This window comes from Tachyglossus aculeatus, chromosome X1, assembly GCF_015852505.1.
Source record: "Tachyglossus aculeatus isolate mTacAcu1 chromosome X1, mTacAcu1.pri, whole genome shotgun sequence".
Lineage (NCBI taxonomy): Eukaryota > Metazoa > Chordata > Mammalia > Monotremata > Tachyglossidae > Tachyglossus > Tachyglossus aculeatus.
The window spans coordinates 120,734,767-121,001,478 of record NC_052101.1 but is presented as its reverse complement, the minus strand read 5'-3'; the positions used below and the strand labels follow the sequence as shown (position 1 = coordinate 121,001,478).

The window sequence follows — 266,712 nt, the reverse complement described above, 5'->3', positions numbered from 1 at the left end:
AAGCCCGGGCTCTTTCCACTAAGCCACGCTGTTGTGCTCCCTCCTATTTAAAATGTGAGCCCCATGTGGGACCTGATTATCTTGTATCTACCCCAGTGCTTAGTAGTGTTTGGCACATAGTAAGCACTTAACAAATACCACAATTACTGTTATTATTTAGTGCCTGAGGGAGTTCAACAGAATTGGTGTACATGTTCCCTGCCTACAAGGAGCTACAGTCTCAAAGGGGAAAGAGCAGGAGAGGACAATAGAGTTGGCCTGTCCCCTCTCCAGTACAGGTACAGCACTGGCCACCTTAATGACCATCATTTTTATTTTAAGTACCCAGCCTCTCTCTACTCCTCAGCTCTGGCCACCAAGTTCCATGACTCCCAAGTGGTGCCCATGTTCAGAGAGACCTGGGAGGGGAATACCAAGACTCTAGAAAGGCCTCCTCCAAAAGACCTTCCCCCACTAAGCCCTCATTCCCTTATTTGCCAATGCACTTTGATCTGAGCTCTTAAGCACTGATAGTCACCCCACCCCTAGACTCACCGCACTTTTGTACATATCCATTTACCTTATTTGTAATTTATTTTTATATCTGACTCCCCCTCTCAACTGTAAGATCCTTGTGGGTAGGGAACATGGCTACCACCCCTGTTGTACTCTTCCAAGTACTTAGTACAGTTCACTGCACACAGTAAGCACTCGATAAATTCCGCTCATTGATTAAAAAAAGATTTTTTTAAGTGCTTACTATGTGAAGAGGACTGTTCAGCTCACTGAGGTAGATACAAGCTAATCAGGTTAGACACAGTCCATGTCCCACATGGGGCTCAGTCTTAATCCCCATTTTACAGATGAGGGAACTGAGGCACAGAGAAGTTAAATGACTTGCCCAAGGTCACATAGCAGACAAGTGGTGAAGCCAGAATTAGAACCCAGGGCCTTCTCCCAGGCCCATGCTCTATTCACTAGACCATGCTGCTTTCCTGTAGGTGGGGATTCTGGGAATCCCCCTGGAGAAATGCTTTAGGATCAGATGGAATCAGATTTCCATAAAATGTGGCATATGATGTCATTATATTATACTGCATGCCCAGCATATTGCGCATAACATCACGTGAGTCTCAGTGTCCGATATATATGAGGTCATCTGTGACAACCTTTCCCACCCCCCTAGCCACTCCTCCAGGTCCCAAGTCTGGCACCTGGGTCACCTTGAACTCAAACAGGGATCATTTTCTTCCCAAATACAGTAGTGAGAGTAATAAGAGTAGTGAGTACCTACCAACTGAAATGCATTGTACTAAACCACTTGGTTTAGGTTTTCACACAGCAGAAGCTCAAGACACATTCCCTACCCACGAGGAACTCTAATGGGGGAGACAGACATAAAATACAAGCAGTAGAATCAGAATAAATAAATTGAATATTCAATCAAGTGTACATATATACAGAGTACAGAGGATGAGCATAAATAAATGCATAATGCTAGAGGCAGATGGTAGGTGGACATGATTCTGGGTGCTGATAGGGAAGGCTTGTTGGAGGAGGTGGGCTTTTAAGTGCTTAGTATAGTACTTTGCACACAGTAATCACTCAATAAATATGATTGAATGAATGAATTTAAAAGGGCTTTGAAAATGGGGAGAACTGAGGTCTGGTGGAATTGTAGGAGAAGGGCATTCCAGGGAAGGGGGAGAAGCCTGAGGAAGGGGGTGGAGGTAGGTGAGAGCAAGGTACAGATAGGCTTGGGAGGAGTGAAAAATGTAAACAAGGGAGTAGTGAGTGAAAGGAGCCGATAGGTAAAATGGAGAGAGCTAGTAGAAAATCCTGAAGCTAGTAGTGAAAAAAACAGGATAGAAAGAGCATCGATTCTTTTGAAATGTGTGTTGGAGAAGGCTTTCTCGAATACCATGGACTGCCTGAAAAACAAACAAATGGGTTTTGGAGCAAATTAAGCCAATGTGGTCTTTGCAAGGCCAAATGACCCGACTTAGAATATTTTGGACAATCCAAGCGCTTAGTACAATGCTCTGCACACAGTAAGCGCTCAATAAATACAACTGAATGAATGAATGAATGAATGAATATCATGAGGAGGACTAATTCTCTGGAGAAGACACATGCTAGGAAAAGGCTAGGGAAAATGAGAAAGAGGCAGTCCAGGAGCAAGATGGATAGAAACCAGAACAACGATAATGGAAGACCCCTTAGCAAGGTTATGGATTATGGCAAAAGACAGGACATTCTGGAGAAAATATATCCATAGAGTATGAATCATAAAGGACTCAATGGTGTTTGATAATAATAATAATAGTCAGAAATTTTTTATTGATGTGGAGCGAGATAACCCCTGAAGTTTGGTAGTTAGGGGACATGTACACTGAGCAAGGTTTCAGGAAGGTGATCCAGGCTGCAGCCTGCATGATGGATTTAAGGAAGGGAGAGGCTGGAGGCTGGGAGAACAGAGAGGCTTCAAACTGGGGTGGGCCACTGAATGTTGTTCGGGATAGAGACCCACCTGAGGACACTGAGATCTCTCTGCCAAGCTGGCACAAACTGGTGAGGACCAGATCATCACATATTCATTCATTCATTCATTCAATCGTATTTATTGAGTGCTTACTGTGTGCAGAGCACTGTACTAAGCGCTTGGGAAGTACAAATCGGCAACAGATAGAAACGGTCCCTACCCAACGGGCTCACATATTGAAGCCACTGCCCGCCAGGACACTGACACCTCATTCCAAAACTGCTGCGGCAAGAAGCGGCCATTCCTTCACCTTCCTTCTCCCTGCAGCCCAGCCTGAATTCACATTAGAGCACACAGAACAGGTGTGGCTGTCTGATGAGTCTGATTCTTATCTAACAGCTGTCTGACTTCACATCAATCCAGTCTCCCATTTACTCCTAAACAATGGCCTCTTCACACCCAGGGACCTGCAACAGTTTGCTCAGGAAACCACCAAATTAAGCAGTTATTGCTGTTGATAACCTCCCCTACAAAGCTTAAATTTTTCTGATCTCACCCTGACTACTCAGTCCTTGCTCTCTAATCAACCCACCCCTGCCCTCCCCTCTGAGCACCCTCACTTCCCCTTGCACAGCCCCCCATCCCTGTTATCTTGTCCCAACGTCACTCCTCATCCCCTCCCCCCAGCGCCAGCCCCCATCAAATCACTCCCATCCAACCCCTCCCCACCCTTCGCAACGTCTCCACCCCTCATGCCATCCCCTCCCTCAGGGACCCCCCCACCCACACACAACCTCAGCAAAATGCAGCCTATGAACCTCCCCTCACTCCACTTTGGGAAAATTTCCCTTCATCCTTGACCTGTTCCTGACCCAATCACTGCTCCTCCTCACCATCACTGAAACATCTCCAGATTCATTCATTCATTCAATCATATTTATTGAGCACTTACTGTGTGCAGAGCACTGTACTAAGCGCTTGGGAAGTACAAGTCGGCAAAATATAGGCACAGTCCCTACCCAACAACGGGCTCACAGTCTAGAAGGGGGAGACAGACAACAAAACAAAACATGTAGACAGGTGTCAAAACCATCGGAATAAATAGAATTATAGCTATATGCACATCATTAATAAAATAGAGTAGTAAATATGCACAAGTAAAATAGAGTAATAAATATGTACAAATATATACAAGTGCTGTGGGGAGGGGAAGGAGGTAGGGCTGGGGCGGGGGGCAATGGGGAGGGGAGGAGGAGAGGAAAAAAGGGGCTCAGTCTGGGAAGGCCTCTGGGAGGAGGTGAGCTCTCAGTAGGGCTTTGAAGGGAGGAAGAGAGCTAGTTTGGCAGATGACATGGTCTCCCCTGCTGCTCTCTCCAGGAGGGGCTTCACCTTCTCCCACTCCTCCAAACTCACTGGGAAAGGGGAAGGAGTCAGCGCTTTTGCACCATTCCACCGCCCCCATCCCTATAATAATAATAATAATAGTAGTTGTTAAGTGCTTACTATGTGCCAAGCACTGTTCTAAGTACTGAGATAGAAACAAGGTAATCAGGTTGTCCCACGTGGGGCTCACAGTCAATCCCCATTTTACAGATGAGGTAACTGAGGCACCGAGAAGTTAGGTGACATGCCCAAAGTCACACAGCTGACAAGTTGCGGAGATGGGATTAGAACACAGGACCTTTCTTTCCTTTCCTTCAAAGCCCATATCATCCACCTCTAATGCCCCCTCCAGATACTAGTGATAGCTATCTACCACCCCCCAGGCTCCACCTCCAATTTTTTGAACCATTTTGATTTCTTTCTCACATTCCTTCTCTCTTTCTCCATCCCTACATTGATCCTTGGGGACTTCAATATCCACTTAGAGGTTCCTGATTGCCCTTCTACTGCCCACTTTCTATCACTCCTCAACTCCACTGACCTCCTGCTCCACCCCACTTTGCTCACTCAACAACTTGGACACACACTCGATCCCATCATCTCTAGTCCTGTATGATTGCTATGCTCACCAACTCTGAAATCCCTCTGACCACAACCTCATCACCTGCTATCTCTCCCACATACGTCCTCCCCACAAATCTGTGCTGTTCCCCTGCAGAGATCTCCCATCTTTTGACCCCATCCAATTTTCTCAAGTCATCATGCCCCATTTAGCTTCCATACCCAAGTACCTTCCCTTGAAGACTAAATTGATGTCCTCAACACCTGCATCTACTGAATTCAACTCACTTCCTCCTGTATACCTTCGTAGCTCTTGTATCACTAATCCACAGCCCTGGACCACCTCCACAGTCCACTTTCTTCACTCATGGGTATTAGTTGTAGAGCGCTGCTGGTGGAAATCTAGATATCAGGCCGACTTCGTCCACCTCAAATTCATCCTTGCATGCTTTAACTCTGCCCTCTCCTCTGCTTGGCAAAATGATTTCTCTGGCCTCATTGACACCCATGCCCATTGCCCTTGTCAGTTGTTCCAGATGCTTAACTCTCTCCTCAAACCCCCTGTCCCTGCCACGTCCCCTATCCCTTGCCCCTGATGACCTGGCCATCTATTGAGGAAATTGACACTATCAGGTGTGATTTCCCCACAATCTCCCCTGCTTCTCTCCAGTCCCTCCCTCCTCTTGCCCCTTCTTCAACTCTCCCATCGTTCCCAGCAGTATCTCAAGAGGAGATCTCCTGCCTTTTCTCAAAATCCACCCCATCCACCTGTGCATCTGACCCCATCCCTAACACCTTATCCAAGAATTTACCCCCTTCCTTCTCCCCCCCACCCCGATGGCTATCTTCAACTGTTTGCTCTCCAATGGCTTCTTCCCCACTGCTTTCAAGCATGCTCATGCCTTCCCTATCCTAAAAAACCTCTCCCCTAACCCCATGGCTCCCTCCAGTTATCACCCCATCTCCCTCCTACCATTTCTGTACAAACTCCTTGAGCAAGTTGTCTACTCCCACTGTCTCAAGGTCCTCTCCTCCAATTCTCTCCTTGACCCCCTCCAAACTGGCTTCTGTCCCCCTTCACTCCACAGAAACCGCTACCTCAAAGGTCACAAATGATCTCCTTGCCAAATTCAGCGGCCTCTACTCCATCCTAATCCTCCTCAACGTCTTGGCTGCCTTCAACACTGTTGATCACCACCTTCTCCTGGAAACATTATCCAACCTTGGCTTCACTGACACTGTCCTCTCCTGGTTCTCCTTCTATATCTCTGACAGCTCATTCTCAGTCTCTTTTGCGGGTTTCTCTTCTGCCTCCTACCCCCTAACTGTGGGACTTCCTCAAGGTTCAGTTCTGGCTCCTTTTCTATTCTCCATCTAAACCTACTCTCTTGGAGAACTCATTCACTCCCATGGCTTGAACTACCGCCTCTGTGAGGATGATTCCCAAATCTACATCTCCAGCCCTGATCTCTCTCTGCTCTGCAGTATCGCAACTCCACCTGCCTTCAAGTCAGCTCTTCTAGAGAAGAAGCGTGGCTCAGTGGAAAGAGCACGGGCTTTGGAGTCAGAGGTCATGGGTTCAAATCCCAGTTCAGCCAATTGTCAGCTGTGTGACTTTGGGCAAGTCACTTAACTTCTCTGTGCCTCAGTTACCTCATCTGTAAAATGGGGATGAAGACTGTGAGCCCCCCGCGGGGCAACCTGATCACCTCGTATCTCCCCCCAGTGCATAGAACAGTGCTTTGCACATAGTAAGCACTTAATAAATGCCATCATCGTTATTATTATTATTATTATATCCCTCTGACACTTCAAACCTAACAAGTCCAAAACAGAATTCCTTATCTTCCTACCCAAATCCTGTCCTCCCTCTGATTTTCCCGTCACTGTAGACGGTACCATCATCCTTCCTGTCTCACAAACCCATAACCTTGGCTTTATCCTTGACACCTTTCTCCCATTCAATCTATCACTAAATCCTGTTGATTCATCCTTCATAACATCGCTAAAATTCTCCCTCTCTTCTCCATCCAAACTGCTACCACCTTAATCCAAGAACTTATCCTATCCCACCATGATTACTATTATCAGCCTCCTTGCTGACCTCCCTGCATCTTCCCACTCCAGTCCATACTTCACTCTGCTGCCTGGATCATTTTTCTACAAAAACATTCAGTCCATGTTTCCCAGCTCCTCAAGAGCCTCCAGTGGTGGCCCATCCACATCTGCACCAAACAGAAATCCCTTACTATTGGCTTTAAAGCACAACCCCCTTGCCCCATCCTACCTCACCTCACTGCTCTCCTACTACAACCCAGCCCACACACTGTGCTCCTCTAATGCCAACCTACTCACTGTACCTCGATCGCATCTATCTCGATACTGACCACTTGCCTCTGGTCTGGAACGCCTTCCCTCTTCATATCTGACAGACAATTACTCTTCCCACCTTCAAAGTCTTATCAAAGCCACACCTCCAAGAGGCCTTTCCTGACTAAGCCCTCATTTCCTCTTCTTCCACTCCCTTCTGCATCACCCTGATTTGCTCCCTTTATTCACCACCCCCCTCAGCCCCACAGCACTTATGTACATATTCATAATGTATTTAGTTATATTAATGTCTGTCTCCCCCTCTAGCCTGTAAGCTCACTATGAGCAGGGAATGTGCCTACCAACTGTGTTGGAGAAGCAGCATGGCCTAGTGGCTAGAGCACAGGCCTGAGATGCAGAAGGACCAGGGTTCTAACCCCAGCTCTGCCACCAGCCTGCTGAGATGAGAAGGTCATTTGAACAGTGACCTAGATCTTGAACTTGAACAGTGGAAGCCAGCAAAAGGAACAAAGAGGGTAAGGACAAAGAGGTAGAAGAACCTGGGTTCTAATCCCGGCTCTTCCACTTGTCTGCTTTGTCACCTTGGGCAAGTCACTTCACTTCTTTATGCCTCAGTTATCTCATCTGTAAAAGGGGATTAAGACTGTGGGCCCCATGTGGGACGTGGACTATGTCCAACTTGATTAGTTTGTATCGAACCCAGCGCTTAATACAGTGCCTGGCACATAATAAGTGCTTAATGAATCCCATAGGAAAAAAGAACCAGGAGAGTACTGAGTCAGCTAAACCAAGATCAGATCATGCTCTAAGGAAAAAGAGGGAATGGTCCACAGTATCGAAGGCAGCTGAGAGGTCAAGGACGATTAGGTCAAGGTATCACCCATCAGACTTGGTTATGAGATGGTCATAGGTGACTTTGGAGAGTGCAGGCTCAGTGGAGTGAAGGGGGCAAAAGCTTGACTGTAGTGGGTAGAGTAGAAAGTTGGTGAAGAAATGAAGGCATCAGGTGTATATAACCCTTTCCAGGGAATTTGGACATGAAAGAAGGGGGGAAATTGGGGTTAAAGCTGGGTGGAGCTTTGGGATCCAGAGAAGGGGTTTTTTATTTTGTTTTGTTTCGTTTTTTAGCGGAGAGTTGAGTGTGTTTGAAGGCAGAGGGGAACGAGCCATCCAAGATAGAGAAGTTAAAAATGGAGCTAATGGACGGGAGAAGAGTGGGAGTGAATGTTTAAAGGAGATGAGAGGGAATGGGATCAGAGGCTCAGATTAAAGGGTGGAGTTACAGAGCAGGCAGGAGATAGCTGGGAAGGAAGAGAAAAAGTAGGTGAGTGGTGAGGTGAGGGAGGTCAGCACAAACATATCCCCAGTTATGACCACCCCATTCTAGACTGTGAGCCCGTTGTTAAGTAGGGATTGTCTCTATCTGTTGCCAAATTGTACTTTCCAAGTGCTTAGTACAGTGCTGTGCACACAGTAAGCGCTCAGTAAATATGATTGAATGAATGAATGATATAACCACCCCCTTTCCCTGAGCTTCTAACCTCATTGCCGCCCATTGGCTCCAGCCAATCAATCAATCATATTTATTGTGTGCTTACTGTGTGCAGAGCACTGTATTAAGCACTTGGGAGAGTACAATATAACAGAGTTGGCAGACATGTTCCTGGCCTACAACGAGCTTACAGTCTAGAGGGGAAGACAGACATTAATATAAATAAATTATGGAGAGGCACATAAGTGCTTTAGGGCTGAGGCTGAGGTGAATAAAGAATGCAAATCCAAGTGCAAGAGTGACGCAGAAGAGATTGGGAGAAGAGGAAATGAGGGCTTAGTCGGGGGAGAAGCCAAGCACCAACAGGCAAATCAATCCTTTCCCACAACCTCCCCACCTGGGCTGAGATTAAGCAAATTTGTGTCAGATTTTCAAGATGTTGAAGAGGCAACTTGATTTACAAATGGATGGTGCAGATGTTGTTAAGTGAATTACAACTCGTTCAGATTGGTCCAATGAGGACCTCATCAAACCTTGGCAATCCTATGCATCATTGCAAGATGCTGAAAGAGATAAAAGTAGTTAATGTAATGGTTTCTCCACCTCCACGTGAAATCATGAGACTAAAAAGTCCTGCATCCATTTTCAAGAAAGTAGGCAAATTATAAACATGATTGAAAAAGGTCCGAGTGGAGAGAGGAGTTCAAAATTACCCAACAGTGTCCAGAAGGAGTTACCCTGCTATCAGAAGAGAATGAGAAGGCTGCTTAGTGGATAGAGCAGAGGTCTGGCACTAAGAAGGACCTAGGTTAGAGAAGCATCGTGGCTCAGTGGAAAGAGTGCGGGCTTGGGAGTCAGAGGTCATGGGTTCGAATCTCGCCTCCCCCACATGTCTGCTGTGTGACCTTGGGCAAGTCACTTCACTTCTCTGTGCCTCAGTTCCCTCATCTGTAAAATGGGGATTAAGACTGTGAGCCCCACATGGGACAACCTCATCTCCTTGTGTTCCCCCCAGCGCTTAGAACAGTGCTTTGCACATAGTAAGCGCTTAACAAATACCAACATTATTATTATTATTATTAGGTTCTAATCCCAGCTCCACCACTTGCCTGCTTTGTGACCTTGGGCAAGTCATTTAACTTCTCTGAGCCTCAGTCCCCTCATCTGTACAATGGAGATTACGACTGTGAGCCACAAGTAGGACATGGACTGTGTCCAACAGGATTAGCTTGTATCTACCCCAGCACTTAGTACAGTGCCTGGCACATACTAAGTGCCTAACAGATACCACCAAAAAAAAAAACCTGAGGTGGGCAAATTCTTAACTAAAGGTGAAAACCACTACCACAGTCAGTAGAACAAGCTTCTACTACTTCAGCCTCCTGCAAAGATTCATAATCATAATCACAAGAGAAGCAGTGTGGCTTAGTGGAAAGAGCATGGGCTTGGGAGTGTGACTTTGGGCAAGTCACTTAACTTCTCTGTACCTCAGTGACCTCATCTGTAAAATGGGGATTAAGACTGTGAGTTCCACGTGGGACAACCTGATTACCTTGTATCTACCCCAGCGCTTAGAACAGGGCTTGGTACCCAGTAAGCACTTAACAAATACCATATTATTACTATAATAATCATATTACAACTCTCAATTTTTGCAAAACTGTGGTGCTATAATAATAATTACGACACTTATTAAGTGCATACTAAGTGGCAAGCACTGTACTAAGCACTGAGGTCCATAATCAGATTGGACACATCTCTGTCCCACATGGGTCTCTTAGCCTAAAGTAGGAGGAAGTAGGATTGAACCCCCATTTTACAGGTGAGAGAACTGGGGCACAGATAAGTCAAGTGACTTGCCCAGAGTCACACAGCTAAGTGGCGGAGCATTTGAAGGAATTTTATATTACTTTTCCAAAGGTTCTGGAATAGATCTTAATTTATGACATGTCAGGGTAGAGGAAAAGATACTCCACAATGCAAAGAACATGAGCCTTTGCATTATGGGGTCTGTCTGTACTAGGATTTGGTCCACATCGTCAAGAGATGGGAATCAATCAATCAATCTATCTATCTATCGTATTTATTGAGCATTTGCTGTGGGCAGAGCACTGTACTGAATGCTTGGAAGAGTACAATATAATAGAATTGGTAGACGTGTTCCCTGCCCATAATGAGTTTACAGTCTAGAGAGGGAGACAGACATTAATAATGGTAATAATAATTATGGTGTTTGTTAAGTGCTCACTATGTGGCAGACACTGTACTAAGTGCTGGGGTGGATACAATCAAACCAGGTTGGACACAGTCCCTGTTCCATGTGGGGCTCACAGTTTCAATCCCCATTTTACAGATGAGGTAACTGAGGCACAGAGAAGTGAAGTGCCTTGCCCAAGGTCACACAGCAGACAAGTGGCAGAGCTAGGATTAGAATCCATGACCTTCTGATTCCCAGGCCTGTGCTCCATCCACTACGTCATGCCCCTTGCTCTTTTTATAAATAAATAAACTATGGATATGTACATAAATGCTGTGGGGCTGCGGCAGGGGTGAATAAAGGGAGCAAATCCAAGTGCAAAGGCGATGCAGAAGGGAGTTGGAGAAGAGGAAATGAGGGCTTAGTCAGGGAAGGCCTCTTGGAGGAAATGTGCCTTCAAAAAGGCTTTGAAGGTGGGGAGAGTGATTGCCTGTCTGATATGAAGGAGGAGGGCGTTCCAGGCCAGAGGCAGGATGTGGGCAAGTGGTTGACATGTTAGATAGCCAAGATCGAGGTAGAGTGAGTAAGTTGGTATTAGAGGAGCGAAGTGTGTGGGCTGGATTGTAGAAGGAGAGCAGCGAGGTAAGGTAGGAGGGGGCAAGGCAATTGAATGCTTTAAAGCAGATGGAAAGGAGTTTCTGTTTGATGCAGAGGAATCGAAATCTCAGTAGTCCAGTCCCATCTCTGCCACCGCTGAATGGATCACCCTTCACTGTGCCTGTTTCTCCATATGTAAATAGGGGTGATCATGCCTGTTCTCCCCCACACACTTCACAGGGATGTTGTGAAGTTCAACAAGCTCATCACAGTGAAAACATTTGAAGCATGAAAAGTTGCCAAGGGAATATAACCTGCCCCATCCCCAATCAATCAATCCATCGATGGTATTTATTGAGTGCTTACTGTGTGCAGAGCAGTGTACTAAGTGCTTGGGACAGTACAGTATAACAGAGGAGATAGACATATTCCCTGCCCACAGGTTTACAGTCTAGAGTCTGCCAAAGGGACTAGAGCTAATGCTTACACTCTGTGATACCACATCGATCAATCAATGGTCTTTCTTGAGCACTGACTGGACACATTTTGCTGTCCATAGATCCTAAGCTAATTGTTTCCCCTTAGGTTTTTAATCATAAAACTGTAAATGATTTCAATCAATCTATTGATCGATGGTATTTACTGAGCACTTACTTTGTGCAGAGCACTATATTAAGCACTTGCGAGAACATAATAGAATTAAAAGACGTGATCCCTGCCCTGAAAGTAAATTACAGACAGGAGGAAGTAATAGATACATAAAGGATACATACATAAGTGCTGTGGGAATGTTATGAGTGTTCAAGTGCTTAGACGGAACAGAAGTACTGAAATGGTGGTAAGAGGGAATATAAAGTAGGGTGATAAAAAAAATAATCAAGGAAGACTCTCTGGAGGAGATATAATTTCAGAAGGGCCTTGAAGATGGGGAGAACAGTGGTGTGATGGATGTGAAGGGGAAGGGGGTTCCAAGCAGAAGAGCAGGCATGAGCAATAAAATTGTTCTTTAATATAAAAATGCCTATTACATTATGAACTTTGAAATTTATACTAACAACACGTATCCATTGATTGATGGAATCAATGGAAGCAGCACGGTCTAGTAGAAAGATCTTGGGCGTGGGAGTCAGAGGACCTGCGTTCTAATCCTGTGGGCAGGGAATATCACTGTTTTTTGTTGTGTTGTACTTTCCCAAGCATTTAGTACAGTGCTCTGCACACAGTAAGTACTCAATAAATATGATTGAATGAATGAAAAAAATCCCGACTCTGCAATTTGCCTGCTGGACAAGTCACTTAACTTCTTTGTGCTTCTGTTTCCTGCACTGTAAAAGGAGGATTCAATACCTCATCTCCCTCTTAATAATAATAATAATGTTGGTATTTGTTAAATGCTTACTATGTGCCAAGCACTGTTCTAAGCACTGGGGGAAATACAAGGTAAACATGTTGTCCCACGTGGGGCTCACAGTCTTCATCCCCATTTAACAGATGAGGTAACTTCATAGAGAAGTGAAGTGACTTGCCCAAAGTCACACAGCTGACAAGTGGCAGAGGCGGAATCAGAACCCACAATCTCTGACTCCCAAGCCCGAGCTCTTTCCATTAAGCCAAGTGTGAACCCTATGAGGGACAGGGACTGTGTTCAGCCTGCCAATCTTTAATCTTCCCCAGTGCTTAGAATAGTGTTTGTCACAGAGTAAGAGCCTAACAGGTATCATTTAAAAAACAAACAAACAAGCCCTCCTAAGGCACTGTCACTTCCCAGTCATCATGGGCACAGAAAGAAAGCTACTGCAAGGGGTCACTGTGTTGTGATGTGTTTGTAAAATTGTAGGGCATGGAAGCACTGCTGACCAATTTTACTCTCCAACCCTTGGATAGATGGAATTCAGAAAGGTTGATTTGCAATCCTGCATTTCCTCTTGCCTCCAAGACATTTCCACCATGGATGTCCCACCAGCATTTTCAGCTTAATATGTCTAAAACCTGAACTCATTTTCTTTCCCATATCCCCTCCTGCAATCAATCAAGGGTACTTATTGAGCACTTATTATGTGCACGAAGTGCTTGGGAGAGTACAACAGAGTTGGTAGGCATGGTCCCTGCCCATAAGGAGCATATAGTCTAGAGGCTAATGTTACGATAGAGCAACTCCACCTAACTTTTCCCACATGATCGACAACACCACCATCCTCCCTGTCTCTGAAACCCTTGACCTTGGTATTATCCCTAGCTCCTTGCTCTACTTTAATTCTTTACCCAGTCAGTTGTTAAATCCTGCCAATTCTTCCTCCACAACATTTGCCAGATCAGCTCTTTCCTTTCCAACCAACTGGCCATCACCAGGCACCACCTTGGTTCAGGCACTTGTCATATCCCAGCTTGATTCCTGGACCAGCCTCCTCACTGGTCTCCCCGCCTCTAGTCTCGCCTCTCTCCAGGCCACACCTCATTCTGTGCCCACATCGTTTTTCTAAAACCGCCTTCTGCAAATGCCTCTGGACTCCTCAGAATCCTCCAATGGTCATCTCTTCTTCTGCATATCTAGCAGAAACTCCTGACCATTGGCTTTAAGGCACTCCATCACTCCTTCCACTTAGGAGGTCTTTCCTGATTCTTCTTTCTTTCCCCCAAATCATTGCCTCCCAACTACCGTGTTTACTCCCCTGAGTGTCCCATGCTTGCAAAGCTTTTGTTACATTAAAACATGGGTTGGGCAACTATACAGGACACATAAGAATTAAGTGTCAATAAAAAAAGGAGGAGAACAAAGAGTAGAAAAAAGGAGGAAAAGAGGGGAGATGGAAGAGGAAAGAAAAAGGGTACTTGAGACAGCCTCCCTTAATTCTATTGAACTCCCTCCCTGCTGCACTGTCCCCTCTTCCTCCTCTCTGCCCTCCCCTCCCCTGGGGAATGCCCTTCTCAATGAAGGACTTCCCCCTCCCCCCTCCTCCCTCCCCTCCTCCTCTTCTTCTCTGACACATGCTGCTATCACTGCTTACAATTAAGGTGGTACAAAAAATAATCTCATATCTGCCTTAAAAAAGGAGGAGGGATTGATTGATTGGGCACATATCAACTCAACACTTTTGCAGCACTTCTACACTTAAATGATTACCACCACCAATAGTACTTCAGGACATATAAATTTATATACTCTACTATTTTTATACACACACACACACACACACACACACAGAGTTGATTTTGTATTCAAGGAATGGGCGCTGATGGTGAAAATCACCTAGCAGGGCATGTGTGGCTGAAAAAGCTAATGAAGGATCCATGGTCCCAGCTATATTGTGCGCTCACAAAGACCATCCCTTGTTATGGGATTATGTTTAACCTTTTCAGCACTGTTTTCTCTTTTGCCTCCTCGTGTCTCCTACTTCACATAGCTTTTGCTCAAGAAGAGCTGCTCCCTTCTTGAGGGCAGTGTGCCTTGCTGGTCTCTCGTCAACAACTGACTACCAGTATTCAGCATTGACTGAAGTTTTGCTCTAACGTATCTTTAAAATGCTTCCTCTGCCCTTCTTGCTTTCGGTTTCCCAGTTTCAATTCTCCACTCCGCAGTTCTTTGGGTCTCCTGCTGTCATTCATTCTCTTCACGAGCCCCGCCCAGCCTACGGTGAGCATAGCTACGATGGTAGGAGGCTGACTGTGCTCCAGAACTTGTCTGTGCTCTTTTCTTGCCATTTGATATGGAGTCTGGCCCATAAGCAATGCTGGTGGAAGTGCTCAAGGAACCGGATGTGGCGTCTGTGTGTGGTCCGGGCCTTGCAGCTGTAGAGAAGTTTGGACAGCACTACGGCTCTGGAGACCTTTAGTTTGGTCTAGAGCCGAATACCACGCTGCTGCCTCTCTCTTTGAAATCTCCCAAAGGATGTGCTGACCTTCTTGATTCAGTTTTCTATTTCCTGGTCTACCACTGTGTCAATGGTCGGTGTGCTGCCTAGGTAACAGAATTCTCTGATAACATTTAGCTCTATGTTGCCAATATACATTTTTGTTGTATGTATTAATCAATCAATCAATGGCATTTATTGGGCACTTACTATGTTCAGAACACTGTACTAAGCACTTGGGAGAGTACAACAGCATTAGTGGGCATGTTACCTTTCCTTAACAAGTCTGCAGTCTAGAGCTTACAGTGCAGAAGCAGCGTGGCTTAGTGGAAAGAACACAGGCTTGGGAGTCAGAGGTTATGGGTTCTAATCCTGATTCTGCCACTTATCAGCTGTGTGACTTTGGGCAAGTCACTTAATTTCTCTGTGCCTCAGTTACCTCATCTGTATAATGGAGATTAAGACTGTGAGCTCCACACGGAACATGGACTGTGTCCAATTTGATTAGCTTGTATCTTGTATTAGCTTCTAGCTTGTATCTTCCCCAGCACTTAGTGCAGTGCCTGGCACATAGTATGCACTTAACAAATCCCATGAAAAAAAAGAGTCTAATGTATGGCTTCCCTGGTACAGCTGACCCATCACTCATTGTCAGCCCGCAACACCTGCCTGATTTGGTGAAGTCGTTTATAATCATTGGCATGTTTTGGGTATGAGTCCCTAAGGTGCATACAGTAATTCTTGAATAACAGTTTCTAGGACTTTGAATAATGCACCAGAGTTTGTTGACATGGAAGAGTTTTCCAGAGGTGAGAAACTATATTTTAACATCTATATCCAAGTTTCTTGTTGCACATTCTAGCACGGCTGCACTGAATAAGTTGAACAAGATCAGGCCCACTACCCATGATGATGATGGCATTTGTTAAGCGCTTACTGTGTGCAAAGCACTGTTCTAAGCGCTGTACCCATCTCTGTTATAGTCTGTTGGCAGTGAGGAATGGCTCAAACAGTGGAAGCAGCAGGGTGTAGTGGATAGAGCACGGGCCTGGGAGTCAGAAAGTCTTGGGTTCTAATCCCAGCTCCACCACTTGTCTGCTGTGTGATCTTAGGCAAGTCACTTTACGTCTCTGTGCCTCAGTTACCTCATCTGTAAAATGGGGATTGAGACTGTGAGCCCCACATGGGACAGGGGCTATGTTCTACCCAATTTGCTTGTGTCTACCCCACTGCTTAGTTTAGTGCCTGGCACATAGTAAGCTCTTAACAAATAAAATTATTATTATTGCTATTATTATTATTATTATTATTAGGGCTTCCTTGGCTTCGGACCTGGCCAGCCATGCAGTCATGAAGCAGTCTTAGAGTCTCGATGAATTTTTCAGGACAGCAAGATTTGCTTAGAAATTTCCGGAGCCCAGAGCTACGGATATTGAATGCTTTGGTTAGAACTCTAAAAAAGGTATAATGGTCTTGGTACTGTTTCCTGCATTTTTCCTTTATCTGATGTACTGCAAAGATCACGGGAAACACTATGGCCTAGTGGAAAGAGCACAAACCTGGGAGTCAGAAGGCCTGGGTTCTAATCCCAGCTCTGCCAATTGCTTGCTGTGTGACCTTGGACAAGTCAGTTAACTTCTCTGTGCCTCAGTTCTCCTGCTTTCCCTCCACTTAGACAGTGAGCCTCATGCAGGACAGGGACTGTGTCTAATTGTAACTACCCCAGAGTTTAGAACAATGTTTGACATATAGTAAGAACTTAACAAATACCATAAAAAAAAAGATCAAGTCCATTGTACCATGTTATGGTCTGAAGCCACATTGTGATTCTGGGAGCACTTGGTCAATGACCTTATTTAGTAGCTGATCCAGGAGGACACTAGCTAGGGTTTTGCCCTCAATGGGAAATAACTGAGTACCCCAATAACTTCCTCAATCCAATCTTTTGCCTTTCTCCTTGAAGAGAGTGTTGATGGTGGCATCTTTGAGAGCCTGTGGAATTTCCTCTTGGATCCAGATGTTGAGAAGTTCGTCTGAGTGCGTAAGCTGGAGGTTCCCTCCATATTTGAAGATCTCAGCAGGTATGTTATCTGGTTCAGGTGTTTTTCCACTTTTCCTGGCTCTGACTGCTGCAATGACTTCTCCAATAGTTGGTCCAAGTGCCGTCTTCAAAAATAGGGAAGCCTCATCTTCACTGAAGTGTTCTTCCCATTTTTTCAGAATTCCCTCCTTGACTGTGATGAGACTGGAGCCATCTTCATGCTTCAGAACTACCATAATGGCATGTTCAGGGTCATCTTTCCAGATTAAGCCCCCTTTTCCTCAGCTCCCCCTCCCTTCTGCGTCACCTCAACTCACTCCCTTTGCTCTTCCCCGCCTTTCCCCGCCCCACAGCACTGCAGTGTAATTATTTATATTAATGTCTGCCTCCCCCTCTAGACTGCAAGCTCACTGTGGGCAGGGAACATGTCTACCAACTCTGTTATATTGTACTCTCTCATGTATATATGTGTATATCTGTAATTCTATGCATTTATATTGATGACTGTTTACTTGTTTTGATGTCTGTCTCCCCCCCCATCTAGACTGTAAGCCCGTTGTGGGCAGGGATTGTCTCTATTGCTGAATTGTACTTTCCAATTGTACTTTCTTAGTACAGTGCTCTGCACACAGTAAGAGCTCAATAAATACGATTGAATGAATTAATGAATGAATCTTTCCATAGCCATCTTTGCCTCATTTTTTCCTCTTAGCTGGACTTTTTTGTGCCTACCTCCCCTGCTAGAATGTATACTCCTTGAGGGCAACGATTGAATCTTCTCTGCTCTACTCTCCAAAGCACTTAGTACAGTATTCTGCACTCAGTGGGTGCTCAATAAATACTATTAAATGACTGGTTTGAGTATTTTCTGTGGTTGCCATCCACCCCTGCATCAAACAAAAACTACTCACCATTAGCTTTAAAGCACTTAATCACCTAGCCCCCTCCTACCTTTTACCTCCCTGCTGTCTTACTACAGCCCAGCCCACACACTTCACTCATCTAGTGCCGACCTGCTCGGATCCCGTCTATTTCGCCACCGACCTTTCACCCACATCCTGCCTCCGGCCTGTAATGCCCTCCCTCTTCATATCCGACAGATGATCACCCTCCCCACCTTCAGAGCTTTATTGAAGGCACATCTCCTCCAAGACGCCTTCCCTGATTAAGTCCTCATTTCCTCTTCTCCCTCTCCCTTCTGTGTCACCCTTGTGCTTGTAGTTGCCCCCTTAATTCACCCCTCTTTCAACCCCACAGCACTTATGCACATATCTGTATAAGAGCTTACTATGTGCAAAGCACTGTTCTAAGTGCTAAGGAGGATACAGGGTGATTAGGTTGTCCCATGTGGGGCTCACAGTCTTAATCCCCATTTTACAGATGAGGTAACTGAGGCACAGAGAAGTGACTTGCCCAAAGTCACACAGCTGACACTTGGCAGAGCCGGGGTTTGAACCCATGACCTCTGGCTTCCAAGCCCGTGCTCTTTTCACTGAGCCACGCTGTTTCTCTAATACATTTATTTATATTAGTCTCTGCCTCCCCCTCTAGACTGTAAGCTCATTGTGGTCAGGGAACATGTCTACCAACTCTGTTATATTGTACTCTTCCATACAGTGCACGCGGTAAGTGCTCAATAAATACAACTGATTGATTGATTGATAGAGGGAGAGGCAGAATTAAAAGAAATTACCGATGTGATGATGAAGACGTGATGCCATGAGGGTGCATCGAATATTTGGTTTTGGGGTCCTTCTTTTCCCAGTAACATCTCTAATGTACAACAGTGCGTTTTACACTCTTCCAGTCTGTGAACCCCTTCTGTAGGGTGAAAAAGCCTCACAGATCTCCCTACTCCAATCCTCTCACTTTCCATTGCAAACTCTCTCTTCTCTTCCCTTCCTTCTTGGCTTCCCCCTCCCTTTCCACACTGAGAGCCTGACTTCATTTCACGTTCCAATATTGGCACCAACTCACCCTAACCCAAGAGGAGAGGCTGGTTTGGTCTCTGGTAAATGGCATTGGCCACTCTTGGAGTAACCACACATCATAAAGCAAACCAATCCGCACACCAGAAGTGGCATTTGAGAAAGGCTCACTTCTGGAAAGGAAGGAACAATCTTGACCTTTGTCACGTGAGGATGGTACTCTCCTGTTGTTGGGTAGGGACCGTCTCTATGTGTTGCCAATTTGTACTTCCCAAGCGCTTAGAACAGTGCTCTGCACACAGTAAGCGCTCAATAAATATGATTGAATGAATGAACGAATGAATGAATGAATACTCTGCACACAGAAAGTGCTCAATAGCCACTTAACTTCTCTGTGCCTCAGTTACCTCATCTGTAAAATGGGGATTAAGACTGTGAGCCCCACATGGGCCAACTTGATTACCTTGTATCTACCCCAGCATTTAGAACAGTGCTTGGCACATAGTAAATACCATAATTATTATTAAATACCATTGATTAAGTCAAACTCTCTCGTCCCCACCTCCTGCCAGGGTCAGAAGTGTGACTCCATGCCACCCTCAGCTTGGCCTCTGGAGTCTTCCAGCCCTGTGGTCAGCTAGAAACCATCCACACTCACTTCTTTCATTAGGAATCTTGCTGCAAAAGCAATCTGGGCAGTGTTTCTCCCAGACTCTGTCAGAAACTCAATGTGAACTCAGTGTGTATGTGTGTCTGGGTGCAATGTGTGTGTCCATATTTGTGGTTGTGTGTGAAGTATGTCTGCATGTGCATGCAATATGTTTGGTTACAACGTGTGTGTGCATACATAGGGTTGTGTTTCTGGAGTGTAAGCATGGAGTCTCTGATGCATGCAGTGCACGTGGTTGTAGGCCAAGAGTGTGTAAAAAAGAACGTAAGATGCACAAGGGGTGTGTAAAATGTGGTTTGGACAATAGTTGTGTCCCTGTATGTAAGTGTGTATGTGCATGTGGCATGTACCATGATTTGTTTGGTCCCAGTCCCTGTCCCTGATCTTTGCAGGTCCAGGGGCATAGCTCATTCTTGATTCTCCAGTAGAAACTGCTTATTTTCTCCCGAGAGTTGGGTGGAAATCCTAACTGATACCAGCTTGGCAGAAGGAGGGGAGGCTGCCAACATGAGCCCATCTTAGTTTAGGAACCCCAGGCATGTTATCCACACTCACCAACCCCGGTCAAGTAGAGCAGGGTCAGTAGTCATGGAGCTGCAGAAGGGGAAATGTCCCAGGATCCAGAGCCATCAGGGAACAGGGGACAAGGGGAGCAGATGCAGGATCTTGAAGCTTGAAGGAATCCTTCCCCAGCCTAAGCAGGAGAAGACTCCTCCTCTCTCCTCCTCAGCAGAGTGGAGAGCTGCTTTGGACCCCTGAACTCTGGTTCCAGCCATCTGGCCAATTCCCTGGAGTCTCCCAGGAGTAACTGAGCTGCGGGTCACTGAGGCAAGGCACCCGGGCTGAGGGGACCCAGGGAGGGAGAGATGGGAAGACTGAGCTAGGAATTCCACCTGGTCCTCTAGACTGTAAGCTTGGTGTGGGCAGGAAATGTATCTGTTTGTTTTTATGTTGTACTCTTCCAAACGCTTAATACAGGGTTCTGCACAAAATAAGCACTCAATAAATACGACGGAATGAATTCAATCATTCAATGATTGAATGAATGAATGGACTTCCTCGCCCAGGCAGGAGAAGCAGAGACTAACGTGAGGGATAAGGCGGGAGCCAAAAGGGGTAGCCCAGGTCTCCTCTGTCCTTGTTGAACTGGGTCCAGGAAGGGAGGTCTCCCCGAGTCCACTCCAGGCTTTGGGGTCACACGTGCTTCCCCCTCCCCCACCCCTGCCAGTCACTCACAATCCTGCTCTATCCCGGACTGAGGTTTTCCTGCCCTCTGCTCTCCCACAAGTGCCCAGGCCCTACCCACTGGCATCAGAGCTCTTCTCTATGCCAGCCCAGGTCACTGGGGAGGGTGGGGAAGCCTAGGGGGTGTAGCAAGCTTGGGAGGGTGAGGAGGGTTGGGATTGAGGAGGTTGGGGGAGACACAGATGCAGCTTTCTGCTGGGAGGGATCATTTACCGGAAAATCACCGTGTAATCCACTGCTGCTCAGGGCTGTGGGGAGTGGGCTCACATTGCAGATTGATTTGGTGCTTTTTCCTCCCAGTCTCCAGCTTGGATCTGGGGCCCAGGGCCACACACACACATGCACACACACACCTATACACACACACTCACATGCACATTTTCCTCAGTGTTTTAAAATGCCCATCTCCACTAACTGACTGGCAGGGGTGAAGGATTTGGGAAGAGTGCGGGAGGTGCAGGTAAGATCGCCCTCCCCCTCCCCCCCCCAGCCCACCACTAGAGCAGGAGAGATGGTTTTCCGAGATCCAATCTTTCAGCTCAAATGGGGACTCCCTACTCTGGCCTCAGCCCCAATACCTCCCTCCTCCCTCTGGTCTTGCTTCCCCTAGAATATCACAACCCATCTTGGATCTGGGCTCTGGGAGTGGGCTTCTCCCCCCAGGGGAGTGAGAGCCAAACAGCTCCAGGCTGGGTCCCGGGGCTGGGGGCTGAGTTCTACCACACCCACCCCAAAGGCCAGAAAATGGATTTTTGCTCCAGAGAGTTCAAAGTTCCGCCAGGGAGCCGTAGCTCGCGTTGGAGGAGCTGGGCCACAGCAATGAGACATCTCACATTATTTCACTTCCTGAGCAGACTGGGACCTGAGAGCAAGCACGAGTGTCCAGAGGTGGCTTTGGGGGAATAGAGGATTCCCCTAATGCAGAAGTGACCCCCCTCCCTTTCCTCCATGCTCATCCCCCACTGCAGGGAGGCCTCCCACACACATGGCCTTGTGGACAGAGCCCGGACCTGGGAGTCAGAAGGACCTGGGTTCTGATCCTGACTGCGCCACATGTCTGCTGTGAGACCTTGGGCAAGTCACTTGACTTCTTTGTCCCTCATCTGTAAAATGGAGATTAAGGCTGTGAACCCCATGTGGGACTGGGACTGTGTCCAACCTGATTAGCATGTATCCACCCCAGTGCTTAGAACAGTGCCTGACACATGGTAAGTGCTTAACAAATACCATTGTTATTATTACTATTATGGAACATAACTGAGCCAAAGCGACCTTTCCCTTTGAGCCAATCTGGTTCGGGTGATGTCCTAGGCAGTGGGTACTCCCTGCCACCAAGCTACCCTATCCCCAACATAAGTGCCAGACCAGCACCTGATTTTCTCCCACGTCCAGGGTAGCAGTGAGCGGGATATATTCAGTGGGCATTGGGGCCAAGGAGATGAGCCACCCCTACCTGGACAGAAGCGAAAGGGGTTTGGGGCAGGGGGCTGAGTTGCTGAGAGTATCTTCATCTGGTTGCTGCCTCTGTGTCGGAGCCTCTGACTCACCACGGAGGTTCCTCCCTCCTCCCTCCTCCTGTCTCTCCCTGGCTGCTGGCATAGGCCAGATGGCGAGGGCTGGGGAGAGAAGACGGGGGCGGGAGAGGATGGGGGTGGCTCTGGCTCAGCCCCCAGGTCTGCTGAGCTTGCTCCCCCCACCCCGGTTGTGGCTCCCCTTGGGGGGCTCTCCGGAGGTACTGAAGAGGGGCCAGGCTGGCGTCAGCAGGACAGGGTGTCCTGTCTAGAGCCCTGGGGGAGGAGGAAGTGAGAGGAAGAGAAAGTGAGAAAGGAGAAGGTCAGGGTGTGGGCTGGGGCCTGCTGCAGCCCAGAGCCTAAGAGAGAGGGAGCCAAGAGAACCCACAGAATTTGGGGGTCACAAAGGGAAGCTAATCGGAGACTTTTTCTGGCAGCAGCCAGCGGTGGACTCCGGAGACACAGAAAGACTATTTGCTGCTGATCCCTCCCTCTGCCGGCCTGGCCGCAGGGCACCAGAATCCAGCCCTGAGGGAGGAATGCAGGATTCTGAGTGCAGCCATGGGGGCCCAATAAAGACAGTCTGCTGCATCACCAATGGCGGTGGGGGGCGGAAGGGCGGGAAAGGGGAGCAAAGACAGGACCAACTGACTCAGACTGGGACAGAGCTAGGCCAGGAGTCACCCAGGCAGCTTGCCAACAACATTGTCGGGAATAAAGTCCCCAGGCCCCAGACCATTGCCAGCCTTCTGGCTTTGGACTCTCCTGCTCCCCAAGAGTCATCTAGTTGGGGGTAGAGAGGAGCTCAGGGCCAAGTGCTTCCGTGGGAGAGGGAGGAGTGGAAGTTGGGGTTCCCTGGGCAGGATGGGCTCCATCTCCTCCTCCTCCCCTCCCGCTCCCCCCGCCCCCGCAACCCCATGACCTGGTCTCTGTAGAGGGGATCTCCCTGCCTGGCTGTGGGCCAGTGGCCAACAGGAGCATTGCTGGAGAATGGGAGCCTGGTACAGAGCGAGGAACCCCTGCCGCACACTGTAGCCCCGCACCCAGCCCAGCACCGGGAAGCCTCCGCTCCAGTGACCCAGAACCAGCCCGCCCCATTGCCATGACAACTCCCCAATCACACAGACGCGCTTCACATTCCCAGCCTGGCGCCACAACACCCACCACCCACTGCTGCCACGGCCTTTGTTGGGAACTGGGAGAGTGGAAGAAGGGTGGGGGAAAGAAGGACAGGGGGACACAAGAGATCCTGGGGGAGGATGTTTTCCAAAAATGTCCATGGGAGGTAGCCGTTTCCTGCTGACCGAGCCTTCACCACTCCCCCGCCGCCCCCACCAGCAGAGTCGCAGGATAACCGGAGGTTGGCCGAGATGGGCATGATGCCACTTTAGAGCAGGGAGGGGCACGCCTGTCCCCTCTCAGTCCCCTCCCCCACACCGGGAAGGGTCACAAAAACATCCTATAAAATCCTGGGAAGGAAATGCTGGAGGTCTTTGTCCTAGCCCCAGTCCAGACAGGTAAGTCTGTCTTCATGAGCTTCTCACACTCGTGTGTAAGCTTCACTATCAATAGTGTTATTATTATTATTATCATTATAGCATTTGTTAAATGCTTACTATGTGTCAAGCACTAAGAAGCAGCATGGCCTAGTGGATAAAGCCCGGGCTTGGGAGTCAGAAGAACCTGGATTCTAATTCCGAATCAACTGCTTGTCTGCTGTGTGAACCTGGGCAAGTCACTTAAGCAGCATGGGCTAGTGGAAAGAGCACGGGCCTGGTAGTCATAGGTTGTGGGTTCTAATCCTGCCTCGGCCACATGTCTGCTGTATGACCTTGGGCAAGTCACTTAACTTCTCTGTGCCTCAGTTACCTGAGAGCCCCATGTGGGAAAAGGACTACATCCAGCCTGATTGCCTTGTATCTACCCCAGAGCTTAGAACAGTACTTGACACATAGTAAGTGCTTAACAAATACCACAATTACTATTATTTAACTTCTCTGTGCCTCAGTTCCCTCACCTGTAAAATGGGATTAAGACTGGGAGCCCAATATGGGACATGGACTGTGTCCAACCTGATTAGTTTGTATCTACCCCAGTGCTTAGTAGAGTGCCTGGCACATTGTAAGCGCTTAACAAACCCAGAGCTTAGAAGAGTGGTTTAATAATAATAATAATAATGATGGTATTTGTTAAGCGCTTAACTATGTGCAAAGCACTGTTCTAAGCACTGGGGGGATACAAGGTGATCAGGTTGTCCCACGTGGGGCTCACAGTCTTAATCCCCACTTTACAGATGAGGGAACTAAGGCACAGAGAAGTTAAGTGACTTGCCCAAAGTCACACAGCTGACAATTGGCGGAGCCAGGACTTGAACCCATGACTTTGCACATGGTAAGCGCTTAACAAATGCCATCATTATTATTAAATACCATAAAAACAAACAAAAAAACGCTTTTCTTCTGACAGTCCCAACTCTTCAATCTTTTCTTATCTTTTTATCCTTTCATCCTTTCCTCTGCTCTTTCCTGGAGCCCATCTACATCCCTCTTAATGCAGAACCTTGAACAGTACAAGATACTGTCCCATCCACCCAACCCCACCCCCCACCAAAAGGTCCTGAGTAATTACATTTTCTTATCTTGGGTCCTCACTGATTCCCCTGGGCAGTAGTGGGTAAAAAATTCTCTCTGAGGCCTTTCCCCAGGTACAGGAGCTGTGCTGACCTCTCTGGGCAGGGCGAGAGGCATAATACCTTTTGGAGGTGGCACAGGGCGGAAAAATCTTAGGACTAGGCAGGGGCCAAGGTGGGGGAGATGGGTGGGGGACAATGCTTAAGAGTCTGTCCATATCTGGTCCAACTATCTTGACTGTAACATTATGTTTAGCACAGTGTTTTGGCACATAGTAAGTGCTCACCAATGACCTCCTTCTTGTCAAATAGATAGTAGGATAGTAGGATAGAGCTCCTACTCTATCCTGATCCTTTTCGACCTCTCAGCTGCCTTCGACACTGTGGATCACCCCTTTCTCCCCAATGTGCTATCCAACCTTGGCTTCACAGACTCCTTCCTCTCCTGGTTCTCCTCTTATTCATTCATTCATTCATTCAATCGTATTTATTGAGTGCTTACTGTGTGCAGAGCACTGTACTAAGCGCTTAGCACTGTACACTGTACTTATCTCTCTGGCCGCTCATTCTCAGTCACCTTTGCGGGCTCCTCCTCCCCTTCCCATCCCCTTGCTGTAGGGGTTCCTCAAGGGTCAGTTCTTGGTCCCCTTCTGTTCTCTATCTACACTCACTCCCTTGGTGAACTCATTTGCTCTCACGGCTTCAACTATCATCACTACGCTGATGACACCCAAATCTACATCCCCGCCCCTGCTCTCTCTCCCTCCCTCCAGGCTCGTATCTCCTCCTGCCTTCAGGACATCTCCATCTGGACGTCTGCCCGCCATCTAAAACTCAATATGTCCAAGACTGAACTCCTTATCTTCCCTCCCAAACCCTGCCCTCTCCCTGACTTTCCCGTCACTGTAGACGGCACTACCATCCTTCCCGTCTCACAAGCCCACGAACTTGGTGTCACCCTCGACTCCGCTCTCTCATCCGACCCACACACCCAATCCATCACCAAAACTGGTCGGTCTCACCTCCACAACATCTCCAAGGTCCACCCTTTCCTCTCCATCCAAACCGCTACCTTGCTGGTTCAATCTCTCATCCTATCCCAACTGGATTACTGCATCAACCTCCTCTCTGATCTCCCATCCTCCTGTCTCTCCACTTCAGCCTATACTTCACTCGGCTGCCTGGATTATCTTTGTACAGAAATGCCCTGGGCATGTTACTCCTCTCCTCAAAAATCTCCAGTGGCTGACTGTCAACCTATGAATCAAGCAAAAACTCCTCACTCTCGGCTTCAAGGGTCTCCATCACCTCGCCCCTTCCTACCTCACCTCCCTTCTCTCCTTCTACAGCCCAGCCCGCACCCTCCGTTCCTCTGCCGCTAACCTCCTCACTGTGCCTCATTCCCACCTGTCCCGCCATCGACCCCTGGCCCACATCCTTCCCCTGGCCTGGAATTCCCTCCCTCCACACATCCGCCAAGCTAGCTCTCTTCCTCCCTTCAAAGCCCTACTGAGAGCTCACCTCCTCCAGGAGGCCTTTCCAGACTGAGCCTTCTTTCCTCTCCTCCTCCCCATCCCCCCCACCCTACCTCCTTCCCCTCCCCACAGCACTTGTATATATGTGTACAGATTTATTACTCTACTTATTTTACTTGTACATATTTGCTATTCTATTTATTTTGTTAATGATGTGCATATAGCTATAATTCTATTTGTTCTGACGATTTTGACAACTGTCTACATGTTTTGTTTTGTTGTCCGTCTCCCGCTTCTAGATTGTGAGCCCGTTATTGGGTAGGGACCATCTCTATATGTTGCCGACTTGTACTTCCCAAACACTTAGTACAGTGATCTGCACACAGTAAGTGCTCGATAAATACGATTGAATGAATGAATGAATGAGTGGTAAATACCATAAGCAACCAACCAAGGGTGTTTAAGGCCCCCAGGCAGGAGCATCCAAGCTGTTTCCAGCCCCAAGTACCCAGCAGCCACCTGGTCGAGCCTCAGCCCCTTGAGTAGTCAGACACATACAGAAGCCACAAACCCTGGGTCAAGGATCTGTTATAAAGATTTATTTCTATCCCCTCCCCCCACTTCCATGCTCTTCTCTTCTCTCTCTTCCCTACTTCCACCCCCAAAACTGGGTCATTGCTGTCAGGGCCCAGGTAGGAGCCAGAATCTGTGCCCCTCCCCACCCTAGGCTTCACTGTACCCCAGAGACACCCTTCCATCCTGGGGCAGGAGCTTTAAAGACAGAGAAATCCGTCTGCCCCACATACTGGCTTGCTCCTCTATTCCTGCGGCTAAGCCCCCTGGCTGGGAGAGCTGGGGCGGGGGGCACCATAGGGCAGATGAGGAGCAGGAAGAGATCCAGTCTGGGCCATGAGGCCAGGGAGGTGGGAAATGGGGATCACACATTAGAAAACAATAAATGAATCTGTACAAGGAGGGTGGGAAGAGGAACGGAAGGCATGAACATGAACCAGGAAATAGGCATCTCCCCCGCAGCTTCCTCTTTGCTCCAGGAAAGGTCCCTGAGGACAGCAAGCAGAGCCCAGAGGCGACTGAGGCATAAGCCCTTGCTGAAGGCATGGCTCAACCTCATCATCAATAGCATCCACATAGTGCCCACCTGGTAAAGGGCACTGGGTCTACCAGGTATGTCTTTCATTTTGCTCTTAACCGTGGTAACTTGCCAGTTTGTATTTACCATCTCCTTGAAGGCAGGGACCATGTCTTTTCCTTCTTCCATATGTTCCCCAAGCACCTAGAACAGCACTCAGGCTCCAGTTAGCCTCACTCACCACTGGTGACACTGATACTGATACCAAGCACTTAGCACTGTGCTACATGCTTATGGGGTAGGGAGACCAGGGACCAGTGACTTTGTTGGGGGCATTGGGGAAAGTTGGATGGGGAAAAGAGAGGAAAGGGGCAGGGGTCTGCTGTCAGGAGGAGAGGAAGAGGCTCAGAGCCTGGAGGATGGCTTTAGGCAAGAGGATGAAATAACAGAAACCAAAGATGGCTTAGGAGGGTGTCTGGGGCCAGCACACAAAAGAATCATCTCCCCTCTGGCTCCCTGCCTTGAACCTGTCCCGGAGGGGGTCCCTAGGGAGCTGAGACAAAGCTGAGGGGTGGAGAGGAAGGAGACTTGGGGCTGTACCAGGTGGAGTCAGACCCTGGGGCACCACAGTAAGGTGCTCGCTCCAGGGGGTGAGGGGTAGAAGGGCTGGGTTACTATCTCCCCTATCTGTAAATGATTTTAATGTCTATCTCCCCCATAGACCATAAGCTCCTTGTGGGCAGGGATCGTGTCAACCAACTCTGTTGTACTGTACTCTCTCAAGCGCTTAGTCCAGTACTCTGCACACAGTAAGCGCTCAATAAATCCCGCTGATTGACTGAAAGAGAATACCAGACATCTCTTGAGGGGGGTGGGGGGGAGAAGAGTGAAAGGAGCTTTGGCCCCAATCACAGTCACCAAGGACTCCTCCCCAGAAGACTCCCCCTTTGCCCTACCTCCTGGGACCTGAGGCAGACCCACCTGCCTGAAAGGTTTGCCCAGAGGACCGGGACAGGAGCTTTCCCCCAGCCCCCCAGGCCAGGCCAATCTGGGTGGGGAGCGCCCCCGCCCCCCCCCCCCCCCCCGGCCTACAGAGCCGTCCGGTCCAATTCCACCTTGAGTGGCAGTGGGCCAGCCTCAGGGTCAGACTCAGCAGGGCAAATGGCAACGGCCAGCACAGGGGGCAACGCCAGGGGGTCCTCCGGCTTCTCCAGGTAGTCCTTGTCCCCAGGGATGCTCAGGGGCTGTGGAGATGAGAGGAAAGAGACCAGGAGGGATGAGGAGTTTGGAGAAAGAGAAGCCCTAGAGGGGAGATGTGATAGTGTAGGGGGTTCCTGGACCTCACCTAGCATCCACAGGCGAAGATCCCCACCCACCTTCAACAGGCTCCTCAGCCCAGGGGCTGGGCCTGAGCCCAATTCAGGCTCATGGAGCTCTTCCTTCTCTCATCTCCACCCGCAATATGGGGGGTGGGGGCGGCCCTGGGCAGGCTCTAGCCCTCCCCCAACCCTCCCATGGCCCCCAGGATTCCCCGCACCTGGGTCCTGATGTGCTGGTCAGGAGCAGTCACCAGACTAGCACAGCTTAGCCACAGCATCACCAGCACGGAGAAGAAGAGACAGGCAGCCAGGATCCAGCGGGGCAGCCCTGAGCGCCTGCTCTCCCCGCCCCACCCCCGCAGGAGAGAATGCTCAGCAGGGAGGGGAAGGGTGATGGGGCCCAGCCCCCTGTCTTGCCACATGCTCTCCAGGCTCCCTTCTCCATCCCCCACTGCCCCTCCTTTCTGGACCACCCTCCTTTATCTCCCCCTCCCCCCCCCCCGCCGCCCCCCCGGCCAGGCTTCTCACTGCTCCCCCACTAGACCCAGCCGCTGCCCCAACCTCTGAGCTTTACACCCACTTGGACATGCAGCCCAGGAAGTCATGTTCTGGCTGAGGAGGTTCCGAAATTTGCAGTCTGGCCTTGCCCTTAGCCTCCTTCCCTGCAGGCTTCTCCAGCTTCTCCCCTGGGTCTGGGAGGGGAAAAAGAAGAGTCCTTCACCTCTCCATGCCTCTTCAGCTCTCTCTCCTCTCTGTCCCAACCCACTGCAAAGGGGAGAGGAGGAATTGCTCTCAGGGAGAACCAAGCTTAGAACTCAAAGCGGTGGGATATGGAACACCGAGTCATACGTCTTGAACTCAGTATGTGTAGCAAAAAGCCGAAGAATCTGGAGGGGAATGCATTTTAGATCCAAACTGGAGTATAGGTGCCTGAACCAAGAGTAAAGAGCGCATTTTAGTTGGTGGTGCTCTCCCCCCCCACCGCCCCCGCCCCCTCCCCCCATGCTGGGGGCAGGGGAGAAATTTGTATAAGGGCTCCAAATTTTCCCAATCTCCTTACCTGAGTGGGAATCCAGGATGTCTGGACCAGAGCCTAGCCAAACTGCCTCCATTTGCTTTGGCTGGGGCGTCTTGAGCATGAGGGACTCCATCACAGGCTGTGACTGCCACAGGACAAACAAACGAGAAGTGCCCATCAAGGAGAGTATTAGGGACCAACTCAAGCCTGAGCAAGGCATCTCCTCCTCTGAAACTTACACGCAAGCACCGCTAGCATTTCTGAGCCATCTCTTTCTCCTTGTGCCCAGAGTTGGCAGGTTTGGGTCAATGCCAAAGCTTCTGAGCATTGCTGCATGCCTCAAAACATCCTCTGCCTGGGACTCTAGCCCTCACCTGGAACACCACCACCTTCCCATCATCAGCCTGTAGGTAGTAAGTCCAGGTGGAGGAGATGAAACTCTGAGCCGAGCTGACCAGGTCACTGCAGAGGTTGGAGATCAGGTCCAGAACAGAGAGGGCAGCAGGTGGAGGCTCTGGGATCTGCTGCCCCCACCCCCCGACCAAAGACAGGAGACAACCTCAGTCAGAATATAATGGGGATCCCAGGCTGTTTCACCAAGGGGGTGACACTCCAAGGTTGGCAGATCCCTCGGGCTAATGGCTCCGGGGTCTTGGAAACAGATTCCCTGGAGAAAGGCTAGGCTGGGGTGAGGAGGGATGGGTGCAGTTAGGGGGTCAGGATGACTGATTCTACTTCCAGGTCTTGGGAACATAGCTGGCCCTCCTCCTAAGCAACATCCCCTCCCTCCCCGCCCCCGTTTCTTCCCACCCGGGAACCCCCAGGGGCGCAGAGGGGAGAAGAGGCCTGAGCACCTTTTCCTCCTGACTTTCCACCTCTGGCATCTGCCTCCAGCATCCTTCTACGCAGGCCAGTTGCTCCTCTGCCTGGCCATAGGCCTCCAAGCAAGCTACAGGGCGAGACGCCGGGACAGCTCAGAGGTGCCCTGGGTCTGCACGCTGCACTGGAAAGCTCCGGAGCTCGTGCAACCGATTCCCCCAACCCAGCTTCACGCTCCCCCAAGGCTCTAGTCCTCAACCATCCCCTGCGAGCCGTCCCTTTCCTCCGCAGTTTCTCCCTCCTCCCAGCCGGGGCGGAGAGAGGCAGGCAGGGGAATGCCCATTCGTGGCCCCGTTGTGCCGGCGGTCCCCGAGCTCCCCTCCCTCCTCCGGTCACCTGCTTCACACTCGGCCCGGGTGGCGTTGGGCTCGACGCTGGCGGCCACGAAACGACAGATGGAGAAGAGGCGGCAGCCGCGGGAGCAGGCGCTCAGCACCGCGGCCTGGGGACGGCGAGAAGGGCGCTCAGCCCGCGTGCGGGGAGTCCCAATTGAGCTCCGCCGACCGTGGGCGCCCACGCGCTCAGCCCGGGGTGCTCGACCGAGGCCGGGAGCAGGCTCCACCCCTTGGGCCCGGGTCGGTCTCACGGACCCGTTTGTTTTCTGCCCCAAACCACGGAACGCTCCAAACCGCAGGGGAGCTCCGAGGAGGGGCAGGGGGCTGGCACTGAGAGGGCAGCTGCGGGGGAGCGGGGAAGGGAGGGAGGCGACGGTGCGGGCGCCAGCTCTGCAGGTGCAGATGCCGGTGGCGATCGGTGGGGTCCGGCTCACAGTGCCCGGTGGCGTTAACGAGTGGGGGGCGGGTGGAGCTTGGAGGCGGGGAGAAGCAGGCTGCGGAGGCTGCAGGGAGATAGAGGACAGAGGCCTCTCCGGCCCCGGGGCCCTGCGGCCGGGGCAAGATCGCCCTCCTTCCCCCACCCGACCTCTCTCACCTGCGCAGCACCCCGGCGCTGGGCGAGACTCCGGCACTGGTCTTGGCAGGAGCGGGTGTCGCCCAGCTGCGGGGCGAAAGGGTCCCAGGCGGCGTGGAATGCCAATCCCGGGGGCAGCAGCAGCAGCAGCAGCAGCAGCAGCGACTCCGCGCCGGCCATCGTGCTGGGGGGGGGGGCTGGGGAAGAAGGCGCAAGGCTCCCGGGCCCCGACGGCCGCCGCAGCCTGGCCAGAACCCGCAGAGAGGTGCGCGGGGGGTGGGGGTCGTGACGTCACAGGCACCGAGCAAGGGAGCCTGGGAGGGGGAGGGGGGGAGGAAAGAAGAAAGAGGGAGGGAGAGAGATGGAGAGGAGATAGAAGAAGGGAGGAAAGGGGGACGGGGGTGATGGGGGAGAATCGGGGAGGTGGATGTGGTGGGGAGAAAGGAAAGGGTAGAGCCGAGCTGATGGAGAAGTTCGTCAACCGCCTCCCCTCCCCCCAGGCTCGGGGCAAGGATATGGCCCTGGAGAACCCTCCCTCCATACCCCAAGCCTGGCCTGAACCCATCCCTGCCCGGGCCGGAGGTCATGAGCCCGGCAACTGATAGGAGGCGAGAAAGGGAGCCCATGGGTGCCCTTTCCTGGAGGCCAGAGCCGGCGCCCCGACGGTTTCTGTGCCGGGTGGCAGGGTCGGGGCCCAGTTGGCCAAGGGCACCGGAGTCATTCTGGGCGCGCCGGTGTCACCGCCAGGGCCTTCAGTGGCCGCTTTTGCCCTCCCGAGGTCAGAGAAGAGCGGGGGTGGGTGGGCGGCGAGCGGCCGGCGGGCTCCCCGCGGTAGAGCGGGAGGCAGAGGCGCACAGGAAAGGGGCCGGCGCAGAGCAGACGGGGCGGGGTCCCGGCGCGCCACCCCCCCTCCCCTCCCTCCTCCCAGCCTTTCATCTCCCCCCGGCCCCGTCCCCAGATGGCTTAATCAGCCGCGGCTGCGCCGAGCGCAGCTGGAATGTAACCTGCGCGGCCGCACATCTGGCTTTGGTCTCCTGTCTCGCCCCAGAGCGGCGGGTAGCGGGGCGCGGGAGCGGGCGGCCGCCGGGCTCATGGGAGCTCGGCCTCACCTGGGCTGAGGCCACCGCCTATATCCTCCTCGGCCGGAACCTTTGGAGCCACGGGAGCCCGGAGAGCGGCTCGTGGGGAGAAACCCCGTCCTCCGTCCCGTGCTCCTGCCCTTAGGTCTCCCCATTCCCCTCTTCGGCCCTAGAGTCGCATTTCCGGATGATTGGTGGCGGGATTCGGGGCGGGGGCCGTCAGGAGTCCGAGGTGTTTGCCTCAGTTGCCCCATCGGTTGAGGCCCCGGGCGGATTCGGGGCTGGGAAATGCTCGGAAATGCACAGGTGAATCTTAAAGTAGGGGAAGGGACTGGGATCCGAGATCCAGGCTTCCCAGGTGCACTTTCCTCCCGCCACCGCGGGAGATGGGGAAAGGGCTTGCGGAGCGGCGGGAGCACCGCGCGCCGTTTCGCGAAGATCAGAAGGAGCCGCTCCTCGCCCTGGGTTCCTCCAGTTCCCCCCACCTTCCTTTCCTCCAACGGTTGAATATCTGGGAACCGCGGGTGAGGGGGAGAAGAGGCCGGATCCTAGGCAGGGGTCGGGGGCTTGGAACACCCACTCTCTGGCCCCCAGCTCCCCCCCCCACCCCCGCCGCCCCCTCAGGGAGCTAGCCCAGGTGAGGGGGGCGGGAAGAGCGCGGCGCGGCCCCGGCTTCGGGTTTCAGGAAATCCGCCGACATTCCTCTGGGGCTTAGCGGGGAAAGTTCTTTCGGAGCCGCCCCCACCCCCCGGGGCGCCGCGCCCGCCCGGGGGCCCCATCTGCGCCAGGGTCTGGGAGAGGGTACCCCTTGGGGGGAGGCGGGGGCGCGGCTGGTCCTCTCCGCCGGGAGCCTAAGTGGGAACGAAAACCTCGGGGGGGCGGGGGTGAAGGGGAGCGGGAAGCAGTCTTTCCCCGCTGCCCCCGACGGCTCCATAGTCTGGGTGTTTAAGATCAACCAATCAATCGTGTTTATTGAGCGCTTACTGTGTGCAGAGCACTGTACTAAGCGCTTGGGAAGTCCAAGTTGGCAACATACAGAGACAGTCCCTACCCAACAGTGGGCTCACAGTCTAAAAGAGTGGGCTCACAGTCTAAAAGATAGCGGGGAGGCACTACCAGAAGGGCTCTCCCAACCTCTCCTCCCACCCCACCACCCGGCCACCCCCTCCTGAGCTTCCCCCGCCTCCCTCCTCTGGCCCCGTTCCAGCACTGCAGCCCCCAATCCTGCCTCCAGAGTCACAGTGAAGGGGATGGCCCCTCTCGGCCCCTTCACCGTAAATCAGCGTCCTGCCCGGGCAGCACGTGCTCAGTCGGCTCCCCGGGGCCCCCGGCGGGGCAGTAAGGCCGGGCCGTCCGGGAAAAACCTCGCCGCCTCCACCGCCCGCCCCCCCCCCCGAAACTGATGTCACCGGCCAGCTCGGCCAGCACCGGGATTCGGACAGGCTGCCCTTTGTCCGGAGCCCGCCCGCGCCCTGCCCTCTCTCACCCGGGTGAGCCTGGTTGCCCCCGGGGCAAGGGGTGGCTTGGTCCTCTCTCGCCACTTCCATTCAACCCCAGACGGGCGTGGCCCCCAGTGCCGGCTGGAAGCGAAACCCGCGGGGGAACTACGGGGATGAGTCACTTCTTGGGATCCTGGGGAAGAGGGGATGTGAAGACAATGCAGGCGAGGATGGAGGGTAGTTCTCTAGTACCTGCTTAACCAGAACGGTTTAAGTCTCTTACCCTCCCTCCGCCCCCCCTCAAAGTCCCATCTGACATATTCCTTCGCCTGGCCCGATCCCAGGGCACCTCCGTTTCTCTCCGAGGTTCCCCTAACCTCCCTCCTTCCCCCTTGTCAGTCCGGTGCCCATTCCCTTCCCCTTAGCTCCCAGGTCGCCCGGCCTCCCCCCCTACCCCCACCCTCGGGCTCAGCATTCAACGGGAACCGCTGAGCCGCCTAATCGCCGCCCTAATCCCATAATGGGAAGCTCCTCCGGGCTGCGGAGGCTCCTCCAGGGAGAGCTCCAAGTCCCTGCCCCACTCCCATCCTCTAGCCCGTCTGCACCTCTGGGATACTCGCCCTGGATTTCATGGCGGTGACCTCTCGGGTTCCTCCCCACACCCACTTCTATCCCCAATCTCTTCCTGCTCGTGACCCTGAGGAGCCGGGGCCTGAATTCCGCGCTGAGGTAAATTCCCGCCCCGGCCTGGGCTCGGCGGGGCAGATTTACGCTCCCAAGTGCGGTAGGGAGAAGGGGACAGGAAAGAAGAGAGAGTTATCTTCTCGCCTTGCGCGCTGCTCTTCAGGAGCGAGGGAAGGAAGGAGAGAGCGTCCCTCGACCAGGAAAGGGATTAGAAAGGGGAGGGGCCCAAGTAGCCCGCCTCTCTCCCCCCACCCCCCCTCCCAGCACCCTGACCCGAGGACAGCGCCAGCTCCTCATTCCTGGGCCTGGAGCCAGATGTGCCCTCTCCCCAAGGCTCACTGGAAAAGTAGAAAGTGGGGCAGGGAAGGAGGGAAAGAGGTGTCCCCTCCCCCAGCACATTCCCTGCCTTTCCAGGGTCCGAGGCCTCAAGTACTTGGGTCAATATTTGCTGGAGATTTCTTCCTCCGGGGAGCCGGGCCGCTTTAGCATTCCCGCGCCCAAGGAAAAGGAGGGGCTCAGGGAGGAAGGGGGTAAAGGGAACTGACTCTCGCCATGTGCTCGGGCTTCTAAGGCAGAAAAAGTCAAGACTCCCATTCCAGACTACTTTTGCCCGCAGAGCGACCTGGCGGGCAGGGGTGGGGGTGGGGGTCCCGAAAGGGGGAGCGAAAAGCTGGAACGGTGTTCTGGAGTCGAGGACATCGTCAAAAACTTAAAGTCCTTTTTCAAATAGGAAGGCAGTTGTCAAAAGGCAACGATCCGATCAAAAGGTAAAGGTCACCTACAAAGGGCCAAGGATGTCCTCAAAGGACAGAACCTGATGGTAAGGGTGCAGACTTAGGGGGCCCGTCTCCCCACAGGCCGATCCCGAAAATTACACCCCTGACCTGTTTGGGGGAGCCGAGAGTATCAGCTCCACCCTGCCCCGTTCAAAACCGAAAAAAAAAAAAGAAAAAGCCTGGTCCCGTCTCTAACGCTATGCCCTCTGCTCAGCAACGGGATCCAGGGTGCGGGACTGTAGGAGAAGGACACTCGCCTATTTTCATCCGACCATACCTGGTTTGGCCGGGAGGCAGGGGCGGGGAGAGATGATTCTCTCCGTTAGACATCGGGGAAAACTGAAACACAGGGCCCGAGAAGGAACACCCAAAGAATCAGCAGGACAGTAGGAATCCCGATCCCTTCCGCCTCTGCCTCTACTGCTGAGCTACTAGACCCCAACATTAACATTGGAGACGGAACCCGGGACCAAGCTCAGCCGGCTACTAGGTGGCTGGAGACAACTCAGCTCTTGACCTTTTGACCTCCCGATCTCCTGACCTTCCTCCCCCCACCTCTCCCGACACCGTGCTACCTCCACCGATCGCCCCCATCGCACACACACCCCGCCACACACACACACACACACACACACACACACACACACTTTTCACGGCAGCATCCCGCTTCCAGCTCCCTGCCTCTTCCCCCATCCCAACCCCGCAGGGCAGGGTGCCCGCCCAGGCACACGTCAGCGCTGCCGCCCGGGGACCGGCACGCCCAAGGCTCGACCACGCCTGGTCCTGGGCCCAAGGAAGAACGGAGTATAGGGAGAGGGGAGGGAGGGAAGAATTGGGGGTTGGGGAGAGAAGGCCCTCCGAGGACACCTGTAGAATCCAGGCCGGTGATACGGGGGAGGGACTCTTTCCATCTAGGGGTTCTGCGGTGGGGGATAGGGAAAAGTTGCCGAGTCCCCGGTAACCTTGCCAGCTTCCTGGAAGGGAACGTATAGGCGCGGTTGGGGGAAGTGAGGGCGCTTTTTTCTTTTCTCTTTTACCTCAACGAGACCTGCTATTCAGGGCTGCTGGAAGCGGCTAGATTCTCCCCCCAGAAATAATCGCATCTCTCCAGGCTGTCCCTCCCCGCGACCCCACACTCCTTTGGCTACTCTTGTTTCTCGGCGGGAGCCTTTCAGGTGAGGCAGGAGCCGGGGGTTAACTCCGGCCGGAACGGGGCAGAGACTCCGGCCAGGGGGACTGTAGTGTGGAGCAGCCACGTCAAACGAAGGGGAAAGAGTCGACTCCAAGAATATTTATGGGAAACAGTCCCGACGCCGCGGATTCCAACACTCCCGAGTTATTAATGGGAAGGAAACGGCGACCGTCCCGGGGAGGGGCGATGGGATCTTTTCTTTTTGGGGGGGAAGGGGCAGGGGTGGGGAAGAGGAGGGCGTGGTGGGGGCTGAGCGGGAGGGAGCGAAAAGGGAGTAGAAAAGAAAAACCCCAACTTTTTCATTAATGTATTGGAGTCGATTTCGCGTTTGTGGCAACGGCTAAATCCCGGGCCCGGGAGACGAATGAAAGACTATGTGGCGTGATGCGAGGGTGGGTGGAAAGGGAGGCAAGGAGCTCTGGGGATGAGACATCAGGCGGAGAGGGAAAGGAAGGAAACAAAACAAACAAAACAAAATAAAATAATAAAAACCCCAACAACAGAAAACGCAGCTCCGGGCGCCCCAACGGGTACCTGCAGCCAGGGTGTCTGCGGAGGGAGGGGTTCGGGGTGGGTATAGCTTGAAGGGCATTACTCACCTTCACTTACCGCGAGCCTTGGGTGAGTGTGTTTTTCCGAGGGCGGTGGGGGAAGGGAGAGACAAAAAGGGACAAACCTAAACCACCGGGGGTAAGGAAGGGTGTGTGTGCGCGCGCGTGTGTGTTTGTATGTGAAGGAACGGTGCAGAACTGCTATTTGAAGGATAATAAATGATGGTATTTGCTAAGCGCTTACTATGTGCCAAGCACTGTTCTAAGCGCTGGAGCACTGTTCTAAGCGGTGGAATGCAGCATTCAGCAAGATACCCTTCGTGGCCTGGCACCCACCCGTGACTGGTCCCCAGAGGTCGCGGGTGGAGGGGCGACAGTGTAGCGGACACACGGTCAACAAGAAGTCCAAGGAAGAAACCACTACGGCAGTGGCTAGAGAACCAGCCTTCGTGGTTCTGCTTCACGTCGGATCCTCTCGAGCTGCGACTGAGTAACTGGAGAAGGAGCGCTCAGCAAATGTCATTGAAAGTTTTCCCCCCCCCCCAGTAAACCCCCCAGGCAGCGGCACCAAGGGGAGGAGGAGGGGTGGGGAGGTTGGTCTGGGGGGCTGGAAGGGGGGAGGGGAAGAGAAGGAGGGGGGGAAGGAGGAGGATGAGGAAGAGGAGGGGGAGGAAGGCGAGGAGGAGGAAAGGGGGAAGGAGGAGGACGACGTCGAAGAGGAGGGGGCAATGGCTTGGGGGGGACAGTGAGAGAAGAGCCTGGAGTCCCCGCAGAGGAGGGTTAGCTAATTTCAGGCCCCCCACGGGGGCGGGGCAGGGCGGGGCCAGAGGCGCATTAGCAACTTGTCAATTTCAGTTGCTCAGACTTGCTCAGGACTTTCCGAAACTTGTTGCCGCTTCGTGCGCTTTCCTCTTTCTCTGGCATTCACAGCCTCTCCCCGGTCCCAGTGGACCTGCCTTTCCCGGGAGCTCCTTGTTAGCCTGATGCTGACGGCTTTGGGTGGGGGCGAAGGGGCCGGAGGAGGAGCGGGACGCGGGGACCGGTGGAGGGGCGCAGTCCTCACCCCCGCGCGGATCATGCTCGCCTTAATGCTGCTTTGGCTGGGGGTGCTGCGGGCGGAATCTGGAACCCGTAAGTATCACACTCCCCCCACCTTCGGCCCCCTTCCCCCGCGCCCTTCCCATTTCAGGTCCGGGCACCGACGGTAGGTGAGAGGTGAGTGGCCGTGGGGGTTCGGGCGAGATGCACCGGGCCTGGTCGGAGCCAAGCCTCCGGCGACACCTGGTTGTACGGAGAAACAAAGGAGCGGTACGGTGGAGCCGCCGTAATGCCCCAGGGAAAAACGGAAAGGAGCCACCTGGTCCCGGGAGAGTAGTGAGAGGAAGGGCCGAGATGATCCGGCCCGAGGGTCGCTTCCCAACCGGGACCACTTACCGGGAGGCGGAGGAAGGGGGGTGGGGGGCACGACGCGCAGAGGCCGTTGAGTCTCCGGGAATTTGGACCCCGACGCCGGGAGCGAGGGGTGGGGGTGGGGGACCCCGACGTTATCTGTCCCTCGGCGCCTTCACCTGCAACGCGCGCTGGGACCCGGACCAGGCTGCGGAGCCTGAGGGACCCTGACCAGATGACCGGCGGGAACTAGGGCCGGGGCTCCAAACTAAGCCGCCGCCGCCTGCGCCGCTCAGACCTCACCTGGACTGGCAGGGCGCACGAGGGCCGCTTCGCTCCCCGGGACTTGGAGCCAATGGACCTAAGGGGAGAAATTTCAGCCCGGGTGATGGCCTCGAGGGAACGGGCCCATCAGCCTGTGGTTCTGGGTTGTCGCTCTCCCTGTTCCCGGGATCGCCCCCTGCGACCCCTGCGTCCCCCGCGCCTCTCTTAGGTTATTGCCGGGCTGTGGGGGAGGAGGCACCGCGTCTTCATTTTATGTAGCCGGGGACTGTGGTCCCGCTTCACCCCGGGGAATAACCTCGGTCGGCGGAACCCGACAGATTCCCACCTTCAACCCCCATCCCCACCCCACTAGGCCAGATCCCGTGGCAGTTCCTGCGCTCCCTTTCCCATTATTCGGTACCTTTTTTGCCCCCCCCCCCATCCTCTCCAGCCCCGCGGGTTGGGTTTGGGCGCGCATTCCTTTTGCCTCCTGCGGGCAGGGGCAGCGGGCATGTTCTGAACTCGTGGTGCCCGGGACTTAGAGCCTCTTCCTTGTACGGCCCCAGGGGGAGCGCCGGGACGGAGGGAACGGACTCGCCGGGGCTGGGATGTGGAGCGCGGGCCGAGGAAGGGGCTATAGGAGGGAAAACCCTCAGAGAATCCCTGCTCCCCAATCCTCGCTCTCTACCCCGTTGCGGGCTGCCCCCTCCCGGGCCGGAGAAGATGAGTTTCGCGGCGAGGTGGGGCCGGGCCCCAGTCTCTGGTCCGGCTGGCTCCGGGCCCGGGGTTCCTTGAGACGAACACCCCCCACCCCCCCGCAGTTCGGTTCCCTGGGAAACTTCGCTCACTGGATCCCCCACCTTCCCCCCCCCAATTCTTCGCACCGACTGTTTCACACCTTGGAGGGGACCGAACCCCCCAAAGGGCCTCTCTGGTTTAGCCTCGCGCCCTCCGGCCGAGCTCCGCCACTGCTGTTTAGGAACCAGATTCCCAAGGCGAATCCGGAGGTTCCAAATTCCCGGAGTTAGTTTGCCCGGAGGAGAAGCCTTCGGGAGTTTTAGAGAGAAAGTCTGTGTCTTGCACACATGTCCTGGACCCCCGCATACACGCCTCCAAATAGGTATCCAGCTACACCCTTATATTGTAGGCACCCAATTGCAAGGACCTTTACACCACCCGTGCAGACCCACATCTCCTTTCTACCCTTCCCCGCACAGACACGCACCCCCCTCCACACTTTCCTAGATAGGGCCAATTTCATGGAAACTGCCCCTTTCTCCCCCACTCGTGTCCACCCGCCTCCTCCCCTCCCGTCCCCTCCCATCCCCACCTTACCCCTGGGGCAGGGCCTCAGCAGGCGGCCCCCGAGTCCCAGCGGATGGAATTAGACCGGAGTTTTTCTTCCTCGGTCCTTGGTGAGCTCAGTGTGAGTGCCCAGGCCGGGTTTGGGAATGGTTAGCGGGGAGGGATATGAGGTGGGGGAAGGGAAGACAGGGGGCTAAGGTTAGCGCACGGCGGGGCACCAGGGGCCCTTTCCCGCGGGACCGAGCGCGGGGCGGCTCCGTTTCGCCCATCGGAGCGGAGTCCGAGCCTTTGGTAGCCGAGCGCGCCCGAAGCCTTCGCGGAGTGCGTGGGGGCTCTGCAATTCTCGGGCCTCGGGGACCCAGCCCCTTACCCGCCCGGCTTTGTTCCCCTTCCATCGGTTTACAGCTCTCCGGGAGGAGTTTTTCTTCCCCTCCTCTAAAAAAAAAAATTAAATAAAAGATTCTAACACCTCGACAATGTGTTTTTACTTTATGATGTGACTTAGCACCTGATCAGCAGTCTGGTTTTATAGGCGAATCGTAAAATGTCTAGCAGGTATTTGGGTTCGGAGCCGCGGGTTTCAGGCACGGCCCGTCTCGTCTCCCCCCGCCCGCCTCTCACGCTCTCTCCCTCCCCGCGTCCTTTCCTCTCCAATCTGAAAACTTCACACTTTTCCCTTTTAAAACACATGTTCTTCCTTTTTAATAAAGAACCAGGCTGCGGATCGGAAAAACATGGTTAAAATCCCTGGCCCCGGCCGCGCTCCTTGTAGTACTCGGCTCCGGGTGGAAGGGATGGGGAGGGAGAGAGGAGGAAAGAGAGAGAGAGAGAGAGAGAGAGAGAGAGAGAGAGGCTCCCAAGATGGAGAAGAGGAAAGCTCGGGCCTTGCCCTTTTCCAGCAGGCTTGGCCTCGGGGTCGGGGTGGTGGGGGCTCCCTCCGCCGCGGGCCAGGAGTCTTGGAAGCGGCTCGAGGGCGCAAAGGAGGAGGCGCTCCCTGGGGGGAGCGAGCCCCGGCCGTGTGCGAGCCCGGCGCTGGTTTCTCCCCCTCTCCCTCCTCCTCACCCACCGTCCTTTCCCCCGATCCCGGAGGCCAGAGGGATCCGTTGTTGGGGCCTGAAATGCTGGCCGGGTCCCTCGGCTCGGCCCCGGTTTAACTTGACCTGAGTCGGGGCGCGGGGTTGCTGCTGGTTGCGCTGCGCAGTGCGCCTCCTTCGCTACTCCGTAAACTTGCGGTTCCCGCGGGCTCCCGGCCACCCAGCCGCTTGGAATGTCCCGGCCTCGTTCTTTCCACGTCGGGAAATGTAAAGTTTTTGTGCATTGTTTACACTCTGCCTTCTGTTTGTTCCGTCCCGGGCTGCTCTTCTACACTACTCCCTTCCCTGCCCCGGCCGCGGCTTTACCTCGCTGTAGCTTCCTCTCCTGGGTTCTGCCCCCACCCCCCACCGTGCTGTTCTCCATCTGCTCCGGGGTCCCCCAATCGCGCCGGGGACAGGTGACGAAGGTGGGGACAGGGGTAGGAGCAGCCCCCGCAGACGGCTCTCCAGCTCCCAGAGGAGTCCACTCTGACTCCGCCCTCGCCCCCCCGTCCCCAAGCTGGAGGGGAAAAAAAAGAGAACTTACCTCTCTCTTTGTCCCCTCCAGATTCCCGGGTGGGCGGGGGGAAGACGCTGGCACTGCCTAGCGTGCCCGTGGACCCGCCCAGCAAGCCCTTGACTCCTCCGACGGCAGCTGCTGCTGCAAGAGGCACCACGTTGGAGTAGGGATGGGGACCAACAGGAGCCGGGGTGGGGGCTGAGGAGAAAGAGGAGGGCTGGCAGGATTGGGGGCGGAGGGGGGGAAGGGGTCAGAGAGCCCCTTCTTCCCTGCCAGAGAAGGCCCTAAGACCCCACAGGGAGGATCCTGCGATTGCAGAAAGTTTCCCACAGAGGGGATCCTCTGAGCTATGTCTCCTCACCCGATCTGACCCTGACCCTGGAGGAGTGGGGGCAGAGGGCAGGCCAGGGCAGCAGGGCTTCCCCCCGGGACTCCCCCGCCCTTGCCCAGGAGACAGGAAGCAGTGGGTGGGCTGGGCAGAGGCGGCGGGCGCGGGGGCTCGGCGTCAGAGTTTCATGCCTAAGGAATTCCGAATTACCGATGAGCCTGCTTCGCTCGTAACGCTTTGCTCACTGTGACCTCCAAACCAGATTACTGGGGCGGACTTGGCTGCAAACTGCTTCCCAACATGTTTTTCTGTTGTTGCTTTGTCGAAACCTCCTGCGTGAGCAAAGTGCTGTCACGAAGCTGCAAAGTCCAAACGCATAAACCCCAACCACCCGTGACCAAAGCCATGAAACCCGCCGGGGACACAGGGAGCGGCGAGGCTCTGGGAAGCTGCCCACAGCCACGTAAATCAAGCCAGGCAGGGTCAGTGTGGCCCACCCGATAGTCAGGCATCGGCTTGACCGGCCTCCTCTGGGGAGAGCCTGGAAGCCTTCCGGGGGTCCTTTCAGCGGTGGGACGGGGCCCTTTGCTGCAGGGAAGGGGGCTTCCCTGGCCAGTTCTCTGCCGGGACCCCCTTATTTCCCAAGCTTGGCCCTCCTCCGACACGTCGGACACACTCACACAAACGGCTCAGACACCAGGCGCTTTCTGGACGGAGCCCCAAACTCAATTTATATCTCATGCTCCAAGTAGATACAAACACACTGCCAAATCTGCCCATAGAAATCCCAGCCATCTCAGATGTTTTCGTCCGATGAATTGGAACAAGGCGAGAGCAGGCGTTTGGTCTGCTGCCCCGCTCCGGGGGGAGACAGGAGTCACCCCCGGGGCTGGCTCTGGCACAAGAGGCCCCCAATCTGGAGTCCAGGAGCTTGCCACAACTCCACGGAGGGCAAACAATGAGAAAATGAGCAGAGGAAGAGAGGTTTCCACGTTTGGAGTTCAGGAGCAGGTTGCTGTCGAGCAGACCCACCTGCTCTGTGTTCCTAAGCCTCAGCTCCCTGACTGCCTGGTGTTGCCAGGGTGTCTGACAAAGAGGGGAAAGGAGCTGCAGGAAAATCCATGTGTGTGTATGCTCTCCCGCCTCTCTTCTCTCTGCCCCATCAAAAGGGGACATAGAGGGGTGGGTGAGAAACCACCTGGAGGTTTCCAAGAATCCAGAATCTATGCAACCAGGGGACAACCAGGGGAGAGGTCCTTTGAGCTTTTCCAGTGGTGGGCGAGGACCAGGCCCCTGGCCTGGCCATTTTATAGGGCACTGCCCTTCCTTGGCTCCCCACACTACCTGCTGCAACCCCTGCAGACTTCAAATCCCTCAGCAGCCCAGGAGCTCCCTTGGCTCTGGACCAGTCCAGCCAGCCCCTGGGCAGCTCCTTAAATGGCTTGTGATGTGGTTGGAGGAGCCAGGGGCACTGACAGGCTGTTGTGTTTCTCTGGCCGCAGACACCGCGGTGATCAACCCCCAGGACCCCACGCTGCTCATTGGCTCCTCGCTCCGGGCCACCTGCTCCGTGAGCGGCGACGCACCAGCAGCCGAAGGGCTCTACTGGACCCTGAATGGCCGGCGCCTTCCCACCGAGCTCTACCAGGTCCTCAACGCCACCACCCTGGCCCTGGTCCTAACCAACCTCAACGGCTCCAAGCAGCAGTCAGGTGACAACCTGGTGTGCCACAGCCCCGACGGCAGCATCCTCGCCGGCTCCTGTCTCTACGTTGGCTGTACGTGTGGCTCACTTACTCGTGCTCTCCACCCAGCCCCTACACATTGGATGGCATCTGTCAGGCCCCCAGGGGCCCCAGAAGACCCAGGGGCCTGTGCATTGTTCCCCAGGGCCTTCTGGCCCCTGTGCCCCAGGGGAGGAGCTGAGGGACCAGCTTTGATGGTGACAGACGAGGAGGTGGGAAAAAAGCCAGCCTGGGTGTGGGATGGGAATGGGGCCTTAGGGCCAACCTCCCAACCCTTCCTTCTTTCCTAGGAGCTGTCAGCGGGCCTGGGTGAGGGGAGGGGAGCAGGCAACCATTGGGCGGGGGGAGGCTTTGCTGGAGCTGACCTTTCAGTGAAGCCAAGAGATGGCTGGGACAGTGCCGGAATCTCGGAGCCAGAGAGACCCACGTGTACCGAGCCACCTCCCTTCCCGCAGATTCAGATCCACTCTGGGATTTCCTAGTCTTTAGTCAGGAGGCTGGAAGCTGTCAAAGGGCCTCTTGGGGACATAGGGAAAGGAGTCATAGGATGGGGGCAGTGTCTGGCCTGAGGATACTCCACAGGGCAATGGCGGACCTGGGAAAAGACTTCTGAATCCCTGACTTTCCCACCAGGCAGCCCTATCTCTGTTCTTTAGGACTACAGTCCAGCTGGGCCTTTGTTCCTATGGCCATTTGAGCAATCCCCAGCCCCTTCTGGTCAGAGACCACCTTGGGACCCAAGGCCTCTGTAGCAATTTGGTCGGGGGGAGGGCACTTGCCCCAATTCTTCATATTCATACAGCTCTCAGGCTGGTTTAGATTTGGCATCTGCCCACTTCTTCAAGGACAGTGCCTTAAAGGGAAACTCAGAGAGAAGGCTTGGTGCTAGTGCACTCTCTCTCTCTCTCTCTCTCTCTCTCTCTCTCTCTCTCTCTCTCTCTCTCTCCCTCCTAGAAAGTAAAGTGTCTGAGATCCCAGCTGAGTAACAGGATCCTGGGCAGAGTTCATGGCTGCAAACACGTTTCCTTTAAATAAAGAAATAATAAATCAGGAGAAGTCAGCCTTCCCCTCTCCCCCGGGACCCTGGTTCCGGTTTCTTCCTTTCCTGGGGCCGAGGCCCCTACTGGGGGCCAGGTTTCCTGCCACTGCCCTTGGTACCCCTCCCGGCCTGCTGGCCAGAGGTAGAAGCCGCCCCAGACCATCTCGGAGCTTGAGTCTGGAGATGCTGTCAGTGGCCTCTCAGATCTGGTGCCCTCTTAAAGAGGCAAGCTCCTAACCAGGCTCATATGGGATTTGGGGTCCCTGTACCCTCTGAAAAGGCCCCCAGAGGAGCCCCAGTTTCCTTCCCCTTCCTTTCCCTTCCCACCTCACTGCCTTCCTCCCTTCTCCCTTCTCAGTACCCCCAGAGAAGCCGGTGAACATCAGTTGCTGGTCCAAGAATATGAAAGATTTGACCTGCCGCTGGGCTCCAGGAGCTGAGGGGGAAACCTTCTTACACACCAACTACACTCTCAAGTACAAGCTACGGTAGGAAGGCAGCTGGCCCCCTGAGGCCAGGGGGCTCCCACCGAGGGCTGGGTCCTTGTAGCTCCATGGAGCACAGAGGGTGCTGGGTCAAGGCTGGGCCGAGGCCTAGATGCACTGGGGAGATGACCGAGGGGGCTGATGGAAGGGTCTCCCTCTCTGTTTCCCTCTCAGGTGGTACGGGCGGGACAATACGTGCCAGGAGTACCACACAGTGGGGCCTTACTCCTGCCACATTCCCAAGGACCTGGCTCTCTTCACGCCCTACGAGATCTGGGTCGAAGCCTCTAACCGGCTGGGCTCAGCCAAGTCTGAGGTGGTCACTCTGGACATACTGGATGTGGGTGAGGCCCCTCCCCACCACCACCCAGCCTCTCTCCACTCAGCCCCAGAGCGCCTTGGGACCCTGGGGCTGGAGAAAGCCACACCAGGAGCAGGGTGTAGGGGAGAACAACCTGCTCCTTGATGTCTTCGGAGTCCTGGATGAGCCGAGGGGGAGGAGGCCAGAGTCCCATTGGCCTTCCTGCCTGCTCCTGGGCCCTGTCTGTCAACCTGGCTGTCTGTTGTTTGGTCCCTGGGCCCCGGCTGCCTACCTGTTTGTCGTTGGGTCCCTAGGCCATATTTGCCTCTCTGTCTGGTCTCTCTGGGTCTCTCTGCCTCTCTCTTTGGTTCCAGGGTCTCCCTGCCTCTCTGTCTGGTCCTTGGGGCCCTCTGCCTCCCTGTCTGGTCCCAGAGTCCTGTCTTCCTCTGTCTGGTCTCTTAGCCCTGTCCGTTTGTCTGTCTCCCTGTCTGTCTGGTCCTTGGGCCCTTGACCATCTATGCCCGCTGGACCCCATCTGCCTGTCTGCCTGTTTCTTAGGCCCCATTGACTTGTCCTCCTGCTCCTAGGGTCTTATCTGTCTCTTGGTCTGCTCCTTTGTCCTGGTCTGTCTGATTGTCTTTTCCCTAGGCTCCTCTGCCTGCTCTTCGTTACCCCAGCCACTCTGGGCCAGAGACCTCGCTTGGCTGGACCGGCCCCCGGGGTGGGACTGAGAGGAGGGGGTGTCTGGATTCTTGTCTGGGGGCTGTGGACACCCCATGGAAAACACCTGGTTTGGGTTTGCCGGTGGGGTGGGGCCCGGCTCCTCCTCTGCAGCCCTCAGTCCCTGCCCTCCACCTCCCTGGGACCTCAGACCAAGGCCTTTTCCCCTGCAGCCTGCACCCAGCCAGGAACAGGGTGGGGGCCAGGAGGGGAGTGAGTGGAGGGGGTGGGGGGGAGCGATGCTCCAGCCCAGGTGTGAGAGCCCCCAGGGGCGCCCCTCAGGTCAGGGAGGAGCTCGAGGCGGGAGGTTAGGGGAGGGAGGAGGCGGGGCTGAGCCCTGGCAACTGCCCTGGGAGGCAGGACCTGGTCACTGGCAGCAGGGCTGGCGGGTGGGGGGAAGCGGAAAGCAGGAAATAGATGATATGTGAGCAGAATTGGTCCTAATCTAATTAGGATGTTTCTCAGCCTTCCTTTCCTGGAGGCATCCCGGCTTCTTAACCCCTTCAGCGCCGTGGGCCTCCCCACGCCAAGGGGACCTCTGTCCCTAAATGCCTCCTGGAGGCCTGGGCATAGAGGAGAGGCGGTGCCACGAGGCTCCAGGATTCTGCTGGCTGCCCAGACCTCTAATCTGGTCCTCGAATGCCCTAATGAGGACTCAGCCCTGAGGCCTCACCAGTCCTGCCCAGAACTGAAGTAGCACCTTCCTTTCCAACAGCCTACTTCCCCTTCATTTTCCAAGGGGGGGCTGGGGCAGGAGAAGCACCCTCAGGACTGTCTAAAAGAGGTTCTCTGATCGCTAGGCAGTCGGCAGCTACCTCCTCTATCCTCCCTAACTCCCCACTCTACTGTGCCCCTACCCTCAGCTCTTTTCCAGGAGTTGGCATCTTCCCTCACAGCTGGGGGGTGGGGGGTGGGGGGGCAATGTGCTTGGGGGAGAGTGAACGTCACTGTTCTCCCTGGGCAACCCTACCCATTGCAGGCTCCTTGCCTCAGCATTTTCAGCCCCATCGGGCCCCGTACTCTCAACAGTGTGCGCCATGGCGCTGGATTATCTCGCTGTCCATCCTCACGCCCACAGTGCCAACCCTATGCTGACCTGGGTTCCCCTTCAGAGGTCCGGAAGGAGTCTGGTTGACTCACCCACACCCCTCCCCCTGCAGTGACCACGGACCCCCCATCTGATGTCCACGTTAGCCGTGTGGGAGATCTGGAAGACCAGCTGAGTGTGCGCTGGAGCTCTCCACCAGCTCTCAAGGACTTCCTGTTCCAGGCCAAGTACCAGATCCGCTACCGGGTGGAGGACAGTGTGGAGTGGAAGGTGAATTTTTAGCCCTGACTTCCCTCTCTGACCTCTCCTCTTTAAGCCCCCCGACCTTTTTCCCTGATTGACCCTTGCTCCTTGACTTTTTACCCTCCATCATTCCCTTCTGCCCCTCCCCCTTAGTTGCCCCTTACCCTCAGTCTCTCCCCCACCCGCAGCTGCTTCTTTTTCATACCGAGCAGTGGCGGCTACTCTACTCTGCCATTTCCCTCATCCTTAATCCATTTGAATGTCTGCCTTCCCCTGTAGACTTTAAGCTCCCTGTGGGCAGGGATCGCAACTACCAATTCTGTTGGATTGTTCTTTCCCAAGCACTTTGTTCAGTGCTCTGCACACAGTAAGCGCTCAACGAAATACCACTGATTGATTGATTGGCGGTGTGGGTGGGGCTGCCCCAGAGCCAGAACCCCAGGGAAGGGGGTGCTTGGTGGTTCAGGGTGGTGAGAAGGTCAGAGGATAGTGTTGGGCAAATTCCCCCAGCTCGTCCCCTGACCTCTTTTCTTCCAACCCGGCAGTTGGTAGATGACGTGAGCAACCAGACCTCATGCCGCCTGGCCGGCCTGAAGCCGGGCACGGTCTACTTCGTGCAGGTCCGCTGCAATCCCTTCGGCATCTACGGCTCCAAGAAGGCGGGGATCTGGAGCGAGTGGAGCCATCCCACGGCCGCCTCCACGCCCCGCAGCGGTGAGTCCCTGCAGGGCTCCCTTGCTCACCACCTTCTGGCCCTCAGGGTCAGATGTTTCCCCTGGCGTGCGTGTGGTGGGGGACGGGGGTGTCCCTGGGCATGTTGCCCCCCGGATGCCCTCCCCCAGGATGGGCCTATCTCCATCTCCGCCTCCTACCACCCATGTGGACGAGGCTGGGGGCTGCCGCCCCGTGAGCCAGCTGAGAAGTCCAGTGGGGCGCTTTCCACTCTGCGGTGAGAGGAGGCTGCACGCCATCTTGGCTAGGCCTTCCCATTGGTTAGGCTGGGTGTGCCTGCCCAAAACCCGGGGTGCCATCCCGTGCCCCCTGGAGATGTCTTCCCGGCCGTTCCCTGCTGGGGCTGCGGAGCGGAAGGGGCCCAGGCTGGCGGGCCGGCAGGCAGTCCGGTCGGCCACACCGTCAGGGTGCCAACCCCCAGGGGTCTCCTCTGTCCTGTCCGGGCAGGACCCTCTCCCCCTGTCAGGCTGCTCTCTGCAGGGTCCAGCGCTCCTCCCTCTTTCCCACTGACCTGTTCGGGACGGGGAGACCTGAACCGCCGACAGCCAGAGGGGCCGTGGGGCGGCCATCCATCTCGGGCTGCGTGGAAGGCCGTGGCTCTCGGCCGCCTCCTCTAGGGAGCCAGGGGGCCAGCGCGGCCCCGGCTGCGGCTCCGGCTGCGGCTCCGGCTTTCCCGGCTCCTTCCCGAAAGCCTCCGGCCGGGGAGAGCGAGGCTGCACGGCTTGGCCCCGCCGTGTGCCCAGCACCTGTGTTTCTTGCAAAGGAGCCAGCACGGAGCTGATTTCCCGCCGGGGAGGGGAGGCCCTCGGCCTTCCTGCTGCAGGCGATGCCAGCACTTGTCAGCAGGTCCCCCCCGTTATTTATGACGTGACGGTGATGTCCTTATCCTTCCTGGCGGCACCAGGCCGAGAGAGGCCGGGCCGGGGCGGGGGAGGGCTCCGGGCCACGTCCCCTGGCTCGCAATTTAACCTGTGAGCCCCGCGGCCTCGGCCGGGGGGGAGCCGAGCCGCCTGTGAGAGGGGTCGCTGGCGTGGCCGGGAGAGGAAGAAGCGGCCTGCTGCTCCGGCCCTCACCTCGTCCAGAGAGGCCCGGCCACGGGGGTTGGCCCAGCAGGTGCCCCAGGCCCCCCGGGTGGCTTGTGGGTAGCCCTAGGGGTTGGGGCCGCCCTCCCCACCCCTCCACCTCCTCAGGGAACCGGGGGATGCTCCCGGCTGGCTGGCCGGAGAGAGGCCTGGCTGTTCATCGGGACTCTGGCTGGACCAGAGAGTGAGGGGTTGGGACCAGGAACTACCTGCCGCCCTCTGGGCTGAACTGGGGCCCCCTGGGGCTCCCGCCCACCACCACCACTGCTGGAGGCGAACTTTGCTGTAGTGGCTAAGGAGTCTCATCCCCACTACCGCCCTCTCTCCCTGCCCTCTTTCTCCCTCCCTCTTTCCCTTCTTTTCTGAGTCTGCTCCCCCCATCCTACTCCCCCCTCCCCCCGCCGCCTTCCTCCCTCACTCCATCACTCCTGCGCCCCCTCCCTCCCTCCTTCCTTCCGAGCGTCTCCAAGCCCTTCCCTCCTGGGCCGTGCACTCTCTCACACACCTGGGCTCAGCCCGAAGGGGACTTTTGTTCTTTCTTTGTGGAAAGTTTGAGAAAAAATCCCCTCGGCCTTTCTCAGGCTCCTCTAATGGGGGAAAACCGCTCCCCCTTCCGCTTATGCTCGGACCTCGGTGTCCCTCCCTCCCTCCCTCCCCGCCCTTCCCTTCCCGCCTCCACCCCCCCTGCAACCCCAGCCCCAGGAGTTGGCGTGTTTGTGCGCATGCATGTGGGTCTGTGGGCCCATGTGTGCGTGATTCCACGTGTGAGCACACAAGTTGCCTGAGACCATGAAGACCGGGCCTATCTACCCCCAGAGGAGGCTCCTCTTCCCTCCTGCCCCTGCCACTCATCCCCTTTCCTTTCTCTTCTTCCCGTGCCCTCTGTCCTCCCCTTTCTCTCTCTCCTTTCTCTTCTCGGGGAATGGGTCAGAAGGCAGGAGCAACCCAGCTCAGTGGCTCCGAAGCATCATAGGTGGGTCCGTCTGGTCTGTCCCCCTCCTCAAGTTCTTCCTCTGAGTGTGTCTCTCTTCTGTCCCTGACTTGGTTTAATCTCTGCCCGTCACTCCCCTGCTCCTTGCCTCTGGTCCCCACTCTGATGGGTGGTGCTTCCCTAGAGAGGCTGGGTGGGGCATGCGACCCCAGGAGTGGGGAGCAGAATTCGACTCGGCGGGAGCTGAAGCAGTTCCTGGGCTGGCTGAAGAAGCATGCCTACTGTTCCAACCTCAGCTTCCGACTCTATGACCAGTGGCGTGCCTGGATGCAGAAGTCTCACAAGACCCGCAACCAGGTAGGCCAGACCCCCTCCCTACTGCAGGCCAGAACCGGCTCTGCCTGCCTAGCCAGAGGGGTAAGGGTGGGGGGATGGGACAGGACTGGTTGGGATTGCGACTCCACCGCAGTCTGACCTCCAAGCCCCTGGACTCCAGAGCGGTTCTCTTCCAAGGCCCTGTCTTACGGCCCCCAAGGTCCGTAAGGAGGAACTAGTGATCCCACTTTCCTGCTGGGGCACCTCCCCACTCCTCCCCACCCCCAGGCCCTAGAGCTGCACCTTGGGCCCCCGCTCTTGATGGGCCATCCCCTGACCCCAAGGAAGCCATTGAGGTTTCAGTGATCTGGGTGTGAAGAAGCTAAGAGTCCCCAAACTCTGAACCCGAGTGAACCTCGGCGACGCTCTGGACCTGGGGTCTGAGTGGCCCAAGGCAGAGAGCCTGGAGACTTCACAGGTGCCTGGTGTCGGTCTTACTCAACAGGGAGTCGGTGAGGGGGCAGCAGGGGCAGGTTGTGGGAGCCTCAATGTCAGGGTTACCTGAGAGCATCGCAGACTGCCCTGAGGTGGGGGGAGAGCACACGGACCACCCCGAGGTTTGGGGAGGGCACGGTCCGAACGAGATAGCGCCGCCCTGGGACGCTCACAAACTGAGCGCTTGTTCCTTCTAAGCACAGGACGAGGGGCTCCTGCCCTCGGGCGGAAGGAGTGCGGCGAGAGGTAAGCTGGATCCTGGGTGGAGAGGGCTAGGGGCTGGGCAGCTCTGAGTGGGGAGATCAGCTTCGGGGGCACTCCCGGGGCAGAGGAGGAGCCAAGCCCCTTGGGCAGCTGCAAAGCCGCTCAGCCCCAGGCAGAAGTGGTGTGACCAGCATCCACGGCCCAACAACCATGAGGGCAGTGGGGACCCTGGATGGATGAAGCCTTTCCTATGGAGAAAGGCTCCCCAGCCCAAAGCTCCTTCTGCTCCCACCTGCTCCTCCCCCTACACCTGCCGCCGAGTGGGGGTTGGGGGAGGACCTTGGACCCAGGCTGGCCCTGTGAGCGTCACCCCCAACTCTGCCTGCAGGTTCTTCCCGGAGATAAACTCTAGCTCGCCGGGGGCTGAGGCGGGAGAGGCTCCCTCCTGTGTTGCCCCCACCCCCGCCCCCCCCCCCCGCTGCCACCGCCACCGCCGCCGCCACCGTCTCTCGGCCCAAGGAGCCCGCTGAGGGAAAAGCCTTTCTAGGGCTGGAGGTGAAGAGGCAGGACCGTAGCCCGTTCCTCCTCCCTGATTCTGCAGCTCCAGACTGGGATCTCCCTCACACCCCAACCAGACCTTCCTTTTCTCCCTCCTCCCCGCCCTGCCCCAGGCTCTCCCTCCTGCCCAGCGCCCACAGCCCACACTAGCACCAGACTCACCAGGAGGGCTAAAGAGTGCAGCCCGGTGTCCCAGCTCCAGTTCTGCCCCCTTCCCTCTGCCCAGCATACCCTGTGAAACCAGCTTGAGTCACCCTTAGGGGCAGCCTTGGCTTCCGATGAGTCAGGAGTTGTAACAGCCAGCTGGCTTAGCCACTGAGGAATCCACGGGGGCCGGGCAGGGCCAGAGGATACGAGGGCAATGGGAAGAGAGCTCCAGCCAGGGCCGGGGCCTACCGGAGCCAACTGGCCCTGCCACCACCCGGGGCTGTGCATCTGGCACCTTGGATGGCATAATCTTGGAACAGCTGGGGAGCCCCAGCCAGGTTTGGGATGAGTTGGGGGGGCGGGGGGGGCCGGCGGGAGGAGAGAGAGAGAGGGAGAGTGAGCAAGAGGGACCCAGGCCCCCACCCTTCAAGGTGTCCCAGACCCCTCTGGGCTCCCTGCTGCCCCCCCAGCTGACCACTCTGAAAGATTTTCTTATAAATAAACTTGAGTTATTTTTGGTGAGTCTGTGTGGGACGCAGAGTGGCCGGCAGGCTGGGCAGGGCAGTGCAAGAGGCTGGGGGAGGTGGGCTGAGCTGGGCTGGGTCCACCTGGAAGAACCCGCAGCCGGCTGGTGGGTGGGAAGAGGGGGTGTAGCCCCTCTGGAGATGCAGTTTTGCCCCCCCTAATCCAAATGCTGGCTCTAGGGCTTAGGCAGTCCCCAGCCACAAAGCTAATATGAGAGAGAAACAGTTGGTAATTGAATATCCCTCTTGGGGGAGAAAAGGGAGGGATGGGGAGGGGGAAGCATTTTTCAAGATCCAGGGCCCACGGACTGGGTATCCCCTAGTCCCCAGAGATGTGGGCCTAGGCCCCAAGGTTTTCCCAGGCCAGCAAGGGGTGGTGGGGGGTGGAGATGGAGATCATTAAGCGAGGAGGGAGAGCCCGGTCCATAGATACTCCCCAGAGGCCTTATCAGACCGTACTCTCCTCCAGGCCGCAGGGAAGGACACAAGGCAGTGGGGAGAATAAAGATGCCCTTTATTGTTGGAAACAGAATCTGGGCTAATGGAGTGGTGCTTTGCAAGTTGGAGAAGACTGGGTCTAGCAGAGTGGGTGGGGAAAAAGGGCTGGGTTGAGCTGGGAGCCCCGGCAGGTCCCATCCACCTCCTCTCTCACTAGCCAGTCGAAGGCCCGGCCCCACCTACCCCTGCTGCCCCGGAGCATCGTCCTGACCAACAGGCACTGCTACCCCCTGGCAGCATCCCGGAAGACCCCAGCATCCCCCACCCAGCTGGTTGGCCCAGGGATGTGCCAGCATCGCCAAGGAGAAACCAATGCCAAGAGGGACCAGGAGAAAGGGGGCAGAGGGGGGTGGGGAGGAAAAGAGGGAGGCCCCCTAACTAGTGGCCTCTGGCCCTGTCCCATCCGGGTGGCAGAGTTTTTGCCCAGGATCATCTGGTTTCCCCTGCCTCTAATCTGGGTTGCAGTGACCCTGGGATGTTCCAGTCTGGGGAAGGGAAGGGAGGGGTGTGTCCGGCGGGGGTGGGGAGGAGGGCAGGGCGGAGCGCGGGATGCGAGGGCGGTTTGGAGGGCCCGTGCAGTGCCGGCTCTCTCCTTCCAGCGTTTTCCATCTCCCTCGGCGATTCCCACGGGGGAAAAATCACTCAGTCTCTTCCGAATCGTACTTGAGGTCCTGGAGAATTTCACTGATTGCCTCCATGGTTTTAATTATCCTACAAGAGCGGATGGAAACTATAAATAAAATCCAGATGGATCGTATTATCCCGACCGTGCAGCTCCGAGGTCCTGTTTATGAAACACTCGGCTGGGGAGAATCTGATCGGGCCTTGGTGGGGCGGCATCTCGCTAAACAATCCACGCTCGCTTTGCCCCGTGCCTTCCCAGCGCCATCTGGGACTCCTTCAGCCTCTCATTAGGCAGGGGGCCCCGGGGGCCGGCGAGAGGGCATCCCGGCCCCCGGCTGGGAGCGACGGGGCATCGAGGGGCCGCTGGGCACCCCAGAGCCAGCCGGGATGCGGGGAAGGGAACGAGGCTCCCTCGCTCTTCCTGCCCCCTCTGGGGCATCTCCCACTCTCCCCTCCCCCCGCCAACGGGACGCCGAGTTGAAAAACGAGTCCCATTCTCTAACTTTCTGCTGACGTGAGAATCATGACCACCGCCCCCCACCGCCACCTTTTCCCCTCGAACCCCTGCCCCCACCTCCCAGCACAGAGACACGCTGCTCGCAAGATGGCGGTTGCATTCGAGGTGTGCTTGGATGGAGTCTTGGAGGGGAGGGCTGCCCCCTCCTGTGCGCTACTTCAGTAATGAGAGAGGCAGGGTGGTTACGAGTGTATGTGCGCGCACGCGCTTGCAAATGCATCTGTGTGTGCATCTGTGTGTGTGTGTGTGTGTGTGTGCCTGTCAATGTGTGAGCAATTTTGTAAATCAAAAAAGTAAGCGTGGGTCTGTGAATGAATTTATGAGTGGCAGTGTGCAAAAGCAATCTCAAGAAATTGAAAAGGAAGAAAAAAGGGCACGTGATTGAACTATTTAATAAAAAAAACCGTGTGTGTGTGTATGTTTGTGAGTGAATGAGTGTTCATATCTATGGGGGAGGCAATGTGCATGAGCAGAGAGGAATGGGGCAGGGTGAGAAGGGGCCCTGAAGGAACAGGGGAGGAGGTGGTAGATGGGTGACACTTTAGCCAGGCCAGACACGATCTCCCAACTTTCCCCTCCCTCTGGTCCCTCAGGGTAGCACCCACCTACCCACCTGTTCTTGAGCTCTTGCTCCTCCTCCTGGAGAACCTCAGCCCCCAGCTCCTCCCGGGCCCTCTGCCGGGCCAGCTGCATGGCTGCTGTCTGGAGGAAGGGAGGGAAGCAGCTGAGCCCGGAACTGGCCCTGGAACACCCACCCTCATCCCACCCTCCTGGGGCATCCTCCCTGGAAACAGACCTCCGCCCCATAACCTTTCCTGGGTCCCGAGCTCCTCGGGCCTCCGGCCAGACGCGAGGCCTCCGACTCTGAGGAAAGGGGCCGGGGCCGGGGGCCGGGAGCTAACTTGATAGCGGGCCGCTGGGACGGGGGACGGGCAGGCCATGAGGCAGCCAGATGCCAGGCCGGTGGGAGGGCCCTCAGAGAGCAGGACAGGTGCTCACCAGCTCCAGTCGTTCCCGCTCTTTGTCCTGGAGGCGGGTGAGGTGCTGGGCGAGGTCAGGGTGGCCCCGTGACCCTCTCAGCTGATCTTGGATCTCCAGAACTTCTTGGGAGATGCTGACAAAGACCTCAGTCACCTCATGCACCAGCTGCCGGTACCTGGGGAAGTCGTAGTGTGGGCCGCTGTTCAGATATGCCCGGTGTCCCCTATGGGAAGGAGTTGGACTCAGGGGGTGGGGGAGGAGAACAGAACCAGGAACAGTACCTCCCAGCTGCTCCACTCTGCCAGCGCCGGCCCCACCAGTCCCTCAGCTCCGGCTGCTTCTCTAGGCAAAGTCAGGAGGGAGGTAGCCCCCTGTTCTCCCTCCTTGTCCGTCCTCCCCCCACCCCTCCCACCCACACTCTCCTCCTGAACCCAGTACTCACTCGTTGAGGAGCTGAAAGGCCTTGGAACGCTTAGCCTGCAGGTTCTGGAGCCGCAGCACCAGCCCCCGCACAGGTGTCTCCTGAAATAACAGTCCTCAGCAAGGGTTATCAGGGCAGGGGCCAGCTCCCCTCAGGAGCTTCCTGCCCAGGTAATAAGCCTGTGGATTCCCACAGACTTTCCCTTCATTCTCACAGTGCCTCTGGGGCAGGGATTATTCTTCCCATTTTAGAGATGGGAAAACGGGCTCAGAGAGGTTAAGTGACCGGCCTCAGGTCAAACAATGAGGCTTACGGTAGAGCTGGGATTAGCAATTAATGGTATTTGAGCGCTTGCTGTGGGCAGAGCACTGGACTGAGCGATTGGGAGAGTACAATACAACCGAGTTGGAAACATGTTCCCTGCCCACAATGAGTTTACAATATAGAGGATTAGTACCCAGGAATCCTGACTTCCAAACAGGTTTTCTACCCCTAGACCAGGCTTCTGAAGGAAGTGACTTGCTGCCCTCAGAACCACCCCCCCACTCCACACACACACACACACACACACAACCACCCAATATGGGGAGGCAGCTGGCTCGGGGGACGGGGGTCTCGCCCAGGACCAAAAGGCTCGATCATCCCTGCCTCATAGGGATTGAATTGGGTCCTTTCCTCTCTCGGGACTTTTCCGTGCCATTCCCCGCCCCCTCCCTAAGTCCCTTCTGTGCCAAACCTGCCTCCCCTTGGGAGGGGCTGGGGGTGATGAGAGAAAGGAGGGGTGACAACCCAAAGCCTGAGCCCAATGGATGAGATTATGGTCGGGCAGCCCAGCAGACTCACTCCCAATCCCCATTTCTAAAGCTAGGGCCCCCGATCTGCGGCTTCCCCGAGGCAGAGGGAACGGGGGTCTCCTTGGAGAGAGGGAGAGGGGCCAGCTGGTTGCGTTCGCCTCTCCACCGACTGGGCAGTCCCTGCCAAGCCCAAGTCCAGCCCCTGGGCCCCTGGAACCAGGAGGGGGGAAGTGAGGCTGGCAGGGTGGTCCGGAGTCCCAGCTAAATGGCTGGGCTGCGGCCACCCCAATACAGCCGCAGAGAATTCCTGGCCGCCGGTTCTGTCTGATCTCCTCCCCAGGAACCTCAGGAGCTGGAACCAGCTGCCCTCTGCACATTCCTTTCTGGCCGCTGCTCGGCCACTGCAGCCCCTTGGCTTTTCGGTTGCGCCCCCCGCCCCGGCCTCTCTCCACCCTGGCTGGCTGTCGGCGGAGGGAGGGAGGGAGGGGCAGGGGTCTATGCCAGGTATCCCCTTGGGCCTCTTCCCAGCCTGTCCCACCCAGGCCCAACGGCAACAGAAACCTCCACAAAACTCTTCTCCGAACAGCAGTCCCTGAAGGGAGTCCCGGGGGGCGGCCAGTTAAAACCGCCATGGGCGCCGGGGGCCCAGGGCCTTGCCGTCCCGGGCGGTTCGTGGAAAACTTCGTCTCTCTCCCTTCACTTTCCGCGCCCTTCCCCCGCCACTTTTCCCCGTTTCTCTTCCTCTTTAAGTTGCCTTCCCCTCCGGTCAGAAGTGGGGCGCAGGGTTGCTCTCCGAGGGCCGCCGATCAACCCGACGGGCTGAAACTACCACGATCGCCTCAGCATCTCCTCAAGCCCTCCCCCCTCATCCGGTTAACGACTTCCTCATCTGGTAAGGTCTTCGCCCCGTCACGGCCCGCAGCTGCCTTTCGGGAGCTCCCGGGTCTCCAACTGTGTCCCAGACTCCTCCACAGCCCCAGTTCCCCCTCAAACCACCCCGGCCTCCTGCTCACCATCGCTGAGGCGGCCTCCTCCATCCCTCGAGTCCGCGGCGCCTCTGCCCCGGCCTCATCGAGCCACCATAGAAGCCCATTCCCGGCCAGAGCGCCCCCCTCCCCCCTCCGTCCGACTTTGGAAGTTTGTCCTCCACTGGCGCCACCTGCAGGCCTGGTGGAGTCATGACCAGCCCAAGAGACATGGTAGGTATATATAAGGTACATCATCGTCATCAGTCGTATTTATTGAGCGCTTACTGTGTGCAGAGCACTGTACTAAGCGCTTGGGAAGTACAAATTGGCAACATATAGAGACAGTCCCTACCCAACAGTGGGCTCACAGTCTAAAAGTGGGCTCACAGTCTAAAAGTACATATGTATTAAAAAAAGTGGGCTCACAGTCTAAAAGTACATATGCATAAAAGTATATATGTATAAAAGTACATATGTATGAAAGTATATATGTGCATATATATACATATATATGTACCTATATATACATATATATCTATATATACCTATATACATACATATACCTATATACATATATATGTACCTATATATACATATATATGTGCCTATATACACATATATGCACCTGTGTGTGTGTGTGTGTGTGTGTGTGTATATAGGTACATATATAAGGTAGTCGTTACCTCGGGCGCTGTGCCTCACCTCCATTCATTCATTCATTCCTTTTACTGTGTGCAGAGCAATCAATCAATCAATCGTATTTATTGAGCGCTTACTGTGTGCAGAGCACTGTACTAAGCGCTTGGGAAGTACAAGTTGGCAACATATAGAGACAGTCCCTACCAACAGTGGGCTCACAGTCTAGAAGGGGGAGACTGAGAACAAAACCAAACATATTAATCAATCAATCGTATTTATTGAGCGCTTACTGTGTGCAGAGCACGGTACTAAGCGCTTGGGAAGTACAAGTTGGCAACATATAGAGACGGTCCCCACCCAACAGTGGGCTCACAGTCTAGAAGGGGGAGACAGAGAACAAAACCAAACATATTAACAAAATAAAATAAATACAATAGGTATGTACAAGTAAAATAAATAAATAAATAGAGTAATAAATATGTACAAACATATATACATATATACAGGTGCTGTGGGGCAGGGAAGGAGGTAAGGCGGGGGGGATGGAGAGGGGGAAGAGGGGGAGAGGAAGGAAGGGGCTCAGTCTGGGAAGGCCTCCTGGAGGAGGTGAGCTCTCAGTAGGGCCTTGAAGGGAGGAAGAGAGCTAGCTTGGCGGATGTGCAGAGGGAGGGCATTCCAGGCCAGGGGGATGACGTGGGCCGGGGGGTCGACGGCGGGACAGGTGAGAACGAGGCACGGTGAGGAGATTAGCGGCGGAGGAGCGGAGGGTGCGGGCTGGGCTGTAGAAGGAGAGAAGGGAGGTGAGGTAGGAGGGTGTGAGGTGATGGAGAGCCTTGAAGCCCAGGGTGAGGAGTTTCTGCCTGATGCGTAGGTTGATTGGTAGCCACTGGAGATTTTTGAGGAGGGGAGTAACATGCCCAGAGCATTTCTGGACAAAGACAATCCGGGCAGCGGCGTGAAGTATGGATTGAAGTGGGGAGAGACAAGAGGATAGGATATCGGAGAGGAGGCTGATACAGTAGTCCAGATGGGATACGATGAGGGCTTGAATGAGCAGGGTAGTGGTTTGGATGGAGAGGAAAGGGTGGATCTTGGCAATGTTGCGGAGCTGAGACTGGCAGGTTTTGATGACGGCTTGGATGTGAGGGGTGAACGAGAGAGCGGAGTCGAGGATGATACCAAGGTTGCGGGCCTGTGAGATGGGAACGATGGTAGTGCCGCCAACAGTGATGGAAAAGTCAGGGAGAGGGCAGGGTTTGGGAGGGAAGACAAGGAGTTCAGTCTTGGACATGTTGAGTTTTAGGTGGCGGGCAGACATCCAGATGGAGATGTCCTGATGGCAGGAGGAGATGCGAGCCTGGAGGGTGGGGGAGAGAGCAGGGGCAGAGATGTAGATTTGGGCGTCATCAGCGTAGAGATGATAGTTGAAGCTATGGGAGCGAATGAGGTCACCAAGGGAGTGAGTGTAGATCGAGAACAGGAGGGGACCAAGAACTGAACCTTGAGGAATCCCCACAGTAAGGGGATGGGAGAGGGATGAGGAGCCTGCAAAAGAGACTGAGAATGAATGACCTGAGAGATAAGAGGAGAACCAGGAGAGGACGGAGTCTGTGAAGCCAAGGTTGGATAGCATGTTGAGGAGAAGGGGGTGGTCCACAGTGTCGAAGGCAGCTGAGAGGTCGAGGAGGATTAGGACAGAGTAAGAGCTGTTGGATTTGGCAAGCAGGAGGTCATTGGTGACCTTTGAGAGGGCAGTTTTGGTGGAATGTAGGGGACGGAAGCCAGACTGGAGGGGGTCGAGGAGAGAGTTGGCGTTGAGGAATTCGAGGCAGCGGGTGTAGACGACTCGTTCACGGAGTTTGGAAAGGAATGGTAGGAGGGAGATGGGGCAATAACTAGAAGGTGAGGAGGGGTCAAGAGGGGGATTTTTTAGGATGGGAGAGACTTGGGCATGTTTGTAGGCAGAGGGGAAGGAACCAGTGGAGAGTGAGCGGTTGAAGATGGAAGTTAAGGAGGGGAGAAGGGACGGAGCGAGAGATTTCATGAGATGAGAGGGAATGGGGTCAGAAGCACAGGTGGCCGGAGTAGCACTTGAGAGGAGGGAGGAGAGCTCCTCTGAGGATACTGCTGGGAAGGCACTGCACTAAGCGCTTGGGAAAGAGAAACAGCATGGTGTAGTGGCTAGAGCACGCACCTGGGAGTCAGAAGGTCATGGATCCAAATCCCGGTTCCTCCCACTTGTCTGCTGTGTGACCTTGGGCAAGTCGCTTAACTTCACTGTACCTCAGTTACCTCATCTGTAAAATGAGAATTGAGACTATGAGCCCCATGTCGGACAGGGGCAGAGTCCAACCTGATTTGCTTGTATCCACCACAGCGCTTGGTACAGTGCCTGGCACATAGTAAGCACTTAAGAAATACCATGATTATTATTACAATACCTCCAGCTGTGCAAGGTTCCCTTGTGGTTTCCCCCTTCGGATTCAGCATCAAGGTCAGAGAGGCCCACTGGACAAGGATGTGTTCATTCATTCATTCACTCATTCGTATTTATTAAGCGCTTACTGTGTGGAGAGCACTGTACTAAGCACTTGGGAAAGTACCTTACTAAGCGTGGCTCAGTGGAAAGAGCACGGGCTTTGGAGTTAGAGGTCATGGGTTCAAATCCCAGCTCCACCACTTGTCAGCTGTGTGACTTTGGGCAAGTCACTTAACTTCTCTGTGCCTCAGTTACCTCATCTGTAAAATGGGGATGAAGACTGTGAGCCCCATGTGGGATAACCTGATCACCTTGTAACCTCCCCAGCGCTTAGAACAGTGTATTGCACATAGTAAGCACATAATAAATGCCATTATCATTATTATTATTATTACCATACAACAATAAGCAGTGACATTCCCTGCCCACAACGACCTCACAGTCTAGAGGGGGGGAGACACACATCGATACAAATAAATAAAATTACAGATATATGCATAATAATAATAATGATGATGATGGTATTTGTTAAGCACTGCTCTAACTGCTGGGGTAGATACAACATAATCAGGTTGCCCCATGTAGGGCTCACAGTCTTCATCCCCATTTTACAGATGAGGTAACTGAGGCACAGGGAAATTAAGTGACTTGCCCAAAGTCACACAGCCGATAAATGGCAGAGCTGGGATTAGAACCCACGACCATAAGCATAAGCGCTGTGGGGCTGGGACGGGGGCGGGGAGGTGGAGAGCAAAGGGAGCAAGTCAGGGTGATGCAGAAGGGAGAGGGAAATGAGGAAAAGTGGGGCTTACTCTGGGAAGGCCTCTTGGAGAAGATGTGCCTTCACTTCAATCTATACTTCACGCTGCTGCCCAGATCATCTTTGTGCAGAAACGCTCTGGGCATGTTACTCCCCTCCTCAAAAATCTCCAGTGGCTACCAATCAACCTACACATCAGGCAAAAACTCTTCACTCTCGGCTTCAAGGTTCTCCATCACCTCGCCCCCTCCTACCTCACCTCCCTTCTTTCCTTCTACAGCCCAGGCCGCACCCTCCGCCCCTCTGCCGCTAACCTCCTCACCGTGCCACATTCTCGCCTGTCCTGCCATCGACCCCCGGCCCACGTCATCCCCCGGGCCTGGAATGCCCTCCCTCTGCCCATCCGCCAAGCTAGCTCTCTTCCTCCCTTCAAAGACCTACTGAGAGCTCACCTCCTCCAGGATGCCTTCCCAGACTGAGCCCCCTCCTTCCTCTCCCCCCCATCCCCCCTGCCCTACCTCCTTCCCCTCCCCACAGCACCTGTATATATGTTTGTACAGATTTATTACTCTATTTTACTTGTACATATTTACTATTCTATTTTATTTTGTTAATATGTTTGTTTTGTTGTCTGTCTCCCCCTTCTAGACTGTGAGCCTGCTGTTGGGTAGGGACCGTCTCTATATGTTGCCAACTTGTACTTCCCAAGCACTTAGTACAGTGCTCTGCACACAGTAAGCACTCAATAAATATGATTGAATGAATGAATAAGGTATGTGTGGGTGTTGTGCATGGCAACCTCTGTGGGGTGGCTTTTCTGTAGGCTGGAATACCTTTTATTCCCCTCCTTCCGAGTCTGCTCCTAAATCACCAAAGATTGAGGCGGGCGGGGGTCCTCATTATCCCTTTTATTATTATCAGTGCTCTTGACTCGTTTCCGATTCATAGCGACTCTATGGATATATTTTCTCCAGAACGTTCTGTCTTCTGCCAAAATCTGTGACCGTGCTAACAGTTCTTCCGTTACTGTTGTTATGGTTTCTATCCATCTAGCTGCTGTTCTGCCTTTTCCACGTTTTCCCTGGACTTTTCCTAGCATTAGTGCCTTCTCCAGAGAATTAGTTCTCCTGATTATGTCTCCAAAATATGCTAATCTAAATCCAGTCATTTGGCCTTCCAAAGACAACTTTGGCTTAATTTGCTCCAAAAGCCGTTTGTTTGTTTTTTGGGCAGTCCATGGTATTCACAACACCACATTTCAAAAGAATCGATGCTCTTTCTATCCTGCTTTTTCACTGTCCAGCTTTCGGACAGGCATACTAATTCTCCCGCGTATTAGGAATGGCAAAACAGCTCAGTCTAGGCCCTAGGGCACTGGGCCTCTGAGATTATGGCTGTTTCGTGGGGAGCGAGTATTTTGCACATTCCTTGGGAAGCCGAGTAGCCTAAGTGGAAAGAATACCGGCCTGGGATTCAGAGGGCCTGGGTTTTAATTCCGACTCTGTCACTTGTCTGCTACGTGACCCTGAGAAAGTCACTTAACTTCTCTGTGCCTCAGTTTCCTCATCTGTAAAATGTGGATTAAGGCTGTGAGCCCCAAGTAGGACAGGGACTGTGTCTATCCCGATTATCTCGTATCTACCCCAGCACTTAATACAGTGCATAGCACATAGTAAGCACTTAACCAATACCACAGTTGTCATTATTATTAGCATAGGATCCTGCTGCTCTTTTTCTGGGAACAGCTCTCATCTCCCATCTCCAGGAGGTCTACCCTGATTAATTTCTAATCTCCCTTGCTTCTGTGACAATAATGGTATTTGTTAAACACCAAATGCTGGGGAAGATACAACAGAAGCAAATCAAAGTGCCTGTTCCACAAAGGGCACACAATCTAAGGGAGAAGGAGAATTTTATCCCCATTATATAGATGAGAAAACTCAGGCACAGGGAGACGTGAAGAAGCAGCATGACCTGGTGGAAAGATCACTGGCCTGGGAATCACAGAAGCAAATCAAAGTGCCTGTTCCACAAAGGGCACACAATCTAAGGGAGAAGGAGAATTTTATCCCCATTATATAGATGAGAAAACTCAGGCACAGGGAGACGTGAAGAAGCAGCATGACCTCGTGGAAAGATCACTGGCCTGGGAATCACAGGACCTGGATTCTAATCCCAGCTCCACCACTTGTTTGCTGTGTTTACCTTGGGCAAGTCACTTCCCTTCTTGGTGCTTCAGTTACCTTATCTGTAAAATGGGGATTGAGTTGAGACTGTGAGCCCCATATAGGATGTGGACTGTGTCCAACCTGATTATCTTGTATCTACCCCAGTGCTTGGTATAATGCCTGGCACATAAGAAGTGCTTAACAAATGCCATTAAAAAAAAAAAAGGGAAGCGACTTGCCCAAGGCCACAGGCATGTGGCAGAGCAAAATTAGAACCCAACTCCTCTGGCTCCCAGGACTGGGCTCTTTCCCCTACTGCCAGTGGAACACCTTTGTCCCACTTAAGCACTCAAGTACTCACAACCTCCTCCTCCTTTAAAGCACCCTTGCCCCCTCCTACTTTACCTCACTGTTCTCCTAACCTAGACAGCACCCTTTGCTCCACTAACGCCAACCTACTCACGGTACCTCAGTCTTGTCTGTCTCGACGTTTACCTCTCGCCCATGTCCTGCCTTTGCCCCCGATCACCCTCCCTTTTCATGTCCGAAGACCATTACTCTCCCGTCCTTCAAAGCCTTACTGAAAGCACATCTCCTCCAAGAGGCCTGCCCTGACCATGCCCTCATTTCCTCTTCTCCCACTCCCTTCTACCTTGCCCTTGCACTGATTTGCTCCCTTTATTCATCTCTCCCTCAGCCCCACAGCACTTATGTACCTATCCATAATGTATTTATTAATATTAATGTCTGTCTCCCCCTCTAGACCGTAAGCTCGTTGCGGGCAGGGAACGTGTCTACTGACTCCATTATTTTGTAGTCAGTCAGTCAATTGTATTTATTGAGTGCTTACTATGTACGGAGCACAGTACTAAGCACTTGGGAAAGTACACTATAGCAATAAACAGACACATGCCCTGTCCACAACAAGCTTACAGTCTACCTTCCCAAGCTCTTAGTACAGTGTTCTGCACACAGTAAGTGCTCAATAAATATCATCATCATCATCATCAATCGTATTTATTGAGCGCTTACTATGTGCAGAGCACTGTACTAAGCGCTTGGGAAGTACAAATTGGCAACACATAGAGACAGTCCCTACCCAACAGTGGGCTCACAGTCTAAAAGGGGGTCTATGACTGACTGATTGATTGTAGCACTTAGGTATATATTTTACCCAATTACTTCAGCACTAACTCGGGTACATATCCCCCTTTCCTTCTTCCTTTATCTTCCTTTTAGTGTTTTGTATCCCCCAATGGACTGAAAGTTTCTTGAGGGCAGGGATCCTATCTACTAATTCTATTTTACTCTTCCAAGTGCTTAATACAGTGCTAGGTACATAACAGGTGCTCAATACTTTTGATTGATTATCTGTATGACATATATGGCATTGGCCCCTGAACACTGAAGAGTGCTTATTAAGACCAATTAAAGAGCTCCGCATGTAATCAGTAGATATTTAATAATAATAACAATGGTATTTGTTAAGCATTTACTATGTGCCAAGCACTGTTCTAAGCACTGGGTTAGATACAAAGTCATCAGGTGGGGCTCACAGACTTAATCCCCATTTTACAGATGAGGTCACTGAGTCACAGAGAAATGAAGTGACTTGCTCAAGGTCACACAGCTGAAAAGTGGTAGAGCCAGGATTAGAACCCACTACTTCATTTACTGACTCCTTCTGAGTGCTTGGGAGAGTACAACAGAAGCAAGCCTCCTTCTTGCCAAATCCAATGGCTCCTACTCTAATCCTCCTCGACCTCTCAGCTGCCTTTGACACTATCGACCATCCCCTCCTCCTCAACACATTATCCGACCTTGGCTTCACTGACTCCGTCCTCTCCTGGCTCTCCTCTTATTCCTCTGGCTGTTTATTCTCAGTCTCCTTTGCAGGCATCTCCTCTCCCTTCCATCCCCTAACTGTAGGGGCTCCTGAAGGGTCAGTCCTTGGTCCCCTTCTGTTCTCCATCTACACCCACTCCCTTGGTAAACTCATTCGCTCCCACGACTTCAACTATCATCTCTACGTGGATGATACCCAAATCTGTATCTCTTCCCCTGTTCTCCCTCCCTCCCTCCAGACTCACATATCCTCCTGCCTTCAGGACATCTCCACTTGGTTGTCCTTCTGCCACCTAAAACTCAACACGTCCAAGACTGAGCTCCTTATCTTCCCTCCCAAACCCTATCCTCTCCCTGACTTTCCCATTACTGTGGACGGCACTACCATCCTTCCCGTCTCACAAGCCCGCAACCTTGTTGTCGTCCTCGACTCTGCTCTCTCATTCACCCCACATACCCAATCTGTCACCAAAACCTGCCAGTCTCACCTTCACAACATCGCCAAGATCTGCCCCTTCCTCTCCGTCCAAACCACTACCACATTAGTACAATCATTCATCCTATCCCGACTGGATTACTGCATCAGCATCCTTTCTGATCTTCTAACCTCCTCTCTCCCCACTTCAGTCTATGCTTCACTCTGCTACCCGGATTATCTTTCTTCAGAAATGTTCTGGGCATGCCAACCCCATCCTCAAAAATCTCCAGTGGTTGCCTATCAACCTATTTATCAAGCAAAAACTCCTATTGGCTTCAAAGCTCTCCACCACCTTGCCCCCTCCTACTTCACCTCCCTCTCTCCTTCTCCATCCCAGCCCTCACACTCGCTCCTCTGGTGCTAACCTTCTCACTGTGCCTAGTTTTCACCTGTCCCGCTGTTGAACTCTGGCCCATGTTCTACCTCAGGCCTGGAATGCCCTCCCTCCTCAAATCCGCCAATCACACTTCCCCCCTTCAAAGCCCTACTGAAGGCTCACCTCCTCCAGGAGACCTCCCCAGACTAAGACCCCCTTTTCCTCAGCTCCCCCTAACCATCACCCTGACTCGCTCCCTTTGCTCTACCCCGCCCCCCCACAGCAACATACCTTTAATTCTATTTATATTAATGACTGTTTCACTTGTTCTGATGTGTGTATATATATAATTCTATTTATATTGATGCCTGTTTGTTTTGATGTCCGTCTCCCCCCTTCTAGACTGTGAGCCCATTATGGGCGAGGATTGTACAATGCTGCTGAATTGTACTTCTCAAGTGCTTAGTACAGTGCTCTGCACACAGTAAGCACTCAAATATGACTGAAAGATGCATGTTCCCTGCCTTCAAGGAGTTTACGAATTAATGACATTTGATTGATCTATCTCTTTCTCTAGGCAGTAAGCTCACTGTGGGCAGAGATCATGACCATTAACTCTACTGTAGAGTTACTCTCCCAAGTGCTTATTACAGTATGTGGCACATAGTATGGGCCCAACAACTACCACTGATTAGTAATAATGATGGCATTTATTAAGCACTTACTATGTGCAAAGCACTGTTCTAAGCGCTGGGGAGGTTACAAGGTGATCAGGTTGTCCCACAGAGGGCTCACAGTCAATCCCCATTTTATAGATGAGGCAACAGGCACAGAGAAGTGAAGTGACTTGCCCAAAGTCACACAGCTGACAATTGGTGGAGCCAGGATTTGAACCCATGTCCTTTGACTCCAAAGCCCATGTGCTTTCCACTGAGCCATTGATTGATCCTGGGCACCTAATGGTGTGCAGAGCACTGTTGACCTCTTCACTGAATATAATCATGGCCCTCTCTAAAAGCCCAGTACTTAGGGGAAGGCTTTCACACAATCCTAGTTCTCCCTTTGAAAGAGCTACATCTCCCCACTCACCAAAGGAAAATACATTCTGTGATTCATCAGAATTAGAAGGACACAAGTTATCTCCTCAAACGAAAGAGAATTTTATTAGGTCGGAGCACATTCAGGCCATTCTATGAACTTTAATTCAAGTAAAGCCTAACCACAGAAATTGCCGTTTATTTGACCTTCTTCTTTGGGCGCAGATTGTTGGTATGGCCACACTTCTTCTTACGGCAATTCACTGCACGAGGGTGCAGGCGGGCATAGCACCTAAAACAAAACAAAAAAGAGACTCACCATTAGGTATCACCAGCATGGGACCAGACGGGTCCTTGGAAGGGCCCATCTGAAACATACCCCTCCCCAGACATCCTTTTAACATACTTGCGACAGATCATCTTATCACAGTTGTACTTCTGAGCAAGTTGGCGAAGTGAAGGCTCAATAATGCCACCACGCAGACGGAGCACCAGATGCAGAGTGGATTCTAGTAAAGGAGAAAGGCAGGGTGAAAATACTGAATTTCAAAGGCACGTATACACTTCAGTGCCGCCTCCCATCGTGGAACCGGCCATTGCCATGCGATATCGGCCACTGCCGTTTTCCGTTTATAAAAAGCTGCCCACCCAGCCTGCAAACCATAAAATGCTGTCGACACCTACCTTTCTGGATGTTGTAGTCTGAAAGAGTGCGGCCATCCTCCAGCTGCTTACCGGCAAAGATCAAACGTTGCTGGTCCGGCGGAATGCCTGAAAGAAGTTCTGAATTATTTCTACGTTGCCTCAGATGCATGACCTATTCATCGGACAGATCCGAGAAGCAGCGTGGCGCAGTGGGAAAGAGCACGGGCTTTGGAGTCAGAGGTCATGGGTTCAAATCCCGGCTCCACCAATTAGCTGTGTGACTTTGGGCAAGTCACTTAACTTCTCTGGGCCTCAGTTACCTCATATGTAAAATGGGGATGAAGACTGTGAGCACCCCCCCCGTGAGAACCTGATCATCTTGTAACCTCTCCAGCGCTTAGAACAGTGCTTTGCACATAGTAAGCGCTTAATAAATGCCATTATAATAATAATAATAATAATCTGGGTGGGTGGGCGGCACGGGGAGGAAACCCCCGGGAGCCCAAGGCCTCTCCTACCTCATCATCATCAATCGTAATAATAATAATGGCATTTATTAAGCGCTTACTATGTGCAAAGCACTGTTCTAAGCGCTGGGGGGGGGATACAGGGTGATCCGGTTGTCCCACGGGGGGCTCACAGTCAATCCCCATTTTCCAGATGAGGGAACTGAGGCCCAGAGAAGTGAAGTGACTTGCCCAAAGTCACACAGCTGACAATTGCCGGAGCCGGGATTTGAACCCATGACCACCGACTCCAAAGCCTGGGCTTTTTCCACTGAGCCACGCTGCTTCTCAATCGTATTTATTGAATCGTATTTACTGAATCTACCTCGATTCAAGGCGGCCTTACCTTCTTTATCCTGAATCTTGGCCTTGACATTTTCAATCGTATCGCTGGGCTCGACTTCGAGGGTGATGGTCTTGCCCGTCAGGGTCTTCACAAAAATCTGCATCTCCGCAACGGTGTCTTTTCGCCCGGTGTCTGGGAGGAATCGAGAGGCGGCGATCAGTCTGCTCCCCCCCGCCACCACAGAGGCCCTGAAACCGACTAACGGTTGAGCCCCACGCTAGGATCGCAAGCCCCCGGCCCCGAATCGGGCCGCAAGCCGCCCACATGGCAAGGGCGGGGAAGGGCCGGCCATTTCTCCTCGTGTCTCTCTCCACTTCAATCCATACTTCACGCTGCTGCCCGGATTATCTTTGTCCAGAAACGCTCTGGGCATATCACTCCCCTCCTCAAAAATCTCCAGTGGCTACCAGTCAGTCTGCGCATCAGGCAGAAACTCCTCACCCTGGGCTTCAGGGCTGTCCATCACCTCGCCCCCTCCTACCTCACCTCCCTTCTCTCCTTCTATAGCCCAGCCCGCACCCTCCGCTCCTCTGCCGCTAATCTCCTCACTGTGCCTCGCTCTCGCCTGTCCCGCCATCGACCCCCGGCCCACGTCATCCCCCGGGGCCTGGAATGCCCTCCCTCTGCCCATCCGCCAAGCTCGCTCTTCCTCCCTTCAAGGCCCTGCTGAGAGCTCACCTCCTCCAGGAGGCCTTCCCAGACTGAGCCCCTTCCTTCCTCTCCCCCTCTCCATCCCCCCCATCCTCCTTCCCTTCCCCACAGCACCTGTATATATGTATATATGTTTGTACATATTTATTACTCTATTTATTTTACTTGTACATACCTATTCTATTTATTTTGTTAGTATGTTTGCTTTTGTTCTCTGTCTCCCCCTTTTAGACTGTGAGCCCACTGTTGGGTAGGGACTGTCTCTATATGTTGCCAATTTGTACTTCCCAAGCGCTTAGTACAGTGCTCTGCACATAGTAAGCGCTCAATAAATACGATTGACGATGAGAAGGATGATTTCTCCAACCCGGCCGTCGACGCGCCCTCGCTCCCCCTCAGAAAGCGCGCGCCCTCCTCGTACCGGCGACGACCCCCAGGGCCCCCCCCGTCCCTTCCTCCCCCCCGGCAAGAGCCAGCCCTCAGACCCACCAACTCGGCCGCCTCGCTGAAGAGAAAGAGACTGGCGGAACCGGAAACCGCTGCTTAGTGGCCGTCTGCGCCTGCGCCGGCCCACCCCCGTGACGTCACAAGCCCCTCGGGCCCCGCCCTCATTCTCGCCCCACCCACCTCGCTGCTCCTCCATGTTAACTAATGGCGCCTGAAGCTGCCGCCATTGCTGGCAGAGGCCGCGCGCGGCCCACTTCCGCTAAACGGCGTCCCCCCACTTTCATCATCATCAATCGTATTTCTTGAGCGCTTACTGTGTGCAGAGCACTGTACTAAGCGCTTGGGAAGTCCAAGTTGGCCACGTATGGCAACATAGAGAAGCAGCGTGGCTCAGTGGAAAGAGCCCGGGCTTTGGAGTCAGAGGTCATGGGTTCAAATCGCAGCTCCGACAACTCTCAGCTGTGTGACTTTGGGCAAGTCACTTAACTTCTCTGTGCCTCAGGTACCTCATCTGTCAGATGGGGATTAAAACTGTGAGCCCCCCGTGGGACACCCTGATCACCTTGTAACCTCCCCAGCGCTTAGAACAGTGCTTTGCACATAGTAAGCGCTTCACAAATGCCATCATTACTATAGGGAAGCAGCGTGGCTCAGTGGAAAGAGCATGGGCTTTGGAGTCAGAGGCCGTGGGTTCAGCTGTGTGACCTTGGGCAAGTCACTTAACTTCTCTGGGCCTCTGTTCCCTCATCTGGAAAATGAGGATGAAGACTGTGAGCCCCACGTGGGACAACCTGATTATCTTGTACCTACCCTAGAGCTTAGAACAGTGCTTTGCACATAGTAAGCACTTAACAAATACCAACATTATTATTATATAGAGACAGTCCCTACCCAACAGTGGGCTCACAGTCTAAAAGATGAAGGACACGGTCCCCGCCCCCTCCAAGGGTCAATGACGAGCGGGTCAATGGCAGGGTCACTGGATGGGCCGCCCTCCATTAAGGGAAGGGAGCGGCCTTGTCAGGAGTTCTGGCTCCCAGCCCTAGAAGCACCATGAGTAGGGACCGCCTCTATTTGTTAACGATTTGTACCTTCCAATCAATCAATCGCATTTATTGAGCGCTTACTGTGTGCAGAGCACTGTACTAAGCACTTGGGAAGTACAAGTTGGCAACACACATAGACAGTCCCTACCCAACAGTGGGCTCACAGTCTAAAAGGGGGAGAAGGAGAACAAAACCAAACATACTAACAAAATAAATGGAATAGATATGAACAAGTAAAATAAATAAACAGAGTAATATTTGTTCTAATCCTGACCCCACCATTTGTCTGCTGGGCAAGTCCCTTAAATTCTCTGTGCCTCAGTTGCCTCATCTGTAAAATGGGGGTTAAGATCGTGAGCCTCATGTGCGGCATTGGACTGTGTCCAACCTGTTTAGCTTGTGCCTAGGACAGGGCCTGGCACATAGTAAGCATTTAACAAATACCATAAAAAAAAAAAATGCCAGCCACTGGATGGAGGAGGGGCTGATCAGTGCCCACCCTGCCAAGCAACATAAGGCATATAATAAATCAATCAATCAATCGTATTTATTGAGCGCTTACTGTGTGCAGAACACTGTACTAAGCACTTGGGAAGTACAAGTTGGCAACATATAGAAACAGTCTCTACCCAACAGTGGGCTCACAGTCTAAAAGGGGGAGACGGAGAACAAAACCAAACATACTAACAAAATAAAATAAATAGAATAGATATGTACAAGTAAAATAAATATATAAAATAAAATATAAAATAAAATAAATGTACTGTTCCAAACAGTACAGTGCTCTGCACACAGTAAGCGCTCAATAAACACGACGGACAGAATGAATGAAGAGCACGGGCTTGGGAGTCAGAGGTCGTGGGTTCTAATCCTGTCTCTGCCACTTGCCTGCTGTGTGACCTTGGGGAAGTCACTTCACTGGGCCTCAGTTACCCCATCTGTAAAACGGGGGTTGAGACCATGAGCCCCACGTGGGACAACCTGATCACCTTGTCTCTACCCCAGTGCTTAGAACAGTGCTTGGCACATAGTAAGCGCTTAACAAATAACATTATTATTATTACTACTAGAAAGACATTTAGGCCATTTTCCTCTGCTATGCCCACCTACACCCTCGTGTAGGGAATTGCCATAAGAAGGAACGTGGCCATACCATACCAAGAGAACCCATTGTTGGGTAAGGACTGCCTCTATACATTACCAATTCGTACTTCCAAAACACTTAGTACAGTGCTCTGCACACAGTAAGCGCTCAATAAATATGATTGAATGAATGAATCAATCGTATTTATTGAGCGCTTACTGTGTGCAGAGCACTGTACTAAGCGCTTGGGAAGTACAAGTTGGCAACATATAGAGACGGTCCCTACCCAACAGTGGGCTCACAGTCTAGAAGGGGGAGACAGAGAACAAAACCAAACATATTAACAAAATAAAATGAATAGATATGTACAAGTAAAATAGAGTAATAAATATGTACAAACATATATACATATATACAGGTGCTGTGGGGAAGGGAAGGAGGTAAGACGGTGGGGACAGAGAGGGGGACGAGCTGGAGAGGAAGGAGTGAATGAATGAACACAGGTTGAGCATGCTTCTTAGAGCTTTCTCTTGCGAGGGAAGGAGGCAGTGAGTGTGGGGAAGAGACAGATTGACCATGAGCAACAGATCAACCCTACTGGGCTGCATAATAATAATAATAATAATGATGTTATTTGTTAAGCACTTACTATGTGCCAGGCACTGTACTGAGCGCTGGGGTGGATACAAGCAAATCTGGTTGGGCACAGTCCCTGTCCCACGTAGGGCTCACAGTCTCGATCCCCATTTTACAGATGAGGGAACTGAGGCCCAGAGAAATGATTTGCCCAAGGTCACACAGCGGACAAATGGCGGGGCTGGGATTAGAACTCAGGACCTTCTGACTCCCGGGCCTGTGCTCTCTACCCACTACACCACGCTGTGTCTCTGCCAGCTGACACCAGGCCTACCTCTGAGTCATAAAGCCTAAATTCTAAATCGGATCCAAAGAACAGCCTCTTCCCTCCAGACTGTAAGCCCCTTGTGAGCAGGGATTATGTCTACCAACTCTCTTGACAGTGCCTGGCAATTATTCAAAACTTAAATACCATCACTATTATTATTACTTTCCCATGTGCTTACTACAGTACTCTGCAACCAGCAAGTGCTCAATAAATACCATTGATTGATTGAGGGATCTTCCCCCACTTCCTTCTCCCCATGTGGAATTCAAGATTTGTTGTTTCTCCTTTGGTGGCGAGGCTGTGTGTCAGGACTTGCGGTGATGCAACACACCTGACAAACTGCCACATATTCCTAGTTGTGCCCCATTCCCCCCGACGTTCACCAGTGGCACCACCCCCCATTCCTGTTTGCCAGCAATTAAGGGCCAGTTCTGGCCTCTCCTGCCTTGCCCCCACCAACTACCAACTCCAAATCAATCGCCCCAGTTCCAAAAGTGTGAACTGATGCTGGCTAGCCCCTTTCTCAGGGTATCCGGGTAAGGAATGAAGCAGCTGAAACACGTGGGCTGCACCTTTTAGCAATGGAGTCTCTTTATTGGTTATTTTCCAATATTATTTGTAAAGTAAGGTACAAAAATATTCCAATAAATTCTATTTTCAAAGTTGTGATGCATTCCGCCGAGGACCCAAGGAGGACGCCCTTACCCCGACCCTCTCACTTCACAGCAGCCCAAGCTGGGAGTCCAAACTCTGCTCTCTGCCAGGTGCTGCTCAACAAACATTGGCAACGTCAGGTTAGAAGCAGACAAAACGCAGACGCTTCCTTCCAGCTTCCGTCTTTGACATTTCACTTGTTTCGGCAAAGCCCTAAGGATACTAGCAGAAGAAAATACTTGATATTTCATATTTATATATATATAATATATATACGATGTGTGATGGGAAAGAGGATTAGAGTGCGCAAGTTAAAAGCTTTACATTGCTGCAGCTGTCAGAGCCACCCAGAGCAGAAATGCTCCAGGGAGGATGTGAGTGGCATTACAGTTGAGCTCTCCCTCCTGGGGTTCTAGGTTGGCTAATGTGGCAATAGAGGCATTCAGGCGTTGTTTAAAACTGGCCTCTGCCTTGGTGCCCTTAAAGGGGGCATCTGACAGTATTCAGTCCTGTTGCCATGATCTGATATTATCTTGTATCTACCCCAGGGCTTAAGTAGAGTGCTTGGCACAGCTCCAGCACTTCAGAGACACTACCATTATTGTGATGATTCCATTGTGCAACGTGCTTCCTCTCTCTCTCTCCCATCTGACAGTCATGTTCTTGCTGGAGGTACAGGACGTAAAGTGCACACTCAGGTTGGTTTTCAACGTGCAGGATCCATCCAAGGCCAAAGCGACAAACGGCACAGTGCCAATACTGTGCCCCAGGGCACCCTACCCAGCAGGTGGTTGCTTTGGTCGCCATTTCAAAGGAAGTAAATACTCATTCTTAAGCCCACTCTCTGACCCTCCAAAAGCCCCTGCTGCCGGGAGGAGAGATCTGAATGAGTTTGGATACCAGGAAGTTCCAGGTTTGGTTTAACACGTGTGGAAAATATAGAGAGAGCCTCAAGGATTCTGGAAAAAGTTGAGAAAGTTCGAGGGAGGGAGGGATGGACGGAATCACACACAAATGATCAGCAAAGAAACTTTCAGAAACTCCGCAATATGCCCCCTCCCTTCTCACTGGGCCTCCCGGCCACACTGTAGCCCACACCCCGGCTGAACCGTGGGGTCTGGGGCCCCAGGACAGACCAGAATACGAGAGGTTTTTCTGAGTTGGCTATTGCCTGCATGCATGCAAACCCCTGGCTCGGCAACACAGGGGAACCACTCCTCTGTCCTGTCGCGTCGCAAACGCAGAGACAGGGAAGGAAAGGGGTGGGAGAGGAGGACACCCATTTATCCGCTCCAGATTTGCTCGGTCACTTCTGCTGGTGTCCTCGGGGCTCGGGGAGGAGGTCAGTCCTCTTCATCTGCCCCTTCCTCATCCGTCAGGCTCTGTCCGTTCACAGCCGGTGAGTCAAGCCGCCCTTGTGACAAATCTTCAAAATCCTGACTCATGGCTGGGGAGATGATATCGGGGCTCGTGTCACACGATTCTGTGCTCTGTTCAGAGGTGGCGATGGTGGTGGTTGTGCTTTGGGGAATAGGGTCAAAGTCGTCATCGTCTTCCAGGATGGGCGACTCATGGATATCTGGGGGAGGAAAGCGCTGTGGCTCCCACTGCTGCCGTTGGCCCAGCCCCACCCAGGAAAATCGGAGGGGGGTTCTCTCTTGGGGGGGGGGGGGGGGGCAGAGGAGGAAAACCTAGATCCTACTCAAGAGGAACACTCCAATACGGTGGGAGTGGGAGACCCCAAGGGACGCGGGACGCAGAGGCGCCACACCGCAGAGGCAGACTGATGGGGTTTCCATTTGTGGTGAGCGGCTAACAGTCCAGGCCTCCCCCTAGCCTGGCTGTTGCTCCACAACCCCGTCACCTGTCTTAACTCTACAGGTCTCTCCTGAGTGCCTTCTACTGTCAGCGTCTTCCCCTGTGGGCCATGAACTCCTCCTTAGCTGCCATTTTAGAAGTCTCTGGAATTCAAAGTGACCCACGGGGGATGGCTGACATGCACCAGTTACTCACATTTGAGTGAGGTCACAAACTAGGGACACACTCAGAGATCTGGTGGCAAGATACTCACGGCTGAAAGCATCTGGGTATTGCTTTGCCAGCTTCCCTTTCAGAGTCCTGTGTGGGAAGGGGGAGGAACACGGGGTCTGAATTTTGAACAAAATATATGGATTTTCCCGGGTCAAGAGAAAATTCGGTGGCATTCTCGGAGAGCTCGAAGGCTTTCCTGACACTCAACCCCTTTCCTCTCTCCCAGTCTCAAAGACTTCTCTAGCCTCAGGGGGCTCCTCAACTCAATCAATCAGAAGTTCTGATTGAGCACCAACTGTGTGCACAGTGCTTGGGAGGGTACAATGCAATAGAGTTGGTAGGAACGTTCCCTGCCCGAATAATCAAGAGCAGGGACTGTGCCTACCCGCAATCCTGGACTCTCCCAGGATTTAATGGTATTTGTTAAGCGCTTATTATATGCCAGGCGCCGTTCTAAGCACTGGGGTAGATACAAGATAATCAGGTTGGACACAGTCTCTGTCCCACATGGGGCTCACAATCTGAATCCCCATTTTACAGATGAGGTAACTGAGGCCCAGAGAAGTGAAGTGACTTGCTCAAGGTCACACAGCACACAAATGGTGAAGCACCTAGTACAGTGCTCTGCCCACAATCAGCGCTTAATCAATACCCATTGATTGCCTGCTCGATAGAGGGTTTGCCTGCATGACAACTTGACTGCCTAAGTGGGCTGCTACTCGGCAACTCACACTCTTTCCCTGCATCCCAAGGCTTGGCTCTGCCACCCCCGCCCCAACCTCATCATTTGACTGGGCCTCATCTGAATCCCCGGCACGCACCCTGGACTGTGAGACGGTGCTTGGAAAGGAAGACGAGGCCTGTGGCCTCCAGGAAGTTCTTCCCGATCACCCTCTCCCCCGCCACAACCTGCCGACAATCCGTGGCCCTCTCGGCTTCCTCAACTCCTTCTGGCATTAATACGTCTGTCTGTCCATCCCTCTCGGTAATGTCTGAGCGCCCGTCTCGTCTCCCTCGGGAGCAGACAACACGTCTACTCTTTAACATGGATTCCCAAGGCCCCAAACAGGTTTATGCACCCCTTGGGTGCTCAGGGGAGACTCGCGGACTGACCTGATTCTGCGGAAGATGCTGTCCAGGTCTTTCTTCATCTCCACCAGGGTCCTGGTGTGATGGAGGAAGCGCTCGTTCATTTGCTGCATGCGCACGCTGGAGAGGTTGTTGAAGTTGAGCAGCATTTCATTGGTTTTCTCAAACCGGTCTAGCCTGTGGGGTGGCCGGGGAGGAGGAGGAGGAATGTATCAGCGCTCTCGGGTGCTCCGAGAGCTAGATCCACATCCACCCCCGAATCCAGGTGGCTGCTTCGCTCCAAAGGGTTGACCCCTTCCCTGTGCATCTCTGTGGTTCAGCAAGCAGTCAGGCGCACACTCTAGCGCACATTCCTCAGACCCACAGAGGAAGGTGAAGGGCAGGGCTGGGCCTGCCCTGACTACTGCCCCATTTTTTTCCCAAGTCCTTTCCAAAACAGATGATCTTGCCCCAGTGAAAGACCACTCCAGAGTACGGCTCGAACGGCTGCCCGCGCTGGGTTGACGGGAAGGGCACCGTGAGACTGGCCGAACGGCTCACTGGGTTAACGTGTTTATAGTGTTTTCCACACCACGCACACCCAGGGCTCTTATAACCCAAGGGTTCCATGCTCGAAGAACCCCGTGTTATGGAAAACACGCGTTGTGGGACTCACCCCGGGTTGGGTTCAATGCAGGGCACGTGAGCACAACCATTTCCTCTGACCCCACATTGTGCTGTGTCAGAACGTTCCCTAGTTTTGCCATCACTTTCTATCTAAAACATGTAGTCAAAACCTGTGGTGAGGTAGAACTGACTATAAAGACAACCAGTTTTCCTCTAACGAGGGCTCATTTTCTTGCCAACCTCCAGGTTAAGGAAAATTCACATCGGCGTACTCCTGGTGTCCGATGCCATGTGCGTGCGTGCGCACAGGCGCACACATGCACATCTGCTACGGACTCCGGGGCACACTGTATCCAAACGTCTGATAGGTCCTTATGGGCAGGGATCGTCCATACCTATTCTGCTGTACTCGACTCTTCCAAGCGCTTAGCCTAATGCTCTGCACACAGTAAGCACTCAATAAATATCACCAATTGGTCGACTGAATGCTCCCTAATTCCCTAACAACGTTCTAGCCGAGACGTGTTATGATGGAGCTGAGGGTACTGGTTGTACGGGCTAATTCTGCAATGCTATTTTAGTTCCACCCAAATAACAAGAAACGGCCCCCTCCGTTGCTCCCGGGCTGATTCCAAACTCCAGGCTTCCACCATCCTCAAGAAGACCCTCTCGGGAAGGAAGAGAGTTTGTGGCTGATCTGACCTCCTGGCAAGTGCAGGTGTGTGTGAGGGGCCGGCTTGTCTCCCAAAGTGCCGGTCTGAAATCTACATCCTACTTGTTTGTTTCACAACTGCCAGCTTCCAAGCGAGGCTGGTATTCAACTAGTGACTGCAAGGTGACAGTCCCCATGGCCCCTTCTTCTAGTCATCTAGGTCCTGGAAGGGTGAAAATACCCTTGCCGGGCCAAGCCCTAAAATCCAACAGCTTTTTCCTGCTTAGGCCTGGTGGGCTCTTATCCCACACTATGCTACAATATATCCTCTGCCCAGGACTGGTGGGATTTTATTTCATGCGAACAGACTAGCTTTCACTGGACTACAAACTATGCTCTGCCTTGGACTGGTGGGATTTTAGACTGGCCTTCGTTGCGCTACGATGCGTCCTTGGAGAAGTTAAAGTATCTGCAAGGTTACGAGAGACCACAGTGTTACTTACATGTTCTTCTGTGCCAGAATAATGGCATTCACATCCTCCGAGTTCACCATGCTCAACACCCGACTACAGAACACCCCGGAAGCCGAAGTGGGGGGGTCCATCTCCTCCGCCTCCTCCTCCTCCGCAGCCTGCAATAATAGCACAGCCCTAAAGTACAGATTACTAGGATTGCAAATGGGGAAGTTCAGAGCTTCTTGGGTCCTGCTCGACCACACTGCTTCTCCACAGGCCCTGAGCCCGACGGAGTTAAACGTTCGCTTTAGCCAACTGAGCCCCCAAACAATCCCAGAACGCCTGATGTGCTGCGGACTCTTGACGGGAGCAGACGGTCCCACAGTGGTTTCCAGTCTCCCGGGCAGGACCGTTGCCATCGCCAACTCGCTCAGAATTCCCTGAATGGAACCAACGCAGTTAGTGCTGCCCCATTCTGTGTTTCACTTCTGCATGGTCCGAAGGGAACTTGAGCACCTACTGTTCTCCTTATGCTAGATAAAAGGATGCCACCAGCAGAACGACAAGGGGGTTTAGGGGCAGGCCTTCCCTTTTCCCCGGCCTTTGGGGAAGGGAATAGGCTGACCCCCCCGACTGGGGGAGAGCACAGTGTGCAACGGCACCCAAAGGGGGCCAACGGGGAGGAAAGGCCTGGGCGCATTTCCCGTGCAGAACCGCGGGTTCGCACTTTTTCCGGGAGCAGCAGCTCGGGCATACTTCCCTCCTCTCCACTGCCAGGGGATCACGAAGGTATTTCCACCCGGTCCGGGGAAGGGCAGCAGGAGGCCGTGCCGGTGGGTTCTGGACACCACCTCCTTCCTCCACGCAACTTTCCCCGGAGCCGGGAGGGAGCGAGGGGGGGGGGGGGGGTCGTCTCAATTACCTTTCGGTCAGGGACTAAACTGGACTCTTCCCCCCCTCCCCCCCCCGGGGCCGGGGCGGATGGAGGGGCAAGGGGTCGGGGCAAGGGGGCTGGTGATGGGGGGCGAGACGGCAGCTGCGACCGGAGGGGCACGACTGGCTAGCCCCGCCCCTCCTCAGGTCACGTGGGCGGCCACAGCTGGGGGCTCCCACTTCCGGGTTGCCCTGCGCGCTGAGCGTGCCGGGGTGACGTCATGACGCAGAGCGCGCGGAGGGGGCGGCCTGAGGGAGGAGCGAGGCGGGAGCAGAGAGGAACCAATAATAATAGTGGCGTTTATGAAGCGCTTACTCTGTGCAAAGCACTCTTCTAAGCGCTGGGGAGGTCACAAGGTGATCAGGTTGGCCCCCGGGGGGGGGGGGGGCTCACAGTCTTCATCCCCATTTGACAGATGAGGGAACTGAGGCCCAGTGAAGTGCCTTGCCCAAAGTCACCCAGCTGACAAGTGGCGGAGCCGGGATTTGAACCCACGACCTCTGTGACTCCAAAGCCCGGGCTCTTGCCACTGAGCCACGCTGCAGGGCCCTTTGGAGGTGTGGAGGGAGGAAGACCCTTCCTTCCTCTCCCCCTCGTCCCCCTCTCCATCCCCCCATCTTACCTCCTTCCCTTCCCCACAGCACCTGTATATATGTTTGTACATGTTTATTACTCTATTTTACTTGTACGTATCTATTCTATTTATTTTATTTTGTTGGTATGTTTGGTTTTGTTCTCTGTCTCCCCCTTTTAGACTGTGAGCCCACTGTTGGGTAGGGACTGTCTCTGTTGCCAACTTGGACTTCCCAAGCGCTTAGTACAGTGCTCTGCACACAGTAAGCGCTCAATAAATACGATTGATGGTGATGATGGAGGAGGAAGGGAGGAATCAGTGGTGTTTATTGAGTGCTTGCTATGGGCAGAGCACTGTACTCAGCGCTTGGGAGACTCCATGAGAGTTGGTAATGATAATGATGGTATTTGTTAAGCGCTTACTACGTGCCAAGCACTGGTCTAAGCGCTGGGGTAGATACAAGGTGAGCAGGTTGTCCCACCGGGGGCTCAGTCTTAATCTGCATTTTCCAGACGAGGTAACTGAGGCACAGAGAATAATAATGATGGTATTTGTTAAGCGCTTACTATGTGCAAAGCACTGTTCTAAGCGCTTGGGGGATACAAAGTAATCAGGTTGTCCCACGTGGGGCTCACAGTCTTAATCCACATTTTCCAGAGGAGGTAACGGAGGCACAGAGAAGTGAAGTGACTTCCCCAGGTCACACAGCGGACAAGTGGCGGAGTCGGAATTAGAACCCATGCCCTCCGACTCCCAAGCCTCTTTCCACTGAGTCACGCTGCTTCACTAACGTGGTAGAAACGTTCCCTGCCCGCAGGGAGCTGACGGTCTTGAGGAGGAGCTTACAGAATAGAGGGAATAAGAAGAAAGAAGAAGGGGATTCCTGGAAGGGAAGATCCTGAGGCTATTCTGAAAGGTAGGGAGAGGAGACACTTGGTGAGAGAGAGGCATTTGGAGAGTTTCTGAGACCTCGGCACACCCTTGGCACACCCGCGAACCCCCTCCCAACCCACCTTGCCAGAGAGCACCAAAACTAAGGGCAGCAGGTGACTGGACTTCTGAGTTCTTCCAGATCCCTCTAGACTGTAAGCTCGTTTTGGGCAGGAAATTCATTCATTCAGTCGTATTGAGCGCTTACTGTGTGCAGAGCACTGTACTAAGTGCTTGGAAAGTACAATTCAGCAACAGAGACAATCCCTACCCAACAACGGGCTCACAGTCTAGAAATGTGTCCGCTAATTCTGTTGTGTCATAATAAAATAATAAATAATGATGGCATTTATTATGTGCTTACTACGTGCAAAGCACTGTTCTAAGCGTTGGGGAGGTTACAAGGTGATCAGGTTGTCCCACGGGGGGCTCAAAGTCCTAATCCCCATTTTACAGGTGAGGGAACTGAGGCCCAGAGAAATTATGACTTTCATTCATTCAGTTGTATTTATTGAACGCTTACTGTGTGCAGAGCACTGTACTAAGCACTTGGGAAGTATAAGTTGGCAACATATAGAGACGGTCCCTACCCAACGGCGGGTTCACAGTCTAGAAGGAGGAGACAGACAACAAAACAAAACATATTAACAAAATAAATAGAATAAATATGTACAAGAAAAATAGAGTAATAAATATGTACAAACATATGTACATATATATAGGTGCTGTGGGGAGGGGAAGGAGGTAAGGCGGGGGGGATGGGGAGGAGAGGAAGGAGGGGGCTCAGTCTGGGAAGGCCTCCTGGAGGAGGTGAGCTCTCAGTAGGGCTTTGAAGGGAGGTCGCCTGTACAGGGGGACGAACCCGCGACCTTGGCCTTATTAGCCCAAAGTCACCCAGCTGACAAGTGGAGGAGCCGGGCTTTGAATCCACAACCTCTGACTCCAAAGCCCGGGCTTTTTCCACTGAGCCACGCTGCTTCCAAGCATTTGGTACGGTGCCATGCACATAGTAAGTGCTCAACAAATACCATCGATTGATCCAAAGCCCACTACTCTCCTCACCTTAAGTGAGCCCCCTTCCCAAGCCTCAGTGTACCTCTTCTCTTGTGCCCTCGGCACTGGGACGCGGATATGGGAAACCACCCATAGTGGGAAATGCCAAGTGTTATTGTTTTAAGGGACATTGCTGCTCTGGGGAACGATCCTGTTGGCCTCATAGAGGAAGTTTGGAAAAATGGAGCCACCGACTGGGCATCCTGAACCTCAAACAGCCCATGGCCCCTTCCAGGAGCTTTGTTCTTCAGAACTTTTCTGTGTGTCTGGTGACTGGTGGGAGATGGGGTTAGGGGTGGGGGAGAAGAAATGGGGCACAGTATGATTGGGGGTTTTTGGAGGAAGGGTGGTCAAACAAGAGCTGCGTTTGTAGCTGGGTGCTCCAGGCTGGTCTTTGATGCTGGAGAAGCATGCTCCAGGCAGGACAGTCTTATTTATCTTTAAGTGGTTTTTGGACTCTCACGGAGCATGGAAAGCAGCCAGACAGGGGAGGGAGGGAGATTTTTCTCGAGAAAGAAGCACAGTGGGTTTGCTGAAGGAAGCATCATCATTGGTCAATTGAGAGACTGCAGCGGATAACATGAGCCGCCTCTTCTCCACCAGAGACGTATAAATTTCCTGAGGGATGGAGTTGGAACAGATGAGATGTTAAAAGCGGCCTCTGGGGCAATGACACAGGCTAGGAAATATTTACTAGGTTCTTGGGGAGCAGGACTGTGGAGCTGGGAAACTAAACAGAATGCAGGTTGTGCCCAGTGTCTTGGAGGGGAGACAAGGGAAAGTTTTTTTCCTCACATGCAGAATGTGCAGCAAGGGGCCTGTCCAGAGTTCCACTTCTCTGCCAGCAAAATCAACAAATAGAAGAGCCACCTCCAGGCTGGTCCCACCATGAGAGGCAGAGGGGCCAGGGGTAGAGGGATGGAAGAACTGGGAGTTTGGAGGAGGAGATTATCTCCTCCTCTTTTTTCACAGGCACTCAGGGTTGTTAAACAAAAGCACAAAGAAGGGCCCCCAGTAAGTGGGTCCCCTGTCCCATAGCTTCCATACCACCCCCAACCCTCCACCCAAACTATCTGCTCACTGGCCCAGTAGAGAAAGTGATGGGTACTCTGCTGCGCCTGCTTTCTTGGGCATTCCCCAGGCCAGGGATCTCTACTGGGAGTCAGGAGGATCTGGGTTCTAATCCTGGCTCCGCCACTTGTCTGCTGTGTGACCTCGGGCAAGTTATTTCACTTCTCTGTGGCTCAGTTCCCTCATCCGTAAAATGGGGATCAAGACTGTGAGCCCTATGTGGGACAGGGACTGTGTCCAATCCAGTTGCCTTCTATCTATCCCAGTGCTTAGTACGGTGCCTGGCACATAGTAAGTGCTTAACAAATACCACAGTTATTACTATTATTATGATTACAATTATAGCATAAGGGAGTTTGGTTAGGTGTGAGAAGCAGCATGGCCTAGTGGAAAGAGGGCAGGCCTTGGAGACAGAGGACCTGGGTTCTGGTCTCAGCTCTGCCGCTCATCTGATGTGTGACCTTGAGCAAGTCACTTAACTTCTCTGGGCCTCTGTTTCCTCCTCTGTAAAATGGAGATTAAGACTGAGAGTCCCATGTGGGACATGGACCGTGCCCAACCTTATTAGCTTGTATCTATCCCAGCACTTAGCACGGTACCCAGCACATAGTAAGCGCTTAAGACATACCATAAAAAATGTGAGGAAAAGTTTTCTAACAGGAGGATTGTTTGCAATTGGAATGGGTTCCCTGGAGAGTCTGTGGAATTTCATTTGAGGGCTTTTAAATGCCCTGCACCTAGTAGATTCTCAATAAATATGAATCAATAGTATTTATTGAGTGCCCTACTGAGTGTTAGCACTGTGAGCTCCATGGGGGATGGGGACTGTGCCCTACCTAATTAACTTGTCCCTACCCCAGTGCTTAGAACAGTGTTTGACACACAGTAAGCGCTTGACAAATAACCATTCAAAAAAAAAAGCGCTCGAGAGAGTACAACAGAAGCAAGACCCACAAGGTGATGACGAGATTCTCAGGTCCTTCTTGGAGCCTGGAACTGATTAGGTGACCTCTCAAGGAACTTTTCTGTCCCAGGGGTCAAAACTTTATATACGGTGGGTTGGACGGTTCCTGGAAATGCTCGGCACTGGATCCCCAGCTGTCCCTAGTGGGGTGCCGTGCTTGGAACAAGTTACCCGGTGCAGGGCTGTCCGGGGCTCACGGAGTGGAGTTATTTGCCAGCGTAGTAGCCATGCGGCTTAAACCACTTCCCTCTCTCCCCTGGAACCTGGGCTTCTAGACTGTGAGCCCACTGTTGGGTAGGGACTGTCTCTATATGTTGCCAACTTGTACTTCCCAAGCGCTTAGTACAGTGCTCTGCACACAGTAAGCGCTCAATAAGGAAAGAGCCCGGGCTTTGGAGTCCGAGGTCAGGGGTTCAAATCCCGGCTCCGCCACTTGTCAGCTGTGTGACTTTGGGCAAGTCACTTAACTTCTCTGGGCCTCAGTTCCCTCATCTGTAAAATGGGGATTAAGCCTGTGAGCCCCACGTGGGACAACCTGATTACCTTGTATCTACCCCAGCGCTTAGAACAGTGCTTGGCACATAGTAAGCGCTTAACAAATACCAACATTATTATTATTATTATAAATACGATTGATTGATTGATTGATTGATGAGTTCCATTGGCCAAATGGGTGCCCTCGTGGGGGTCTGCTGCCCCTCTGGACCCGAGGAGGACCTGGGGCATTTGCCCCAATTGGCTCCAATTACTCTGACCTTAGGGGCAACCTGGTTTACAGTAAAAAGTTTGGAAGCAGTCCAAGCCTGCAGGATCTGGCACGGGCTGGCAGACATTAAAAAAAAAAAAATCTAATCAGCTCTTTCCATGCATGTTCATGTGAAGCAAGGAGGAGACAAGTAGACTATCTCTCTCAGTGGAGGAAAGAGAGGTAAACAACCGCTTAAGGCCCAGTGTTACACAGCTTATAATGGGATAGAGTCCCAGTTTTGGGGGTTTTGGCCCTGAAAACACACCGCTTCCTGATTTAGAAGGATGTGAAGCGATTCAAAACAAGCCCACCTGGAGACAATCAATCAATCGTATTTATTGAGCGCTTACTGTGTGCAGAGCACTGTACTAAGCGCTTGGGAAGTACAAGTTGGCAACATATAGAGACAGTCCCTACCCATCATCATCATCATCATCATCATCAATCGTATTTATTGAGCGCTTACTATGTGCAGAGCACTGTACTAAGCGCTTGGGAAGTACAAATTGGCAACATATAGACAGTCCCTACCCAACATTGGGCTCACAGTCTAAAAGGGGGAGACAGAGAACAAAACCAAACATACTAACAAAATAAAATAAATAGAATAGATATGTACAAGTAAAATAAATAGAGTAATAAATACGTACAAACATATATACATATATACAGGTGCTGTGGGGAAGGGAAGGAGGTAAGATGGGGGGATGGAGAGGGGGACGAGGGGGAGAGGAAGGAAGGGGCTCAGTCTGGGAAGGCCTCCTGGAGGAGGTGAGATCCTCCTTATTGATTGATTTATTGATTAAATAAATTAATCAATCAATAAATACGATTGATTGATTGAGGTGAGCTCTGGGGTACAGCTGGAGATCGTGGGGGCAAGGGGGACCGTGCATTTAAATGGACTAGATCCCTTAAGATGAGGAGACCCCCTGGCTCCCCTTAGAAGTTGTCTTGGTTCGTGGCTCGTCCTAAGAGCTCGAGTGGTTTCCCGGGAGCCTTACTTAGCTCTGTCCCTTTAAGGAAGTCGGGGCGCCAGGCAGGGCCGCTTTCGCGGATGGACACTCGCCTCCACCAATCACAGCCACAGGACCGAATCAAGCCGCCAATCGGGGTGCGGCGAGGGCGGGACTAGAGCAGCTGATTCTGGAGGCCGAAGCCGTAGCGGCGGCGGTGGCGGTGGCGACTGGTGGTGGGGGTGGGCCACGGGACCCGGGGGTTGGCCTGGAGCAGGAGGCACGCGGCCCCGGGGATTCCTGGCACCTCGGTAACTTGCCCATCCCGGCTTCGTGGGATAAGGGTGATGGGGTCCAGTGCAGCCACTTGGGCCTCCCCCTAGGCGGTGGGGGGAGGGGGTCCAGATTTATTTATTGCCACAATTGCCACCCTCGGGTGTAGCCCTAAGCAGCTCTTGGTTCCCTTTGGTCTCGGCCCCAGATCTGGTATGGTCTGAACGGGAGGAGGGTGGAGGTGAGCACAAGCCCCCCCCCGCCCCCCCGGGAAGGAGGATTGTGTGTGTGTGTGGGGGGGGGGCAGGTTGAAAGGCCAGAAGGAACTTACATTAGGAGGTTAGTGGTCTTTTTGAGCAGCAGGCCAGTGACATGGAAGTCAGGGGGCGACTCCAGCAGGGATCGGTGCTATAAGGGGGTAAGGAGTGTATGTGTGTGTTGGGGGGAGGGTGCAGGACAGCCTCCCACTCGAGTTTTGCTTTTCCTTTTTAAAAGGAAAAGCACTTCCGCTTGCCATGTTCCAGCGAAGCTCCTGGACAGGGGTAGAAAAGGTTGGGCCGATGCTGCCCTCGAACAGGTGGACTGTTGCATGTTGTGTCTGGGCTGCCCTGGAAGCCTGAGTTCTGATGCGGGATCGGCAGGAGCTGGGAGTGGGGGGAAATGGAATTTCCCGTGGGGTTCAAGACTTACTGAGCCCCCAAACTCCGGGAGTGGAGACTTTCATTCCAGCGAGGATAGGCACCTTTTGTTGTCCTTGACTTATGATCTCTCAGGGGAGCCAGCTAGGCTCAAACAGAGGCTGAATTTTTAAGGGCCAGATTTAGGAGGAGCAGAGATGCCAGGGAAGGTGATGCTACTGTTCCCCGTGGGATAGTTAGTGTTTTCAGTCTTTAATGTTGGTAGTTTGGCAGCCTGCACCTCTGGTTATAGATTCCCCAGGTTCCAGCCCGATACCATCAACCTCTGGTAAATGTTTGACCACCTCTCAGGCCTCTGTCTAAACATTTCTGTGTCCCAAGTTTTGCAGTGCTCCCTGGCCAGGGCTTCCGGGAGCCTTAATTGGGACTTTATTGCTCCTTATTCTCAGGAGCAAGGAGGGGAATGTTGGGTGCTTTGCTGCCCCGGTTTGGGAGGGAAAGGGGGGGAAAAGAAGTCTCTTGAGGCATATATATCATCTGAAATGCCAGAGCCCTGGTAGGTGCCAGATGGGTACCCTGAGTTAAAGGTACAGGTCAGGGACCTCTCCTCTTTTCCATAAAAGCCACTGTAGTCCTTTCGGTTCAGGAATTGGGTGGGGGTTGGACCTGCCCTCTGTGTTAACCAAAAGTATTTAGTAAGTAGCTCAGAGTATGCGTTTGTGCATGCGTGCACGCACACTGGGTTCCAGGCTCTCCATCAGAGACAGCGTTCTTCAAGAGCCATGGCATCTGGTGCAGAGTCTCCCTCAGTAAGGATGGACTCCATCCCCTCACCCTCCGAAGTGGCCACACAGCTGGAAGGAGGAGAGGACTTTGAGGTGCTGGATGAAGAGGAGGAGGACCTGAGCGAGCTACCTCCATTGGAAGATCTCAGAGCGGCCCCAGCCCAGGCCCAGAGCACTGGAAACGAGGAGCCCTCCGTCCCAGAAGAAGCCGGAGGGCCGGAGATCACCCAGGATGAATGGCTGGATGTTTTGGGTAAGGAGCACTTGGGAGCTAGTTTTGGTTTTCATCGAGAGCAGAGGGTGCCTCTGGGGTGACAGCGACATCGTACAGTGGGGCTGGGGATAGTGAGCCAGGGGATCCATAATAATGATTATGGGCCAGGGGTGGGGTGAATATCAAGTGCTGCTCAAAGGGTAAATTGATTTAGATGGACCTGCCAAGCACCGTTGTAAGCCCCGGGGTAGATACAAGTTAATCGGGTTGAACACAGTCCCTGTCCCACATGGGGCTCACAGTCTCGATCCCTGTTTTGCAGATGAGGTAACTGAGGTCCAGAGAAGTGAAGTGATTTGCCCAGGGTCATACAGCAGGCATGTGGTGGAGCTGGGATTGCTAAACCACACTGCTCCTAGGTTAACCTCCCCTTTGGCCTTGCTGTGACTTCTGGGAAGACTCCTGAAAAACCATGCACGATGCTATTATTGAATCAGTTCAATCAGTGGTATTCAGTGCTTAGAACGGTGCTTGGCACATAGTAAGCGCTTAACAAATGCCATTGTTATTATTGAGCGCTCACTGTGTGCAGGGCAGTGGGCTAAGCACTTGGGAGAGTACATCACCACAGAGTTAGTAGACACGTTCCCTGCCTGCAACAGGCTTCCAGTTTACAAGGGGGAGCAGACATTAATAGAAATAAATTACGGGTGTGTACATAAGTGCTGTGGAGCTGAAGGTGGGGAGAATATCAAGTGCTCAAAGGGCATATTGATTTAGATGGACGTGAAGCAATTCAGCGTCTTGTTGCCAACAGTGGCAGGAAACTGGAGGAGTGGTGAGGTGGGTGCCGTCCGAAGCAGCGTGGCTCAGTGGAAAGAGCCCGGGCTTGAGAGTCCCCCCCCCCCGCCCCAGCACTTAGAACAGTGCTTTGCACATAGTAAGCGCTTAACAAATACCATTATTATTATTATTAACGGTATGTATTGAGCACCACTGAGTGCGGGGCACTGTGCAAGGAAATGTGACAGAAGTAAAAGACACGGTCCTTGTTCTCTCTAGACTATAAGCTCATTGTGGGCAGGGAATGTGTCTGTTTATTCTGCTCTCCTAAGCACTTAGAACAGTGCTTTGCACATGGTAAGCACTCAGTAAATACAGTTGAATTAATGAAGGAAGGGACTTTCACTCTACTGGGGGAGACGAGCGGACATAAGTTGCAAATGATAATAATGATGGTATTTGTTAAGCGCTTACTATGTGCAAAGCACTGTTTTAAGTGCTGGGGGGGATACACGGTGATCAGGTTGTCCCACGTGGGGCTCACAGTCTTAATCCCCGTTTTCCAGATGAGGTAACTGAGGCACAGAGAAGTTAAGTGACTTGCCTAAAGTCACACAGCTGACAAGCGGCGGAGGCGGGATTAGAACCCATGACCTCTGACTCCCAAGCCCGTGCTCTTTCCACTGAGCTACGCTGCTATGGTAGCTAAGAGTAAGCATGTAGATACTAATTGTGAAAATGAAACTCAGGAACTAAATAAGATCTCTACCCATGAATGTTAAGGAGACCGATGAGGCCTCTTGGAGGAGGTGCCTTTTTAAGAAGGTTTTGAAGGAGAACAAGGACATGGTTTGGCAGGTTTTGAGGAAGGAGGGAGTTTGGTACAGTGGTAAAGGTGTGAACAATGAGATGGGAGAGTCAACAGTGGGAAGCAGCTGAGGTCTAGGGGATAAAGCATGGGCCTCGGGGTCAGAAGACCTGGGTTCTAATCCTTGCTCCACCATTTGTCTGCCGTGCAAACCTGGTCAAGTCACTTAACTTCTTTATACCTCACCCACCACCTCTGTAAAATGGGGATTAAGACTGTGAGCCCCTTGTGGGACAGGGACTTTGTCCAACCTGATTAACTTGTATCTTCCCCAGTGCCTGGTACGTAGTAAGCACTTAGCAAATACCATTACTGTTATTGTTAATTCATTCATTTATTGAGCACTTACCGTGTGCAGAGCACTGTACTAAGCGCTTGGGAAGTACAAGTCGGCAACACATAGAGATGGTCCCTACCCACCAACGGGCTCATAGTCTAGAAGGGGGAGACAGACAACAAAACAAAAGTTGTAGACAGTTGTGAAAATCATCAGAACAAATAGAATTATAGCTATGTGCACATCATTAACAAAATAAATAGAATAGTAAATATGTACCAGTAAAATAGAGTAATAAATCTGTACAAATATATACAAGTGCTGTGGGGAGGGGAAGGAGGTAAGGCTGGCGGGGGGATGGGGAGGAGGAGAGTGCCTGGCACATAGTAAGTGCTTAACAAATACCATTTAAAAAAAAAAAGAACAAGTTACTGCTATATCCTCCCCTGTGGTAACTCTGTTCTTTTAGTTCTTTTTCACGCAGTGCTGTTGAATATGAATGCTGATGGTAGTAGTAGTAATAGTGTTTATAGCACTTACTGTTTGCAGGGTTCTGTACTAAGCACTGGGAAAGAGTACAAGGTTGGGAATTAGACACAGCCCCTGGCCCTCAGGGAGCTCCCAAACTTAGAGAACCCTTGTACCTCACAGTGTCACTCTGAGCAGAGTACAAATGTTGGGTGTGTTGTGCATAAGCCTGGTCCCTGAGCAGTGTCAACAAACAAAGCTCCTGTTTTTATATTGACAAGTTACCCCTCAAATAGATACATTACAGAGCATCATTACCTTAAATACTGCAATATATTAGCACTCTGCTGGGAAGTAGTAGAAATAGGGAGCCCGGCCTGCAGCGACCAGATAGCTCTGAGCAGTCAAGTGTTGCAAAGAGCAAATAGCCTAAGAGCCTAAAGTCTGGCAGTTCTCAGATGAGCATTAAATCAGTGCATACAAAGCTTTATGCATACATACATTAATACATAATCTTTTATTTTTGGTACATATTGACATTGCTCTATGATCAGGCAAGGTAATAATTTGTGTTAATCATACTGTGTTTCACTTTCAAAATATGTTCATATTGTTGGAAAGCATGAATGCACCTTGCATTATTTCCCCTGAAAAGCTATGCTTCCATCAGCACACTTTTGCCTAATGATCTGTTTTTATGGAACCAACAAAGAACACTAACTGGGGGTTTTCAGAACAGGTCGAAGTATAGCTTGGGAGGGAGTGAAGAGTACAAGCTGGAGTGTAACGAGAGGCGAGAGTGGATAGGCAAGAGGGAGAAAGTTTTCCCCCCTTTAGACTGTGAGCCCGCTGTTGGGTAGGGCCCGTCTCTATATGCTGCCGACTTGTACTTCTCAAGCGCTTAGTACAGTGCTCTGCACACAGTAAGCGCTCAATAAATACGATTGAATGAATCAATGAATGAATGGTGGAGTGCCTTGAAGCCTAGGATTAAATAGTCTAGGTCTTTTTAAAAGAGAAGTGGGTAGCCATTGGAGGTTTTTGAGGAGGGAAGTGATGTCTCATCTTCAAATGATATTTGGAGCATGAGAAACTACGTGTAGGAGAGATTGAAGAGGGGAGGCACTTGAGGCAAGGAATCCAGTAAGGGGGCTGATGCAGTAATTTGGCAGGAGGTGACAGGGGCTTGAACCTTCCCGTCTCACAAGCCCGCAACCTTGGTGTCATCCTCGACTCCGCTCTCTCATTCACCCCTCACATCCAAGCCGTCACCAAAACCTGCCGGTCTCAGCTCCGCAACATTGCCAAGATCCGCCCTTTCCTCTCCATCCATACTGCTACCCTGCTCATTCAAGCTCTCATCCTATCCCGTCTGGACTACTGCATCAGCCTTCTTTCTGATCTCCCATCCTCGTGTCTCTCTCCACTTCAATCCATACTTCATGCTGCTGCCCGGATTGTCTTTGTCCAGAAACGCTCTGGGCATATCACTCCCCTCCTCAAAAATCTCCAGTGGCTACCAATCAATCTGCGCATCAGGCAGAAACTCCTCACCCTGGGCTTCAAGGCTGTCCATCACCTCGCCCCCTCCTACCTCACCTCCCTTCTCTCCTTCTACAGCCCACCCCGCACCCTCCGCTCCTCCGCCGCTAATCTCCTCACCGTACCTCGTTCTCGCCTGTCCCGCCATCGACCCCCGGCCCACGTCATCCCCCGGGCCTGGAATGCCCTCCCTCTGCCCATCCGCCAAGCTAGCTCTCTTCCTCCCTTCAAGGCCCTACTGAGAGTTCACCTCCTCCAGGAGGCCTTCCCAGACTGAGCCCCTTCCTTCCTCTCCCCCTCGCCCCCCTCTCCATCCCCCCATCTTACCTCCTTCCCTTCCCCACAGCACCTGTATATATGTATATATGTTTGTACATATTTATTACTCTATTTATTTATTTATTTATTTTACTTGTACATATCTATTCTATTTATTTTATTTTGTTAGTATGTTTGGTTTTGTTCTCTGTTTCCCCCTTTTAGACTGTGAGCCCAATGTTGGGTAGGGACTGTCTCTATATGTTGCCAATTTGTACTTCCCAAGTGCTTAGTACAGTGCTCTGCACATAGTAAGCGCTTAATAAATACGATTGATGATGATGATGATGATGATGAACCAGAGTGGGGAGGAAAAGAACAATCCATGAACTGACAGGATTTAGAGACAGACCGAATGTGGGAGGTGTAATGGAGAAGGGGGAGGATGGTGGTGTTGACTTTGATCAGTCAATAGGTGTTATTTTTGGGACGCTGACTGTGTGCAGAACACCGGACTCAGTGTTTGGGAGACAACAATACAGTAGAGTTTGTAGGCACAATCCTGCCCTCAAGGAGCTTACAGGCTAGTGGACTTTGATGAAAGAGTTGGGAAGACACATCAGTTCAGGAGGGAAAATGAGGGGCTCAGTTTTTGCCGTATTGAGTTGGTGTTGGCAGGTTGTCTTAAGTGGCGGGTTCCCGAAGACAAGAGATTGATTGATTTGGGGGGTTGTAAAGCAGGCAGGTGAGAGAACACCGCTAGACATGTATATCTGGGAGTCTTCTACATACAAGTGGCAGCTGAAACTGTGTGAGCAGATGAGTTCCTTGAAACAGCGAGTGAAGAGTGAGAAGCATAAAGAATCCAGATCAGATCCTTGTGGGAAGGTGAGGGGAAGATGAGGATCCAGCAAAGGATACTGAAAAGAAGTTAGCGAGGTAGAAAGAGAACGGGAGAGTGTATTATGATATGTAATTTATTTTCTAGTCTGTCTTCCCCCTCTGGGCTGTAAGCTCCTTGTGGGCAGGGATCGTGTGTACCTACTCTATTGTATTGTGCTCTCCCAATCGTTTAATACAGTGCTCTGCACACAGTCAGCGCTCAATAAATATGATTGATAGGGTCCGCAGAACCAGGTCCAGAGGGAATTTCTCAGAGGAGGTAGAGGCCACCTGTGGCAAAGGCAGCTGAGAGGTGGAGGATGATTAGGACAATCAAGACCGTGAGCTCGTTGCGGATGGGGAATGTGTGTACCAACTCCATTCTGTCGTACTCTCCTAAGTGCTTAGTACAGTGCTGTGCACACAGTAAGCGCTTAGTAAATATGATTGACCTTTGGATAGACTCCACTAGATTGAGCTAGAAGGAAGTAATTCTAGGCCACGGTGAACGTCGTCCCGGTAGAGTGAAAGGGGCAAAATCCAGATAGCGGGGCACTGAGCAGAGAGTTGGTGGAGGGGAAGTGGCCATCTAGCAACCCCGGCTTGTCTTCTACATGGACTGCTTATCCGTGAATTTCTTCAGACCCGTCTTGAGCCTGTTGATATTTTCAGGCCGGCGGCACTTCCTGTGGTAACAAATTCCATATGTTTGCCACCCAGTGGGGGGAAGAAGTGTTTCCTTTACTTTGTTTTGACCCTACCCTCTTCGAACTTCTTTGGCGCCATGGGATTTGGTGAATAATAATTCCAGTCGGTCCCATTCAAACCCTTCATGATTGTGCAAACGTCAGTCTCCTTCCCACTTGGTTTTCATCTTTCCAGACTGGAGAGTCCTAATCTTTTCAGCGGACCTTCCTGCAAAAGTGTCTCCATCTTCCCGATCATCTTGGTTGCCCTTCTGTGTATCCCAGCAGCATCAGTAGTAATAGTTGTGATGTGTTTATTCTGAAGCCTGGGGAAAGTACAGGGTAAACAGATTAGTTCTATGGGGCACACAATCTAAATGGGGTTGAACAGAGGGAAGGAACAATAACTGGGGAAAACAAAAAGAATACATTACAAAGTCCACTCTCCAAGACTACTACATCGAGCCCAGTAACTAAAGACAGGTAGGTTATATCTCCAGGCACCTACCCTAGCCTTCTTCGGGCTGTATTCCTCCTGCGGGTGTACCAGAGTGTTACATGGTGGCATTCGAGTTGCCTGTTACTCTCCTAATTTTCAAAATCTTCCTGTCTTCCCCACACCAGGAAATGGTCTGCTCAAGAAGAAGACATTGGCGCCTGGCCCCCCAGGGGCTGAGCGACCAAGAAAAGGCCAGGAGGTGACCATCCAGTTCAAGATGATGTTGGAGGATGGAACCCAGGTGGAAGAGGAGTCCAGCCTCACCTTCACCCTGGGAGACTGTGATGTTATCCAGGTAGGAGGGGTGGCTTGGAGACCAGCCCCCTAGCAGGGAGAGGGCAGGCTCTGGGGAGAAGGCTGGTCAGAGGAGCGCAGGGGACTGGTTAGTACCTGCTCTGTGTTCTCTCAGCTCCTCCCTCCATGTCGTTTCCCCACCCCCCAGGCTCTGGACCTGTGCATTCAGCTCATGGATGTGGGTGAGACCGCTCTCATCACCTCGGATTCCAAGTACTGCTATGGCCCTCAGGGCAGGTGAGGCCTTGCCGGGAGGAGCCAGCAGGGGTTGAGGGGGTGAGGAGCCCGCTGGAAGAGCCTTGATTGGGCCGGAAGGCCCAATTCTCCCCCTAGTTCTAGCTCCATTCCCGTGTCCGTGGACAGTGGCCCCGTTGAGCCACAGGGACACCTCCCGCACTTCCTCACTTCTGGCCTGGCGCCGGGCACGCTGGAGACGTGGGCGCTGCAGGGGTCTGACCGGCTTGGGCTCCACGGTGATGATCCATCTCAGCCCCGGGGGCTTGTGTCTCTCTCACAGGTCCTGGGAGACCCAGAGTCCAGACAGGGCTGTGTTAGGGAGTGGCGAGGCTAGGAGAGGGGAGGTGGGGGAAGGGATGAGAGGAAGAGGCGAGCGTGGGCACCGCAGTGAGGCCATTCCTGCTTAGGGCTGCTAGCGCTGCCTAACCTCAGGGCAGCTGGTCGAAGCCTAACCAGGCTGAAGAGACGCGGGACCCTGCTGCACCTGGGGTCCACTTCCCCGGTACGTGGGGTGGTGGAAGGTAGAGTTGTGGCCTGTTGTCCCCTGGTGGAGCCAACCTGACCCCTGGCTGGGGTAAGAGCCATTCTGTCTGGGTCATAGGGCCGAGGAGAGTCAGTGCCACAAAGTCCCTGAGGCCTGGAAGCCCCTCTAGCCTCCCGGCTTGGGAGGAGGGCGAAGGAAGGACCCAGAGGGCGAGGGAGGCTGTTCAGTAGCTGAAGCCGGACCCTGCCCCACAGCAGGAGTCCGTCCATCCCACCCCATGCGGCCCTGCGGCTGGAGGTGGCCCTGCGGATGGCAGTGGATGGGCCCGACTTGGAGTTGCTGAGCGGGCGGGAGCGGATCGCACTAGCGGACCGCAAGCGGGAGTGTGGGAACGCCCACTACCAGCGCACGGATTTTGTGCTGGCCGCCAACTCCTATGACCTCGCGCTCAAGGCCATCAACTCCAGTTCCAAAGGTGCCGGCCAGCCCCCTGTCACCCTCCCCTCTGTCCCACCCCCTGTACTCCCCCCTCACCCCAAGAGAGGGGGAGGGGCCCCTGCGGTCCTCTCCCAGTGCTGAGGGGCAGGCAGTGCCGCTGTATCTGGAGGCTGGGCCAGCGCCCAGATGGTCTCCCCAACCTGGCAAAGGGGTCAGGATGGAGAGGGAGGATCTGAACTGGAGGTTGTGGGGTTACTCTGAAGGGGCTGTGCCCCAGAGGGGTCGGAGCTTGCCGCCTCCACCCTCTCCTCCTCCTCCTCCTCCTCCTCCTCCGTCCTTCCAGTTGACATCAGTCCCGAGGAGGAGGGGGAGCTTCTGGAGCTGCGGGTCAAGTGCCTCAACAACCTGGCGGCTTCCCAGCTCAAGCTGGACCACTCTGGGGCCGCTCTGCGCTCCTGCAATATGGTTCTGGAGCTCCAGCCGGACAATATCAAGGCCCTCTTCCGCAAGGGCAAGGTGAGCCCGGGGGGGGGGGGGGGGGGGGGGGGGAGGGTTGGGGGAGGGGGAAGGGGTGGGAGGCTGAGCAAGCACAGCTGTGCTTGACCCTGAGGGCCAACTGTCCCTTGGCCCACAGGTTTTGGCACAGCAGGGGGAGTACAGCGAGGCCATTCCCATCCTGAGAGCTGCCCTGAAGCTGGAACCGTCCAACAAGGTGAGCCGCCTCTGCGGGGGAAGAGGGGCGGTTTCCTGACAGGTAGCCACATACAGACAGAATTGTGACTCCTCCCCCCCCCCAACCCCCCTGCACTCCCCATCCCGATCTACACACGTCCCTTTTCCCAAGCCTGTTCATTCCTCTCTTTCCATACATATCTATAAATGGTATATTGTATATGATTTATATTAATGCCTGTCTCCCCCTCTAGACTGTAAGCCTGTTGTGGGCAGGGAACAGGTATTCTTCCAAGTGCTTAGTCCAGTGCTCTGCACACAGTGAGCGCTCAATCAGTACCATTGATCGATTGATTCTGGATCATCCTCCTTATGGCCCCAGAGCTTGGAGAGGTGGAGACTGGAGCTAGTAAAAGCACTGTGGGGCATAAACTCCTACAGCTGGGAGGGACTGTGGGGGTTTGGTAGTCTGGGACCACTTCCAAGTATCCAAGACCGATGCCTATCTAGCCCAATAAAGGAATGGGGACTTCTCAGAAACCCCATCCATTGTTTCATCAATTACCCTTATCGATGGGAAGTTCTTCCTTAATAGCTAAGAACGCTTTCTTGAACAGACCACAGAGCATGTGCGTGGTTTCCATTGAAGGTGCAAAGTACAGACGCAGAAGTTCCCTGCTTGCTTTCCTCCCTTCTTCTGTGCCCCTCTCCTCCACCCCAGAAGTCAGGCTAGGCCAAAAGGGGGGAACCCCGCTCCTTCCCTGCAACCCAGGTGCTTTGTCTTGTCTTATGCCGTCAAGTCATTTCCGACCCATAGTGACTCCACGGACACATCTCTCCCAGAACGCCCCGCTCTCCATCTCCAGTCGTTCTGATAGTGTATCCATAGAGTTTTCTTGGTAAAAATATGACTCTCTCCTGTGCTGCTGCTGCCCAGCAGGGGTGAGTTTTGACTTGCAGCAGATTGCCTTCCACTCGCTAGCCACTGCCCAAGCTAGGAATGGAACGGGCAGGCCTCTGCTTGAGTCCCCCCTATTTCAGCAACAAATAGAGACAGTCCCTACCCAACAACGGGCTCACAGTCTTAATCCGACTGTGGTCACACTTGGGTGCCTTGTTCTTGCCTGTCGACCCCTGGCCCACATCCTACCTCTGACCTGGAATGCCCTCCCTCCTCACATCTGCCAAACTAGCACACTTCCCCACTTCAAAGCCCTACTGAAAGCTCACCTCCTCCAGGAGGCCTTCCCAAACTAAGCCCCCTTTTCCTCTTCTCCTCCTCCCCTCCCCATCGCCCCGACTCCCTCCCTCTGTTCTACTCCCCTCCCCGCCCCACGGCACTTGTGTATATATGTACATATTCTATTTTACTAATGATGTGTATATGTCTATAATTCTATTTATTTATATTGATGCTATTGATGCCTGCTTGTTTTGTTGTCTGTCTTACCTCTTCTAGACTGTGAGCCCGTTGTTGGGTAGGGACTGTCTCTATTTGTTGTTGAATTGTACTTTCCAAGGGCTTAGTACAGTGCTCTATGCACAGGAAGTGCTTAATAATAATAATAATAATGATGGCATTTGTTAAGCGCTTACTATGTGCAAAGCACTGTTCTAAGCACTGGGGAGGTTACAAGGTGATCACGTTGTCCCATGGGGGGCTCACAGTCTTAATTCCCATTTTCCAGATGAGGTAACTGAGGCACAGAGAAGTTAAGTTAAGCCTTCTCTTAACTTAAGAAGTTAAGCCTTCTCTCTGATCTCCCATCCTCGTGTCTCTCTCCACTTCAATCCATACTTCATGCTGCTGCCCGGATTATCTTTGTCCAGAAATGCTCTGGACATATTACTCCCCTCCTCAAAAACCTCCAATGGCTACCGATCAATCTGCGCATCAGGCAGAAACTCCTCACCCTGGGCTTCAAGGCTCTCCATCGCCTCGCCCCCTCCTACCTCACCTCCCTTCTCTCCTTCTACTGCCCAGCCCGCACCCTCCGCTCCTCCACCACTACTCTCCTCACCGTACCTCGCTCTCGCCTGTCCCGCCATCGACCCCCGGCCCACGTCATCCCCCGGGCCTGGAATGCCCTCCCTCTGCCCATCCGCCAAGCTAGCTCTCTTCCTCCCTTCAAGGCCCTGCTGAGAGCTCACCTCCTCCAGGAGGCCTTCCCAGACTGAGCCCCTTCTTTCCTGTCCCCCTTGTCCCCCTCTCCATCCCCCCATCTTACCTCCTTCCCTTCCCCACAGCACCTGTATATATGTATATATGTTTGTACATATTTATTACTCTATTTATTTTACTTGTACATATCTATTCTATTTATTTTATTTTGTTGGTATGTTTGGTTCTGTTCTCTGTCTCCCCCTTTTAGACTGTGAGCCCACTGTTGGGCAGGGACTGTCTCTATGTGATGCCAATTTGTACTTCCCAAGCGCTTAGTACAGTGCTCTGCACATAGTAAGCGCTCAATAAATACGATTGATTGATTGATTAAGTGACTTGCCCAAGGTCACACAGCTGACAGTTGGCGGAGCCGGGATTTGAACCCACGATCTCTGACTCCAAAGCCTGTGCTCTTTCCACTGAGCCACGCTGCTTCTCTATACGGTTGAATGAATGAAGACTGGGTTTCGGGGAAGCAGCATGGCCAACGGCAAGAGCACGGGCTTGGGAGTCAGAGGCCGTGGGTTCCAATCCCGGATCCACCACCCGTCGGCTGTATGACCTCGGGCAAATCACTTCACTTCTGTGTGCCTCGGTTACCTCATCTGGAAAATGGGGATTAAGAGTACGGGCCCTGTGTTTGGAAGGGTGGGCCAGACCCTGGAATTTTCAGTTCCTTGAGGCTGCCCTCTGTCTTCCACCTTCCCTGCAAGGGCTAGGGACTGCACCAACCACTCCGGGCCCTTACTGGGGTCCCTTTGTCAGTACTCCTCGGCTCCCCATAGTGAAGCCCCAACTTGTACTTCCCAAGCGCTTAGTACAGTGCTCTGCACACAGTAAGCGCTCAATAAATACGATTGAATGAATGAAGCCCAGCCTGGAAAGGAGGCCGAGAGTGCCAGGTTGTGCCAGCAGGGGGTGCTGTCCTGTCAAACCAGAGGGGGCGCCAGGCTCCTTCCTGCCAAGTCCATGGCTCTTCTAATAGCTGGAAAGGGGAGCATCCTTGCCGGCTAGGGATTTTTGGGATTTGAGGGAGAGGGGAATGACTCTTAAGAGCTTTACTCTGCTCAGTCGCCATCTGGACTGAGCTGTGCCCTGCCTCCCTTCTATCTCCCAGGGTCCATCTGAGTGGGACGGGCCCCCGATGGACTGGGGTCCTGCCCTGAGAGCCTGGAAAGGGATTGCCCAGACCGCAAGCCCCCCCTTTCTCCAAACTCTTGCTCTTTTATCTCTCTGACTAGTCACTAGTGTAGCTGTCCCTCAGTATAGATTGCCCTGCCTTCCCACAGAACCCTGTTTAGTCTTAGAGGCCCTCCTGAGGCTCAGGAAAAGGCTTTGTGGGGCCTTGTTCTGGTAGGTGGCAGGGTTCAGAGGTCACCTTCCGTAGGGAGGCAGTTCAGGTTCAGAGGCCTCTCTTTCCCCCTTGGGGAAGTTGAGTCTTCCTTCTTTCGCCAGGGCTCAGGAACTTTGCCCAAGACCCCAGAGATCATGGTATCCCATGACCCCCTGTCTTGGCAGTGGATCCCAGATGAAGGGCTGGTAGCCATTTGCCACCCAAGGCAACTGAAGCCCTGACTGGAGAGGCTCCAAACTCCATCCCAGGACTGGGGGCCCGCAGAATTGGATTTAGAGCCCAGATAGCAGCTTGGTCTGGTGGAAAGAGCGCAGAACTGGGAGTCGGAAGATCTGAGTTCTAATCCCAGCTCACCATTTGCCTGTTGAGTGACCTTGGGCAAGTCACTTAACTTAGCTGGGCCTCAGTTTTTTTCATCTGTAAAATGGGAATATACTTATCGAGCCCCTACTATGGGCAGAGCACTGTACTAAGTGGTTGGGAGAGTACAGTAACGTTAGTAGACCTGATTCCTGTCCTTACGGAGTAAAAGGAGATAAAATACCAGCTCTCCCTCTTAAACAGGGAGCTGCATGTGGGTCAAGGATTGCATCCAGTCTGACTTTCTTGTATCTGTTCCATGCTTAGCACATTGTAAGTGTATAATAAATATCGTCATCATCTTTAAGTGTTTTGGCTCTCTCACTTGTGCCTTTGGCTATCCTCTCCAGGGACTGAGTGCTGCTATTTAATGATTTTTTTTTACGGTATTTGTTAGGCACTGCTTACATGCTAGGCAAGCTAATCAGGTTGGACATTTCCCACATGGGGTGCACAATCTTCATCCCCATTTTACAGATGAGGGAACTGAGGCACACAGAAGTTAAGCGGCTCAGTGGAAAGAGCCCGGGATTTGGAGTCAGGGGTCATGGGTTCAAATCCCGGCTCCGCCAACTGTCAGCTGTGTGACTTTGGGCAAGTCACTTGACTTCTCTGGGCCTCAGTTACCTCAACTGTAAAATGGGGATTAAGACTGTGAGCCCCCTGTGGGACAACCTGATCACCTTGTAACCTCCCCAGCGCTTTGAACAGTGCTTTGCACATAGTAAGCGCTTAATAAATGCCATCTTCCCCTTCTGTTCTCTATCTACACTCACTCCCTTGGTGAACTCATTTGCTCCCATGGCTTCAACTATCATCTCTACGCTGATGACAACCAAATCTACATCTCTGCCCCTGCTCTCTCTCCCTCCCTCCAAGCTCGTATCTCCTCCTGCTTTCAGGATATCTCCATCTGGCTGTCTGCCTGCCATCTAAAACTCAGCATGTCCAAGACTGAACTCCTTATCTTCCCTCCCAAACTCTGCCCTCTCCCTGACTTTCCCATCACTTTTGACGGCACTATCATCCTTCCCCTCTCACAAGCCCGCAACCTTGGTGTCATCCTCGACTCTGCTCTCTCGTTCAGCCCTCGCATCCAATCCGTCACCAAAACCTGCCGGTCCCACCTCTGCAACATCACCAAGATCCGCCCTTTCCTCTCCATCCAAACCACTACCCTGCTCGTTCAATCTCTCATCCTATCCCAACTGGATTACTGCATCAGCCTCCTCTCCGATCTCCCATCCTCCTGTCTCTCCCCACTTCAATCTATACTTCATGCTGCTGCCCGGATCATCTTTGTGCAGAAATGCTCTGGGCATGGTACTCCCCTCCTCAAAAATCTCCAGTGGCTACCAATCAACCTACGCATCAGGCAAAAACTCCTCACTCTGGGCTTCAAGGCTCTCCATCACTTCGCCCCTTCCTACCTCACCTCCCTTCTTTCCTTCTACAGCCCAGCCCCCACCCTCCGCTCCTCTGCCGCTAACCTCCTTCCACTGTGCCTCGTTCTTGCCTGTCCTGCCGTCGACCCCCGGCCCACGTCCTCCCCCTGGCCTGGAATGCCCTCCCTCCGCACATCTGGCAAGCTAGCTCTCTTCCTCCCTTCAAAGCCCTACTGAGAGCTCACCTCCTCCAGGCAGCCTTCCCAGACTGAGCCCCCTCCTTCCCCTACCCACAGCACCTGTATATATGTATATATGTTTGTACATATTTATTACTCTATTTTACTTGTACATATTTATTCTATTTTATTTTGTTAATATGTTTTGTTGTCTGTCTCCCCCTTCTAGACTGTGAGCCCGCTGTTGGGTAGGGACCGTCTCTATGTGTTGCCAACTTGTACTTCCCAAGGGCTTAGTACAGTGCTCTGCACACAGTAAGCGCTCAATAAATACGATTGAATTAATGAATAAGCGGCTTGCCCCAGTGCACACAGCAGAGGTGGGATTAAAACCCACAGGTCCTTCCAACTCCCAGGCCCATTCTGTATCCACTAGGTCAAGCTGCCTCTCGGTTACTAGCCAAGGCAACTGGCGGGGGCTCTTAGAGACCGAGTGCGTCTTCACTTTCTCCCTCAGACGATCCACGCCGAGCTGTCCAAGCTGGTGAAGAAGCACGCGGCTCAAAGGGACACAGAGAGTGCCATGTATCGGAAGATGCTGGGTAACCCAAGCCCTAGTGGGTTGCCTGCCAAGTACCAGGCCAAAGGCCCCCGGGTAAGGAACTGGGGGTGGGGTAGTTTGCTTGTTTCCCCATAAGAACCTCGTGCTTGAAGCCACTGCCTACCCAAAGGAGGCCTGGCCAGGGGCTCAGAACTTGCAGCCACAGAATCACTGACTACTATTGTGCCCAGAACCATCCAGTTGGGCACTGAGGAGTCCCAGAGACAACTGTCCATCTAGGCTGTTTGCTTCAGGGGTCTGGAGTGGACGGAGGGCAGCAAAGTCCCCTCAGAGGGCCATGCTGGGCCTGGGCGAAAGCAAAGATGTCCTCTCCTGGGGCCCTTGGGGAGCTGGGCCCGGGGGCAAGAAGCCCTGCTGGCCCCCATTTGCCTTTGGCTCTGAGGCCCCTGTTTGCCTTTGGCTCTGAAGCCAGCCTCTCGGAGAGTGAGGAGCCACTCTGGGGCCAGTAGTTTGGAAGTTAAGGGACCGGTCCGGGTGGCTCCCACACTTTAGGTCCCACTGGGAAGTGAAAGGACTAACTGAGGATGTGGCTTCAAACACTGGGACCCCAAATTCAGGGTGGGGGCAGATCTGGGCTGTTGACCCTTCTGTGACCACCTCTGCTGAGGGAGCCCCAGGGCCGGGACTGTCCCTCCTTGTAGCAGTCCTGATTGGAAAGCCTCAGGGTGGGCAACAGGATGCAGAGAGGGCTAAACCTTTTCTTCCTTTTTCTCTCTCCACAGTCTATCCCTTGGAAGTGGCTCTTTGGGGCAACGGCCGTGGCCCTGGGCGGTGTGGCTTTGTCAGTCGTCATCGCGGCCAGGAACTGAGCAACAGGACCGGCCTCATCTCTCTCTTGTTCTGTGTCCCCTCTGGCCACCCTGCTCCCTCCCGCTCTCCTTTCCTCCCTCCTTCCCTCTGCCCCCAGCTCAGAGGCTAACTTGCCCCACCCCAGCTCACCTCCTGACCTGGATTTGGTGATGTAGCTAATTCCGGTCTGTCCGTTCCCCCCGCTCTCTGGTCCCTTATGGGGTCTCTCCTTCCTGGGTGAGATACTAGCTGAAGGTCACAGGGGATTGAGTGCAGGGATTGTGCCAAGGAGGCCCAGGGGGTGGTTTCTGCTTCCTCCAGGAGCTGGGCTGAGCCCTGCCTAGGTAGGGCAAGAAGGGAGCCTGGGGCTGCCCATAGTGGTGCTTTGGGGAAGGCCCGAATTGGCAGCAGGTGATTGGAATAGGGGCCGGGTGCCCAGGGAGGATGTCCCAGGGCAGTCCCTTGGCTGGAATATCTTGTTTGACACATGGCAAGAGGGGAGGGAGATTAGAAGCAGCTATTTTCCTACTGTACAGTCCTCCCCGCACCGGGGGTAGATTGTATTTTATGCTCTCAGACACAGGTCCCAGGAGAGGGCAGGGAAGAGCCACTGGCAAGGCAGGAATGGAAGCCCTGTGCAGGGGGCCGCTCCTGACCCTATACCCACTGCTACTCCCGCACCCCTCACCCAGCTGATGGCAGAGGCAGCGTGGATGCCCAGTAGTACCACCCCACTAAGTCGGGGCACCGGCCAAGCTCGGCTTGCCACAGCCCTAACAATTCTCTGACGAGGTCTCTTGAGAACTTACCTTCTGCGGGGGAATTCCCCTCATCTTTTCTTCTCCCCAGGATGAGAGGTCTGGATTTTCCCCTTTGGGGGTAGGGTGGTTTCTTCTTTTTTGTTTCTTAAGCGAGTGAGTGTGTGTGCCTCTCTCTCTCTCTCTCTCTCTCTCTCTCTCTCTCTCTCTCTCTCTCTGGCCCAGAGCTAATCCTGGTTCCCTTCTGTTGCCCTTGGTGTCAAAGCCTTCCCATATCCTGGATCTGGGCCTTTTGTCTTATCACACTAGGAAAATTCATATGGAATAAAGTCTGGATTACATTCTTGCAGGATCCCTGCTTCTTCCCTGAGTCTGTGTGGCGATGGGAGGAGAGCAGCAGTGACCTGGTTCCCGTTCCCTTTTTCTCACTCCTCCCCTTTCGCCTCCCCTTTTGCCTCGATGGCCTTGTGGAGGCAGCTGGTCTCTGGGTGAGACCTCAGGCCTCCCCCATTTCCCTTCACGCTTCCCCTCTGCCTTTTCACTCTTGAAGTTTCAACTCAGTCCCACTTGGGTTGCTCCGACCGCCCCAGGTTTGGGGAGGACAGTCTTGCTGGGCTGTTTTGCCCTGTGAACTCTCCCCCTCCCTCCTCTATCCCATACAGTTTCAGGGCTCAGTAGAGGGATAAGGCTCAAGCATCGGAGCGGGAAAGGGTAGGACTGCGTTGGGGATGCTGCTGCAACTGGCTTCCGAGCTCTGGGTGTCCTCTTTTTCTGACTTTGTGGAACGTTGCAGTGAGTCTTGCTTTAGCAGCTGGGCTGGCAGATGAAGCCAGGTTCAGGGGAGCACAGGAGCAGCTGCTGTTCCCCCGGTTGGTCCCCCACCCCCCTCTGCTGGTTCCTGTCAGGGCCACTTCCCTCCTTCCCTGAAACAGCTCCTGCTGCCTGGTGACTAATCTCAGTTCTGCGGCAGCTGCGTTGGCAGCCCTGTGCTTCCTGGAAGGGGCTTGAGAGGCCTCTAGGCCCCTGAGCTGCCTGCGGCAGGTCCTGGCAGGGGTGAGCAGAGGGGAGGGAAAGGAGAACAGCCAAGACTGGGTGGAGGTGGTGGTGACTTGTGGGGCGGGAGGGGCCTACTGTTTCCTTGAAAGCTAAGATGAGCACACCCTCTCACTCTGCCCACCCTAGCGGCAGAGCTGATGCAAAAGATGGGCTGGGGGGGGGGGGGGGGTGCCAGGGGGAGTTGGGATTCTTTCTCTGGGAGGAGTGAGTGCTGGGGTGAGGAATGCCAGGAGGAAGCTGTGGAATCCTAGCCCCAGTGCCCTGGGCTCTGGGAGGTGACCGACGAGGGGCCGAAAAAGGCTGAAAAGGCCCACCTCCCCTGGAAACTGGAAATGGGCCCGGAGCCAAGATTGTTAATAGCATGAGGGAAGCCACCTGTTTGGGTAGAGGGGATGGGGCAGCCGTGGACCAACCCCTATTACCCTTCTTGGTCATCATCATCATCATCAATCGTATTTATTGAGCGCTTACTATGTGCAGAGCACTGTACTAAGCGCTTGGGAAGTACAAATTGGCAACATATAGAGACGGTCCCTACCCAACAGTGGGCTCACAGTCTAAAAGGGGGAGACAGAGAACAAAACCAAACATACTAACAAAATAAAATAAATAGAATAGATATGTACAAATAAATTAAATAAATAAATAGAGTAAAAAAATATGTACAAACATATATACATATATACAGGTGCTGTGGGGAAGGGAAGGAGGTAAGATGGGGGGGGATGGAGAGGGTCACAGTCCCCGGGCCTGCCGCCTCCATCAGGAACTGCCTATTGGCATGGCGGTAATATAGGTCCTCAGTGAGAAGAAGCAGAGAAGCAGCATGGCATAGTGGAAAAAGCACGGGCCTGGGAGTCAGAAGGTCCTGGGTTCTAATCCTGCCTCCACTCCCTTTTTTTTATGATGGCATTTGTTAAGCGCTTACTATGTGCTGGGGGGATACTGTTACACTGTTCTAAGCGCTGGGGGGATACAAGGTGATCAGGTTGTCCCACGTGGGGCTCACAGTCTTCATCCCCATTTTACAGATGAGGGAACTGAGGCCCAGTGAAGTGACTTGCCCAAGGTCACACAGCAGACATGTGGTGGAGCTGGGTGAGCACCCCTTGTCTGCTGTGTGACCTTGGCCAAGTCACTTCACTTCTCTGCGCCTCAGTTACCTCATCTGTAAAACAGGATCGAGACTGTGAGCCCCACGTGGGAAAGGGGCTGTGTCCAACCCGATTTGTTTGTATCCAACCCAGCGCTTAGTATGGTGCCTGGCACATAGTAAGTGCTTAACAAATACCATAATTATTATGATTAGTGGGGGCCGCACTCTCATGTTCTGGCCCATTCTCGGGGAGGGCAGGGCTAGCCTGGTTGTTTTTTCTTTTTTTTAATGGTGTTACTTGTTACGTGCTTACTATGTGCCAGAAACTGCACTAAACACTGGGGTAGATACAGGATAATCAGGTTGGACACAGACCATGTCCCACATGGTGTTCACAGTCTTAACCCCCATTTTACAGATGAGGTAACTGAGGCACAGAGAAGTGAAGTGACATGCTCAAGGACACACAGCAGTCAAGTGGAGGCGCCGGGATTAGAACTCAGATCCTTCTGACTCTTGACCTCCCCTTGTTTCCCTTCTAATCTCTCCCCTCCCCCACCACCCCCTGTACAATCTCTGGCATTCCAAAGATCCTAGTATGTTCTGGAACCTAATTCTAGCTTTCTGCTTTCCTCTCCTCCCCGCTAATCCCACTCACCTCCCAATGTAGTCCTGGAAAGCAGCTGCTCTGGGTCTGGCTGGAGGAAGGATGGAGAAGCTGGTGGCTGGCAGAGTTTCAGCCTGTTATTTACTAGCCGTGACCCCTGGAACTAAGCTTCAACAAGGGGAAAGCATGACATTTTATATATGGAGAACACTGTGTGAATACACACACACATACACACACTGCTAGCTTGCAACAATTTGGAAAGTTGCTGAAAGAACACTAGCACTTCTCCCACCCCTGTTCCCTCCCACCAATTCCTAACCAGTAATATCGTACTATTCCAAGCGCTTAGTACAGTGCTCTGCAGAGCAAGCACTCGATAAATATGATTGACTGGCTGACCACCCGTCTAGGCCTGCAGAGCAGGCCAAGAGGCTCGAGAATTCCTTGGCATCTTAGCTCTCTCTACCTCTTCCAGCCCCATCCCGAGCCAGCCATGCAAGATTGCTGGATGGAGGGGCGGGGATTATTCCTGATGCTCTGAGACCTGGGGACGTTCTGCAGCTTCACACACTCTCCAGTTGGAGGTGAACATTTTTTTCCCAGCTAATTAAAAAGCAGGCAGCTGGACTCTGGATTTACATGCTAGGCCTCACTCAGCAATAGGGAGCTGGGGCCACCCCCCAAAGGGGCTCCTGCCCAAGAAGCTAGGGTCTAGATGGCTGCTCGTCCCCTCATCCCAATGAAAAAAAAGGAGCGAGCCAAAAGCCAGGGGGTGTTTTCCCCTTTCTTACCCCTGAACTGGGCCTGCTGTTTCCTGAAGGGCTAGCATTGGTTTAGTAGGGCTAGGGTTTCCTGGCAAAGTGCACCGTGGCGTAGTGGAGAGAGCACGGGCCTGGGAGAAGATCATGGGTTCTAATCCTGGCTCCGCCACTTGTCTGCTGGGTGACCTTGGGCAAGTCACTTCACTGGGCCTCATCTGTAAAATGGGAATTGAGAGTGTGGGCCCCACATGGAACAGGGACCGTGTCCAACCCGATTACCTTGTATCCACCCCAGTGCTTAGTACAGTGCCTGGCTCATGGTAAGTGCTTAACAAATACTATTATTATAGATTGAGCATCTTGCATTTCTCCCTCCCATTTCATGGGAGTGCTGGGCAGGCTCCCTTTTGCCCTGATCTGGGAGTTGGGAGAAGTTTGTCGCCAGCCTTTGGAACTTTACATAATAATTGTATTAAGCGATTACTGTGTGCTGTGCCAGGCACTGTACTAAGCTCTGGGGTGGATACAAGCAGATTCATTCATTCAATCATATTTATTGAGCACTTACTGTGTGCAGAGCACTGTACTAAGCGCTTGGGAAGTACAAGTTGGCAACATATGGAGACGGTTCCTACCCAACAGTGGGTTCACAGTCTAGATCCAGTTGGACACAGTCCCTGTTCCACGTGGGGCGCACATTCTTAATCCTCATTTTACAGATGAGGAAACTGAGGCACGGAGAAGTGAGGTGAGTTGCTCAAGGACACACAGCAGACAAGTGGCGGAGTCAGGATTAGAATCCATGACCTGACTCCCAGGCCCAAATTCTATTTACCATCTGTAACTGGGTATCACTGGATGAGAGAAGCAGCGTGGCTCAGTGGAAAGAGCAAGGACTTGGGAGTCAGAGGTCATGGGTTCAAATCCCGCCTCTGTCGCTTGTCAGCTGTGTGACTTTGGCCAAGTCACTTCTCTGTGCCTCAGTTACCTCATCTGTAAAATGGGGATTAAGACGGAGCCTCACGAGGGACAACCTGATCACCTTGTATCCTCCCTAGAGCTTAAAACAGTGCTTTGCACATAAGCCATCATTATCATTATTATTATTTTTATTATTATTATCACACCAGTGCAGATCCTCAGCTTTCTCTGCCCTGCGTGTCTTGCGCCTGCTTCTCCCGTCATCCTCTGTTCGGTGTTGGGAGTGGGTCCCTCCTCTGTGTTTGAAGCCACAGCCTAAATACACATTTACCCAGCACTGTCAAGCAGTTCCAGCCCTGCACAATATTTACCTGGCCTAGCTGCCTGGATAAATAATTGAGAAGCAGCATTGCCTAGTGGTTAAAGCACAAGCCTGCAAGTCAGAGGACCTGGGTTCTAATCCTGACCCCACCATTTGTCTGCTGGGCAAGTCCATTAAATTCTCTGTGCCTCAGTTGCCTCATCTGTAAAATGGGGGTTAAGATCGTGAGCCTCATGTGGGGCATTGGACTGTGTCCAACCTGTTTAGCTTGTGCCTAGGACAGGGCCTGGCACATAGTAAGCATTTAACAAATACCATAAAAAAAATGCCAGCCACTGGATGGAGGAGGGGCTGATCAGTGCCCACCCTGCCAAGCAACATAAGGCATAGAATAATAATAATGATGGTATTTGTTAAGCGCTTACTATGTGCAAAGCACTGGTCTAAGCGCTGAGGAGGTTACAGGGTGATCAGGTTGCCCCACGGGGGGCTCACAGTTTTAATCCCCATTTTACAGATGAGGGAACTGAGGCCCAGAGAAGTTAAGTGACTTGCCCAAAGTCACACAGCTGAGAGTTGTCAGAGCTGGGATTTGAACCCATGACCTCTGACTCCAAAGCCCGGGCTCTTTCCACTGAGCCATGCTGCTTCTCTAATTGGGGCAAGGGCAGTGTCTAGGCAGTGTGAGTTAACAGCACCCCTGAGTTGTCCCTCCCCAGCTTGGATGGGGACCCCCTAACTATAGTGTGCATTTCCCAGCTCCTCCAGATACTATCATTATGGCTTGGGATCCTGTGGCCAGTGGCTGTGTGGAGGGCTTTTTTTAGACCCTGGTTATTATGAAACCTCATCTTCCCATTTCTCAAAAAGGGACAGGCTGGATGACGATTCCGGAAACCTGGCGATGCGGGGGGGTGGGGGGGGGAGACAGAGAGAGAGAGAGAGAGAGAGAGAGAGAGAGAGAGTGTGTGTGTGTGTGTGTGTGTGCGCGCGCGCACGCTTGCGCGCTGGGGGTGTGGAAGAGTGGGTGATGTCTTCAAGAGATCTGCTGACCTTGTAGGTCTAGAAATGTTTAATCACCAGTCTGATCACCAGGTCTAGAAATTGTATAGTTTTTTAAAAAATGGTATTTGTTAAGCACTCACTATGTGTCAGACACTATTCTAAGCACTGGGATAGGTCCAAGTTAATTAGGTTGGACACAGTCCCTGTCCCACATGGGGCTTGCAGTGTAAGTTGGAGGAAGACCAGGTATTCATTCACTTATTCAATCGTATTTATTGAGCGCTTACTGTGTGCAGAGCACTGTACTAAGTGCTTGGGAAGTACAAGTTGGCAACATATAGAGACGGTCCCTAATAATGATGGTATTTGTTAAGCGCTTACTATGTGCAAAGCACTGTTCTAGGCACTGGAGGGATACAAGGTGATCAGGTTGTCCCACGTGGGGCTCACAGTCTTAATCCCCATTTTACAGATGAGGTAACTGAGGCACAGAGAAGTTATGTGACTTGCCCAAAGTCACACAGCTGACAATTGGCAGAGCCGTGATTTGAACCCATGACCTCTGACTCCAAAGCCTGGGCTCTTTCCACTGAGCCACGCTGCTTCTCCAACAGTTCCCTACCCAACAGTTAATGTTTGTTAAAACATTAACAAAATAAAATAAATAGAATATGTACAAGTAAAATAAATAGAGTAATAAATACATACAAACATATATACATATATACAGGTGCTGTGGGGGAGGGAAGGAGGTAAGGTGGGGGGGATGGGGAGGGAGGGGGAGAGGAAGGAGGGGGCTCAGTCTGGTAATAAAATAGAGTGATAAATATGTGCAAATATACACAAGTGCTGTGGGAGGGGGAAAGGCCGGGGGTAGTGATGGGGAGGGGAGGAGGAACAGAGGTTAAGGGGGGCTCAGTCTGGGAAGGCCTCCTGGAGGAGGTGAGCTCTCAGTAGGGCCTTGAAGGGAGGGAGAGAGCTAGCTTGGCGGATGTGCGGAGGGAGGGCATTTTACAGTATCCCCATTTTACAGTTGAGGAAACTGAGGTACAGAGAAGTGAAGTGTGCTCTGTACATAGTAAGCGCTCAAATATGATTGAATGAATGAAGTGACTTGCCCAAGGTCCCACAGCAGGGATTGTCTCTATTGTTGAATTGTACTTTCCAAGCGCTTAGTACAGTGCTCTGCACACAGTAAGTGCTCAATAAATATGATTGAATGAATGAATTGGCCAAGTGGAGATTAGAACCCAGGTCCTTCTGACTCCCGGGCCCTTGCTTTCACTACTAGGCCCGTTGCTTCTGTAGTTCTTTTCTGGCTCCCTGTATTCCTCCGGCTCAGCCCCAAAGCCTAGGGTGGTAGAACCTTCCCCAGGTCTCTCGTCTCCCCAGAGTTCCTCCGCTTAATGCCCTGAAAGCTTCTTTTTTTGTTAGTTTGTTGGTCAGAAGGTCATGGGTGCTGATTCCAACTCTGCCATTTGTCTCCTATGTGACCTTGGGCAAGTCACTTCACTTCTCTGGGCCTCAGTTCCCTCATTTGGAAAGTGAGGATTGAGACTGTGAGCCCCCTGTGGGACAGGGACTGTGTCCAACCCGATTTGCTTGCATCCACCCCATTCATTCATTCAATCGTACTTACTGAGCAATTACTGTGTGCAGAGCACTGTACTAAGTGCTTGGAAAGTACAATTCAGCAGTAAATAGGGACAATCCCTGCCCACAGTGGGCTCACAGTCTAGAAGTGGGGGGGGGGCAGAGATGGGCATCAAAACAAGTAAACAGGCACCCCAGGGTTTAGTACAGTGCCTGGCACATAGTAAACGCTTAATAATAATAATAATAATGATGACATTTGTTAAGCGCTTACAATGTGCAAACCACTGTTTCAAGCACTGGGGGGGATACAAGGTGATCAGGTTCACCTGTATATATGTATATATGTTTGTACATATTTATTACTCTATTATTATTTTATTTATTTATTTATTTTACTTGTACATACCTATTCTATTTATTTTATTTTGTTCGTATGCTTGGTTTTGTCTCCCCCTTTTAGACTGTGAGCCCACTGTTGGGTAGGGTCTGTCTCTATATGCTGCCAACTTGTACTTCCCAAGCGCTTAGTACAGTGCTCTGCACACAGTAAGCACTCAATAAATACGATTGATGATGATGATGAGGTTGTCCCACGTGGGGCTCACAGTCTTAGTCCCCAGTTTGCAGATGAGGTGACTCAAGCCCAGAGAAGGGCCTTGTCACACAGCTGACAAGTGGCGGAGCCGGGATTAGAAGCCATGACCTCTGGCTCCCAAGCCTCCCACAATTATTATTATTATTATAATTCCGTGTCCTTCGGGGAGCTGGAGAAGTTCGAGCGACGCATCTGCCCTCCAAGTAATCCGGCCACATCGCCCTCGGGGGCTGGGGTTCGGCGTGGAGGCGGCCGCCTCCTACCTGGGCCCGGCGGCCAGGTGTGAGGCGCCGCCGCCGCCGCCGCCGCCGCCGTCGCCCCGGCAACGGGCTGATTTGCATAGCCCCGCCCCAAGGCGGACGTCACCGGCCTCGCCATTGTGAATAGGTAATGAAGTCGTTCCCCCCCGGCCGGGCGGGGTCTGACGCGGTAGCGCAGGGGCTGGCAATGGGGCGGAGAGTCGGGGGAGGGAGAAGGCAGTCGAGCGAGATGGTCGCAAGATGGCGGCCCTGAAGGAGGGTGAGGTCTACGAGCTGTGCTGCGGGCGTGCGGGCAATAGCGGCAGCAACGTCTCCGTCTTCCACGTAAAGTTCACGGACAGCGCCATGCGGGCCCTCGAGAACTACCGAGGAAGCCAGGTATGGGACCCGGACTCCGGGAGAGAGCCCCCCCCCCGGGGTGGGGGCGCGCGCGCAGACCCCCTTCCCGGAGTCGGGGGTTTCGGGGGCGCGAGGCGCTCCCCTCCCGACTCAAAGTGTTTAAGTTGAGCCGGGACCCCGGCTCAGATCTCCCTCCCAGGGCTTTCCATGTCGTCCCCTCCCTCCTTCTCCCCCCCGCCCCCCCCCTCCGTCTTCAAGGCGTCCCTTGACGGGGCTCCTCACAGTCGGGGGGCAGGGAGAGTGTTGGGGTTGCCATCTCCTTCTGCCCTACGTGGATCCCTTCAAGGTGGCGGTGGGGTGCGGGGACCGCCCCTCCCCGGGCGTGCCCTGAACCCCAGCTGTAGTCCCGGTTTTCCCTCGCCCCTTCTCTTCCCCACGAGTAAAAGGGATCCGGGTCGGGAGGGAGAGGGCGTGCGGCCGGGGGTTTCACACCCATGTCTGGCACGGGAGTAGGTGGCGGCGGCTCGGCTCCGCTCTTATTTTTAATCTCACAAGAAGATCCAGTGGGGGGGGGGAGGGTCATCCCTCGTCACCCCTTCTTCCCCCCACCCCCAAGTAAAAGGACCCATTTGCCTCTCCTTCATTTCTCCTTCTCCTCCCTGCTTCACCTCCGCCCCCACCGAACCACCTATATTGTTTCCAGTGAAGTTTCACTCACTGTACGTCACTTTGGAGGGGTTTTAGCACCCCCCCCTTCTCCCGTCCCAAACACGTCAAAGGGAAAAGATGGGGTGGTTTGTGGAACTGCCTTTATCTCATTTCTAAGCCTTTCTCCGGTCCCACACGAATTCTGAGGGCAGGCCACAGGGATCTCCGAGGGGAGGAGATACCTCATTACCCTATCCTCCCCCCCCCCCCCCAAATCCCGCACCCCTTGAACCATCTTCAGACCTCACACGCACCCTAAAGGGGTAGGAAATCACCGCCTGTCCAGAAAGGACACAGCTCCCAATCCCGGGTGGGGGGCGGCGTGTGTAGAGACACTAACCAGGAAGGAATGCAGTTTCTTCCTGCTGGAGACTTGTTTAGCACCATTAGGTAAGATGGGAAATTTCGTTCCCCTTATTTGTGCCTGCCTACTCGCAACAATACTACTGTTCTCCCCCTCTTCCCTGAGAAGTAGGGTTGGGTTTTTTTGTGTGTGTGTGCCCTGGAGAGGGGTTTCCCAAAGCTAGGACAGGTGAAATGGGAGATCTCATACTCACTGGTGACATATTTGGATATTTCATGCCCCCCCCCCCCCCCACCTCTCGTAATTCTAACTAGTCAGCGACTGTGACAGCTTTCCTAGAAATAAAACCAGAAGAATTCATTAGCCATGTACATGGAAAAAGTAAACTGGGTATAAGGCTTTTTGAGACTAAGATGTAGCTCTAAAACTGGATAGCCTTGACTTCAAGCGGTGCCTTGTGTTCGCACATCTTTGTCTTAACCTGGTTGAAACTGGCCACCTAACCAGTTTCAGTCATCAGAAATGGCCTACTTGTGGTATACCTTATGCTGTCACACTACTATTTTTAATTGAGGGTGTTGGTTACATCCCATAACTAAGTTGGGTCATCGTAATGTGAGGGTTAAGGTAATTGTAGTCTTTCATTTTTATCAGCTTTACATTTGTATTGCAACTACATATGTTATAATATTTTATCTGCTTTGTGGAAAAGGTAGTAAATGTCCAAAATGCTTTGCCTCCTAGGCTAGTAGTTTTTTTTACAAAGTGTCCGCAGTGTACAAAGCTGCCCAGAGTAATTTGCGATCCGTGTTGAAGTTTTGGACTACCAAACTCTGAATTTTTGTCAAGCAGGCCGATCACTTATTCTTTCCAGAAATTTCAGGATTTAATCTCCTGTTTGCTGGCCTGAGGATGCTAATGGACCTTGTCCTACAAACTAAAATAAAATTGTGCTTGTCGATTACTATTGAAGGGAGTTGGAAAGAAAACTGAAAGAACTAGAGAGTTGTTTTGGGGTTACTAACACCGCCCCCCCCCCCCGTCACATTTTAATCTAGAAAGAGTTTTCCAGAATTGTTGAGGGTCTTGGTTTTTCACAAAAGCAAAGCTTTAACTGTTTGCATGAGACAATTTTTAGTTCTCGCTTGTAAGAAGGAACACACCTGAAAAAATCCCTAGAACTTAGCTTAAAATTGATGTACAAATATAAGACAACTGTAATTGCTCTTCTCAAAGCAAAAGTAGAAATCCCGTATTGTTTATCACTTGAAACTTGTTTGGCATCTGATCTGCCTTTTTACCCTGGCATAGTGCAGTAGCTTGAGCCCTGTGACCAGGGTCTGGTACGTTGCCAAAGCAGTCAAGATAAAAATGTATTAATATCCACAGTTGTTCACCATGTGCAGTCTTTGGCTTAATATTGTGTATGTTTTTGAGTTTATAACCCATATGAGCAATTTGTGATATATACTCTTTCCTTTTTTGCTCTCATTTGCTCTGAGGCTTCACCACCAGGAGAAAAGGTAACACCAGTAATATTATGCAAATAGACATTTGGTTAGGGGTTTCAAGGAAGTCTGTTGCAAGTCTCTTGAAAGCGTAGGGACCGTTTCTTATTGTATACATTAACTGGGGCTCAAGGCAGGAAAATCCTTCAGTTAGCTTCTGTTCTTGGACTCCCTTGCAGTGACATCACAATGAGTCCTAGTTACCTTTCTTTTCTTTTTTTCCAATGGAATTTAAGCACTTACTATGTGTCAGGCACTGCTTGAAGCTCTGGGGTATCCTTTCTCATTCTTCCCCCTTTATATGATATCATAATCTCTTTTATGAATGAATTTAGGTGCCTGGGAAAAAGAAGAGGAGCCCAGGAGCCTTAAACTGGCAATGCTTCTCACTCTTGAGCTGAGTACTCCTTATACTTTCAGACTACTTCCCTTGAGCTGAGGCCGCAAATTGGGGACTTTGGGGGAATGGAGAAATATCTGAGGGAATAAGTCAAAGCCCCCATACAGGAGTGGCACACACTATCCTTGTACCATTGGTTAGCAGCTTGAGACCTCAGTTCCGTTGACATAGCGAGGCTTCCGAATTTCAGGGTACCGAGTTTCCACTGAACTGATTGAGGTCTTATTTTTGTTTGGCATCGAAGAAATATGGTTTCTGTTAAGGTAAAGTGAAGTAGCTGAAGCCGGAGTGTGCGTTAGTGTAATATGATCTGGATCCAGAATTATGTTTCCATCTTAAACTTAAGTCTCTCTGAATACCTCGGTATGGAGAACTTTGCCTTCGATTTGGATGAGGTAGAGTATCCTGAATGCTTAAGGTATAGCACTATAAAGGTGGGTTGTTGAAAGTGATGAGCATTGCGTTATTACTCCAACCACTCCTGCCAATGCCAACTACATTCAGAAAGATCTGCTGGGTGGAGAGAGCAGTGAGAGAGATATTTTGTGTGTGTGTGTGTGTGTGTGTGTGTGTGAAATGAAGCTCTCATTAACCACCATGAACTTTAACTGTACTTCCTTTTGCATCATTGTTTATCACCAAGGTATTTGTGTATAAACAGCAGCTCTCTCTTCTTCACAACCCGCCCCCTCTTGCTTGATTCATTCAGAAAGGCCACAGTTCATCACCCTTGAAGCAGTTTTGACATCACAATATAAGACTGTGACATCGGCAAATTACTTTGGAGGGAGGAGTAGGCTACCTTGAAAAGCAAGAGGACTTCAAGCACGTTGGTTCTTAGTGGCAGGAAATGCAGAAAATACATGATTACCAAAATTGTTACCCTAAGCACTTTGTAAAAACCTTGGCTGGAGTCTGTCGATTCTCGAAAGGAAATGTGCAGCTATTTAATATTTTGCCTAAAGAATGTTTTGGTCTGTTACTGTTTTTCTTTCCATTTTTTAGGGTCGTTTTTCTCCTGGCCATACGCCATTATAATTTAAATCTACACAAATTATAGACTTATCTCTGCTTCATAAATTGCATGGAGAGAAATTGTCTATAATTCACATCTAAAGTGATATATAGTTGCTAAGGGAGTCAATCAGCAGATCACAAACTGATAAAAAAACACACACGCACACAAACTATAACTGACTTTTCAACTAGGTTTAGTTGGTGACTCGCCAGTAAAATGAAAAGTGATTTAGTTTGTGATTTAAAAAAATAGCTGGTAGCAAAATAGAAAAATGCTATGATAAAGTAGGCCCATGTGGTCTGCCTTCCTTAAAAAAGACCCCAGAAAACTGCAGAAACCTTATGATTTAAATCAAGGTGGTGCACCTTTTACTTTGATACTAACTATATAGTATCTTAAATGGCTTGTTCACTCTGTGGCCAAGATGAAACTTAGCTTGACAGTCACTGATTATTGCAGGTATCAGAACACGTGGATAGCTTGTTTTAGTTACTTTGGAAAGAACAGAGCATTATATTTTAGTGCACAGAAGTTTGGAAAAGTAGAAAATGTACTATTGATCTGTTTCAGTAACACTGTATGAGTTGCCCCGGTGGAGCTTTATTTTCTATTTCCAATCAGGAAAGCAGAGTTTCTATTAAGATTAAGAGTCTTTGAAAGGGGCATACTGCCCATCCCTCAGGAGCCAACAAAACATTTCTCCTTTACTGTTTGCTAGTGGGAAGAGGTGACCCAGGAATCTCTACCTTAACAGTTCAGAAACTCTATCTTCCAATCTCTGGTGTTTGCGCGTGTGATAAAGAGCGAAGAGCGAGTCTTGTACGTGCGTCACTAATACCGACTTCTGCCAGCTAATCCATGGGAGAGGAATAGGTTTTGGCTGGATCTCTGATTCTGCTAATCAGGCGCAAGAGGAAACGCTGGAATGAAGGGAGTAGCTCGACCAGGTATGGCTTGGGTTTACCCCAGGTTGAGTAGTTAGTTGCATCCAGACAACCGTAAAGTTCTTCAGACAGGTTGTTTATCATCTTCTATATATATGCAGCAAGAATGCGGGCTTTCAAACTCGTGCACATGTGTCAGGAGTTTCTGACCAATTGCCATCTTGCCCTGCCCCTTCCCCAAGGAATGATAGGCGAGACAGGGAGAAAGCTGGCTCAGGGGCACTTGGTGGGGCGGCGGGAGGCTGGCACTCTCTGGCTGTCTCACCAGTTGCCCTAGCCGTAGACCTAGTTTCCACTGAACTCTCCCTTGCCGTGACCACCTCAGCCGACAGGGCCCTTAGACTAGCGTGTTTGTTGAGATGCCTCCCTGGTACCGTGAGTGCTGAAAGCCCCCACCTTCCCTCCCTTCTACTTGGGTGGGGAGCCCCTTGCGGGCCAGGGACTGCGTCCAACTTAACTTGTACCTGCCCCTGTGCTTAGAACAATGTTTGACATGTAGTAAGTGCTTAACAGATACCATTAAAAAAAAAAAAAGAGGGCCAGAAGTGGCTTTGGAGTTCAGAAACAATTTGAGAGTCTTGAGCCTTGACCCAGAAGGAGTTTTATTTTGGCCTCGAGAGGGAGGCCTAGATTTTTGTTTCTTGGACTGTGTGGACATTTTGGTTCTCGATGCTACTACTGTTGTAAGCTTTCTGCTAAGTTCTATGAGGACCTGGATGGTGTGACTTATCACTTCACTGTAATTCAGTACAGTGCTCCGTACACTCTGTAGACATTTAAATAAAGATTTGGTTGGTTGAACTTGGCCTAACTTTTATTCTAACATGCTTTTGTGTTTTACCAGTCACTTCAGTCGAAAGATGAACCTCGAACAATAAAACCCTAAATTAGTAACCCTGCTGAGAGCGCCTTTCCTTAAATTTGGAGGAAAATTGGAGCCAGTGAGAAGCACCAGACTTACAGCACAGGAGACTGAAAAACCTCCCCCCACCCCCCCTGACATTTTTGACAAGAGCCCCTCTGAAAGATCGGTTCAGAGTTTGGAACAGAAACCTCATCCTCTGATAATGTCAGGATTAGGCTCTGTGGTGCTGCAAATCTAATGGCTCAGCTAGGTGAATTCCAGGTGTTGTCTGAGTTCATTCTTCACAGGGAGTTCTATAATGCGGGGGCTGTGTTCTTGATTACCTTGGATCTACCCCAGCGCTTAGTACAGTGCTTGGCACATAGTAAGAGTGTAATAAATACCACTCTTATCAGTACCACAGTAGATATACAGTCAGTAGCAGAATGCTTTGCACCCTTGCCACTCATCGATACCTTATTGTTACAATTACAACCAAAGGACCGAAACCACAAGCTACTGTACGGTTCAGTACCGTAAGGCTGAGGCAGAGGTTAGGAAGCGTAGTGGCATCACTCTTTGACCAAAGTCACACACACAACCGATTATTCCTACACCTAATCTACATGCGCCAACTTGTAGATTGTACTGTACCGGAACAGACTCATGTTGGGGAAAGAACATTCCCTAATTTTTCCATCGTGTAATTTCCAAATGAAAACACTTTTTTGTTTTAATGGTACTTGTTAAGCACTTGTTAGGTGCCAGGCACTGTACTAAGCCCTGGAGTGGATAAAAGAGAATCAGGTTGGACACAGTCCCTGTCCCACGTGAGGTTCACAGTCTAAATCTGAGGGGGCGATGATTTAATCCCATTTTACAGATGAGGTAATGGAGACACAAAGAAGTGAAGTGACTTGCTCATATTACGCGGAGGCGAAATAGAATTCAGGTCCTCTGACTCTCATGTCCGTGATCTTTCCACTCAGCTGTGCTGCTTCTCCCATGTGTGTTACAGCAAAACTGGGTGACCCTAATCAATCATTTATTGAGTGCTTGCTGTGGGCAGAGCATTGCATTAAGCGCTTGGGAGAGTACACAATAACAGAGTTGGTAGACATGTCCCCTGCCCACAATGAACTTACAGTCCAAAGGGGGAGACAGTAATATAAATAAATTACGGTTATGTACATAAGTGCTGTGGGGCTCAGGGTGGGGTGAATAAAGGGTACAAATCTAAGTGCAGGACAACTCTAAACTTCAAATAAACAGCAGGATGGAAAGAGCACTTTTTAACTTCTTTCTTTCCACAAATGCTTTGGTTTGGACAGATTACCTCAAAAACCCCTCAAATTTCAGATGCTTGTCATATACAAGGATTTTTAAAATATATTTTTGAGGAACTAGTTTACACTAGATTTGCTTTGGGCTGATGTTTTTCTTGGTTAAGATACATACCCTATAGCAGTACTTTATCTTTGAAAGGAGGTCACTAAATATGGCCCTAACATGAGTTGGCTTCCTACCGCAAATTCGAGGCTGCCCTGATTCCAACAAGCCTGTTAAAAGCATTAAGCCCTTTTCTTCCCTTCCCACCAAGATACCAGTTTACCTCCAACTGGGTTTCGCTAGGAAGGGGCACATTTGCTAAGTGGTAACTTCTCCACAGAGTTAGGTTCTTCTGTCTCCAAACCAACTGCAGCTCAGTAGTGGTGGTATCTCTGTGCCTCAGTTTCCTCATCTGTAAAATAATAATAATGATGGTAATGGTGGTATTTGTTAAGTGCTTACTATGTGCCAAGCACTGTTCTAAGCAGTGAATGGGGATTGAGACTGTGAGCCCCATGTGGGACAGGAACTGCGTCCAACCCAATTTGCTTGAAACTACCCCAGTGTTTAGTATAGTGCCTGGCACATAGCGCTTAGCAAATACCACAGTTATTATTGTTATTACCTCCACCCTTGAAGCCGAGAAGGTGAAACTTTCTTTTGCAATGTCACCTCCAGGGCCAAGAGCTTAGGGAGAGTGAATCAGGGATGGTGAAGATGGGAGAGAGGACTGGTCATTGGAAGTTGGTGAATGATACTGTTCTCCATAGGTTCAGTCCTTGTAGGGTGGCCATATGTCCGCAAGTTTTCAGCTGGCCGGTCCCCCTCCAGGACTGATGTAGTTCCGGACACCCTTACGCCTCGTAGTTTTATTTTTAAATGCCCAGCAACTGTGTAATGTTCTGCCGACTTCCCACAAAGAACCTTTTTGTGGGCATCCTTCTGACCCTCCCCCCCTTTAATCAATCAATCGTATTTATTGAGCGCTTACTGTTTGCAGAGCACTGTACTAAGCGCTTGGGAAGTACAAGTCGGCAACATATAGAGACAGTCCCTACTCAACAGTGAGCTCACAGTCTAGAAGTGTAACACACATTGCGTTACATCTGTTGCCCATGCCACGATTAAGGCGAGAGCGATTGAATGAATGAATGAGAGCGGTTGTCTTATCAGCTTCGAAAACACAAATCTTATGAATGCCATCCAGAAATGGACCCAAATACAAACAGTAGTTGTTTCCCACAAGGTAAATCGACACTGGTTTTTCCTTTTTGCTATTTGTACTAATACTTATTTAAACACAAAGGGGCGGGTGCGTGGAATTCTCTCATGTCATCGGTGACCATCCTGACCCTCCACCATGGTTTTTGCTGCCCATTCGTATCCCATAATAGTTTAGGGGAAATCTGGGGGCATGTGGCAGGCCAGGTGTCAAGGCTGTCACTGGCGTGGCCAAGACTTGGTGGGCCTGGAATTTAGCTTTTACAGGCAAAAATGCCCACTGAACCAGAACCTTTCGCAAGGGGACAGCATGGCCTAGTGGATAGAGCATGGGCCCGGGAACTGGAAGGACCTGAGTTCTAGTGCCGGCTCTGCCACTTGTCTGCTGTGTGACTTCAGGCCAGTCACTTCACTTCTCTAGGCCTCAGTTCCCTCATCTGTAAAATGGGGATTAAGACTGGGCCACATGTGGGACGTGGACTGTGTCTAAACCGACTATCTTGTATCACTCCAGCGCTTAGAACAGTGCCTGGCACATAGTAAGCACTTACCAGATGCCACAATTATTACGTTATTATCATTCAGTCAATATGTAAGGATTCTGGGTCTGTCGTTCAAGCTCTCAGCCCCCTTTCCTGCCACTAGTCTCTCTTTCCTCTCCTGGGGCCGAGGCTTCCTCAGGAAGCGTCATCTGTTGGCTCTCTAGTGGCAGATTCAGGGCAGTCCCTTCTTTGGATTTGTGCTTGTGCATGTCACTGGTTTGGAGGCGCCAACATCAACTAGTTTGTTAACCAACTTTCCCTTAGGTGAAAGTACCCAACCCGGTGGTTTTATCCTTCTCCGACAGTCCCCCTGGGAGGACAGAGCCTAGGAATCTCAAGGCCTTGCCGTTGGAAAAACCGAGTCATTTTTGTCTTGGCTGTTCTTGACTCTAGGTAAGCCCTTTAATTCGGAGGAATCTTCATCTGTCGACGGTGAGGCCGTAATGGCTCTTCACACGAATACAGATGGAAAAGAAGTGTAGAGTTGAGCATACACCTGAGAGCCACGCTCGTGATACTGTATTGCTCAGCAAAGATGCTAATGGGAACAGAGGTTGTTTCGTGGCCCAGTTCCTTTAGCGTTGGGCCCAAAGGACCCATATCACATTATTCTCTATCAGGAAGGTCTTCCCTTTTATTTTAAACACTCCCATTAAACAAACAAATGAGCCTGAGAAGGATATGCCAGTTTAATCCTTTCGACGTAAAAATAACATTAAAGGTCAGATGTAAAACCCAAGGAATTTCCTCGGCTAGGCTGGAGGGGCACATCCTTAACTTTATTTGAGCTCAAGGCAGTTCCTTGACTCTCAGCACAAAATACTCTTACTTTTGCTTCAGACCTTCTTTGGTGGTTGCATTTTTTAAACACGATGTGAGAAATGTGATTTAATTTCAGAAAAGGAAGCCGACCTGGTAGTTGACCGCTGCCTTACTGCTGCTCAGTTTTTTCCAACTCTTTCAGGAGATCGGGTACGGAAAAGAGTGGGTAGGTTGTGTTGCCTCCTGAATGCACCACTGGCCGCTCTGAGTCAGAAAGAGCTCTTTCTTTAAAAGTGGGTAGCCGCTCAATCACACTAGGGGAAAAGCTGTGGCTCAGCCCAGTTTTTTTTTTTTAATACTTATACGGAATGGAGCAGAAGTCAAGTCCAGATGAGACTGGCGATTCATCTCGTCCATGAGTTATTTGTTGCCTGTCTCTACTGTGAAATAAACTCCTGGGAGTCAGAAGGTCATAGGTTCTAATAATAATAATGTTGGTATTTAAGTGCTTACTATGTGCCAAGCACTGTTCTAAGCACTGGGGTAGATACAAGGTAATCAGGTTGTCCCACGTAGGGCTCACAATCCCAGCTCCACCACTTGTCTGCTCTGTGGCCTTGGGCAAGTCACTTCTCTGTGCCTCAGTTACCTCATCTGTAAAATGGGGATTGAGACTGTGAACCCCACATGGGGCAGCAGACTGTGTCCAACCTGATTTGCTTTTATCGACCCCAGCACTTAATACAGTCCTGGCACGTCATAAGGACTTAGCAAGTTCCACAATTATTATTATTAGTATTATAAACTCCTGGAAGGCAGGGATCAGGTCTTCTACCTCTATTGTCCCCTTCCAAGCACAGTAAAGCACAAGTACAGTGTTCTACTTACACAGTAAGCGCTCAGTAACTACTGTTGATTGATTTGTTGCGATGAGTGGTCATTGGGGAAGTTTTCCTGTCACTGTGATCTTTTTCGAGTGTCCACGTAAGAGCCAAAGTTCCGAGGGATGACTTAGCTCAAAAACATATTGGGAAAGCATACCAATGAGTGGTGAAGTACCTAGTTGGAATGATGGGAAAAGAGTGTTTCGAGCCATTGCATGACCGTGAAGTTGGTGGCCATTCAAGTGGTGAATTCTACTGCAGCCTGTCCTCAAGGTGAAGTGGTCTTGTGTCTCTAAGGACCTCCATTGTTTATTGATTCTGGCTGCTCATATTTTAATTGAATGCAGTGAGTTTGAACACTTTGAAAAGAAAGTGAGACAAAGAAGGACTCTTGTGTTTCTTCCCTAAAAATCTTAATTCTGTGCTTAAAACGTTTGTATTGTTAATCCATAAATGTACACACATTACAATAAAGCTGCTTTATAACCAAGCTTCCATATGTTGACTATTTTCCACTGGACTTAGCAATCCACTGTTTTATTGGACTTTTAAAAGTCCTCTACGAAGAATTCCCTTTCTAACAAAGCACACCCCCTCCCCTCAATCCTTTCAAGAATTTTATGGTGTATCATAATAATGTTCCACATGCAAACTGACATCACTTAAATTGTGGCACCCCTTCCCCCCGCCAAGGGACATGGACCTTAATTTTTTTTGTTTGTTGATTTTTTAATTTGTTAAAGCGCTTATTGTGTGTCAAGCACTGTTCTAAGCGCTGGGGTGGTTACAAGCCAATCAGATGGAACCCAGTCCCTGTCCCAATTTAGGGCTCACAGTCTTAATCCCCATTTTACCGATGAGGTAACTGAGGCACAGAGAAGTTAAGTGGCTTGCCCGAGCTCACACAGCAGTTAAGTGGGGGAGCCAGGATCAGAACCCAGGTCCTTCTCCCAGGTCCCTGCTCTATCCACTAGGCCAAACCTTCTCATCTGTGTGCTCTTTCCCAGCTCTTAGTACAGTGCTCTGCACACAGTAAGCGCTTCATAAATACTACTACTTCTACTCCACCTTCTGTATAACAAAGCTCTGATTTGCTTAGACACCGAAGATACAACTCTGTCTTTAAAATGATGGAACAGAAAGAGGGTTTTGAGCATGAGGAATTCCTCAAGAAAGTTTGGACTGGTGTTCTAGCTGGAGAAAATGACTTAATCTGTAAGAGATGAAAAACAAGCCTGAAAATTGGCTGCTGATCTGAAATGAGGTAGCCTCTGCTCCAAATCGAAAAGAGTGATGGTATGTGGCCAGCCTTAGGGAAATGATAGCAGGCACTCCAAGGACCAGAGTGCTACAGCTAAAGAAAAGTGAGAATGAGAAGTAGAGTAGCCTAGTAGATAGAGCATGTGTTGGGAGTCAGAAGGGCCCGGGAGTCAGAAGGACGTGGGTTCTTGTTTCGGCTCCGCCACTTGTCTGCTGTGGGACCTTGGGCAAGTCACTTAACTTCTTTGGGCCTCAGTTACCTCATCTATAAAATAGGGATTAAGACTGTTAGCCCATGTGGGACAGGGACCATGTCCAACCTAATTTGCTTGCATCCACCCCAGCGCTAAGTACAGTGCCTGGCACATAGTAAGTGCTTAACAGATACCATAAAAAATCAGGTCTTTTTGAGTTTAATTCACATCAGAAATGATCTTGACAATGCCTGATGGTTAAGCTGGGACAGAGCCAAGATTTAGCCCTACATTTCAGTGTGTGTATGTTTTAATCTGTCATGTTTTGGGAAATATTTTTAAATACTTTTATTCTCAAAAAAATCAGTGCAGCCCAGGAACCATACAATAACCAACTGGCATGTGCAACACTTTGCTGTCATCTTCAGCAGCTAGTTTGTGCATCCCAGTGCTTCCTAGCAACTTTCCAGAAATTGTGCCAGTCAACAGACCAAATCATTTGGGCAAATGAAGTGGATTTTTTCACATCCCTAAAGATGATTGTGAAATGCCATTCAGGAACGGGTAGAACCAGGTAAATTATTTGAGAAACTATTTTGTGATAACAGTGCTCTTTCAGACCCATGAATGCCAGGTTTCAATTAATGCAGGAGCATCGGCGAGTAAAGGACTAGGCAGCTAATTTGTGTGCGCACATGTGTATGTGCATGTGTGGGTTTTTTTTTTGTTTCTTTTTAAAGAATCAAATAAGCAACATGGTATCTGCCGTAGCAGCTGTTTGCATAGGTCTGGGGCATTAAGATTAAGGAATTTTGCTTTGATTTTGTTTTTATTAAAAAGCTTTTTTCCCTGCTAAACTTCCTCGGAGTCTAACTGTTGAAATTATGCAGTATCCAGGCAGGTTTTTAGGTTTGAATTGTAATGCTTACTGTGCTAGCCAACAGCTCACTTCCTCACTGATACTTTGGAGCAATTTGCAGAGAAATAATCCAGTGTGGCAGTTGTTGGCCTGGCACTGAAAGTTTAAACAGCATTCTCCTAGTCAGGGATCTTTCTTGTACATTCAGTCAAGTTTATGCACATCCAGTCTTGGAGTGGGACAAATGAGAGAGCGATGGATTTTTTTTCTTCACTTTCTAACTTAAAAACTTGCCATTGAACAAAAAGCCAAGCAGCACATGCTTCAGGCAAGCAAAGCTAGGTCAACCTTTTCATCTGTTTCCTTAAATTAATCCAGCCTCCCCTGTAAATTTGGTAGTTTGGTATTTATCATTAGAGTAGTTTTTTATTGAAAAAGCAGCATGGCCTCGTGGAAACAGCTCAGGCCTGGGAGTCAGAGGACTTGAGTTCTAATCCGGCCTCCACTTGCCTGTTGTGTCATTTTGGGCAGGTCACTTACCTTCTTTGGGCCTCAGTTTCTTCATCTGTAAAGTAGGGGTTCAGTGCCCGCTCTCCCTCTTTGATTGTGACACCCCCCCTTACCCCCCACTCCCCCAGAACTGGGACTGCGTCCAACCTGATTATCTGCACTTGGATTTATGCTCTATATTCACCCCTCCTTCAGCCCCACAGCACTTATGTACATATCCCCATACACATTGGGGAAGCAGTGTGGCTCAGTGGAAAGAGCACGGGCTTTGGAGCCAGAGGTCATGGGTTCAAATCGCAGCTCCGCCGCTTGTCAGCTGTGTGACTTTGGGCAAGTCACTTCACTTCTCTGTGAAGCCCTGTGAGCCCTACATGGAACAACCTGATCACCTTGTATCCTTCCCAGCACTTAGAACAATGCTTTACACATAGTAAGCACTTAACAAATGCCAAAATTATTATTATTATCATTATATCCATCATTTATTTATTTATATTAATACCTGTCTCCCCTTCTTGACTATAAGCTCACTGTGGGCAGGGAACATGTCTCCCAACTCCATTATTTTGTCCTCTCCCAAGCACTTAGCACAGTGCTGTGCACACAGTAAGTGCTTAATACATACCATTGATTATCTTGTATTAATCAGTAGTATTTATTGAGCACTTAACTGTGTGCAGAGCACTGTACTAAGCACTTACCTTGAGTCTACCCCAGTGCTTAGTACAGTGCTGGGCATGTAGTAAGTGTTTAACAAATGTCATTATTATTACAAACTATCATTATTATTCTAGATTAGACCTGGAATGTTGGTTGCAAAAAAACACTCTTTTTATCTTGGAGAAAGATTGTCCTTTCTGAATTGGAGTTGAGTCTACTCGTTATCCTCAGTGTAAGTGACTCAAAGGGCTTCAGAAGGCAAGGCTTGTTGAAGGCATGTGGTTTTTCTCCGTTTTTGTGAGCAGAAGCAGGACGTTTGTCCTATTCTTATCTCCAGACTCTTAGTTCTCCCTTTTCAGAATCTGTTGTAACCATTAAACTGCCACAGGTTCTGTGATGTGGACTCCGAAGCATACACATCTGATTTCAGGGACAGTTTTGCACACTTAGAAGAGTGTGTTCTTTCTTTCCCCCGTTCATCACTTTATTTTTGGAACAGGTTTGTTACCACCGTCTGGCTGTACAAACAAAAATGTATTTAGCACAGAGCTAGCTCTGTTTTCCCTTGCTGGAGCAGATCTGGGGGATGAGAGGGCGGGCAAAGACCTCCGGTGCAGGGAGCAATGCTGCCCTTCTCATCGGCCAAGCCCTAGATGGTACGTACTCCTGAGAGAGACTCTAAAAGGGGACCTCTGCTTTGTCGACGTGGCAAGCGGTCCCAGGCAGGGACGTAAGAATGCGGAATACCCATTTCAAGTAGAGGAGCAGTGTGGTCTAGTGGAAAGAGCTTGGGCCTGGGAGTCAGAGGACCTGGGTTCTAATCCCGGCTCTGTCAGATGCTTGCTGTGTGACTCTCTAGATTGCGAGCTCATTGTGGGCAGGGAGTCTGTTTATTGTTGTATCGTCCTCTCCCAAGTGCTTAGTACAGTGCTCTGCACACAGTAAGCAGTCAAAAAATACGATTGAATGATTGGACCTCGGGCAAGTCACTTCCCTCCTCTGGGCCTCAGCTCTCCTGTTCTCCCTCCTACTTAGACCGCAAACCCCATGCGGGAAAGGGACAGTGTTCCAACCTAATTGTATCTACCCCGGCCCTTAGAACGGTGTTTGCCCCATAGCAGATGCGTAAAAAATACCATAAAAAGCCCCCAAAAGTGCATTTTTGGGGAACCGTTCTCAAGTTCACCATCAAGAGTCTTTACTCACAACCTCCTGCCTCTGTCTCCGTGATTCCTTGCTCGGGGCAGGAACCAGAATTGCTTCTCTGGTAGCAGCTGCCGGTGCTGCTGACCATTCCATAGCTCCCAACATGCCTCTCTCGGGCATTGAGATGTTGGAGTGGGAGTGGAGGGGTGTGTTGGGAACTCTGGAATGGGCAGCAGTGCATGCAGCTGCTGCCCCCAGAATGATTCTGGTTCCTGCTTCCAGCCAGGAATGAGGGAGGAGACTGAGGCCCGTCTGAAACATCAAGCACGGCCTATTAACGGTGGGACTTGCGCTTATCGGTTAGCTGTTTAATATTTTACCGGCCGTCTTTCATCTGTTCTCTCTGAGAGTCTGAACCGTGGAACTGTGGAAATCTCTTCACAGAGGGCTAATAGTTCCTTGACATGTCGTCGCAAAGCCCTGCCAGAAAACAATCAGCCGTTCTAGGACTGTGTGTCCCAGAAACATTTGGGGCAGCAAACAGTAACAGGAGGCCCCATTTGGGCAGTAGGTGGGAAGCGGCAGCCACTAACCACCACCAGGTTTCTGGCCGCGATGGAGCTGTTGCTGCTTTTGCACCTCCCTTTGCCCCCCTGCCACTGCCACCAATTTGGCATCTCCTGAAATTCAGGTTCCTGGTGCTGCTGCTGCTTAGCCTGCTCCGATGGAGGCCCTGGTGTTGCACAAGTAAAATGGAAGTTCCTGTGAGAAGCAGCGTGGCCTAGTGGAGTCAGAAGGACCTGGGTTCTCATCCCAGCTCTTCCACCTGTCTGCTCTGTGATCTTGGGCAAGTCACTTCAGTTGTCTGCGCCTCAGTTGCCTCACCTGTAAAATGGGGATTAAGACTGTGAGCCCCATGTGGAACATGGACTGAGTCCAACCTGATTAGCTTGTATCTACCCCAGTGCTTAGAACAGTGCCTGGCACATAGTAATAATAATAATGATAGCATTTATTAAGCACTTGCTATGTGCAAAGCACTGTTCTAAGCGCTGGGGAGGTTACAAGGTGATCAGGTCCCACGGGGGGGCCAATATAATTATTATATTAATATTATTATTATTAATAATCCCCATTTTACAGATGAGGTAACTGAGGCCCAGAGAAGTGAAGTGACTTGCCCAAAGTCACAAGCTGAGGGATTTGAACCCATGACCTCTGACTCCAAAGCCCATGCTCTTTTCACTGAGCCACGCTGCTTCTCTTAACAGATACCAATTAAAAAAAAAAAGTTGGTCATTTTCTTGGGTCTCCTCTTTCTCTCGAGGGTTCTCCCACCGTCCGTCTTAATGTCCTTCGTGAACATAAGGGTTTCAGAAATGCTGTTACTGGGTCAGTCCCGTGGTCAACCCAACCCAATGTTCTGTATCCGAAAAGGACAACAGAATGCTTGAAGGAACTGTATGAGGGATTCAGTGATTCCCCCCCCCCCCCCCCCCCCCCCCCCCCCCCCCCCTTTTTCCTTTGGGAGAACTAAATGCTGCTGCCTTGGACTCCAGTGAATATCGTTCCACACTTCTCTTCCTAGTAAATCAAATGCATCATTAAGGTTGAGGGAAAAGCTGTCCAGAGCAAGGCAATCTGAGCTAGGCTTTTAGTTGGACAGGCAAAGCTTGATGAGCTCCGCACACAGGCTAGTCTTAATCTTGCTACCTCAACTGAAGAGAAACTCAGTAGCAGATTAAAAAAAAAAATCCTACAAATGGCTCATTTAGCCCACTGGCCGTGCTCTTTACAGAGGCCTCTTGGGATCAGTCCCAGTGAATACGGCAGTATGTTTGGCCTGCTTCGAAAGAAATGTGAAATGTTGCCTTTTATAAACAGAAACTGGGGCGGTGGATGACCATACCTGAACTTCAGTGGTGCCGTGAGGGAGACTTTAATATTTGATCTTGATGTGGTTTTTCCATGTTACCTATTAACCCGCAGTTGGTCATTTTGTCACTGGACTAATAAGACTCGTTTGCCGAAGTGCAATAATACTGATTGCTTACAGAATCGATGAGTCACTGATGTCCTTCAGGTAGGACTCCATGCAGGTTGGTCAGATTTACTTAGACCAGTCTAAAAGCCAGAGTGGAACTGCAGTAGTTTTTAATGCTCAGAAGAAACTTTCCCGTTGGATATAACTAAATAACTATTTTTGTCAAAGTCTAAAGGTCATCTTCAAACCTGATTCATTTCAGGTCAGTGATCCCTCCCCACTCCAAAGAGGTTACAGATAGCCCCAGTAACTTCCCGTGATTGGGAAGAACAGAGAAATCTCATTCTAAAAATTTATCATTTTGAGGTAGAAGCCCAGAGACCAAAGTATGACTAATATATCGGAAGACTGTTCCCTCAGCTAAATTACCCAGAAAGGGAAAATAATCTTTCCTTTGTAGGGTGAGCGAATATTTGGTATTCATAAAGTACCTCTTGAGATGCAGGCTCCTAAATATGTAAATGGAACCAACAGAAAAGCAGATTTAAGTCTATACAGGGTTTGTTTCTTTAGTAATATGGTGAATCCAGTGCCTTTTATTTATTTAAATAAGGCATGAGACTTTCAGACAAACTCAGTTTCCACACAGTGATTATTTTGGCCAATACTGCCATCATTTGAATGAATAAAATTTGGATTTATTTTTCTCAGAACAACAGGTTCCTAATGTTAAAGATGTTTACACCATGAAATCCAGCCTGCATTAGTGTTTTAATGAAATGATGTTCATGTGATTCTTTTTTTTCCTTTCATTTAGACTGTCAGGCTAACAAGATGGTGAAGTCTGTGATTACTAGAATATTTCACAGTATCTAGAACAGAACCCTGTGGTTTTATGTGTGTATATATATATATATATATATATATATATATATATATATATAGGCAATCCACTGGATTCTTGTAAATTCACAATCCTGTTCTCTTTTGGCTTCCCAAAATTGGTGCTTTTCCTGTTAATTTTAAAATTCTGACTATTTCGTCCAGCTCCTCCCTCCTGCTCCCTCTTCACCACCCAAAACACTCCATAATCACCCGGCTTCAGCCGTCCTGCTTCTAATGCAGGCTAGAGAGGTGAGAACATTCAATCACTTGCTTTCATTTTTCCTTCATCTTAGTGTGAACCGTATTCATCACGTCTTAGTCCGTAGGAGTCAGTGTGAAATGATTTCCAGGGTGTTTACACCTTGAGAAGATGTAGCATGTCAACGAGATAAAGAGACAGGAGTCCTGGCCTCTACCAAGCCCACTGCTGAATTGCTGTTTTGTAATCTTTCACTTGTAAAATGAGCATAAAATTAAACTGTAGGCGAAGCTCTTTGCAATCATCAGTCGAAAGGCCCTTTGGAAAGGCAGAAGTGATTTCAGTAGTATTATTTCTGTCTCTTGCTTATTGCCAGGACCCTTTGATTTTTTTGTCTTGTAGATTTAGCAGTCGCAGTGTGGCTGACCTTTCTTCCTCTTGAGGGATTGCCTCCATACTCTCACCCCGATACTCTTCCCCCCCCCCCCCCCCCCCCCCCCCAGCAAGTGTGTGTGAGTTGATTCAATCCGGGGCGACCATCCCAGTAGGCAAAATTGTCAACCTCAAAAGTCTGGCTAACTACAAAACGATTCTCCTTTCTTGCTGTGCCACAACACTCTCCTTTACTCGTGCTCTTCTCTGGTTAGTTTTGCAGGTAGAAACATGGCCAGACGGGTGCCGCTTTTTACTGTGGGAAGCAGTCACCGGGGCTGATGTGGTCTTTTCGACTAACATATCGAATAACATTTTTAATTTGGAGACTTGAGCCTGAGGGAGCAGTGGCAACTTGGGGTGAGCGCATCAGGGTTCAGCGAAGCCCACCAGGTAGTACTAAGGTGAAAGTGCCCACAAGGTTTCTCTTCTGCGGCTCTCAAGAAGAGACTGGAAGTGATGGTGAAAACCTGACAATGCGGGAAGATTCATTCATTCAGTCAGTCATATTTATTGATCATTTACTGTGTGCAGAGTACTGTACTAAGCGCTTGGGAAAGTAAAATACAACAGTATATAGTAACATTCCCTGCCCACAACGAGCTCACAGTTTAGAGTGGGGGAGACATATCAATACAAGTAAATAAAATTTCAGATATGTACATAAATGCTATGGGGCTGGGAAGGGGGAAGAGCAAAGGCGTAATTAAAATTACATATCAATCAATCAATCAATCGTATTTATTGAGCGCTTACTGTGTGCAGAGCACTGTACTAAGCGCTTGGGAAGTACAAGTTGGCAACATATAGAGACAGTCCCTACCCAACAGTGGGCTCACAGTCTAAAAGGGGGAGACAGAGAACAAAACCAAACATACTAACAAAATAAAATAAATAGAATAGATATGTACAAGTAAAATAAATAAATAAATAGAGTAATAAATACGCACAAACATATATACATATATACAGGTGCTGTGGGGAAGGGAAGGAGGTAAGATGGGGGGGATGGAGAGGGGGACGAGGGGGAGAGGAAGGAAGGGGCTCAGTCTGGGAAGGCCTCCTGGAGGAGGTGAGCTCTCAGTAGGGCCTTGAAGGGAGGAAGAGAGCCAGCTTGGCGGATGGGCAGAGGGAGGGCATTCCAGGCCCGGGGATGACGTGGGCCGGGGGTCGATGGCGGGACAGGTGAGAATGAGGCACGGTGAGGAGATTAGCGGCAGAGGAGCGGAGGGTGCGGGGTGGGCTGTAGAAGGAGAGAAGGGAGGTGAGGTAGGAGGGGGCGAGGTGATGGAGAGCCTTGAAGCCCTGGGTGAGAAGTTTCTGCCTGATGCGCAGATTGATTGGTAGCCACTGGAGATATTATGTACATAAGTGCTTGGGGGCTGGAAGGGAGGGGGGAAGAGTAAAAGGAGTGAGTCAGGGGAAGATGTTTGGAGAAAGCAGTAATATTAGTGTTAGGTAATTAGTGTAAGATATTAGTGTTAGGGCCTCCTGAAGGAGAGTGGAGTTTGGGTTTCTTGCATTCCATGGAAAAAAGGGGTTTAGGAAATTGGAGATGTTTTAGGTAATCACTCATATGAAGCCTCAGAAAAATCATTCTCACAGATCCATCCATTTTTTAAAAAAGTGAAAAAACTCTTGTTTTTGGTTACGTTCTTGTGGTCTGGATCATGCGATCAATATAAGCAAGGTAGTTTTCCCCAAATCTTTTCTGGCGGGAGGGTGTGGAAGAACTATTCACTTCCAGGGTACATTTTTGCCACATATATGCGGGAAAGCAGCCCTTGCCTTTCCTAGTTTAGGATTTTTTGTACAGCACGAAGACTGAAGCCAAGACAAACAGGCAGCTTAAATAAACAGCCTGACATATTCAGCGGGGCTTGTACTTGATATAGGTCTATGAAGAAAAGATTCCTTTTCACTATTTTACGCTTTGAACCAAGCGGAGCAATGGCAGTCGTATTTTTCCGAATGTCAAACTTCATTAGTTTTGGCCAAGGTAGTTCAAACAAATTCCAAGCAGGAAAGGTTAGATGATTGAGCAGGTTCAGGTGCTATTCTTGTTAACCAATGTGTGTACGGGAAACTTTCCATAAAAAAGCTTCCATGAATGTAGCAAATTATGACCCTGAGCCTAGGGATTCATTACACTCCCTGTTGGATATCTTGGGGCTCTTGGATGGACTCCTTCCCTCCGCCCCCCTTTAGCCTACATTAGAAATGGACATAGGAGCTATTTAGTCATGAAAGCAACTCTACCAGTAGTTTAGGACAGGAATTGAGGAAGATTGGCCTTCTGAAAATGTAAACCCAATTTAGAAGAGCAGAGCAAATACTCCTATCTCTAGGAAAAAACAAAACAAAACAACTAACATCATGGAGTTTTTAATAATCCAAAAAACATGCAGTTGCTCCAAAAGGAACGTTAGCTAAAACTCTGTATCAAACGTTGTTCTTTGGTGAAAAGGAATATTTTGACGATGAAAGGCACAGTTGAGCTTCTGCCTTTAAAAACACTCTCTAAAAACCCAAGCAGCACAGCATCCCTGAAATGGCCAGTTAATCAGTGGATGAATGTATTCACCTGATGCCCAACTTTAAGGTACAGTCAGTTCTTCCACCCTGGGGGCTCGCACTAGGCTCCTGGCTAGGACACAGCCACAGGTTCAGGGAACATTCTCCCAACAATGCGGGCCTGTCTGGATACAGTGTGGTGCTGTGTTGGGCGAGAGATATGTGCGCACGCACGCGGCTTCCGACACCCGGTGAGGATTGCGAAGTGGGTTTGCTTTGACACAGCCCCCTGACTGTACGAGTCTCAAATCTGTCATCTGCTCACCCCTTCTACTCTGAAATCTACAGTACTTTTAACCAAGCATTAAACATCCCAGTTTTCTGCCCAAATGCCCTACTAGATAATAATAATAATAATAATAATAATTACAGTACTTGCTAAGCGCTATGTGCCAAGCACAGTTCTAAGCGCTGGGGTAGATACTACAAGTTAAGCAGGTTGGACACAGTCCCTGTCCCACCTGGGGCTTACACTCTTAATCCCCATTTTGCAGATGAGGTAACTGAGGCCCAGAGAAGTGAAGGGACTTGCCCAAGGTCACAAGGCAGACATGGTGGAACTGGATTAGAACCCAGGTCCTTCTGACTCCCAGGCCCATGCTGTCTACCTAAGCCATGCTGCTTCTTGGTGACCTTTTCCATGGAGCGATGGGGGCAATTGCCCCCACCGCCCAACAGAATTTTGAGCCGGTCTCTCTGCCCCACCCCTCATACTGGGGCCCCGACAAGACCAGAAGGTTTTCAGTCAGGGCTGGAAAGGCCCACAGTCGTGGCTTTTCTGGTCTCTTTGTGCTTTGAAGTTTGCCCCTTCCTGGTCGCCATTCTCCCTTGTAAGAGAAAAGCTGGCACCCTGACTTGGGATTCCAGTTTCTTCTTCAGGAATGGCTGCAGTTGCTGGAGGATGGGGAAACTCCTTGTCCCAAAAATACTTTAAGGAAATTATTATTTTCATCCCATGATCATGTCGGTTGAATTACTGTCTAACATTGGAAATTTCTTGAAAAGCCTTGCTGACCACTGCCTATGGAGACAGTGGGGCCTAGTGGAAAGAACTCAGGGCTAGGGGTCAGGAGACCCGGCTTCTTGTCTTCTACTTGCCTGCTGGGTGACCTGGGGTATATTACTTAACCGCTCTCTGCCTCAGTTTCCTCACCGGTAACTGAGGAACAAGACGCCTGTTCCTCCTCCCTCCTCAACCATGAGCTCCACATGGTCATTGTGGGCAGGGAATGTGACTGTTTATTGTTGTATTGTAATCTCCCAAGCGCTTAGTCCAGTGCTCTGCACACAGTAGGTTCCCAATAAATACAGTTGAATGAATGAATGAAGGGACTGTGTCTGACCTCATAATCCTGTATCTCTCCCAATGCTTTGCATAATGTTTGGCACCCAGTAAGCACTTATTAAATACCATCATTAATATGTGGAAGGCGAGTCACTTTCCTTTAGCCAGTTGTTCCCCTAGTTCAATAAGACTATCTAAGAGAGCTGACAAGGACAAACTAGTACTACCCCCAACCAGTTAATGTTCTATCCGAGAGAATCATCGAGTGAGGTTTGAATATGAAAATGACTTAATAGGAAGCGTGCCAGAATTTGAATCTCTTAAATTAATTTTCATTACCATTGAGACCTTGTTGTCTGGATCATTTGCACTTCTTCACAGAAAGAATGCTCAGTAATTGTAATTTCCACTACAGTTGCTTGGTTAGAGCAAAATTCTTTGAACTGTTGTGCAGATTCTAATCCGGCCAGAATTTTCCATTTTGCATCTCTTGGCCAAGACCTCTTCCCCTAATGTGAGCCCAGAAGCAGAAAAGGGAAGAATATCTGGTTTCCTTACAGCATGCATTAAAAAAAAATGCTATCAAGTGTCACCATTTTGTCTCCGATCTCTCCAAACAAAGGTACCCTTTTCATCCATCCGTTGGTGACATGTTCTGAGTAGCTCAGTCGAGAGGGGTATTCCTTTTGGAACAGGATGCTGGCCAGAGAAAGTTAAAGGGGTGAAACAGGCTCATTTGTGCCCAGGGACACACTTTCTCCTGTGTGAGTGCAGCACTAGCTCTTGGCCTAGATTCATTTCTTAAAGGAACAAATTTCTAGGAAGTCCGGCATTAGGACAGATCTATTCTTTCTCATTCCAGATCAACCCTGAATTACAAAGTAATCACAATTGTTTAACTTAGAAGTTCCCATTACAGCGAACTTGTTAAAATGTTTCCACTGTGGGCCAACCCCGTTTCTTAAGAATCCGCTGAAAACACACTACTGGCCCAGAGAGCTGGTGGGGTTTCATCCCCTTTAAGGTCTCTCTCCTTACAGATCTGCCACATTTGTTCCGAATTGGGAGTCGGGTGCTGAGAGAGCGCATGTAGGCAGACTCTGAACACATAATTTGTCTAAAATTCCTTCTTCTCTGACAGACTTGTTAAACTTCCAGGACTTCCCGGTCCTAAGGAACTCTGTGTAGGGATTTTTAATTTTTTTGGCTGAAACAGTGACAGTCCCTCTGGGAAGTGAGTCACTTTCAGGGGCTCCGAGTTGACGTGTAGAAGCTCCTTACTCCCACAGACTGAACACTATAGGAACCATCTGCAAATTAAGCATCTAATAAACTATGATCTTTTAAATAATGGTGGTATTTGTTCAGTGCTTACCATGTGCCAAGCACTGCACTAAGCACAATACAAGATAATCAGGGGCTCATCCCACATAGGCTCACAGTCTGTGTAGGAAGGAATAGGATTTAATCCCTATTTTACAGATGAGGAAACTGCCAAGAGTCTCTGTGCCTCAGACTCTCATTCATAGCACCCTTCAGTTGTTTACTTTTGTGTTTTTGGTGGTTATGTATTTGTGTTTTGTTGTATGGTTTCTTCATTCCTGATGTTTCTCCCTACTCATACTTTTAGATTGTGAGCCTCCCCCCACCCCCCCAACTGAGGAACATGGACCAGGTCTAATGCCCCCCTGTGTATTCTCTCCCAGTGCTCTGCCCGTAGTGCTCTGCCCATAGTGAGCACTTAATAAATACTTATGAGACGTAGCATGGCCTATTGGAAAAGAGTATGAGCCTGGGAATCAGAGGATCTGGGTTCTCCCAATTGCTTACCGCGTGACCTTGGGCAAATCACTTAACTCTGGGCCTCAGTTTCCTCACCTGTGTAATGGGGATTAAATCCCTGTTCTCCCTCCTATTTAGACTGCGAGCCCCAAGCAGGACAGGGACTGGATCCAACCTGATTAACGTGTATCTACCCCAGTGCTTAGAACAGTGCCTAACACATAGTGAGTGCTTAACAACTACCATGATGATAATGATAATAATAATCATGAAAAGTGCTATTTAGGTGATCACTTGTGAAGGAGACTGCCATGTACTATTGGTAATAGTGGGTGACTGCAGTTAGATGGTGCTGAGCACTTGGGAGAGTACAGTACCTCAGAGTTAACTGACCCATTCCCTGCCCATAACGAGCTTACGGTCTAGAGGGAGAGAAAGATGTTAATATAAAAAAATAATTTATAATATATAATTTAAAGATATAGTCATAAGTGCTGTGGGGCTGAGGGTGGGGTGAATAGCAAATACCCAAAGGTCACAGATCCAAGTACAGCTAATATGTAAACCTGATCATTCAAACATGACCGCCTAATCTAATTTGTTCTGCAGTGGTTTAATGTCCATTAGGGAGTCTTAATTTTATTCTTACTCATGGACAGTTTATTTACCACATTGGTCAGTGTTACAGGCACCAATATTCCTGATATTTCTGGATTCTCAAATGTGGGGAAATTGTCACCGATCTCTGAGTATGAAGTTAGAAACTCTTCTGCTACTTTTAATACTTGCAAGTAAAATGGACTTCATTATTTTGTAGCCATTTCATTAGAGTTTGATAAACTCGCTGTTCAGAGGATACTGTTGCTCTTGGGCAGTCTTCATTCTCTAAAACTCAAGTTGTATTTGTATGCAGTCCTCTGTGGCAGTGGTATCTTCAAGCTGCCATGGATGAGGAGGGAGAACCTGGAACTCCAAAGCTAAAACAGCCTTAGTATTCTGAAATTGAAAGTGTTTCCTTTGAGAGAAGTAGAGAAGCAGCATGGTGTCGTGGATAGAGCACAGGCCTGGGAGTCAGAAGGTCATGGGTTCTAATTCTGGCTCTGCCACTTGTCTGCTGTGTGACCTTGGGCAAGTCACTTCACTTCTCCGGGCCTCGATTACCTCATGATGATGATGATGATGGCATTTGTTAAGCGCTTACTATTTGCAAAGCACTGTTCTAAGCTCTGGGGAGGATACAAAGTGATCGCTTGTCCCACGTGGGGCTCACGGTCTTAATCCCCATTTTACAGATGAGGTAACTGAGGCACAGAGAAGTTAAGTGACTTCCCCAAAGTCACACAGTTGACAATTGGCAGAGCCGGGATTTGAACCTATGACGTCTGACTTCCAAGCCCGTGCTCTTTCCACTGAGCCACGCTGCTTCTCTGCTCATCTGGAAAATGGGGATTGAGACTCTGAGCCCCACGTGGGACAGGGACTGTGTCCAACCCGATTTGCTTGTATCCACCCCAGTGCTTCATACAGTGCTGGCCACACAATAAGCACTTAACAGATACCTCAATTGTTATTATTATTTGGCTTCTGGTCGGTGAGGGCAAGAAAAATGGCATCACTCTAATAGGAAAAGCGTTCTTGGACAATACTGAACTTCCGAGTTCATTCTTTATCATTCTGTATTTAATCTTTCAGAAATGGCCCAAAACTAAAAGATACATTGAGATCTCTGAAAGAAATACCGATGAAAAAGGCAGGAAAATATTCCAAGTTGTATATCTTGAAGTGTCTTCCACTGTGAATCTCGTGGCATCCTTTCAGGGTAGTTCTGAGATTGGAGCAGCTTCCATCTATGGCTCTGGTCTCAGGGCTGCAAGCTGAGCAAAGTCCCCTGGATTTCCAGGAGGGGAGTCGCTGGAAATGATCGACCCCATTCCTGGGTCAGGGGTCTGGGTATTTTCTGGGGGCGAGCCCCACTTTGCATTCTGTTGGTGGTCTAGAATGTTACCCCAAGGAAACACTGACCCATACGCTGTTGGGAAAATTTAGGCCAAGATTTCACCAGAACAAAGGGCATCCTGAAGTCTAATAAAGGCAAATGTGAAAAATCTCTTTCAGTCTTTAGAGATACATTCATTCATTGTTGTATTTATTGAGCGCTTACTGTGTGCAGAGCACTGTACTAAGTGCTTGGAAAGTACAATTCAGCAATAGAGACAGTCCCTGCCCACTCCAGGCTTACAGTCTAGACAGACATCAAAACAAGTAAATAGGCATCAATATGAATAAATAAAATTATAGATATATACATCAAAACTAGTAAATAGGTATTAATATAATTGTAAATATGTACACAAGTGCTTTGGGGCGGGGAGAGGGGGGATAGAGCAAAGGGAGTGAGTTGAGTGACATGGAAGGGAGGGGGAGCTGAGGAAAGGTGGGGCTTAGTCTGGGCAGGCCTCTTGGAGGAGGTGAACGTTCAGTAGGGTTTTGAAGGGGGGAAGAGTGAATGTTTGGCAGATTTGAGGAGGGAGGGCGTTCCCGGCCAGAGGTAGGAAGTGGGCCAGGAGTTGACGGCTGGGCAGGTGAGAACGAGGCACAGTGAGAAGGTTGGCACCAGATTGCTACTGGACTAGGGACTCTGTGTGCCCTGGGTCCAGGGGCGTCCCCACAACCCTGACCACTGCCCCCCGTCTTCATGCTGAGGGACTGTCTCTGTTGCCAGTTGTACTTTCCAAGCACTTAGTAAAGTGCTCTGCACACAGTAAATGCTCAATAAATATGATTGAATGAATGAATGCTGAGCATCTTAGGCAGTGCTTTCCGAAGCCACGAACATCCACAAGCAAAAATTTAGCTTCAAAAACATATGCGTAAGGCTGTTTTGCAACTTTATGCTTTAGCGAAGCATTTTGACAGCTCTAGTCTAAAGTAGTGTTTGATGCTATGAATATATTCTCCCTTAAAGCTTTAGGGTAAACAATTTGGCAGTCTGTAATGCCTTGACACCTTAGAATTAAATACAAACCCCCACAATAACTGCTCCAATCACAATGGCCCAATCTCTGTATGCTACTTGGTAGTATCACCTACACATGTGTAAGGAAAAAAGCCTTAAAGAAAACAGAGGAAATGGATTTGCTATGCAAAAGGCATCACACAGGGCACTTTTTCAGCTTTTGGGTTTTTGTTTTTGTTTTATACCTGTACTTGGTAAGCACCTACTATGGGCCAAGCACCGCACCAAGCACTAGGGCAGATACAAGCCAATCAGGTTGGACACCTTGTCCCACATGGGTCTCACAGTCCAAGAAGGAGGGAGAGGATTTAATCTCTGCTTTGCAGATGAGGTAACTGAGGCCCAGAGAATACTAATTGTAATAATTGGTGTATTTGTTTAAGCATTTACTCTGTACCAGGCACCGTACTACGCACTGGGGTGGATACAAGCAAGTCGTGTTGGACACAGTCCCTGTCCCACATGGGGCTTGCAGTCTTCACCCCCATTTTCCAGATGAGGTAAATGAAGCCCAGAGAAATGAAGTGACTTGCCCAAGGTCACACAGCAAACCAAACACCTCCTGACTCCCATACTTCTTATTCGGTGTGATATGCAGCTCTGCCAAATTGCCAGCTGTGGCAGGTTTGATCTCGGCCCGTTTTAAGTATATGATTAAAATATGTCTTTAGAGACTAACGTTTAGCTGGGGCTTTGACCAATGTAAGTTTTTAATAGGAAATTTAAATTGGATCATTTCACTTTGGCTCCCATGTATACTCTTAATAAGGGTGGTATTTAAGTACTTACTATATGCCAGGCACTGTACTAAGCGCTGGGGTGGATATAAGCAAATTGGGTTGGACACAGTCTCTTTCCCAGGTGGGGCTCACAGTCTCAATCCCCATTTTACAGATGAGGGAACTGAGGCCCAGAGAAGTGAAGTGACTTGCCTAGAATTACACAACAGGGTGGAAGTGGGATTAGAACTCACGACCCTCTGACTCTCAGGCCTATGCTCTCTTTTTCACTAGGCCCCCCCAACTACTTTTTTCAGTGAACCGTAGAGAAAATAAAACACAGAATTCAGTGCCTGTTGCTGATGGAGGGTTTCATCGTGTCTGGACTTGCCTTAGGTAAAAGTATGCCTATATTTCAAGATCATACTGACCCACCACATCTCTCACTAACTTTGGAAGTTAGTATTATGTCATTACAGTTTGTGACAGGGTGTGACATCGTAAATACCTTGCTTTGTATAGTAATTTCTGGCAAATTTCAGGTGGACATACCCACTTATGCTGTCATTGTCAGCATTTGGGTGCCCCCCACTCACATTGTTCTTCCCCCCGACTCTCCCCTTTCACCGTTGCACTTATGCCCATATCTTTAAACCCTATTGCTTCCCCTCCCCTGTAGTTTATTCATTCATTGTCATATTTATTGAGTGCTTACTGTGTGCAGAGCACTGTATTAAGCGCTTGTGAAGTACAAGTTGGCAACATATAGAGACGGTCCCTACCCAACAACGGGCTCACAGTCTAGAAGGGGGAGACAGACAACAAAACAAAACGTGGACAGGTGTCAAGTCGTCAGAACAAATAGAATTAAAGCCGAATGAATGCACATCATTAACAAAATAAATAGAATAGTAAATATGTACAAGTAAAATAAATGGAGTAATCAATCATATTTATTGAGCACTTAGTGTGTGCAGAGCACTGTACTAAGCGCTTGGGAAGTACAAGTTGGCAACATATAGAGACAGTCCCTACCCAACAGTGGGCTCACAGTCTAAATCTGTACAAACATATACAGGTGCTGTGGGGAGGGGAAGGAGGTAGGGCAGAGGGGATGGGGAGGAGGAGAGGAAAAAGGGGGCTCAGTCTGGGAAGGGGGGCAGTTTATTTTTGTGTCTGTCTCCCTTGCTTGATTGCAAGCTCCCTGAGGTCAGGGATCAGGTCCGTGAACTCTGTAGTACTCTCCCAAGTGATCAGTTCTGTGCTCTGCGCAGAGTAAGCACTCAATAAATACTATTGATTGGTTGGTCATCTAATTCTAACCTCCCAATTCTACCTGAGTTATTTGGATGCTTCCCCCTTAGTTTTAATTTTCTTTTGCTTTGAAAATACCTATAATGAAAGTGTTCTTAAGGTACTGGAAGTAGTCAGCAAGAATTTATTGGGCACCCACTGGGTGCCTAGTACACTATATTTGGCACCACATCTGAGATCTTAAGCCTTGCCTTAAATAGCAAGCATTTTTGTTCATTCTTTTATATATCAATCAGTGGTAATCATTATTATTATTTTTATGGTATTAAGTGCTTACTATGTGCCAAACACTGTTCTAAGCGCTGGGGTAGATACAGGGTAATCTGGTTGTCCCATGTGGAGCTCACAGTTTTAATCCCCATTTTACAGATGAGTTAACTGAGGCACAGAGAAGTGAAGTGGCTTGCCCAAGGTCACACAGCAGATGAGTGGTGGAGCAGGGATTAGAACCCATGACCCCTGACTCCCAAGCCCGTGCGCTTTCCACTAAGCTACGCTGCTTCTCAGTGAGTGCTTACTGTGTGCAGAGTGCTGTACTAAGCATGTGGAAGAGTATAGTGCAACAGAGTTGGGTGATACGTTCCTTGCCCACAAAGAGCTCACAGTCTAGATGGGATGCAAGTATCTTGTTTCCTCCATCTGAGGTTTAAGTTGAGGTTCTGCCATGTTTTATTCCTTTCTATTTTAATGTCTTCCATAGCCCCGGACATGTATGTGGTATCTCACGCATGTGTTAAAATGTTATATGTCATTCATTCATTCATTGTTGTATTGAATGCTTACTGTGTGCAGAGCACTGTACTAAGCGCTTGGGAAGTACAAGTGGGCAACATGTAGAGATGGTCTCTACCCAACAACGGGCTCACAGTCTAGAAGGGGGAGAAAGTACTTTCACTGTGACTGTTCCAAACCAGATCAATCTCCACATGGGGGATGTCTCTTGGAAGCTGGGGGTGAAAAACATGTTTAGGAGTGGGTGTCTCTGTTAAACTGGTGGGGTGGTGTTCACGAAGGAAAATACGAAGCTACGAAAGAGTGAGGACATGTAAAGAGCAAGGAGGCGTGTAGGAAGAAATGGCAGTAGCACTTAAGGCAGGGGTGTAGTTTGTGTGGAGTCTCAGCAGCAAGAGCTTAAACTTGGTGGAGTAAGACAGGAAGGCAGGGAAGGGGGTCTCACTAGAGGAGAAGTGAGAGGCTGAGGATTTTGCTAGAATCCTTTGAAAAATGGGCCTGAGTGAAGCCAAAGAGCAGCATTTCCATGGTCAAGCCAGGTGGAGTAGAAAGATTGGACAAAGGTAGGTTTGTAGTTGTTGGGAAGCAGAGTGGTGTAGTGGGTAGAGCTTGGGGCCTGGGAGTCAGAAGTACCTGGGGTCTAATTCCAGCTCTGCCACTTGTCTGCTGTGTGATCTTGGGCAAGTCAGTTCACTTTTCTGGGCCTCAGTTACCTCATCTGTAAAATGGAGAGTAAGGTTGTGAATCCCATGTGGGACATGGACTGTGTCCAACCTGATTAGCTTGCATCTACCCTAGCGTTTATACAGTACCTGGTACCTACTAAGTGCTTAACAAATACCACAAAAAAAAAAATGACGTAATGGAGGCACAGAGAAGTAAATCAGTTTGCCCAAAGGTCATACAGCAGACAAGTGGCAGAACCTCACTTCTCTGAGGCACCGCTCCCCAAGGAGACCACTGGCCTCCTCCTCACCAAATCCAATGGAATCTTCTCTACCTGAATCCTCCTTGACCTCTCAGCTGCCTTTGACACTGTGGACCACTTCCTCCTCCCCCTGGGAATGCTGTGTAACCTTGGTTTCACCAATACTGTTCTCTCCTGGTTTTCCTCCAATCTTTCTGGTCATTCTTTCTCACTCTCACTGGTTCCTCTTCTGCCTCTCACCCTTTAATTGTGGGGTAGCCATCAAAGTTCTATTTTGGGTCCCCTACTCTTCTCACTTTTATATTCACTCCCACATGGAGCTCATCTGCTCGCATGGCTTCAGCCTACCACCGTTAGTAGCTTACCTACTGAGAGCTCACCTCCTCCAAGAGACCTTCCCAGACTGAGCCCCCTTTTTCCTCTCCTCCTCCCCATCCCCCCGCCCTACCTCCTTCCCCTCCCCACAGCACCTGTATATATGTTTGTACAGATTTATTACTCTATTTATTTTACTTGTACATATTTACTATTCTATTTATTTTGTTAATGATGTGCATCTAGCTTTAATTCTATTTGTTCTGACCACTTGACACCTGTCCACGTGTTTTGTTGTCTGTCTCCCCCTTCTAGACTGTGAGCCCGTTGTTGGGTAGGGACCGTCTCTATGTTGCCAACTTGTACTTCACAAGCGCTTAGTACAGTGCTCTGCACACAGTAAGCGCTCAGTAAATACAATTGAATGAATGTGAATAGCTCCCAAATCTAACCTGCTAGCCCCGATTTCTCTCCCCATGTGCAGTTTTGCATTTCCTCTTGCCCATAGGGCATCTCCATGTGCAAGTCCTGTCAGCATCTTAAGCATAATATCCTGAAAACAGAACACTTACCATTCCTCCCCCCAACCCTCAAATCCTCTCCTCCACCTACCTTTCCCATCACAGTTAACAAAATCACCCTCCCTGTCTTTGGAGGCCATAACCTTGGTTTTGCTCATGACCCCTTGCTCTCTTTCAACCCCCACATCCGTGCTGCCGCTAAATCCGGTTGGTGGTTTTTTTGGGTTTTTTTTTCCCTTGGCAATATTTCCTGGATCAGCCTCTTCCTCTCCATTCAAACAGCCCGCACCCCAGTCCAGTTACATCTCATATCCTGGCTAGGCTCCTGCGTCGGTTTCCTCATCGGTGTCCCTGCCTCCAGCTTCCCCTCCCCAGTCCATGCTTCAGTCCGTCTGCTACCAGTATTATCTCTTATGTCGTTCCACACACATCTTTCCATTCCTCAAAAACCTTCGATAGTTAACCAGTCCTTTCCCTGTCAAGCCGAGACGCTTGTCAGCACTGGTTTCAAGATTCCCCCCGTCGGCTGTCTCCCTCATACCTACCCACTGTCTTCCCCAGTACACTCAGCTCACACTCTCCATCTCTCCCAAGCTCCCCTTCTCACTGCACCCCATTCACGACTCTCCCACCTCTGACCCCCAGCTCGCTTCCTTCCTCCTGACTGAAGCACCCTCCCCCTGTAAATCCTTCCGCCTTCCACTCTCCCCATCTTTAAAGCCCATCAGAGAGCCCACCTCTTCCAGGAGGCTTTCCCCCATTCATTTTTTCATGCTCCCCAGGTTCCATCTTAGCAGGGCCCATCTGTAAGACTGAAAGCTCCTCATGGACAGGGATCTTGTCTACCACCTCTGTTGTACTCTCCCAAGCGCTTAGTACAGTGCTTTGCACACAGTAAGCACTCATTGAATACCATTGATTGAGTAGCACTTGGGGACCTCAGCCTTTATGCACTCACAATTTCCTGGAGCACTTCTGAACCTATTGATTTCTAGACTTTATTTAAACACTCCATCCTCCTATCTGTGTTTGTCCCTCCCTTGGGAGTTTGTAAGCTCAGTTAGGGCAGGGATCATGCCTTCTACCTCCATTGCACTTTCCCAAGCAGTTCTCTGCTCACTGACACCTAATAAATACTATTGATTGATTGATTGATTGACTTGCCCTCCCTTCTGTGACACCTGCACTTTCCCAAACAGTTCTCCGCACACTGACACCTAATAAATGCTATTGATTGACTTCCTCTCCCATCTGCTTTGCCTATGCACTTGGATCTATACCCTTTAAACAGGTGATATTCACCCCACCCTCAGCCCCACAGCACTTATGTCCACATCCCTGATGATAATAATAATGGTATTTGTTAAGGGCTTACTATGTGCCAAGCACTGTTCTAAGCACTGGGGTAGATACAAGGTAATCAGGTTGTCCCACGTGGGGCTCACACTTTTAATTCCCATTTTACAGATGAGGTAACTGAGGCACAGAGAAGTGAAGTGGCTTGCCCAAGGTCACACAGCAGACAAGTGGCAGAGGCGGGATTAGAACCCACAACCTATGACTCCCAAGCCCGTGCTCTTTCCAGTAAGCCACGCTGCTTCTCATTAATATCTGCCTCCCACTCTAGGCTGTCAGCTCCTGGTGGACAGGGGACATTTCTACCAACTCTGTTGAATCATCCTCTCCCAAGCACTTGGTACAATGCTGTGCACACAGTTGGCTTTCAAATATCTTTGATTGATTGACAGAGCAGACGATGATAGTCAAGGGCCTGAGGGAGAAGATGATGATACTTTCGTTGGCGGAGAATATCCTGCTGGCAGGTTTAACTTGGAGAGATTTATGCTAAAAGACTTAGGTAATGGTAGTTGGATGAAAAACAGTACTTGCCTTAGGTCAGCCAAATGCCCCAGAATGGGGAGATTCAGATTCAGTCTTCTGTCTGTCTTTGACTAGGTTTTCATTTCTGTTCTTGAGGAGAAGGGGGTGTCTTTTGTTGCTCACCAGCTGATTTGGCAGATTTGCTCTCAGGGAGTTCAGAAAAACATGCCCTTTCTTGATTTGCCACAAGGATGGTGCCTAAGTAGGGGACGTGGTGAAAAGAGAATCATTTCCTTCTGCCCAACAGGAAATTAAAAGGGAGTTGTCTGATATGAGGAACGTGAAGCAAAAGAAAAAAAAAACAGAAGTGTAGAATTCATTGGGGGAACAGAGAAAGACTGATTTACATGAACATTTTGGCCCCCAAAGCTGGGTGTGATTTTCAGGTTAATAGGTGACATAAGTGACGATCTCACTTTTCAAGCGCAAAGTAGAAAGAGCTTTCTCATTTGGCCAAGGGTTTTCTTTTTAAGAGGAGGTGAGCCCATGCTCATCAGATTACATGTCAGAACTTTGCCTGGATCACATCTATTCTGTAAGCCGTTTGATATTATTGCACTTCTGCAAATGGATCTTGTTAGTCCAGTGACGAGTGACAGCACTTCTCTTGACCACTGTCCCTGTCCCAAGCCAAGCTGCGGCCGTGTGAAGAGGAAACCCTCTCCTTCTCCTTGGCACCAAAGTCCTCCTACCACTTTCCATTTAATTGCTCTTCTCTTTGTTTGACTAGTAGGGCTCTGTCATAAAAGAAATCTGTGGGAAAACCTGTTTAGTGTCTCCTTGTTTTTTTTTTAAAATATATTTAATGAAATTGAGTTACTGCTGATCAGAGCTTAACCATAAGCAACCTCCATCATAGGAAATTGGAAGAACCTGTAATGGAGTTCAATTAAATGCTACTGTATTGTGGATTTTTTTTTCAGTAATGTTTAATGGTGAAGAGGAGCTAAGTTGCTTAAATTCATCATTAGCACATTGGACTCTTATCTAGTGTGTTTGCCCTCTTCTTTATCAATGAATAGAACACAAAAATTGAGCTCAAAGATACAGGAGACAGAAAACCCCCTCTCATGGATCTCACCCTGGGATACTTTTTGATTTTTAAGACATTTCAAAAGGCAAGATGAATACTTGACACAAACTTTCATTTATCTTTGTAATCAATATTCTTCCATTCAGAATTATTCTTTAAAACGTGTGCGAGCAGAATATTTTTAGAAGTATTTAAGTTTAAATGCAGTGTTATAAAACATTCAGAGCTGAAATAGGGTGCTGAATCCTGAAATTTGAACTGTGGAGTCTGATTTGGGGTCTACTCTCCCCAAGAGAAACCTACTTGCTTTGCAAAGCCCAGTGATGATAGCAAGGGCGAATTCAGTTTTCTGGGTCTTCCGGGTGGCATTTCTTTTTGTTTCTCAGCAAGACGTATTACGCTTTCTGTTGGGAAGAAGCATTTGCTGTCGGGGTAAACTTTTAGGAGTTGTGTTTATTTGGGTCTGAAATTTATGTAGAGAAACCCAATCTGTGAAGTCCAGTAAATACTCTTTTGGGTGGGGCGAGGCAAGAGGAGGGGGGAGAGAGGCCAGAGAGAAGGGTTCATTGATCCAGTAGCTGAAGATGTTGCATGTGGAGGTGAAATTTTATGTAGAACTATAATAATAATAATGATGGTATTTGTTAAGCGCTCACTATGTGCCAAGCACTGTTCTATGCTCTGGTGGGGTACAAGGTAATCAAGTTGTCCCAGGTGGGGCTCACAGTCTTAATTCCCATTTTACAGATGAGGTAACTGAGGCACAGAGAAGTTAAGTGACTTGCCCAAGGTCACATAGCAGACATGTGGCGGAGCTGGGATTAGAACCCATGACCTCTGGTAATTCTCCTCCATTAAGTTTGGGGAAGATTATTGGTGATGCTTGTCACCCCTCTAGACTGTAAACTCATTTTGGGCAGGGAATGTGTCTGTTGTATTGTTGGTTGTACTCTCCCAAGTGCTTAGTACAATGCTCTGTACAAGGTTTGTGGTGAGCTAGCTCCTTTTCCTCCAGAAGTGTTCAACTGGAGTTGTGTAGGCTTTTTTTGGTTACATTTTTATATGCTTAGCCCTTGCTGTAAATGGCACATTTGAGAAATTTCATTGAAGGTGTGAATTGGTTTGAAATGAAGAAAATTTAGCAGTTTGTTCCAGATTAATCAATCGTTTTTATTCATTCATTCATTCAATCGTATTTATTGAGTGCTTACTGTGTGCAGAACACTATACTAAGCACTTGGGAAGTACAAGTCGGCAACATATAGAGATGGCCCCTACCCAACAACAGGCTCACAGTCTAGAAGACTGATTGCTTACCATGTGCAGAGCACTGTACTAAGCATTTGGGAGAGTACAATATGACAGAGTTGGACAACACATTTCCTGCCCAGAATGAACTTACGGTCCAGAGGGGGAGACAGAACATTAATATAAATAAATAAATTAGGGATCTGTACCTAAGTGCTGTGGGACTGAGGGAGGGGTGATTAAAGGGTGCAAATCCAAGTGCAAGGGCAACCCAGAAGGGAGTGGAAGAAGAGGAAATGAGGGCTTGGTAGGGGAAGGCCTTTTGGAGCTGTGTTTTTAATAAGGCTTTGAAGGTGGGGAGAGTGAACTGCAGTTGGATATGAAGAGGGAGGGTGTTCCAGGCCAGAGGCAGGACATGAGCAAGAGGTCGGTGTCCAGATAGATGAGACTGGGGTACAATAAGTACCTTGGCATTAGAGGAGTGAAGTGTGTGGGCTGGGTTGTAGTAAGAGAGCAGTGAAGTGAGGTAGGAGAGGCCAAGGTGATTGAGTGCTTTAAAGTTAGTGGTAATGGTGTTTCTGTTTGATGCGGAGGTAGGTGGGCAGCCACTGGAGGGTCTTGAGGAGTGGGAAAACGTGGCCTGAGTGGTTTTGTAGAAAAATGATCTGGGCAGCAGAGTGAGGTATGGACTGGAGTGGGAGCGGCCGGACCCCCACCCCCGACCGCGGAGGGAAGGGTAACAGGGAAGGGAGAAGGATGGGAGAAAACATTCAGGTAGTCAAAGTGGAAGAATAGGTGGTTGGTTTACTTCTCTTCCTATGTATTTTTAGCAGAGAAGCAGGTCAGATTTTGTGCTAAAGGCATACAACGGACTTCCTGCTTTCAACGTTTCTATATTGAAAGAAAAAAGCTCGAGAAGCATTGTGGCCTAGTGGATGGAGCATGGGCCTGGGAGTCAAAAGGATCTGGGTTCTGATCCTGGCTCTGCCACGCAGGCTTACACAGCCTATCTGCTGTGTAAACTTGAGTAAGTCATTTTAATTTATCTGGGCCTCAGTTACCTCATCTGGAAAGCAGGGGTTAAGACTGTGAGCCCCATGTGGGACAGGGACTGTGTCCAACCTGACAACTTTGTATGTACCAGGGCTTACTGCAGTTCCTGGCACATAGTAAGCACTTAACAAATGCCATAAAAAAAGGGAAGATGTGGAATAGCATAGCGACTGAGTGCACATTTGTACTTGTATTAGTGATAATCGTTCATAAACAGTGAGATAAACAAAGGGCTGACGTGTTTGCATTTTTTCATTCTGACTTCAGTAATATAATCAGTTTGGCAGTTGGGAAGAGTGGTGAAGTTGGAAAAGTGAAAAACTATAACCCTCTGTTGCACCTTCTGTCTCTCCTCTGTCTCACTCTTCTCTGACTGTGTTCTCTCTCTCTCTCTCTCTCTCTCTCTCTCTCTCTCTCTCTCTCTCCCCCCCCCCCCCCCCCCCCCCCCTTTCCCCTGCTTCTTCTGCCTGTCATCTGGGATTGGGTCTTCACCCCCCATCCCACTGGCTAAACTGGCAAATCCTCCTGATTTAAGCCATTACCAAGCAGCGTGGCTTAGTGGAAAGAACACAGGCTTGGGAGTCAGAGGACATAGGTTCTAATCCCGGTTCTGCCACTTGTCTATTGTGTGACGTTGGATGAGCCACTTCACTTCTCTGTGCCTCAGTTGCCTCATCTGTAAAATAGGGACGAAGACTGAGCCCCACATGGGACAACCTGATTACCTTGTAACTACCCCAGCGCTTAGAACAGTGCATGGCACATAGTTAAGCACTGAACAAATACCATTATTATTGTTATTATTAGTTCCTTCACAAATTCAAATTGAAGTTGAAAGAGTAGCCTGGCAAAATTTAAACTGGTAGGGAATCCCCTGCCCTCAGGCAGGATGCCATTTTCTGTATTTTGCCGGTTGCAGTAAAATAAGCTTTAATTTTAATTTGCTATTCAAGAGCATCTTTGTGGCATTTAAACTTAATTTGTGGACTGCAGGAGTAAATAAATTGGGTGTGACTCAAATTAGCTAAAATTTTGAAATGAATAGAATGGAGAAGTCTTGAGGAAAGAATGAGATGCAAAAGATAAAGCCTCCATTCCACGATATTTTAAAATCATTAAAATTGGGCTTCAAGTCTTAGTTCTTGCCAGGCCTTTAAGCATTGAAGGGTATCAGTTTGAGCATCACTTAGGGGGCTTAAAAATAACTGGTGAGGTCTAGGTTAGTTTGAAGGGTTCTTTCCGAAGTCCAAATACTGGTTTCTAAGGAGAAGAAACAATTTACATCCAAAGTCATCATGGTGCCAAGCAGTTTAAATTCTGGCTAGTTGATGAGCAAGAGAAAGGAAAATTTTTAGAGCTATGAAATTATGTATTGTGAATCAACCACTGGGTTTTTGTTTTGTTTTTAGGTTCAAAAGAATGATTCTAACTCGGGGAAGGAGTACAACAAGGCATGTATTATCGTCTTTTTCCTCCAAAAATAGGTCCATTGGGTTTCTTCTTAAGATCTTGAAATTGCAAACAACTTTCACCATGACAGACTCAAATTTGAACTCCTGGAATTCAGGAGAAGCAGCATCGCCTAATGGAAAGAGCATGGAAGTCAGAAGACCAGGATTCTAATCCTGGCTCCACCACTTGCCTGCTGTGTGCCTTTGGGCGAGTCACTTCACTGCTCTGTGCCCCAGTTACATCATCTGATAATCCATAGTAAGCGCTGTGTGCTCTGCACACTGTAAGCGCTCAATGAATACACTTGATTGAATGATTGTAAGATGGGGGTTTAATACCAGTTCTCCTTCTGTTTAGGACAGAGACAATGTCCAACCTGATAAACTTGACTCTACCCCAATGTTTAGAACAGTACTTGGTGCATAGTAAGTGCTTAACAAATAGCAGTATTATTATCATTTCATGTTTTCTTAACTAAGACAACATGCAGCAGTCCTCTGTACTAACACTCCTTTAGCTCTCTTCTCATTCATTCATTCATTCATTCAATCGTATTTATTGAGCACTTACTGTGTGCAGAGCACTGTACTAAGCGCCTGGAAAGTACAAGTCGGCAACACATAGAGACGGTCTCTACCCAAGAGCGGGCTCACAGTCTAGAAGGGGGAGACAGACAAGAAAACAAAACATATTAACAAAATAAAATAAATAGAATAAATATGTACAAATAAAATAAATAAATAGAGTAATAAATACGTACAAATATATATACATATATACAGGTGCTGTGGGAAGGGGAAGGAGGTAAGGCAGGGAGGAGGAGAGGAAGAGGAAGGAGGGGGCTCAGTCTGGGAAGGCCTCCTGGAGGAGGTGAGCTCTCAGTAGGGCTTTGAAGGGAGGAAGAGAGCTAGCTTGGTGGATGTGCGGAGGGAGGGCATTCCAGGCCAGGGGGATGATGTGGGCCGGGGGTCGACAGCGGGACAGGTGAGAACAAGGCACAGTGAGGAGATTAGCGGCAGAGGAGCGGAGGGTGCGGGCTGGGCTGTAGAAGGAGAGAAGGGAGGGTTAGGTAGGAGGGGGCGAGGTGATGGAGAGCCTTGAAGCTGAGGGTGAGGAGTTCATTCATAATAATTATGGTATTTGTTAAGCGCTTACTATGTGCCAAGCATTGTTCTAAGCACTGGGGTACATACAGGGGAATCAGGTTGTCCCATATGGGGCTCACAGTCTTAATCCCCCTTTTACAGATGAGGTAACTGAGGCCCAGAGAAGTGAAGTGACTTGCCCGAAGTCACACAGCTGATAAGTGGCAGAGCTGGGATTAGAACCCACGACCTCTGACTCTCAAGCCCGGGCTCTTTCCACTGAACCACGCTGCTTCCCAAAGAGCACATACGGCTTCTGAGGGAGTGGATGTTTGTTACCCTCAATTAGATACCTTATAGTAATAATTATGGTAATTATGGTATTTGTTAAGCACTTACTATGGGTTAAGCACTGTTCTAAGCACTGGGATAAATACAAATTCATTAGCAGTCTCAGTCTCTGTCCCACATGGGGCTCACAGACTGAGTAGGAGAGAGAAACAGGTATCGAATCCTAATTTGACAATTGTGGAAACAGAAGTGCAGAGGAAGCAAAGTGACTTGCCCAAGGTTACTCAGCCGGCGAGTTGTGGATCTAGAATTAGAACCCAGGTCCGCTGACGCCTGGGCTCTTCACACTAGGTCCCGCTGCTTTCCAGTTTGACCACGGTGCATTTTGACCACAAAGCAAACCTCCAAAAATGCAAGTAGTGCTTTGCTGGTAACACCGGGGCTAGAGAACCTGGCAAACAGGTGGCTCTTGGAGCAGTTGGGACCAAGTCGCAAGAAGGGAAAGGGTTTAAATCTGACAGTTAAATGGGGCGTGCCCAAGTGTCTACCTTCATGTGAGCTTCAAATCAACATGTGCAAAATTTTTGGCAAGGACCACTTTTTTATGACCACATATGTTAACATTTAATTGCTTAAATTCATAATTTAGGGAAGGCAGTGTGGCCTCATGGATAGAGCATGAGACTAGAAATAAGGAGGCCCGGGTTTGAATCGCACTATGTTACTGACTTGTGGTGAGCTCACCTCCTCCAGGAGGCCTTCCCAGACTGAGCCCCCTCCTTCCTCTCCCCCTACTCCCCCTCACCCCGCCTTACCTCCTTCCCCTCCCCACAGCACCTGTATATATGTATATATGTTTGTACATAACAGTGCTTTGCACATAGTAAGCGCTTAATAAATGCCATTGTTATTATTATTATTATTATTTATTTTACTTGTACATATTCTATTTATTTTATTTGGTTTATATGTTTTGTTTTGTTGTCTGTCTCCCCCTTCTAGACTGTGAGCCCGCTGTTGGGTAGGGACCATCTCTATATGTTGCAAACTTGTACTTCCCAAGCGCTTAGTACAGTGCTCTGCACGCAGTAAGCGCTCAATAAATACGATTGAATGAATGAATGAATGGTGGACTCTTGGACAAGTCATCTAATCTTTCTGGGCCTCAATTTCCTCGTCTGTAAAATGGGGATAAAATAAGAGTGTGGGAATGTGTCTGATCTCATCGTCATCATCAATCGTATTTATTGAGCGCTTACTGTGTGCAGAGCACTGTACTAAGCGCTTGGGAAGTACAAGTTGGCAACATATAGAGACAGTCCCTACCCAACAGTGGGCTCACAGTCTAAATAACCTTGTATCAGTCTTAGTACTTAGCACTTACTAAACGCTTAATGCATGTCATTATTGTTGTAATCTGTTGTTGGTCCATATTAACATTGCTGTCTGACCTTTGAAATCGTAAACAGTGCTTGTACTCTTGTGTTTTATATGACAAAATATATTGTTCAATATTTCTGGTTCTTGGGAAAATGCATTAATGCATGTTACACGGTTTCCTATGGGAAACTCTACTTCATTTAGCACTCTGTTTTCATGGAATCAATTAAGAGTGCTAACCGGGGCATAGCAGTAATTGTTTACCATCCTTCCCCAGGAAATGCTTCGGAGTTTTGTGAGCAACAATAACCTGAAGTAGCCAATATTCAGAAAAGCATGGAAAAAAGTATTAGTATGGGGGGGGTGGGGGGGGAAATCAGTTTGTGGGCTTCTAAAAGGATTCCAGTGAACAGCCATTTTAGAATGCTTTGTCCTCTTTGGAACCTGATTTGTCCTGTTATTCCATGAGTGCAATGTCACTTGGTGTGTTGCAGATGAATCTGCCCCATCTTCAATCGTAAGTCTGAGAGGTGGGCAGTTTCTCACTCCTCACCATTGGCTTTAAAGCACTGTCACCTTGCCCCCTCCTACTTCACCTCGTTACTCTCCTACTTCAGCCCAGCCCTCACACTTCGCTTCTCTAAAGCTAACCTTCTCACTGTGCCTCGGTCTCGTCTATCTCACCACTGACCTCTCACCCACATCCCGCCTCTGGCCTGGAAAGCCCTCCCTCCTTATATTCAACAGACTATGACTCTACCCCACTTCGAAGCCTTATTGAAGACACATCTCCAAGAGGCCATCCCTGACTAAGCCATCCTTTCCTTTTTTTCCACTCCCTTCTGTGTCGCCCGGACTTGCTCCCTTTATTCACCCCACGGCCCCAAGCGCCATACACTTATAATAATAATAATAATAATAATAATAGTAATAATAATGATGATGGCATTTGTTGAGTGCTTACTATGTGTCAAGCACTGTTCTAAGCACTGGGTGGATACAAGGTAATCAGGTTGTCCCACATGGGGCTCACAGTCTTAGTCCCCATTTTCCAGATGAGGGAACTGAGGCACAAAGAACTTAAGTGACTTGCCCAAAGTCACACAGCAGACAAGTGGCGGAGTTGGGATTAGAACCCATGACCTCTGACTCCCAAGCCTGTGTTCTTTCCTCTGAGCCATGCTGCTTCTCCATTAAAAAAAAATAATGATGGCATTTATTAAGCGCTTACTATGTGTGAAGCACTGTTCTAAACACTGGGGAGGATACAAGGTGATGAGGTTGTCCCATGTGGGGCTCACAGTCTTAATCCTCATTTTACAGATGAGTAACTGAGGCACAGAGAAGTTAAGTGACTTGCCCAAAGTCACACAGCTGACAGTTGGCGGAGCTGGGATTTGAACCCATGACCTCTGACTCCCAAGTCCGTGCTCTTTCCACTGAGCCACGCTGCTTCTTTATTTATTTTGGAGTCTCCCCCTCTAGACTGCTCACTGTGGGCAGGGAATGTGTCTGTTCTTGTACTGTACTCTTCCAAATGCATAGTACAGTGCACTTCACACAGTAAGTGCTCAATAAATGCGATCGACTGTTTGGGTACAGTCCCCCACCCCCCTTCTACTAGAAAGGGTGTAATCTGCTCTTCACTTGTGATAGTTGGATAAGTATCTCGTGGCATTATCAGTTATTACCTCAAGGCTAAGATAGCAGGTTTCTTTCCCCAACCCCCACTCCCTTTATGAATGTTCCTAATGATACTTTACCGTAAAGATGTGGCAGCAGTTTCAGGTAAGATGAATGACTCGGCCCACCCCAGCTGTTAAGGTCAGAGGTTCTGACAAAGGGAAGGGAATGTGACTCCAATGCATGCTTAGGGAAAGCCAAACCAAAAATAGCATGCCTTTTCTTTCAGAGCTCAAGTTCAAATTTGGGGATTAAATGTTTCTTTTTTTATGGTATTTGTTAAGCACTTGTTATGTGCCAGGCACTGTACTAAACGTTGGGGTAGATAGAAGCTCATCAAATTGGACACAGTCCATGTTCCACATGGGGTTCCCAGTCTTAATCCCCATTTTACAGGTGAGGTAACTGAAGCACAAAGAAGTCAAGCGTCATGCCTAAAGTCACACAGCAGACAAGTGGCGGAGCTGGAATTAGAACTCAGGGACTCTGACGCCCAGGCTCTTTCCACTAGGCCCCGCTGCTTCTTGGGCAGCTCGTTGTTTGGTCTTTGGGCAGATGTGGTGGTGGAGACTGAAGCTGTCCTAGCAGACTTCTAGGAGCAATTTCCAGGGTGTCCAGTCTGTGCCTCTAGAGAGCATTTAGGCAAGTTAGCCTTGGAGAATAGATTAACCAGCTCATTAGGGATGGGCAGATTGGCTTTACCACTTGGAGGCACAGCCTTTGAGTGCTGACACTTGTAATCTTCTGAGATCTGAGGTCCATGAACTGTCAGTAAGGTTCTTTCTCATTTCTGCTTTCCCTAAGTATTACTAGAAATGAGTTCTGAGCATAATAATAATAATGATGGCATTTGTTAAGCACTTACTATGTGCAAAGCACTGTTCTAAGCGCTGGGGAGGTTACAAGGTGATCAGGTTTTCCCATGTGGGGCTCACAGTTTAATCCCCATTTTTCAGATGAGGTAACTGAGACACAGAGAAGTGACATGACTTGCCCAAAGGACACACAGCTGACAATTGGCAGAGCCGGGATTTGAACCCATGACCTCTGGCTCCCAAGCCCGGGCTCTTTCCATTGAGCCACGCTGCTTCTCTACTGTGGGAGACGTTCATCTGACATACTTACTCCATCAGTCCTAACAAATAGGAGAAAAAGCGGTTTCCTGGTGTCCTCAAAATGATGTTTGCTTTGTGAGAGGACTAGTCCTATGATCTCTCACCTAAAATTGGCACTTTGGGCAGGAACAGGGGAAATAGTAATAATAATAGTAATAGTGGAATTTTTTTAGGGCGTTTATAGTGATGTTCTTGTAGTGATGTGCCTAGCACTGGTCTAAGCACTGGGGTAGATTCAAATTAAGCAGGTCAGACACAGTCTCACATGGGGCTCACAGTCTAAGTATGAGGGAGAATAGCTATTGAATCCCCATTTTACAGATGAGGAAACTGAGGCACAGAGCAGTTAAGTGACTTGCCCCAGGATTAAAACCCCAATCCTCTTTCTAGGCATTCTGGATGTATGTTTTTTTATCCAATCATGGCATGAGTTACCTGCAGTGAACTGTTGGTAGAATATGTATGTGGGAAGTTTTAATAAGTAAAACTTGAGGCTTTGAATTTTGGTGATGCCGATGTCAGAAGATGATTTGGCTGGGCGTATCAGGCAGGTGGGCAGGAGGGAGCTCGGGTATCTCTCCGGTGTGTGGATTGATGACTTGCTTTTAGGTCTGCTTGTCACCCTCACTGTTTGGCCCAGCAAACGGCTTTCTTTAATCCAGCAATCTGGCAAAGATCCTTTCTATTCATGTGCTTGGAAGTGTCCTTGGGCTCAGAATATGGCAGGTGAGAACATAAGAAATGGCCTGCTAGGTCAGAGCAGTGGCCCGTCCAGCCCAGAGTTTTGTCTCTGGCAGGGGCCCCAAAGGATGCACGGAAGAGCAGGATAATGGCTGCTTCATCTTCATGGTTGGGGATGTGATGATGATGATGATGGCATTTATTAAGCATTTACTATGTGCAAAGCACTGTTCTAAGCGCTGGGGAGGTTACAAGGTGATCAGGTTGTCCCACATGGGGCTCACAGTCTTAATCCTCATTTTACAGATGAGGTAACTGAGGCACAGAGAAGTTAAGTGACTTGCCCAATGTCACACAGCTGACAATTGTTTTGTTTTGAATGCCACGTGTTTTGTTTTGTTGTCTGTCTTCCCCTTATAGACTGTGAGCCCGTTGTTGGGTAGGGACTGTATATGTTGCCAACTTGTACTTCCCAAGCACTTAGTACAGTGCTCTGCACACAGTAAGCGCTCAATAAATACGATTGAATGAATTGGCAGAGCTGGGATTTGAACCTATGACCTCTGACTCCAAAGCCCAGGCTCTTTCCACTGAGCCATGCTGCTATCGAACAGAAGCAGTATGGCCTAGGTCTACTCCTGGCTCTGCCACTTGTCCGCTAGGTGACCTTGGGCAAGTCACTTCCTTTCTCCGGGCCTCAGTTCCCTCATCTGCAGAATGGGGGTTCAATACCTGCTCTACCTCCTACTTAGATTCTGTGCCCCATGTGGGACCGAATGACCTTGGATCTACCTCAGCGCTTAGTGTAGTACTTGACGCACAGGAAGGACTCACTCAACAAATACGGCAATTATTATTGTGATTAACATCCTGTTCGCCCTCCTACTTAGACTGGGAGAGCTTCATGAAGGACAGAGACTGTGTCTAATCTGATTACCTTGTTTCTTCATCTCCACTAGCACAGCACCTGGCATGTAGTAAGCACTGAATTATCATTACTATTATTATTATGGTTAATAATACTTTTCCCACTAAAAACCCATCAGATATCTATTACCCACATATCTATTTAACACTTATCAAGACTTCTAACTTCCCAGTTTCCTTTAATCCCTACCATTCCCACTAACAAACCCAATGAGCAGACAAAAGTGATGGTATTTGTTAATAATAATAATGATGATGGCATTTGTTAAGTGCTTACTGTGTGTGAAGCACTGTTTAAGCACTGGGGGGGATATAAGGTGATCAGGCTGTCCCACGTGGGGCTCACTGTCTTAATCCCCATTTTACAGATGAGGTAACTGAGGCCCAGAGAAGTGAAGTGACTTGTCCAAAGTCACACAGCTGATAAGCGGCAGAGCCGGGATTAGAACCCACGACCTCTGGCTCCTAAGCCCTTGCTCTTTCCACTAAGCCACACTACTTCTCTATATGGTATTTTAGTGTTTACTATGTGCCAGGCACTGTACTAAGCGCTGGGGTGAATACAAGCAAATCAGGTTGGACTCTGTCAGTCCCTGTCCACGTGGGACTCGGTCTCAACCCCCATTTTACAGATAAGGTAATTGAGGCTTAGAGAAGTTAAGTGACTTGCCCAAGATCACACAGCAGACAAGTGGCGGATTGGGGATTAGAACCCATGACCGTCTCCCAGGCCCGTGCTCTATCCATTCAGCAATTACCACCCTTAGTATTATTCATCCTGAATTGGTCCAGGCCCTTCTTGAATCTATTTATATTTCCAGTACAACTTTCTGTGGTAATACATTTCATGTGTTTATCAATTACTGTGTGAAAAAGTTTTTCCCTTTAATTTTTTTTGTTTGTTTTGAAATTTTCCCCTTCAAAGTATGGCATTTGAGGGTGGTATTGAGAGTAGTATTTGTTAAGTGCTTATTATGCTCACAGTTTAAGTAGGAGGGAGAACAGGTAATAATAATAATGATAATACTGGTATTCGTAAAGCACTTTCTATGTGCCAAGCACTGTTCTAAGTGCTGGGGTAGATACAAGGTAATTAGGTTGTCCCATGTGGGGCTCACAGTCTTAATCCCTACTTTACAGATGAGGTAACTGAAGCACAGAGAAGTTAAGTGACTTGCCCAAAGTCACACAGCTGATAAATGGCAGAGCCAAGATTAGAACCCATGACCTCTGACTCCCAAGCCCATGCTCCTTCCACTAAGCCACGCTGCTTCTCTCAGACTACGCGCCTTCTCTCTGCTTTGGTTTTTGGGTCAAATTCCCCCCAGTCCAGCAGTGCCGGATGACTCACTGCTTGTGGCTTTGTTTCCTTGGACCTGAACTGCCCGTTAAAAGGTGGGATCAGAGACCTGCTAATAATAATAATAATGATAATAATAATAATAATAATTATGGCATTCGTTAAGCACTATGTGCCAAGCACTGTTCTAAATGCTGAGGTAGATACAAGGTAATCAGGTTGTCCCATGTGGGGCTCACAGTCTTAATCCCCATTTTCCAGATGTGGTAACTGAGGCACAGAGAAGCTAAGTGACTTGCCCAAAGTCACACAGCTGCTTCTCACGATAGCCAGATTGGACACAGTACCTGTTCTACACAGGGCTCACAGATCTGAGGTAGGGAGAGACAGGTAAACTGAGGCCCAGAGAGAAGTGATTTGCCCAAGGTCACACAGCAGACTAGGGGCAAAACTGGGTCAAGGACCCAGGTCTCCTGACTTTCCAGTCCCAAGTGCTTTCCACCAGGCCTCACTGCCTTTTGAATGAAAACCAAGCCAGGGCAAGTTAGAGAAGCAGCATGGCCTGGTGGAATGAGCACGGGCCTGGGAGTCAGAGGTCCTGGGTTCTAATCCTGGGTTCAGCACTTGTCTGCCTGTGTGACCTTGGGCAAGTCACTCTACCTCTGTGTGCCTTGGTTTCCTCATCTGTAAAATGGGGATTAAGACTGTGAGCCCTATGTGGGACAGGGACTGTGTCCAACCTATCTTGTATCATCTACATGCGCTGCCTCGAATTCCTCAACGCCAACTCTCTCCCCAACCCCCTCCAATTTGGCTTCCGTCCCCTACATTCCACGGAAACTGCCCTCTCAAAGGTCACCAGTGACCTCCTGCTTGCCAAATCCAATGGCTCATACTCTATCCTAATCCTCCTTGACCTCTCAGCTGCCTTTGACACTGTGGACCACCCCCTTCTCCTCAACATGCTATCCAACCTTGGCTTCACTGACTCCGTCCTCTCCTGGTTCTCCTCTTATCTCTCCGGTCGTTCATTCTCAGTCTCTTTTGCAGGCTCCTCCTCCCCCTCCCATCCCCTTACTGTGGGGGTTCCTCAAGGTACAGTTCTTGGTACCCTTCTGTTCTCGATCTACACTCACTCCCTTGGTGACCTCGTTCGCTCCCACGGCTTCAACTATCATCTCTACGCTGATGACACCCAAATCTACATCTCTGCCCCTGCTCTCTCCCCCTCCCTCCAGACTCGCATCTCCTCCTGCCTTCAGTACATCTCCATCTGGATGTGTGCCCGCCACCTAAAACTCAGTCCACTAAACCGCGCTGTTAATCCCCGACCAGAGCCAGGATTGGCTGCTGGCACAACTCTGCCTTGACATGCCCTGGCCCCTCCACCCCCTACCAGCTAGCCAGCCTGCCCTGCCAAAGGCATTGGAGTCCTGGCCTTCAGAGCCCCAAACCTAGCTAGAGATCATTTCAAGTGTCCAGACCAGCAAGAGTAACAGGAACGTGCTTTGCAGTTACATGCCTCGGCGATATTTTTAGTTGCTTGGAATCGACTTTTTCTTCACGATTTTCGCCTGGGGAAGCTTGCTCAATACAATAAGCCCACAGATTGGAATCATCAGGGAAGAAGGTGGCTCACTCACCTCGAATTTTTATTTTTCCATAGTAGCAAAATAGTTTGGGACTTGTACAGTGTGCATTCTTTTCCCCATGCATTTTAACTTTACAGCTCTACTGGAGTCATAGACTGTTTCATAGCTTATTAGTCTCTGTACACAATTAGAAATAAATAGTCTGGGGCCAAGTATGGGCCTGTTCTCCCTGCTACAAGTTTATTGGCCCTAGTAAAATGTGTTTATGCTGACCTGGAAATTCACAATACCCAAGTGGAATTATGTTTGTGAATGGCCTTGTAAAGTTCTTACCCTTCTGTCAAAAGGAATTGTTGTCCTATTCAACCAGAAATGTAATTCAAGGATCCCCTCAATCAAGCAATCAGTGGTATTTATTGAGCACTTCCTGTGTGCAGAGCTCTGTACTAAGTGATTGGGAGAGTACAATAGAACAGAGATGGTAGACATATTCCCTTCCCTCAATGAGCTTACAGCCTAGAGGAAAGCAGCGTGGCCTAATGGATAGAGCACGGGTCTGGGAGTCAGAAGGACCTGGGTTCTAATCCCGCCTCTGCCACTTGTCTCCTGGGTGACCTCAGGTAAGTCACTTCACTTGGCCATACCTCAGTTAACTCATCTGTAAAATGGGGATTAAGACTGTGAGCCCCATGTGGGACATGGGCTGTGTCCAACCTGATTAGCTTGTATCTACCCAGCATTTAAGTATGGGGCCTGGCACATAGTAAGCGTTTAACAAATACCATAAAAAAAAGCTGCAGGAAAGCAGGGGAACACATACTGGCTACAGCTGATTAACTCGAGAGGCTTGAACTGTTTCAGTTTACGGTGTCCTAGTTTAACAGATTATCAGCTTTAGTAAGTGGCAGCCATGTCGTTAGCGAGTGCCTGCCCCCTATCAATCAGTGGTATTTATTGAGAAGTCACTGTGTGCAGAGCGCTGCACTAAGCGCTTGGGAGAGGACAGTACAACAGAACTGGTAGACACAGTTCCTGCCCACAAGGAGCTTACAATCCGAGAGGGAGAAACAGACATGAAAATAAATTACAGCTAGGGGAAATGGCAGAGTGTAAAGACATGTCCATAATTGCGGTGGGACTGAGAATGGGGTAAGTATCAGAGTGTTTAAGGGGTACAGATCCAAGTGCAAAGGCGACACAGAAAGGAGAGGAAGTAGAGGGAATGAGAGTTTAGAGCTCAGTGGCTGGCGAGTAAAACTTTTTATTTGCCTTCCTTCGTGTTGCTACGGACAGACTGCAAAAACAGTCCCCATTTGATTCTTCATCTCCCAGATCCCGTGGGCCTAATGCCTGCCTGTGACTGCACCCAATAATCATGATGTTATTTATTAAGTGCTTACTCTGTGCTGTGACAGTGCAAAGTGCTGGAGTATATATAATAATAATAATAATAATGGTATTTGCTAAGCACTTACTATGTGCCAGGCACTGTTCTAAGCTTTGGGTGAGCCCCCTGCTTCTAGACTGTGAGCCCGTTGTTGGGAAGGGATTGTCTCTATCTGTTGTTGAGTTGTACTTTCCAAGCATTTAGTACAGTGCTCTGCACACAGTGAGCACTCAATAAATTCGATTGAATGAATGAATTAATTAATACAAGATAATCAAGTTGGACACAGTCCTATCTCACATAGGGCTCACAGTCTTCATCCCCATTTTACACGAGGGAACTGAAGCCCAGAGAAGTGAAGTGACTTGCCCAGGGTCACACAGCCGAAAAGTGGTGGACCTGGGATTAGAACCCATGGCCTTCAGACTCACAGTCCCATGCTCCATCCACTAGACCAAGCTGCTTCTCACGATAGCCAGACTGGACACAGTACTTGTTCTACACAGGGCTCACAAATCTAAGAGGTAGGGAGAGACAGGTAAACTGAGGCCCAGAGAGAAGTGATTTGCCCAAGGTCACACAGCAGACTAGGGGCAAAACTGGGTCAAGGACCTGGATCTCCTGACTTTCCAGTCCCATGTGCTTTCCACCAGACCTCACTGCCTTTTGAATTAAAACCAAGCCAGGGCAAGTTAGAGAAGCAGCATGGCCTGGTGGAATCAGCATGGGCCTGGGAGTCAGAGGTCCTGGGTTCGCCACTTGTCTGCCTGTGTGACCTTGGGAAAGTCACTCTACCTCTGTGTGCCTCGGTTTCCTCATCTGTAAAATGGGGATTAAGACTGTGAGCCCTATGTGGGACAGGGACTGTGTCCAACCTATCTTGTATCTACCCCCACACTTAGTACCGTGCTTGGTGCGTGATAAGTGCTTAACAAATGCCATCGTTATTATGAGTGTTATTAGGGCCAAACTCTTCAGCTCTGTGATTAGAATTACAATGAATTGGTAACATGGCAAATGCTTATATTATTATTCTAAGCATGTGTGCACTTCACAGTTTAAACGGCAATTCCAATTTTGATTTTACAGGCAAACCCTAGTTAGAACCTTATTCTTCGGCTATCCATCCTGTTACCGTGCCATGCACAGCTTGGGTCTGGAGAATCAATCAATGAGAGCCCTTTAGTCTATGTTTTCCATATTGATTTCCAATCTCCTTTAGGTCTGTAATTTTTCAATTAATGTTAGGGATTCATTTGGTTTAGTAATGATTACGACTTAAACTCTGTGCATCTGTGAGCTACTGGAAGGGACACGGACCTGGGAGTCAGAGGACCTGGGTTCTAATCCTGGCTCTCCCAGTGGCCTGCTGTGTGACTTGAGCAAGTCACTTCACTTCTTCTGTGCCTCAGTTTCGTCAACTTCAAGGGGGATTCAAAATCAATCAGTGGTACATATTGAACACTTATTGTATGCAGAGCACTGTGCTAAGCAGTTGGGAGAGGGCAATCTAACAGCAGACACAAAGCAGCATGGCTTAGTGGCAAGAGCACGGGCTTGGGAGTCAGAAGACGTGGATTCTGATCCTGGCTCCGCCTCTTGTCTGCTTTGTGACCTTGGGCAAGTCACTTCACTTCTCTGGGCCTCAGTTACCTCATCTGTAAAATGGAGATTAAGACTGTGAGCCCCATGTGGGACAACCTGATTACCTTGTATCTACTCGAGCACTTAGAACAGTGCTTGGCCCATAGTAAGCGTTTAACAAATACCATCATTATTATTATTTGTCCACAACAAGCTAACAGAGTAGAGGAAGAAGGTCCCATAGGATACAAAGGCGTTATTCTCCCATATACAAAGTTTGGCTCTAGAGCCATAATATTTTTGGTCATTATAGCCCGGTTCTACCTGTAACGGAATAGCCTGCCACTTCTCTGCTGTGCAACCTTGGGCAAGTCGCTTCACTTCTGTGCCTCAGTGACCTCATCTGTTAAGTGGGGATTAAGACTGTGAGCCCTACATGGGACAGGGACTGGGTCCAACCTGATTAACGTGTATCTACCCCAGCACTTAGTACAGTGCCTGGAACATAGTAAGTGCTTAATAGATGCTATTAAAAAAAAGTCTCATGGCCTTTAAAGTAAGTAATGTCAGGGTTCCTCTTAAGGGGGTTCTTCAGAGGGAGCTTTTACAATTGCTTTTTAACCAAAGAGTTGTCCAGTTGCAGCAAAGACCTTCAAATGTTTCCTAGTGCCTTGGTATTTTCCCGGTTATTGTTGTGCTGTTGGAATGATGATATAATAATGATGGCATTTATTAAGCGCTTACTGTGTGCAAAGCACTGTTCTAAGCGCTGGGGAGGTTACAAGGTGATCAGGTTGTCCCACGGGGGGCTCACATTCTTAATCCCCATTTTACAGATGAGGTAACTGAGGCATAGAGAAGTTAAGTGACTTGCCCAAAGTCACAGAGCCGATAAGTGGCGGAGCCGGGATTAGAATCCTATTACCTCTGACTCCCAAGCCCGTGCTCTTTCCACTGAGCCACACTGCTTCCCTATCTTTCGGCATCCTACCTCTGAACCTGGGATCTGCTCATCCAGAGTAACTCTAGGACTAAAGCCACACAAACGAAGACTGCAAAAAAGGAAGCCATATGCTAGTAACCTTATACTCTTCTAAAAACAGGTTGGGCAAGTACAAAGGTGGTAATTAAGAGGAAAATGGGGCTCTCCATTTGGGTATTTCAGTGGCTCATGTGTGTAATGAGTTGTTTGCTCCCTCTCAAGTTCCTGGAAGTCTCCTTTTCGCCTCAAAAAGGCCAACGTCCTTGGTGCAGATTGGTCCTGGCAATCTGCAGAGAGTTCTGAAAAGCCGGCACTGGCCATATAAATTGCATCTCTTTCTTTATATTAACTTTGATTAACTGAAAAGCAGCGTGACTTAGTGGAAAGGGCACAGGCCTAGAAGTCAGGGGACCTGGGTTCTAATCCTGCCTCTGCCACTGATCTGCTGTGTGACCATGGGCAATGGACTAAACTTCTCTGGGCCTCAGTAATCTCATTTGTAAAGCACATAGTAAGTGCTAAACAAATACCATTAAAAAAACAAAGCCAACAACAAGAAAAAATGTATCTGTCTCCCCCTGTAGACTGTAAGTTCACTGTGGGCAGGGAATGTGCCTGCCAACTCTGTACTCTTCCAAGTGCTTAGTAGACTGTTCTGCACGTAGTAAGCACACAGTAAAGAGCATTGATTGATTGATGTGTTCCCTCCTTTTCCTCAGGTTGGTTCTTCCAGGTCTTTGGTAAGACAGGTAGTCAGGGCTGTGGCCCCAAAATAGTAATAAAAATAATAATAATAATTGCGGTATTTGTTAAGCACTTACTATGTGCCAGGCACTGTACTAAAGCGCTGGGGTGGATAGAAGCAAATCGGGTTGGACACAGTCCCTGTCCCACAAGGGGCTCACAGTCTCTCAATCCCCATTTGACAGATGAGGTAACTGAGGCCCAGAGAAGTGAGATGACTTGCCCAAGGTCACACAGCAGACAAGTAGTGTAGTCTGGATTAGAACCCATGACCTTCTGACTCCTAGGCCCATGCTCTAGCCACTACACAAGGCTGCTCTCTTGGGTGATAAGCAGAGGACTGTGGAAAACACATCTGCAAATTCACTTGAGAAGCACTGTGGCCCGGTGGAAAGAGCACAGACATTTGTAGTCAGGAGGACCTGGGTTCTAATCCTCACTCTGCCACTGAGTTTTAATCCCAGATCCACCACTTGTCTGCCTTGTGACCTGGGGCAAGTCACTTCACTTCTCTGGGCCTCAGTTCCTTCATCTGTAAAATGGGGATCGAGACTGTGAGCCCCACGTGGGACAGGGACTGCGTCCAACCCGATTTGCTGTACCCACCCCAGCGCTTAGTACAGTGCCTGGCACATAGTAAGTGCTTAACAAATACCACAATTAGTATTCTCTGGGCCTCAGTTATGTCATCTTCACAATGGGGATTCAGACTGTGAGCCCCACGCAGATTAGCTTGTATCCACTCCAGTGCTTAGTGCAGTGTCTGGTGCACAGTAAACACTTATCAAACGCCTTTACAAAAACAAAACATGAGCATCAAATTCGATGCCTAGATAGCTTTTTTCCCCCTGTTGCGCAACATGACCTGATTCTTTCAAACTTGGGCCTTCCAGGTGTTGTGGGAAAGCTTGCACAGGGCCCAAATTCCCAAATCTCGGGAGGGCCCAAGATTTCTAGTTCCCTAACTAAGGGAGAAGGGCCGCCTGCTTGGGAGGGCATCCCCAGGAATGCCTGACATTGTCACGGTGAGTGGGATGAACAAACCAAAAAGGGAGGTATGAGGCTCGGAAATGTAGCTGGACAGTCGGAGCATTATGCACTTCTTTGCAACGTGCGACGCTCCAGTTTCCCAAAATGAGGGAACGGTTTCAGTTTGTTAACCGTGGCTGTTGCAGTTGGTCTATGAAATATTCAATCTTCTGGCTCTGATTCATTCTGCTTGGTTAGAGCACAGCGATTAAGCTTTATAGAGCTGAATAGTCCCATTTTATGATGGGCAACAGATATTCTGGGAAGTCACTTGGGGGAATTGGATTTATGCTTCCTTATTTTTCCATTCAGGAAAAGGAGATGTACAGGATTAAATAATATTTAGGGAGAAAATCAATGTAAAGGTGTTGAAAAAGAGAGCTTGACCTGGAGCTGGATTACATGACTCTAGAGAAATGGAGGATTTAAAGGTCTTATTACAGTCTGGCTGTTCCTTGCAGCAGGTCTTTGACCTGAATTGGAAGTAATTGGAAAGCATATGTTTGTATAATGAAGCTCAAATCCTACAACCGTATCCTAAGGAGAAATCTACGATTGGTGTTTTAGAGTCTAACCGAAGGTTTTTAAATAGAAAAAAAATTTGATAATTTATATGCACTATATACAACAGTAAATTTAAAGCAAATGCCTCTAGGGTTTAATTAAACAATTTAATACTGGGGAGAATTTAAAAAGTGTGAAATTGTGTTTTAGCTGTTACACTGTTACTCCCTTCACAGTAGATTTGAAAAGGTGAGACAATATGTGAAATTGTGGGGGGTTTTTCCGAAGTTACCTATTTGTTGAAATAATTACATTGCAAATGCACCTATAAGCAGGGGAAGTTCCTACTTGGTTTTTGAAGTGGTTTTTATCGTTAAAACTTTTTTGTTAACATCTTTTAACCATGTTGGAGTAAACAACAGGACATCTCTCTATATATATCTGTAGATATAGAAATAGATATGTAATTGTCTTTTAAAAGAAGGCACCACTGATAATGGAATTCACCGATTTGTATGTGTGTGTGTGTGTGTGTGTGTGTGTGTGTGTGTGTGAGTGAGTGAGTGAGAGATTGAAAAGGCCAATGAGAATCTGCAGTCTCAGCCACATTGGGCACACACAGAGATTGTCCCTTGTTATGTTCTTATCAACCAGTGGTATTTATTGAGTGCTTACTATGTGGCGAGCACTGTACTAAGCACTCGAGATAATCCCCCTTTTAGACTGTGAGCCCGTTGTTGGGTAGGGACCGTCTCTATATGTTGCGAACTTGTACTTCCCAAGCGCTTAGTACAGTGCTGTGCACACAGTAAGCGCTCAATAAATACGATCGAATGAATGAATGAAATGCCTGGTGCTGTTCTCTCAATCCAGACAAAACAGGGTCAGAATACTGTGGATCACCACTCTCAGTGACTACGTGTATTCACCAGGATTTATTTCAGAGCATTTCCCAACAAAACAATCAGATCATCAAAACGGCAAAATATTTATTTAAATGATTATTTTCCGTGAATTTTTATTAAGATCTTATTTGCCTAGATCCTTTACAATGTAACATTGTTAGCCTCATTCTGAAAAGGCTGTGGCCACGAAATGTTGTAGGGGTTGCAGTTTGGGCTGTTGCAAAACTATTCGTTGAAAGCAATTATTATGCTGTTAATGCATAATGTTAATGTAGTGTCACCTGGCCTCTGTCTGTGGGGATTGAAACCATGATATATATTTATATATGAGAAAGGGCCGTTTATGCACGTATACATTTGCATATATAAACTGTCCTTTGTACTTGAAGATGCCACTGATAGTAAAGTTCAACTATGGGTGTGGCTGGGGTAGAAAAGTCCAAAGCAACACTGACAGCGCTGACCACACTGTACGCTCAGAGTATCCCCGTGTAGTCACGGTTGTGGCTTTCAGTGACTAGGGCTGTTGCTGCTTTTGCATCTGTACCTCAGTCAGTCAATCAATCAAGTGTATCAAGTGTCTACTCTGTGGCAATGCAGAAATGAACTCTGAGGGACCCCCGCAGTTAAGAGTCTTTTGAAAAGAGCTGCTCCTTTCTTGATTTGATGGGGGCCTTGCTGGTATGTCTGAGGCAGTTGTCTCCCAGCTGCAATAAGCAATGCATTGGTAAACAACTTCCTTCGGCCTTACTTTTGGCTTCCCGATTACAGCCCACTGTTCAGCAGCTGTTTGGGTAAAACTCCTGTTTATTCTCCTCGTATGGCCCACCTAGTACAGGTGTGGTGAGGTGAGCTTCAGTTCTACAATACTCACTTCATTCCAGGCCTTGGTCATTTGTGATCCTGTCTTGCTGTTTGACATTGAAAAGCAGTGTGGCCTAACCTGGGAGTCAGACAGAGCCGGGTCCCAATCCCGGCTGCACCACTTGTCGGCTGTGTGACCTTGGGCAAGTAGCATAACTTCTCTGTGCCGTGGTTACTTCCTCTGTAAAATGGGGATTAAGATTGTGAGCCCTGTGTGGGACAGGGACTGTATCCAACCCTCTTATCTTTTGTCTTCCCCAGCGCTTAGTACGGTGCCTGGTTCATAGTAAACACTTAATAAATACCACTATTATTATTATCGTTATTGAGTATAGCCTGTAAGTGACATTGATGGGACTGTTCAAGGAGTCGGATGTGTTTTCTGGGAGGCGTTCCAGTCACCCAGTTGTAGACCGGGTTGGACATCGGTACAGCTCTTTAGACTTTTAGTTTGACCCAGCAGTTTCCCCAGAGGGCATGCTGGCCTTCTTGATTGGATTTTTGATTTCCTTGTCTATCGTTGCGTCATTGGCCAGTGTGCTGCCTAGGCAACAGTATTCCGTGAGAGCACTTAGCTTCGCCTTTACCGGTACAGCACTCAATCACCTTGCCCCCTCCCACCTCACAACTCTCCCACAGTAACCAGTCCGCACACTTCGCTCATTTAATGCCAGCCTACTCGCTGTACCTCGATCCTATTTCTCTGCCGACCCCTCGTCTGCGTCCCGCTTGTAGCCTGGAAGCCCTCCCTCCTCATATCCGACAGACAATTACTCTCCCCACCTTCAAAGCCTTATTGAGAGCCCAGCTCCTCCAAGAGGTCTTTCTTGACTAGGCCCTCATTTCATCCTTTCCCATTCCCTTCTGCGTTGCCTTGATTTGCTCCCTTTATTCACCCCTCCCTCAGCCCCACAGCACTTAATTAATTTATTTATATTAATGTCTGTCTCCCCCTGTGTAGACTGTAAGCTCCTCGTGGGCAGGGAATGTGTCTACCAACTCTGTTACATTGTTATATTGTACTCTCCACAATAAGCACTCAATAAATATGATTGATTTGATGGATTCTTGAATGTGTGTGTGTGTGTGTTTGTGTGTTCGTTCCCTGGTGCGAGTTGATACTTCACCTTGGTTTTTTGAGATGTCTCCTCAGTCCATGCAGCTGGCCAATATGGCGAAGTGGTTGACAATCGTTTGGGTGTGTGCCTCTCTGGGGCCCAGGCATCTGTGTGTGGCAATTCTTTAATGACCGCCTCTAGGACGCTGGACGATGCTTGAAGTCAGTTGAATTGAAAGAGTTTCCCAGAGGAGTGGAAGCGTATCCTCACACCTGCCTCCAGTTCTGTTGTTGCATCCTCCGCCATGCCTGTGTAGAATGAATTGGAAAAGAAAGAAGCAGTGTGACCTGGTGGATAGATCCCAGGCCTGGGAGTCAGAAGGACCTGGGTTCTAATGCTGGTCCTACCACTTGTCTGTTGTGAGACTTTGGGCAAGTTCCCTCACTTCTCTGGGGCTCAGTTACCTCATCTGTAAAATGGGGATGATGAGTGCATGCCCCATGCGGGACAGGGACATTGTGTCCAACCTGATAAGCTTGTATCTGCCCCAGTGCTTAGTACAGCACCTGGCACATAGTAAATGCTTAACAAATACCATAAAAAAAAAAGACCAGGCCCACCTTGGCTCCCCACTTTACCTCACTGGAAGAGGGAAATGGAGCAGAGAGGGTTTGACCTGGTCAGTCATAAATCTTAACGAACTCTTTAGGAAAGCCAAATTTGCTAAGCAGTTTCCAGATCTACCGATAGTGTCCAATGCATCTGTAAGAGCCCAAAAAAGCATAGAGGTCTCAGTGCTGCTCCCTGATTTTTTTCCCCTGTATGTTGAAGTGCAGTAGCAATCAAGGGTTGACTGCCACGTGGCGGTCTGCAACCACACTGTGATTCTGGGAGCCCTCAGCTGGCGCTTTCAATCAATCATTCGTATTTAGCGAGCGCCGACTGTGCGCAGAGCATGATACGAAAACACTCAGGGGAAGACAACCCAACAGAGTGGATAGACACGTTCTCTGCCACCCGAGACGAACTGACAGTCTGGAGCGTTCTTCGCTTGCCGATTCAGGAGTTGCCCCAGCTAGGATGTTGCAGGCGGTGGAGGGTAATGAGCCCTCTCGATAACTGCCTCCATCTCTTCGCGCCCTAAAAGAACTCTTGATGCGTTCAGGCGCAGCCTGACGTAGGTAGAAGCTTTCTGAAGAGAACCACCTTGTTGGAAACACTTTGATGGGTGTGCCATCACCAGGTTTAGGTAGGGAGCAGGTTTTATTGCCCTGCTAATTAGACATCAGTGCTGCCTGACCCAGGGCCCTGACTCGGCTGGGAACCAGGCACTTCTAATTTCGACTCTGTTCCGGATTGGATGGGAGACCTTAAGCAAGTCTCTCTGCCTTGGTTTTCTCATCTAATAAAGGATAATAAGCTTACCTTTCTGTCTCGGGAGGCTGGTGGATTAATTAGCCAGTGTTTGTATGTGGCTTTAAAGAAGTAAAGGCCTGGGTAAATGATTCTTTTATTATTTATTACCACTCCTCCCGCAGCAGAAATGATTGGGCTATTTGAGAAAGCAGCGTGGTCTAGTGGAAAGAAAGTGGGGATTCAATACCTGGGTGCCCTCTTAATTAGGCTGTGAGACCCATGTGGGACCTGATTGGCCTAGTAGATGGAGCACAGGCCTGGGAGTCAGAAGGACCTGGGTTCTAATCCCGGATCCACTGCTTGTCTGCTGTGTGATCTTAGGCAAGTCACTTCCCTTCTCGGGGCCTAAATTACTTCCTCTATAAAATGGGGATTAAGATTGTGGGCTCCATGTGGGACAGAGACTGTGTCCAACCCGATTTGCTTGTATCTGCTCCAGCATTTGGTACAGTGCCCGGCACATAGTAAGTGCTTAACAGATATCACATTATTATTAATTTCTTGTAGCTACCCCAATGTGTAGTACAGTGCCTGGCTTTTATTCATTCATTCAGTCAGACTTATTGAGCACTTACTGTGTGCAGCGCACTGTATTAAGTGCTTGGAAAGCACAATACAGCAATAAGTAAAAGCTTAACAAATAACCAACCGTATTTATTGAGCGCTTACTGTACTAAGCACTTGGGAGAATACAGTATAGCAGAGTTGGAAGCACTGTCAGTATGATTATGATTATTATCATTAATTAGTCGTGCTTCCCCCAAATCCTCTAGCTGGCCAACTGGAGAGCTCAAACATTTTCATAATAATAATGATAGTAAATAGAATAGTGGTATTTATTATGGAATTACTATGTGCCAAGCACTGTACTAAGCATTGGGGTAAAATACGATTGATGATGAGATAATTAGATCCCTCAAGGGGCTCACAGTCTAAATAGGAGAGAGAACAGGTATTGAACCTCCATTTTGCAGATGAGGGAACCGAGACCCAGAGGAAGTGAATTATTATAGTATTTAAGTGCTTACTATGTGCCGAGCACTGTTCTAAGCACTGGGGTAGATACAAGATAATCAGGTTGGACACAGCCCATGTCCCACATGGGACTCACAGTCTTAATCCCCGTTTTACAGATGAAGTAACTGGGGCAAAAAGAAGTTGTGACTTGCCCAAGGTCACCCAGCAGACAAGTGGCAGAGCTGGAATTGAAACCCAGAACCTCTGACTCCTGGACCCGTGCTCCACTTAGACCCCGCTGCTTCTAACATTAGCCCCACGAAAGCGCCTTGGCTTTTGTATGGGGTGCTAGATACTGGACCAGGAGAAAAATATTGTTCTGGCTTCAGTTCATAACCTCCACTCGCAAGTCCAAAACTCTGACTTAGAGATGTATCCTTCTACTCTGCTATTTCACCTAGCTGTAATTGATTTTAATGCCCGTCTTCCCCCGTAGACTGGAAGCTCTTTATGGGCAGGATTTATGTCTACCACCTCTATCGTACTGTACTCTTCCAAGCACTTAGTACAATGCTCTGCCCACAGTAAGTGCTTAATAAATACCAGATTGATTGATTAGTACAGTGCTCTGCACACAGTAAGTGCTCAATAAATATGAATGAATAGTGGTAGTCCCGGATATAAAGGCTCTGTCTCCATAAACTAGGGTGAAACAGAAGGCAAGACCATCCTTTGTCTAAGAAAGGAATGTCTTTTTTAATTGCATTATTTCAATTTGGTGATGAAACTGTTCACAAGGTGAGAAGCCCTGTTGGTTCAAGTCTAAGCACACGTAGAGATTAGTTAAGATTAGGTAGCTTAGAAGCAGCCCAAGGCTGGGAGTCAGGAGACGTCTCTAGACTCTGAGCTCGTTGTAGGGCAAGGAACGTGTCTACCAACTCTGTTATATTGTACTCTCCCAAGTGCTTCGTATAGTGCTCTGCACACAGAGCTCCATTAATTCCATTGATCGAATGTCTGTCTCTAAGCTCATTGTAGGCAGGGAGCATGTCTACCATCTCTGTTGTATTCTCCCAAGTGCTCAGCACCCAGTTAAGCGCTCAATCAATACCCTCGATCAATTGACAGCAAAGTGCTCCTCTTTTAAATATGTAGTTAAATAAAACGTCATCAGACTCTTTAAAGAATATAATGTCGAGTCTGATCCTTTGTTTTTCCACTTGGATGTCATCTCGGGGAACTTCAGATTGCATCCTTGGGTCTTCGATTTGTTCTGGTTTTGTTCTTCCTCTCGTTTTGCCGAATTTTAATATTTGGAAGGATTTGATAATGACTTCTTGAAAAGATTAATGAAGAAATGAGACGAACATAAACACCTCTAAGAGATGGGATCTTTGGAGCCCATTTTAACCAGAGCCAGACAGGAAACAGGAATTATTTTGCTTTTGCCAAGTTGCATTTGTTTTCTTAAACAGGTTGCATCTTTCCATCCCTGCAGAGCCCCTCTCCCACATCGTGGCCCCAGCTTTGAGGGAAACACTGTTGGCAGCTTCCTTGCAAACAGTTTCAAAAGAAATCTTCCTTGGAGACAGGAAAGCAAAACAAAGTGAAATTGAATACATCCTATCACCTGCCCCAAGCCACGTGAAAGTCTTTTTCCTCTTCTCAAGTCTGTCTGTCCTCAGGCTAGGCAAATGTTTAAAGCTGCAGCGAGGTCAGAGTTACCACGGGCCTTTGGGAAGCTGCCTTCATGAACCAGAAAGCCCCCGGACGATTACATGTAAGCGACTGTTGGCGCCTAGACTATAAAACATCATTCTTGGTTGATCCAGACAATAAGAAATATGCGTGCCTTTTCCATGAGGTCTCTAGGCTCATTTTCAGTTGCCCCATATAGCTCCAGCCCTTGAACGTTTTATGGGGTATGGGGAGGCGGGAGGGCGTGCAGCAGTGGGGTGTCAAACGGAGGACGGACGCAGGGGCAGGTTTGAATGACAAAGTTGCAAACTCTTCACATCCACTAGAGCCGTAGACGCACATGGGAACAAACTGTTTTAAAGAAATGATAATCATGGTCATGTTATTTGTTAAGCACGTACTGTGTGTCCAGCACTGGGGTAGGTCAGAGAAGCAGCTTGGCGCAGACAAGTGAAGTGACTTGCCCCTAGGTCACATGGCAGGCAAGTGGCGGAGCTGGAATTAGAATCCAGGTCCCTTGACTCCCAGACCTGTGCTCTACCCACTAGGTGTTACTGCTTCTCAGGTTTCAGGGCCCAGATGAGATTTGAAATATTTGTGGGTGGAGAGATGGTAATTTAGAAGCTCTCCCCTAAAACTATTCCGTACAAATATTATTCCAAATTCGAAAAATCATTCTGCTTAGGTAGGTATCCCTGCAAAATAATCACTTTTGTGGGGGGTGGTGAGGGGAGCTCCCCAAAGCCCCTTTTCTTCCCCTCTCATGTCTCCCGGTTTTCTCTGCATCCCATTCTGCCATAATAATAATAATAATAATAACAAGACTTATGGCACTTGTTAAACACTTATTATAGGCCAGGCACTGTACTAAGCACCGGGGCAGATACAAAGCAGATCAGGTTGGACACAGTCCCTGCCCAGGTGGGGCTCACAGTCTCAATCCCCATTTTACAGATGAGGCAGCTGAGGCCCAGAGAAGTAAAGTGACATGTCCAAGGTCACACAGTGCTCCTAACACTCTGCAGTTGGGCCAGAACAGTCTTAGGGAATCCGGGGAGTGTTCCTATGACAGCTTGAGCCTGTTGGAATAGAAACACAAGTTTCTGGACACAGTGAATACTACAACGGAGGGTTTTTCCTTAGTGCAGAGTTCTGCAAGAATGCTCCACCGTGTACCAAAGGAAAACTAACCACTCTCATAGATGGAGCCCAATTGTTGAGGGGACTTCAAGGGCCTCAATTCCCTCATCTGCAAAATGGGGGGTTAAGGCTGTGAGCCCCATGTGGGACAGGGACTGTGTCCAACCTGATCAGCTTGTATCCCCACCAGCGCTTAGTACATTGCCTGGAACACAATAAGTGCTTAACAGATACCACAGTTGCCATTAGGACAACGTGGCTATTCTCCTCAGAGTGATTTCAGTGAACTTTCATTTAGTCAGATATTTGGCAGCCTTAATTTCAGTCATTTTATTATGACGTGTATTTTGGAATCACATTTTTGCAATTCCTGCTGTTGATTTGTCCTGGGGATTAAATTGTTAATCCATTTATGGATGGATGAGGGGCGACCACAAAGTCATTATAAAGTAAACATAGCAAATCAGCCTGTTTGGTGTTTTGGAGAACTTAAAACATGCTCTTGGATATTTTGGATTGCATTTCAAGATACTTGCATTATTGAATCTCCAATGGTTTGCCTGAGCATATTCTTTCTACCTAGATTTTTATATTATTTTGTGTAATCTTGATTTGCAGTTTGCATATGACAGCTGCAACCCTGTCCTGGAAAATGCCCATTTTGGATTTTAGCATCATATTTATAGTGCAATGCAGTTTTACTGGAATTCTTCATACTACCAAACTTTAAATCCATTAGTAAAAAGCATTGGGTTGAATGTCCTCCTTGTTCCCAAAGAAGTGTTAAGCCTTTTTTTTTTCAGCTACTTCTCTTTTCAGATGTGTGGCTTTCACCTAAGAGCTGAATATGCACCAGCACAAAGCACAAAACAAATACTTTCCACAGTTTAAATGTCCCGAAGTAAAACTTTCCAGTAAATAAATACAGGAATTCTTGAAACGTGTTTCTCAATCATTTATACTTTACTGGAAGAGAAAGGAAAGTTGCCAACAAGCCTCCAGGCAGGGATTTTGTAAGGACCTAAAGCTTCCTAGCATCTTATTTCCCTTATTTTTTTTTTTGTTTGTGTGTATGTGTTGCTGTCTCTCACCCTTCTCTCCTCCCACCCCCTTTCTTACCCCTATTTTCTTCCTTTCCCATCTCCCCCACCACCCTCATAGGTTATTTTTGGTTGGATCAAACATAGTTAAGTGTACTTCAGAATTCTTCAGAATGTTGTTTCAGTGGGTGGTATAATGGACCTTCTAATTCAGCAGAGACACAGTTGATGCCTTTTAAAAACCAGATCAGTTTGGTCTTTGTGTTAGGAAAATATGTATGTGTATTTTAAAAATGTGATGTTATTGTATGTACTGTATACAGAGGTGATTCTTAACATCTCTTGTTATACAACAGTTTTGGCCTGGTTTTCTCCCAGCTAAATGTGCTGCCCTTTGTTCCCCACTTTGCTAGTCCAAGTGTTACTGTTCTGTCTGCACTTATTGGTTTAAAATAAACACCTAGAAATTCTAAATATAGCACCACAGCAATATATTTGTGCTGCGAGAAGTTCTTGGACTTATTCATGACTCGAGACCTTCATTTTTATCACTTGGTGTTTGAAGACACTGTTAATAAAAGAGGTAGCTGAGAAAATTAGTGGTGTTCCTCCCTGAAACTGCCTCATGAAAGATGTACATGCCTTGTATGTAAGGTTTGGGGTTTTCAGAGTTTTAATCAGTAGGATTTTTGGAGTGCTTACCCTGTACAGACCCTTGTTTTGTTGTCTGTCTCCCCCTTCTAGACTGTGAGCCTGTTGTTGGGTAGGGACCGTCTCTATATGTTGCCGACTTGTACTTTCCAAGCGCTTAGTACAGTGCTCTGCACACAATAAGCGCTCAATAAATAACGATTGAATGAATAAATGAATGAATTGTGCTAAGCTGTTGGGAAAGTACAGTAGAGTTAGTAGACAAAATCACTGCCCTCAAAGAGATAGCTGGGGAGACAGACACTAAAATTACCTGTAGGGGGTTATCAGTTAAATCTGCTTTTACCTTATTTAGCCTTTCTACTCCCAATCCCCCTCAATTTTTTTTTAAATAGGGTTATATCTCATATTTTTTGGTTGGTTCTTGAGCAGCTGGCAGTCACAATCAGTTTTCTGCCTTATCTGTTCTCTGTGTGCCATAATTCTTAATAATGATGGTATTTGTTAAGTGCTCACTATGCGTCAAGCACTGTTCTAAGCCCTGGATAGATACAAGCTAATCGGGATGGACACAGTCCCTGTCCCACATGGGGCTTACAGTCTTAACCCCCATTTTACAGATGGGGTAACTGAGGCACAGAGAAGTGAAGTGATTTGCCCAAGGTCACACAGCAGACAAGTGGATGAGAACCCAGATCCTTCTGACTCCCAGGCCCGTGCTCTATCCACTAGGCCATGCTGCTTCCGAATCCACACCTCAAAACCATAATTTGAACATTAAGTTTGGATTGATATTGGAGCTTGATACCCTAAATTAAGTAAGGCTGATTGCACATTGCTATGTTAAGGGGCCTGTGTTTTTTAACTGATTTTTTTTAATGGTATGTGTTCAGCGCTTACTATGTGCCAGGCACTGTGTTATGCACTGGGGTACTTTCAAGATAGTAACAATAATAATAATAATAATAATGATGATGGCATTTGTTAAGCGCTTACTATGTGCAAAGCACTGTTCTAAGTGCTGGGAAGGATACAAGGTGATCAGGTTGTCCCACGTGGGGCTCATAGTCTTAATCCCCATTTTACAGATGAGGTAACTGAGGCACAGAGAAGTTAAGTGACTTGCCCAAAGTCACGCAGCTGACAAGTGGCAGAGCTGGGATTAGAACCCATGAATCTGACTCCCAAGCGCGTGCTCTTTCCACTGAGCCACGCTGCTTCCCCTATAATCAGGTTGAACACAGTCCGTGTCCATGTCTCCCCGCTCCCCCTTCTAGACTGTGAGCCCGTTGTTGGGTAGGGACCGTCTCTATATATTGCCGACTTGTACTTCCCAAGTGCTTAGTACAGTGCTCTGCACGCAGTAAGCGCTCAATAAATATGAATGAATGAATGAATGTCCCACATGGGACTCATAGTCTTAATCCCAATTTTACACAGATGAGGTAACTGAGGTGACTTTGCCCAAAGTCACACCACAGACAAGTGGTGGAGTTGGGATTAGAACCCAGGACCTCTGACTCCCAAGCCCATGCTCTTCCCACTAGACCACACTGCTTCCCATGATGTTGAAGCCATTTAGTTATTTGTGTCATTACCCAACACTGGAGAGGATCAATCCATCGATCAGTGGTATTTATTGAGCACTTACTGTGTGCAAAGCAGTGTACCAAGCGCTTTGGAGCATACATTCCAACAGAGCTGGTAGGCACGATCGTTGCCCACAAGGAGCTTAAATCTACAGGGGGAGACAGACATTAAAATAGGTTAGGGTTAGGGGAAATAGAAGAATATAAGAATATTATGACAGTATTGTGGAGCTGAGGGTGAGTATCAGATTGCTTAAGGGGTACCCTGACTAGTTCATAGTCCACACAGAGGGGAGGGCAGAGAGCGGAAATAAAGGATGAAGAAACATTGACCATTTAGATGTTAATGTATGTGAATTATAAAGATAAAAGTTCAGTCCCTGGTATTGACCTCCTGCTGTATCTGGAGTACTGTACTTAGTGCTTTGGAGAGAACAGTAGATGGAGGAGCTGAAAATTTTGAAATCGAAACTGGAATTTTCCCTTGAGTTAAAAAAAAAACACAACACACAAAAAACCCCCTAATTACCCCTGAATTATATATATTTTAAGCTTCAGAAAAATTCCACAGCATAGCCAATCAATGATATTTCTTGAGTGCTTACTGTGTGCAGAGCACTGTACTAAGCACTTGGGGAGAACACAATCCAATAGAGCCGGTAGACGTAATCCCAGCCCTTGAGTCGCAGTCTAGTGGGGAGACAGAGATTTAAATAAATTACACAAAGAGGAAATGGCAGGGTGTAAGGATAGGATAAGGAGAGCTCACCTCCTCCAAGAGGCCTTCCCTGACTGAGCCCCCTTTTTCCTCTCTTCCTCCCCATCCCCCCCGCCCTACCTCCTTCCCCTCCCCACAGCACCTGTATATATGTTTGTACAGACTTATTACTCTATTTTACTTGTACATATTTACTATTCTATTTATTTTGTTAATGATGTGCATCTAGCCTTCTATTTATTTTGATGACTTGACACCTGTCCACATGTTTTGTTCTGTTGTCTGTCTCCCCCTTCTAGACCGTGACCCTATTGTTGGGTAGGGACCATCTCTATATGTTGCCAACTTGTACTTCCCAAGCGCTTAGTACAGTGCTCTGCACACAGTAAGCGCTCAATAAATACGATTGAATGAATGAATGAATAGGTACATAAATACTTTGGGGGTGGGGTGAGCATCAAAATAATGGGTACAGACCCAAGTGCAAAGGCGAGACAGGAAGGGAGGGCGAATAGGATGGGGAAATGAGGAGAAGTGATTTCAGGAGGGTTTTGAAGATGGGGAGAATGGTGGTCTGTCATTCAAATCCCGGCTCCACCAATTGTAATCTGTGTGACTTTGGGCAAATCACTTAACTTCTCTGTGCCTCAGTTACTTCATCTGTAAAATGGGTATGAAGACTGTGAGCCCTCCGTGGGGCAACCTGATCACCTTGTAACCTCCCCAGCGCTTAGAACAGTGCTTTGCACATAGTAAGCACTTAATAAATGCCATCATCATCATTATAATATTAATAATTGTGGTATTTGTTAAGCGCTAACTGTATGCCAGGCACTGTACTAAGTGCTGGGGTGGATACAAGCATATCGGGTTAGGCATCATCTTTGTCTCACCTGGGGCCTCACAGTCTTAATCCCCATTTTACAGATGAGGTAACTGAGGCACAGAGAAGTGAAGTGACATGCCCAAGGTCACCCAGCAATCAGCCTGGATTAGAACCCACAGCCTTCTGCCTCCCAGGCCTGTGCTTTATCCACTACGCCGTGGGAGGGCGTTCCAAGCTGGAGGGAAGATGTGGGCAAGGGGTTGGCAGGCAAGGAAGATAAGATTGAGGTACAGAGAGTACGTTGGCATTAATAATAATAATAATAATAATAATAATAATATGGTATTATGGTATCTGTTTAGCACTTACTATGTGACAGGCACAGTACTAAGCACTGAAGTGGATACAAGCAAAGGGTTAATAATAATGGCATTTGTTAAGCACTTACTATGTGCAAAGCACTGTTCTAAGTGCTGGGAGGATACAGGGTGATCAGGTTGTCCCACGTGAGGCTCACAGTCTTAATCCCCATTTTACAGATAAGGTAAGTGAGGCACCGAGAAGTGAAGTGACTTGCCCAAGGCTACACAGAGGAGCAAAGTGTATGTGCTGGGTTGTGTGGCAGATGAGTGAGGTGAGGTAGAAATGGTGAGAATTGGCTGATTGGCTTACCATCCTTAGAGATGGTAAGGAGTTTCTGTTTGATGGGGAGGTGGATGGGCGACCATTGGCGGCTTTTGAGGAGCAAGGAAACATGGACTGAACGTTTATTTAGAAAAATAATCCAGGTAGCAGAGTGAAGTATGGACCGGAATGGGAAGAGACGGGAGGCAGAGAGGCATGCAGTTGTAGATGTGGGATATGACAAGAGTGTGGATCAGTGAGATCGCGGTAGCCCTCTAAGTGGAAATATTTCTCTAGTTATCCATTAACTGGCCAGATATTGCCCCAAGAAGATTATTTTTAGACCCAGAATCTACACATTGTTCCAATGTCAGGAACAAGAGTGTGTGAGGGCCTTTCTTTCTTGAGAACTCTTGGTACTTTGGTACCTCTATCTTGGGAAAAGTGTAATGCTGGTAAGTCGAGTGTGCTTTAAGTCTGAACTTTTCAATTGATTAGGAATGCACTTGTTAGAAAACACAACTCGGTACAAAACCGAAGTGGGTGCAGGTTCCCTGCACAAAGAGCTTTAGAAAACACCGATTGGGAAGGGGGTTGGATCTCAGCGGAGTGAGTGACTGGGACTTTGTTTTTATTCCCTTCTTTCCTTCATCCTCTCCACTTAGCATAGCTCCTTTCATCTGGAAATCTGGGTGCTTTACAAACCCTAATTAAACTCATAGCACACCTGTGAAGTAAGCAGCACTCCCACTTTATGGGTGGGGATTGAGCCACAAGGGTGAAGTGAACTACCTGAAGTCAGTTTGTGAGTTGGTTAGCCAGACCAAGAATAGAATTCTGAAATTTCAACTCCAGTCCCCTATTCTAATCTTGGAACCATATGGTTCACTCATCACTAAGGAGGAGAAACTTCTAGGGAGTAGGGTGACGTTCACCTACAAGAGCCTGTGTGGCCTGAAAGGCCAGCACCAGGACTCATGGTCCTGACCCCATTCTGCATGCAGAAGGACTGTCCTTTGTTCACTGTCATGAACCAAGTGGGAAGCAGCATGACCTAGTGGAAAGAGAACAAGTCTGGAATTTACAGAACTTGGATTCTAATCCCAGCTCTGCCATTTGCCTGCTGCGCAACCCCGGCCAAGTCACTTCTCTGGGCATCATTTTCCTCATCTGTCAAATGGGGATGAAATTCCCCTTCCTCCTGTGAGCCCCGACTGGGACAGGGACTGTGTCTGAACCCGGTTAGCTTGAATCTACACCAACTCTTAGTAGGGTGCTTGGCATAGAGTAAGTGCTGAACAAATACCACAATGATCATCGTCGTCATTATCCTTATCATCATTATTATTATTATTATCATCAACAACATAGAATTGACCTAAGTCCTGGAAATATCTCCTGAGAAGGTGAAAGAGAAACTGGCTATATCTTGCTCTGGCTTGATTTAATTGCCCACCTACAAGTAGTGAGCATTGGCCACTAAATCCAAAGTACAGTAGAAAGTCTCTCCTCTGAAAAGACTGGATATCTGAATGGAGACCAACTTGGATAAAAGACAAACCAAACGATCGAGAATCTGTGCTTGTCTGTGAGAAACAAACTAGGTTGGGTTATCTGACCTTTTGATTATCTCAATTAGCCTCAGTCGCAATGCATTGGAGGATAATAGGCCTTCTACTCTAATTTGCCACCAGTTTTAAAGTGTAATATGCATTTTCTTTACCAGAAGAAGGTAATGTAAATGTTTGTTTTGGGGGATTTTTTAATGGGATTTGCTAAGCGCTTACTATGTGTTGGGTACTATTCTAAGCATCGGGGTAGGTACAAGTTAATTAAATGTTTCCAGATTGGAAACAAGATTGGAACAGGTAGCTCACACTTGGCTTCCTTTGGGGGGTTTGGTCTCCTAAAGTCTTTTCTTATCCAGAACAGAGGAGTTTTTGTGAGAAGTTGATAAAGAGGAAAGCATTCAGCAAATTGGAAATTAGAGATACGGGCACTTGTAGCTTTTCAACACATTCAGCAGCTTTTTTCCAAGAGAACAGCATTTTTTTTCTGCTTGGATTTGCGTGAGCTGCAATCACTCGGTAAGCTAGAGGCTTCCTGCATCGCCCTCCATGTGCAGTGGCAGGATGTGGGAACGTGTCTACCAACTCTGTTGTATTGTCCTCTCCCAAGCGCGTAGTGCAGTACTCTGCACACAGTAGGTGCTCAGTAAATACCATTGATTGACATCAGACTTGGCATTACTATGATCCGATCCTTTAGGGCAGGCCTTATTTTTTGTCAGTTTTGTGACATTTGCCAGCAAACCATTACTTTATTCAGTTCGAGTTGTGTTAAACTGTGGGTGTATACATGAAATGGTCAAGATTTTTGTTCTAGACTGTAAGCTCGTTGTGGGCAGGGACCGTGTCCACCAACTCCGTTATATTGTACTCTCCCAAGCTCTGCACACAATAAACACTCAATAAATCTTTATTGCTGAATTGTACTTTCCAAGCGCTTAGTACAGTGCTCTGCACATAGTGAGCGCTCAGTAAATGCGATTGAATGAAGAAATACGATCGATTGGTTTTTCTCGGACTTCAGTAATCAAGGACCAACTCTCCAAGTTGCAGCTTTTCAAGGTGTACCACTAAGAGCCTGCATTCTTACCTTTAGGTTTTAGGACTCTGACATTTGATCCATTGAATATGCCTTTAAGAAGTTCCAGAACGTTTATCATCCTCAGCAGGATACTCCTGTGGTTACACTCGGTACAGTACACGTCGACACCATGGACAGAAACTGGCAAGCCTGATGATGAGCAGGGCTCTGTGGTATGCTGTGTCGTGGCACACAAGGAATGCAGTGATCTCTGTGTGAAGCGTGTGAGACACACACCATTTGTCACTTGATTGGGGTGCTTGGTTCATGTGAGGAAGATGGCAAATACATGTTGGCTAGATTTTTAGGGCAGTTTTATGGTTTACCCTCTCCGTTGCAACTCAAGTACCTGATTTGGTTTCAGGATGACAAGTGCTTAGAAGGGTTTTGTTGTTGTTTTGTTTTAAGTCCCCTGGATGTGCAGTGATGAGCCAACAGGTTCCAACTTGCTCTGTGTGTTTTCATTGACTCTTTCATTAGGATTCATTCATTCATTCATTCATTCAATCGTATTTATTGAGCGCTTTCTGTGTGCAGAGCACTGTAGTAAGTGCTTGGGAAGTGCAAGTTGGCAACATATAGAGACGGTCCCTACCCAACAACGGGCTCACAGTCTAGAAGGGGGAGACAGACAACAAAACAAAACATGTGGTCAGGTGTCAAGTCATCAGAATAAATAGAAATAAAGCTAGATGCACATCATTGACAAAATAAATAGAATAGTAAATATGTACAAGTAAAATAAATACAGTAATAAATATGTACAAACATATATACAGGTGCTGTGGGGAAGTGAAGGAGGTAGGGCGGGGGTGGTGGGGAGGGGGAAAGGAAAAAGGGGGCTCAGTCTGGGATGTTCCCCAACCCCCTGCCTACCCCCCACCCCCTTCCCTGTGGTTTCCTTTATTATTAGTTTAATTGCTTCAACTTTTTAGGTCGCAAACTGTGTACTGAAAACCCCTTTAGAGATCTCTAGAGAACCATCTCTATCAGGGAACAGCTTCAAGAATACTATTTCCCAAGCACTTAGCACAGTGCTCTGCACACAGTAAGCACTCAATAAATATGATTGATTGAATGAATGAATGTTAACTCTTCCACTCCTGATAACCTGAGAGTTCCATTCACGAAGAACCCACGTTAAGAAAAAGTCGTATTGCCCTTTAACCATTCCTTCTGACGCTACATCACTCTGTGTCCAGACAGATGTGCGCTGGGGGAAGCAAGTTCCCTAATTGCCCAACTGCGTTTAGCCAAAAGGCAGGGTAAAAACATGCCTTATGGAAGAACTGACTGTATTCCCTCAAATGTGTTATTCAGCAGTGAGCGTTTTCCTTTGTCCTACAGGGTCAGAATGCTCCATTTGGCAGCCTATAGCATGTTTCTTAAAGGACATAATACTCTTTGGCAGCAGGGAAGGTAGTCAGAAGTTTCTGAAATTGGGGGAAAATTGAGAAAAAAATTGGTTCGGTTTGCTCCAGTTAGAAAACGAGCTTTTAAAATGCATTTTCTCTTAATCTTGTGTAACTTTGAAATAGGTTTGTCCTGGAGTTTACCCTAGTTAGATCTCTATCGAAGGGAACCTTTAACCTTTTTAACCCTTAGAGGGATCAAATCTACTTGTGGGCTCCTCTTATGAGTTACTCTGTTGTTATCGTGCTCTACCAAGAGCTTAGTACAGTGATTTGCACACAGTAAGTGCTCAGTAAGTACCATGGATTGATTGATTGATTGGTTATAGTGGCGGATTGTAGGCCGGGATCCCGTCTACCACCTCTGTGGTATTGTCCTCTCCCAGGCGCTTAGTACAGTACTCTGCACACTTTAAGTGCTTAGTAAATACCATGGATTAATTGATTGATAGCACAGTCAGAGATGAGCACATTAGCACTACTGGTCACTCATGACGGAAGCAAGCCTAACTGGCTGAAGAAACACCGGAAATGCTGGACATTTCCATAAAGAACCAATTTAAATGTGTGCCTTTGATTGAGACCCCATATCTTTAGAAACATTCCTAGGAGAAGTTCATTTGTTCATTCAGTTGTATTTATTGAGTGCTCACTGTGTGCAGAGCACTGTACTAAGCGCTCGGGAGAAATACAACAATAAACAGACACAGTCCCTGCCCACACCGAGCTTACAGTCTAGAGGTGGGGAGAGTTGATCAGCCTTCTGCAATGGATATTTTAGTCCTAGGTTCTTAATAGCAGCACCACCGACAGAACGTTTGTACTCAAACTGTGATACATTTGATTGACGTGAGTGGTGATATAGAATGAAGCAAAATCCTTGAATTATGTACTAGTCCTGTTGTTTGAGCCCGAAGATCAACTTGAGCCAAACACCTCATAATCATTAGTAGTTTGAAAAAAAGCCTTATTCTTAAAGTAGATCATTAGGTGAACCTGGGGGCTTTCAGGCGAGGTTCTGCCATCCATAGACTTAGACTGTGTGATCTTGGGCTAGCCCCTCAGCTTCTCTGTGCTTCAGTTCCCTCAACTGGAAAATGGGGGTTCAATGCCTATTCTTCCTCCTGTTTAGACTATGAGCCCCCCCCCCCCCCTGCCATGTGAGACAGCAACTGTGTCTAACCTAATTAAATTCTGTCTACCCCAGCACTTAGAACAGGGTTTGAAACATAGTAAGCACCTAACAAATACCATTAAAAAAAACTCCTTCCCTCCCCGCAAAATGAGATTAAGTCGCTGAAACAATCGGTTAAAATAGTTACTTCCTTTATGAAGTCATGGTTGGACAATGTTTTTAGCTGACAATCTGGGCGGCGAAAGCTCATTATGAAAGTGTGTCATGTCTAAGCTACCCAAGTCATTTAACTGGTTGAAACACATCTCTATGGTAACAAAATGTTGAAGCTTAGAAGAGCAGCTATCCATTGTTTTGTTTTGTTTTTAAATTCTGGGATTAAGTGCTTGCTGTGTGTCAAGCATGGTGCTGAGGGCTAAAGTAGATACAGGGTAATCAGATCAGACACGGTCTCCCAGGGGAAGCAAGTATCTTGTCCCCATTGGACAGATGAGGAAACTGGGGCATCGAGAGGTTAAGTGATTTTGTGGCAGGTGAGTGGCAGAGCTGGGATTAGAACCTGTGGCTCCTGACTTCCAGCCTCATACTCTTTCCACTGGGCCACACTGCCCTCTTTCTAAATTATATTACAATTAGTCATTTGTGTATGTGGGGGGCAGGGGAGGAGCGGAGGGAGAGGGAAGGCCCTCTCTTCTGAAAGCATCGCCTATTACTTAAGTAAATGAATCTTGGTAAATGTCTCAGTATTTTGACTGACTTATTTTCCCTCTCTTTTGTAGACCTCCATTCCTTCAAAACCTTCCGTCCAGTTTAAGAAAAGTGAAGGGGTAAGTTGTGTTTTTGTGTTTTAGTATTAATGAAGCGGAGAAGCTGGCATGTGGTGTAGAAGGGGATTTTAATGAACTGAAAGGTTAATCTAATTAAAGGCCTTTCCTATTTTATTCATATCTGAATTGATGTAGGACATAAATACAGAACTAGGAGTACTTAGAAAGTGACCAGTGGTTGGCAGTAATTTTGAGTCATGGGTGCCAGCAAAAGGGTACCAAAAAAGGAAATCTGTTACTAGCCGTGGGTGAGGGGAGGAGCAGGTTTAGCACTCTGTGGAAACCTGCCCAGTTCCATTAGGGAAAACTCATCAACCTGCTGCAATTTGGCTGCTGCAAATTGGAAGCCTAAACACTGGCGCTGAAGAACCATATTTTAATAGCCTGTGCGTACGGCGGGGACCTAATGTAATCCCTCGAAATTTGGCTGCCAGTACGCACACACCCATCCTAGATAAAGCGACCAGTTCTCTGCTTCAGGAGTCCTGTATGATGACAGGTGATTCTTCTCTTGTTTCTGTGCTTCCTGCTGAATTCATCTGCGACATTTATAGAAGCATGAAAATCTCTTACTCCTTACTGACAATGCAGGGGCTTAATTGCTATTGTTATTCTAAAAGTAACTCAACACTTTAATGCATTTTTAGCACCATCATTTAGACATCATTAAATACCCCAAAGGTGTTTAAAAATCACACTGGAAATGCAGTTTGGTTGGAGAGCAGCGTGACCCAGTGGATAGAGCCCGGGCCTGGGAGTCAGGAGGACCTGGGTTCAAATCCTGGCTCTGCTACTTGTCTGCTGTGTGAACTTGGGCAAGGCACTTCACTTCTCTGTGCCTCAGTTACCTCATCTGTAAAATGGGGATGAAGATTGGGAGCCCCATGTGGGACATGGACTCTGTCCAACCTGATTAACTTGTATCTACCCCAGTGCTTAGTACAGTGCTTAACAAATACTATTTTTTTTTTAAAAAAGAAGAAAGGTGGTGCCCCACATATTTTCCCCTTGAAGGTTGGCCTTATTAGAATAGGTGGAGGGAAAGGGGAATCTTGTAACTCTGTGGTAGTGGGAAATGCACTCAGTACTCATGTTACCTGGGAGGTTACGTTCTTGACGAACCCCACACTAAGGAAAATGGATGTGTACAACTGATTTTTCTGGAAAGACAGGTGGGCTGGGGATAGCGTCTCCTAAATTCAACAGCATGGCCTAGTGGAAAGAGCCCGGACCCAGTAGTCAGAAGACCTAGATTCTAATCCCGGCTCTGCCACTTGCCTGCTCCGTGACCTTGGGCAAGTCACTTCACTCCTCTGGGCCTCGGTTTCCTCATCTGTAAAATGGGGATGAAATCATACTCCCTCCTACTCAGACTGTGAGCCCCGTGTGGGACAGGTACAGGGTCCGACCTGTCTATCTTGTATCTACCCCAGCGCTTAGTATAGGGCTCAGCACATAACAAGTGCCTAAGAAATCCTCTAATTATTGTCTAGAATGCCTAGTGGAAGGATGCTTCCTAGAGCTGTGTGTACCAGCTGGTTCATCAACCTTGTCATGGGGCCTAACTGATAAGTTCACAACCTGATTTTTCCGTTATTCTTTCCTTTGTGCCCTTTTGAACCAAGTGGCATTTAATTCATTGTTCTCACCTCAGTGGGAAATGGCATAAAAAAGCTCATTTCACAAAAATACATGTGAACTGATTAATTAAAATTACGAGCCACATTGACTTTCGCATTCTGTCCAATCTCCAGCAAAAAAGTAGTCAACCACAGGAGGCCGAGATACCTGTGAGGGTATCTCACAGTGGTTAGTCATTGGCTCGGATCAGGTTTAAGGCTCTGGTGGGACCTCGGTGGAAGATCAATCAATCAGTCAGTCACATTTATTGAGTGCTTATTGTGTGCCAGAGCACTGGACTAAGCGCTTGGGAAAGCACAATAGAACAGCATTGGTAGATACGCTCCCTGCCCACAAAGAGCTGACAGTCTAGAGGAAGATGGCCGGGAGGCTGTTCTTGGGCCTGGGAGTCGGAAGGTGGTGAGTTCTAGTCCTGGCTCTGCCACCTGTCTGCTGTCTGACCTTGGGCGAGTCACTTCACTTTGCTGGGCCTCAGTTTCCTCATATAATAATAATAATAATGATGGCATTTATTAAGCACTTACTATGTACAAAGCACTGTTCCAAGTGCTGGGGAGGTTACAAGGTGATAAGGTTGTCCCACGGAGGGCTCACAATCTTAATCCCCATTTTACAGATGAGGTAACTGAGGCACAGAGAAGTTAAGTAACTTGCCCAAAGTCACACAGCAGACAATTGGCAGAGCTGGGATTTGAACCCATGACCTCTGACTCCGAAGCCCGTGCTCTTTCCACTGAGCCACGCTGCTTCTCATATGTAAAATGGGGATTAAGACTGGGAGCCCCAAGTGGGACAGGGACTGTGTCCAACCCGATCTGCTTTTATCCACCCCATTGCTTAGTACAATGCCTGGCACACAGTAAGCGCTTAACAAATACCAGAATTATTATTATTATTATTCTCCCAACTGTTGGTCGCTTTTGACCCCCTTCAGAAACACCAGTGGACACTAAGGGATGACCCCGGTTGTCTCTCTCCCTCCCCTTCTTGCCCTCTCCTCCTCCCCCGCCAGCCTTCCAGGCTAAGAGGGTCTGGGGCAGTTGCCCCTTCTACCCTTTGAGAAACAGCCTGGCTTAGTGGATAGAACATGGGCCTGGGAGTCAGAAAGTCCTGGGTTCTAATCCTGACTCTGCCACCTGTCTGCTGTGTGATGTTGGGCAAGTCGTTTCACTTCACTGGGCCTCAGTTACCTCATCTGGAAAATGGGGATTAAGAGTGTCCTACCCCAGTGCTTAGAACAGTGCTTGACATAAGTACCATAATTATTATTATTACCCAATGATTAACGTTTCCCTGTTTGAGCCCCTGTATAACAGCGTGCTTGCTCTAAATAATAATAATAGTAATAATAATTGTGATATTTGTTAAACACTTACTGTGGGCCAGGCACTTAACTAAGTGCTGGAGTGGATACAAGCAAATTGGGTTGGACGGAGTCCCTGTCCTGGGTGGGGCTCACAGTCTCAATCCCCATTTCGAAGACGAGGTAACTGAGGCAAAGAGAAGTAAAGTGACTTGCCCAAGGTCACACAGGAGACAAGTGTCGAAGCTGGGATTAGAACCCATGAACCCATGACCTTCTGACTCCCCGGCCCATGCTATGCCATGGGTGCAGCTAGAAGGAGAAAAATGGTAAAAAGCAGAGCAACACGATGGATTCTCGCTCTCGGCTGAATAACCATTCTGTGGATTACCCATTAGTCCTCCTTTCTGCTGCCCATCTTTTGCCCACTCAGGACTCATTTTCATTTCCCTCTGAAGAGTGGAAAAGGGACAGGCTAGAGCATGGGAAGCAGCATGGCTCAGTGGAAAGAGCATGGGCTTGGGAGTCAGAGGTTATGGGTTCTATTCCCGGCTCCGCTACTTGTCAGCTGGCGTCTTTGGTTAAGTCACTTAACTTCTCAGTGACTCTGTTACCTCACCTGTAAAATGGGAATTAAGACTGTGAGCCTCACGTGGGACAACCCGATTACCTTGTATCTACCCTAGCGCTTAGAACAGTGCTTTGCACATAGTTAAGCACTTAACAGATACCGTCATTATTATTATCATTATTAAATCAATTACTTCTCCCACAAATTAACACGGTGGAAAGGTTTGGAGGGTGTCAGAAAGATGAGACTACAGGCTCAGCGAAGGTTTCGAATCACCCATGCAGTTCCCAGATCTGTTTTTCATCCTCATCCGGCATTGCTCCTGTGATTGCAAGTTGGCAAAGTGGATCAACTGTGATGGGATTCCCCTTTCAGTGCCATGAATGTGTTACTTTCTGCAAGAGGAGCACAGCAGAACGGGACTAATATGATTAACAGAGTAGGGTTGTTCCCCTTTAAGCTGTTGTTGCTAAACTCTTTGAGCAACTTAAATGTGGAGGAAGCCCAGAAATGTTCGGGGATGACATTCGAGAGATTTCTTAATGCCTTTGTTTCAAAATTCACTAGTCAAGAGGCACGTTTGGCATGAGACTGGTATGTGACTCATATAAGAGCTCTTTGGAACTGGAGGGGCGAGGGCAAGTTATTGCCAAGGCATTGCTTTCGTTGAAATCCCGGGGTTTTGACTATTAATGAATGAATAGTACAATGTCTGCCCTTAGTGAGGAGAAGAATTTTGAAAAATTAAGTGCGTTCTTTTCTGCTCAGGAAAGCCTCTGACTGCGATTCATCCCAGAAAAGTCGCCCCAAAACCAAACTTTGTTTTATTGCTGCTGCACGTTTGCGTGTTTTTAATGGTGGAAGCAGCATGGCCTAATGGAAAGAGTGTGGGCCTGGGAGTCAGAGGACCTGGGTTCTAATCCTGGCCCCGACACTTTTCTGCTGTGTGACCCTGGGCAAGTCACTTCACTTCTCTGTGCCACATTTACCTTATCTTTAAAGGGGCCACATGGGCTTGAGCTCCACATGGGACACGGTCTGAGTCTGAGCTGATTAACTTGTACCTACCCCAGTGCTTAGTACAGTGCTTGGCACGTAGTAAGCACATAACAAATGCCATTAAAAAATGCTTTGTTGATAAAATTCAGAGGGAGCAAATGTGGGCTCAGGCATTTTAAGGCAACGAGAACTCTGCCTAGAAAGTTTTTATGGCTTTTTTTTTTTAAGCTGGTGATAAATGTTCCAACATTATGCACAGACCAGATTTTAAGGACACAAACTGCTACTTTTTCTTCCCCAGGTTTATGCTTCCCAACAGAGTGGCCTTTTATTGAAGTCTCTGGAAAAAGAAATGAAGGGCTAATATAGCCTTAAGTAGAGAAAGTCAGGAACAGCAAATAATTTGAATGCTACATGTCAGAAGTCATATTTTAAATCTGCAGAGCTAATGTTCCTCTCCGATCCCTTGGGTAAATGGGAAGCTCAAGAATTTAGAGAACTGTCCCTTTTGGAAGGAAGATTTTTTTTTTTCCATTACATGATGTGATCGGCTTTGCCCTTTCAGGGCACACCTAATGATGGGTTGGAAGTTTTTCACAGGTTTCACTTAACTGCGCTAATGATAACAAATTTGCTAGCCAGATAGCATTAGAGGGAGATTATACTGATACGACTCTGGGTCCTAATTCGGCATGGTAAAATGGGAAAGTGCCGGGTCGAGCTTGGGTAGGCTGGGTATTTTTACTGTGAGATTGGGTCCTCGGGTGTGCTTCCAGATTGGTCTGGGTGTCCTCCATTTCACAGCTGCCGCCTGGAGAGGCTGGTGGCTAGAGAAGTTGGTGGAAGACTTGGGGAACAACACTGTGATTCTTAAGGACTGCAATCCCTCCCAGGAAAGTCCCCCCAAACCAAACCTTGTTTTATTGCTGCTACATGTTCGTGTGTTTGTTCATTCAATCATATTTATTGAGTGCTTACTGTGTGCAGAGCACTGTACTAAGCGCTTAGCACTGTGTGTTTTTAATGGGGGAAGCAGTGTGGCCTAGTGGAAAAAGTACAAGCCTGGGAGTTAGAGGACCTGGGTTCTAATCCTGGCTCCGACACTTGTCTGCTATGTGACCCTGGGCAAGTCATTTCACGTCTCTGTGCCACATTTACCTCATCTGTAAAAGGGGGATTAAGACCTTGAGCCCCACATGGGACATATGATACAGGACTTCCATTGGTGCAGTTCCCAATAATGGTCTTCTGGTGCTTAACCTTTAGGTTTGCCTGCTAATCAGGCCCCAGATTTCCTTTTCCCTCGATAGAAGCCACATGGCCTAGCGGAAAGAGCCCAGGTCTGGAAGTCAGAGGACATGGGTTCTAATCCCGACTCTGCCACTTGTTTGCTGTGTGACCAGAGAAGTCACTTTACTTCTCTGGGCCTCAGTTCCCTCATCTGTAAAAAGGGGATTCAATACCCATTCTCCTTCATGCTTAGACTGTGTGCCCCATGTGGAACAGGGATTCTGTCCAACCTACGTATCTTGTATGTACCCCAGCCCTTAGCACAGTGTGTGACATATAGTGTTTAACAAATATTATGATTATTATTACCCCACCAGCCCCATGCAGACAAGGCAACCATTTTCCTTTAACGTGCAGACTCTGGTGCATTTTCAAATTACGTACCTTGCACCTTGTTTTAGGTTACTCTCGCACCCCCTTCTACTAATGGGATTTAACTTGTGTTGTACAAAATAGTTGGATAGTGGAGGACCTTTTATTTCGAATCATTATAATCATTTTTGCAATGCTGAACTTTAAGGGTAATAAATGATTATGTGGTGAAATCATTAAATGTTCATGGACCAAAAGACCCTAGAGCAGCATTCTGATTCAATCATATTTTGGGGTACACTGGTTCCCTGGAGTTGGGTGAAATTTAGAAAGGATTCCGTGGTTTTCAAAAGACTGAAAGCTACTTCTCCATACTGTCAATCTACATCACAAATGTTGAACCATGAAAGTGAGATTTGAAATATTTTTTTAATAACAGAAATCAATGCATATCATTTAAAATTTCCTACTCTGAATCATCTTGGTGTTCATTTACAGTTTGGAGAGGGAGCGTTGAAAAACGTTCTTTTTATTAGTATTATTTTGGTAGCTGTTAAGCCTTGCTGTTTGTCAAGCACACTGTTCTAAGCTTTTAGGGTAGATACAAGTTAATCAGGTCGGACACCATCCCTTTCCCACTTGATAATATCAATGCTGTCAGTTCTCTGAGAGAAAAGCTCACGACTGTCCAGACTCTTTGAATTTGATCCATTTAAAGGCAGAATATCAGGGGAAATGAATAAACAGCTAGGTTGCTGTGGACTTTGAAACCCCAAACAAATAGTAGTACAGCGTAATTTTTTGTTTCCTGATGAAGATTAAAACTGCAAGGTAATGATCTTAGTGAATGATGGTTCTCTGGACCTTTCTGGTCCTCCCTCAGTCTCATTTTCCCCCATTAAATTCCCTCACCCCAATCCCTGCCCTCTTCTGGTTTCATCTTGAGAAGCAGTGTGGCTTAGTGGAAAGAGCATGGGCTTGGGAGTCAGAGGACGTGGCTTCTATTCCTTGCTCAGTCACTTGTCTGCTGTGTGACCTTGGGGAAGCCACTTAACTTCTCTATGCCTCAGTTACCTCATCTGTAAAATGAGGATTAAGACTGTGAGCCCCATGAGGGACAACCTGGTTATGTTGTGTCTACCCCAGCGCTTAGAACAATGCTCGGCACATAGTAAGCGCTTAACAAATACCATTATTATTATTATTTATTATCTTCCCTCACCTGTTTTTCAGTCTCATATTTCCTTCTATCTTTAGGTCAGCTGCACCTGGAAGTCCTTTTGACACCCTAAACCTATTGTGTCTGAAATGTAATTTACCTTCCTTTCTTCATAAATGCCCTCCTCCTTCTCCTAATTCTCTCATCACTGTGGAGCACACCTCCTTCCTCCCTGTCCCCCAGGCTGGTAAATTTAGCTTTGCTCTGCCCTCTTTCTCACTGCAACCCACTCCTCCTCCCTTATGCCCACTCCCCCCGCCGCAACACACTCACACATTCAATTTTTGTCTTTTCTAGTCAAACCACTCCCAGCTAGATGTCCCAGCTAGATTATTGCCGTAACAGTCTCCTTACTGGTCACTCTGCCTTCAATCTCGTTCACTCTTCAATCCGTTGCACAAATCTCCTTTCTGAAACACCCCTCAGATGGCATCCCTTCCTTTCTCAGGAATTTCCGGTTACTCTCTCATGCCCCTCACGTAGAATAGAAACTCTTGGCCATCAGCTTAAAAATTCTCTAGTAACCCACTCCCCTATACCTAGCTGCCCTCTTCTTCCACTCCACCCTAACTTTTGCCCTAGTGATGATAATATTGGTATTTGTTCAGGGCTTTCTACGTGCCAGACACTGAACTAAGCGCTGTGGTAAATACAGGGTAATTGGGCTGGACACAGTCCCTGTCCCACATAGGGCTCACAGTCTTACTCTCCAATTTCCAGATGAGGGAACTGAGGCCCAGAGAAATGAAACAACTTGCCCAAGGTCACACAGCAGACGTGTGGCAGAGCCAGGATCAGAACCCAGGTCCTTCTGATTCGCAGGCCCGTGCTCTATCCACTAAGCCATGCTGCTTCTCCCTCTGCCCCTTCTGAGCTAACCTCCGAACTCATCTATCCCATCATTAAACAATTTGTTCCTGCCATTCCCCTTGCCTGGAAGGCTACCCCTTTGAAGCCTTCCTAAAAAACAAAACAAAAACCAAAAAAAAAACATGTCCTCCAGGAAGTCTTCCCTGATTAAGCCCCTAGCTTCCATGGTCACCCCATACCTGCGATTATCTCAGCATGCCTGCCTCACTTGATAGGTCTACCTGTTTATTTACTAAGCGCTGACTATGTGCTAAACACTGGGCAAGAGACAAGATCATCGGGTCTGACCTGGTTCCTGCCCCCTTTTCACCTTTATGTATGATTGTTATTTCCGTCAATGTTCGAATCCTCTCTACTAATTGTATGTTTGTTGCTCTCCATTTGCTGGGCTCCCATGTTAGGTCAATCAGTTGATAGCTTTTATTGAGTGCCTACTGTGTGCAGAGCCCCAAACTAAGCTCTTGGGAGAGTCTTGTATTATTTTTGTAAATTTTCGAAATGTCTAGATAAGTGCTTTTCTTATAGCTGGAAGTCAGTCAGATACTATCGAGGGTGGCAGGAAGAGACTACAAGTGACCTCTGAACTGATCTAAAGGCAGGGGGAGGTCAGTGAAGAAATTCCCTTCTCCAGGACAGGACGCGGAAAATGAAACTTGGTCACCTCTCCCCGCATTTGGCTCAAATCCAAGAGGCAAATGCCTGGTTTTGTGGCTGTTTTAGTCTCTCTCTATATTGTTGTGATTGCTTTGTAACTTTGAAATTCCGCCTGGTCCATGTAGAAAGGCAACTCACTGTTATCTACCTGTGGATTATTATCTGACTGGCTGCACATCTGCCTTCCCTTTCCCACCACAGAGGCTCTCTCCAGGGGCCATTGATCCCAGGTTACCTCCTACTGTTGCCCACACAGGCCCTAAAACCAACTCCTTCCCCCACCGCTATAGTCAGGGGCTTAGGTTTCCATTTCTGCTGGCTTTATCAGTAAATTTTTCATCATCCAGGCGGTTTCTTCCCTTCCTTTTTTTTTATGGTATTTCTTAAGTGTTTACTATGCACCAGGCACTGTTCTAAGCGCTTGGGGTAGATATAAAGTAATCACGTTGGGCACAGTCCTTTTCCCACATGGTACTCACAGTCGTAATCCCCATTTTACAGATGAGGTAACTGAGGCACAGAGGAAGTGAAGTGACTTGCCTCAAGTCACGGGACAGACAAGTGGTGGAGCCAGGACTAGAACCCATATCCTTCTGACTCCCAGGCCCGTGCTCTATCCACAAAGCCGGGCGTCCGGAGCCAACTGAATCGTTATTGCCTTTCCTTGGAGGTGCTCCTGGCCGAACGTATTCTTCATTATTGAGGTCTTGGTTTAACGCTTACTAGGTGCCAAGCACTATACTGAGTGCTGGGGTAGATAATCAATTCATTCATTCAATCGTATTTATTGAGCGCTTACTGTGTGCAGAGCACTGTACTGAGTGCTTGGGAAGTACAAGTTGGCAACATATAAAGAGGGTTCCTCCCCAAAATTGAGAGCTTACTGTGGGCAGAAAACCACACTAAGTGCTTGGGAGAATACATTACCACAGAGGTAGTAAAGGCAATCCGGTCGGACACAGTCACCTTCCCACACGGGGTCTACAGTCTCCCGCACGGGGAGACAGACATAAAAATACATGCCAGTAGTGGAATCTGAATACATAACTGAATGCCCAGGTGAGTATTCATAGATATGGAAGGGTTGAGGGTGGGAATAAAGAAATACAGAAATGCTAGTGATGGTTGTTGGGTTGGTCCAACTTGGGGTAACAATAGTAATACTAAGTAGTAATGATAGTTGCTTGGGAAATTCAGCAAAAGCACATGATATGTTCCGTGCCCACAAGGAGACAGAGAAGCAGCATGGTCTAATAGCTAGAGCACAGGCCTGGGAGTCAGAAGGATCTGGGTTCTAATCCCAGCTTCGCCACATGTCTGCAGTGTGATTCTAGGAATCAGTTCCCTCATCTGTAAAATGGGGGTTAAGACTGTGAGCCCCATGTGGGACAGGGACTATGTCCAACCTGATTATCTTCTGTCTACCCCAGCGCTTAGGCTAGAGAGCTATATGCCTAGCACGTAGCACTTAAATACCATATGGGAGGGTGGGATTTCCATCTTTTTCAGTGGATAATACGGTGCTAAGAGAAGTTAAATGATGTCCGGCACTGGAGCTGTGAGGTTTCAGCGGCCGAGACCAGCGGGCAGCCTTGCAGCCCCACCCCTGCCCCAGAAACTTTGCAGCGGAAACTTAGTTTTCAAAATGGAGTTTGCTTCCGGAACATGGGCTGTTCCTTCCAAGTATCAAGTTTAAAAGTGAGGAAGATTTGGCAGCCCTCTCTGAAGCCCAAGTTGTTCATTTCTCTGCTTGTAGAAGCAGTCATTCATGCCGCCCGTTACCTGGGCAACACTGAAGCCAGCAGGCCCCAAATTCAGTGCATTTTTGATGAAGAGAAAGCAAATCAAAATAGAATTTAATTGAAAACAGTGTTGAACTAATTAGACTAGGAAAAGGGAGACATAATAGTGCACCTTATTGCAGGCTTTTGGCCAAAAAGCGAAGTCTTCCAGAGAAGAGTTTTCAAGGGCACGGGCTGTCAGTCATCTGTAATCATAGTCTGGGTTGAATGAAAAGGGGATTAAGCAGTGAGATTACATCTGACATTGCCATTTAAAGAGTGAAACATTGAGACCTGCACGGTCTGAACTGCACTATGGCATTGTGGGAGGGAAGAGAGCCTGTTGGCAGAACAGAGATAACCTCTGGTCGCCTCGTTGTCAGCTGTTTAATTAATTACACTGCCAAGTAAAGGCCAAAGGTACATCTTTGAAGAGCGCAAGAACCAGTTTAACTGGGGTAGACAGAAAGAGCTTTTTGTCTTTTTATTATATTCCTTTACGGAGTAGGACAAGAATCTGGCAGCTGGGTGACCATCTGCTTTTGGTGTTGTATTCATGTGTCAAGGTAGTTGCTCCCAGAATTAACTGTTTGGGTTGCACAATTTTCTGGCTTTTAAAATAATCACTATTATTATAAGGAGAAAATTGAATGGAGCCATTCTATAACTTGACGAGCTTTAAATCCCAACAAGTACATCTAAGGCTGTTGTTTGGGACCCTTGAAGTTAACCTACTTCCCATGTCTCTCCCCCACCTCATTCCTGCCCAAATGCTCTCCCCCCCACCTCCCACCCCGCTCTGACTTAATATGTCACTTCAAAGCGTACGTCTTTGAGGCAGTCATGATTCCGTAAATCACTAGGAAGAGTCACAAGTCCTGAATTTGGGACAGATTTCAAAGAGAAAAAGTTTAAAGAAGTATTGTGGGGAAGTGCATGACTTTAAATGTAAGCTGGGGCCCCTGTCCCTCCCTCCCCCCAACATGTGTGCCTGATCCTGAGAGGAAAGGAGCTTGAGTTTCTTTGTTTTTTTTTTTTTCCAAACTAGCCTTATGCTCAATCATAATGTTGGCTCTGTCAGAAAATGTTCAGAAACAAGGCAAACCTAGAATGTGGTCACAATTAACAGTGCATATTGCTCAGATTTTTGTATAAATATATTTTTTTAAAAAATGGGCCAGGATGGCATTCACTTGCAGAGGTTCCATTGTTCATTAATACTGGTAAGTTGCCCGAGACACCCGTGTGCTTTCAGGATGGCAAACGGATGAAGCTCAAATGATTGCAGAGATTGCACTCATTGTTTGTGTTTGAACCTCATTTCTTTTTGGAGTTGAAAGAAATTTGGAAAGGGTTGAGAGTCAGAGCGTGAATTTAGAATCTGAAGAGCTGGTGGGATTTGTTACAATTTGAGGAGTTTTAAGCAATCAGTAGTCCGAGTTTCCAGAATATTTGACTCAGAATTTAAAGGCTGGCAGAGAGATATTTAGATCGGGCCTCTATCACGCTCATGATGCTGATGGAGCCTCCCGTCAAGAGTGACAAATGAGCCATAGTTGGTGACCAAATCTCTCATTGCTGCTCCATTTCCTTATGACCTGTAACAATATTCACAACTTGAAAAAAAAATCAGCCAGCATTTTCTTTGGTTGCAAATAGCACTCGAGCAGTCTTGCGTATTCAGATGAAATTGAAACTTCAGTAATATTCAATCAATCAGTGGTATTAACCAAGCACTTACTGTGTGCAGAGCACTGTACTAAGTGCTTGGGAGACTGCAGAAGAGTAAGTAGACGTGACCCCTGCCCGTAAGGAACTTGCAGACTAGCAGGAGAGGCAGACATTTAAAATTATAAGTAGGGGAAGCAACCAAGGATAAGTGCGGTGGGGACCAAGGAGAATCCAGCTGCTTAGGGGGTGTGGACTCAAGTGCATAGGTGACATGGTGAGGGGAGATGGGAGATTAGTCAGATGGGGCTTCCTACAGGAGATGTGATTTAGTAGCACTTTGAAGTTGGAGAGGGTGGTGGTCTGTAGCACAAGAAGGGGAAGGGAGTGCCAGGAAGGGGAGAGGATTCATTCATTCAATTGTATTGAGCGCTTACTGTGTGCAGAGCACTGTACTAAACGCTTGGGAAAGTATAGTGCAACAGTAAACAGTGATGTTCCCAGCCCACAGTGAACTCACAGCCTACAGGATGTAAACAAGTGTGTGGGCTGAGTTGAAGTGAAAGAGCAGGGAGAGAGCTGAAGGTCTTAAAGCCCGTGGTAAGGAGTTTCTGTTTGATGCAGAGAAGGATGGGCAACCCCTGGAGGCGTTTGAGGAGTGGGGAGACAGGTGCAGAATTGTATTTATTTATTTTTTTGAGAACAGTGATCCAGTCAGTGAGAGTTGAAGTGTGAGCTGGAGGCAGGGAGGCCAGTGAGGAGGTTGGTGCAGTAGTTGAGTTAGGAGAGGTCAAGCGCCTGGACGGGTGTGGAGGTCGTGGTCTGGATGGAGAGCAAAGGGCAGGTTCTGGAGATGTTGGAGAGAGAAAACTGGCAAGATGCGGGTTGAAGGAGAAAGATGAGTCGAGGATAATGTCGAGGTTACGGGCTTGTGAGACAGGGAAGATGGTGGTGCTGTCGCCAGTGAGGGGATAGTCAAGGAAGGAGAGGAGACGATTTGGATGGGAAGACGAGGAACTTGGTTCTGGACGTGTTGAGTTTGAGGTGTCGGTGGGACATCCAGGTAGAGATGTCCCGAAGGCAATTTCAGAGAAGGAGAGAGGTAGGAGGCCAGAGGTGTCAATTTGGGAGTTATCTACAGAGTAACTCTCATCCAGAACCATCTCTTTTCTTTAGTTGGTTAACAAAAATTTTATCACAGGCAGTCCTTCCTCCCTGATTATCAGTTCCCAAGAAATGTCCTGCATTACAAGTGTGTGTGTTTGAGTGTGTGTGTGTTTTGGGGGGGAGGGATTAGAGTTGTGGGTGTACATATATTTTACATGTGAATGCATATTAAACATATGGCACTATGTAGAAAGACTCGGGTTTAAAAAAAACTCCAGAAGTCAAGGTATCACACATTCTTACTTATCAAAACAAGTCACATTAAAAGGCTGAAGAACTTCAATATCTCCTCAGTTCCAAATGATTAAAATATCCTTTTATGGGCTGTTCCCATTACTAAATAGAAAAGGCACTCCCATTTCGGAACATTTAGGAACCATCTCCCTCAACCAACGGAAATATGCTCAACTTATTTTTGTCCAGAAAAATCCAGAATCCCTGCTCTCTATCTGAGTTGGAGGAAGAGCCCTCAGATTTTACTGCTACGTGGGATTCTGCTCTTGATTCACCATTCCTGAGCTGCTTTCAAGTACCCACTTTAAAAATATAACATAGGATTGAGAGCCTTTTTCTTTTCCCTCCAACAAAGGAGTTTGGGGTGTTTCTTGCCATTACAGCTGCCATTATACTCTTGCATTTGGAAACTTCAAAAATCTTGTACTGTTCAGAAATGAGAGAACCTGTGGTATGAGACTGTTTCAATTTAAAATTGCTGACTAATAAGGTTCTGTTTCAGCCAAGCAAGGGGCATGAACGTTAGGTTTAATTTGCAGGTGGTTAGGAAGAAAGATCAAAGAAAAAGGTTCAGAAAACAGTTAAGAGGGTTTTCAAATAGTCACAAAGTTCCTTTTGATACTTTTTACTTTTATGATCTCCTAGGATTTTCTCTGGTGCACTTGGGCAATTGCACACTCTAAAAGTCTAACTGGAAGCACCCCATAATTTCTGAGGCTTTTAATGAACGCTCTCTGGCAGTGATTTTCAAAAACTTAAAACTCAGTCATCTGTGCAGTGTGTTTTGAATGACTTCTTGTAATTGAGAACAAAAGTCACATCTGTAAATGGGTTATTTTCAGTATGCTATGGGCGGTTACATGTGTAAGTATCACATCAACACCCAGAGCTCTAGTGAAGCACTGATGTTTGAATCAGATAGGTAAAAGTCCTTGGCATCAACCAAAAATAATTCCTAGATGACTCTGTCGGTGATTTTCATGAGATTTTTAGTTTCCGCGTAGTGAAACAGGCAAATCTGATGTTAATTGGAGACTGATTAGTTTTCAAATAACCAGCGGGAGATACTATCAGTGACATAAAAATAGTATGTATGAGTTGAAGTTTAAACTGCTGTTTGCAAAGGTATGGTAGGTTACATAATTCATGTGACATTATTAAATTGAGCGAAGAACAAACGAAAATATCTTCAGCTGGGAGGGAGCGATCTGGGTCAGCCATTAAAGTGTGGAAAATGAGTTTGAGTGTCGTCCGTTATGAGTATTGGAAAGACTTGCTCCGAGAAAACGGGAGGGTAAGGTTAGATGAATAACAAGACAGGGAGGCTTTGGGGGCTAATTAGGGAATCATCAGCTCAACAGAGTTTGCAATCTCTAGCTCGTGTACGCTCGCCAAGCCGGAAGCAGATGTAAAAATGGAGTGTCCCATGCCAGCTTCCTGTGGAGTCAGGACATCTCCGTGGATTTGAGTAACTCAAACGATTCATCTAGGGAGGGGAAATACAGTGCTCAGTAATGAGCTGAAATGTTTATTTGGTGCTCTCACCTGCTAGGCTCCAGGTCTGCCTGGTCCCAGACTCCCCCCCAAAACACACACACACACACACACACACACACACACTCTCTCTCTCTCTCTCTCTCTCTCTCTCTCTCTCTCTCTCTCTCACACACACACACACACACACTCTCTCTCTCTCTCTCACTCCCTCTCCCCCACTCTCCCTCTCCCTCTCTCTCTCTCTCTCTCTCTCTCTCTCTCTCTCTCTCTCTCTCTCTCTCTTCCCCAGATTAGCACTCCCAAGGGTCTTGTGTTCCTGATGCTCAAGCGTTTGCCAGCTCCAACTTCAGGCCCTTTAAACCTTATGTTCACTTAAGTTGATATTTACCTTCCATTTGGGAAGCAGGAAAAACCGGTTTTAGTGATGCAGCCAGGCAAAGGGCTGGCACCCAAAAAAGAAAAATCTGGAGGTGTATAGAAGGAAGGAAGGAGTAAATCTAGGGAAAGCTGCAACTGTTTTTCCCCTCCTTTAAAACCAAACTATATTAAGTAAAGGGGCTCGAACATCCCTCTTCCAGGAAGCTAAAGGTCAAAGGTTCAACCACCTCTTACCTCTAAAAAGGAAGCACCTAATACCGTTTTAGCAACAATTTTGATTGGTCTTGCAAAAATCATTTGCCCAGTCGCCTGGAGCACATAACACTTTGTCCGGCAAGTGGTAAAGAAAGCTGATTTTTATTTCCCCTCTATTGCCGACGTGCTTCCTGGAGGTTGGGCGTCTGGTAAGGGTGGGTGGGTGGATGGGTGGATGTGTGTGTGTGTGTGTGTGTGTGTGTGTGTGTGTGTACATAATATATATGTATGTATACATGTATAAATATATATATATATATATATATATATATATATATTTAAATTATGGACTATGACAGTTTTGGCCAAGCTGCTTCGGGTCAGCATTTCTGAGCATTAGTCATATGGCTCAATGACGTTGAAGCCAACCAGAGAACCTCTAATCATAATTAAATGGTTGGAAAAATTCATTAAAGTAGGCTCTTCTGAGACTGCAGCTTGAACCTATGTTGTCACTATAAAGACACATTGTACCGTCTCCCCATTATGAATCAATCTGTGGTATTTCTTGAGCAGCTTACTGTGGGCAGACCACTGGACTAAGCGCATGGTAAAGTACAAGCCAACAGAGTTGATAGACACAATCCCTGCCCCTAAGGAGCTTCCAGGCTACAGGGCTCTGGTATTTGTTTAAGCGCTTACTATATGCGAGGCACTGTACTAAGTTCTGGAGTAGATACAAGCAAATCCGGTTGGACACAATCCCAGTCCCACGTGGGGCTCACAGTCTCAATTCCCATTTTACACATGAGGCCACTGAGGCACATAGAAGTAAAGTGACTTGCCCAAGGTCACATGGCAGGAAAGTGGCAGAGTTGGTATTAGAACCCATGACCTTCTGACTCCCAGTCCCTTGCTCTGTCCACTTCGCCACACTTGTCTTCCGTGTGACTGTAGGCAAATCACTTCACTTCTTTGGGCCTCAGTTACCTCCTCTGTTAAAATGGGGATTGAGACTGTGAGGCCCACATGGGATGGGGACTGTATCCAGCCCGATTTGCTTGTATCCACCCCAGCGCTTAGTACCCTACTTGGCACATAGTAAGGAGTAAGTCACTCCTCCCCCTTCTCCAACTCCCCGCCTCTCAACCCTCTCCGCTACTCTCCCATCCTTCCCAGCAGTATCCTCAGATGAGATCTCCTCCCTCCTCTCAAGCGCTACTCCGGCCACCTGTGCTTCTGACCCCATTCCCTCTCATCTTATGAAATCTCTTGCCCCGTCCCTCCTCCCCTCCTTAACTTTCATCTTCAATGGCTCACTCTCCACTGGTTCCTTCCCCTCTGCCTTCAAACATGCCCATGTCTCCCCCATCCTAAAAAAACCCTCTCTTGACCCCACCTCCCCTTCTAGTTATCGCCCTATCTCCCTCCTACCATTCCTTTCCAAACTCCTTGAACGAGTCGTCTACACCCGCTGCCTCGAATTCCTGAACGCCAGCTCTCTCCTCGACCCCCTCCAATCTGGCTTCCGTCCCCTACATTCCACCAAAACTGCCCTCTCAAAGGTCACCAAGGACATCCTGCTTGCCAAATCCAGTGGCTCCTACTCTATCCCAATCCTCCTCGACCTCTCAGCTGCCTTCGACACTGTGGACCACCCCCTTCTCCTCAACACACTATCCAACCTTGGCTTCACAGACTCTGTCCTCTCCTGGTTCTCCTCTTATCTCTCCGGCCGTTCATTCTCAGTCTCTTTTGCAGGCTCCTCCTCCCCCTCCCATCCCCTTACTGTAGGGGTTCCTCAAGGGTCAGTTCTCGGTCCCTTTCTGTTCTCTATCTACACTCACTCCCTTGGTGAACTCATTCACTCCCATGGCTTCAACTATCATCTCTACACTGATGACACCCAAATCTACATCTCTGCCCCTGCTCTCTCTCCCTCCCTTCAGGCTCGTGTCTCCTCCTACCTTCAAGACATCGCCATCTGGATGTCTGCCCGCCATCTAAAACTCAGTATGTCCAAGACTGAACTCCTTATCTTCCCTCCCAAACCCTGCCCTCTCCCTGACTTTCCCATCACGGTTGACGGCACTACCATCCTTCCCGTCTCACAAGCCCGCAACCTTGGTGTCATCCTCGACTCCACTGTCTCGTTCACCCCTCACATCCAGTCCGTCACCAAAACCTGCCGGTCTCACCTCCACAGCATCGCCAAGATCTGCCCTTTCCTGTCCATCCAAACCGCTACCCTGCTGGTTCAATCTCTCATCCTATCCCAACTGGATTACTGCATCAGCCTCCTCTCTGATCTCCCATCCTCCTGTCTCTCCCCACTTCAATCTATACTTCACGCTGCTGCCTGTATCAATCAATCAATCAATCAATCGTATTTATTGAGCGCTTACTATGTGCAGAGCACTGTACTAAGCGCTTGGGAAGTACAAATTGGCATCACATAGAGACAGTCCCTACCCAACAGTGGGCTCACAGTCTAAAAGGGGGAGACAGAGAACAGAACCAAACATACCAACAAAATAAAATAAGTAGGATAGAAATGTACAAGTAAAATAAATAAATAAATAAATAAATAGAGTAATAAATATGTACAACCATATATACATATATACAGGTGCTGTGGGGAAGGGAAGGAGGTAAGACGGGGGGATGGAAATGCTCTGGGCATGTTACTCCCCTCCTCAAAAATCTCCAGTGCATTCAACCTACGCATCAGGCAAAAACTCCTCACTCTCGGCTTCAAGGCTCTCCATCACCTCGCCCCCTCCTACCTCACCTCTGTTCTTTCCTTCTACAGCCCAGCCCCCACCCTCCACTCCTCTGTCGCTAACCTCCTCACTGTGCCTCGTTCTCGCCTGTCCCGCCATCGACCCCCGGCCCACGTCCTCTCCCCTGGCCTGGAATGCCCTCCTTCCGCACATCCGCCAAGCTAGCTCTCTTCCTCCCTTCAAAGCCCTACTGAGAGCTCACCTCCTCCAGGAGGCCTTCCCAGACTGAGCCCCCTCCTTCCTCTCCCCTTCCTCCCCCTCCCCCGCTCTATCTCCTGCCCCTCCCCACAGCACCTGTATATATGTTTGTACAGATTTATTACTCCATTTATTTTACTTGTACATATTTATTATTCTATTTTATTTTGTTAATGTGTTTTGTTTGGTTGTCTGTCTCCTCCTAGACTGTGAGCCTGCTGTTGGGTAGGAACCGTCTCTATATGTTGCCAACTTGTACTTCCCAAGTGCTTAGTACAGTGCTCTGCACACAGTAAGCACTCAATAAATACAATTGAATGAATGAATAAAGCATTTAACAAATACAATAATAATAATAATAATAATAATAATAAGGGGAGACAGACATTAAAACAGATTATGGAGACTGCCCCATTGCCCTTGTTCATTCATTCATTCATTCAATTGTATTGAGCGCTTACTGTGTGCAGAGCACTGTATTAAGCGCTTGGGATAATACAATGCAGCAATAAACAGTCACATTCCCTCCCCACGATGGGCTTACAGCATAGAGTGGGGGAGACAGACACCAATACAAATAAATAAAATTACAGATATGTACATAAGTGCTGTGGGGCTGGAAGGGGGAAGAACAAAGGGAGCAAGTCAGGGCAACGCAGAAGGGAGTGGGAGGTGAGGAAAAGTAGGGCTTAGTCTGGGAAGGCGTCTTGGAGGAGATGTGCCTTTGATAAGTCTTTGAAGGAGGGGAGAGTAATTGTCAGATCTGAGGAGGGAAGGACGTTCCAGGCCAGAGGCAGAATGCGGGCCAGGAGTCAGCAGCGAGACAGGCGAGATCAAGGCACAGTTAGCACTAGAGGAGCGAAGTGTGCGGGCTGGGTTGTAGAAGAAGTGAGGTGAGGTAGGAGGTCCTTGTAAATACACCCAGTGCTCCTCTAGTGCAGGAGTTGCATTCTTGCAAAACCCCACGCTGCAATATTCACCCCGGGGCCAGTGCCATGCTCATGTGCGCCACCATTTCTTCCAACACCGCATTGTGCTGTATTCAGACAGATGGATGCTGTAGGAAGAGCATTCCCTAATCCTGCTGTCTCATTCTATCCAGAATGGCTAGGAAAGACAAGTGTTCTGGCAGAATGGTGCCCTGCGCACAATGAGTACTCAGCGATAGCATTGATTGATTGAGAATTATCATTACAGTATTTGTTAAGTACTTACTGGTGGGAGATGCAAGTTATTCAGACTGGCCACAGTCCCCGTTTCACAATCCAAGTTGGAGGGAGAACAGGTATTGAATCCCCATTTTACAGATGAGGAAATTGAGTCAGGGAGAGGTGCTAGGATAACTGAGTGATTTAAAGGGGCCTGGGGGAAGTTCCATAGATGGTATACTGTCCATTCTAACCATCCCAACTTTTTTCCTTTCTATTCATTGGGCCAGTTTGTTCCTCTTAATCAGTTTGCATGGCTGTTGATCAGCTGCTCAAAGAAGTCTTGGCGTGATGAATGTTCTTGGATTTCATTTCATTGGCAACAGTGCTTGGGAGGGAGGTGTGGTCTGAGCGTAGGTTCAGAGAAACAGGAACTTTTGATTTTTACATCCCAGAGCTGATCTCCAACTGCCACCAGCAGTAGCATGCAATGTCAGCCTGCCAGTTGGCTTTCCATGTCCCCAGAAGTGAAGTGGGCACACCCCTTTCCAGACTGAGAATGAGTCCCTTTCCTCTATAGTGTGCTGAAGCTGGAAAATGGCGTGAGAACATTAAATGACAGGCGATCCAGTGACTTAAATCTCTGTGGAAAGAAATTTGTCAGGGAGGGGAAGATGTGTATGTTTTTTTTTAATTTCCTCAACGTTCCAGGGTTAGACTTCTAAAATTTCAAATTGATAATAAAGTCATTAGTTAGAGAACAGAATGTCCTTGTCCTGCCGAGAGCTAGGAGTTAGCTCTTCCCATCTTTGTAAAATGCATTCATTCAGTCGTATTGATTGAGCGCTTACTGGGCGCAGAGCACTATACTGAGCACTTGGGAGAGTACCATGTAACAAATAGACACATTCCCAAAATAATGCCCCAGCCCAGTTTTCAGCGTAGACGGCTTTGAGATCCAAGCGGGGAGTTGAATGTTCAGTGTCCCTTTTAACAGGTAGATGTACCCCATGATACAGCCAGATTGAGTTCCTGTATTGTGGGGGACACTTTCCCATAGACTTGCATGCAGTGAGCTAGGTTCTGTACCAGAAGCAAGCCCTGACAGGACAGTTGAGCCCTACAGGTAAGTAAAAATTCCGCTGCAGATCCCACCCCACCACCACTTTCCCTCTCCTGTTCCTGCTGGTTTTCCTGCTTAGGAATGGAAAAGAGAAAGGCAGAATGTGACAGCCCTGGCAGTTAGGCCCACAGTAATGGTTGTTAGCCCCCCACATTCCTGTTCTGCTCTGTCCCTAACTCATTCCCATGGCTGGGCCAGGGAGGAGGGGGCACAAGCAGGAAGGGGGAGGGAGAGATTCCACAAGGCAGCGATACTGCACATGTCACTAGTTTCCAAAAATAAGGAAAAAAATCCTGGAGTGAGGGCAGGGGCAGAGACGGGGAAAGGAGGGGCTTAATTTGGGGTGCGGGAGGGGAGCTGGAAGCAGGGGAGAGCAGGAAGGCAACAGCGTGGGGAGCATGGTGTAGTGGATAGAGCACGGGCCTGGGAATCAGAAGGTTGTGGGTTCTAGTCCCGACTCCACCACTTGTTTGCTGTGTGACCTTGGGCAAGTCACTTCACTTCTCTGAGCCTCAGTTCCCTCGTCTGTAAAGTGGGGACTGAGACTGTGAGTCCTACATGGGACAGGGACTGTGTCCAACCCGATCTACTTGTATCCATCCCAGCTTTTACTACAGTGCCTGGCATATAGTAAGTGCTTAGAAAATACCACAGTTATTATTATTATTATTATTATTATCATTGGTAACAATAATATTAATGTGTGGACTTTACCAGCAAGGATGAGATGTAATTTCAGGGGCAGACCTTACTTATTCTGGGGTTCATCAGCAAAAGGGAGTTGCCCATATTGTGGGGTGCTTGGAACTGGGGGTATGCCTGTTCTGTGTTTTCAAGCCAAGATTAGTTTGATTAGAGGATCACTGTACTGCTGGTAGGAAAATCCCCTCCCCCACACGCACTTTGTGACTTTTTCAGAATAGTGTGCTAAGCAATAAATGAGCAGCATGTCAGAGTCAACTCAGCAGGCTCCGAACTGGACTCTTAACAACTCATTTGAGCTGTGACCTTCTTTCCCCAGATTGCTGGCAAAGAGGAGTGTGTGAAGATTTCTTAACAAATAGGAAGGACACCGTTGCCAATGGCAGCTAATGGGTCCTCTGTAGAACGTGTTGAACACTCAATTAAATACTTAGTGTGGTAGTGGGGTCTCACTCTGCTGGAACCAGGAAGCCCCATTAAGAAATTGTGATTTGCCATAGGCTTTTCTAATGGGGGGGGGGGGGGGGGGGGGAGGAGGGATGGAATGAAAAAATGTGCTGCCGCGTACCCTGTTCCATGCTTATCGTCAAATCAGTCGTTTTTGAGAAACCAGCCATAACTGTGTTAGGAAAAATAAAAGCATGGGAGAGTTTCAGCATAGGCTCTGTTGTTTGCAATTTTTGTTGGATTCCAATGGAGGATGCTCCAGATGGGAAGGCAGCTGTCAGGAAGGCCACAAATCTGGAAGCCAGGGGTCCTGGGTTCAAGTCCCAGCTCAGCCAATAGCCTGCTGTGGGACCTTAGGCATGTTGCTTAATCTTTCTAGGCCTCGGTTTCTGCTTTCATAAAGTGGGAATAATAATACCTGCCTCCCCCTACCTCACAGAGATGTTAGGAGTGGATGGGGGGGGGGGGGGCGGGGAATCAATGCCCTCCCTCCGTACATCTGCCAGGCTAGCTCTCTTCCTCCCTTCAAGGCCCTACGGAGAGCTCACCTCCTCCAGGAGGCCTTCCCAGACTGAGCCCTCTCCTTCCTCTCCCCCCCATCCCCCCACCTTACCTCCTTCCCTTCCCCACAGCACCTGTATATATGTATATATGTTTGTACATATTTATTACTCTATTTATTTTACTTGTACATATTCTATTTATTTTATTCTGTTAATATGTTTTGTTTTGTTCTCTGTCTCCCCCTTCTAGACTGTGAGCCCACTGTTGGGTAGGGACCATCTCTATATGTTGCCAACTTGTACTTCCCAAGCGCTTAGTACAGTGCTCTGCACACAGTAAGCGCTCAGTAAATACGATTGAATGAATGAATGAATCAGAGCAAGTACCATGAAAAACCCTTTGAAGAAATAAGCGTTCTAGAAATTTGAAGTATTTTTATTATCTGGTACTCTTAGCTGACTTACCTATGGTAAGTCACTATTGGTGCGTAACTCCCACCGAGCAGTAAGTAGAGGGATTCCAAGTCCCTCATCCCTCTAGATGTGGGGTTCTTCTCCTCTTCTGGGATCTGTGTTGCTTTTCTCTCCCCACTTCGCAATATTTAATTCTCTATCTTTCTTGTCAGTGCTCTGCAGTGTGGTGGTCTAGATTCCATTTTTAGGCCTAAGCAGAAGTGGCACTTAGCCCCCTCTTTCTACTCCATACCTCCTCCCCCCAGGATTTGCACCCTTTATTTGTCCCTCAGCCCCACAGCACTTATGTACATAGCCATAATTTATGTATATTAATTTCTGTCTCCCCCTTTAGCTCGTTGTGGGCAGGGAGTGTGCCTACCAACTCTGTTGTACTCTCCCAAGCACTTAGTACAGTTCTCTGGCACACAGTAGGCACTCAATAAATATAGTTGATTGATTGATTCTGGCACTCAGGCTGCCATTGCCTTTGGCAGGACTCCAGGTACCAGGATTCCCACCTCAGCCACTTGAGATTTGTCCTCACCAGTTGTAACTCTGTCCTCTCTTCCACACCCACCAACATTACTTCTGCTTCATCAACTCCCTCCTAATAATAATTGTGGTATTTGATAAGCGCTTACTAGGTGCCACGCACTGTATTAAGCACTGGGGTGGAGACAAGCAAATCAGGTCGGATACAGTCCCTTGTCCCACATGGGGCTCACAGCCTTAATCTCTGTTTTACAGATGAGGTGACTGAGGCCCAAAGACGTTAGGTGATTTGCCCAAGATCACACGGCAGACAAGTGGCAGAGGCAGGATTAGAACCCAGGTCTTTCTGACCCCCAGGCCAGTGCTCTATCCACTTGGCCATGCTAGTGCCCCCAACTCCCTGCTCTTTCATCCCAAATGAACTTGCCAGCTGTTGACAAAATTGAAGCCATTCATTCAATCATATTTATTGAGCGCTTACTGTGTGCAGAGCACTGTACTAAGCACTTGGGAAGTACAAGTTGGCAGCATATAGAGATGGTCCCTACCCAACAACAGGCTCACAGTCTAGAAGGGGGAGACATGGCCATGGACTGTGTTCAACCTGATTATAGGGGAAGCAGTGTGGCTCAGTGGAAAGAGCATGGGCTTGGGAGTCAGTCATGGGTTCCAATCCCGGCTCTGCCGCTCATCAGACATGATTCCTCAAAGTCTCAATCCCACTCCTACATCCATCCTCTCATCCTTCTTGGTCATCTCTCAAGAGATCTCCCACCTGCTTTCAGAATCCCAGCCCTTCCTACCTTCTAAAAACACCTGCGCCCACTCTTCTTCCCTCCCTGACTACTAGTTTCAGTCACTCTCACTCTGATGGTTCCTTTGCTCTTCTAACGCCAGCCTACTCACTGAACCTCGATCTCGTCTATCTTGCCGCCAACCTCTTGCCCACGTCCTGCCTCCGGCCCAGAACGCCCTGCCTCTTCCTATCTGACAGACGATCACTCTCCCCACCATCAAAGCCTTATTGAAGGCATATCTCCTCCAAGAGGCCTTCCCTGACTAAGCCCTCATTTCCTCTTCTCCCACTCCCTTGTGCATCACACTTGCCCTTGGATTTGCTCCCTTTATTCGTCCCTCCCTCAGCCCCACAGAGCTTATGTACATATCTGTAATTTATTTCTATTAATGTCTGTCTCCTCCTCTAAACTGTATGCTTACTGTGGGCAGGGAATGTGTCTACCAACTCTGTTCTGTTTTACTCTAACAAGCGTCTAGTGCAGTGCTCTGCACACAGTAAGCTCTCAATAAATACTGTGGATCAATTGATCCTTCCCCTCTGTGTTCAATCCCTCACACATCTCTGAATCCCACTGTACCCTCCAGCTATCGCCCCATCTACCTCCTCCCCATTTGGTTCGGGGCCAAACTCCTCAGATGGGCTGCTGCCTCCACCTCCTCTCTTCTAACTCACTTCTTAACCCTCTTATAATCTGGTTTCTGCTCCCTTCATTCCACTGAGACCGCTGTCTCCAAGGTCGTCGATGACCTTCCACTTGCCAACTCTAAGGGCCTCGACTCTACCCTAATGCTCTTCTACCACAGTGGCAGCCGAGTTACAGGTCTACCCTTCGGGCTGTTCCTTCTCAGTCTCTTGCGCTGACTCTTCCTCTGCCTCCCATCTAACTCTGGCTCTCTCTCTCTCTGTTCTGGGTCTTCTTCTCTTGTCACTGTACACTCACTTCTTTGGAGAGCTCGTCTGTTTCCCTGGCTTTAACCACCACCTCTGTGTGGTTGACCCAAACACTTCCTCACTAGCCCCCAACCTCTCTCATTCTCTGCAGTCTTGCATTTTCTCCTGCCTTCAGGACATGTCTCTATGTCTGTCCTACCGACACCTCAAGCTAAGTATATCCTAAATTGACCTCATTTCCTCCCAAGTCTTCCGCTCCACCTAACTTTCCCATTGCCAGTTGACAACACCACTCTCCTCCCTGTCTCTGAGGCCCACAGTTTTGGCATTGACCTTCACTCCTCCTTTTTTTTTAAAAAAATGCTATTTGTTAAGCACTTCCTGTGTGTCAAGCACCATTCTAAGTGCTGGGGTAGATACAAGTTAATTAGGTTGGACACAGTCCCTGTCCCACATGGGGCTCAGTTTAAGTAGGAGGGAGAACAGGAGAACTGAGATAAAGAGAAGTTTAGTGATGTGCCCAAGGTCACAGAGCAAGCATTTGGCAGAGTCAGGATTAGAATCCAGGTCCTCCGACTCCTAGGCCTGTGTTCTTTCCACTAGGGCGTGCTGCTTCCCATGCTCCTTCTCTTTCAACCCCCATATTCAGGCTGTTGCCAATCTTGTTAGTTTATTCATTCATTCATTCAATCGTATATTTTGAGCGCTTACTGTGTGCAGAGCACTGTACTAAGCGCTTGGGAAGTACAAGTCGGCAACATATAGAGACTGTCCTACCCAACAACGGGCTCACAGTCTAGAAGGGGGAGACAGACGACAAAACAAAACTTGTAGACAGGTGTCAAAATCGTCAGAACAAAAAGAATTAAAGCTTATGCACATCATTAACAAAATAAATAGAATAGTAAATATGTACAAGTAAAATAAATAGAGTAATAAATCTGTACAAATATATACAAGTGCTGTGGGGAGGGGAAGGAGGTAGGGCCGGGGGGATGGGGAGGAGGAGAGGAAAAAGGGGGCTCAGTCTGGGAAGGCCTCCTGGAGGAGGTGAGCTCTCAGTAGGGCTTTGAAGGGAGGAAGAGAGCTAGCTTGGTAGATGTCTGGAGGGAGGGCATTCCAGACCAGGGGAAGGACGTGGGCCGGGGGTCGACGGCGGGACAGGTGAGAACGAGATTCATCATCATCATCAATTGTATTTATTGAGCGCTTACTATGTGCAGAGCACTGTACTAAGCGCTTGGGAAGTACAATGAGGAGGTTAGCGGCAGAGGAGTGGAGGGTGCGGGCTGGGCTGTAGAAGGAGAGAAGGGAGGTGAGGTAGGAGGGGGCGAGGTGATGGAGAGCCTTGAAGCCGAGAGTGAGGACTTTTTGCATGATTTGTAGGTTGACAGGCAGCCACTGGAGATTTTTGAGGAGGGGAGTGACATGCCCAGAGTGTTTCTGTACAAAGATAATCCGGGCAGCAGAGTGAAGTATAGACTGAAGTGAGGAGAGACAGGAGGATCTTAGTTCTTCCTCCACGTTTCCAGAATCTGCACCTTCCTCTCCATCCAAATGGCCACTCATACAGGCTCGAATAAAAATATAATAATAATAATAGTTATTATTGTCACTAGGGTACTTGTTCAGCGTTTACTATGTGCCAAGCACTATACTAAGTGCTGGGGTAGTTACAAGATAATCAGATTGGGCACAGTCCCTGCGCCCACGTGGTAGCTTCCCAAGTGGTTAGTACAGTGCTCTGCACACAGTAAGCGCTCAGTAAATATGATTGAATGAGTGATAGAATGGAACTCAGTCTAAATAGGAGGGAGAACGATTGAATCCCCATTTTACAAATGAAGAACCTGAGACACAGAGAAGCAGCTTGGCTCAGTGGAAAGAGCCCAGGCTTTGGAGTCAGAGGTCATGGGTTCAAATCCCAGCTCCGCCAATTAGCTGTGTGACTTTGGGCAAGTCACTTCTCTGTGCCTCAGTTACCTCATCTGTAAAATGGGGATTAAGACTGAGCCCCCCATGGGACACCTTGTTACCTCCCCAGTGCTTAGAACAGTGCTTTGCACATAGTAAGCGCTTAATAAATGCCATTAGTAGTAGTAGTAGTAGTACAGAGAAGGTAAGTGACCCACCCAGGGTCACACAGCTGACAAGTGGCAGAGCCCGGATAAGAACCCAGATTCTCTGACTCCCAGGCCCATGCTCTTCCCATTAGACCACGCAGCCTCCCTCCCTCCCTGCATCCAGTCTCTCCCCTCTCCTGTCCAAACTTCACTTAGCTGGTCAGAAATCATTCATTCAGTCAGTCATATTTATTGAGCACTTACCGTGTGCAGTGCACTGTACTAAGCTCTTGGGAAAGTACAGTGCAGCAATGAAGAGAGATGATCCCTGCCCACAACGAGCTCGTAGTCTATAGGGGGGAGACAGACATCAATACAGGTAAACAGACATTAATATAAATAAAGAAAATTACAGATATATACATAGGTGCTCTGGGACGGGGAAGGGGGGAAAGACCAAGGGGAGCGAGTCAGGATGATTCCCCCCTGGCATCACACAGCTCAGGGCAGGATGGCTGAGGGAAGAATCTAACTACTACTCATGTTAAAAAAACTGCTCAATGAATCCCTCCAACCTTGAAGCTCATCTTTCTAATGTGGACAGAGGACAAGGCCCAGACCTGCCGTGCCGTCAAGATGGAGCTATGGGTGGCACAGTCCTCCAATAGGGAGGGAGTTTCTTTGTGCAGAAGCGCTCTGGGCATATTACTCCCTTCCTCAAAAATCTCCAATGGCTGCCAGCCAACCTACACATCGAGCAAAAACTCCTCACTCTCGGCTTCAAGGCTGTCCATCACCTCTCCCCCTCCTACCTCACCTCCCTTCTCTCCTTCTCCAGCCCGGCCCACACCCTCCACTCCTCTGCCGCTAACCTCCTCACTGTACCTCGTTCTCACCTGTCCCACCGTCGACCCCTGGCCCACGTCCTCCCCCGGCCTGGAATGCCCTCCCTCCATACATCCGCCAAGCTAGCTCTCTTCCTCCCTTCAAAGCCCTACTGAGAGCTCACCTCCTCCAGGAGGCCTTCCCACACTGAGCCCCCTTTTTCCTCTCCTCCTCCCCATCCCCCCTGCCCTACCTCCTTCCCCTCCCCACAGCACCTGTATATACATGTTTGTACAGATTTATTACTCTGTTTATTTTACTGGTACAGTACATATTTTCTATTCTATTTATTTTGTTAATGATGTTCATCTAGCTTTATTTCTATTTATTCTGATGACTTGACACCTGTCCACATGTTTTGTTTTGTTGCCTGTCTCCCCCTTCTAGATTGTGAGCCCATTGTTGGGTAGGGACCGTCTCTATATGTTGCCAACTTGTACTTCCCAAGCGCTTAGTGCAGTGCTCTGCACACAGTAAGTGCTCAATAAATACGATTGAATGAATGAATGATGATGTGGAAGGGAGTGGGAGATAATATTTTTGTACACCTCCCCTCACTCCTCAAAACTTTCAGTGGTTGCCCAAGCAGAAGTTCCTGACCAGTGTTTTTAAGGCAGCCCATCAGCTCTCTCCCTCCAGCATAGCCACTCTCTTCACCTACTACAGCCCAGCTCACACTCTTAATTCTAAGCTCACCCACCCACGGTGTCCCATTCTCCCCTCTCCCACCACCTACCTCTTGACAAAGCATAACGCTCCCCTTTTCCCAATTAATTTATAATCTCCCCTGCTTATATCGTTCTAATGAACACAACTTGGCTAGTTTCAAATGAAACCAAAGCCAAAAAGTTAAACAAAACCCAAATGCCTAGTGTGCATTGAAATGACGATCAAGCTCATCTGCTGCTTATTTTGATTCGAGATCCCTGTGGATAATATTTCTCATACCGGCCGGTTGGCGAATGGAGCTCTCGAAACGGATCATTTGTTTTGTTTTGTAAGTTCTTAGCTTTGGACAAATCGACAGGGAGGGCAAAATATCTTCATTCGCTCCTTCAGGCCTTTTATGTAGGCGAAAGGTTTGTGGGGTTGGGGGTTGGTTTCCCCTTAATTTGTCGGTCTATTAAGTGTGTATCGACTGATTGTCCTTTGAATGGGCAGAATCAATGGTCAAGAAGCAGCGTGGCCTACTGGAAAGAGCCCGGGCCTGGGAGTCAGAGGACCTGGGTTCTCATCCCAGCTTTGCCACTTGCCTGCTGTGTGACCTTGGGCAAGTCACTTCACTTCCGTGTGTCTTGGTTTTCTGATCTGTAAAATGAGGATTCAGTGCCCAGCCCAGTGAGGGCAGGAATTGCCTCTCTTTATTGCTGAATTGTACTTTCGAAGCGCTTAGTACAGTGCACACAGTAAGCGCTCAATAAATACGACTGAATGACCACTTAGACTGTGAGCCCCAGGTGGGACAAAAACTGTCCAACCTGATTAGCTTGTATCTACCCCAGCACTTAGGATAGTGCCTTGCACATAGCGCTTTAACAAGTACTATTAGAAAAAAAGAACGAAGAAAAAAACCAAAAAAAAAATAACCTCCCAAGATATTCCACTTGTCTTTCTCTCAACCTTCTTCCCAGTGCCCTCGGAATGAATGCCTGACAACCTGCCACTCTTCAGCAGCTTATGGGTTTTTCCGTCTCCAGATAGTTTTGCTAACGAAATCATTCTAAAATGCACCTGGTCACTCGCCTGTGAGCCTAATAAGGGATCGCCTCCTGATCAGTCTCGCAAATGCTGACAGTTAAATGGCCAGCTGAGAAGTCGGCCAAAAATGGACCGGAGGTGTACCTTCTCACAGCACTTCTCCTTCCCCCTGGAATTATTCCTGCCTTTCCGAGTAGCAGTTTATGCTCTCCCATGTCGCTCTTCACCATTGGTCCAGTGGACAGGCCTTGGCTCCGGGAGTCAGGAGACCCTGGGTCCTAGGGCCGCTTCGGACCACTGGGGCTGTGTCATCCACAAGGAAAGCGTCTCCGATTAGGACAGACCCATCAGGAGTCCAGGAAAATGGCTGGCTAGTGTGGGCGGCAAACACCGCATCGGTTGTGGGCACGGGGTTGCAGCACAGAGATGGCACTAAGCTGCAGTCACTTTGGCCCTCTACTTAGACCGCAAGCCCCTTGCTGGACAGGTACTGGCTCCAGCCTGATTATCTCCTGTCTCCTCTAGTGCTTAGAACAGTGCTTGGCACATAGACGCCTAGCCTCGATCTCACCTGTCTCTCTGCCGACCCCTGGCACAGTCCTATCTCTGGCCTGGAATGCCCTCCCTCCTCAAATCTGCCAAACACTCACTCTTCCCCCCTTCAAAGCCCTACTGAAGGCGCACCTCCTCCCTGCTTTTCCTTAGCTCCCCCTCCCTTCTGCATCACCACGAATTGCTCCCTTTGCTCTTTCCCCCTCTCCCCGCCCCACAGCACTTATGTATGTATGTATGTATCTATAATTCTATTTATTTATATTGATTCCTGTTTACTTGTACTGATGTCTGTCTCCCCCCCTCCTCTAGACTGTGAGCCCATTGTGGGCAGGGATTGTCTCTATTGCTGTATTGTACTTTCCAAGCACTTAGTACAGTGCTCTGCACACAGTAAGCGCTCAATAAATATGATTGAATGAATGAATACCATAATAATAAGAAGCAGCGTGGCTTAGTGGATAAAGCACAGACCTGGGAGTCAGAAGGACATGGGTTCTAATCCCGGCTCTGCCATGTGTCTGCTGTGTGGCCTTGGGCAAGTCACTTCACTTCTCTGGGCCTCAGTTACCTCATTTGTAAAATGGGGATTAAGAGTGTGAGCCCCATGTGGTACGGGGACTGTGTCCAACGTGCTTAACGTATATCTACTCCAGTGCTTAGAGCGGAACTTGGCACATAGTAAACACTTAACAAGTATCATAGTTATTATTAGTTATCTTGCTTGTAAAACAACTTTTTGTGCCCTTGGCAGCATGCTGCCCCCCCCTGCTCGCCGCCTCACTCATTGTACCCCAGACTCATATGACTGGCTCTAGCACTTGACTCAATTCTCTTATTGTCTGAGAACTTACTGTGGGCAGAGCCCTGTACTAGGTGCTTGGGAGAGTATGGTAGAAGCACTGTGGCTTAGTGGATAGAGCACAGGCCTGGGAGTCGGAAGGACTTGAGTTCTAATCCCTGGCTCTGCCACATGTCTGCTGTTTTACCTTGGGCAAGTCACTTCACTGGACTTCAGTTACCTCATCTGTAAAATGGGAATAAGAGTGTGAGCACTGTGTGGGACAGGGATTGGGTCCAATCTGATTAACTTGTATGTACTCCAGTGCTTAGAACAGTGCTTGGCACATAGTAAGCGCCTAACAAGTACAATTATTATTATTGTTATTATTATTAGGGAGTTGGCAATCTTGCCAGGTTGGGGGCCAGGGGAATTAGACACTAAAATCAATGACAGAAAAGAGGAAGGTTCTTCCCTATATTGGAAGCTCCTTAAGGGCAGGGAATGTGTCTACCAACTCTGTTGTATTGGACTCTGCCAAGTGCTTAGTACAGAGCTCTGCACACAGTAAGTGTGGCCTACTGGTAAAAGCTTGGGCCTGAGAGTCAGAGAACCTGAGTTCTAATCCCAGCTCTGACACCTGTCTGCTGTGTGACTTTGGGCATGTCACTTCATTTCTCTGTGCTTCAGTTCCTCTTCGGTAAAATGGGGATTATGACTGTGAGCCTCATGTGGGACATGGATTGGGTCCAAACTGATTAGCTTGTATCTACCCCAGTGCCTAGAATAGTGCCTGGCACATAGTAAGCGCATAACAAATACCATTTTTTTAAAAACCCAAAGTAAGCCCTTGATAAATACCACTGATTGAGTCTTGGTCCTGAGGTTTTAGGACTAGAGTTTATCATTCACGATAGAAAACTCCACCATTGTGGAATTGAGACTAATAGATTAACCAATTCGTAGAGTGCTTGTGTTGAAGAATACCTCACAGATCACCCTATTTTGCCAGTTGTTGTTGTCTTATGCTGTCGCGTCATCTCCGACCCATAGCGACACCATGGACACATCTCTCCCAGAAACTCCCCACCTCCATCCGCAATCATTCCGGTAGTGTTTCCATAGAGTTTTCTTGGTAAAAATACGGAAGTGGTTTACCATAGCCTCCTTCCGCGCAGTAAACCTGAATCTCTGCCCTCCACTCTGTCCCATGCCACTGCTGCCCAGCACAGGTGAGTTTTGACTTGTAGCGGATTGCCTTCCACTCGCTAGCCACTGCCCAAGCTAGGAATGGAATGGATATGCCTCTGCTTGACTCTCCTTCCCGTAGTTGAGATTTGGTAGAATACTGGAAACTCTCCAGGTGTAATGCTGAGAGTCTATTTTGCTGGTAGTCCTATAGTATTGCAAATTTTCTGAGTGACTGGCATTTTTCGCTCTCCTCTCCAACAGAGCATCTCAATTCCCCAGCGTGACTGCCCAGCAGAAGCACGGTCTTTCACGTTTTATCTTTCAAACACTGGACGAGACAATCCCCAAGGGAGCTTTGACTGTGTAAAGCAGTATGAAAGCAGGTGAGCAGTGTCATTGACTAACTTATTTTGCCTCGTTCCCCGTTGACCTCATTAAATATTTTATATTGTAGATTGTCTAAACTACTTGCGATAAAAGTAGATGTAATTAGGAAAACCTGCACTTCAGGGTCATGGAACTGGGAGTTTGGTTTCTCAGTTCCTGGTGCAAGCGAAGTATGGATTTTGTGCTGAGAAGCAGCCTGGCTTAGAGAAAAGAGCAAAGGACCAGGTGTCGGAAGTCACTTTGTTGCTATGTGTTGCAGTTTCCTCATCTGTAAAATGGGGATTAAGACTGTGAGCCCCATGTGGGACAGGGACCGTGTCCAACCTAATTTGCTTGCATCCACCCCAGCACTTAATACAATGCCTGGCACATAGTAAGTGCTTAACAAATACTGCAATTATTATTTCACATGTGGGACTGGGACTGTGTCCAATCCAATTATCCTGAATCCTTCCCAGTGCTTAGTGCAGTGCTTGGCTTCTAGGACACTCCTAACCAATATCGCAGTTCTTCTTCTTAATGAATTTATTTCACAGAAGAGACCTTTCAGACAAGCAGCTCTCGGACAAGTGTGAGTTTCCCCCCAAATGGCCACCTGCTCCGGGGCTCTCAGGATGGTTTTTCTGAAATCATCGGCGAACACCCCGGGAACACTTCTTCATGTTATCTCTTTGCTTTGCAGTACCGGGAACAATCATTTGGATTATATGGGAAGCATACAAGACAAAATCACTGTGTGTGCCACAGATGATTCTTATCAGAAAGCTCGGCAAAGCATGGCCCAAGCCGAGGAGGAAACTCGAAGCCGAAGTGCCATCGTTATTAAACCTGGAGGCCGGTTTGTAGGTAAGAGGCAAGTTGGCGTGGGGAGCGAACACCGGCTCCCTTAATTTGAATGGCCAACACAGCTGAAAATCCCACTGGGGCTTTGTGGCGTTTGGCCACTAAACTTGCCATTTGAGGTAATGATATGTTTGCTCGCTGCCAGGGTTTGTTACCACTGGCTCTGAAGAGTCCATGGTGGCTACTTTTGACCTGTCAGGTGTCAGGGAGGGGCCAAAATGGCCAGGGCTCCAGAACAGGGCCCGCAACCTTGGTGTCATCCTCGACTCCGCTCTCTCATTCACCCCTCACATCCAAGCCGTGACCAAAACCTGCCGGTCTCAGCTCCGCAACATTGCCAAGATCCGCCCTTTCCTCTCCATCCCAACCGCTACCCTGCTCATTCAAGCTCTCATCCTATCCCGTCTGGACTACTGCATCAGCCTTCTCTCTGATCTCCCATCCTCGTGTCTCTCTCCACTTCAATCCATACTTCATGCTGCTGCCCGGATTATCTTTGTCCAGAAACGCTCTGGGCATATCACTCCCCTCCTCAAAAATCTCCAGTGGCTACCAATCAATCTGCGCATCAGGCAGAAACTCCTCACCCTGGGCTTCAAGGCTCTCCATCACCTCGCCCCCTCCTACCTCACCTCCCTTCTCTCCTTCTACAGCCCAGTCCGCACCCTCCGCTCCTCCACCGCTGATCTCCTCACCGTACCTCGCTCTCGCCTGTCCCGCCATCGACCCCTGGCCCACGTCATCCCCCGGGCCTGGAATGCCTTCCCTCTGCCCATCCGTCAAGCTAGCTCTCTTCCTCCCTTCAAGGCCCTGCTGAGAGCTCACCTCCTCCAGGAGGCCTTCCCAGACTGAGCCCCTTCCTTCCTCTCCCCCTCGTCCCCCTCTCCATCACCCCCATCTTACCTCCTTCCCTTCCCCACAGCACCTGTATATATGTTTGTACATATTTTTTACTCTATTTTATTTGTACATATCTATTCTATTTATTTTATTTTGTTAGTATGTTTGGTTTTGTTCTCTGTCTCCCCCTTTTAGACTGTGAGCCCACTGTTGGGTAGGGACTGTTTCTATATGTTGCCAATTTGTACTTCCCAAGCGCTTAGTACAGTGCTCTGCACATAGTAAGCGCTCAATAAATACGATTGATGATGATGATGATGAACAGTGAGCCCTTTTCCCAGGCCTAGAGCTAGTGGGACTTTTCAGATATCAAGAAAAAAAAAAAGTTGGCTTCAAAGGTCAAATATCTTTTATTTTTATTAGCCAGCTGGTTTTTCTTCTGCCCTGTCACATGATCTCTCTGTCCTTTCCTCCCAGTGGCTCTGATGAACAGCAGGGTGAGTTGCAAAATGTGAAACTGACCCTAACTCATTGTTTCATGAGCCAAACAGTGGAAGCTGAGAAGCCAGATAATAATCAGGAAGGAAATGCATTGATTTCCTGTTCAGTAGAAGCTCATTTGCTGTTTAGCATTTCATGTTTGGAAACAATTGCAGTAAATTGATAAACTCTGAGGATGGTGACTAGGGTTCTGAAAGTAGGAATTTGGCAGAGCGTCACTAAAATAGAAAGGTAAATATGCGAAGAATCTTTTTCTCTTGAATAAACTCACGGTAGAGTCAGAGAGGCAAGATAAGGGATGAAAGAGGAGAGCTAGCTGAATGGTTTTTTAAGCCATTTGAATTTATTGGAAAGGATCAGGTTGTTTGTCATTTTAAGTTAGGAGGTGGATGAGATGAGACAGCGGGTTTTAATAGCTTTAAATTACCCCCGACACATACACACCACACAAACGTTTGCACACACACACACGCACACACAAATTAAGATGGAAGGTATTGTATTTCCCCCTCCAAGCCATGGCAGAGAATAGATTTGCCTTCTCCCCATGGCTGTCAAGGGGAAAAAAAAATTACTGAGGTAACTAGAGCCAGCTGGAGCTTGCGGTGTGATGTCATGACATCACATATGCTCCAGAGCAGTGGGAGTTTGGTTCACGGCTTCCTGCCGCTGCCCCCACAGACCACAGAGCCCCGGTTGGGCTACTGCTGAGAAGCAGCTCAGCCCTGAGCCAGGAGATGTGGGCGAAAACTACCTGCAAGGGTGGCCGAGGGCATGGGGCGGGGCCTACCCAAGTCCCAGGCTGGAGCAGTCCCCGGAACCAGTGGGAACATGATCTAGATCCGGGGAGGCCCCACGTTGCCCTGGCGGACTGCTCCAGCCTGGGCTGATGTTTCTAGTTGGGAAGGAGCTGTATGCCCTGGGGCTGGCTGGAACAGGCCCCATTCTGTCCCTCAGGTTATTACTTGGTCATCCCTGCCCCAAGGCAGCCACTCCTCCCACTAAGAACCCTAACCCAAAATGGCAGGGGGCTGAGGCAGCATTGAATTAGCAGCAACACCAGTTCTCTGGGGCCAAGGGAGGATTCCCAATCTGAGACCTTCCCCCACCACCCCCACGGTATTTAAGCACTTACCATTGTTCCAGGCACTGTACTGAGCACTGAGGTAGATACAAGCTAATCAGATTGGACACAGTCCCCGTCCCACATGGGGCTCACAGTCTTAATCCCCATTTTACAGATGAGGGAACTGAGGCACAGAGAAGTGAAGTGACTTGCCCCCGGTCACAACAGACAGGTGGCGGAGCCAGGATTAGAATTCAGGCCCATGCTCTGCTTGACTAGGGGCCTGAAATGGCCATCCCACCCAGCAACCACCTCCCAGAGCTGCCCAAAAGGACTGGGCTTTCCTCCCCTGAAATAAAGAATCATGAATTGCTTCAACTCTTACCTCTGTAAGTTCCCACCCAACATAAACACTGACGAGAATTTCCCTGGAACCTCTATATGGAATGCTGACAAAGGTCTGTCTCTCAACAGGTATTTACTGTACCTAGTGAAAATGGAAAATGCACCAAAGAAAATATTTTGAAAGCGGATATGACTGAATATTGCTAGCCCTTTGGCTGTTAAAAACACATGCCATCATTAGTGGATCATACCAGCGGTCCATCCAGCCTAGTCATGGTTTTTTAAGATTTAGCGCAGTGAGAACGCACACAGGTCTAAGGGTTAGAAGCTTTAGAAATAAATGACAAGAAGAAGCATGAGGAGACGTTGCCGATCCCCGAGAGAAAAGCTGGGGATGGGGAGGGACCGTGACTTTCTGTGGTTTGTTTCCAAGATTAAACTTCATTCTCCGTTCGGGACTCATTGTCTGAACCTGCTGCCTTGCAGGAAAAGTTTACGAGAATCACGGAAAGAGACAAATGGCGGAAAGCTGGCTCTTCCTCCACCTCCCCCTCCGTTCACCATCGGGGGTGATAGTGCAGCCTGCCACTCCCTAGTGGAGCCCCATTGTGGTTTCAGTAAGAGACAAAGCATGTACACACTTGGGGAGCTCTCAGGTGACAAAAATCCTAAAATGCTCTCTGCTGTACCAGCCAGCCCCAAACGCCATACCACAGTGAAAGAAGTGAACCGTGGCAGTCCTTGTGTTCCAGAAAGACTTCCAGATTTTGCGAGTTTTCCGATTTGAAGGGTTACAGGCCTGTGAATAGGGGTTCACCATTTCTCTTGCCAGAACAAAAGCAAAAGCGCTACACAGCCCTAAGATTCCTTGTGTTCTGGGAACTTGCCTAGCATCTTGTCAGTGCACTGTGCTCAAACGGGTGGTGTCTGTCCTTTGGGAAGCAAGTCCTAGCTTTGCTAATAGAGAATCTGGAGCTTTGCTCCAGAAAATTCCCTTTGGTCAAATGGAAAACGTACAATGGTGGCCTTTCCGGAGGCGAGACCCGGGAGAGTTATTCCAGAGCAGTTTGGGGTTTGTTTTCATGCGTTAACTTAAATCACATGTTAAAGCATAAAATCTCCAGGAATTAAATGGGAAAAGTGGCTGTGTACATTAACCTATGGACTTCGACCAGCCCTTCCAACTCTGTTTTGCAACATTTGTTATTTAATAGGTTGTTCTAGCACCATTCCTTTTGACAGGGTCAAGGGTGCGTGACTGAAGAGGAAACGGATATTAATTAAAGATTCAAATGGCTATGACCTGCAAATTGCGACTGTGGTTCAGTAGACCAATGTGTTACATTCCCTCCCCCGCCCCCGTCCCCTCCTCAAATGCCCTAAATTTGCACTGACGGGAGAAATCAGACCCTCAAGGTTTCCATTGTTCAGAGAGCAGCAACATCTGCTAGAAAAAGCAGTTTGGCTGAGATCAGCAGTCAGTGAGCTCTGCTTTCACCCTGGTGTATTGCTGCAGTCATCTGAATTTGCTCTGACACTTTGGTTTCCTCCTCCCTTTTCACAGGAGAGAAATGGTTAATCTAGAAGGAATGTTGTGTAGCTGGGTTGCCTGAAGATTGGGGGAGAGGGTACAGTTCTGGACATTTACAACCCCCCTGGCCCCAGAGTCAGAGAGTATGTAAACTGTCCAGTTGCAAGTCCAGCCTACCCTGGTTGTTATATGGGGTATTGTGTTCTCTTCCTTCCCGCCAGCTCCGTGGGGGTTCTAACATCTGATATTTGCAAAGGGGCGACTGGGAGCCCACCTGTCTACGCGCGGGCTCTGGAAAGCCGTCGGACTGTGAAAAGGCTTCCCTGTCGTTCACCAAAATTAATCTCATTTCAGGCAAAAAGATTCAGTTCCGGAAACCGGCCCCAGGAGCAGTTGACACTGTTCCTTCCAGGAGGCACCCCACACCCATCAATCTGGCCAACGCCTTAAAGAAGAGCATGAACAATGTTTCTCAGCGGCCTATAAAAGACCGGGTGATGCACTTACTGGCACTAAAGCCTTACAAAAGACCCGAACTGATTCTGAGGCTGCAGAAGGATGGACTCGTGCAGCCGGACAAGGAGCTGTTGGATGCCATCCTACAGCAGGTTCGTATTCGCGAGAGCTCAGGGAAACGTGGGGTCACCCCGCAGGCAGAAAACGCACCCGGTGTCTGGCAACGGCCTACTGAGCCCATCGGCTCAAATTTCTGTTTCTGACTAAGAGCGTAGGCCGGTCTCTCGTGCACAGCGGTGGAGCTGGCTGGGTGGGGGGTTTCTCAGAGGGTCTCGTCCAGAATCTGTGACCGAGTTAGAAATTCCAACTGCCTGGATTCCGACAGCTGAAGCGGTCAGCTAATGGATCTATCTCTGAGTCCGTTGGAATCAATATGCGGCAGCCTGACATGAGGTCTGGTTTTGAGAGGGCAGACTAAGGCGGTGCTATAATGTGTTCCAAATGAATGTTAACTTGGGCGGTTTAAGAGAAGTCAGCTCTGGTCATTAGGTTTGATCTCCACCTTTCTAATTTTACTGCTGAGGAAGTGCCTTAAATCATTTCCTCTTGGAGCGAATGTTGCAACTTGCAAAAGACCGTACCTGGTCTTTTCGCTGTCGTTCCAGGCTTGCAGTGCTGCCCAGCACCGGGAGGGGAGGGATGAAAGGATACCTGAAAGAGGGGCGGGGGGCCGGGGAGAGTTTGGAGGAGTCAGCAAGCTGATGGCTGGGACCAAAGACCGACCCAGCTGCTCGGAGCCAGCGGAGTCTTTCTCAAATAGAATCTAAGATACAGTGAGAAGATGTGAACTGGTTTTAGGGCGTGACGGTAACCTCTGAAAAGCTTTTCCTAGCCAGTAGGCTAGAAGGTAAGCCAATAAAATCTGTAGGATAAGAGCTATTTAAAAGTTCCTTGCATGGGGTGGGAGGGTGTCAGTCAGTTAATCGTATTTACTGAGCGCCTATTAAGCACCCGGGGGAGTACAGTATAACAGATATTCCCTGCCCACGAGGAACTTACAGTCTAGAGAGGGAGAGGGACGTTAATATAAATTACAGGTATGTACATAAGTGGTGTGGAGATGGGTCTATGTAAGCTTGGTATGGGAAAAGAGCAAGATTCACCCTGCAGGACAAATTGGCAAAATCCCGAACAACCTCAGAGCCCAGATTGTGGTGGATTGCTCTCTCCCCTCCCCCATTCCCAGTGCCTGAGTACACTCAGTGCCCTGATAATGCAGGAGTGACGTCCTAGATGAACTCTGCATTAAGAAACAGTCGTTAGGGTTCCGCCAGCCTTAACTGGCCCCGCACCCCTGTGCACATTTGTTTCTTTGGACATCACATCATGTTCTACCCAGGTAACGGTGAGCTCTTGCCCTTGAGCCGGAGGAGGGCATGTCCCTCATGGACACTTCCAGGCAGAACCGTGAGGGCCAAAAGGGCAGCAGGTTATACACGGTGTCACCACCACCGTACTCCCACCACACACACACACACACACACACACACACACACACACACACACACAGTGTTGGGACGGTCTACTGGGTGAAGAAAACCCAACGCACATGCCCGTTTGTGGAAGCAGCACAGCCTAACGGAAAGACAAAGACCCCGGGCCTGGGAGTCAGAGGACCTGAGTTCTAAATGCTGCCTCTGCCACTTGCTGGTTGTGTGACCTTGGGCAAATCACTAAGTCAATTAATGGTATTTTTTGAGCCCTTACTGTGTGCAGAGCACAGTACTAAGCTCTTGGGAGAGGACAATACAATAGAATTGGTAGACACTTGCCCTGCCCACAAGCAGCTTATGGTCTAGATGGGGGTGACAGACATTGAAATAAACTACAGACAGGAGAAATGGCAGGGTAGAAGGATATGTACAGAAGCGCTGTAGGGCTGAGGGTGGGGTGAAGAGCATGTGCTTAAATAGTACAGATCCAAGTGCACAGGCTATGCAGGAGGGAGAGGGAGCAGGGGAAATGAAGATGTAATCAGGGAAGGCCTCTTAGAAGTGATGTGATTTTTGAGAAGACCTTTGAAAGTGGGGAGAGTCATGGTCTGTCAGGTATGAAAGGGGAGGAAGTTCCAAGCCAGAGGCAGGATGTGGACAAGGGGTCAGTAGAGAGACAGATGAGATTAAGGTACAGAAAGTATGTTGGCACTAGAGGAGCAAAGCATACAGGCTGGATTGTAGTGGGATCCGTGAGGTGAGGTAGAAGGGGGAGAGCTGATTGAGTGCCCTAAAGCCAATGGTAAGGAGTTTCTGTTCAATGTGGAGGTGGACAGGTGAGGAGCGAGGAGATGTGTGCAGAATTTTTTTTTTTTTAGACAAACGATCTGTGTAGCAGAGTGAAGTATGAACTGGAGAAGAGAGGAGACCGATGTAGTGGTTACAGAAGGATAGGATAAGTGCTTGGATCAACGTGGTAGCAGTTTGGATGGTGAGGAAAGGGTGGATTCTAGAGATGTCGTGAAGGCAGAACCGACAGGACTTGGTAACAGATTGAATATGTGGGTTGAATGAGAGAGATGAGTCGAGGGTAATGCTAAGGTTATGGGCTCGTGAGACTGGGAGGATGGTAGTGTTATCTACAGTTATGAGAAAGTCATGGGGAGAACAGGATTTGGGTGGGAAGATGAGGGGTTCTGTTTTGGACCTGTGTAGTTTGCGGTGTCGGAGGGACAGTCAAATAGAAATTTGCTAAAGGTAGGAGGAAATGCAATACTGTAATAAAGGAGAGAGGTCAGGACTGGAGAGCTAGATTTGGGAATCATCTGTGTAGCAACGATATTTGAAGCGGTGGGAGCAAATAAGTTCTCCAAAGGAATCAGTGTAGATGGAGAATAGAAGGGAGCCCAGAACTGAGCCTTAAGGGGCTCCCACAGGTAGAGGATGGGAGGGAAAGGAGGAGCCTGTGAAAGAGTCTGAAAAGGAATGGCCAGAGAGGTAGGAGGAGGTCCAGAAGAGGACATTGTCAGTGAAGCCAAGGTTAGATAATTATTCCAGGACAAGGGGGTGGTCCACTTCGTTGGGAGAGTTGGGGGGACTTTTAACATCAAAGGTCTAAAAATTTCCTACACTGAAATTGTCCTTTGTGTTTACCTTATCTATTTTTTGAACATCCATCATGTTTACCAGCTGTAAATGTAAAACCCTATGTCAGACAGACAGTCTTCTAACTGTCTCAGTGTTTGGGAACTAATGGAAGACTGAAAGAGAGAACCACAATATTCTGTAGTATCTGAAATCTAGAGTAAATTTTTAATTTTCACTTACTAGAATATTTTAGTGAGTCTCCAGTTAATGAAATACTAAAGCATATTAGTATTGCTATTCCTGAAACAATAACTTATATTATTCGGGAACCATAATATATAGTCCTTGGTATTGGGGAATTTTATATGTGTATTTTATTTACGTATCTGTATTACCCATTAAGCTCTCTTTGGTGAGCTGAACTTCCAAAACATCAAAAGAGGCTGTTAGAATGATAAACCCCACTAAGAATGCATCCTCTTTGTGGAATGTTAGAAGTCTTTAATAAAAAAAAGGTGTAATAAACCTTAGCCCTGCTTTAATTAAAGCCTCCATAAGAATTTCTTCCAGCAACAGTCCCTCAGTATTCTCAGAAATCCTCCTTTAAATAAGGTTATTATGGTTCCCTCAAATACCTCATTTTCAGATAAGCATCACTCATGATGGAACAACTGCATCGAGAAGCAGCGTGGCTTAGTGGAAAGAGCCCGGGCTTGGGAGTCAGAGGTCATGGGTTCTAATCCTGGCTCTGCCACTTGTCAGCTGGGTGACCTTGGGCAAGTCACTTAACTTCTCTGTGCCTCAGTTACCTCATCTGTAAAATGGGGATTAAGACTGTGAGCCCCACGTGGGACAACCTGATAACCTTGTATCTATCCCAGCGCTTAGAATAGTGCTCAGCACATAGTAAACGCTTAATAAATACCATTATTATTATTATTATTATTATTAACTGCAGTTCAAAATATGTTTCCAGCATCTGAAGTTTGTTTATAAAGGCAAATTTTGTACCGTAAAATTGTTGGAGAGGAAGATGGGAAGACAACAAAAATTAGCTGTATTTGTTGTTGAAGGGGGCGGTTCCATGACACTGACTTCGTTCTCAGGCTTTGATGGCCTGTTTCTTTTCCTTGTTCCCACAATAGCTGTCAGTGTGGTACTTTTTCAGTACATTCGGTCTCCTGCCCTTTTGCATAGATTGGGATGGTGTAACTGTTTTCTAAGAGAGGAAATGAAAATATTCAATTAAGGAAAAAGCTTTTTGGGTTGGTTTATAACCCCCTCCCCCCCCCCCCCCCCCCACCCACCCAACACGTATTGATATCATGGAGAATTTTGGTCTTAGGGAGCTGTGACATCTTTTGCCTTGTGCCGTTGCCATATCAAGTTGTGAAATTAGCTGGTATGCTACTCCACACAGATATTGGATGGCATTAGTAAACTATCTGACCATCCCCACTGGAGGTTTATTTTGAAGTGCTCCCCACAGTTTCTGTGTAACCTTGGGGACTGACTGGAATTTGCAGGTGAAGGGTTAAAGGGGCAGAAGATCCGTAAACTGATGTTCATAATTGTAACCCTACTTGGGGAAGTATCTATTTCATTTCCTCCTCCCCCCCACCCCCCAGCTTTTTTCTGGAAAATATATCTTAAAAAAATATATATATCTTAAAAAAACACATGGATTTTCACCCCTTGAGTATTTGAGATTCACCCCATCCCCCCAAGCCCTACTGCAGTTATGTCCCTATCCTTATACTCCCATTTCCCTTATTTGTAATTGATTTTCGTGTCTGTCTCCCCCTCCAGACTATCAGCTCCCTGTGGGGAGGGAATGTGTCTATCAAGTCTACCATACGGTCCTCTGCTAAGCGCTTAGTACGGTGTTCCGCACACAGTACATGCTCAATAAATTCCACTGCTTGATTGATTGAGTGAACAAACCAGGTTTGCTGTACAGACCTGCTAAAAGTTGAAAATTTGCTTTTGTTTTCCAGGTAGCAAACACTAGTGCCAAGGACAACACATCCACGCTAAAAGATTGTTTATACAAAGAAGTTCAGAAGGACTGGCCTGGATATTCTGAAGGAGACCAGCAGTTACTAAAGAGAATTCTTATTCGGTAACTCAGACCCTTTATCGCATTTACCATGTCTGTCTCCTGCCTGCTCAGGACTACAGATACTGTGTCAGATCACTCCATCCCACCCCGAGAGCGTCCAACCAGGCTGGGTTGAGGAACGTTCTCCTTTTTTGGGTTAGTTATGTCCTTGGTTGAGTCGTGCTAGTTTCAGAGCAGTGTGGGGGTTCTTCTATTCATATAGCCAAATTTAGTGAATCAACAGAACTTGGGAGTGGGGTTTTCCTGTCTCCCGCCTACTACCCTGCCCCAAAGCCACATCACTGCTGCTGTCTTTCTCTGGAGAAAAAGATCTTCCTTGTTGGTTGAGGGGGAGAGAGGGTGTGTGTATTTGTGTGTGTGTCTATGCATGTGCGTGCGTGTGAGTCCGTCCGTCTCTCCCTCTGCACCCCAACTCTGGGAAAAAATCAGCCTTGTTGATTGGGGGTGTGTGGCTCTCTCTCACTCTGTCTCTCATTGTCTCTCACTCTCTGTCTCTATCCGTGCCTCTATATGTCTGTGCCTCTCTGGGTGTCCGTGTCTCTGGGTCTCTTTCCAGGTCACTCTGGCTCCGTAACTCCCTCTGTTTCTCTCTGCCTCTGTGTGTCTCTGCCTGGGTCTCTGTTTCTCTTTCTCGGTTTCTATCTCTGTGTATGTGTCTATATATAGATAGACTTCTTTATGTAGAGGAAAATGCTAATTTGGATAGAAACCAGCACCCCAAAGCTGAATTAGTAAATTAATTAGATTGAGCACTTGGTTTCTGGGTAGAGGAGGGAAGTCAGTCTGCACAAGATCTCCAGCCTGTTTTGATTGGTCTCCGTACCCACAGGGACTATCCTTGACAAAGTAAATGTGCTAGGTTTTAAATTGCTAAATTGTTTAATCTTAAAATTATCTTAATCCGCCTCTCTGTTGGGCAGTTTTGAGAAGTAAAGAAAAGCAAAAACGTTTTTAAAAGAGATTAAATCATGTTAATTAAATCTGTTCTCTCTTTTGGATTTAATTGGCTACTGAGGTTGAGCGTATCAGATGACCACTTCTGAAAAAGCAGTTATTTAAGATGTATCCCCTCATCAGAGAAGCAATTACTAATTAGTTTGTAAATTAATGATTGGTTTAGAAGTTGTCTGTGAATGGGATGAATTAAAAGCAGTCTGATTTTCTAAGTAGTTCAAGTGATTGCTCGGGGATTTATAACTATTGAACGCTATAGTCAACTTTATGGCAGTAGTTACATTTGAAAACCCAAGTACGGTGATGGTTGGGGAGGGGTCGTTATTGGGCATCTCTCCTCTTCCTCACCCCCTTCCTCCCCCGTTAACCACATATACTAATTTGCCGGTTTGCTTTCTGCAGCAGAGAAAAATGGCTGCTCTTTGTTTACTTCTCTTTTTAGATTTATCCACACAGGGAGCAATTCAGTGTAAAAGTTAATCTTCCCTGTGTTGGGGAGGCTGGTTTTTGAGAAATGTTTGGTGTGTTCAACAAAATTTATCAAGGAATGTGTGTATTTACAAAATACAATCTAATGTGCCAGTCAGGCAGAGGTCCAAAACACCAGGAACAGAGAGATTTATTTAGGAGCTTGAATGGACCGAAAGCCGAAGAGTCTTTAACAAGTCTACAATATTTGGGGTGATTTGAGATGGATTTTTTTTTTTTTTGGTTTAGAGGTGCATGTATGTGTGCGTGTGCCCTATTTCTCCTAGGCCTGAATTGTGAATATCAGGAAGCTTCAGAGGGCTATAGACAGTAGCTAAGATCTCTTGATAAACTGCAGTTAATTTAGTTTCTCCAAAGGGAGATGATCAGAGAAGCAGCGTGGCTCAGTGGAAAGAGCCCGGGCTTTGGAATCAGAGGTCATGGGTTCAAACCCCGGCGCCGCCAACTGTCAGCTGTGTGACTTTGGGCAAGTCATTTCACTTCTCTGTGCTTCAGTTACCTCATCTGGAAAATGGGGATGAAAAGTGTGAGCCCCACGTGGGGCAACCTGATCACCTGGTAACCTCCCCAGCGCTTAGAACAGTGCTTTGCACATAGTAAGTGCTTAACAAATACCATAATTATTATTATCAGATGATCCCATTCCTATCTGCCTGCAAGGCCCCTGCACCGCCATGCACTGGGTTAACTGGGAGGATTCGTGTCTCCCCCCCCCCCATCCCCCTGACTCTGCAAAGCCCTCAAGCCCCGTGGGGGCTCCTTTTTTTCCTAAATCTGCCAAGATGTTGGGTCAACCACACCAAGCTAACCCTCCAGAGTTAGGGGAGGTCTCCAGTGCCCTCTGGCAGGACTCTCTCCCTCAGCCATGATGCCTCCACCCTTTCACTGTCAGAAGGATCTAATTTGACTAGACTCCCTGAGTTGGAGTCTTAGAGAAGCAGCGTGGTTTAATGGAAAGAGCACGGGCTTGGGAGTCAGAGGTCATGGATTCTAATCCCGGCTCTGCCACTTGTCAGTTGTGTGACTTTGGGCAAGTCACTTAACTTCTCTGGGCCTCAGTTACCTCATCTGTAAAACGGAGATTAAGACTGTGAGCTCCATGTGGGACAACCTGATCACCTTGTATCCCCACCAGTGCTTAGAACAGTGCTTTGCACATAGTAAGCGCTTAACAAATTCCATCATTATTATTTGGGTGGGATGGTCACAACCTGGAGTCTCCTCCCAGCCGGCAGAAAGCCCCCCTCCCCTCCCTACCCGGCAGCCTAGTTAGGATTCCGCTTTTGGCTAGGGGGCTAGGAGGGGACCTGGGGTGGCAGCAGCAAGAAGGAGGAATTGAGGAAGGTTACCTAGCCTTCAGGGCCACCACGGGCACCACCATGACTGCCGAACTGGGCCTTCCTGGGCCATTGCTCAGAGTTTGCAGCCCAGTGGAAAGCAGTTTATTCTGGACGCAGCGGTCACTTCGAAAAACATCCCAGAAAGACTGGTTTGGGCTGGGTATCCCCAGGGTTCCTGCGCCTGGACTCTGATGGTGGCGCCTGCCTGAGGCTGGCAGACCTGGCCCTTCCCACCCCATTACTTGGAATTGTAGTCTGTGAAGGGACAGGTTTGTTGAGGCTGCTTGCTACCTCCCCACTGAAGTACTGAGGATGACCCAGAGGAAGGTACTAGAATCCACTCTCCCTGTCTTTACCCCTTTTTCTCGCTCCTCTCTCCTCCCCCTTTCCAATCCTGACCCTGTCCCACCTGAGGGCCTCTGGGAAACTGGTCACCTTAGGGCGAGTGACCCTTTCCTTGGCAAGTGCAGCCCAACTCCAAGGGAACAGGTGACCGGACCTCCCTCCGAACCCCTTCCCCCACTCTGCAGCCTGCTGCACAAGAAAGTAGTTCCTCTCTGTAGCTGTACAATATCGGCTGGGCCCCGCCAAATAGCGAAACAATACCAACAGAAACAAAACCTCCTAAGTCGCAGTGTGGCTCAGTGGAAAGAGCACAGACTTGGGAGTCAGAGGTCATGGGTTCTAATCCTGACTCCGCCACTTGTCAGCTGTGTGACTTTGGGCAAGTCACTTAACTTCTCTGTGCTTCAGTTTCCTCATCTGTAAAATGGGGATTAAGACTGTGAGCCCCACATGGGACAACCTTGACTACCTTGTCTCCCCCAGTGCTTAGAAAAGCGCTTGGCACATAGTAAGCGCTTAACAAATACCAACATTATTATCATTATTATTTTTTTTTTTCCGGGGGGTGTCCCTCAGCTTTGGCTAAAATTGACCATTCTCACATTGCAGAGCAAGTGCGTACACCAGGCTTACATCCCCACAGGGGTCCACGTGGAGGTCTTCAAAGCAGGGAATCATGTGATGACAGCTTCCATTTCTGCACCCCACCCTTCCCCTCCCCAACTTTCCTTAAAAGAAGCAGCATGGCCTGGTGAATAGAGTATGGGCCTGGGAGGCAGAAGGACCTGGGTTCTAATCCTGGCTGTGCCCCTTTTCTGCCATGCGACCTTGGGCAAGTCTATTCTATTAACAAGTACCATAAGTATTATTAACTACCATTACTACTACTGCTTAACATGTCTGAGTCTGAACTTCTCAGATTCCCTCCTAAAATCCACTCCTCCTCGTAACATTTTTGTAATGGTATTTGTAAAGCACTTACTGTGTGCCAGGCACTGTACTAAGCACTGGTGTAGATACAAGCCAACCAGGTTGGGACACAGTCCATGTCCCATGTGGGGCTTACAGTCTTAATTCCCATTTTACAGATGAGGGAACTGAGCCACAGAGAAGTGGAAATGACTCTCCCAAGTCACACAGCAGACAGATGGCCGAGTCAAGATTAGAACCCGGGTCCTCTAATTCCCAGGCCTCGGCTCTTTCTGCTACGCCACACTGCTTCCCATCTCGGTTGACAGCATCACCGTTCTTCCTCTTCCAGAACCCATCACCTCAGTGTGTTGCCTATGCTCCTCGCTATCTTTTAGCTCTCATAGTTGCTAAATCCTGACCATTCTTCCTCCCCAGCGCTTCCTGGATCCTCCCTTTCTTCTCAGTCAATCAATTAGTGGTATTTACTGTCCACCTACTGTGTGAAGAGCACTGTACCAAGCACTTGGGAGAATAGAGCAGATAGGCCACTATCCCTGCCCTCAAGGACCTGACAGTCTAGTGGGGGAGATAATCACTAAAATAAATGACAAGTAGGGGAAATGGCTGCCTACAAGGACATATACATAACTGCTGTGGTGATGGGATGAGTATGAAAGTGCTTAGGAGATAACGATTTAAGTACACAGACAATGCAGAAATAGGGGAAAACAGAGCAGTGAGTTGAAAGGTTATTCAGGGAAGGCTTCCTGGAGGAGGTATGATTTTAGTAAGGCTTTGAAGAAGAGGACGGTGATGATCTATCAAATATGAAGAGGGAGGGCATTCCAGGAGGGAGGGTGGGAGCAAAGGTCATCAGTGAGAGAGATTAGAGCAAGGCACAGTACGTTCAGTGGTGTTAGCGAAGCAAAATGTGCATGCTGGGTTGTAACAAGGGCAGTGAAGTAAGGTAGGAGGGGGATTGCTGATTGAGTACCTTGAAGCTGATGGTGAGGAGTTTTGGTTTGAAGCCGAGGTGGATGGGCAACCACTGGAAGCTTTTGAGGAGTGGGGAGACATACACCGAATGGCTTTCTAGAAAAACAATCCAGTAGCAGAATGAGGTATGGACTGGAATGGGGAGAGACTCTTCCAACCCCTCGCTCACACCATTCCATCTCTCTGGAGCTCCCTGCCCCTACAGATCTGCCAGAGCTCAGGTCTCCCCATCTTCCCAGCCCTCCTAAAATCTCACTTCCCCCAGGAAGCCTTCCCTGACTTATTCCCACCTCCCCAAGTTGCATCAATTCAACTCATTCCCACCTCCCCAAGCAGCGTGGCTCAGTGGAAAGAGCACGGGCTTTGGAGTCAGAGGTCATGGGTTCAAATCCCGGCTCTGCCAATTACCAGCTGTGTGACTTTGGGCAAGTCACTTCACTTCTCTGGGCCTCAGTTACCTCATCTGTAAAATGGGGATTAAGACTGTGAGCCCCCCGTGGGACAACCTGATCACCTTGTAACCTCTCCAGTGCTTGGAACAGTGCTTTGCACATAGTAAGCGCTTAATAAATGCCATCATTATTATTATTATTATTATCAATCTAACAGCCACCCTTAGCACTTAAGGTACTTCCACCCAACCTTAGCACTTTAGCCTGTATCATTATATGGCTCAATGGCATATCAAGCAATCACTGGTATTTACTGAAAGCTTTCTGACTGGAGAGAACTGTACTAAGCGCTTAGGAGAATACAATATAGTAGGTAGACACCATCCTTGCCCTCAAAGAACTTACAGTCTAGCGGCAAGACAGACATGAAAATAAATCATTAGTGATCCCTGTCAATCTACATATGTTGCTTATTCATGTTTCATATCTTTCAGTTCTTTGCCAGTTATGTCCTCTACTTTATCGACCTATCTTCCCAATTGGATTATAAGCACCCTGAGGACAGGGACCACATCTTCTAGTTTTCTGGCACTCTCCCCATTACTTAGAACAGGGCTCTGCACTCATTAATTGTTCAGTAAATCCAGTAAGGAGCACCATGGCCTAGTGGAAAGCTCATCGAGTTTAAAAATGATCATATTGAGCAAATGCTTACTGTGCTAAACAGACGCTGCATGGCCTAGTGGAAAGACCACGGGCCTGGGAGCCAGAGGACCTGGGTTCAAATCCCAGTTCCACCATTTACCTTCAGTGTGAACTTGAGCAAGTCACTTCACTTTTCTGTGCCTCAGTTGGCGCGGCTGTAAAATGGGAATGAAATACCTATTTTCCCTCCTATTTAGATAGTGAACCCATTTGGAACAGGAATTCTGTCCAACCTGATTAACTTGTTTCTACCCTTTGTTTAGACTAGGATAGCGCTTTACACATAGAAGTGCTTAACAGATTCCATTTTAAAAAAAAAACAAACAACACTGGAGAAACTGCCAGTTAATTCAATCAGACACTACCCCGTCCCACATCGGACACTCAGTCTCCAGAAAGTCTCTGGGAGTGGTTTCCAGAAGTGGCTGCACATCTTTGAAGAATTGGGGATACAATAAATAGCCCTCATTAAGAATTCTCAGTTGAGCAGTAAGCCCTTACTATGTACTAAGTGCTAGGGTAGTTAGCCAATGATCCGATCAGAAACAGTCCCTGTTCTTTGTGGAGCTCGAGAGAGAAGCAGCATGGCGTAGTGGTTAGAGCACAGGCCTGGGAGTCAGAAAGTCGTGGGTTCAAATCCTGGCTCCACCACTTGTCTGCTGTGTGACCTTGGGCAAGTCACTTGGCTTCTCTGTGCCTCAGTTACCTCATCTGTAAAATGGGGATTGAGACTGTGAGCTCCATGTGGGACAGGGATTGTGTTCAACCTGATTTTCTTCTATCCACCCCAGCGCTTAGTACAGTGCCTGACACATAGTAAGTGCTTTACAAATGCCACTATTATTCTTCTTCTTAATAATAAAAATAGAACAGGTGGCTCATCGCCATTTTACAGATGAGAAAACTGAGGCCCAGAGAGGCCATACAGCTGTGGCTCGAACCTGGGTGACGTGAATCCGAATGCCATGCTCTTTCCATGAGGCCACACTGCCTCCCAATTAATGCTCTCCTGAAAAGAACCATTTTGCAAAGGAATCGGCAGCTTCTTAGCCCCCCAGCACTTATGACCATATCCGTAATTTATTTCTGTTAATACCTGTCTCCACCTCTAGGAAAGAAACGTGTCTCCCAACTCTGTTGTATTGTCCTCTTCCAAGTGCTTAGTAATAATAATAATAATGGCATTTATTAAGTGCTTACTATGTGCAAAGCACTGGGAAGGTTACAAGGTAATCAGGTTGTCCCACGGGGGGCTCACAGTCTTAATCCTCATTTTACAGATGAGGTAACTGAGGCACAGAGAAGTTAAGTGACTTGCCCAAAGTCACACAGCTGACAATTGGTGGAGCCGGGATTTGAACCCATGACCTCTGACTCCAAAGCCCGTGCTCTTTTCCACTGAGCCAAGTGCTCTGCACCCAGTAAGTGCTCAGTAAATACCATTGATTGATTGATCGTAAGGTCTGCCCTTTCCTTTGTACCTTTCTGGCTTGTAATGAACATGACTGCTCCTGTGAGAGAGACTTGAGTCCTCAGGAGTGGGCAAGAGGAGATGGCGTTGTTTCTTAGAACTGAGTAGGGGACTCTTCTCCCAAAAGTGTGAAGCCTCTTCACAATGTTGAAGAAGAGATTCCAACAGGTGAATCTTGAGCAGTAGACCAAAGGGAAATTTTTAGTTGCTACTCTGCCTCCACAGAATCTGGGGATCAGACATCTTCTGATTAGGCTGGGTTTTGGGGAAAAAAAATAAAGAAATCATTTGATTCTCAAGTGACATTTCCTTTGTGATACAGAACTTTCATTCTTTCAGTCGTATTTATTAAGCACTTATTGTGTGCAGAGTACTGTACTGAGCTCTTGGGAAAATACAGTACAACAATAAATAGTGACATTCCCTGCCCACAACAAGCTCACACACTGGGATGGGAGGGGCGGGGACAGACCAGAGACCATACTAAAAGTATGAAATGTAAATCTCTTGGTCAAGATTATCAATTTTGCCAAATTTCTCTTGCAAATTCTGGGTAACTGGGGAAATTTTTAATGGTCGAGGGAGGATGATCGCAATATGCATTTTTAGTGCACATAGCCCTTTCTAGCGCTCTTTCAAGTACTTAGTACAGTACTCTGCACACAGTAAACTCTCCATAAATGCCAATGATTGATTTCTAATTATTGGGACTTTGTCCTCTCTCTACCTCCTCCAGTACTGGGCCCTTGTACTGAATGAACTACATAAATTCCTCTAAAATGATCCAGTTCTACTCCGTTCCTGTCACTGTATGAAAAAGCACTGTGCTAAGCACATGGGAGAGTTCAGTCAAGTTGGTAGACATGATCACTGCTCTCCAGGAACTTGAAGTTTAGTGGAGGGAGACAAGACAATAAAATAATTTACAGGTAGGGGAAGCAGTAAAGTGCAAGGATAGGTACATAGGTGCTGTGGGGGTGGGGTGAGTATCAAAGTGCTTAGGAGATGCGGATTTAAGTGCATGGGTGATGCAGAAGAGAGGGAAATAGGGTGGGGAGAGGAGCGATTAGTCATAGGTGATGCAAAAGGCGGGGAGAATAGGGCAGGGAGGTAAGAGGTTAATCAAGGAGGACTTACTGGAGGAGATATGATTTTAGTAGGGCTTTGAAGGTGGGGGTCTGCCAGATATGAAGTGGGAGGGAGTTCCAGACAGGAGGTAGGGCATAAGCAAGGAGTCGACGGCAGCAAAAGAGACGAGATCGAGGCCCAGCAGGTAGACTTTGGTTGGAGGAGTGAAGTGTGCAAGCTGGGTTATGGGAGAGGAGTGAGGGAGAGCTGATTGAATGGCTTAAAGCCAATAATCAATCCTTTCAATGGTATTCACTGAGCGCTTATTATGTGAGCCCCCCCGTGGGACAACCTGATGAACTTGTAACCTCCCCAGCGCTTAGAATAGTGCTTTGCACATAGTAAGTGCTTAATAAATGCCATCATTATTATTATTATTATTACGTGCAGAACACTAAACTAAGTGCTTGGGATAGTACAATATAACAGAATCAGCAGACACGTTCCCTGCCCATCACGAGCTAACAGTCTAGAGGGTGAGAAATCAGGAGTTTCTATTTGATGTGGAGATGGATGGGCAACTATTGGAGGCTTTTGAGGAATCGGGAGACATGCAAGGAATGTTTTTTTAGGAAAATGGCTTGGGCAGCAGAGTGAAGAATGGCCTAGAGTGGGGACTGGAGGCAGGGTGATCAGCGAGAAGGTATTGCATTTGTCGAGACAGAACATGACAAGTGCTTGGACCAGCTTGGTTCTAGAGATGTTATGAAGATAGAACCGACAGAATATGGTGACAATATTTGGAAGGAGATGAGTCAGTAATTCCACGGTTGCGGACTTGTGAGACAAGGGAGGATGGTGATGGTGTCAACAGTGATGGGAAAGTCAGGAGGAGGAGAAGGTTTGGGTGGGAAGATGAGGTTTTTTTTGGACGTGTTAAGTTTGACGTGTCGCCAGGACATCCTAGAAGAGATGTCCTGAAGTCAGGAGGGAATGTGAACCTGCAGAGGAGAGAGGTCGAGACTGGAGAGGTAGATTTGGGAATCAGTGGTATAGAGCTGGCAGTTGAAACATGGGAGTGAATGGGTTCTCCAAGGGGTGGGGGTAAATGGAGACTAGAAGGGGACCTAGAATTCAGCCCTGAGGGGTGGGAGGCAAAAGAGGAGCCGGCAAAAGAAGATAAAGAAGGAGCAGCCAGAGATGTAGTAGGAGAACCAGGAGAGAATTCTCAATCTCCAGTCTCAGAATTCTCAGAATGAGACTCAGTGAGACTCAGTCTCAGACTGAGAGTTCATTCTCAGTCTCTTTTGCGGGCTCCTCCTCCCCCTCACATCCCCTTACTGTAGGGGTTCCTCAAGGGTCAGTTCTTGGTCCCTTTCTGTTCTCTATCTACACTCACTCCCTTGGTGAACTCATTCGCTCCCACGGCTTCAATTGTCATCTCTACACTGATGACACCCAAATCTACATCTCTGCCCCTGCTCTCTCTCCCTCCCTTCAGGCTCGTGTCTCCTCCTGCCTTCAAGACATCTCCATCTGGATGTCTGCCCACCATCTAAAACTCAATATGTCCAAGACTGAACTCCTTATCTTCCCTCCCAAACCCTGCCCTCTCCCTGACTTTCCCATCACGGTTGACGGCACTACCATCCTTCCCGTCTCACAAGCCTGCAAACTTGGTGTCATCCTCGACTCCGCTGTCTCGTTCACCCCTCACATCCAATCCGTCACCAAAAACTGCCGCTCTCACCTCCGCAACATCGCCAAGATCTGCCCTTTCCTCTCCATCCAAACTGCTACCCTACTGGTTCAATCTCTCCTCCTATCCCGACTGGATTACTGCATCAGCCTCCTCTCTGATCTCCCATCCTCCTGTCTCTCCCCACTTCAATCCATACTTCATGCTGCTGCCCAGATTGTCTTTGTCCAGAAACACTCTGGGCATGTTACTCCCCTCCTCAAAAATCTCCAGTGGCTACCAATCAATCTGCGCATCAGGCAGAAACTCCTCACCCTGGGCTTCAAGGCTCTCCATCACCTCGCCCCCTCCTACCTCACCTCCCTTCTTTCCTTCTACAGCCCAGCCCCCACCCTCCGCTCCTCTGCCGCTAACCTCCTTCCACTGTGCTTCGTTCTCGACTGTCCTGCCGTCAACCCCCGGCCCACGCCCTCCCCCTGGCCTGGAATGCCCTCCCTCCACACATCTGCCAAGCTAGCTGTCTTCCTCCCTTCAAAGCCCTACTGAGAGCTCACCTCTTCCAGGCGGCCTTCCCAAACTGAGCCCCCTCCTTCCTCTCCCCCTCCTCCCCATCCCCCCTGCCCTACCTCCTTCTCCTCCCCACAGCACCTGTATATATGTTTGTACAGATTTATTACTCCATTTATTTTACTTGTACATATTTACCATTCTATTTATTTTATTTTGTTAATATGTTTTGTTTTTTGTTGTCTGTCTCCCCCTTCTAGACTGTGAGCCCGCTGTTGGGTAGGGACTGTCTCTATATATTGCCAACTTGTACTTCCCAAGCGCTTAGTACAGTGCTCTGCACACAGTAAGCACTCAATAAATACAATTGAATGAATGAATGAATGAGAGAATCATGTCAAAGTTAAATAAAATGTTTCCAGGAGAAGGGAGTAGTCCACAGGGTCGAAGGCAGCTGAGAGATTGAGGAAGGTGAGGATGGGATGGAGTCCTTTGGATTTGGCAAGAAGCAGGTCACTGGTGACTTTCGAGGGGGCAGTTTTCTCTGGGGCGGAGGGGACAGAAGCCAGATTGCAGAGGATCAAGTAGAGGGTTGTAGGAGAGGAAATGGATGCATCAGGTGTAAAGAATTTGCTTGAGGTGTTTGGAGACGAATGGTAGGAGGGAGATGGGGCAATAACTGAAGGGAGCTGTGGAGTCAAAGAACATTTTTAGGATAGGGGCTACATGGGCACATTTGAAAGCAGAGAGGAAGGAGCCATTGGAGAGTGAGCGGTTGAAGGTGGAGGTCAGGGAGTGAAGAAGGGAGGGGGCAAGTGCTTTAATAAGATCCAAAGGGATGGGGTTAGAGGTGCAGTGGAGGGGGTTGATCTCCTCTTAAGAAATAACTGGCCAAGTTGGGGGTTGCTGGGGAGATTTTAGGGAGTTCACACCTGATGGTTTCAATTTTGTCGATGAAATAGATGGCAAGGTCATGAGGTATATGAGATGGGGGCGGGTAGGGGGGCAAGAGGTTTAAGGAGGGAGTTAAGTCAGAAACAGTTGGCAAGGGCAATGAGCACAGACATCCAGGACTACTAGCCAGGAGCCACAGGCAGCGGCAACATACTCTGGAACCTAACCCTGAGCTAGACTTCTGGGATTTCTGCCTTCACAGTGCTAATATTTTCTCTCCATCTGCTGAGTGAATAGTTTGGGTTGGTTTTTTTTATGTTAAACAGGTGGAAACTTGACTTTTCGCTTTCTGTAGGCTCATTTCTGTTGTGATTTTTGGCAAATGCAGAATGCTGCTCTTTGTATTTGAAACAATTTCCATAATCTGAAAGCACAATTGGCTTGAAGATGAGACACGGTTACAGACCAACAAAGTCTGTAACATTAGAGGTTCTTTGGCAATGCTCAGGAAAACTAAAACTGGTGTGTTGTAACTAATTTAAACATCCTTGATGCCCTGAATTATAACCTAAATGGAAAATTACAACTGTCCGCACAGTCTGTCTGTTATTTTAAGTTGATTCTTCCTAGTAAAAAGCAGTGTTTACTGCATTTTCTCAAACTGTGGCATTCAGTTATGTAGGGGACTAAAAATAGGACTTTGGAAGGATATAGTCAACTCTACAAATAAAGACCAGCTTGCCCAATGCAGGTATATGATGCTCTGCTGTGGAAAAAATGTGAAGCGCTGAAAGAGAGTATGTGGCATAGTATCTGGAGTGGAGAAGGGCTCTTGCTGCTCCCCTCGAAGTTGGTGTGATTCCCTAGGTCCATCCAGGAATTACTTTTCCTTGCTCAGAACTCTCCTATTTTTTCATAGCCATCTCTAGGTCAGGTCTTTTCTTCCCCTCCTCTTCCCCTTTCTCTTAATCAAGCAATCATATTTATCGAGCGCTTACTCTGTGCAGAGTGTTGGACTAAGTGCTTGGGAGAGGACAGTGTGACAGAGTTGGTAGACACATTCCCTGCCCACAACAAGCTTACCGTCTAGGACTAAATGATTCTTAACAAGTTTGTTTATAGTCAGATATTCACAAGATTTGTCTTAGCTGGTTGGTTTTCCCCTTTTCCTGCCATCTCTGTCCGTTTACAGCATCTCAACCTTCCAGCATCACTGGCTCATTATTTTAAAATTCCAAAGCCATAGAGAGTCTTTTCCAAAAATGGATTCTAGCTTAGCTCCTGTGATCTTGTTCTTGAGTTTTATTGTTGATTTTTTCCCTCTCAGTTCAAGTAGCAATACTTTAGACCAATGAAAGGCTGCCTTTTTTTTTAATAAGCTCCAAACTGTTGACTGCAACAACAACTACTCAGCCCCTCTGTGGCCTTGAAAATACTAATGATGCCGGTCCCTTGAGGAACGCAAAACAGTAGAAGCACCTGCACCCTCTATCTAGAGGCTGGAGACCCCTACATAGAGTCGCTCCTGTTCATTGTTGTAATGCAGATCAGTGGTAACTCAGCTCTCCCCAAAGGCATCAGTGGCTGAACAGAGACTATGTTTTCCCAAAATGCTAAACCGGATTAACTCTGCTAAGAGTTGTTAGGTGGGATGGCTATGGCCAAGGGCTATCTAGGGGAAAGGGTACAGGAGACAGAGTTAAGACACCTGGTGTTGGATCCTTAAATGTTAAGTGCCCAGTTTATTCTAGAACAGGGCACCATGGAAATGCTTATTCATAATTTTTTTTTGAAACTCTGAGATCATTGTATCCGTTTACTCAAGCTATCTCAGTGGTTTGGAACCTTCTGATTTTCACGGAATCTGTCACAACGGGATGCATCAAGTTCAGCTTTCATTAAGTTGCAGTAAAAGTGAAATTGGACACCCTATAAAAACACAGTTCTGATTTTTAGCTGGTAAAGCTGCGTTATGCTAATTGACATGTCCTTATCACATTTTGGGGTGGTAATTCATTCTCTCCCAAGCACAGCTATTAATGGGTTCATTTCAGCCATGAAATGTACACCTCATTTATTGGAACGTGAAGCTTTCAGTTTTCAAAATCATTGAATCAAATGAACTTAACAGCGTGGCCTAGTGGAAAGAGTACAGGCCTGGTAGTTAGAGGACCTGGGTTCTAATCCTGACTGCCCCTTGTCTGCTGTGTGACCTTGGGCAAGTCACTTACTTTCTCTGTGCCTCAGTTCCCTCATCTGCAAAATGGGGATATCATTTTTATATCTTCACCAGACATGTTTCTCAAGTGATTAAAATAGGGGGTAGAGGTAATCTCCAGATCATTTTGAGAAGAGGAGCCAGTTAATCTTTTGACACGTATTTGATGAGCTGCTGAAAAGTAAGATTTTTTTTTTCAGAGTGATAATGGATGGATTTTTAGTTGGATTGTTTGAAAGGGTCTCCGAGTCAGATGGGTCTATGCACACGGGTAAGCGCTCAGTAGATGCCATTGACTGATAGATTCACCGATTGAGCAGTGTTGAGTCAGTAATGTCCCAAAGCCATCAAGAAGCCAGCAATTTTCTTATTGGTTCAGAGGTCCTTTGAAAACCACTTGCTGGCACTGGCCTGTGAATGTTCTTACTGTCTTTTGGGGAATGTTTGAATGGCTAGGTAGCCAAAGTGGGACCCTCCCCTCTAGGTATCTATGCACATCTATGTACATAGGTTATCTATGTCTATGTGCTTAGTACAGTGCTCTGCACACAGTAAGCTCTCAATAAATATGATTGAATGATTGAATGAATACCACTTGCCCCCCCCCCCCCCATAAAGTCATAGGCAGGAGGAGGCTGATGGGCTTAACTTTTCTAGGAAACCGATCTCTCTTTCACCAAATGTCAGCCTAGACCCACGCTTTCCTCATAATGATGGGATTTGTTCAGCGCTTACTAGCTGAAAATGGGGATTAAGACTGTAAGCCCCATGTGGGATATGGACTGTGTTCAACCTGATTAGCTTCTATCTACCCCAGTGCTTAGCACAGTGTCTGGCACATAGTAACCGCTTAACAAACAGCATTAAAAAAAACCCAGGTATGCATCAAGCACTATTTTAAGCACTGGGGGAGATACAAGTTAATCATGTTGGACACAGTCTCTGTCTCACGTGGGGCTCACAGTCTAAGTAGGAGGGAGAACAGGTATTGGATCCCCATTTTATGATTGTGGAAGCTGGAGCTTAGAGAAGGGAAGTGACTTGCCCAAGGTCACATAGCAGGCAAGTGGCGGAGCCGGGATTAGAACCCACCACCCCAGACTCCCAGGCCCAGGCTCTTCCCACTAGTCCATGCTGCTTCCCAGCATGAGAAAGAGCATGCCTCTCGGTGCTCAAGAACCCTTTTTTCTGAACCTCATGTCGTTCTGCTTTTCAGGAAGCTTTCTCAGCCACAGAATACAAATAACCCTCCTGGAAACACTCCTCCCAGGAGTTCACCCAAAGACCAGAAGAGCTCTTCACCGCCTCCTCAGGTACGTGATGACCGGAAAGGCTTTGTGGAGGTGAGGATGATTTTCTTCTCCAAGCATTGCTCTGGGGTGAAACCCTTTTAATATGTCAGCTGTCAAAAATGAGTTTAGATCAGGATCACGAGATGCCCGGAGGGGAAGACCTGGCCCAAAATGTAAGTCACTTAAAGCTTATAGGAAGGGGGAGCTTAAGTGAGGACACGGGCTAGGTAAACTGGTAGAATGGCTGTAAAAGATAGATCGGTATCTGCAGCTTAATATTAGTTTTAAAGAGCAAGGAAGCTGCTTTATGCTGCCTTATCTTGCTAATTAAGTGCCTTGTCAAAATGTAATAGAGTGACCTGGAGTTCTTATCTTTTGGAAAGATGTTTGTCGCCGTGTCCATTTTTATAGCATCTAACCGGTGTCACCGGAGCGGGCTGCTACTGACCAGCCCAGGTATCAACCACAGGGCCTAGCAACCTTCATCTTGAAAGCGTTTGAACAGGCACTATGGCGGTACCAGGTTCGATCAGTTGCGGAGGGGAGCGGAGGGGTGTCCCGGTGAGCTAAGCACCCCCTCCCTCCTACACACACACACCCCCGCCCCTGTGATAAATGCTGGTTGCCTACAGCTGCACTGCGAGAGTACCCAGGCCTATCTTTCCAGGGATAAGCAGCAAAAGCCTCCAGAACCTCTAATGAGACAATCACTTCCTCTGCCAAGGTCAGGGAATGGGCAAGACTGATCTGGGAGCCCGGGAGAGACTACAAGAAAAGCCCGTCCCAGGATCCTCTTTCCGCTCACTTTTGCCCAACATTGCCAGACCGCCTCCCTTGTGCCCCCCCACCCCAATTTGGGTCCTCCCCCACAGCTCCATCCAGATCCAGACTCCTGGAGTTAACAACTCAGGCATTAGATTCATACATGCGAGAAGTACTTTTTTGAAGAAGGGGTTAGCATTGAAGCATATTTCTGCCTGTCCCACTCGAAAGGGGTTTGTACATGATCCAGGAAGTGATGGAACTTGCAGGTTTTGTGGTAGCATTTATCACCGCCTTACTTGGCCAGGGTTAATCAGTAATATTTACTTTAATAATGATCCTTTTGTCTGGAGCTACAAAGTTGTCTGCTGCCCAGTGCTTAGAGGCTGACTGGATCTCTGTCTCATTAGTACTTACAGGCATGAACTCAAGCGGCATGTGCCTTTACTTGCTAGCCCCCAAATATATGGGTTTCCTCTCCTTTTCTTCAGTCAGCACCTCCATAGTTGGCTTATTTCCAGGGTCTTTCCCGTCCTCTCTCTGGCACACACGAGCTAGCAGCCAACCAGGAAGGACACCAGAGAGCTAATCCAGGCCTCACAGCACACTCCCCCTTGAAAGCAAGTGCATCGGTTTAGGGATGCTGATGGCCTCTCCCGCTGTGAGACCCTCTTGGGGGAAAATGTAAACGAACAAAAGCCACTCAGGAAATCTAGTGAGACTATGCGCCTTGGTCCTCGCAGTGCTTAGTTCTTGCTGGGAATTCAGTCGTTCCTTAAACAAGTGGCGGGGGAGGCACTGAGCCTGGTTTGTTTTTCTCCTCTCCCCTTTCTCCCCCAGATTTCCTTTGGGACCCAAAGTGGGTCAGTCAGGTCAATGTCCCTTGCTCCTCCCAAAGCACGAACAGGCCCGCTTTCCGTTGATGGAACTTGATCCCTCCCTCTGGGAAGGGGAGGCAGGTTCTCCTGTGGTCTGTCCATTTTCGCAGGTAGGAATTCCTCTTTTCCCCCAGCCTTTACAACAGAGTGTCTAGGCCCCAATTCGTCTACCGCTTCAGTCACATCTAGTTCGGAAAATCAGGAAGTGGTGTACCGACCAGCCAGGCCGAACACGGAGTTCCAGATGCATAATGAGCTATTCATAGAGTCTCAGGATGGAGAGGGAATCGTAGCCAGTTGCTCCAAGCCTGCTCCGAGCGGGACTGCCCTTCTCGGTTCCCCATCGAGGGGCGTGATTGCGTTTGGAGAAGCCTTCTCCGGAACAGCCCTCGTCTTGGCCTTTGACCTGCAGCCAGGGCCACGGGCTCCCACCTGAACCAGTTTCAGTCGGTCAGAATCGACCGAGTGGGTACTGGGTCCAGCTCTGTTCCTCCTTTACTGATCTGAGTCATTCCGGGAGCTTTAATGCCCATCATGATAGAAGCCAGAGCGAATTGGAAAAATCTTCCGGCTCCCTTCTTTTTCAGTGGAGCTGGAGATCCCAACTGTCAGGTGGTGGGGTTGATTCATCTCCTTCCATTGCCCTGCTTCCTTCCTCCAAATAGGTCTCATCTGTTTCTCTTCTGCTGTCGAGCACAATTTTGCATCTGCCCTCCAGCTGAGAGGGTGGAACGGTCTCCTCTGTTGCCACAGACAACGGTTTGCAAAAGCCGGTATGGGACTCCTGACACAACCAAGGGATTGTTCTCCCCCCGGGGGATGGAAATCCTGTCTTCTCTGTGGTCCTCTCTGTTCCCATTAAGCCAGAGAGAACTTGGTGTCACAAGTACGGCCTGGAGCCGGGAGGAACCGCTGGAATAAGGCGGATGGCTGGGGATGTCTTTTGCCTCCAACAGGACTCTTATTCCAGATTTACTTTCTTTAGGAGGATAGAGTTTCCAGGGGCAAACAAATGAATGTCCCCACCCAGACAGGCAAGAAAATAAATAAAAGTCCAAAAGAAACCCAGTCGCAGACTGCTTGCTGTTAATGCAGCTCATACTAAATATTCCTTTCTCCTACTCCATTCATCCTTGCCCAGGAAGGCAAATACACAAGGCCGGGCTGGCGGCCGAGAAGTGGAATTTGACTTCCCTGGAAACTGGTTTCTGCTTTGCAGTCCCAGCTGCTGGGTCCAAATGAAATTCTTTCCCACTTGGGTTAAAAAAAAAAACCAACGATAACGTTTCCATGCACCATTCCACCCCCCACCTCCAACGACCCCTTATTTTTCTTTCAGCCCTGAAGGCTAGACTCCAACACCACCCCCACCCCCACAGTCGAGACACCTGATCCAAGGTGCAGATGTGTTCAGTAATCTCCTACCCACATCCCACTGTAACTGCTCACACTCTCCATCAGTCTCCTGGGGGTGGTTACCTGAAGCTTCCCCCCTACCCCCAAACAGGTGTTTTCTTGGAACGGGGTTCTTTTTATAGCCCTGACCATCTAGGGTGGAAGAGTGCTGATGAGCACCCTGCCCTCTCCCCTGACTTGGACATATCGGCCCCTTTGTAGGCACAGGCGTAAATCAGTTGTTTGGGTCGGGCCCAACCTAAGACGGTAGCTCTGACCCTCCCAGGTAGCTGAGGATAGAGACGGCGTTTCAGCCCGAATACTCTTCTGAACGTTATCCCCCCCCCCCCCCGGCCTCGTGAGCAGACGGTATCTCAGCACCTCTTTCCCCATCATCAGCTCCCCTTCCTCAGATTGTTGGCTGACTCCAGAAGGGCCTTTGGCGAGCCTCAATTGGAGGAAGCCTGAAGAAGTGGGGGGGAGGGCGGAAGGGGGGAAGAGTGCAAAGGAGTAGGGGGTCAGGGTCGCCCTCTGCGGAAACGCATCCGAGAAGTGGTTTTTCCCGAACCAGAGCCACCTGGGTGTCTCCCAAAGCCCGCCTGCTCTTGGTGTTAGGCTGGGCCCATCCCAGCGCTTCCGGAAAGGGGGTTTGGGTCACCGCATCGCCGTCTTCGGGCCTTTGAAGTGGAGATGGTGTGCGGGTTGGGCGAGGAATCGCAGATCTTGCCGACTCTCCCTCCCCAGATCACTCCCAACCTGGTTCCCGGGCCACGGCTGGGGCTGTCGGTGCCGGGCCGACTCCGGGCGCCTGCACAGTCTAATGCTGTTTACCTTACTTAGAGCGTTCCTGTCTTTGTGGGTCACAGTGCCATCTCGTGGCGACACCGAGTCTTGCAGACAGGAATTTCCCCGGAATGCCAAATGGATGGTTTCTGTCTCATCAGGTGTTTTGACATGCCTGCGCTTGTGGGGAAGTAGCCCTCTCAGGAGCTTATTTTTGTAAAGGGTCTTTGTACTGCTATTTCTTTTTTGTAAAAAAAGAAACTTTGTTGTTCTCAGAAACGACCCCAGCCACTGGATTTCATTGATCCACTAGCCACCAAGAAGCCCAGAATCTCTCATTTTGCTCAAAGAATGCAGCAAGGTTTAAATGGGAAAGTGAACTCTTCCAACGGCAAAGAGGCTCTCCCTCCTGCAGCCCAGGCAACGGTGCCCGATTGTGTTAGTTCCAGCTCTCAGTTGCCAGGCCAGGCGCTTCCAACAGCTCATAACCCCCTTGCTGCTGTCAGCAAGGATGTGTGTCAAAATGGCAAAGACTCCAAGAATCCAGGGGCTCCTGACAAACTGAGCCTCGGTCCACCGATAGACTGTCCTCCTCCGAGCATTCAGAACTCTAGCTCGTTGCATGGAAAAACCAAGAAAAAATCCAAAAAGCACAAAGAAAAAGAGAAGAAGAACGAAGAGAAGCACAAAGAGGGGAAACAGGACTCTGGCCTCCCAAAGAATTCCGATGTCAAAACGAGCAGTTCCAGGCAGGATGCCACAGGTAGGTTCATCTTGGGGAAGCTCCTTGGTCTTTCTGGGCCACCAAGGGAACCAGCGGTTCCGGGAGAGACTCGGAAGCTTGAAAAATAAGTGCCTCCAGAGCCTTCGGTGCCCATAGGGTCCAGAGCTAGGCATTCCTTTGAGTTGTCCTGCCTGTGGCCCTCAGCCGCTTGCTGGGAACGCGAGTCAGTCCCCAGGTCTCAGTCCCCAGGTCTGAGTTCCCACAGAGGCGGAATTTCAGAGAGGCATCCTGGATCGGGGTAGAAGGGTTGGGAGGGCGTTCCTCTTGAATCCAGGGGCGGGGGGCTTTGGGGTGATTTTTCAGGGGGAGGGGGCGGTTTTTTGGCGGAGGGGGCAGGGGGGTGCCTTTTTCTAAGTAAGCCGGAGGTCAGCTTGGTTTTTCTCTCGTGTCCCATGAGCAAGCAAACTACTGGCCTGAGATGTTTGCCCCACAAACAGTTCTTTTCTGGAGCTGAACGAGGTTTTTGCAAACATCCTTGCTATTTCTCTTCTTCCTTATGCTTTATTTAAAAAAAAAAAATCTTGTGACGGCGCTGGCCCAACACCTCCCTCAGGGGGTTGTTGTGAGGCCTCACGGATGTGAGTCAGGTGTTTGGGTTCCCCAGAAGGGCTCGGTACTACAATGGGACATTAAATGGAGTAAAATGAAAGTTTGGGCCAGGCCCTTTTTAAAGCTGAGCTCCAGGGCTAGACGGGCTACCTCTCACCATCAGATAGGCCCGCTCTGCTTTTTTGAGGCCAAGCAAGCGCAGAAAAGGAGCATCCATGACTGTGGGCGCCGTTTGTTGCATCTCTTTTCACCTCATATTCCTCCACTTGCTTGAGGGCCCCTGGCACCCCTCTCTCGGGGATGCTTGCCCCCACCACCCTCCCCACCTCCCCAGCCCCTGAAAGGGGATCAGGTCAGGGCTTCAAATCCAAGATAGACCAAGCTCTTTTGAGCTGAAACTTGTCTTAAAGTCACAGGCCTTTTTAAACCGCTTAGCACGTAAGCCAGAGGAGGAAAGATAAAGCAAACTGCAAGCCACAATCGCACACTTACCCGCTAGCGATCGTTCACCTGAACCGAAGGCTCGTTGCTGAAAGCGATTCTTTGACCCCACCTCTCTTGGGCCAGGTGCCCTTCTGGCTCCTTTCCCAGGCTCCCTTTATTAAGGCTGGTGCTTTAAAAACTGGCTTTTGGCTTACTTCCCTTATGGGGAAAGTGCTGACTTTCCTTGGACGTTTGTCATGTTTTTCCAGTTTTTCACCTTCCTGGGTTTGTTACCCCTGGAGGGGCCAAGACCAACGCCACCTTGCTAAAATGCTGCCAGCTCGGTGGCAGGGAAAGCCGGAAGGATTCCTTTTCCGTGATTCCTCTGACAGCTGCTTTCTTGTTGTCAAACTGTGCCTCCTGACGGCTGCACCCGGCTCCTGTTGCATTCCCGACCCGGAAGCCGGGCGTTGGTGCCTGAGCCCGATTTTAGCCTTTAAAAGAGTTCAGAGATGACTCTGGCCATCTGGCTACTCCGGATTTGCAGGACCAACGTAGACATCCCAGAAGTATCATTGCTTCCCCCAGCCTTAAATTTGCACCCAGAGAGTGTAAAAGCAGCAGAAGAGGAGTTCGGTCGTGTCTTTTAAGCAGAGGTCTCCTTTCCTTCCCGAGGCGGGGTTCTTCCCACCCAGATTCTGCCTTACACGTGTTGCTTTCTGGGGGCCAGAAATTCACTTCGTTGGGAGGAGGATTCAGAGATACACAGTTAGGGGCGCCGCTCGGGCTGATTTGGGCAGACTTGACTGGGGTTAGCTCTGTCTCTAGACAGATCAACAGAGACCCATGCATACGCCCACACCGTGTTCTGCCACGACTCCAGGGCATCAGGGCTTGGGCCTGGGCCTTCGGAGGCTCAGTGAGGTTGAGTCCTCCCGAGCTCCATCCCCACCCCCAAAGCCGCAGTCGAACACACGGCCCGTGATGTGCCCGTTGTGGCGACACTGCCTGAAGAGACTCAAGTACCCCTCCGATTGGGACCCAAATGGACCCCGCCCCCAAGGGTGAGCTTCTGCCAAGCCAGCCGAAGTCCGAGCTGAGCCTGCCCCCAGTCAGCCCCTCGCCTCTCTCCGAGTCCCAGCCGGCCCGAGGGTGCTCAGCCCTGCTGGGCCTCCTGCTGTTCACCTTGGGCTTCGGGGGGCCTCCACGACTGAGAGCCAAGCCCGTGCCGGGTCTCTCCCCACGCCCTCAAGCCGGGGGGCCAAACTGACTCCACGGGACTCTGCCGACACTCCCGAGGCGCAGGTGGGCTAGGCGGGGTCGGGCGGCCGCCCTGGGTACCAGGAGACTCGGCAGAGAGCCGCTGTCTGCCCACGGTTGAGGGAGGCACAGCCTACAGGGGTCAGGAACCTCACCCTCCTTTCTGCAGTATAAAGCAAGTTCCCTTTACACTCATCCCTTGGCACTGCCTCCCCATGGGGAAGCAGTGATAGCCTGGAGATTTTCCCTGGGTAGCCTTTCCCAAAAATGCACAGGATCCAATATCCTCCTGTTTCTATTAGCTCACCTTCCGGAAAGTATAATGTCCAGTGTCATTTCCTGGGTTGAGGAAGAAGAGCCAGATGGTACGTTAATCCCCGACGTGGGGCTGGAATAGTTGTTGTTTCATACGAGACTTCAGGCTTATTGGCCTTGTAAAAGCCTCTCCCAAACGCCAAGTTCAGTTCTAGACAGACCACTTAAGCTATAGCTTCACAGTTAACCTCTCCCTTTGGCTGCCTACTGAGGCTGAGCGTGAAATGTCCTTTCTAAGTCTTTTGTTTGACCATGGCTCGCGCTGAATCTTGGGCCGTTGCATGTATTCTCCTCAGTTTGCCCATCTAGGGTCTGGTAATTTGTTTTCCACTTCACCAGTGCTGAGCTTCATGTCTTTTGTAATAATAATGGTAGTAATAATAATTGTGGTATTTTTTAAGTGCTTACTGTGTGGCAGGCACTGTAATGAGCGCTGGGGTAGATACAAGATCATCGGGTTGGATACAGTCCCTGTCCCCCATAGGCTTCACAGTCTTAATTCCCATTTTGCAGACGAGGTAACAGGCACAGAGAAGTGAAGTGGCAGGTCCCCTGACTCCCAGGCCCGTGCTCTTTCCACTAAGTCACACTGCTGTAGACAACCAGCAACACACTAGACCAGTTCCACCCTGAGAGGGTGTTTGCTGCTCGATGCATTGGGTCATTTCTCTATATGCTAGTTAGTTAAGAGCAACTGTGGGCCAAGGCTCAAAGTTACAGCTGCCTCCCATTCCAAATCCACCCTGCATCCTTTAAAACCATAAGGTATAAATCCTCTTGCAAGCATTTTTGTAAATGATTCTTGCAGATGGGTTTGTGACGGTGGAGTTCTGCTTGACAGTACTTTGTAGACCCTTGTACTCATAGTGTGTTTTTGTCCCTTGTAGGTTTAAATGGAACATGCAATAATTCTAGTGTTCCAACATCAACATCGGAAATGCCAGATTATTTATTGTGAGTACTTACATTATTATTTTCAGATCCAAGAACACAAACTTCTAAGAACAATTCATAAAGCCCAAGACATGCGGAAAGTTTATGTGATTATATCTGGGGTCCTGAACCAGCCCACACTTGTGTGAACTTTTTGGTTCACAAAGCGTTTCGTTTTTATCTCCTGAAATGAGAATTCGGACTCTGAATTGAACAGAGAATGATAATGTCGGTGCCTGGAATGGTGCTTATGATGTGGTCAGTCCAAGCCTGGGAAACTTTGAAGGCTGTTCCAGCTCTAGAATTGTTGCACCTAGTGCACGCATGTAGGTGTGTGTGTATGAAAGTGTATGTATCCAACTTGCTCTAGGTTTGTCCTTTTTTTTTTGGTATTTGTTAGGTGCTTACTATGTGCCAGGCACTGTACTAAGCATTGGGCTAAATACAAGTTAATCAGGTTGGACACGGACCCTGTCCCACATAGGGTTCACGGTCTTAATCCCCATTTTACAGGTACAGTAACTGAGGCACAGAGAAGTGAAATGACTTACCGAAGGTCACACAGCAGACAAGTGGCAGAGTTGGGATTAGAACCCAGGTCCTTCTGACTCCCAGGCCCGTGCCCTATCCCCTATTCGTCTCCTGCATAAACCAGGGTAGTTGAAGTGTGCCGGGCCAGATTCTTTTTTTGAGGCAGCAAATCTGGGTGCCTCTCAGGACCCATCTTGAATGTCATCTACAATGGGCCTCTGACCACCCTGAGCCTCTTCTAAATCCCATCTCCCCTGGCTTCCCTTTCAGAAAATATACTGCTATTGCCTCTTTGGATCAGCGTCAGACTTATAAGAACGACTTTAATGCTGAGTACAATGAGTACCGAGATTTGCACGCCCGGATAGAGAGGATAACACGACGGTTTACACAGTTAGATTCACAGCTCAAGCAACTCATCCAGGGTTCGGAAGAATACAAGGTATCACCAAATCCCTCGCATGTACTGTTGGAAAACATTTTAACCAGGTTTCTTCACAATAGAAGCATGGGATCTGTGTAAATCGAATGCCCACAGCACCAGCCAGCGGATACAAAGGGAAAACGCGTGAGAGTTTTCCAAGCTCCTTATGAAACGGCTGAGAGCTCCCTTCAGCCCTGACTTCTCTTTCAACTTGACGATGCAGCTCCATTTGTGGGACTTGCTGACAGCAGACAGACTTGCTGAGACTGTTGGTTTCCCCTAGCCAGAACCTGCTGGCAACCATTAGCATAGCTTCCAAGCCAGAGAGATGAGATTTGCACATGTGGGAGCATATTGAAGTTGGAAGGGGAGTCAATTCTTGGTCACCTGCATCTCCCAGACCTTTGATCTTAATAGTGCAGCATCATATAGAGCTGTCAGATGGATTTGAGAGAGCTTTAAATATTTACAAAACTGGCCCTTATTGAGGATAATATACTGATTAATCAGGAGGCTTAAATACCTGGTGGTTGTCAATCCTTCCTGTCTCTTTGAAAGTATTCATCTTCTCTTTGAGGTTTCCCCCTTTCCCCCCCGGCCCCCACCCCTGCGTCTGTCCCCCCCATCCGTCCTCCCGTCGTCGTCCCCCACCCCCCTGCCCTGGGTGGTGTTGAACTACTTTGATTTCCCAAGATACAGACCAGAGTCATCCGAGGAGGAATTTGGGGTTTCAGAAAATTAAGACCAAACTCCAGGACTCTGTAGAATGGACTGGAAAATGCCAGCTCCTCCCCCACCACTGGATTTCTGACCAGATTTGCATCTGTTGAAATTGCTGGAGAGATTTCAGGTTTTCTCCAGCTGCCCCTTCCCTCCCTCCTTTTAAATCACTTTTCCCCCTGAGCAGAGTAGGTGTTATTAAATCCTTTGGCCCTCTTCTTGGCCCTGTCACCTTATGAATAGCGAGCGGGCAGCTTTAACCGGGAAAGCGAGGCAACTGAAACCCATTCCAGTGGCCCCCTTGGGAATGGCCACTTGGCAGGGCTTTGTTTCCCTGGTGCTATTGTGACTATATTCAGTGGTGGGTCGGGGGGGTCACATAGCGATTTTGGCTAGTTGAACAAAAAATGTACCTCTCTCTTTACAGATTATACATGATCAGATTCTACAGGAATATCGAAAAATTAAAAAGGTGAGTGCAGAACACCATGGAGCGAGCCGTCCCGGGGTGAGGAAACTGACCAGGAAAACATTTGAAGAAGTTCAACCAGGATTTTTCAAAAGCAGCCCATACTCCTTTCAATTAGCATTTGGGGACTGACTGAATCTGGAGTTTGTGCTGTGGGGTGGGGGCGGGGGGACCGGGCTGGGGGGGGGGCAGCTCCACTGGCATCCACATGGTGGTGATGTCTGGGTTAACAAAGTCCTTTGTCTGAAGTGGAACTCATCCGGATCGAATGAGTGAACAGGGACAGGACTTGTTTTTTCCCCTATTTTCCTCAAACTGGGTGGTCATGGGGAAGGGCCGAAGGGGGCTTTGAGTCTGAAGCATCACAGATCCAAGCAGTTCTTGGGCGGGGGGGCCCTCTGGCTCCTCCTCCTTCTTCACCCGAATTCCCACTGTCCTCTGCTTTTCCTAGCTTTCTTTGCCTGCTTTTCATAGTGCCACCTCATTCCCATCTGCCTCTCCTTTCCTAGGTCAAAGAGAGGAAAGGGGTTCCTCTAGATTAGTCTCACTCCTCAGCAGTTGAAAATACTGCTGGGCCTTTTTTCAGGGTTTTTTTATGTGTTTTTTTTTTTACACACACACGCACGCACGCACGCGCGCGTTTTGGGTCCTGGAACGGATTGAGCCTGAAGAGGTTTGAGAAGCACATGAATGTTTTAAAATGGCAGGAGCGTGCCCTCTTATGAAGGTGGTGAATCATCAGCCCAGGAGATGGCTAATGGAAGGTTAGTTTGGTGAAGAAGAGCACTGGGATGGGAATCAGCAGACGTGGCTTGGAGTGCCGGCTCCGTCACAGACCAGCCACGTGACCTTGGCCTGGTTGCTTTGCCTCGCTGGATCTCAGTTTCCCCATCTGCAGAAGCAGGGTACCAATCCTGGCACCTCCCTACCGTAACAGGGTGTTGAGGATAAAAACAATTTAGGCATGAAGGGGTTGGAGGGCCTCTGAAAAATTCAAGCCACTTCGATTAACAGTGAAGCCGGTCTGATTATTAACCAGTTTTTAAAGGATGCCTGAAGACCCATGAACATCCTGGTAATAAACAAATGAAGTGTGTTTGCCAGGGACCAGGAATGTCTGCCGGCTGTACCCACAAATGGGTTAAATTTCTTTCTCCAATTTTTATCACCAAGCCAGCCACTTCCCACTCTTTCCGATTTTGGCCTTGGCTGGTCGGGGCCCCTTTCTTCTTTCCGCTGCTTGTGCAGATTCTGTTTTCTAGCCATGGAATTCACGTTGGGATAATAACCGAATTTTTCTCTGTGTTGCTCTTTTGCTAATCTTTTTCAGACTAATGCAAACTACAGCCAAGAAAAGAACCGTTGTGAATATCTACACAACAAACTGGCCCATATAAAAAAACTCATAGCAGAATTTGACCAACAGCAACTTCAGTCTTGGCATTAGAATCTGGGCTAAAGGAACATTTGGGCGCTGGACTTGTTTCACTGTACAACTAAAATTTATTTCTACAGACTTGCAAGTAATCTGATTTCTGATGTGAAGTCCCTCGCGTGACGGGGGCGGGGAGGGGAGTTGGGAAGCCGAGGGGGTGGAGGGTGCTCCTTCATAGGACAAAGGAGCCAGCTGGCAGAACTGGCTCCCAGCTTAATTCTATCAAGCTTGACCTTCCCTGATGTGGGGAAGTGTGGAAAACGAAAAGGTATCTATTTAAAAAAAGGTTTTTTGTTCTATGGTTTTGTTGGTTTGGTTTTTTTAAAAAGAGAGAGAGAGAGAGGAGGAGGAGAAAAAAAGGAAGCTCACTCATTTGAAGCCAGCACACTCAACTTCTAAGGGCAAATTTGCCTCCAAGCAAATGAAACACCCAAAGGTTATGAATACGCTAGAGATTTTCATGGACTCCACTTTGGAGAGGGAAGTCGGCTCCCACCCTACCCCCTGAGCCAGGCTTGCACACTGGACTGTGGGATGCACGTCGGGGAAACCGGGACGCGCCCTTTCCCCTTTTCCGGGGCTTGGGTCCCCATCGCCTCAGATTGACCCCTCCAGCCCTCACAACTCCCTGCCCCAAGGCTCAATGGGTGGAGTTCGTCTGGGGTCCTCAGGAGGCGGCCGGGAGAAGGGGCACTGGCTCCTTCATTCTCCTGCCTGCTCTGCCTGCCCGCCCGGATGCTGTCGTAGGAGTTTTGGGCAGCGGCCTTTGGCAGTGGGTACCCACCTCTTCAACCTGCATCGTGCTTTGAATTCCCCATGCCAGAAGACTTTGAGACCTGTCTGTCTTCAACTTTTCTAGTTTTATATGAAGACAGCCAATTTTATTCATTGCTAATGAGACTATGGTCTATTTTTGTATAAAAGAAGCATCTTTTTCTAAATCTGTGCCTCCCTTTTCCTTTTAGGCCAAGTGTCTGAATCTCTTTCCTGTGTTCTAATTGCAGTATTACTAACGCTCCAGAGAAGTTATTTTGTTATTTGTAATGACCCTTAGGAGAGAATTCAGAACTTTGGGCGAGATGACATGTTTTTGGTGGGGCTTTTAGCACATTTCCAAAGAAGGCTCTCGGAAGGGGACCGTGCTCCGGGCCTGTCTCGCCACGTCCAGTCAGCTTCCTGCCGCATCCTGCTGGCCCCTTTCATCCAAGATGGCTTGCCGGGGGCCTTTCTGGGCCCGGCCTCAGTGAGAGGGAATGAGGGGGCCAGGGGGAAAGCTCTGAGTTTGTACCTCTTCGGTGAGCCTGATTTGTTTGTTTGTTCGTTTGTTTCACTGCACCCCTTGCTCCTGCCAGTTCAGGGAAACCTAACTTTCCCCGACAGCCACTTTGTGTCACCAACTTCACCAACTCCATGTGGGTGTCTGTGTTCAAAAGAGGCATCTGCTGCCCTAGAACAGCCCCGGAGCCCCAGAACCAGAGCCCTCACAGTTGGCTGGACCATCGTGGGACGGGGGCAAAGTTTGTCGAGGGTTAGCCCGGAGGGAGGTGACGCCGGGCGGGTTTCTCCCTCTCCTCATCGGCCTAGGCGCCCTTCACTTTTTGGTGGCACCAGTCTGGTGGGTGGGAGGGATAGGCTCATGGAGCAAATCCCCTGTTTGCCGGATTCCTTGCCCCTGGACTCAAACTCTGCAGCAACTTTTTAGATCTCTCTTTGCTGCTGGCCACCCCATTCAAATCAAATGCAATAAAAATGATCATCAGTGATGTTTAAATCATCGCTCTGGCTGTCCGAGCGTCATTGGCCAGGGCGAATCTTCGCGTGGTGAGTTCTAGCAACCCCCCCCCCGCCCCCCGCCAGCCCCTTTTACTCTCCTCTCTGAGACTGATCGGTGTAATATGAGAGGTTAGGATTGGGCGTCTGGCACGACAGAGCTGGGACTGGCCACTGGATGAGGCCTTCTCCAGCTTCCCATGAAGAGCTCAGCCAAAGGCTCGTTCTTAACCAGTAGGGGGTTGGAAGCTGAGGGCAGGATGGAAATTTGATTTCTCTCACCGACCTAACCAGATGGCGCCAGACCAAGAGACCTTTAATGCAGCAAAATGTGGCATTTAACGAGGAAAGAGTTGTCCCCGGGTTGGTTTGTGGCGTGAATTATTTTCCATAGCAAATGGTTCTGTTGTGGAAATGGCAACGACCCTTCCATTTCCAGAGATGCACAGATGGTTAAAGAGAGGACCCAGGTTGGCGGGGGTTGGGAGGGGGTGGCGCTGTAGGCGGCTCGGAGTCTCACCATGCTGGTTTGGTGGCCCACCTGCCTTGGTCTGTACCAGTGCTGGGTATCATCCCGGTGTGGATTGGGCAGAGCCGGTCTTCGATCGGCCAGTCTTGGACACAATCTGGCCCGGAGTGCGTTTCCTGGAGGAGGTAGGTGTCCAGTTGGCCTGATGCCCGGCTCACCAAAACATCTCGGGATGTGATCCCTCATTCAATTTGGGCTGGATCAGGAAGGGGAGCAGAGGTCATGACCCAGGTTCTGATGGGCAGGTGGGTAGCTTGGCCCAGGACCCATCTCTGGAGCCTGGCCTCCGCTGAGGCTGGCGGGTTGTTGGTGGGATGTCGCCGGGATGCCTCCAGCGGCCTTGGGGATTTGAGATGCTTTGAAAACCAACTTGAGGCAAGTGGTTTGCAAGCATCAGGGCTTTCACAGGAAGATTTTGTTTTGTTTTGTTTTTTCCATCGCTCGCTTCCAAAGAACCGGAATCTACATCTGCGGTGTGCATGTGCGCGTACGTGTACACACACACACACACACACACACACACACACCCCTCCCCCCCCCCCCCCCCCCAACACACAGCCCTGACCCTCCTTCCTAGAGGGCTGCTGTGGACAGTTTGAAGGCTCCTAAACCGTCAGAAGGGGCACCAGGTTCTCCGAGGCTCCCGGTTCTTCCATGGAAATACTTCTCATTCTAACCCATCATGTTTGAAAAGTTTTTATTGGGGGTTGGGGGGAGCGGGGAGGGAAGAGGTAAAGTATATGAAGAGATCTCAAACTTTATACATCTGCTCTATGGGTATTTTTGCAGACAGAGTTGTATACAAAAATGTATTGTGTACATTTACTTGTATATTCTGGAACTTGTAGAATTGGGATATAAAAACTGAAAGAAAAATATTTAACAATATCAAAACTGTGAGACCCAATTAGCATTCAATGACTTTATGCTTCACTTCTTTTGGACTGTTTAAAAACAAATTTTAGTCAAATCTGCCATTTTTATTTTTAAGGAATTTTGAAGTTGAGCAAATTTGTGCTTTTGGGTTAATAGAAACCAGTTCTAGGTGGTTAAAGTATGATCTAACTTATTGATACTGTGTTTTACTTTGTAATATTGTACTGTGGATAAAATTATATTGAGCCATGGAGTTGGAGTTTACAAAAGCTTTCCCTTTGCCAAAATGTTACAGTTTCAAAGGCAGCCTCGTCTTCAGCTTTCCTAATGTTTCTTAAAGAGCTAGTGCCCTTTTTGTACACTAAAAAGCTGAATGCTCATTTTGCAACATATAATAAAATTCACTGTATTGGAAAACACCCAAAGCTGTAGCCTCTTTTTTTTCTTAATTTATATGTGGAGAATAACTTCCCCACCTTGCCCCTGGATTCTTCTCCCCAGTAGGGTCTTTTGGGGTCCAGGCTGGGTGTACCATTTCAGCTACGCAGCCTCAGGTTAGAGTAAAATGGGAGAGTGGGCTCAGGGAGCCCCAGCAAATTGTTGGGGGCGAGGCCAGGCAACACGTGGGTGGAGCTGCTGGCTTCCTCCCCTCCTTTCCCCTTCTCTCCCTTCTCCTTTCCCCTTCTCTCTTCCCTCCCATCCCCCTCACACCGTTTCCCAGTCTTTTTTCTCATAGCGGAGCCAAGTTTCCCACCATTCTGGCCGTCTTTCTGCCTTGGTTACAAGAAAATGAAGGCAATTTTAAGCATAAAATCCTGCAACTGACAAGCTCTAAGGTTAAAAGTGGCCTGACCCAAGTGGAGATTGGAAACTGAACACTGCTCCCTTGTAAAGTGGTGGTAATATTGTGGTATTTAAGCACTATGTGCCAAGCCCTGTGGTAGATACAAGATAATCAGGTCAGACATGGGAGAATGGGGATTTCATCGCCATTTGACAGATGAGGTAACTGAGGCACAGAGAAGTTAAGAAATAATAATAATAATGGTACTTGTTAAGTGCTTACAGCGTGGAGAAGCAGCGTGGCTCAGTGGAAAGAGCCCGGGCTTTGGAGGTCATGGGTTCAAATCCTGCCTCCACCAATTGACGACTGTGTGACTTTGGGCAAGTCACTTAACTTCTCTGTGCCTCAGTTACCTCATCTGTAAAAATGGGGATTAAGACTCTGAGCCCCCCGTGGGACAACCTGATCACCTTGTAACCTCCCCAGTGCTTAGAACAGTGCTTTGCACATAGTAAGTGCTTAATAAATGCCATTATTATTATTATTATTATTATTATTATTATTATTATTACTATGTGCCAAAAACTTTTCTAGGCACTAGGGTAGATACAAGTTAATCAGGTTGGACACAGTCACTGTCCCACATGGGGCTCACACTCTTAATCCCCATTTTACAGATGAGGTAACTGAGGCCAAGAGAAGTTGAGTGACTTGCCCAAGGTCATACAGTAGACGTGATGGAGTCGGGATTAGAATCCAGGTCCTTCTGACTCCCAGGCCTATGCTCTATCCACTAAGTCACGCTGCTTTGCCCATGGTCACAGAGCAGACAAGCGGAGGAGTCGGGATTAGAACCGAGGTCCTCTGACTCCTAGGCCCGTGCTCTTTCCACTAGACCACACTGCTTGGCTTCTACAATGCTCAGTTCTGAGGGCTATAAGATGGTCTTCTCTCTGCCATATGGGTGATGCAAGCTGTCTCTGAGGCAGTCAATCAATCAGTATTTATTGAACAGTTACTGTGTGCAGAACACTGTACTAAACCCCTGGGAGAGTGCAGTATAACAGAGTTGGTAGACATATTCTGATGACACCCAGATGTACATCTCTGCCCCTGCTCTCTCCCCCTCCCTCCAGGCTCGCATCTCCTCCTGCCTTCAGGACATCTCCATCTGGATGTCTGCCCGCCACCTAAAACTCAACATGTCCAAGACTGAACTCCTTGTCTTCCCTCCCAAACCCTGCCCTCCCCCTGACTTTCCCATCTCTGTTGACGGCACTACCATCCTTCCTGTCTCACAAGCCCGCAACCTTGGTGTCATCCTCGACTCCGCTCTCTCGTTCACCTCTCACATCCAAGCCGTCACCAAAACCTGCCGGTCTCAGCTCCGCAACATTGCCAAGATCCGCCCTTTCCTCTCTATCCACACCGCTACCCTTCTCGTTCAAGCTCTCATCCTATCCCGTCTGGACTACTGCATCAGCCTTCTCTCTGATCTCCCGTCCTCGTGTCTCTCCCTACTTCAATCCATACTTCATGCTGCTGCCCGGATTGTCTTTGTCCAGAAACGCTCTGGGCATGTTACTCCCCTCCTCAAAAATCTCCAGTGGCTACCAATCAACCTGCGCATCGGGCAGAAACTCCTCACCCTGGGCTTCAAGGCTCTCCATTACCTCGCCCACTCCTACCTCACCTCCCTTCTCTCCTTCTACAGCCCACCCCGCACCCTCCGCTCCTCTGCCACTAATCTCCTCACCGTACCTCGTCCTCGCCTGTCCCGCCATCGACCCCCGGCCCACGTCATCCCCCGGGCCTGGAATGCCCTCCCTCTGCCCATCCGTCAAGCTAGCTCGCTTCCTCCCTTCAAGGCCCTACTGAGAGCTCACCTCCTCCAGGAGGCCTTCCCAGACTGAGCCCCTTCCTTCCTCTCCCCCTCGTCCCCCTCTCCATCCCCCCCATCTTACCTCCTTCCCTTCCCCACAGCACCTGTTTATATGTATATATGTTTGTACATATTTGTTACTCTATTTTACTTGTATATATCTATTCTATTTATTTTATTTTGTTAGTATGTTTGGTTTTGTTCTCTGTCTCCCCCTTTTAGACTGTGAGCCCACTGTTGGGTAGGGACTGTCTCTATATGTTGCCAACTTGTACTTCCCAAGCGCTTAGTACAGTGCTCTGCACACAGGAAGCGCTCAATAAATACAATTAATGATGATGATGATTCCCCACCCACGAGGAGCTTACAGTCTAGAGGGAGAGATAGATGGGAAAATAAATTACAGACAGGCACATAAATGCTGTGAGGCTGCCATATACCATATTTATTTTGTTAATGATGTGCTTCTAGTTTTATTTCTGTTTATTCTGATGACTTGACACCTTCTACATGTTTTGTTTTGTTGTCTGTCTCCCCGCTCTAGACTGTGAGCCCATCGTTGGGTAGGGACCGTCTCTATATGTTGCCAACTTGTACTTCCCAAGCGCTTAGTACAGTGCTCTGCACACAGCGCCCAATAAATACGATTGAATGAATGAATGAGAGTGAGGTGAACATCAAGTGCTTAAAGGGTATAGATCCAAGTACACAAGTGATGCAGAAGGGAGAGAGAAGCAACGGAAATGAGGGCTTAGTTGAGGAAGGCCTCTTGGAGATGTGACTTCAGCAAGATTTTGAAGGTGGGGAGAGTGGCTATCTGCTGTATATGAAGGGAAAGGGAGTTCCAGGCCAGATGGAGGCTATGAGTGAGGAGTTGGTGGCGAGACAGATGAGATTGAGGTGCAAGTAGGCTGGCATTTGAGAAGCAAAGTGTGCAGACTGGCTTCTAGGAAGTCAACAAGGTAAGGTAGGAGGGGGAGAGCTGATGGATGGTACAGAGTTTATTTGATACAGAGGTAGGTGGACAACCTGCGGAGGTTCTTGAAGAGGTGGGGGACGTGGACTAAATGGTTTTTAGAAAAAGGATCCAGGCAGCAGAGTGAAGTATGGACTAGTGTGGGGAGAGGCAGAAAGCAGGGATGTCAGCAAGCAGGCTGATGCTGTAATCAAGGTGGGATCAGATAACTGCTTGGGTCAGGAGATGAAGAGGAAAGGGCGGATTCTGGAGATGTGAAGGTAGGACCGACAGGATTTGGTGACATTAAATATGCAGGTTGAATGAGAGAGATGAGTTGAGGATAATGCCAAGATTATCAAGGATTAATGCCTGTAAGAGAGAGAGAGAGAGGACGGTGGTGCTGTCTACAGCAATGGGAAAGACGGGGGAGCCCAGGGTTTGGGTGGGAAGATGAGTTCTGTCTTTGACATGCTAAATTTGAGGTATCTGTCAGTGGGACATCCAAGTAAAGATGTCCTGAAGGCAGTAGGAAAGGAGGAAGGCAGGAGACTGCAGAGAAGGAGAGCGATCGGGGCTGGAGATGTAGATTTGGAAATCATCTGCATAGAGGTAGTAGTTGAAGCTGTGGGAGCAAATGAGTTCTCCAAGGGGGTGGCTGTAGATGAAAAATAAAAGGGGACCCAGAACTTAGCCTTGTCCCAGGGGTTACTGGGGCAAATCCTCATTCGATACTGCTGGATTATTGGATGTTGCCTGCCCTACATCCCAGAATCCCTTGCTAGCAAACCCACATTTACTTTGGTCCACAGTCTTCCCGTCTTAGTGCTGGTCTATTGGGTTTGTTCTTGGTAGCATCTAACTACCTCACTCCCTGCTCCAATGGGTCCACTTTGTAACTAATCCCACCTACGGTTTGGCTCTCCTGGTTCAGTAATCCACATTGATCAGCCCTCCTCCCCTAGGGTTCACACACACATGCCAGACCAGCTGGAGGGAATTCGGAGAAAAGTCATAGGAGCGATCAAGGGGTTGAGAACATTACTGAGAGGATTAAATATTAAACTTCGGAATTGAATAAACCAGGTTAGGTTATGGGTGGGCGGTGGGGGCTTTGAAGTAGGGTGACCACCTGCAGCCTTCCCAAACTGAGGACAAGTCGCCACCCTTCGAGTCACCCGTATTGGGCTGGGTACGTTGTGTTCCTAATGTCACGGGGCCACAAACCCAAGTGTTTCCTTGAGGGGAGAAAGTGTGTGTTCCTGAGCCCCTCCACCCACCTTCTTTCTCCAGAACCTTTGCATTCCGCTGTTGGGCAGGGACCATCTTGTTGCCGACTTGTACTTCCCAAGCGCTTAGTACAGTGCTCTGCACCACAGTGAGCACTCAATAAATACGAGTGAATGAATGAATGAATTCCCCTCCCAGGCTAACTGAAAATCAGAAGACAGGCCACCCTAGTTCAACTGCCACCCGGGAAGCAGCATGGCATAGTGGATAGAGCACAGGCCTGGGAGACAGAAGGTCATGGGTTCTAATCCCAGCTCCGCCACTTGTCTGCTGTGTAACCTTGGTCAAGTCACGTAACTTCTCTGGTTTAGTGGAAAGAGCACAGGCTTGGGAGTCAGAGGTTGGGGGTTTTAATCCCGGCCCCACCATTTATCAGCTATATGACTTTGGGTGAGTCACTTCTCTGTGCTTCGGTTACCTCATCTATAAAATGGAGATTAAGTCTGTGAGCCCCACATGGGACAATCTGATTACCTTGTATCTACCCCAGTGCTTAGAACAGTGCTTGACACATAGTAAGCACTTAAATAACATCATTATTATTATTATTCTCTGTGCCTCAGTTACTTCATTGGTAAAATGGGGACTGAGACTGTGAGTACTATGTGGGACAGGGACTATGTCCAACTGAATTTGCTTGTATCCACCCCAGTGCTTAGTACAGTGCCTGGCACACAGTAAGTGCTTAACAAATACCAGAATTATTATTGTTATTATTATTATACCCAAATCTACATCTCCAGCCCTGATCTCTCTCCCTCTCTGCAGTCTCACATTTCCTCCTGTCTTCAAGTCATCTCTACTTGGATGTCCTTCCATCACCTCAAACTTAATGTGCCTGAAAAAGAACTCGTTCTTATCTTCCCACCCAAACCCTGTCCTCCCCCTGATTTTCCCATCGCTGTAGACGGCACCACCACCCTTCCTGTCTTGCAAGCCCATAACCTTGGCATTATCCTTGACTCCTCTCTCTCATTCAACCCACATATTCAATCTATCACTAAATCCTGTTGGCTCCACCTTCACAATATCACTAAAATCCACCTTTTCCTCTCCATCCAAACTGCTACCATGTTAATCCAAGCTCTTATACTATCCCTCCTTGATTACTACATCAGCCTCCTTTGCTGACCTCCCAGCCTCCTATCTCTCCGCACTCAAATCCTTACTTTGCTCTGCTGCTCAGATCGTTTTTCTACAAAAACATTCAGGACATGTCTCCCCGCTCCTCCAAAAACTCCAGTGGTTGCCCATCCACCTCTGAATCAAACAAAAACTCTTTACCATTGGCTTTAAAGCACTCAATCACCTTGCCCCTTCCTACTTCACCTCACTACTTTCCTACTACAATCCAGCCCGCATGCTCTGTTCCTCTAATGCCAACTTTCTCACTGATCCTGGATCTCGTCTACCTCACCATGGACCTCTCGCCCACATCCTGACTCTGGCTTGGAACGCCCTTCCTCTTCATATCTGGGAGACAATTATTCTCCTCCACTTAAAAGCTTTATTGAAGGCATATCTCCTCCAAGAGGACTCCCCTGATTAAGACCTCCTTTCCTTTTCTCCTACTCCCTTCTGCATCACCCTGACTTGCTCCCTTTATTTATCCCCCCTCCCAGCCCCACAGTACCAATGTACATATCTGTAATTTATATTAATGTCTGCCTCCCCCTCTAGACTGTAAG

General features: G+C 49.1%; 7 protein-coding genes across 16 annotated transcripts; 3 read left to right on the top strand and 4 right to left on the bottom strand.

The window, feature by feature from the left end:
* Positions 1 to 28,542: 28,542 nt before the first annotated feature.
* TMEM59L (transmembrane protein 59 like) lies at positions 28,543 to 31,764 on the bottom strand. Its single transcript, XM_038771804.1, has 8 exons — positions 31,606 to 31,764; positions 31,012 to 31,117; positions 30,651 to 30,745; positions 30,171 to 30,320; positions 29,839 to 29,941; positions 29,359 to 29,470; positions 28,997 to 29,114; positions 28,543 to 28,703 (listed from the first exon to the last, which is right to left on the bottom strand). The coding sequence occupies exons 1-8, from the start codon at positions 31,762 to 31,764 to the stop codon at positions 28,548 to 28,550; spliced, it is 999 nt and encodes a 332-aa protein (XP_038627732.1). The 3' UTR covers positions 28,543 to 28,547.
* Positions 31,765 to 38,288: 6,524 nt separating this feature from the next.
* On the top strand, positions 38,289 to 51,996 carry CRLF1 (cytokine receptor like factor 1). 2 transcript variants are annotated; one of them, XM_038740231.1, is made up of 10 exons: positions 38,375 to 38,436; positions 43,687 to 43,962; positions 45,327 to 45,456; positions 45,628 to 45,797; positions 47,635 to 47,792; positions 48,311 to 48,479; positions 49,580 to 49,597; positions 50,695 to 50,867; positions 51,524 to 51,566; positions 51,913 to 51,996. In XM_038740231.1, exons 1-10 carry the CDS (start codon positions 38,382 to 38,384, stop codon positions 51,927 to 51,929), a joined length of 1,209 nt encoding a protein of 402 aa, XP_038596159.1. In that variant the 5' UTR covers positions 38,375 to 38,381; the 3' UTR covers positions 51,930 to 51,996. The 2 variants fall into 2 exon arrangements, with proteins under 2 accessions (XP_038596158.1, XP_038596159.1); XM_038740230.1 differs by lacking the exon at positions 49,580 to 49,597 and having other exon boundaries at positions 38,289 to 38,436; positions 51,519 to 51,566.
* A 1,254-nt stretch (positions 51,997 to 53,250) lies between these two features.
* REX1BD (required for excision 1-B domain containing) lies at positions 53,251 to 57,679 on the bottom strand. Of its 2 annotated transcripts, XM_038772559.1 has the most exons (6): positions 57,602 to 57,679; positions 55,816 to 55,895; positions 55,655 to 55,715; positions 55,392 to 55,548; positions 55,006 to 55,094; positions 53,251 to 53,962 (listed from the first exon to the last, which is right to left on the bottom strand). In XM_038772559.1, the coding sequence occupies exons 1-6, from the start codon at positions 57,658 to 57,660 to the stop codon at positions 53,890 to 53,892; spliced, it is 519 nt and encodes a 172-aa protein (XP_038628487.1). In that variant the 5' UTR covers positions 57,661 to 57,679; the 3' UTR covers positions 53,251 to 53,889. The 2 variants fall into 2 exon arrangements, with proteins under 2 accessions (XP_038628487.1, XP_038628489.1); XM_038772561.1 differs by lacking the exon at positions 55,655 to 55,715 and having other exon boundaries at positions 55,392 to 55,596.
* A 9,698-nt stretch (positions 57,680 to 67,377) lies between these two features.
* UBA52 (ubiquitin A-52 residue ribosomal protein fusion product 1) lies at positions 67,378 to 69,976 on the bottom strand. The gene is made up of 5 exons (XM_038773027.1): positions 69,916 to 69,976; positions 68,776 to 68,907; positions 67,963 to 68,049; positions 67,685 to 67,787; positions 67,378 to 67,570 (listed from the first exon to the last, which is right to left on the bottom strand). The coding sequence occupies exons 2-5, from the start codon at positions 68,876 to 68,878 to the stop codon at positions 67,477 to 67,479; spliced, it is 387 nt and encodes a 128-aa protein (XP_038628955.1). The 5' UTR covers positions 68,879 to 68,907; positions 69,916 to 69,976; the 3' UTR covers positions 67,378 to 67,476.
* A 3,498-nt stretch (positions 69,977 to 73,474) lies between these two features.
* On the bottom strand, positions 73,475 to 79,420 carry KXD1 (KxDL motif containing 1). 4 transcript variants are annotated; one of them, XM_038740052.1, is made up of 5 exons: positions 79,317 to 79,420; positions 78,443 to 78,570; positions 76,706 to 76,858; positions 75,633 to 75,679; positions 73,475 to 75,140 (listed from the first exon to the last, which is right to left on the bottom strand). In XM_038740052.1, exons 2-5 carry the CDS (start codon positions 78,541 to 78,543, stop codon positions 74,905 to 74,907), a joined length of 537 nt encoding a protein of 178 aa, XP_038595980.1. In that variant the 5' UTR covers positions 78,544 to 78,570; positions 79,317 to 79,420; the 3' UTR covers positions 73,475 to 74,904. The 4 variants fall into 4 exon arrangements, with proteins under 4 accessions (XP_038595980.1, XP_038595977.1, XP_038595976.1 ...); XM_038740049.1 differs by lacking the exon at positions 79,317 to 79,420 and adding an exon at positions 79,122 to 79,291; XM_038740048.1 differs by lacking the exon at positions 79,317 to 79,420 and having other exon boundaries at positions 78,443 to 79,290.
* Positions 79,421 to 85,833: 6,413 nt separating this feature from the next.
* FKBP8 (FKBP prolyl isomerase 8) lies at positions 85,834 to 103,885 on the top strand. 2 transcript variants are annotated; one of them, XM_038739857.1, is made up of 9 exons: positions 85,834 to 85,935; positions 87,285 to 87,573; positions 93,923 to 94,092; positions 94,240 to 94,328; positions 95,070 to 95,287; positions 95,594 to 95,766; positions 95,885 to 95,962; positions 101,882 to 102,019; positions 102,709 to 103,885. In XM_038739857.1, exons 2-9 carry the CDS (start codon positions 87,318 to 87,320, stop codon positions 102,793 to 102,795), a joined length of 1,209 nt encoding a protein of 402 aa, XP_038595785.1. In that variant the 5' UTR covers positions 85,834 to 85,935; positions 87,285 to 87,317; the 3' UTR covers positions 102,796 to 103,885. The 2 variants fall into 2 exon arrangements, with proteins under 2 accessions (XP_038595785.1, XP_038595784.1); XM_038739856.1 differs by having other exon boundaries at positions 95,067 to 95,287.
* Positions 103,886 to 111,941: 8,056 nt separating this feature from the next.
* Positions 111,942 to 257,080, top strand: ELL (elongation factor for RNA polymerase II). 4 transcript variants are annotated; one of them, XM_038740280.1, is made up of 13 exons: positions 111,942 to 112,133; positions 150,498 to 150,539; positions 186,286 to 186,333; positions 219,086 to 219,207; positions 219,894 to 220,057; positions 224,692 to 224,945; positions 229,871 to 229,995; positions 245,202 to 245,328; positions 249,372 to 249,858; positions 253,314 to 253,380; positions 254,161 to 254,332; positions 255,462 to 255,506; positions 256,834 to 257,080. In XM_038740280.1, the coding sequence occupies exons 1-13, from the start codon at positions 111,996 to 111,998 to the stop codon at positions 256,948 to 256,950; spliced, it is 1,908 nt and encodes a 635-aa protein (XP_038596208.1). In that variant the 5' UTR covers positions 111,942 to 111,995; the 3' UTR covers positions 256,951 to 257,080. The 4 variants fall into 4 exon arrangements, with proteins under 4 accessions (XP_038596208.1, XP_038596210.1, XP_038596209.1 ...); XM_038740281.1 differs by having other exon boundaries at positions 111,943 to 112,133; positions 245,202 to 245,298; XM_038740282.1 differs by lacking the exon at positions 150,498 to 150,539.
* The last annotated feature ends 9,632 nt before the right edge of the window (positions 257,081 to 266,712 follow it).

Coding starts and splice junctions, on each gene's coding strand:
- TMEM59L (XM_038771804.1), bottom strand. CDS start 31,764: ATGGCCGGCGCGGAGTCGCTGCTGCTGCTGCTGCTGCTGCTGCTGCCC. Junction 30,321..30,650: donor TGGAAAGTCAGGAGGAAAAG/GTGCTCAGGCCT, acceptor GGGTGGGGGCAG/CAGATCCCAGAGCCTCCACC. Junction 29,471..29,838: donor CATCCTGGATTCCCACTCAG/GTAAGGAGATTG, acceptor TTCCCCTCCCAG/ACCCAGGGGAGAAGCTGGAG.
- CRLF1 (XM_038740230.1), top strand. CDS start 38,289: ATGCTGACGGCTTTGGGTGGGGGCGAAGGGGCCGGAGGAGGAGCGGGA. Junction 43,963..45,326: donor CTCCTGTCTCTACGTTGGCT/GTACGTGTGGCT, acceptor CTCCCTTCTCAG/TACCCCCAGAGAAGCCGGTG. Junction 47,793..48,310: donor AGGACAGTGTGGAGTGGAAG/GTGAATTTTTAG, acceptor CCAACCCGGCAG/TTGGTAGATGACGTGAGCAA.
- REX1BD (XM_038772559.1), bottom strand. CDS start 57,660: ATGAGGCCGGGGCAGAGGCGCCGCGGACTCGAGGGATGGAGGAGGCCG. Junction 55,896..57,601: donor AGGAGGCCGCCTCAGCGATG/GTGAGCAGGAGG, acceptor CTGTTATTTCAG/GAGACACCTGTGCGGGGGCT. Junction 55,716..55,815: donor GCCTTTCAGCTCCTCAACGA/GTGAGTACTGGG, acceptor GACTTTGCCTAG/AGAAGCAGCCGGAGCTGAGG.
- UBA52 (XM_038773027.1), bottom strand. CDS start 68,878: ATGCAGATTTTTGTGAAGACCCTGACGGGCAAGACCATCACCCTCGAA. Junction 68,050..68,775: donor CAAGATTCAGGATAAAGAAG/GTAAGGCCGCCT, acceptor AACTTCTTTCAG/GCATTCCGCCGGACCAGCAA. Junction 67,788..67,962: donor AGACTACAACATCCAGAAAG/GTAGGTGTCGAC, acceptor CTCCTTTACTAG/AATCCACTCTGCATCTGGTG.
- KXD1 (XM_038740048.1), bottom strand. CDS start 78,813: ATGGCAACGGTCCTGCCCGGGAGACTGGAAACCACTGTGGGACCGTCT. Junction 76,859..78,442: donor ATTCTGGCACAGAAGAACAT/GTAAGTAACACT, acceptor GCCACCCCACAG/GCTAGACCGGTTTGAGAAAA. Junction 75,680..76,705: donor AGCATCTTCCGCAGAATCAG/GTCAGTCCGCGA, acceptor CTTCCCACACAG/GACTCTGAAAGGGAAGCTGG.
- FKBP8 (XM_038739856.1), top strand. CDS start 87,318: ATGGCATCTGGTGCAGAGTCTCCCTCAGTAAGGATGGACTCCATCCCC. Junction 94,093..94,239: donor GAGACTGTGATGTTATCCAG/GTAGGAGGGGTG, acceptor CCCACCCCCCAG/GCTCTGGACCTGTGCATTCA. Junction 95,767..95,884: donor CCCTCTTCCGCAAGGGCAAG/GTGAGCCCGGGG, acceptor CTTGGCCCACAG/GTTTTGGCACAGCAGGGGGA.
- ELL (XM_038740280.1), top strand. CDS start 111,996: ATGGCGGCCCTGAAGGAGGGTGAGGTCTACGAGCTGTGCTGCGGGCGT. Junction 150,540..186,285: donor CGGGGAAGGAGTACAACAAG/GCATGTATTATC, acceptor TCTCTTTTGTAG/ACCTCCATTCCTTCAAAACC. Junction 249,859..253,313: donor TTCCAGGCAGGATGCCACAG/GTAGGTTCATCT, acceptor TGTCCCTTGTAG/GTTTAAATGGAACATGCAAT.